Source organism: Phaethon aethereus, assembly GCF_964289735.1.
Source record: "Phaethon aethereus genome assembly, chromosome: 15".
In the NCBI taxonomy this organism is placed as follows: Eukaryota; Metazoa; Chordata; class Aves; order Phaethontiformes; family Phaethontidae; genus Phaethon; species Phaethon aethereus.
In genome coordinates, this window is record NC_138591.1 from 1043994 (window position 1) to 1316585 (window position 272592).

Consider the following 272592-nt stretch of genomic DNA (forward strand, 5'->3'; position numbering starts at 1 on the left):
GAGACCTTACGAAAAGGGCCCTCTTGTTCTTTGCAGTGGGAATGACTTGGATGGCAAAACGTCAGATAAAAGCAAAGTTGGACCAGTGAAGGGGACCGTGGTCTTTTTTCTCTCCAGGCCTCCCTGCTGCACTTGCTGTGGCCGGCTCAGCGGGAGCTGCTCCCCAGCAGCGCTGCGCTCCCCCGCTGCCTGCACCCCCGGACCCCTCCTCCCCCCTCCATCCCAAGGGGGCTCACTGGAAGCAGAGCCGTGGGTCGGCACCTCTTACCTGTTCCTCTCCGCTCCCGAGATCCCCGGTTACATTTTCCTGGGCACGATTTGACAATTCTTCCATTACCTACATCGAAACACAGCACAAACTTACTCAGCTGGAGCGCGGCGGGTCTCTCCTCGCCGCCAGCCGCGCCGGTGGCTCTGCAGCCTGCAAGCAGCCGGAGGGTCTCACGGGGGTGCAGAGCACCCGGCCCCACCAGCTGCCCCCAGCCTCGGGCACATGGACCCCCTTGCCTAGGAGCGCGGGGGAAGAGCAGCAGCAGCACCCCAAAGCCTTATCTCGGTAGCTCACCGGCCAGTGATGGCGCAGCTTTGACCTGGCCAAAACCCGGCAAGGTGAGAAAAAACTTTTTTGCGACCAACCCTGAGCATTTGCGGGCGCTCTGCGCTGCGGGAAGCCACGTCTGCCCCGAGCAGCTCGGGCTGAGGACGGGCTCAGAACGCGCCCGGCCGCGGCCAGCACAGGGCATCCAGCCAAGCCTCCGCGTCCCCTGCCTGCCCAGGCCCTACGAGAAAAGGCGATGGTGACGGAAGGGATTTCACCAAATCTCCCTATATTGGAAGGGTTTAGAAGCCAAACAGTTCCGCACTTACTCTCAAGAACGGCACTTGTGGGGGGAGGTTTCCTTTCCCTCGCTTGGCACTTTAAATCCCAATGTTACATGCTAAGACAGAAAAAGCGAAACGCTAAAGCTATGCTATACGTTTCCTATAACATTTCATGCTATGCTCGAGGGACGGGGACATGTGGGGACCGGGGGTGCTGGCCGCGGGGGTCCCCTCTCCTGCCCCCGCCAGCAAGGCTGCATGCAGATGTCCGTCTGTCCGGCCGGAGACCCCGCTTCCCTGCTCCACCGTCTTCCCACCCAGGACCCGCTGCCCCTGCCCTGCCTGCACCTCGCACGTCGTTGGTCGCTGCAGCTGTGAATTGGGCTCGTGGAGGATTTGCTGCAGCCCAGGAAAGAGCCACTGCCTATAATTAAAACGTACATCCAGTTAATTACTGAGAATAATGTATTTCCCTCTCCAGTACAGGCTTCTAGCAAAGCTTTTGCTGAGGACAGCAAAGCAAAGCAAAATGCTTTGTTTCCATTAGTTTTTTAAAACGAAAAAGCCTAATTTGTCTTAACACCAAAAGCCAGCAAAACATTCGTCGGCTCCAGCCTGCGCTCACTAACAATATCTTTGCAGTCACATACCGAGGAGATTCAATTATCTGGCAGAACATGTCCCAGAGGCATTTAGATAATTGCAAACATAAGTACAAAATCTGCCACTAATTATTAAAGAAATACGAAATAAGGAGACCAAACGATAGAGAAGTAGTGTTACTGGGTGCAAAAATCATTCACACGTGCTGGATGGGCCGGCGTTTTCACAGGGGCGCGTCTCTGCGGTGCTGGGAAAGCCCGAACCCCGCCGAGCTGGGGGAAGGTGCCGCAGCCCCTCGCCCGCCCCAGCCCCTCACCGGGCTGCGAGGGGCGACGCTTATTGCCGGAGTGAGCTGAGCAAACGGGGGGAAAACGGTCCGAGGGGCAACGTGAGGGCTGGGGGACGAGGTTCCCCAGCACCAGCCCCACAGCCTTCGGCTGAACCCTAAGCCCCCCGTCCCCCGGGCAGCTCCCGGCCGGGGCAGCCCCCGGGCACGGCTGCTCCCAGGCACAGCGGCCCTCCCGGCGCCGAGCAGCGCGGTGGGATTCACCACCTCTTACGCTTAGATTCACTTCGCATTTTCTTGAGAACCGCACGCTCTTTACATCAAGAATTTGGGAGGCAAGAGGTCCCTGAGGGGAGATGCGGGGGACGCTGGCGAAGCGGCCGGAGGCTGCGGCACCGTGGCTGCCTCCCTCCCCTCCCCGATCACCTTTTGCACAACGTGACGCGGAGACAAGACCCGCGTTCTGCGGTACCTGCACCGACAGTTCCGTTGCCTACCCGCAAACAGCCATGATGCCGAATGTAGGTCACAAATGATTTTTGTTGAATATTCAGCAGCTTGAATCAGAAAAGAGTCACACACAAATGGATGGTTTTTCCTACCTCCTCCGTGTAACAGCTACCGCTTTCCCTCCGCCGCGCCAGGCAGCACTAGCAGGGGCGTACAGGACGCTCATTAGACGGCATCAAAACATACCTCAGAGCTTCAGCGAACCCCACGCTGACGAGCAGCCCTGACCAGGCGGGAGAGCACGGCTTCGCTGCAAACATGCACTTATCCCAGGCTCTAGTTTTCTTTGTAGCTTTTAAAAGAAAGGCTGTTTCAGTAACCTAACGCGGGGCTGCTGGGCTCAGTCCTCTGAGATTCCCAGTACCTTCCTACCTGCTCCTTCCCTTCAGCCTTCCCAAGCTGCCTGGGCCCTCGCGGTCCTCGGGGGACACCAAAAGCCCCCGAAGGATCCCAAAAGTAACCCTGGCCCCCCTGAAGTCAACATGAGTTTGGATGCTGAATGGAGCAGAGGCAGGATTTCACACTGCCTGTCCCAGACCGTCCAGCTGCCTTCCCTGCCTGTGGCACAGGGGACCCTCCGCTCGCTCAGCCTGGCGGCAGCACCGTGGGGTTGGGATGCCGGACCCGGGTCCCTGTGGAGCGTCGGCTGCCTGGCTCCGTCCTGAACCGCGAGATGGCAAAGCATCAGCGGTAGGTGGGAAGTCGCGGCTGTCGGGAGCTGCTGGCGGTTTAACTGCGATTATGAAGAGCCCCCGCCCCAAAAGGAACAAAACCCAGCCCCACACTATGATTTGAAATGAGAACATCTGCTTATAATTCAGTACCACTGCTGGTTATTGTCACTATCTATAATTACGGACTGCTTTCCGTCCCTTGAGGTTCAGCTCTCTGCCCACCGCTCCTCTGGGTTCAGCCGTTCTCCCCTCCCGTGTCTGCAGACGCCCTTCGCGTCCGTCCTGCCTTCGCCTCGCCAGCTCCTCAAGGCACGCTGGGGTCCGAGCGGCCGCAGGACGCTCGCAGCCGAGGCCGCCAGCCCTGCCGGGCTCCAAGACCACCGGCCGTACCTGGGAGCAGCACAGAGCTCCCGTTTCGCCCCTGCCCCGCACGGCGCACGGCCGGGACCCCCGGCCCTTCGCGGGGAGCTGCGCTCCCGGCCGGGAAGGAGCCGGAGCACAAGCGACGACGCTCCACGCGCCGCCGAGCCGAAGGGCTTGGAAGGAAGCCCGTGTTTGAGGGCTCCTAAAGGCAAAGCAGTTTCTCCGTGACAGCGTTTTGGCAAAAGCAGTGTTATTTAAATACAACAGTTTCTTCAGTCAAAGTAAATAATAATTAAGTAAATAATAATTAATTAAAATCAGGAGCGCTCCAAAACATGCTCAGAAGCGTCTGAGCGTTTGACTCGGCTCCTCGCAGGAGGAGCATAGGCTGCTCGGAGCCGGAGGAGCGGGTGGGCTGGGGACGTGGCCAGCACGTGGCGCCGGGGCTGGCCGCGTGGGCGCGCGGCGGGGGCCTGGGCCGCGGGCGGACAGGACGGGGGAGCCTCTGCCGCCTCCCAGCCTCGGGGCTGCTGCGGCTCAGCCCCCCGGGCTTCCGAGCGTGGTTTGCTCCTGGCCCTCGGCGTCGAGGACACAAACTCTCAACGCGGGCAGCCCGCACGTAGCCGGCAGACGAGTCGCGCTGGGCGCGCAGCCCACCCGGCACCCACCCACGGGGCAGCGCGGGAGCTGCCCTCGGCGTCCCCCCGGGGCCGGAGGGGTCCCCACCCCTGCCCCGGCCCTGGCTTCGGCACAGCCGGGAGATGCGCAGGAACCGGCCGAAACACCCGGGGAGGAACCGGGGCTGCGGAGCGGGGCAGGGGAGGCTGCGCGCGCGTCCGCGGCGCACGCAGCCCCGAGCGGGATGTATGTCAAGCGGAACACAATTCTGCCTCTGCAGCGCCCGTTCTGCCACCGCGTCCTCATTTCGTGCCGTCCTTAAAACAACGCAGAGCGTTTTCATCTGGACACCGAGCATTTCATTTTGTCGAAAAGGCACCCTCCTGTCATCAGCGTAACAACAACAACAGTAATACTCTCTTTTTGAGAGTATCCTTGAAAAGCCCAGGCATCCTGGGGAGATGCCAAGGCGCTTCCCGAGCCGCCCTCGGGCAGGGCGGCAGGCAGAGAGCCTCCCGCCTCGCCTGCTCTCTGCTTTGGTTCTCAGCTCGCACGAAAGGGATGAAGGCTGCTGGCTTGGCAACTGCAGACGTCAGACACGTCTGCAGACATCCTTCTTTATTTTCCCGTGAAATCATCATGGTGTGTCTGTGCTGATGGCAATGCTGAAAACAACAACAACAACAACAACAAAATCCCACCTGCAGCCGATCCCAACCCAACGAGCTGCGGGGGCGATGCCGGCGCCGGCCGCCTGCAGCCCTCGGCAGGGCTGACCCGCGCAGCCGGGGGCCACCGAGGACGCGGGCTGAGCCCCGAGCAGCAGCCGGAGGCCGGGAGGGCGCACGCTGCTCGCAGCCACGGCCGGCAGCGCCGCCGTGCAAAGGCAGATCGTGTTCAATCCTCGCCTGGCCTCACCGTTACCAATCAACAGTCAGCAAGCATGACAAATAATTGTTTGCAGCTGTCATTAGCTGAAAACAAGGCAAATCTGCATATGCTTAATCTTAATTAGGCAGACTTGGCGAGGAGCCCTTGCTCATTGCTACCAAACCACCGTTTCGCTCACAAAAGGGCGACAAAAAGCCCAGGCGTGCGCACACACACGCGCAACGTGGCTGGGAAAACCGCCTGCAAAAGCCGCACCCTGCCCCGGCCCGGCGGAGGGGCGACGGGCCGGGAGGGCGCCCGGCCAGAGCTGCCCCGTCCTGCCCCCCCCGCCGCCAGCCCGGCCCACGTGGATGCGCGATAGTGGAGCTGATACCGATTAAAGCCGAGGAATTTCGCTGCCGAATGCATCGTTGCTAATTATTCAAGTCTCGTTTACCTCTCGAAGGAGCGGGCGTCGATGTTCCTCGCGGAGGCATTTCCACTTGAGGAGGAGGAGAGGACGCCCGGGGGGACCCGCGGGGCGGGCTCTGCCGGCAGCCTGGCGCCGGATTAGGGCTTTGAATTTGTGAGCGGAGCCCTCGCTGCGTGGGGAGGGAAACCGGGTAGCGGGCTCGGCAGCGAGAGCGTTCAGCCCCTCGTGCCCGGAGGTGACGTCAGCCCCGCCAAGCCGGGGCAGCTCGGGTGCCAGGCGTCCCCCGCCGTCCAGCAAATGCGGCCGAAGCCCCGGAGTCCCGCTGGGAACCCCGTCCTCCACGCAGCCTCTTCCTCCTCATCACCATCACCCTCCTCCAAACCCCCCCCGCCGTCTCCCCTGCCCAGACGAGCCTGGCACGACCCGGCGGGGCACTACTTTGCTGTTGCATGATGACGAATACAGCCAGGATGGGTCGGGAAAGCCGTCGATGTGGCACGGAGCTGGGGCCATCTACGAGGGCACCGCGGTTCACCTGGCACCTCTACTGCTGGCACGCCGGTGCCGCGTGCCCCGCGCACCCGCCCCAGGTCAGGCGCTGCCAGCTCAGCCGGTGCACGCACCGAGCCCGGGAAAAGCTGCGCGAGCCCACACGCAAAAACGCCGGCCCTGAGTCGGTGCCCTGAGCCCACGAGCCCTTCCCCGGGAGCTGGCGGGCAGCAGAGCGAGCCGAGGCACCGGCACCCCGCGTCCTCGCGCCGTGCCCGGCAGGGAGATGCTCGCCGTCAGAAGGAAGCGAGCCATCAAGGCGGATTGAAGGTGTCGGCTCACAGCACCTGGGTGAAGAGATGTAAAGTCAGACCAGGAACGGGAAAATACGTTTCCTGCAAAGAAACGCCGCGCTGATGGGAAACAAAGAAGGTGCCCCGGAGCAGCGCCGGGGAAGAATCTCCCTGAGATGAACGGGCCGACCCCGAGACCCGCAGGAGGGGGCTCTCACCTCCACCCCGCCACGTTCCGGTTTGCTTTCCCAGACCCGGCCGGTGGGAAGGGGGTGCCGGGGTCCGGCCGGGGCGGTGCCGTTGCTGCGTGTGCTCCTTCGCCTGCGTTTTGTTTTGTGCCAGAGAAGAGCCAACAGCCAACGGGACTGAGCAAGCGCTGCAATGCGGGGATGGGCTGCGGGTAAACGCTTCGAGAGCCACTAAATATTTAGCAAGAAAAGCCCAACGAGGCAGATTTTGGACAAAAGCAAGCTCGTTATTTTGTAAGCTGATGCCCCCCTGGCCAAGGCAGCGCGAAGAGCCTGCGCTGGCTTCGCAGTGCCTTGTTTATGCTTTATCAACTTACATATATTCTGCACAGCGGGGAATTAAAATAAGGCTGGGAATCATCAAAACGTTTCCCTTTTAATTGCATTTGACTCCAAGATTATGCATTAGGGAGGCTAAATGAAAGACATTACACCCCAGCAAGCTACTCTACCTGCTGCCTGTGAGAAAATACCAGCGTGTCAGCTCGCCGCACGGCCCCGACTCCGCGCGGGGATCCGTGCAGCTGCGGGCAGAACGCTCGACAGACGCCGACAAAACGCCGTCAACAGCTTCAGTTCAGCAAAAGGCACAGGGGTTTGAATGTTTAAAGCAGAAACCTCCCCGTGCTTTAAATAACTGTAATTAATGTATTCAATGTAAGCGGTGTCAAAAACACAGAAGTGACAGATAAGAAGGAGCCCACGGCTTCCCCTGTTTGGCATCCAGAGAGAGAGAACTCCATCGGCAGGCATTTAAAACATTAAATGTATTTAGGAAGAGACAATGACTGCAGTGTTATTTTATTCTGCCCTCACATGTAACGAGTTTTTCAGCTAGAGAGGAACAGATACAGACAGACGCGCGTTTCGGGGTAAGAGCACGTCGCGCAGACTGCAGCCGTCTGCAAGGAGCAGAGCTGCAGCAGGAATAAACGGAGATAAGGAAGAGGTGTGATCGTCATAAAAGGTCTCCCATCCGATTATATTTACAAATATTTTGAGTGCCCTGATGGGGATGGGGCGGGGAATGGTCTGGACAATAGAAATAGATACAGGGAATAGAAAATAAGATGTGAAATTTATTAACTGGAAGTAAAGACCGCATCCTTTCTGAAGTGACAGGCAAACACGCATTCGATACCGGCCCTTCTCGGGGCAGTGTGGGAACGGGGAAGTCTGAGCTGTTTCTCCTGTTTTCATGGATTTGATTCTCTGACCTTATCACAAAAGATTTAATCAATATTGTGGCTGAAAATTGTATTAAAAAAAAAAAATTAAAACCTAGCTCAGCAATATTTTGTCCAGATCTGTAAAAACAATTTAAACTACCGGCTTAGATTCCAATTGAGATGGAAATTGCAACAAAAATCCTAACTTAGTCATTTGCGAAGCAAGACTTACCAAAAAAATAAGGATCTCACACACTCCCTCCCTAGGCACAAGCACTGCGGGGGCTGACTCTGCCCGGGCAGATTAGAGCAGCGCTCAGTAAGCTGCGGAGATTCCTGCTGTCACCTCCCCAGAGGAATTCTGCAAACCCACGGATCGCTCACACAAGCAATTACACGGCTGGAAGTAGGGCGGACTAAATAACTTAGAAATTAAACAGCGAATGGAAAAAGCCCTAAAATTTCCCAAACACAGAACCCTGTGCAGTTTTTAAGGTCGGTTCAAAATCACTAACTTGTTCCAGTGACTTTTCCCAGCTCCAGAGACCGATCGCCTGTAATTGCCGCAGAACGTTGCACTCGTGAGCGCGGGCAGAGCTGCTGCCGGGGTGGCCGAAGGCTGCGCCTGTCCTCGGGCCGGGCGGGCGAGATCAGCCTCGGAGGTGCCAACACCAGCACCTCCCGTTTGCAGCACCCGCCGCGTCGCGCCTCACGGGCGGGTGTTCGTTCGGGCGGGAGCCGCCCGCGCCGGGAGCGGACGAGCTCGGGGCCACCCGCCCCCCCGCCGGCCACGGGTGGGGGGCTGCTTCCCCGGCCAGAAATGGGGACCGTGCCTGCGTGGGTCACCTCTCAGATCACGGGCCATAACGAGGAGCCGAGCAGCGTGACGAGGCGGCCCCGTGGCTTTGGCAGCCCCAGCCTCATCCCCGGCGCAGCGGGGCCCCAGAAAGAAGCCAGGGAGGGGGCGCCGGGGCTGCCGCATCCCCAGCCGTTCCTGCGGGGCTGGGACGAGAGCTTTGCCCCAGGACCGCCCTCCCCGGCCTCCAGACGCCGGCTCCATCCCCTGCTGCCGGCCCAGCCGGAGCGCCCGGGCGCGGCAGCCCACAGCCGCCCGGCCACGCTCCCAGCTGGAGCTGGTGGAGCTCATCCACCGGGGCAGGAGCCCAGCTCCGCTCCCCTGCCCCGCGGCGCTCCCAAGGCCGGCAGAGCCCCGCTAGCTTCCACCGGCCCCGCCGCTCTCCCTTTTTAATTAGGGAGCCTCCTTCCCCAGAAAGGTGCACTCCCCCACCAGCTCAGCCGGCATCCCCCAGCCCAGTGGGACTCCTGAAAGCTCCAGGCCTTGATTAGCTCTTCCTTTTAATTAGTCTCATTCAGAGGTGTTGCCTCCTTCAACCTTGGGCTGTCTTTGCTTTCTCTTCCTGACCTGTTAAACCGAACCTGCAGGGCAGCTGCCTCCCCCTGCGATGGGCTGGTGCCCACGAGTAGGTGACCTTCCCTGCCAGGTCTCCTCCTCACCGGCCACCGACGCTACCGCAGCGCCCGGGTGCGATCCCTGCCCAGATCTGGCTCCGCTCCCTGGCTGGCTGTGCCCGGGCCAACCTGCCCACCAGCCATCGTACCCCAGAGCCGCCCCACCACCAGCCCCACGTCCTGCTCCAGCCGGGTTTGCAGATCGAACAGCTTGACGGCCGCTATATTCATGCGGGGTCACGCCGAATGGACAGCTAAGCTCACAATATGATTATTTTATATTAAAGTTCTTCCTACGGAACCCAGCTCCAGGGCAACGATGCAAAAAGCAAATCTCAGGTGATCCCATATCAATAAAAAAACCAGCCTCTAAAGAACAAGCCCCTCCGCCTACTTGGCAAGAACACAAAAAACAATTTGGCAACCTTCTTTAAAAGCTGCGATTTCTGCCTGGCACTTAGGTTCAGCCAGGAACTTCAAAAAAAGTTCAGTAACCAACACCACAGTCTTGGAAGGTACCAGGCTGCAAACAGAAACTGATCTCCATTTTCCCTCCCTCCACAAACCCCAGTATTTGATGGCAGATGATGAGCGGGGCTAGCGTGTCTAACCCCGTTAGGGTTAGGCCACTCCACAGACAGAACAGGTACGTGCTGCTTTTGCTATTTACAAAACCTAAAAAGATACTAAAGAATACACCATAGTGCCTTTAGCTACGGCGACTGGCCCGCGTGGTGGCACGCCGCAGGGGACCGTGAGGTGCATCAAACCCTCACCCAGAGTAAACGTCAGCATTCCGTGGTCTCAGACCCTCCGTAGCCCGTTCTCAGTGTCAGGGTTTGCCTTGGCAGCTTTCCTGGCAGCAAATGCCAGCGTTCATCTGGTCTTTGGGTTATTCAAGCTGCCCTGCAAGCACGGTGGAGCGTCTCCGTTAGCTCTCCTTGCTAACTGCGGCAATTTGGGATTCTGCACGTTACCATTGCTTTTTCAGTGGTACTATCAGTCACAGCCTGAAATTACCCGTTTCGTTCTTCGCTCAGGGGCAGATCAGATGCCCGAGGCGTTTGTCGCTGGCACCCGTCAGGAAGGAACCCTTACGCTTCCTACAGCATCTCCCCTAACCCACTGCTTGCTGCTTTTGCCCTTTCCCATCAGACAATACAACCCACACGAACAACTGACAAAACTGCCACCACCCTCTTCACGATCACACCTACAAAAAACGTTTTGAATCAAAGAAAGCAGTTGGCAGAAGCTGTCGAGGACGGCACTCACACAACCCCTCTCCCGGCGCCGGGCTGAGTGCCCAGACCTGCCGGGGTACACCTGCCTTCGCGCGGCGCAGGAGGGGCCGCAGCTGCCGGCGGAATCCAGCCCAGCCCTTTACCACCCTTACGGCACGTCGGTATTGCCGTCTAGCCCGAGCTTCCCTTCCTGCACCTCGGGCTCCGCGCATCCACACCAAAGCCCAGGATTCATCCCTGCCCCAGGGAGCGTCCGGACCGCCAAGCGCCGGGGCAAGCGCAACCGCTACGAGGTGTTACACACACCATGGGCACCGTCACCGTGCTCCAACGTGACGCAGCTTCACCTGTGCTTCGCACGGAGCCCACGCATACGTAAGCGTGCCGGAGCGCTCACACCAGCGCGGCACGCGGCCCCCGCTTGCTCTCCTCTGCGGCAGAGCTCGGATCTCCACCCTGCGCTCTCACAGCCAGAGTTTGCGGGACAGCACCGGGTCCGACTCTTGCTCTTCAGTTCGATCATGACTGTTCTTCATCCCGTTACCCCCTGTGGGTTTATACACTATAAAATATTCAGCCAGAGTGCTCTTACAAAACACATTCCAATTCCTCCTTTCCCTCGAAGGCAGGTACGCGGTTTGCTCTTCAGTCACCCAACACGCAACGCCATCCCTCAGTTTAAGCACAGCCCCTTGGCTAGCACCCTTACTCTCGAAGCACTGTTTTATCTGAGCGTTAACATACCCTTTTCCCCAGCCTGTTATCCTTGTATTTTACTAAACTGCATTTCCCTAAAGCTGGTTACAATCAACATTTTCTGGCGAAGACTAAGCAAAAGCAGATTTGCCACTACTGTTTCACCTGCCGTTTCTTCTGTCTCATTAAACAACGGGTCTAAGTGTTCCCTCCCTGGCCTTCGCTTTCAAAATGCAAAGCAATTATTAGTGGTTTTCCAGTTGAAGTTCGTTTGTGTCCCAAGTTGCTTAATTTTGTCTCTACTCATGCATCACATTATCCTGCATCTTATGCCCATGTCTTTTTTTCCACACAGTTCTGTTATTTCACAGTTGTGGACGATAACCTACGAGCCTGTCGCCCATTTTGGGGTCATTTTCTGTTTGGCCATTTACACACAGCTTTTCAAACCTCTTTCCTTCCTGCCTCAGCTTCTCCAGCTTAAAGAGTTGCCGCCCACCAGCACGTTCAAACCGTGCAGACACGTGGCCTCAGCTGAAGACGGGACAGGAGGTGTGGTGGCCCAAGGGTTCTCTGAAGACAGACGCAGGGATCTGTGATCATTTCCGTGGCACGGACCACACTTACCTTCAGGAGATGACCAAGCAGCATTATTCCAGAATGAACACACTCAAGTCACCGAGTCAACACGTTTCTTATGTCTGAAGAACAGTCAAAACTTGCTTTGCTCTGTAAGCATGCTTTCCTTCACTGTGGTGAAACCATCCTAACTGTATTTCACCACCTGAAGTCAAACACCTTCCAGTATTTACGCCCCCCCAGAGAGCCCGGTTCCGATACGTCCCTTCACACTACTCTAGGCACTGCAGCAAACCTCCAGCAACTCTGGCAGAAGACTTCTGAACATGACTGGAGCAAAAATTACCTGCTCAGGTCTGAGCATAACTGCATTCCAGGTGTCTTCAGCTCAAAAGCTTGGGAAAAAAAAGTAATCATAAGAAACTTCATGTGCAGAGTAAAGTAAATGCATGGGAGGCTGAAAAATCGTCAGTAAGGCTGCTACAGCACTCTGAAAGCAAAGTTTAGCCGAGCAGCAAGACAGGCTTTGCCTACAGCTCTTTCAGCGCGAAGTTATATAAAAATACACAACTTTGCCCAGTTTTATGGAGCTATTGCATAAAGAAACATCCAAAATTTTACTTCCACGCAAGTTTGCTAATTATTCTGAACCTTGACAATAGAGCATACCAACACAACCCAACTCAAGTAAGAATCCCAGTTCACCAAGTCCTAAACTTTCCGTATTTCACCGTTCTCTGCAAAAGCAGCCTTCTGTTTTCAGTGGCCCCACCAGCAGGAGCACAGGCTGTGCAGAGGGCGAGTCTGAGGCTGCCCTCAGCTCCCGTACATGCGGTGTTCGCTTCGGCGATACGAGCGCCCTGCACCACCACACACAGGAGATGCTGGCTGAGCACATTTAACAAGTGTTGCGGACCTGTTCTTTTTCATTTTGGGAAGTAGAAATTTGAGTGGCTTCATCAGAGGGCCTGCTTTACCATGTGCAGAAAACACCAGCAGTCCACCACGAATGGCTTGACATGAAAAGGCACAAACGACTGGAAGTGAAATCCAGCACTAACTCTGGTTTGTTCCTGTTTCAACCCTCAGAAGTACAGGATGCTCCATCTAAATGTGAGAGTCACTCCATTGAAAAGCAAGATTAATTATTTACTATTTCTGTACTGCTAAATACCCCCATAACAGTACCTATAAACAATGACACTTTTTGAACAAAACAGTCTGCGCAAGCAGGAAGCCCTGATATGCTGCTTTAATTTATAGTACTTTCAAACAGAACTCTGCCGGGGCAAATCCCATAGCCAAACCGTCGAGGGCTTTTGCTAATGAATTCAATCGTTACCGGGATGCTACGTCCTTAATACACAACACGAAGGATTTCTTACCATGCTGGCTTTCTGACAGTTGAGCAACACCCACCACTGCCATCTTTTTTTTTTTAAATTGCATCTGTCTTAAAATTATCAAGCTAATTAGATTCACATAGTCTAGATTTCCTGCCAGTCTTCCAAGCAGAGGGCTTCCTTTCTAGTGGGCTTTCTTCTTCTGCCAAACTCCTTTGCTGAACCTCACATTTCACGGAAGTGTTAGTTCTGTATCATGTGGCACCACCATATGAAAATACTAATAATAAAACTTCTATTTAAAAAAAAAAACCACAAACATCTTGGTGATCAGCATCGTTGAAAGAAAATAGAGATTTCAGGGCATCTTAAAATATGTGCAAATGTTTGCTGGCAAATGACAGCAGCTTTCTAAACAAACTGGAGCAATGTTGAAATGTGACAGCTTACTATCTAAGACTATTTTAAAATAGCCAGCACCAGCTGCTAATAGCAGCTATATTTTTGGGACCATATACTACCTTTTACAATACAAAACCAAGTCCACTTGTCACATGAAAAAAGTGGCACTCTTGGCAGTACCTCCCCACGCTGCATGAGTTAACAGATCTGAAGTCCTACCAGGCTTTTCAAAATTAAACCCACCGATATGTTATTTTTCATACCTGTTAGCTACCAGCAAGCTTTTACTGGTAGCTTTCTTTTGTCACTAGTCTTTTCTTCACTAATGTTCAGGCAGCACTAGAAGTCTCATCACATTGGATAGTTTACTGAAAACTTTTTATTGTAATCAAAAAGTGACATAACAGGGCTGTAATGTATTCTGCAAATCATTCTGCTGATATTTTATAACTGATACCAGCTTCTTCTGCCAGGCAATTAAAAAAAAATTCAAATGTGAAAATTTTCACAGTACAGTAAACTCCACCCAAACTAATTAACGGTGGTTAAAAAATAAGATGCCCCAGCAAAACCTTTCATGTTACATGGTCACAACTCACAATTCTGTACAAAATGTTCACTTTTATAAAGCTCTGATGTAAAAATCAAATAATCAAGCAGCAATATTTTAAGTGCAGCACAGGGTCTTTCATGTCATTATTTACAACGCTTGAATTCGTTTACATTTTAACAAAATTTAATACAGATGACTTAGGAATTAAGTCATTTTTTAATTATCTGTCATTCTATGTAGTGACAGATTTCACTTTTTGGTCATCTTTCTCTTTATCTTTGCTCTTCTTTGATTTTTTCTTCTTGTGTTTGTGTTTTTGGCTCTTTTCCAATTCCGTTTCATTTCCAACGTGTTTCTTATGCTTCTTGTGTTTCTTATGCTTCTTGTGCTTCTTCTTTTCTTTTTTCTTTTTCTTTTTCTTGCTGTCTTGACTCTCCCCTGAGCTGGCACTACTGCTGTGGCTTCGAGTCTGACTCTCGGAAGGGCTTTGACTGCGGCTGCGGCTAACACTGGGACTGCTCTGACTTTGACTTCGGCTTGCTTCAGGCTGGTCAACTGCAGCGGGTGCTGCTGTTTCCTCTTTCACCTTATCAACAGCCTTTTCTTTCGTTTCTTTAGGATTTTTTCCTGCAGCTTCCTCCTCTTTTGCAGATACATTACTCTCGCTGTCACTTTCATTGTAGTCTGGTACAAAGGCAGCCTCATCAGTCTCTCGAGTTAGATCAGAAGAGAGCCGTGAAGAGCTGCTTACCTGAGGCTTAGGCTTGACAACACTTTTATCGTTTTGTCCCGTCACCGTCTCTTTCTCATTTTTTACATCTGGTGATTCTTGTCTCAAAGGTGGTTTGTTACCACTTGGCTCTTTCTCTTTATTGCTCTTTACTTCTGGTACATGCTTCTCTTTCTCTTTTCCTGAATTTTTATCTGGAGGTTTGTGCTCCTCCAATGTACGCTTGGAATCGTGAGCAGCTTTGTGATCAGACTGCTTCCGCTCACGCGGAGGACTGTAGCTGCTCCTTTTGGCATCCACAGCGCCCTTTTTGGACGGTTCTGCTCGTTCGTCTCTCGGCTTACTTTTCTGTACTGATGCAGATTCTCTGTTTCGAGAAGGGGAGTCTTTTCTCCTTGCTAATTCACTCTTTTCATCCCTGCGCTTGGAACTAGAATGCTCTCTGTTGCCATCGTGGTCAGATTTTTTGTCTCTGTTAGGAGCTAAGTCTTTAGCAGTGGATCCACGGCCAGCATCATGTTTCTCTGAAGATCTGCTGTCTTTGGAAGATTGAGAAATATTTTTTCCATTTCCTTGCTCAGCTGCACGTTCTGAGTGGTCTTTTTCCGGCTGAACACTGCTCTTTCTCTTCTCAGAAGTGTCCTTATCTGACAAAGAATGATCCCGGTCTTTGGTTTTTCCTTTTTCATTCGATATTGAACTTTTTGAACTTTTTGCATCATGCTGGGAGCTTTCATAACTCGCCTCTTTTGTAGTTTTCTGTGTTTTCTCCAAAGGCTCCATCTCTTTTTCATTGTGTTTTATGGGGTTTGGTGGCTTAGCACTCACATTTTTTATAACACTAGCAGGTTTTCCTATGTTTGTGGGCACCTGGGTAGCTTTAATGTCTTCCTCTTCAGACTCAAAGTCATCTTTATCCCACTTTGACTGAGGGACCTGGATCATAATAATGACGTCTTCAGCAGGGGCTGTTATATCGTTATTATACTCCTCCATGGTCTTAATGACAGTTCGTTTTGTATCTGGCTTTTCTTCAGTCTTTCTAATGGGGCTTCCTCCAGTAGAACTAGTGCTAAGGGGAAAAAAGTGTATGTTAGTAACAGGCGAGGTACACACACCGCCATCTTTGGTAACATTTTATAAAACAGCTTTTGTTTCAATTCTAAATCTGCATCACTTTTTTTCAAAAGATCTTCAATTAAGGGAACAGACAAGAAAAAGGATGAGTCTACTAGCTAAGATTATGAGCAATCAATTAGTTTAGTATCTTGCTACTATACATTTAATTAACAAAGGCACAAGATTATCAGATTGGGGACTGTCTGATCTGGTAATTCCTTCATGTCCTATTTCTACTACCAACGGCAAATAAATTAGATATACATTCTTGTTTCAACATGTAAGCAAGCAATTATGGAGAGGTATATACAACCAATGCTTTATTCTCATTTTCCAGTGTTCTCCTTTACAAAAATGTCTGTTTTAAAAACTTTTTAGAATATCAAGACACTACCTGAAGTATCCAGCAACGTCTTAGATGTTTTGAGTTTGCTTTGTCCTGCTTGTTTAGATGCTGAAGTAATAACAGCTCCACACTAGAGTGGGTTTTTTTCCCCCACGTCACACAATGGAATACAGACGAGAGATCTCCAAGGTAAGTGCCATAAAAGTTGGCACTGAGCTGGGAGCAGTGTAGCTGTGTCAAGATGGCACGGTGCTCCAAGCTAAAATTGCTACAATATATTGGCAGCCAAGCTGCTATTTCTGCAAGGTATAATTTCATGTCATACTGACAAAAGTAGATCATTACAGTACCTTGCAATTTTTAAAATGCAAAACGTTGCACAGGATAGACATGTCTGTTGTCCTTGCCTTTAGCAGTAGGCTGGATTTGAAGGAAGACAGAGAGGGCACTCCTCAAAGAGTCAACACGTAACGAATAAGAAGAGGGGGAGAAAAGTCCCAGAAGGGTCTTTTTTCAAAGAGGTCGAATACATCCACAATGAATTAACCTTATTAGCTTTCTGTGCAGTACAGACTGCTTGTCTTCTTTAACAAAATTTGATTTTGACCCAATACCGTTTAACAGGAAAGATCACAGATTATTCATTCATTTAGCATGGATTTAGCTGCTCCTTTCATTAGTCACCATAAATAATTTTACTTTTTTGGGGGGGTTGGGGAGGGTTAAGAATGGGAAAAGAAATGATGAGGTACCTGGTGTAATCTACAAGAGTTGAACTAGATCCATCAGCTGCTGTTACTTTTCTTCTCACTTTTCCCTTTGCTTTTTCTTGTTTAACTTTGCTGCTGCTCGGCTCAGGTTTCTCAACAGGTTCTTTTGCAGGTGGCACATTTTCTCCACTTACAATCTTTTTGCCAGTTTCTCGGTTAAGTTTAATCTTTTTTGCGGGGTTGTTAAGAAAAGCAGATTTATCCTTCTCTGGAGTTCGCTCTCCTTTTTCACCATCAGGCTCAGTCTTCCCCTTCGGTGATGTTTTCGATTCAGCAGCTTCTGGTTTAGAGACCTTTATGGAAGTGGCTTCATGTTCCTTATCAACCTTTTCATCCGCTTTTCTTTTTCTTTTTTCGGGTTTTGCATCAGAAGGTTTGCTTTTTTCAGAAGGTTTTTTTGACTTGTCCTCTTTGTTGGAAGGCTTCTCCAATTTAGTTTCTTTTGGATGGTCTTTCTTTGCTTTTTCCTCCTTGGCTGGCCTGGTTTCTGGGTGATCTTTTGTCACTTTTGGGTGAACTTTTCGTGGGGTACCAAGAGCCTTCTCATCCTTTTGAGAGGATGATGTTTTAACACTGTCTGTCTTTGGCAACTCCTCCTTCACTTTTTTCACAGGAGGTTCTGTTCGAGGAGATTTTTCACGATCAGCATCCACCTTCTCTTGGGAAGCTTTAGCTGGTTTTATTATATTGTCTTTCTTAGGAGGAATGGCCACTTCTACTTTCCGCTTTGTCTTGTCAATTTTTGCTTTTGGCTTATCCTTCTCTTTTTTCTCCTTTTCAGACACCGGTTTGAAAGCAATAGAATCTGCTTCCATAGGCTCATCTCTCACAGGGGTGGCATCATCTCTGCTTGGGAGTATGAACAATGTGTCCGTTTTAACGTCTTCTCCTGTAACTGGCTCCCTTTGTTTTCTCGCACCTTCTAACAACTCAGCATTGGGAAATCCTTCATTCTCATCCCCTTTTCTTCTCTTCCGGTGTTTTTTATGTTTATTTCCTTTGCCATCTCCCAGCGGATTTTCCACCTCCTTCTCTTTTGATTTTGTAGGATCTTTGACACCATGACTCTCTCTTCCAGAAGGTTTTTCAGGGTAATTTCCAGCTATATTACGATTTCTGTGGCTCTGCCCACCAGGATAATCCTCCCTACGTCCCCGAGCATATGGCGAGTTCTCTCGTCTGGTCCCAGGTGGACCAAACCTATCTGGAGAAAAGTTCTCTCTATTTACTGGAGGACGAGGTTGAGTGCCAACGGCATAGCCCTTGTAAAACTTTTCATACCATTCTCTATAGTTCCTTTCCCATTCTCTGTATCGTTCCTTTTCAAACGGATCTCTAAAGTCAACAGATCTGCCATAGTAAGCTTTGATATCATACGGTGGAACTTCTCTGTATCTATTAAAATACTCCCTTTCTCCTTCCCCTTGAGGTATAGTCCGTTTAGTGGGAGACTGGCCTCTAAATACTGGAGACCTTGACCGTGAATGGTATCTTCTGTATGGGGGTGACCTTGACCTTGACCGGTGATAACCATGTGACCTTGACCTAGAACGATAGTTACGGCTCTTCCCTTTCCCTCTTCTTGGATACGGTGGTGATCGCGAGTAGGAACGAGAATGGGAACGACTAAATGATCGAGAGTAGGATCGAGAGCGGGAAGAACCTGATCTTGACTTGGAGTAGGTATACGAACTTCTAGAGTAAGATGATGCACTATAGGGAGACTTGGACCTTAAAAAAAACACAACACAAAAAACATAAATGAAGTTAATTCAAAACAGTCACTCTCCCCTGTTTTTTTCCTCCCAAATTTGGTTTGTTTGTTTGGTTTTTTTTCCTCTCCATATGCTTATGTCAAAGCTTCGTTCAGCTGCTGACATAATGCTACTGTAAATTGAAGAACTTGATAACATGTAAAAGTTTCTGCTTACAAGACAGAACAGCTGCTGCTTTGTTAGTGTAAAAACATACAGGAAGGGTAAGTCTACTTCCACTCACTTCTACCACATGAACTACCATAGCTATTGATTGATTTAAGGTGGTGTATACTGGCCTCTACTGGTACATGAACACGCACATTTTTCACTACTAGGCAACTACATGCAGTGCAAATCATTTTTGTTGCAGTAAGATGCAAAAAGAGCAACTCTTAATGGCTACAGTACAGTATCAAACATCAAGAAAACACAATTTAGCCTGAAGATAAGAAAGCTGAATTTTTCAATGCCATCTTAGTCTATTTAACTTCACTACTTATTTGGCAATTTGTACAGGATACAAAATACTTGTGCCGCAATTCTACATGCAGGACTATTTAATCAACATTTCTAGCCAAATGTCCTAGCAAAATTTTGCACACACCGCTAGCTCTAACCTCTCAAGGCTAGTGACTGCATTTCAAGAAAAAATCATATCTAAAAGCTTCTAAACTCAGCCTCTAGTAATATGCCTCAATGCCATTACTCTAGGAAAGATACTGACAGCATTACTAATAGAGAGCTACTCAGACTCCTGCCCAAGTTATTTTTTGGGATAGAAAACATCAGCTACCCCAAGTTTTTTCTTCAGAAGTTTTTCTTTTATTATTTTTTAAAGAACCATTTCACATTATTCTGTGTATGTTCATTAGCATCATTCCTCCTCTCAAAGTCCTTCACCAATTTAAGATTTCCTTAAAAACAAGTCTGATCTTTTAATTCCTAAGAAAAATTTAACAATGCCAACAAAATACTAGCAAAAGCCACCAGTGTGCAGTCCAGGTTAATATCTCTCCATGTAGCCATATGAGATAAAAAAAAGAGGAAATGAAGACAACTTCTCTCACATATCTCCTCCGAAGTGCTTTGAGGTAATGGTTACAATCAGAATAGGGAGACGCAGAAAATCCAGCAACTACATCTATACAGTTTCTGGCTTCCTCACGGCTGTCAGGAGGTGAAGGATGCCGTTACAGAGAAGCTTTAGTAAAAGAGACTCCAGTTCCTTAACAACTGCTGCCAAATTATAACTATGAGTCAACTGTAATCTCTGCCGTATTTGAGCTAGTAACCTACATATGAAACTCCTATCACTGCTAATCCCTTGAATCATCCAATCCATCTAACGATAAAGAGGTGGAGTGGAACTCCTCCTGATTCTTCTAGACAATCTGCTTCTCCATTACGGACATGTAAAGCAGTTACCTGGAAAACGAACGCCTACGCTCCTTTTGAATCTTTTTATATTCCATCAATTCCTTAGCAAAATCATTTGTAAACTCATCAAGTTTGGACTTTTTCTTTTCCCTGTTAAAATAAGTTTGACCTTTATTACAATTATAGTTTGACCTTTATTACAAAAAGACATCAAGAAACAAAACACGGCCAATATGAGAAAATGTATACTGCATGCAAATGCAAAAGGTGAACATCCTATTTAAGCAAAAAACAGTTTAGAATTCCTACATGTTTTAGGGAAAGTTTTAGAATTACATTTGTGTTGTTTTAGTTTTGCATGTTTACCATCTGCAACGAAAAAGTATATTGGAAGAGACACTATGTAATTTTTGCTTATGTCAGACGTACTTTAGTGTAACTGCAGTCCAATATGCTATTGAAATACAAAAATAAAAAAACGCAACTTCATTGAGCCAAATACTTACTCCTCTTTAAGTCTCCGTTGTTCTCGGTAAAACTCCTCCCTAGATAAAGGAGGTGCTTGTGTCGTGGGGATGGTATTTGAATGAGCCGTTGGTACTGCTGTTGGTACCCAAGCTGATGACATGTTTGCAGGAGCTGGGGGATATCCTGGAGGGGGGACAGTGTACCCAGCAGACGGAGGCTGACCAGGTGGAAACTGAGGAGGAAACTGTGGTGGTGGTACCCCCGGAGGAAGAGGAAGTGCGTGGGGTGGTGGAGGGTACAAGGGAGGTGGAGGCACAGGCACAAAGACTGGTGCGGATGCTGGTAGTGTTGGGGCCTGAGTCCTTTGGGTACGTTCACTGTGCAGGCGTCCTCGATTTGAACTTCTAAAGAAACCCAAAAACATGTGTCACACTTTGTCACACTCTGCCCTGATTTTAAAGAGGAAAGAGAATGAAGTGGAGGTACAGTGGCGAGCACTTCTTGTTCTCAATTTAAAAATTTTTCTCCCTGTTTTCTACTCATTTGAGACTACGCTCCTTTCTTGATCCTCATATTTGCCTTCCACACCCTCACCCCGAACAGTTCCCGCAGTCTTCTCTCCTTATGCTCAGCTTTGTGACTGGGGGTGGAGGCTGCCCATACTTAAAAGAGACTCCCATCTCTCCAAGTGCCCACCGCTCCTCTGCCACTCCTTCATACACTTAATACTTCACACTTCTTATCTTCAAAGTACTGTACAGATGTCAACTAATCTCTCAAACTTCTTCTAACTTCTTCCACATACGCTTCCTATGTTGTTGCCTCACTATGATGTATTTGGTCTGTCCTTGCCCCTGAATTGTTATTTTCTTGCTTGCCGAATCTGAGATTTTAGATAATCTGTGGGATGGACCCAGGTTTTTGTTTTGATTTATCTTTAAGATTTTATAAACACAATGCACCCTTACAATCTATCTATAACAAATATATACCAAAATGAAGGACTAACTTCAGCAGCTTATAGACAAAATGGACGACTCTCTCTCCAATTGAGAGAAAGCAGCTTGGTTATTTGAGATGACTAAACTGAAGAAATGCAACATTGTCATAAAGTAACAGTGCTGATTTTTCCAATAATTTGCTCAATCGGTATCAACTAAGTTGTTTAAAGAAGAATGTTGGAGGCTGATTTCTATTGGGAAATCAATTCTTCAGCCCTATTCAGCGAGTAATCAAAAGGGTGGATTTCCGTCTGACCTTTTAATTATATTTAATTTTTATGTGTAATTATGGTTTCCTCAAAAAATGTTCATTTTTCAGAGCCCTCCTTCCAATTATGTACTGGAGTTCTATTTTAAATAATCTTACTGAAAGCACAGATCCCCTTTGTTAAAGCTAATTCAAATTAAGCCGTTTAAAAATTAATTACCCCTTGTATTTTCCACAAATACTTATGTATACTTATTTCATTATAAATCAGCTGTTGTATAAGTTATGTGTTACAGCCTCATTTAACAGGTTACAAATAGCAGTATAATGAATTTCTGTAGAATACTTACAGTTCCCAACCCGGTCTGCCACCTGCTGAGCGAATTGTACTGGCTCTCATTGGATGACCTTTTGGAGTGGGGAGAGGAAAAAGAAAAAAACCCAAAACCCATTGAGTTTATCTGAAGAAAATGTTTTAGAAGAAATTCTAAAGTTATAGTTGCTTACCAGTTGTGGGTATCGATTGTCCTTGGGGGCCCAGAAGACTTGGTATTGCTGGTTGTCTTAGTACAGGAACCTGATAGCCCTTGTGAATAAATGCAAACAGTCAGAAAATAAGCTCTACTAAAATATAAGAATCACTGCATATGTTGAAATAAAATTTACCTTTTCTTCCAACAAACTGCTGATTGACAGAGGGGAAGATTTTGAAAGTTCAGCGGCAGTCACCAGAGCAGCAGGAGGTAACACAGTATCAGCATCACTAAAAAAAAAAAATTAAAAATGTATTATTCAAGCATTGTTTGAAGTACTACTTGAAATATAAAGTCCAAGGTGAGAAAAGGCTGACTACTGTAAATGGTAGAAAAATCTTCACCAGGTTTACAGATGTGAAGTTGGCTGACTCCAAATGAAGCCCTGACAAGACATCAATTTGGACTGCTGGTATTTAAAGAGGAAGCTCACTGGAAAAATATTTTATTAAGCTAGCTGCACATGAAAGGATTAGAACACATATAAGCCACACTCTGAATCTGTTTTGGAAGAGGAAAGAAGTGGAATTCTATTAGGAAATGTTTATGTGCTAGTTCAGAGGCTGCCTTAGAGGTTCTTTTGAATTGTGGACCTTTGTATTCAACGGTACAGCTGAGCCCGACAGTCTTCTGAACAGAGTGGCTATTTGCATCCAAGGCATAAAGTTGAAAGGCTATAAACCCTAAACAGCAGCACAGATTTTTAATGCGTTTTCTATGACTTCACTGGGTTGTAAACTTAGGACTGTCATGTTTGTAAATCTTCCAAATTTACAGTGTTTCACCAAATCTGTATGCATCACTGACTAGCCTGTGTATTACTGAAGATGACTCTGACTTATCATAATACTGATGATAGAAATACTGTAGAAAAAAGTAACGTGAAAATACCTGCTCAATTCTACCTATAATTGTGCTTTTACACTTTTCATGAAAATATTATTTCCTCAGTACTAAAGAGAAATTAATGCACTCAGGAAGGTTTGGCATAACTAAGTGGCTACTTTAGGAATCGCTAGCCACATAAAATCAAAGGGCTCCTGAGGAAAAAAGTTCCTCTTTCAGGGTAAACCTGTACTGAATGACTGCCAAGCGAACCAACCAAGAAATACTTCTGAGAAAAATTCTTGCATGAGGCACACTTCCAACTTATCAAAGTGTCCTCGTTCAAAGTAAAAACAACAGAACTTCCAGAGTTATCTGGAACTGTCAGTAACAATATATAAACTGCTAGCAGAGAAGCTCAAGGTGAAGAAACTAACTTAAACATTCCGGTGTCTTTTTATTTTCATGTTGATCTACAGATTTACTTACCGAAAAGGTCCATCTGGCTTTTCACCACGGAGAGACAGGGACACTGCTGGAGGGAGATCGGAGACAACAACAGAAGACGGATTTACTGGCAGCCCAGCTGCCTGACCAGGGGCCAGCGATGACAAAGCAGCAGCAGAACGAGAAGCCAGGGAAGCTAACGGTATCATTAGTGGATCCTGCTGCCTGGAAATTGCTGGCCGGAGCAGAGGCTGCAGGTTGCGTGTTATTGTTTGTCTCATTAGGGGTGGTGGAGGTGGTGGCGGTGGTGGTGGCTGCTGCTGGTGTTGCTGCTGAATCTGCTTACGAAGCCTTTTTGTGTAGCCAGTTTCATTTTTGAAGTTGTTCACAGCCTAGCGACAGAAAAACATTCACAAAAGGGCACTATAAAACTTCAGTACGTATATGAAGAAAAGCCTCCACAAAGTAAAATTACTTGTGTACTCCTGTAAATGCTATTAATCCTAAAATAAATCAACATACAGATACGTGAACACATCACACTAAACACTGGCATTAACGATTGGTAACTCAGAGTATCTGTGTTTAAAGTACTTTGGTGTTAACACCGAATTTGAAAGCGAGGCAATCATGACGTGAATTTGCCAGGTTGTCTCTAAACAGCTGTAAGCTTCTGTAACAATAGATAATGTATTTGAAAAGTCAATTTAGCCTTATTCAATTTATCCTTGCTTCAGGAGATGTAGATTAGTATTTTCTTCCCTTTCAGCTTTTTACAAATAGACTTTTCTCACAAACAGTTTACGTAAAAGTCATCATGTTACCTGGCGTAGGAACTTGTTGGCAATTAAAGCATCAGGAGAAACATCTGTTTGATGACACGTTGGACATGTATGTTCCTCAGATTCCAGTAATGCTGTTCTAATACCTGTGAATAATTTGAATAATCAAAATAGTTTTTAGCCAAACGAAGGAATTCTTTGGGGTTCAAATCAATTATAAAAATATGTATATGATTAATGGGTGAATATGGTCTTGAATTGAGAGCATGAAGCTATGAATGTTCAATAGTGTAAAAAATTTCTAGCATGCAGCAAATAACTATACATTTTTGATATTTTACTATTGTAACATTGGAAGATGTAGAGTAGGCTGTATCTTTCACTACCTAGTACAGTGAGAAGTCAACAACCTCAGAGTTAATGAATAAAACACATTTCAAAAAAACAGTAGCAGGTTTGAGTTCTGAAGGCTATAACCAACTCTCCCATGGAGAAGAACGTGGATTAAATGCCGAACTATCTGTTTCTGGCAGACCACAGCAAGTCACCAGGGCTCGATATGTAATTTTGTACGAGAGAAAGGGCTGTGGACAAACTAAATGCATTCGATATCTAATACTGTAATCACCTGCACAATTATGCACTTTTCTCATACTGGTCCCTCCACATGTGCAGAGGATTTAACTAGATACATAACGGAAAAAAGCTTTCTGCCCCTCCACCCCCCACCCCAGCGCCCCCCTTATACCAGAGTCCCTTCTTGTTCAGGGTATACTTAAGTATTAAATAGAACTGGTAACAAAGTGATTTCGTTATATCCTATTTTGGCTTTCAGAAGATCAGATTTGCCATTTTGAATTAGTATAGGACTAACACTTACATTCATCACAATAGCTGTTTCCACAGCAGGGAATAACAACTGCATCAGTCATTATATCTTTACAAATGAGACATAACAACTCATCTGGAATAGGATCGTCTTCTTCTGAGGAGGAGGATGGCTCCTCTGGTAAAAAGGGAGGCTTCTCCTTTTTTCCTATAGCATAAGCTTCCCTGGAGGGGGATGGGAAAGGAAAAAGCAGAAAGTTAAAGATGGGTAAAGGAAAACTTTCCCAAGCTTTGGATTTTATCGAAGGAAGATAATAGATGGAATTCGTCTCACTCCACATTAGCCTTCTAAAACACAGACATTTAGTTTAAACTACTTTTCTATAGCCACAACACCAGAAGAGGGAGGGAGGAACAATTTTCCCTCTGCAGAACTCTCCCATTCATTGGATCAACTAAGAAAGGGAAAGTTCAGACTAGAAAAATATTTTTTTGACAGCCAGAAATCAGGGGAAATGAATCCCATTTCTCCTTTGTCAGAAGGTAAATGCAAATTTCAGGATAAAGCTAGTCTCCAAGTAATTACATTTTATAAATGAAAGAAGTCTATGTTACAGCTTCTACAAAAGGAGATCCATGACAGAAAAACAGAAGTGCTACCAAGTGTATTTTAAAACAGCCACTGTTCTCAGCATACAGTAGTATTTTCTTAGTTTGCAGCAACAGGAAAAATTAAGTGTGTCACACATGAGATTCGATAAAAGTTGGAGGAGGAGATCTAAGTCACACAGCTATTTGTTACATTTTGCAAGAAGCCTTTGAAACATAAAACAGAAGCAAAAGGACCACCCTATTTTAATATTAGAAAGCATCACAGACTTTAAGGCTGAGATGCAATGACAATGCTTCTGCTCCTCTCCTCTAATTACAGAAGCTGGCCAACTTGGTTGCATTGCCACTCAGGCCTTTACGCAGGTTCTCTCTCATCTACTTTTTGGACAGTCCAATTAATTCCATACTTACGCATCAATAGTTGGTATTGCATATTTTCCAGTGTTTGTCAGCATAGCACCCTTTGTATTGGGATCCTTCACCTCCATCATGAAACTCCTTGGAATTCCTGTGCTCTTTTTAATTCTGGGAACAGACTCAAAATTTTTGTCCTGTTAAGAAAAAAAATGCAGACATCTCTCATCTTAAGACCCACATTTAAAATGAGATTTCAATTATTATTTTGAGCAGCAAAAGCCTCTAACCCTGTCCTTTTACCTAGCATAAGGGTTGTTTGACTGAAATACTTATTTCCCTAAATGAATACAGCCAGAATGTTCCAAAGGCTTGAGCAGTGTTTTGAACTCTGGCTTAACTTCAGGTTCCTTAAGGGTGAAATATCCCTTGGCTCAACCTCCACTCAGAGAAGAGACACAAACCCATTCCTCTGCCAAAGCGCAATTCAGAGCAAGAGCTTAATTCGGTGCTCTGAATCTGTCACTGGGGAAACTTAAGATTCACCACCTATATATGAAGCCTGAATTCATACCTCATGCATAGACATTCAGTGACTAATGTTAAATAACATTAATACTCAACCAGAGACTTGTGCAATTTAAACATGCAAATATTCAATAGATGGGGTAAATCAAAACATTTTTTCTATGAAATACTAAAAATTGTGAACTTTTTAATGAAAGTTAAAAACAGAGGAAAATTTCCAGTAATATTGAAATGTATCAAAATATACATTAAAAGTTCACACAGAAAGACCTATAGACATATTTAATGCCTATGACCTAGAAAAAAAGATTTTACATTTATGATTCCAGGTTTCCCTTCAATTTGAAGGGCTTTGCAACACTGCCATATAACCTCTGTATTTCACCCCAAGAGCAACAATTCTTAATATGAATATTCCTGTGTTTGTTAAGTAACTCATAAGGTAAAAAAAATTAAAAACTAAGTAACATCAGAAGTCCTCCTCAATCTTACCCCATTTGTTGGACAGTTCTTTATATAGTGGCCAGGTTTTCCACAACGGAAGCAAGTGTATGATGGTGGAGGTGGACCCAAGGGTTTCTTCATGTAACTAAGTTTTTGGGGAAAAAAAAGGAAGAGGTATGCATGTGTCTCTCTTGTTCAAACAAACATATCTACAATTTTTCCATAATCTTCAAAGAACAGATTTGATATTATCAACACTTACTTGACTGGATCATATTCATGGCCAGACTGCGTCATCATAGCTTTTATTTTATCTTCTTCGGAAGCATTGGCTTCAGCCAGATTGGCAGTCTGTTTAACAGGTAATTATTTGACACACACATTAGAAACACATTTAAGCCCACACAGCCAAAGACAACACCACTCATCCAATCCTGTAAAGAGCAGCACAACCCTAGCTGAGGTTGCATGAAAACAGCTGCTAATATAAAATACATTTGTCCTGAAGATGTTCTGGGGAGTCCTTACGCCATGACATGATGTTTATGTGCCTGTTCAGCTACTTGAAAAGAGCATTCTTGGGCACTCAAAACCTTAGGCTCTGTTTGTACCTTACATAAAGACTTGTGTAACCAATCCAATTTTCTTCAAAGTGGACTGAAGCTATGTGTAGAAAAAAAAAAAAAACCAAACAACACACTATGCAGTATTTTTAAATGGATTTTTAAGCTCCAGACTATTTGAAGGAGAAGATATCCACTACACATTTGAGAAATATGGATGCAAGTACCATTATTTACATTTTGCAGCATTAAAAGGACACACAACTTAAGAATTGGGCCAGTTGTTTTTGCTTGCTGAAATTCAGCTTCTGACACAGAAGCATTAAAAGGAGCCAAGCTTTTTATAATCCCTCAGCAAGACAAAAGATTCTTTTCAGCAGAAATTTGACCATCGTGTGCTGTAGGCAGTCCAAGCTGCATGTTCCCCCCCTACTAACTTCTTCATATTAAGTGATTTAACTACAGTAAGCAAAACCTGCAGGTTTTTTTTCCAGTTGACTGTGTCCTTTTAACATACAAATTGTAACATAAACTAAAGCTCCAAATCACTGAAGCCAGCTGATTTTTTAAAAGTAGTATTTGTTCAAATGTTTTTATTACACACTAGTCCAGATACAAGCAGGGTCTAAGGGAGTGACTGTAAATTATTTGGACCTTCAAGCACCTATCATTCAGATCAACCACTCATGGTTTTGTTTTTATATGCATTCATTCACAAAAGCAACCAACTAGTTTCAACATTTTATTAAATGGTCGTTTCATATACACAGTTTTTTCTCAACAGTAACATAATCCAGATCGACAGCTATGAAATCATTTCCATTAACATTTACAGAAAACTTTACAGATACTCGACTAATTTGTTTGAACCCAAACGGTTTACAAAACACATCCAAAAACCACAAAACATTAGTAGGAATAGACCAAAATTCAAATATGGCATTTAATACATAATAAGAATAAAACAGAAAACTGTTAATACATTGCCTCCATGCTAAGCCAGTCTGCACTAGAGAGGTTAGAGTAAGTAACAGTTTTGAGCTGCTTTATGTTATGTTCCTGTATTTTTACGAAATACTTAAATTTTCTCGAAAGCTTAAATGTGTACACCACTTGGACAGTCTTTCACATTTTAGAGTCAAACTTCACATGAGTTTACAGAACCGAGGACATGTTTAGGGACAGCACTAATGGAAACCAATTTCTTTTGGTGGCTACCTTCCAAACGATTTTTTTTTTTTTTTTTTTTTTTGGCCAAATGTACACAATTTAATTTCTGCAGTGAGAGAGGGAAGAAGTTACCAGTGGGAAGAGATTTCTCCTTCCTGGAAATGAACTCCAGCCTTTATTTGCAGAAGAAAGAACTAGCTACTCTGCATTAGTACAGGTCCTGCCTTCTCTAATCTTGGTAACTTTAAAGACTAGAAATTTAATTGACTAGCACTGTGCCTTTTCATAGAGTGCAATCACTAGTGCTTTCCCAGACAAAGTTACACATTATTGAGCAAAAAATGCAAGCAGTTCCATAGCAAAACATGGCATTACAACAGTTTCAGAAGGTCACATCTGCTAATATGCCACACATACACATTGGTATATTCCTATAAACAATTAGGTACATTTACACAATTTACAGTCTGCGTTCAAACAAATTAGATTGTGTTGTCCACTGTATATATAACACAATTTACGAAATTGTGCAGCATTCAAAGAATGGATCTGTAACTATTATGACTAGAAATTCAAAAATAGACATGCAATTGTCCATGTTACAGAAACGCTTCTATTTTGGCTGTTGCAAACCCCCTGAAATGTCCATAACTTACAGCCAATTAAATTCTTCTGTAAAAATTGTGTTAGTTTCCAACGCAAAATTAACGAAACGTATGAAAAACGGTAAACAGCTTCTGAAGTGCTTCTTCTTTGTGTCTTGAAGATGAGTAATACTGCAACATTATGTTGAGGCTGATAAGGTACTCCCCTTCTATCTTCCCAAACTGGGAACTACTCTTTACAGGATAGTATCATAATATACACACATTTTAAAGTTAAAATAAATACTTTAAATTATTAAATATTAAATTAAAGTTTTGTTCAAATTACAACAGTTATCCAGCTATAGATGACAGTATAAGATTTAAAAATACGAAGCAAACACTTTTATTTTTAAAGTATTTGACAAGAATATATATATATACCTTAGTAAGCTGGGCCAGAGAAATAGATGCAGAAGAGTCATCAATCTGTTCACAAAAAATTAAACACATATTCAAGTTCTACAATCAAAACATAGCAATAGTTAACCTCTACTGTAGTCTGGAAGTTTGCACTATTATCCTCTGAGTGTCACAGAAAGGCATTTCCAACCTAGTACCATTTTTATTTGTGCAAAACAAAGTCCAAACCTGTGACAGCTTAAGAGAGTGGCTATGTGGTTAATAAGAAGAAACCAAAATAACCAAACCCACTTGAGATCAACTTACTGCTCCAGAATATCTCAGAGGGACCCTTGTCAAATGCTCACAACTGCTTAAAAGTCAAAGGGGTAAGGAAGCCATCAATTTTCAGCTAAAAAAAATTTTTTTTTTTTTTTAAATTAAGTTTATTTGAGAAGGACACATCACTACAGGAAACTAACTTTCAATGTAGTTTGTAAATTAATCAGTTAATGTCTCATCAATTATAAATGCACATGGTTATGCTTTTATGAACACAGTAGCTGTCTCAAAATAAAGCACAGGCACATCAGCCCTGAAACATGAACTCTGCCCCTCCTATCAGTAAGTTCAAAAATGCCAAACTCTCCATACCCCACAAAACCCAAATAAAAACACCAATCCAAAACATCAGCCATAAAAGTAACCCACCACTTTGTCTAGAAAAAAAATAAACTGCTTAAATTATTGAAATAAAGGTGTTTACCATGGCACAGCAGCCTGTAAAAATTGAGAAATCTCAAGGAATTGATCACTTGTATTTTATTAGGTCACAGGTCATACTATCCTAATTAGTTCAGGAAATGTACGAATTTAATATACCCCTTGCTATCAGACCAAACCCAATTTTTAATGATGATGAAAACATGGATTCAGAGCACAATCCTGTAATCTTTTTCTCCATTGGAACCACACTCCTCCCTCTAGCTACCTACTGCAACAAGCTCACAGGAATGAAGCCCTCAGGCCACCAGTCAGTAATGGACTGCAGTGTTTACTGAGAACTAATACTGAAGTGCAGTTTTTCCACAAGCAAAATGGTAATTTTTATCTTGTTCCTTTTCAAGTATATTGAATTATATTATGCCACAAGCAGCAGTTAAGTTTACGCTAGCAAAACATTATCAGAAAGACATTCTAATCGGTGCTTATTATGTCTTAAGTTGTTCAAAAACATAGAATAAAATTTCACAACGTAAACTGAACAGCTCTCCTCAAGAGGTCACTAAATTGATCAGAAGACCGAACAAGCTCTTGGCCTTTACTACCTAATGTAGTGGAAGAATTCAAGGGAGCAGTTTTAGCACTCTGGGGAAAAAAATACCTACATGCATAAGAGGATTCCTCACTCCAGTTAATCATTCCGCCTCTGTATGTTCAGGAAAGTACATACAACATGACTGTATGACTAACTAAAAAGTTCTTGAAAATGTGCCTTTGGAGAGGAACACCCAGATCTGGAAAAAGAGCCCTTCTTTCCATCGTAAGGCTTACGAGAAGATTCAACTTTCCTGCTTCCCAGAACATTTTGTACCTAGTTATGTTAAAAAGGAAGCCTGATCAGGTATTTTGAAGCTTCTTGCTCCATATGCCACTCTTTTTTACATGTGGAAAAACCAGCCTATGTTCTCTCATGAAAGGCACAACCACTATCATTTTGTGGTTTTTCAGAAGCAAACAAGAAATAAGAGAATCTCTCTATTGGAGCCTAGCATTAAACAGTCTAGTATTAACCAGTAACTGAAACACAACAGTTAATGAACTATTAATTAGTTTTTGTATTTTTTTAGGAAGCCTAAAATATTATTTTATGCCTGCAGGCATAATTATATGGCCTGCAGGCAACAGTCCAATTCCTTAAAGGAGGTGATAGCACTCCTTTCCACTGAACAGTTATCAAAAGCAGCAAGTAGATAATTAATGTGCTATTTAGTATGTTTGCCCAACAGCCATCTTCCAATGATCCTACATTCTTGTTTTCTTTTCCTTTAGATTTCTACTGAAATATTTCTTGACAGTCCCTCATATCACTCAAGTAGAAACAACATCTCCATGAAACTTGTATATAACCCTAAGATAATACTGCAGAAGAATTGAAAAAAAAAAAACCACACCCAAAAAACCCAGAAGCAACAGTCCATGTATAACTCCCATTTCATACAGAAGACTAAGCAGAAACTAACATAAAGCAAGTGGGAAAGGGGACAGAAAGTAGGAGGAAAAGGCTAATCTCACTGCTGGAGTGCTACATTTAAATTATAGTGGTTTCCTAACACCCAATAGCTTGGCTAAACTAAAAATTCAGCCAGGAAGGATCACAGTTGTGTTTGACAGAGCTAAGACAATGGGCATGACTCTCTGCACTTCTGCAGCCTCTAAGGGAAAAGGCCAGTTAGAGATCCTTGTGGTTACTGAAATAGTAATATCAAACAAAAAAGGATCCACCTTCTTGATTTGGCTGTAGTAACAGTAGGACAGCAGCATAAATTTGGAAGTGTAGAATGACAGCTAACATATGAGCAAAACAATGAAGAAATATTCAAAGTATAAGCTTTTGTGCATCCTTTCAAAAAAATCTTAACCGATTTTAGTTTTGCTGCCTTACTGTTTAAAAATAATTGTCAAGCTTTCCAGTGATTTATTCCTACCCCACTAAGATACAGGTTCTGCTTTGAAATACATACAGAAATACATGTATTTCAAAAAAACCAAACAAGTAACACCCCCACCCCCATTTTAGACCAAGACCTGAGTTAGCTTTATTCTTAAAGCTAATTGTATCTCCAACACTAGAAGGGCCTGAGGCTGCAGCGCTTTTACAGTGAGAGAGAGAACTTGTAAAGAGAGATGCAAAGCTTTCACCCTCCCTATGGCTACCCACAACCCACATCAGGTACAGTCAGAGCAAACAAGAGCCGAATGTTTTCACTTTGTCTTTCATTTACTTTGATCCGTTCTAACTAACACTAAGCCTTCCCCCCCACTCCAGGGTTTTTCTTTTTTGAGACATCTCTGTTAGCTCATGGGAAGATTCTACTTAGAAATGTAATACAGACATGCCAGGGAACACACGAGGCTAAAAGAATGTTAACTTTATTTATGAACATGTGATTTGTGTTTATACACATGCTAGTAAACAAAAATTAAAATAACTGTTTTCAAGAAATAAAAACCCATCTGAATTAGATCAAATACTATAAAACGTGGTTTACACAAACGCATTACATTAGCTACTAGGGTCACTGGGACAGTTTAACTAACTCAAACTCACGATGAGAGGCATTCATGTCCAAAAAAGAATTCAAATGAATCAGTGATAGAATTATGGATGTCAGATTGAGACTTAGTGGTTTTTGACCTACATACAAAAAGTTTAATTTTTAAGTTGATTGAATACCATTCCACGAGAATCAGAGGTTGTATTCTTCACAGAACACAGACCCAGAGTTCATGAATTTCTAGATTAAGTTATCCTATCAGCTTATCAAGTGATCAGATCCAATGATCCAGGGTTAGTGTAATGCCTCACACCATTCTAGTGAAGAAAAAGCAGTTATACTTAAAATAAAGATGAAAAATAAAAAACACCAAATAGTAATTTGTATACTGTAAGGACTATTTTGAAATGCGGAGTTACACACAGTATTCAACCCAAGTGGGAAATCAAGGTCTGAAGAAAAATGCTGCCTCTTTTCCAAATGTAAATTCAAAGCGGTGGTATACTAAAGAAAGGCTTACTTAACCTTTTGGAAATTAAAGCAGCATCCAACCCTGAAGTCACCCAGATTCAAAAATGTAATGCAGCTCGAAGTTAAGAAAAATGACAGGGATTTTACCCACAAATGCACCAGGCTCTTCTAACCTTGTGCCAAAATTTGTACACTGGGTTTTAGGTATTTTAATTTGCAGTCAAACTATTAAACTAAACTGCTTCATCAGATAAAGTGGAAAGATCAAACGCAGAACTTTAGAATACCACTTTGTGTAGCAATGATATTTAAATTCACGGCAATCTAAAGACATTTATGTACTCAGAGGGGCCCAAACAATATCACTTCAATTATATAGTTTTAGGAACACATATCCAGGTATTTAAGGACATGAAAAGGAATCATTTAGCTGCACAGAACTGTCCTCAAAACATGTGAGTTATGTTGGTTTTGGTATTTGTTTGAACCCCCAATTCAAAAGTAAGAAACAGTACCAAGTTTAACAATAATGGTTTCTCAGTGGTTTTTGATAACATTTTCAAAAACCATTAGGCAAAAAAAGTATTTAAAAAACAAAAGCTAAGTGATACAATGTGAAAATGGCAAAAAATACACTCCAAACAATTTTTATTGCAAGAAACAAAAAGCACACAACAACCTATACAAACATACATATTACTAGCTATAGACAGACAGATGTAGAACATGGGACCATGTTCAATTGTGCAAACCTTGAACCTACATGATCTAAAAACGATCATACATTATCTGTACAACACAAAGTCATACAGGAAATATTCTAGTATATTCAATATGAAGTACAATGCATTACTAGGCACAAATACCAATATTCACATTAGAACTGTGCAAATGATGGCATTACTCAGTTTTTACTGTGCTGAATCAAATACATTGTCTTTACAACATATACTATGTTTTACTGGAAAATATATTAAGTTAATGTTTGGAAAATTAAAAAAGGCTACATGGTTTAGAATTAAATGCAGTGTGTAGAAAAAAGTGTGAGATTGTGTTTTTACATACTGCTTTTGATGTTCCACTCACTGGCTCAGTTCGACTTCTAGAAGAAGAAATAAAGGTGATCAGAATTTACAATAAAGCACTTGTACCCAACATAAAGCAGTGAAAACAGATCATAAAATCTGAACATCAAAACATTATGATCTGATACTCTAGTGCATGTGGAAAATTATTTGTATACATAAACTGTTCTCCCTTGGTACATTCAGTGCAACTAAAAAAGACCCCCAAAAATCATATTTCTGCTTGGTCACAAATTACTCTAAGACTTACAGATACAGAACACAACAATACAAGAGGAAATCCTCAGATATTTTGTCTCTATGTAAGTATCAGAAATATGAGGTCTGTACTACAGTTTTGTGTTCTTAAATAATCAACCATGTAAATATGAAGGCAGCTCTAGCCAATCTGTACATCCCTCGTATTACAAATAGGTACCAGACACAGTACTTTAATTTCTAAGAAAGAACAGTGATAGTCTAGATGAAGTGCAAGTTTACTTAGGTGAAAAAAAAAAATCAGTCATCTGACGAAGTAATAACATTAAAACGTCAGCAGCAGTCTTTAGAACAGTGTTTCTTTGTGGAAGCCCAAGCACTGTGTTCAGATATCTAGTATATTTAGCCATGAAAGTGCCAAAATACTAAATGTGTTACATATGCTATATTGACTAAAAATAGTAGTAGAAATGTCACCTGAAAGCAGTTTCTAGGATTTTGTGCGATTTAGGAGTCCTGTGACAAAAAAAAAGGTCTTAATTGCCAGAATTTGCTGTAAGATAATCTTGAAAATGCTACAGTATTTTAGGAAATATTTATTACATTGGAAAACTTGCTGAGATTCCACATACTCATTGGTCTATATCTGCACGCTACTCGTCATGAATCAGACATGCAACCACTGATACAGTTAACAAACAATTCATACATCATCCCAAGTGTCCCATGAGCAGAGGCAATTCAAAGGCTGCTGTGGAACTGATGTACAACTAGAAAGGCTCATGCTTCCTGCCACTGCTAGAACACCACCAGGCTCGCAACTACAGCCATGTACCTCCTGAAGATATGGAAGCACAGGGAAATACTTTAGATTACCACACAATGGTTTCTTCATCCATTTACCTCGAAGAACATGCTACAAGGTGAGTAATGCATTTTTGAAGGCCTCTCCGCCATTACAGCATAGATTCATCATTCCCAAACATGAACCGCTCTACCAATTGTTTCTGCAAGGTTTCCAGCTGAAGAAACAGAAAGCTGATCCGCCTGGTTAATTGTCAGCAGTGCCATTCCTTCCTTATGCCCACATACAGGTACCTAGTTGATCTTTGATGCTAGCAGTGTCTCTCCTCTCATTTTAGGGCAGCTTTACAACACCAGGAGAGGCTGCCATCCAACCAGAAATGGAGGAGGCATTGACAAGACAGCACTAAGCATACAGATTTAAATTAACCCCCCAAACAAGGCAATGTTTATAAGCACAATGCTGTGGCATCCAGAATTACTAGGCAGTGCCTGAAAGCACTGCAACAACTACTGCAGTAATATGCCCAAAGTTTACATGCAGAGCCACCTAAATTCAGGTATTTTGCTTGCAAATGCTTCATGGGTACCAGGATGCTGCTGTACTGTTTGTTTGAGGCACACTGTAACTCAGTCTACTTTACTGATTGAGAACCAATGTTAGAAAGACATGGCAAAACCACCAGCTAATAATATCTACTAATTGTGGGGGACAGGCCTATCTTTAAGAAGGCTGAAGACATGACCATTCAAATAATGCTAATGTACCTGATATAGAACTGGACTGTATGAATACATAAATGACAGCAACAATCCTGTAGTCAGGATGGCATTTGAATATTTGTAATTTTAGTCAATACACCCAATTCTCTGTCCTCCATAAATCTTAGGCATATGGAATTAACACCTGGAGCACAGATGCCAGCTTAGGGTAAAAACAGACTTTGAAAGGTAACTAGTAACGTTTGGTAACATGCTAAACTGCTTCCTGAGTTTCAAGTTTGGAAAGGATTAACTGTTCTTCATCATACTCACACAAAAGGCAGTACACTTTACGGTATTGTTCTTTTTCTCTTGCCTGAAACGGACACTGTCTTTAGGAAACTAACAGGAATCAGTCAGGAATGAAACTTCTTGTTTGCACAGTTTGCCAACTGGCAACCCTTGGTCTTTCCTCTATAGCTAGTATACACAAACCCCAGGTTTTGGGAATCAGAATCCCTGCCCTCCCTCCCCCAAATGCAAGTAGTAGTCCAACATTGAGAATCAGGTTCTTCTGAGATGGGAACAAATTAGAATTTTACACTACAATGCGTATCTATCTTTACCATAAAAGCAGACACATATAATAATAAGAAGAAACAGGATCTACAACTTGGGTCTCAGAAAAATCAACCCCAAGAACAAACCCAATAGAAACATCTTAATGGTTATGATTGTTGGGAGTGTAAACCCCATGTCCCAGCAGACCTAAAAAAAATCTAAGTCTACTTTGGGATAGATACATTAAAATGTACCCCATTACAACAAAATTAACAGCAGCTTTAACAAGATAGAATCTGAATGCCTCTGTAAACCAATCTCAATTTTAAAAGTTAACACACTGAAACCCCTCACAGAGAATACAATGCATTACTTACATAACATATGTTTTGCTGGTAGCTTTAACTCCTCCAATAGGGATTCTTCTAACAATTACTGATGAGTTCTTAGGAATCAGGGCATTATCATCTGTGTATTCTGAAAACAACAAAATACAGAAAAAAACCTTGTATGTAATTACATATTAATAGATAATAGTTACAAATTGACTAAGTTTTTTTAGCACTTCAGAGAAACCCTTTACAGATATAGAAGCAAAATTTTGTATGTAATGTCACGCTTTCATTGTCTTAACACACTAACAACACACTTCAAGAAATCTTCAGGTTTGATAATCAAACACAAGCAGCAAAACCTTTTTTTTTTTTAAATAGTTTGAATGCCAACAGCAAAATGGTCTCAAAGGTCACTAAAGGAGTATGCTAATGCATGAGGTTCTTTCCTGATCTAGCTTATGTTGCTTTTGCTTCTGTTAGGTTACAAACCCAATAGATCTTTTGAGAAAAACAAACCACAGCAGTCTCACCTGCATAAACCAGATCTGAAGTCAGACGAGCTTGCCCTGCAACGAGATGCTTAGCCAAAGCGTGAAAACTCTGCACCATTACTTTCATAGTTGTTCACTAAAACTGATTCACCCATGCCACTAGTGCTCAAGACCGACAGAACACACAAGCGAGCCTGCCACCTCTGCCTACTTCTTGGCACTTAATCCACCAACCACCACACTTCTCAGTTGCTCGGGGCTTTCAATTTAAATGGAAATGAAACTGGCAGTGCTAGAATTTGGATCACAGAAATTTGGGATTTTTTTTGAGCTTGCTTTCACAACTAGGGCAGAATTGCTCCGACTGAAGTGGCATCTCCCCTCTTAAGCTAATCATCTAGCCCAAAGTAACCAAAGGGACATGAATTCTTTTGATTTGCTTTTTGCAGAGCAGAGAGACTCAAACAAAATTACTCATGAAGACAGCCTTTAAAAGCCTTTAGAAAACAGTGTGCTTGAACCTAACTGTGCTTTGCCTTGGCTTACACCATGTTGGACTTCTGAAGAGCAGGAAAGCCTTCTGACCTTTTACACAAGGCCCAAACAAAAAAATCCACTACCTGAGACACTTTGACTGAGTAAGCTTAATATGCAAACATCTCTCCATGACAGTGGTTTTTATATTGTACTTACACAAGCTAGATATGACTAAATATTTTTAAAGCACTATCAGCAGCCATTCCCTGTAATCTGCCTGCAGTTTTAAACACTAAAAGCCCTTACCTTTGCAGACCGAATCAGAACAATGGTCTGAAAACCAAAGATGCTGTCCACCTAGTCAAGCTCTGTCAGGGTGGTTTTGCCCAGTGATCACACACAAAGTATGACTATTTCACAGTTTATGCTCCATTTTTCAGTATATTATTCCTACGGGCAGGAAATTCCCTTAGACCAAAACATACGTACCAGAAGACATCATTTCAGCAATGAAATGAAAAATTATTTCTATTTCAAAATGACAGAATGCTTCTTCAGAAAACTGAGAAATCATTTAGCTGAAACTAATTCCCGATCTTCCCCCCTAGGGAACCAAAGAGCAAGCTTCCTCTGGACTTCATAGTTTAAAACTGTAGGAGGAAGGACTACTAATGACAAAACCAGAAGCTTTTACAGAAGTTATATCCTGAAACCAACCCCTAGAGCTCTTCTCAAAAGGAAAATCTAACCAATACACAGCCACCTGTCAAGGCAGGCCTGCGCTGGGACTTGTTGATGGAGGAGCTCAAAGAGTACCGAGGCCCAGACAAACAACTGGGAGGTCATGCCAGCTGCAGTTCTGGAAGCCCAAAGCAGCTGCTTCTACCTGCAGAAGAGAGTCATAGAGTATCCTTTCTGGTTCAGACCACAAACCCCTGGACTGAGATTTCAGAGGTCTGGAATAAGCAACAGTGGCTCCACAAAAAGGCAGGAATTTGCTACACCTGTGCCAAACTGAGGATTGCGGTAGTTCTGCAGAAGATTACAAATGGCAGCACCTCTCTTAAAAAAAGACAGCAAGGACAGCAGCCCATACATTTATTCACAAAGTATAAAAGCTTGCAGAAGTCAATTTGAACATGCACAACAGGTGTATGATGCAAAAAGGTAAGTCCTCCTAGTATTTTGTGACAATTCATTGACCATTAGAAGAGAAGCATTAACATCTGCCTTCTGAATAGCCTATCTTTGCATGTGTACACATATAGATACATGCTTATTTTCAGTCCACTTAAGTTTTACAGTGAAGAAAGCTCCAGCTTTCTTCAGCTCCAGCTCTAGTAACAGACTGATGTAAAAATGAATTCATCTTACAAGTCAACCAGTACACATTTAAATGGATCAACTGAAGAGGGACAACAGCTTGGTGAAGTAAATGCTTTACTTGTATAGGACACTTATCACAGCACATATTTGTATTTGGTATTTGAAGTATCCCACTAGCTTGGTCCCTGTGTCAGAGTTTGTGGAAGAGTGTTTACACAGGGCAGAGTACATAGCTGAGTTAGTTCTGTGAAGGGACTTGATACCAGTTGGCTTTACTACATTTATTTTTCCTTTGCCTCAATTAATTGCATTCATTTTGGTGATGACATTTTGTTAAAGGTGAAGTCAAGCAACGTAGACTAAGAAGTAAACTTTTTGTTTTAAATAGGACTAAAGCTGGAGTGCTTTTCCATAAGTCCCTGGAAATTTCTGTCTGCTTGATTTGAATTTAACAGATACCAGCTTTAACAGCGCTCAGACTAAACCGCCAGGTCCCAGCAGGAACCTGTTCCCCGCAGGCAGCAACATCCCCGAGCAGAGACTTGGCAACTACCAGGACCTGCAAAGCAGTGTCACTCTGCCTCACCACATGACTCCACATCTGCAAAGTGAACAATCACATCACGTTCAACAAGGCTACTTTTCACACTTGTCCAAGCAGAGTTCCAATAGAAATGTTCAACAAAGCTGGAGGTAACCGCATTGTTGATTCCTATTCCCTTACAGCGCAAAACTTGTTTTTACTGCCAGTGGTGGTCAGCAAGTGGCTACTGGGCTTTTGTCAATCTGACCTGTGATTAAAAATAAGGATTCAATTAGCTCAGAAAGTTTGCACAAGCAAAGAAGATTTGGATGTTATACTAAAGTCAAAAGCAGAAGCAATGTAACAGTGTAAAACTTGCTATCTATGCTACAAGAGAGCAGCACGCTTGAAAGAATCAAGGGAAAGAAGCGTTGCAAGGAATGAACGGAGGCAGACAAGTTAAACAATAGCTACTTTGACTGCTGCCTCATACTGACTTAAATCTTAAATCAACAATTGCATTAGTGTCCACAACCTTCTTCCTGCAAGAAAGTATAAACAGCTCAGGTTATGCTCTGAAGGCTATACTGCTTTGCATTTAACGAACAACTTAAAAAATTCCATTTTAAAATTAATAATTCTGAAAATATGCTAATTTTAATAATCTGTGTCACATGTGTGCTACCAACAAGTTACTGAAAAAAGTTCCAACTTTATGGCCTGCTTTAATCCACTATTGTGAGTCTCGCAGCATTGCAAAAGCAGTATCTGAAGAAGTGTTTTCACCCTGACAAAATACAGAAGCACATCGAAACAGAAGTGATCAGAAGGCAAGCCTATATGTGAAACTACAAAGAAGAGCCTCGATTAGGCTTAGATGCCTTGCTAACCAGCTATTATGCTACTGGGGGAAGGATTTGCAAAGTAAGAGATTAAAATGACTGCTAACATGCCAGACTGCCCCTACCAAAAAACAGGGTAACTCCCAAGAACACATTTTCTCCCTAGCGCTTGAAAATACGCTTTCTCATTATGTGATTTTTAAACCGTGTTCTAATCAACACCACTTGCACACTTTGCGACAAACAAATCATTTATGTAGCTGGCACTGAAAGCACGGCCTCGACATGTCCTGATTAATATTCCGGACTACTATTTCTGCATTTTCACCTTCCACCAAAACAGGTGTCAAATGATCTCATCTACAATTGGTACATCATCATTTCTTGAATTAGCTAGTTCAGTAGGCCAAACAGTTCATGGAACTTTCATTTGCATCATTATCAATCAGTACTATGCTCCAAAAGAGCCACCTATATTGCTTTGAAAGGATGAGTCAATGAAATCTAACATCTTCCATCATTAATCTGATCATGCAGACCACCCAATGCCTTATTGGCACTGCTAGCTGTTTCAGTGTGACTGTGAAAACAAAAGCAATGCTAGAGACAGTGTGGTAATGAACCAAACTGAGCCTGCCCTAAGCACCTGGCCAGGGGACATGAACCTAGCTGACAGCACAGCCCCAGGAGGTCCGAAACACGCAGACAAAGCAGCTGACTCCCAGACAGCCAGTGCATGGGCTCCACTAGAACATCATGGTTTTTTGATTGTGTACCTGACTTACCCTCAACTCAACCAGGGAAACGGGGAACTCCATATCCTTCCTGAAAGCTCTGCAGAACAAAGCTGTGTGGCAGCCCAAGAATTAATTGCACTCTGAGGTGTAACCAAAGTAACCCCCCATACTAGCACTGCAACACAAAATGGCGGCGTGAAGGGCAAGGTTTAAAACTTGCTGAAATGTCTTCTCTCAAATACTAAGTTTGCGCAGTGTTGAAGACACTCCAGTACACAGACAGACATCAGCTGTGAGGCCAAATGATTTCATTCAGAGTGAGCATGAGTTTGTTTTGAAAGACATCACATCATGGCATTACTGTCAAGTGCATCCTGCAACACTGAATTCAAGCAAGTTCAGAGTTCAAGAGACAGTCTTAGAAGAGCAATATTCTTCCTTAAAACTATTCATCTATGACCAGGTCAGAGTCATACTCTTGGGTTTGTATTTTTTTTTATTTTGCCAGATAAACAGGATAGAACATTCTCCGAGTGTTTTGAGTTAGAATGTTACAGGGCAGGAAAGAGAAACCCGAGTTCTGGAGTTTGCAGTTCTTCCACAATATTCTGACACCATCTATTATAAAAGACAGGTCAAGAAATTTAGATCAAATTAAAAGGAGGCAAGTTTAAATGCATCATTCCTGAGGCTTTTTGAAGGGAATTCTGCCTTCTACAGAACATGCTTCTACAGTAAGCATGGAAAACACAGTGTCCCCCCACACTTTGAAACAGGCCCCAACCATCCATTTTGCCCTCCCAGCATCTTAAAGACTCCCTAATTTTTTTCCCCACTGATATTTAAAATCCTGTTTACTTTTAGCTTACATTAACATTGCTTCTACTACTAGATTGCCTATTACATTATGAAAAGTAACAGTTACTGCAAGTAGGCCATCTTCACTCAGTTCACTTTGTTCTTTCCAAGACCATTTTAACATTCCGTCAGGACTCCTGCATAGACAAAGTTATTGAAAAAACAATACCTTATGTCCACATGTAAGAATTCAAAAAATCCCATTTAGGCAGAATATCCTGATCTAGTTTTTTTCCCTTTATCTTCTGAAGGTGAGCTTAAGCATCTACATCTAACTAATAAAAACTGAAATTCACAGTTACACATATAAATAAGAAATTTGGCATACACATATATTACACTGAAATGTATTTTCTAGCTTTGCTCTGAAAACCACTGGGGCATTTTTGCGTTTTCACATGGAAAACACCCTTACAAAAGCTTCTATATTAGTGATACAGATGCTTATTGAATTTAAAATTTTATACTCATTTTACAAAGGTCAAAGTGCAACATAACCTACGTAGCAGGGGACATTGCCACTGTTAACCAAGAGAGATGCTCTTTACACTATGAAAGATACTCTTTTAATTTCATCTTTAGGCAACACCTCATTTAACATAACCTAGTGAAGCAGGTACTTTTTCTTCACTGGATTCTGATGATGTATGAAAACAAAGCAACACACTTGGTAAAACTGGTGTTATATATATTATATGGGCTAACACATTTATAAGCATAATTTTTTCTTCTAAAAACTTCGTTTTCTGTTCCTCACCTGCTACAACAGAATCCACACGTTTGGCCTATTACAAAACATTTTTTCTTCTGGTGATAATAACTGGGCTCCAACACAGCTTATTACCATCCAACATTCTAGTTTTAAGGCTCTGTTTTACAGACCCAACTATTAGAGTAGTGGTCGGCCAGCTGGCTGTTCAGCCTGCTAGCATTTGTGAAGCTGAGAGTACATTAGCAACTGAAGATAAAATTCAGAGACCTTTCTGTAGCAAAGCCCTTCAAGCAAATTCAAGATTTTCCAAAAACTTCTGATGACTCAATACGACAAGAAAAGTTCAAGACTTCTGAAATGTGTGCCTACCTATGTAGCATCCCCAAGACCCTAACACTGTGCTGTTAAGTCTCTTCACAGACGCCCTCCTGAAAATACTTTAAATACCTGTAGATAAACAGCAAGCTGTAGGTCCAACCACTTTGAAGGCTAGGGCTGAAGTTAGTTACCACAGCATACATATTATTCCGCTTAAGTTTTAATACATGAAACAGGAAGAGGAAAAAACACACTTCAAAGAAAAAACTGTTGTAAGAGTGTCACAGAATCACAGAAAAAAATATTTTATGTTTAAAGAATGAAATACTACACAATTATTTTTACTTCTAAAAAGTCACATCCCAAAGTCTTTAATCACATTCAAACTTATGAAGATGGCAGATTACCAAACTGAAACACCACACTAAGTAATCCGAAACTGTTACCACCTCTGAGAATCAAGCACCATTTATTAGATTTAAACAAATTTATTACTTTTCTAAGAACATTTCAAACGCACGTTCACCATAAAGGTTCTGCCGTAAAACTTCAGTACTGCCCTGATATTGTTAACACGTAGTAGAATTCCAGGAAACCAAAACTTTTGTAAGCCCTATACGTCGCACATCAACCACGTAGTCTTCCACGTCTAGCTCCGCGTCCAAAACACAGATCTGAAGGCAGTTGTCAGAGCAGCAACTCCAAAAGAGCAGCTCTGTGAGGGCCCCAACACAAGCCGCAGCTGCCGATCGTGGCCGAGTCGCATTATCGCTTCCCACCCCGCCCCGCTCAACCCCCGGCGCCGCTTGCCCTCCCGGTCCCCCCGCCGGCCGGCGGGAGGGGCCCCAGGCTGACTCACGCTACGCGGGGACGAGCCACAAAGAGCAGGCCGCGGCGGGGCGGCCTACGACGCCACCAGCCGGGCGGCCCCCCGCCCCCACGCACCTTCTTTGGTCTGGGCGTTGGTGATCTGCAGGTCGCAGTCGGCCGCCTTCAGCTTCTCCCGGCCCATGATCTGGCGCTTGAGGTCGCACAGGGAGATGTGGAGGCCGTCGAAGGTGACCGTGTCATAGTTCAGCTTGGAGGAGAATTTGTAGTGGACGCACGACATGGTCGGGGCCAGACGGTGCCTCCTCCACTACGGCGCCTACCGCAACTGACGGTGCCGCGGCCTCCGTGCCGGGTTAGGGCCCGCGGCGGCGCGGGGAAAGGCCCACCGAAGAGCCGGGGCAAAGCAAAGCGGGCTGAGCTCGAGCGGGCCGGCGGCGCTCAGAGGCCGCGGCGCTCCGCCATGGCCAGGCCCCGAGGCCTCAGGCAGACTGGGCTGGCGGAGGCCTCAGGGCTCCATCGCGGCGGCGCTGCGAGGCCCCGGCCCCCGCCCCCGCAACGGCTCTGGCCCGCGGCTCTCAGAGATCGACCTGGGCCGCGGCGGCGCCCGCCCGGCTCCTCCGGGCGGGCGGGCGGGCGGACGGTGGGGAGAGGCCCCCGCGGCCACGGCTCGGCCCCCGCTCTGGCTCGCGGCGCTTCCAGGCCTGGCCGCTCGCGATGGCGACTCGGGCGCCCCTGCCTCAGCGTTCCGCCGAGGGGTTTCCCGGCCGCCAACCGCACGGGCCGCCGCGAGCGCCTCACTGCGCAAGCGCAACGACACACCGCACCCACCCCCCCTGCCTCACGTGACCCAGCGCATTATGACAAAAGGCGCGCGTCACGTGGGCGCGGCGGCTCCGCCCTCTTTGCCCTAAAGCCGAGCGCCCCCTAGGGGAGAGCCGTTACCTGTTGGCGTCAGCGCCCGGGGCCGCCGGTGTCCCGGCTGACCCCCAGCCTGTCACCGCCCGGTGTCCTGTCACACCCCGGGCCTGTCAGCACCGGTGTCCTGTCACCCCTCCCAGGCCTCTCACTGCCCGGGGTCCCTCCTGTCATCCTCAGGCCTGTCACTGCCCAGTGCCGTGTCACACCCCCAGGCCTGTGGTGTCCCTCCTGTCACCCCCTGGCCTGTCACCGCCTGATGGCCTGTCATCCCCCAGGCTGCCATCACGCAGTGTCCCCTCCTGTCAGCCAGGGCAAGGCCGCCTGGGCAGATGCAGCGGGCTTTGCCGTGTGGCACTCGGCTGCCCGCGCCGCAGGGCCAGCCAAGGGAGGGGACATCCCTGCTGGCACCATCGGAGCGCCGCGGGGCTTCGCCCTGCCGCCTTGCCTGTGGGAAACCGCAGCGTTCCCCTGATTTCCCACGTCAGTGAGCAAATGACACAGCAGGTCACTAGGTTTCCGCTTCTGCTCAGAAGGGGCCACACCAAAGCAGCGGGTGGGTAAAGCCCCCCGCTGCCAGTCACCCGACCAGAGGAGTGACCCCCGCGCCGCACTCGCCACCGTCCCGCAGAGCTAACGGCCCGCGGGGCGAGAGAAGGACCCAGCGGCGCAGGACAGATCTCGGGAGCGTGTTGGCACTCGTGAACGGGGCACGGGCAACAAAAACGCCAAATGAAAATAATACTACTGTATCTTTGTGTCTGCATCTCAAAACGTCCCAGGAAAACATAAATGACTGCATTTACAAAGCAGTTATGCTACTGACACGCAGCCAAGCATCACCCCGGTACCACAGACATGTCCGACAGGGTGACTGAAAAAACAACCGAGAGCAGATTTCAAGAGGATTAGGTATGTTCTTTTTCAATGGGAGGATGGTTAGTCCGGGCTAGAAATGAGAGAGAAATTAAAGAGAACAGGGAACAGAATTTGAGGAGCAGGAATAGGGAAATTAAATGCTATGTGTAAACAGCAAAATATACTGCATGAGGACAGAAAAATCATTATCATCTTATAGTTTTCATTACGCAGGCAATGACTGCAACTTGAAATATTCATTAATGTTTTATTATGCAGATTATTGCTTTTTAGTAAAGGAGCTATTTGTTATTTACACAAATCTATGATGCACACTTTCTTTCCAGGCATCTAAGTTTTTTACAAGATCAAGTAATTTATACCATGCACATTTCTGTATGAATCCTCATTTTTCCTTTACCAGTTATTTGCCCAGTAATATACTGCAGAAGCTTAAATTATACAATTTTATATATATACACAAAATATATATTTTATATATATAAATACTAGTCACCCTCTTGTGGTTTTCATAATTTTATTAATGCCATGATTAAACCCCCAACTGTTTAAAGTTATGTACTGGTTGCACATCCGACCCATTTATTCAAACTTACGAAGTACAATCTTTCACTTTAAAAGTACTTCTTTTCTAATACGCTGGCCACAAGTCTTTACAGGGAAAACCTTTTGAACATCAGCTGGCGCAGCATCTCAAACAAATCAATCCAAAGACATTTTAAAAGTGAAAATAGTGAAGACTAACAGGTTTGGAAAAAAAACACTTCTCATCTAAAATTTTAGGCTAGGAAACTTTTGATATCTGAACCTTACGAGTAACATTTGGGGATTTCAGCCACTCCAGGGGAAAAAGCGTCTGCATGAACAAGGGAGCTACAGAGAGTCTCCAAACCACACAGGTTCTGTGTGAAACAGTTCGTCTCCTTTAGAGAGCGGGGAGCAGGCTGTCTTTGGTTTAGCTTTCAGTAACTGAAGAACATCAGCGTGTCCAGGTTACCGTTTTTTAAACCGGCTTCCGCGTAAGTCCGAGACCCACGTGCTGGGGCTCACCTGCCGTGCTGGTGTGTGCTGGGTGGCGTGTGGACGCAGCCGTACCCTGCTGATCAGATGGCACACGCCGTGCCGCGCTCCTGCTGCCCTTTGGCTTTCGCTGGCTGCTGGTCGGCAGATGATACCTGATCTGGACAAGGTCTGCTGGGACAAACTTACCTCTTCGATAAACTTCGGGACAAATTTGTATCAGCAGAGCTTGTGCCAGGTCAGCACATTGCCTCGTGTAGTCCCAGCCCTTTAAATCTGGTATTAGGTGTCCTAAAATGAATGCAGTGGCTGATGAAGCCCAGCCTTAGGGTTTGCTCACAGCCAGGAGATCATGTATCGGAGGTGGCCCGTGGCTTTGCACCTCCTAGCTCTCCACAGTGCTGCCCAGCCCTGCCCAAGGTTAATCCCCCTCCAGAGCCCAGCAGAACCTGCTTGGTTGCTTCCTCAAGCACTGCAGCCAAAATGGCCTGACCTGGTGATGATCTGCCGCTCGGACCGTTCGAGCTAACGCTGCTCATATGGACTCAAGCAGGGTAAGGGATGCTCCCACGAGCGGCCGAGCTGTGAGATCAGAGGAGGAACTTCTGACCGGAGGGTGGTGAGAGCGGTAAGGATGGCAATCTGGGCAACAGCACGACGGCTGCACCCGGAGGAGGATGTGTGACCAGATCCTGACTGCCTGGGAATGCTGCCCTTGTCCTCACTTAGCCAAACCCGTCTTACCCAAAAGGCTTGACATGCCTGTTCAACGATGGTTACCACACTCAACAGAAATGCTCACGTCATAACGAGCAATTAGCTTGCTCTTGCAGCACGTAAGAAAGCATTCTCAGTTACCCACTTTTATAACTTTAAAAATACAAATCGGGAACCTCCTAGGGAGGCAAGGAAATACCCCGTGGCTTTCAGAAGGAGCTGAGTTACGTTCTGAAAGTCATTCAAGAAGGAGCACAGCATTAAGGCTTGGCGTTCTCTGCACACCTGTTGGCATCAAAACTATTTTTGTAGCTTCAAGTTACTCGTGTAACTTTCAACTCTTCTGCTTTCAAATGCATTCAGAGGGAAATTGTTCTCAAAGTTCTGCAAAACAACCTAAGATGTAAGTTACCCAAGCTTTGTGGTCACTATTTTAGGTCATACTCACACATTAGTTAAAAAAGAGCAATAAAGAGAAACCCTTTGCTTTAAAATGTAGTTTCAGTGTTTTACCATTACGGATTGTTGGGAGCTGTGTAGGGAACTTCATCTCCTTTACCACTTTATTGATTTAGAAATAGCTCATCTATGTACAATTCTACTGTGCTGAACTGAGCACGTTTTGCTGAGCACAGTTATCCTTGCTGCTTTAATTCTGAAATTCTGAGGGCTGCCTGAGACATAACTGATACGGCAGGTGATCCACAGTATACGGGTCTGGTACTTATGTGGAAGCCGGTTTAAAAAATGGTAATCTGGGTACCTATTGTACCACTGAAAGATACAAAAAGAAACACACACCCTCCTCAAAACCAGAAAAGACAAAGTCTTTCTGATAGCTTCCAAGCCGCAGGGGCAAGTCTGTTGGAAAAGGACATGTAAATAAGCAGGTTGGCGTAGCGGGGAGGTATGTATCTGCATTTCCTTCTTCAGGTTGTTCGGGCAGGAGCAAAGACTCTACTTCTTTTTTTTAAAAATAAATATCTTTAGCTGTGAGTTCTGTGCAAGAGAAGAGGGCCTGGCATTGCCACGAGCGCTCAGGGCTCAAGCGATCCGAGGGCCCACATCCCCGCTGCGAGCGAGGGCCCACGCGGCCGGTTTTGCTGGAATAGCCACATTGCTCCCTAAGTGAGAGTTCACGGCTGGGTGTCATCAGTGCAGCTTCCCAGGCAGCGCAGCTCCTGCCAGCATTCACTGGTTAAAGCTAAGCTTTAACTAACAATGACGATGTCATTAATACACTTAAAAAAATAAACCAAACCAAACCCCAATACTGATTCTTATCTGCTCCTGCTCTCTTCTATCTCCTCTACGCCCCATGCGCACACTCACAGACACACCAAACTGGCTCACCACCACATCATACCAACTTATTACCATTGATAACTTATTACATTTTGAGCACAACGGTCAAAACTTGGAGCCTAGAGGGTGGTAAATGAAGGCATCTTATTAGACAAGAGGAATATCATGCAAATGTCTGCACTTTTGCATTGCTGAATAAAGGAGGAAAGCAGACCTTGGAACCAGCATGCCAACATCTGCACACAGTCAGTAAACACATTAGGGATGCCAACGCATCACATTCACCAAATTTCCATCTTAGTCTTTATATCCACAGACCATTTATGTTTATTGCCATAAACCAATGTACTTCCCTAGTGTGGCACATCCGCAGTTGCTTGAACTCTGGCCTCTGCATGCTGCCTTAAAACTCAGAGCAGTGGATGAATCACACATGATCTTGACCATATTCCTCCAGCTCTGAGTCTGGTCCCTGGGGCATGATGAGGATGCTTCAAAGTCTCCAAAAGTTTCTACTACTTTCTGAAACCAAAGCTAGCGCTCGGATATGGTGTGGTTTTCTGTGGGGAGGTCCTCACTTGAGCTGTGCCCACGCTTTGCTGGTTCCGGTTCCATATTGTACCTGTGGGATTTGATTTCTGTACAGTTCTGTTGATTTTCCCTCTCACCTGCAAGCTTAAGCCTCGGATCATCCTGGACCTAAGCCAGCCTCGCGCAGCCAGATCTGCCGTACGCAGTGGGAGGCCCCAGCTGTCTGTGCAGCACATCTTTTCCAGCTACAAAGCATGAAAGCAGAGAGGGTTTAGAAAACTATTTTTGAATGGAGAAAGGGAAGGGGATTTTGTCACATAAAAGATGAAGGACCATTAACATTGGGTCACACTCTGCTGATGAGAACAGGAGGAAGGATAACCTATTTGCAGAGGGAGCAGAGACCCCCTTTGTTCTGAGCACCGCAAGTCCCCAGTCACCTGCTTGCACTTCATTTGGGCAACTTTCTGGGTGAGAAAGGAGGCTGGGATTCCCAACAGGCATTTTTTAATCCCTGAGATATTTTCCAGGGGGAGTCACTGCAGCTTTGCAAATCCTGGCTTCATGATTCCCAAAGCTTCCCAAGAGGGCAATGCCTTTGCACAGGCAGAGGGAGGATCCCGAATGCCAGTGTAGCGTGAAGGAGGGGAGGTGCATGCCTTGGGAGAGCAGCCCTCGGCTACCCACCCCTCCAGATTTCTTTCCTAAGACTACAGTATCGGATGAGAAAGAAATCCAGACTTTTCCTTATCTTTGCCACTTGTAACTAGAAGGAACTTTGTCAGAGACAGACCCAAGCTAATCAGAACACAACCTCTTGTTTTTAATAAATATCCTGCGCCATTGTTCTGTTTCAAGACTAGAAAATGGAATTTGGGGCACTGCCTGGTGAATACGTGTGAAATGTGCTGCCCTGATAGCCCAGGTGGGGAGCTGTGAACCCTTTAATCAATCCTTCAATTCTCAGAAAAATACAGAATAATTTTGCCCAGTTTGTCCATCATCTGCTTGTCTGAATTCAAACTAGTTACCCAGAAGTTGGAGCTGGGTTTTTTAGAGCTCCTCAGAGCCTTCTCACCCACCAGTGTCTGCCTGCCCTCCCGTAAACTGTCCAGTTACTTTTTCATGAAAAAAACATCATAGATCCAGGACAATCCATTAAAGTTTAGGATCCATCTGACTCCTTCGTAGCGGTCAGGGCTGCACCACGGGCCAGCCATCCATAAGGGGAGCGATAGCCCTGCACGGAGCACTGCGTCGGAGTGCCAGTGCTCGGATGATGTGCCAGCATCGTACATCGTCGTGCCACCATTGCTCTGCTGATGTATGGCTTCTGGGGTGGCACCGGCTGGGACAGATGGGCCCAGGGGCCCACGTAAGGTGATATCTATTGTATTAAATGCTAATAAATATTACAGGTATCTGTGAGGAACTGTTCTGCAGTTTGTGAAGTGGAAGGGAGAAGAAATAATTAGCAGGCAAAGGAGAAGGATCTAGAGGGCCTAAGACACTGAATAGCAGTTTGATTTCAGAGGACCATCTTTGGTGTTTTTGGCAATGCCGCGTGCATTTCCCAAGATTAATGAGGGGTTTAACTCTCCCCACAGATTTGGTGCTGCTCTCGCAGATCACAAACGCTCGGATGTTTTGGGAACACTTGTCCCTACAGGTCCTTTGCAATGCAGCATGTCAGCAAAACCACAATGCCTCTGCTGAAATCAGGCATCCCAGGCATTGGGAAGAAAATGTCATGTGGATTTTGTCCTGTTACCGCACAGCGGCACACAGGAGCTGGCTGGCAGCCGCTGTGTTTGCACGGGCAGACCACGTCCCTGCTGCAGGCAGGCTGTCCCTGTCCCTGCTCAAGACCTCGCTGCAACAGAGGCTGGTACGCCAAGGCATGAGTGCCATCCGAAAACATCTAGCAAAGCATCATGAATGGGTTGAGCCGCTTCCTGACCAACCTGTTCATTGGGATTGTTACATGTTTGTGCTCTTCATCAGTAAATTGCTTCTCAAGCATTAATTAAGCTTTGAAGTGCGGTAGAAGACAGGCAAGTCTGTAGCTCCAGAAGTGCAGAGAAGCACAGGTGTAAATGGCAGTGCCAGGCAGCGTCAGAGGGCTCCCAGGCTCTGGATCGCGCTGCCTCAGCCTGTAGATTTGGGCTCCCGATTCCCCTGGTGGCACCGGTACTTGATACCTGTGCAAAACAGCCCCCGGACGCAGAGAAAATGGTCCCCTCGCTGCTCCTGCTTGGCTTCCCCAGGAAACGCCTCTGCAGCCTCTCCCTTCGCAGCCCCTGCTCCTTTCACCCAGGCCGCTTTACCGGCTGAAGTGAAACCCATGTTTTTGTCTCGGCCTCCTCAGCTGGAGGATTCGGCGAGCAAGTGGCCCCGTCTCCATCCCCAGCCGGGGCACGGCGTGGTGACAGTGTGCCCAGACCTCGGAGCCGACCGCTCCCAGAAACCTTCGGGGACACCCACGCCCTCTCGGGTGCCCTGCTCAGAAAACAATACTTTGGATTTTCTTAAGATAGTGTCTTTTACCTTGGTTAGTGTCCTGCCGTGGCTGAAGATGCTAGTGGGCTCTCCCTGCCTTTCTTGCAAGAGGTCCAGGGGGCACAGGGGCGGACGCGGACACCTCGGTGACACTGCGTCACCCTGTGGCAGTCTCTGTGAAGAGGCTGTCCTCCTCTTCTCACGGGTGTGGATAGCTCAGGGTGTCCCGTCACCATGTGGCACATTCCCACTTGTGGTCCAGGAGCCCTGTGGCCAGCTGAGACCTGGGCTCGCATGGACCCCCTCAAACAGTCCACAGGGGAGACCAGAGCTCGCTGCCCCGCAGGGTGCTCTCAGGGTAGCACTGTGCAAAGGACTGGATTTTCTTTTAGATTAAAAAAAAAGACATTTTTTCATGCTTGAAGTTAATAATTTAACATCAGAGCATGTCATTGTGGCAGAGACGGGCATGTGTTACATCTCTTTGCAAAAACGTCACCTAAATGCCGGAGGGTTATGAGGCAGAAGAGGCAAAGGAGCCTGTCAGCAGCGCAAATGTGAGACCGGGCTGAAGCGAGGACCTGCTGCGGTGCCGAGCGGCATACACCGACAGCCCCTCAACAGGGAGGGCATCGCCCAGCCCAGCCCCCCCGCAGCCCCCAGCCCTGTTACCCAGTTCTGTTTGTAAAACTTTGGCATCTTAATAAAGCCCATGTTTTATGTATCATTCCCACCTATTGGCAGGAATTGGCAGAAATCGCAGGTGTTTGAACCCCAAATAACAGAAGTTTGGGGAGAAAACCAAGGCCGCTGCACACTGCCAGCCCCGTTGCCCTCCCACAACCAGGCAGGGAAGAAGGGACACCCGTTTTCGTGAGGAAAAATCCCAGAAATCTGTTGAAACACAGAACCAACAGCTCACCAGCGGTGGAAACCTGACCGCAATAGCCATCCCTTTGGGCAGAGCATGTCTGAGTGTTAGTGTCCTGGAAAACTGGGAAATTCTTTCAGCACAAGTCTGCAAGTGTTGGCGCAGCCCATCTGCTTTGTTTTCCAAGCCATTTTCCAAAGTCCTCTCCCAATTTGCAATCCACTTCAAGTTTCTGATGTTTGCCAGCTCCCTTAGGCTTGAGGGACTTAGAGTTTAGGGAAACTGCAAAAGTTGTGCTGAAATGCAGAGAGCAAATCCAGAGACCTGCTTTTATGTCACGGGAAACAAACAAACAAGCAAGTAAACAGGAAAAAGCCCAGCCTGTAATTACCGAGAGAGCCTGTAAGTCCAGGGAGCTGCTCGGTTTACACCCTCCAACACGCCGCAAACCCTACACGCCGGTGTAGAAGACCAGGGGAGTTGTGTTGACCCGGTTTTCAGTGGGTCTCGGCAGCGGGCAGCCCCGCTGCAGCTGGGAGCAGCGGTGGTGCCGGTGCCTGGGCAGACGATGCCATCGCTCAGTCCTGGGTACCAGCGCAGCCCTGCTCGCCTGCAGACGGCCACTTCTGGGCCAAGCCCACCTGAGCCCACGCAAACCCTGGGGGACCATGCCGGTGTGCTCACAGGAACACAAAAGTGTAAGAGCCCTAGATAGGAGCCATGATGGACAGACATAAAACAGTGAAACTCTCCAGTGCAAGGGCCAGCAATGCTCAGTCTGGGCATCCTTTGTCGTGAATTTACATGGATGTTTGTATTTATTACCCTTTGCACTAAGGAGAAGAAAACTGACCCTATCAACCGGCCGGAAAAGATGAGGTCTCATTCTTCAGCATTCCTGGGGCTTGCCACCATCGCATAGTGAATCAGGAGAGGTATAGCAGGATAAACAATTCCTCCCTGTGTGAACGGTGTTCTGGAGTAAAAGTAACTTTTTCTGTAATAATCAGAGCTTGTTTATCCAAGAAGCTGTAAGAGCTGTGTAAAGAACTTCATCAGTAAGTTGCTGCCTAACGAGCCTGCCCTGGGACCACTGCAGCTCACGCCTAAAAGCACGCAAGGCTCACAGTCCTGGCACTGTGCACCCCACAACGGAGCCTGTCCTGTTGGGATGGCCCTCTCCCTGGGTCACCTTCCTAACTTAAGGCGAGATCTCCGCTGCAGGGGATTTTCCTTTGATCCTATCCCAGATTGACGCCATGAGATGAGCCCACCTCCGGGTCTGGCACTGCAGCACAGACCTCTGCGACCCGACCGCCAGACAAGCAGCAGAGCAGAGGACTCGGTCTGGAAGCAAACATGCCAGCATTTCTTCTGAGGCCAGCAGAGTTCAGCCCTCCCTCCAGCTCCTTGCGCCCCAAATCGCAGGCGCAGAGAGGGATCACGCTGCTGGCGAGGACATCTCCCCTTCCTCCGGGGAATCCGCTGGCTCTGGGGAGACACCGCTTGTTATCTCGCCGTCCCTGACACTGCTCGGCACCGCCTCTGAATCTCATCCCCGCTCTCCGTGTGGAGAATGCCAGGGGTGACCTTGATGCTTAATGAATCTTGAGTCACTAATTATTCTGCTCAGTGAAAGAAAAGACAAAACTAACTCGCCATTGCCACCTCGTGAAAGAAGGAGCCTGATGCCTGTCAGCAACGGCAGCAGCATGAAACGGCTCCGGGGTTTTGCAGCGCTGCTGTGCCTGGGGAACGGCAGCCCACGGCCAGGTGGAGAGGACCTTCGCTTTGGGTCTGCCTCCCAGGAGCCCCTGGCTCAGGACCTCCACCTGTTCACGTGCACGCAGAGCTTTGCCATGGCCCCGGTGGGGGGAAGCCCACCGGCTGGAAGGTGGTGCGCTGATGAAGGCCTCTCCTAGGCGTGGAGGAGCCTGAAGGTCCAGAGTACGGGTTCCTGGGCTTCTCCCATAGAGGACCATTACAATGCAACGTTCAGAAGATGGAGATGGCCACTTAGAGCGTCCTCAGCGTGAGCTGGACAGACCTGCTGCGTTTAGCCCGTAGCCATGGTGGCAACTCGGAGCCCTCCGTTTCGGTCCGAGGCTTGAGGCTGCCTTGGTGCTGGGAAGAGAGACAGGCAAAGGTGTTGGCACTCCAACAGCAGTTGTGAAGTAATGGAAAATACCTGTTACCCCTCAGTTCAGAGCCTGCACTCATGAGCAGGGCTCTTGCCTCCCTCCTGCACGGACAGGGTCACCTCTGCACCCTGCTGAGGACGGAGGCAGAGGCACCGGATGAAGGACGGAGCCGTACCTCCCACCATGCTGCTGGTCAACACCAGCTCTCGTGGCACTCCTGCCTGTGCTGGGACACGTGGCAGCTCTTCCCATCACCTCAGTTTCACTGGCATTGCAGCAGTGCTGGGCGGGAACTTTTGCAAGAGGCCAAAGCCAAGCTCAGGGAGTACCAGGCAGGTCCTGGAGGAGATGGTGCCGTTCCACCTCCTCCTCCTGCTGCTGTGTCTGCCTGACGGGAGGGAAGCAGGGCAGTGTTATCCAGAACAGGCTCATGCTACTCGAGCAGATAAATGTGCGCCAAAATGCGCCTCAGCAAAGCAACCAACAGCCAGCCTCATCGCTGACAGCGCCGTCAGTAGGCTCCAGAGTCACCGTGGCACTGGGGCAAACTAAGAGGAGCCATCGTTCATGGAGCCGGTGAGGCTGTAGGGTCCCAAACACGGGCAGCAGGAGAATTTCCACGGCAACTGGAAAGCAACGGAGAGGGGGTTCGCACTTTGCCTCCCCCCGTCCCCCCCAAAAAAGAAGACGAGCCTTCCTCGCCCGCCCCGCCGGCTCCGCCGGCCACTAGGGGTCATTTCAGCACCGGGACAGGGAGCGGCGGCCCCGGCGCCCGGCCCCGCCGCGGGGCTCCGCACCCGGCGAAGCGCCGTTCCAGCGGCAGAAGCCCCCGGGCTCCGGGCGGGGCTTTGCTCCTGCGTGACCCGAGGGGCCGCTGCCGGCTGGGGGCCCGCGGCGGGAAGCAGCCCCGGGGAGCACCCACAGCCCCTTCTGGCAGTGAAACTGGCGTCGGGGCAGCCCCACGCGCGTGGCCTCTCCCAGGGCCCGGGTTCAAGCGAGCGCAGAAACACGGGAGTCCCGTCGGAGCCCGCTGCGCCAACGCTGCCGGGCAGCAACCGACCGGGAACCCGGCAGCTTCTGCGCCGCTCCCCCGTGCCACTGCGCTCCTCCTGGGCTCTCCAGTGGGAGCACCAACGTGTCGGTCCCTGTCGGTGCTCATCAGCCCCTTCTGCTCCCACGTCCCTGCCTCAAAGCCTGCCTGCGTCCCCCAAACTCTGCCCTCCGCGCAGCCTCTGGGCCGCATCCACCCACGCACATCAGAGCAACCCCAGCTTTCCTCCTCATTCTTAGCCTCATAATACGTTTTCAATCAGAGTTAGAGGGAGCAAAGGCCTCTCCTCTGTATCCTCCCGAGCCCTCCTTCCCCAGCCCCGGCCAGGCCTGGCTGGCTGCGCACGGCAGCTATCGCAAGATACAGACGCCAAGTTTCAGGAGATGGAGAGCCAAAAGAGAGCGCTTTCTCTCTGCAAACTCCCTGCGCGGTTGCACTAATCACTCAGGAGACGGTGCTGAGTTTGTGGAACTGGCTGATGATGGGACTGTGGTGGTTGACTTTATCCCTTGGATGCTGCCTTTCTTTGAGTCATCTTAGTTCTGAGTCACCAGCAGCCGTTAATCCCTTGGAGATAACGGCCTCATCCAGTTCTTTCTACGCAGGTACTTTTGCCTCTGCGCTTACTCTTCAAAAAAGGGAATAAACTCTGGGCAAGTTGAGGTCTTGGTGGGAGCACTCCAGGACACGCTGTGGGGTGGCTCGTTGTGCCAGCGCTTGTGTCACCTTGTGGAGCCAGCACCAGGGCTCTCAGCCACCCCTGCTCAGCGGGCTCGGGGCTCCTGCCCCACCAGGAACCGCTGCTTGTGTGGGGTTTGGAATGGGAACAGCCTCGCGGGTAAACCCTGCCCATCCCTGCTCCCCGCTGGAGGCACGGGTCTCCTCTCTCCACCAGCACGGCTCTGCACCACCAGAAGCAGGACCGCACTGCGCAGACCCACGAGCCTCCCCTGCGATTGCTACACCACCCGCAGTAAGGGCAAGCTGAAAGCAAGCATTATTTGTATGCCTCATTTTAAACCCTTCTATGCATCTTCGGAAAAATTGTTCCCAGATTCATTTCACCCTTTGTTAAAATGTGTGCTTTATTTCCAGCTTAAATCTGTCTCAGTTAAACAGCTTGTTATGCCATCCATTATCAAACGCTTCCACACACAGGTACTTGGAGACCACCATCAGGTGATCTTTTAACCCCCTCTTTGAGAAGAGTCGTGGGTGCACCTCTTCAATCTCTCACCCGGTGGCAGCTTTTCAGACCTGGAGCCACTTTTGTAGCTCCTGCCAGGACTCTGCAGTTTCTTAACTCCTTGCTGGGAGCGCGGTCACCAGCACTGGCCACAGGACGCCACTGGCCACACCGACGCTGTACAGAGATAACATCCTCCCTGCGGATATTGCGTCGGTATTTCCCTGTTGGTACCCAGGAGCCACGTTAGCCGCAGCGTCACACCGGGATCGCGTGCAGCTGATACCTGCCCTGCGCCCTGGAGCCTTTCACAGCCTCGCCCCTCTCCAGGACGTGCTCCCCCTTGCCCAGCCCCTCTCTCCTGGACGCGCTCCCTCACCCCTCCGCTGCACCGACCGCAGACACGGCCGGGGAGGCAGCCCCTGCCTCGCAGCCAGCGTGGGTGCAGGTGGCACGGGCCCCTGGAAAGGCTTTTTGGTTCCCTCTTTTTTTTTGTTTTTGCTTTTTGGTACCTGCAGGTACACATGAAGCGTTCTGCTGTTTCCAGAAGAAGCATCTCTCCTTCCAGTCTCACCTGAGACCCAGCTGCAGGAGAAACGGCTGCATCCTCTGTGGCAATAAGGTGCATCTGAGCATCGAGTGCTGCCCGATCTGATCCCAGCCCATCTGCGCTCCCCTCAGCACCCACCCCCGGTGGGGCTCAGCACCCCAGCGATGCTGCTCTGCCAGTCCCCAGTCTTTCCGATCAGCCTGGAGGGTGGGAAATCCTCCCTCGCTGGGGCTGCCCTGCAGCAGGCTCCCGGCGGCTCAGCTGGGCTGCGTTGGCCTCACCCACCTCTCAGGGATGGCTTTCTCCTCCTGTGTCATCCTCCATAATCCAGGGAGGGGAAGCCACATTTGTATGCAGAGTTTAAGAGTTACTGGGCAATTAAATTGAATTCTAATTATTGTATATCGCATATTAGCAATTTCTACCATGCTAATATTAATTGCTAACAAGTTGATAAGACATATCAGGCAGTCATGATGGAGCATGCATTTGCTTGCTTGAGAGAGATGTGTGGAAGCGGAGTGTCTGGAGCGAGATGCCGCAATCGCTGCAGACATGACTATCCGGCAGCAGGAAGCCGTTGCCTGGCCAGGAAGTGCCAGGGGTTGGCATAAGCCTTCAGCCTTCCCGGGGCTGGAGTTCAAAGCAGGCTGAAATTTCCAGTTCTCAGGCTGGACTTCCTCCAGAAACAGGAACGTTTGCAAGGGCACGCGGTATGCAGCTGCGGACGGGTTACGCTGAAGAGGTGCATGGGCCCTCCTCCCCGACTCAGGGTGTTTGAGTGTATCTTGTTGCACTTACAGAAAGTTCAGCCAAAGAAGCCGAGGACCGGCTGGCTCTCGAGACACAGCTCCCTGTCCCCTGTCCAGAGCTGCTCGCCCACGCCTGCACAGAGATGTTCCTCCAGGCAGTGACGGGGGGTGGCAGGATGGGCACGGGGCAGGAGACCGAGCGCTTTGTCCCAATGCCATCATGCCTGTCACATTTGAGGCAGTCGCTGTAGCGATCTTCACTTCTGCCACACTGGTATCACAACTAAAACGCCACTGGTGGCTGTGGGGATGCGCTGGTGATGGTGGGGATGGACACTGGTGGCGGTGAGGATGGACACTGATGGCAGTGGGGACGGACACGGATGTCCAGCTTCAGCCGAGCAGCCAGATTGCTGTCCTGGTTTAGCAGGGCCCGCTCGGACCTTGCCACAGACACTCCGGCAGGCTCTGGGCTGCCAGAAAGTCCTTGCCCTGCCACAGCCAACACGTTGAACAACCTCACGTCACACAGGGAAAAGCACAGAGACCAAAGCCGAGGCACCTGGAGCAGCCTCTGTGGATAAGCACATCCCTTTGGAGAATTACTCAAGGACAGAATCAGCCCCCGCAGCTGCGAAATTAACCCAAACAGAGTCTTGAAAGGGCCCGTGGGAGCGGAGAGCTGTCGGCTGGGAGGAAACCCTTCCCAAGGAGACGGGCTCGGCTGCTGCTGCTGCTGCGAGCACCCGTCCCTCGGTGCCCCCGGGCAGCGGCCGGCCCCGCGGCGGGGCTCGGGGCGCCTTCGGGGAGGAAAGCCGGCCAGCCGGGAGCGCGGGGATGTCCCCGACGGCCGGAGCGGCAGCTGTGATAAAATCCTGAGCGCGATTCTGTGCCAGGAGGGAGGAGCCGCTCTGCGGGCAGATGGAGAGGGCCGCCGTGCAGGGGAGGCCGCCAGCTCCGTGCGGAGCTGGGGCGAGGCTCGGTGGCCAGAAGAAGGGCATGGGCTGCTCCGGGCATCCCCCCGGACTTGTATTTCCACGTCACTCAGCCTGGGCCGCTCCTGCCCTGGGCTGCGGGCAGCTGCCCAGAGCGGGCTCTGTTCACCCGCAACAAACAATGATTTAGTATCAGTTGCCTTTCAATGAGGTAATTTTGTCCCAGGGGTTATTTATCTGTCTATTGCAAAAAAAAAAAAAAGCAAGCCCTGTGTGAATCAGACAGCCTGCACTACAAACCCGTGATAAATTACATTTGGACATATGCTAAATGACATTTACCAATAAATTTATGCAGATTTCTCCTGTAATCCTTCTCCTCCATCAAAGTAGTAATACTTTCTCTAATGCAAATGCACTGCTGGAGTCTCGCCACATCAAACAGGAGCTGTGCTGAATTGTTAAGAATTCTAAATGATAATCTTCATTGTGCTCATGAATAATCATTTCCTATAGATGATTACTTCACAATGCCTTGGAAGAGCCTGACGGCTCACGCCTGAGCCTCCTTCGAGGTACGGCTGTTCCGGCTGCCCCGGTCCATCAGCTCTGATGAACCTTGCAATCAGATTTCATGCTCATTTCCCTTCTTGCTTCATGCATTCCTCGTGCAGCGTAAGATTTAATGGGCTCCACTAATGAGCCCAGAGAGGGAGCAGAGCAGCGTGCTCCACGCTGCTGCGGCAGATTCGCAGTCGCGCTGGGTCCTGGGCCGACCTCTTCTCTCCATCGAGCCGTGGCTGCAGCCCCGGCTACCAAAACCTTCCCTTGTAAGCCCAGTCCAGCTTGCGAGGCTCCATGCAGGCTCCAGCATGGGATCGCACAGTGATTAAGACTGGGAGGGTCCGACACCCTATGGCTCAAACCGTACCCATGGCACGCGTCCATGTTCTTCACCAAAACCTCTGATGTTTTCTGAAAACCCTGCAAAAACGCGGCGGCTGCTGCTTCTTCTAATTCAATCGTGTGCTTGTCAGTCAGGTTGCAAGGAAAGGCTCCCGCTCTCTCGGCCCTTCTCGGAGCTGCTTTTCTGGAGAGGGCAGGAGAAAGCAAGTGGAAAGGTCGGGGCACCGGACGAGGTCCAGAGGCTTGGTGGCATCTGAGCCTGAAAGCAATTACCCCGTAAAGCTACAGCGTGTCTGCAAGCTGGACAGACCAGAGACCACAGTGCGAACCAGAGGTGCTGGTGTGTGGCACGCTGGACGTGCAAAGCCCTTTGCCACTTTTTATCAGTGGGGTTTATATTTTTAATCATTTTTAAAGATGATTACATTTTGAGCAGCAGCGATCTAAGCTAATGAGCAGCCTGCCGCTTTGTGGTTCAGCAGGAAAAGTCATATTGCTGGAGTTGTGGGTTTCTTTCCTTCAATCCAAAACACAGACATTATGGAAATAAATTATTTTTTTTCACAGTTGTTTAATATAATTTTCCCTGTGCTGGCTTTTATGAGATGCTGCAGCTCATTAAAATAATGATCAGACCTAGGAATAGGACACGGGCGAGGAACAGCAGCTGCAGCGCGTCCTGTGTACGTCACGTCGATTTTACAGAAAGGCTCTGGCTCTCCCGGCGCTCGGCGCTGCTGTTACCAGAGCGCTGCTTCCCGGAAAGCGGGACCCTGGGCTGGGCGCTGAGGCGGCCCCGTGTCCGCCGGCGATGGCCGCACAGGGACCCAGGGCAGCAGCCCCCGGCCCAGCGCGGGCTCTGTGCGGGACCAGCCAGCTGGCGCGCACGGGGTGCGTGGCCGTAACTCCTCCGTCCCGCTGTCGGTCCACAGCTCGTCCCCCCGCCTCGAGGTCTGACACCAGTTAGCGGATGACTTGGCTCTCGGAGAGTCAAAGAACAGAATAAAGGGGTCTGTAATTCGGGGGGGGGGCGGGAACCAGGACTCTCGTGTTTCTTTGGTCTCCTTCTTGTCGTTTTTCCCTGGGAAACTGTTCTTTGTGGGAGAGTTCAGGGACGCGCGAGCAGCAACGTGCCGGGCAGGGGTGTGCCCGTACCCTGGGAAAGAGCACTAAGAGAGCGGCTAGAACAAACCGACGACAAGCGTGCAGGCTGCAGCGCAGCACCGAGAGGCACATAGGCAATAAACATGACTTGCTGGCCATAAAGATGCAGTTCATTATTACCCACAAAAGTTTTGTAGCCAATATCTGCTGCCAGAACGGCTTAAGGAGCACCACTGAGTGGGTGCTGCCAGCGGTGGGGCCGGGGGTGCCGAGCCTTCATCCACGGCCGAGCCAGGCTGGACTCACCCGCTCGGGAAGCTCCTCCTGGGCCTCTCTGTGCAACCCCACCGCTGCCCCGGGGCTGGGCCCGTGATGTGCAGCCTCTTGATCTCTGCCGGTTCTGTCTCAACGCGTGAAGGCAGATTGTTCTAGTTGCAGCGGCTGTAACCACAACCCATATGGGCTTCCAGTGCCGCAGCGCTCCGTTGCTTTGAACCCGAGCATCTCAGCCCAACGCCCGTGCCCTGCCAGCGCCTGGCCCCGCTCTCGTGACTCGCGGGTGCCGCTGCTGCTGCCGCCGGATCACGCTGTGACTCCAGCCAGAGGGGACCCCGGGGCGCGAGCGGGTGCAGGGCAGCGCTCAGCAGAACCCAGCGATCGTCCATCAGGGCGGGTGCTGCGGCAGGCTCTGCCACCTCGGGCAAGCGCGTTTTCTCGTCAGAGCCGGCACAGTAGTAAGTCTTCACAAATTTGCCTTTTCCACTGAATAAACAGCCTAAATACACCCAGTCTGGGAAATCAAGCTCATGCTTTAGAAGCGAGTAAGGTTAAGGACATGACAGGACCTGCAAAAAGCACCCCCCGCCCTGCCGCCATTGGAGGCAAAGATAGACTCCTGCCTGCTCCGCACGGCTCCCTGCCTGCTCGCTGCCCCGACATACGGCCGGTTCAGTATCGTTGTATCGCTGCTGGCACCGTCGTGGCACGTCATAACCGCCCTGGCATCCAGGGGGTCTCAGCTAACCCAGGGCAAGGGGCAGCTCCAGCATCTCAGAAAGTGCCCGGCTGCTCGAATCAGCGGGAAGGAACGGGGAGGAAAGCAGCCTTTCCCCCGGTGCAGCACGGCCGCAGCAGAGGATGCCGAAGGGACTGGCTGGGTCACGGGCTGCAGCGCTCCTTGCACTCCAAGGGACCCGCGCACGCGGTGGCTGCAGTCCTGCCTGAGGGCACTCGCTCCCTCTTGCCTTCCTAGGCTGAGAAAAACTGCCCCAGGGCGCCTGTCCGCGTCCAGCAGCACAGGCTGCAGGTCTGACCTGCTGCTCAAAGTCCGTTCCCATCTGCAGGAGAACCGGGCTGTCTCCCCTCCTTGCTGCCCGAAAGGATCACGCTTTGTAAAGCGCATTTCATCCCTCCTTTGAGGATGCTTAACCAGCCCAAAGGTGATCCTGTATCCCCAGGCAGCCTGTATTGAGGGTTTGCAGCTCGTTGTTGGGCTGTGAGACATTTGAAGGCCTCACAACAGCAAGACAAAGAGTTCCTGCAGGGTTTCCGTGATCTGAGAGGTTAAAAGGCACTTGAACCTTGAGGTGAAAGCCTCTGGGATGCACTCTGAGAGTGATTTATCGCTTCTCCACCTGCCCAGAGCCAGCTTGCTTCCTTTCTTCTGCTTCTATTTATTTTTCTTCTTATCACTGTGAAATAAATATGAAGGAGATTTAAAATTCAGACTCTTGCAGCTGACCTTCCTGCCCAGGGCAAGCCACAAAGCATGGGTGGGCTTGGGGGCCTGTGGTTTTACACCTTTCCGAATCAGGAGGTGTTTTCATACCGCCTGCTCTGCAAGGTAAGCTCCTCCTGCCGTAAGTGGATGAAAAACGAGCTCGGAAACGTGCACCAACACCCCGGGCCGGGGCGGGGAGGCAAAGGGAGAGCCCAGCACGTATTCGCATCTTCTCAAAGACTTGCAGTTTGGCGTCTCGGCTTCCATTCCCACTCCCACGGCGGGGGGCAATGCCACTCCACAGAGGACAGCAAAGCTCCAAGGGCTGGGGCCGAGCCGTGGGGCGGAGGGGAGCGGGCGGTGGTGTCCGTCCTGGCCCCGCGGGCAGGGGGATGCGCGGGCCGGGGGACGCCGACCCCCGCGGCTGCGTGGGGAGGCAGAGGGTGGCTGTCTGGGGGCTGGTTTCCATTCCCCTGCTAGCCACGCACGAGGGGTCCCAGTAAAGCTGAGCTCCCCCAGACCCGGGCTCCTCAGCTGCGGCTGCGGCGCTTGGGCTCTGGTACCAACTTTGCACCTTTCAGCCTCCTCCTGCTGCTCCGGGGGCGTGGGGCGAGCGGCCGGGGCCGCGCTGGCCGGGGCTGCGGTCACCCCCGCACCCCGAGCCCCCGCAGCACGCCAAGGAAAGCCAACAGCAAACCTCAACAGCAGCAAAAGCGGAATAAAAAAAAAGGCAACACCAAAGGAAAAACACCCGTGAAAGCAGCCGGCAGAATCGCCGGCGTGGGGGAGCGGTGCTGCAGGGAATTTGCAGCGGAGCAGAGCTGGGGCAGACCACAGCAGCGCTCGAAGCACCTTGAACTGGCCAAGTTCAGATCCCTGGAGCTCAGCCGAGCCCGGCTCCCCCGGGGCCAGGATGAGCGCTGTGCCTACCCAGACTACCCCCGAAGATCTCCCACTGCAGATTTACTGCTGCTCATGCAAGAAACCGTCCACAGAGCTCCCAGAGCACCCATGGGGCGGGTACCGCCGGCACTGGGTCTGAGGGACAGCAGAGCCGAGCCGGGGCACATTGCAGCATCACTCCGGCGATGGGTTATTTCTCCCTCGTGCAGTGTGCGCAGAAGCTCAAGCTGCCTCGGCCGGGAGCTGTCCCGGCTGCCCAGGCCGTGCCTGGCTCGATCCTGGGAGCAGCTGCATCGGCTGGCGCCGTCCCGCATCCTCCGGGCACGCGCAGCGGCTGGGCAAGGGCTTTGGTGCTACAAATCTCGTGGGTGTGCTCCGGGCGTGCCGGGACACCGTTCCCCACCGTCCCACTGCCGTCCCGGGTCCCCAGCACCACATGGGGAGCCACAGCTTGCAACTAGCCAGGGACAACTTAAGCCATGCTACTGCTGCCTTCAGAAAGGAAGTTTTTAGAGATGCAGGCTGTGAAATCTTGGCCTTTGTGTAAGCGTTTTAATTACAAGTTTCCGGGACTTCTTTCCTAAGATAAACACATTTTAATTGCAAATCGCTGCTGCTGTCTTTAACCACCCCCTAACACTGCGAGCAGCTGCTGTTGGTAACGTTTAATGAAGTTGTCTTTGGGATGGGCTGGGACGCGGCGGCAGCCCCGCTCTGCCGGCGCAGGGGTGGGCTGCTCTGCACGCGGCGGGGAGCCGGGCGACACCAGAGCGCCCTGAGGTCGCCCTGGGTGAACCAGGGTGACAGCCTGGGAAGCAGGAGAGGGGCAGCTCCTTCGTCCCGTAGAGCCACCCATAGCTGGGGAGCGACCCTGGCACAGGATACCCGCCTCAGTGCACGGTAGCTGTGGCGTGTACCCCTGCCAAAAGGGACGGGGTCACCCGCAGCAAGCCATATCCCACCCAGCGGGGCTCGGGGACCCCTCTGCTTGCAAAACCCGCCAGCAGCATTTCTGCCCCCGCCTCGCCGAGGGGCAGCTCGTACCCCCCGCGCCCCTCCGGCGCTGGGAAGGTCTTTCCAGCCTGGCATGCGCGTGGACACGGGGACAGAGTCCGGCCCAGCCCGCGGCGATGGCTGCCCCACGGCTGAGGGCAGTTCATGGGCGCAGCCGTGGCCACCCACGGCAGAGGGGTTGGGCTCCGCCGCGGCCCTGCTCGCTTCCCACCGAGCAGCACTGCAGCGGCGATGAAGCAGCCATGAGCGGAGACACCGTGTCCCCTGTGCCACCGCTGCCCGTCCCCGGAGCCGCCCGGCGACGAGGAAATGCAATTAGCTGTTAACGTGCGGCACTGCACGTGCCACCGCTTGTAGGTCAGGTCTCTGCGGCGCGAGGCTCAGCCTGCCAGATCCGGGCCTTGATCCTCACGTCTCGCAGCCATCAGGTTAGCACAGCGAAGTGCTCCGGCAGTGGCGAGGGCTGTGCTGGCTCGGGAGCCACGAGGGCTGGGGGCTATCAGGCACCGAATTTCGTTTTAAAGCACTAAACCTCTCAGGGCTGAGCAGCCTGCACGGGGGATGCCCCTCGCCGGGGCAGGGTGCTCCTCCCCGCCTGCGCCAGCACCGGTGCCGTGGGTGCCTGTCCCGCCCCATCCTCGCCTGCCCTCTCCCCGCCAGCACCGCGGCTGCTTGTCCCCACACTGAGCCACCCCCGGCCCGCTTCCCACCCGTACCCAGCCCCGCAGACCCCGAACCCCAGACGCCTGGAGGATGGGGGGCTGCAGACGCGTGGGGCTAACGCCACTGCCTTGCCCCCGCAGCTCACTCAGTCTGCCCTGGGCAACTTCCCCGCTGCCTTCAACAGCCCCTTGCACCAGCCACGGGCTTTGCACACGCTGGGGTGACACCAAACCTCGCCCCAAATCCCCGGGGCTGCAGGATGCCGGGCCAGGGACGGAGGACCGGAGCAGGACACGTTGGGGCTGTTCCCTTGAGGACAGAGGACGTCACTGTGGTCAGAGCTCCAGGCAGCAAAGGACGGGAGGAAGGTGCTGCCTTTGCAGTGCCACCCAGGCCGTGGAGACTCTGACAGCAGTACAAAGTAATTAACTGGCATTAATTGCATATTGCTGACAAGGGGCAGGAAACAGGGGCTAATTAAGACTGGGAAGCAAAAGGAAATCACCTACCTGCTTTGAGCTCCAGGCTGCACAAGAAAAACAGCTCCCCATTAAAAAAGAAAGAAAAGTGAAAAAAAAAAAAAGGGCCTGCAGTTTTAAATATTTGCTATTTACTTGGAGGTTAGGGAACACTTGTTAGCCTGTTCAATTATTTTTGCCTGTTTGCTGCTAGGTTAACTGGCTTGAAACTCTCTGTGAAGATACATGATGCATCTAAAGAGCCTCTGAGAAGCCGGTTTCCGCTCCCCGGGCGCTGGGGAGAGCGCGCTCCTCGCTCATCCCGGCCGGCGATAGCGCTGCTCGTTGTGCTCGCGCAACGTTCCCGCTGAGTCTGTAGGTTCAAAGAGCAGCCCTTCGCCTGCTGCCAGCCTCTTGCTTTTCTGTTTGCCCTAAGCCTGGGTGAGTTAAACCGGCACTTTCTGCGCAGCCGCGTCCCCGGTACCGACACGATTGCAGCGGGGCGGGGGTGACCTGGGACGAGGGGCTCCCCCAGCCCCTGGCGCTGGCTCCACAGGGGCTCCCGAGGGCTGGTCCCAAGCGGATGCAGCAAGCTCGATTCCGCCTCAGCCCGTGGGGCGGGAGCAGGTCCCGCGGCACGGGCTGTGTTTGCTTGGTGGGGCCCCCCCAGCCCCTTGGTGCAGCTGCCGTCAGTGCTGCCCCGATTATCCCTCTCGCCCTGATGCCGCTGTGCTACCGGCTCCTTGCGGTGTCAGGGGTGGTGGTGCCAGGCCAGGGGGGACACCCATCTGGTGACCTTAGGACAGGCTCCTGCCGTGCTTTGGCTGCTTGGACATGCCGTCCACGGGCTGTCCCAGGAGTCTGGCAAGCACGCCTGTCCCACGGACCGTGGCCGTGCTGGCAGCCGTCAGCGTGACACAGGGCAAACGCAGCCCTGCTGCCTGCACTGCAGGCAGCTGCCCACATCCTCATGCCCTCTGGGCGATGGGCCACCCCGCAGCCCTCCCGAGCAGCACCCTTGGGCCACCCCGACTCCTTATCCCGGCTGCTGCCTTGTCCTGGGAACAGGCTGCGAGGCTGGAAACTGCCCGTCAGCAACAGGCGTGCGTCTGCCCGGCTGCTCCCGGGAGCAGCCCCCCCCGGGGCCCGGAGCTGCTGGAACAAGCACTCGATGAGCCAGTGGTTGACATAACCCGTGTCCGCTGCCCTTCTCCCCGGCTGGAGTCAGGCGTTTCCCCCGCCCCGTCGCGTCGCGGGGCCGGCTGCCCGTCCCCGGGGCTCTCAGGAGCTGCGGGATTGCAGCTCAACTCCTGTTCAGCTGCAGGATTTGTATGGGAGTGTCGGGATCGCCTGCCAAGTTTCATTACCACATACGCTCTTTTTTAAGGCTGGTAATAAAACACAGCGGTCATAGTTTACATCAATATGCAGGGGACATCCCCATCACACAGAACGTGGGCTCTGGGGAAGGCTCTTCTCAGCTGTTTTATCTGTTCCTCCGTGCTGTTAACGAGTAACTGCAGCTGGAGCCGCGGAGCCGGTGGGATTGCTCCGTCCCCGGGGGCTGCCAGCGCGTGCAGAGGGACGTGCAGCGTTTACACACTCAGCAGCGCAGCGCCGGCTCCCCGGGCAGCCACCGAAGTGCTGAGCTCCCCTAGGGACCGGGCCACTCGCCATCCCCCCGGGCCTTGGCGAGGAGCAGTGGAGGCTTTAAAGTCGCATCAGAGTATTTAATATTGGTTTTAATTGGTGAAACTGGACGAGCCTAACTACAGAGCTCCGATGGCATTTATTGCAAGCCTACTAACGACACAGGAAGTGCTAGGATGAAAGGATAATAACCACTTTCATGAAGTGGTTGTTTTATCGTTTTTCTAAAGTTTTATAAACTTTCATGTTTATAAACTATGCCCTCGGTATGGAAAAGGGCCGTTTTTGGGTTGGAAGTTGGTGCTGTGAGCTCCGGCGCAGGAAGGGCTCTGCTCCTCCCAAGGGAGCATCCCGCAGCAGTCACCCCCAGGCCAGGGCGCAGGAGGGGCTTGGAGCGGGGAGCCCACCCGAGGCGGCTCCGCGAGGTGCTGGTGGCTGCTGCCGCGGCACCGGGCGCTCGGGCTGCTCTGGCCGGACGTCTGGGCGGCTCTGGAGTCAGGTATCCCGACCCCCTCGGCTTTGCCCTCCAACCCCCCAGCTGTTAGAGCCCTGCAAGCGCTGAACGAACGCGAGCTGCCAGCAGGTCCCGCGGGGACGCGGGGTCTATCGTCCGCGAGACGTCAGGGCGGCTTCTCCAGTGACACCCCGGCCGGAGCCGGCAGCTGGGCAGAGCGCAGGGCGTGCGCGTCTGCGAGGGGCCACCTCAGCGCTGTGCCGCGGGGGAGCGCCGGGCGGCCGCCCCGGCGCCAGCCCGGGCAGCCCACCTGCGGGATGGCGCTCCTGGCTCGCACGGCTGGCTCCCACCTACAGCGATCGGGCGAGGTGGAGCCGACCGCTCTCGGCTGCTTCTGCTGCGTCGTCCGCGGTGCACGAGCACGTGCTGCGCCTTCCCCTGACACGGGGCGCAGCCCGTTAGCGCGGCCGCCAGGGAGGTCTCATCCTGCCCGAGCCCCCGGCAGGACGCGGGGCACGGCTCTGCCCGTCAGAGCGGGGTTCGGCTCCGGCGTGGCGTGCTGTGCCCGGGAGGCATGGCCAGTGCCCCACCTTGCTCCGGCCACGCAGACCCTTTCTTCAGCTTCTTTGCCTTTAAACCCAACCTGCACAGCCCCGCAGGCGCCGGGATCTCGCGTCGGGAACCAACTGGGCGCTCGCAACTGCTCAGCTCAGAAGGCGGTGGCGGCGTGCTGCCTTCCTTTCCTTTGCTTTTTTTTTCCCCCTCCTTCTCTCTTCAAATCTTCCTTTGAAACCAAAACTTCCTGTAGTTTGAAATGGACAATCAGGCCGCTCTGGCAGCTGCAGCCCGAGAGCTTCAGCTCTTGGCAGGAGGATCAGAACCACAAAACTATTTCTTTGAGGCAAATTATGCATTCATCTAGCTCATTTGAAACAAAATATGATTTGCAATTTAACTTTCCGTAATGAGCTCCTGCTATTATACCGTTTCCATAATGGCTGGTTTCACTGGAACAGATTGTTGGTGCACATGGTTTACAAAACATTTTCAATGCAAGCCCCGTTTTTTCTTATTTTAAATAGCAACAGCTGCTAAGCATGATAATTATTGTATTTCATCAAAATAAACTTACCAAGTTGCTTCTTAATGCTACCCATTGCAGTTTTCCAATGGACCTCCAGGTCATTAAAGCCGCTGAAACCTTAGTTCTCCCAAGGCAGAGCGGCACCACAGACGGGAACTTGGCGCCCAAAGGGTCGGGGCAGGCAGGCTCCCGCTTCCCCGCCCCATCCCCGACGTGCCCCGGCGGTCTCCCTGTCCCTGCCGCGTCACCTGCGGTCTCCAGGCAGAAGATCGTGGTGGTGCAGGGGACGGCCGATGCCGTGACAGTGGTGCGAATGTTAATGAGGCTGGAAGGAACGAGAGTAACTAAGGAAACCAAAGAGCATGGAAAGTAAGTTGCTTAATAAGAGAGCTAAAACCCACTGTAAACGGATAAAAAGAGAGCTGAAAGGTGCAGGCTGTTGGCCTTCAGGAGGAGATTCATGCAAGCCAGGATGTGGAGTCTTCTACTCACTTCAGTTACTGGTAAATTTGATCTTCCGTTCATTTAGACACAAACTGTGCCAACAAGATATCTGTACTGTATATAATGCAAATTCTTGTCCTTCCTTGCACTCAATGGCTCAGTCCGTGGGTGCGTCAGGCCGATGCTCCCGGGCACCGCCGAGCCTGGTGCCAGGAGGCTGCTGAATTGACAGAGACCGTCCAAGAATTGTCATGACAAACCCCCAAAAAGACGGAAAGGGAGGATGGTTTGTGCAATCCCAGCACTACTTGTTATCAGCCTTGCATCTGCGCTGGGCAGAGTGTGCGCAAGCCTGGAGTAATTTATATCCTTGGCAGGTTCCTTTTGACCAGTGATAGAAACCGGATTATGAAGAAAGAGGGAAGACTCTGCTTCGTTTAAAATAACTCTCAGCTGGCATTTACGCAAGGTGGCACCTCAGAGAAGTGGCACGTGCAAACGCTCCCATAAATCTGCTCCCTCCGATGCTGCCTGGGGACTTGTCACCAGGGACACCAACGCCAGTAACTCCCGCTTTGCAGGAGCTGCTGCTTTGCAGCATCGCCTGCGCTGGGCTCCCGGCAGGGCGAGAGAGCTTTGGCAGGTCCCCGCTGGCGGACACCAGCCGACACACGGCTGGACCGCTTTTCGGCCCTGGGAGCGCGCACTCACGCTCACGGGACCCCGAGGGAGTTCCTGCAGCAGCGCCGCTGCCCGCAGGCCACCCCGCGGCGTGCAATGGCCACGGGGGCCAGCGCCGTTCTTTGGGGCCGTTTCCTGAAAGATTGGACCTCCTGGAAGCCGCCGGGACCACGAACAACCTGCACGAGGGACGTAGCACAGAGCGCAGCGAGAGCTGCGTCGCGAGCCCTCTGCCCCGTGCTGGGCTTTGCCGTAGCTGAGGGCTTGCGGGTCTACAACAAACATCAGCTGCGCTCCCAGGCACAGGGGCTGCCAGCTCCCCTGGGGGCTGCAGCCGCTGCCAGGAGCAGCCCCTGAGAACCAGCGATAATTAATTCCTAATTGCACTTACCTGCATTGCTGTTTCTCGTGGCGTTCCCTGGGTATACATCAGGAAGCACCGTGGGGGGTCCCCGGGCTCCGGGGCAGCTCCAGCCGCAGGCACACAGCACCCTGTCCCCCACCCTCCTAAAACACCCCTTCACAACGACCTTCTCTAACACAAACCCGGGGGGGTCAGGGAGGCTTTTCTCCTCTAGCGACTAAAGGGAGGTTAATGACAGAGGGACAAGAGTTTATTAGCAAAGAGACCTTACTGTGCAAGCAGGTGACAGTCTTATTTGTTGAAGATTTTCTGGGGAACTTTTAAGAGCTGGGTTTAGTGGCTGTGGTCAGCTGAAGATTTATGGGTGCGCAGGCACTCACGGCGGACGATAACGATGCCGGAGAAGCTATTCCCGTCCCCGAATGAAAGGCTGCCCTTTAAAGCATCTCAGCATTTGGATTTAGATGACATATAGTAATGGCACGACAGAAGCCATTACTGTTCATCAAGTAAATAATAAACATGCGATATAAATTGCTCGGACTTAGCTAGGCTCTCATGAGCTATTGCAAACAGTAAAAAAAAAACCAACAAATCAAAGCAAGAAAGGGCAAAGGACAACGGTGAGAAAGGAACAGGCAAAGAGGCGGCTGCTCTGCAGGAACACGGACCGAGGGAGCTTCCCTTGCAGCAAACCGCGGTGAAGTCTGTACGTTTTTCTTGATGTAGATTTGGACTTGGGGAAAAAGGGTGAAAAGAAAAGCTATCTGCTGCAGACACGACCCAGCTGACATCTCCCCTCTGCGGCTCTCTGCGCGGGTGCCAGCGCCTGCAGGCTGACAGCAGGCGGTTCGCCGCTGGGTTTCTGTCTATCGCAGCACCAATACAGTAATTAAAAACCTCCCTTGAGAGGTGAAGAGGAGCATAAGCCCACGATGACCAGCAAACGAAAGCCCCAGCGATGACTGGAAAACCGTCTCCAGTTCCCCTCGCTACAGCTGGGTCCCTTCGCACCCGCGGGGCTGCGCCCAGCACCCGCCGGGGCTGCGCCCAGCACCCAGCCGTGTGTGCGTCCTCCGCGGTGCGGGGTCCCATCTTACCCACGGTGAGCTGCAATAGCCCGTGGTGACAGGCGCTGTTATGGTTGGCACTGAAACGCTGGGCACTGACCTTAGCGGACACGTTTGCTGTAGTACCGTAACTGGCTAGATGGTCTTTGTTTTTCCCGTCCAGCAGGATCATTCCAAGGGCAATGACTAAATTACCTGAAGCCTTTTGCTCCGGCCAGACAAACCTACAAGCTTGTGCTAATTTTGCACTATTTACAGTGATCACACGATGATCTATAACCACATAAAGGCATTGCAGGATAGATACAGAGCCGTTCCCAGCACTGCAGCACCCTTAAATCAGGCTGCTCAGGAGCAAGTGTAGGACTGGGCTGGTTTGTGCGATGTGTCCCCGCTGGCACTGGGAGAAAGGGGAGCGGGTGCACCTGCACCGTGACACCCGGCTGCTTCATCACCACCCTGGGCTGTGCTGCCCGCGATGGGGGTGGCTATGGCACGGCTGGTGTCGGGAATGGCACTGGGCAAGGCGCTGGGAGCCGTGCGATGACGATGGGCTACCATACTGTTTATCAAGATCTGGCAGAAAGAAAACACGGTAATGGGGCATTTGCTGATTCAATTCGTTGAATTTGAACAAATCTTTTTAATCTTCCTCCCCGAAGGATTGGAAAGGTCAGGAAATAGGCAGAATGTGCACTTTCAGGTATTGAAATTAAACTTGTTAAGAAATCCATATTGATTTGCACTTCTCTGAAAAATATTGAAGCCTCCAGATTTAGCCTGGGTATTGATTTTCTCTTCCAGGGGAAAGACATTGGCATGAAGGGAAGATATTACACGTGGCAGTAAACACCTTCAATCACCGGCTGCCTGCTCTCCCTTCATAAACAAATGGCCCCGCTTCGCCCGGGGAGGCTGCAGACCGCTCCCAGCACCACGACACGAGGCCGCTCAGGTGGTTCTACCGCCGCAGCCGCCCGGGGGCCGTGGAGCTGCCAGCCCCTGGCTGACGGTGCCCCTGCCGCCGCGTCCTCCCCCCTCCCCAGGCCAGCGTTTGACACTGCCCGGCTCGGCCGTGTGCCATCATGGAACAGTTTGATGACGAGTGCCACGGTCCCAGCCGTGTATGGCCTGGTCACGCGGTTCCCTCCAGGCGTGGGACCACAGCTCTCTGCAGCTTCCCGAGGAGGGGACGTGGAGAGGGAGGTGCTGGTCTCTTCTTCCCGGGATCCAGAAACAGGACGCGTAGGGACGCTTCAAAGCTGCGCCCGGGGAGGTTCAGATTGGACACAAGGAAGCATTTCTGTACCAGGAGGGTGGCCAATGCCCGAAGCCTGTCGATATTTAAGAGGCATTTGGACAATGCCCTTAATACCACGTTTTAGCTTTTGGTCAGCCCTGAAGTGCTCAGGCAGTTGGACTAGATGTAGGTCCCTTCCAACTGAACTATTCTACTCTACTCTACTCTACTCTACTCTACTCTACTCTACTCTACTCTACTCTACTCTACTCTATACTCTAGTTAATGGTTGGACTTGATGATCTTAAAGGTCTTTTCCAACCTAAATGGTTTTATAATTCTAATTCTACTCTATTGTGTTCTATTCAGTTCTGTTCAGGAGCTCCTCACGCAGATGCTGCACAGGTAGCCCAACACCTATGGCACCCCTGATGCAGGAGCTCTAGAGATCTTCTCCCCACTCCTCTAACCACTGCGGAGGGGCTCTACGCCGCCAGCCCTGCAGCGAGCCAGCTGCAGGACTGAGACGAGTTGCGGGGATGGGAACAAATACGGCAGGGGCACCAGGAGCTGGAGTTACGCTGCCTCAGAAACAAACAGCTTCAGGTCATAAATTTAGCCTCAAGTTAGAGCAAACTGTTTGCTGTTTGACCCTCTGGCACTCGCCTGCCTTGCAGCACCCAGCACGGTGCAGGGAAAGGTGACAGCCAGCCCACGTCCTGGGGCACCTCCCGCTTCTTTTCAATTACTTAGGGGATAACTTGGTTAACTTCAGAAAATCAATCCTCTCTTTGAAACGAAGCAAAATCCTTTCCCAACAAATCTCCTGCCTCGATGGCCCTCAAAAAAACCACAAATTGCCCTGAATGTGGCTTTAACAACACCTGAAGGCACCAACTGTCCCGTGTGTGCGCAGGACGTGGCACAGCACCATCCTGACCCCTGAAAAAACGGTTGCTCTGATTTGCTGCCACAATGGCAATAAATATAAATGACGGCAGCACTGATAATGATAAAAACACTTTTAGTTGTATTATCAACACTTGCCATGCCACAGGAATTAATTTATCTGCAGCTGGTCAGGCATTTTCCCCGAGAACTAAGGCATGCCGATGCCAGGAGCCAGCCTGGGGATGGGGACAGTCGCTCCTCCGGCCAAGGAGGGCTCAAACCGTGCCGGGCGCCGCGCTGCTCCGGGGCAAAGCCCACGGCCCAGAAAGGGGCCTCCCGCACGGCCAGGGCTTTGCTGCTCCTGTTGTGGGGTTTGGTTTTAATTAAGAAACGTACTCTCTTCATGTGCTTTGCCTGATCAAGGCAAGCAGGGTTCCTTACCTGCAGCTGCCAGGCTCCGGGCAGCGGCTGCTCAGCACGGTGTCGGAGCCGCCGGAGCTGCTACACCATAACCCGTCCCGGGGCCGGCACCGCTGCGGGTAACACCGCCAGCGCGGGGGGACAGTTAAATGAAGGTCTCTGTGTGGCTTTCAACCCGTGTTTCCATGATCAGAGTCTCTCATGACCTGCCTAAAAGCGCTGCTCCGCGTGCCCTGATGCCCGCAGCCAGCCCCTCAGAGCTGCCCCTCGGGCATCCCTCCTTCCGCTCGCCCGCTGGGGGACCCTCAGTCCCAGGCCAGCATCTCCCCGCTGCACCCCGGCAAGCTGCAGGGACCGGGGGCTCCGGGAGCGCACAGACCTCCCTAGCAAGATTGCTGCATTCATCTTCAGTAAGGGTTTAATTTCAGATCTTCGGCAAGGACGGTCAGAGCTCTGGGCTGCGTTAATACCTCAATAAAGCAAAGCCTGCGTTTGCTCAGCCGCTGTTTTCGCAGGGCAACCCCCTGGTGAAAGGCTGCGGGAAGGAGCCCCGGCCAGACCGGCAGCCGCACGCCAGGGAAGTTAAAACGCAGCTTAAGCCGCATTTTACACTGCCAGTCTGTTCACGCCTTTAAGTATTTCCCTAAGATTAGAGTGCTACGCTTCCTCAACTGTTTTTAATATGTGCAATCAGCGACTACGGCAATTAAGAGGCCTAATTAGCATCTGACTCGGTCTTCTCACGCAATCCCCCTTCGCAATGGCAGCAAGTAAGCGGTAACGGAGATGAAGACCCTGCGCGCAGCCTGCGGCCCCGGATGGGGCTCCAGCGGGATTCGCTCCGGCTCGGCCCCGGTGCCGGGCTTCCCACAGCGACCCGCTCGCTGCTCCTGGAAGGATGAGGACGTGCCCGGTGACCGGCCATGCTCCGGCTTTGGGCAGGAGACCCCGGGCAAGGCTGCTCAAAGAAACGCACACCAGATGCGTCCCTTCTGCAGAGCGTGTCTAAGGGAGAGCTCCGCTGGCCCCTAATTACCTGTGGCTGCCTAATGAGCCCTCCGGGGGATCCTCCGCGGGAATCCGGCGCTTTCGTCAGAAGGTTAAAGAAGATTTCAATTAAGGGACGCGTGAAATTGTAAGACCCGCTGCTCTGAAACCGCCTCCATGCAGGCAAGCTGCGCTCCGGCCAGCGAAGGCGGCTCAGCCGGCACACTAGGCCTCGGCATTTGAGGCCTGAGCTCGTCCCCGCCCGCCCGCGCCGCCCGGGGCTGCGGCGCCGCACGGGCCGCCAGCACCGCGCAGGCCGCCGGTGCCGCGCAGGTCGCTGGCATGTGCCCACCCAGCAGCTCGAGGACCGGGCGTGCGCCGACGCCCAGCAGGCAAACGCCGCGGAGCAAGCGCGGCCGGGAGGGGTGTCCCCGGGGGGTCTCGCAGTTGGCTCTGAACTCGGCGTTTCCCTGGGAGAGGGGTCTCGCCGCGACCGCCCCGGGATGCCCGGCTGCCCCCGGGGAGGGGACGTCACCCCACCGCGGCACCTTTTGGGGTAATTGGCTTTCTGAGCCGCTCGCCTTGCGGCGGTCACCCCGTCGGCACCCAGGTTCGGCGGCCTCACGCCCACCCCGCAGTGCCCTGTGCACCCCACACCCCACCAGCCACCCCGCTACATGAACCGGGGCAGCACCGCAAAGGGCAGGAGAGCGGGGGGGGGGGCTGCGGGGGGGCTGCTCCCGCAGACCACCTGCAGCCGGGGAGCCCCTATCCCGGGCACCCCCCAGAGCGGCGGGAGACGCGGAGGCTTGCTGTGAAACACAGCGTGTGCTTTGCCAGCTGCCCGCAGCAGGGTCAGTGCAACCTGTTCAGTCAAGTAACTTGCTTGCCAAACTGGACGATTTTATTGTTATTTTCCTCATCGATCTCCCAGCCATTATAGAATCATACACCGTCCGCACGCAGCCCGTGGCCGGCAGCCCAGCCATCAGCCCAACTTCTCCTTCAACACCACCAGGTCAAGCGTTGCCTCCTTGGTTGTGCCCAGACAGTAACTTGTGACTGTGTGTGTATTAATTTTAGGGAATTAATTCATTTTCTTGCAACATCAGAGGTTAATTAAACGCTGGCTAATTGCTACCAGTCATTGCAGGAATTCTGCTCCTGAGTCCTTTCATGGCCTGAATGCACCAAAGGAAGAAAAAAGGAAAGAAAGAAGGAAAGAAAGAAGCCCTTTCAAGACCACAGAAAATTGCAAAAGGATGTTTCTTCCAACCTGACATGACAAAATTGAATTCCAAGCTATTTAATGCATGCACGAAACTCCACAGAGAACCCAGCCCAAGCACTCCGTCCATCACGACATGGAAAGGGGTTTCGTAACACGAGCACTCGCTACAGCACCGACCCAGTGCTTCAAACTCGGGACTTCCAGGCAATTTCGCTTAAATGTAACTACCGGATTAAGGATTCTCACAGACAGGGCTATCGCCACTTCCATGGGACATACAGCTAAGGTAACACTGCGGTTATGATCAACACTAACGATGGAGACCTCGGGAAGCCACTGTCCCGGGTGGTGATGGAGGCCCCGCTCAGTCTGCAGGGGCACCATGGCCAGGGTCACAGCACAGCCGCCGTCCCCTCCCCACCAGGGAGGGAGGGGCGCGGGGGTCCTGGTCCCACTGTGGGCGCAGTGGCCTGGCCTGGCCAGTGGCATCTCGGGAGTGAAAAACCAGCCCTGCGGGTAGGGGCACGGGAGCCACCTGGGTTTGTCCTTAAAAACGGGATTTCACGGGTTACACCGTCACGAGGATGATGTCATGCAGCCTGACAAAACACCCCTGCCCGCCTCAGACCGGCGTGGTTCGTCTGTTGGCCGGGTTGTTGTGCAAAGACTCCTTGAACTCTTTGGGGATGGAGTTATGGACCTGTAAAAAACCGTGGTCCCGCTCCGAGTTGAGCAGTGTCCCCATGGTGATCTTGGAGGGATCCCTGGAGAGGGTGAACATGGAGATGTCAGTGGAGGGGATGGTGCTGAACCCCTTGCTGATGGGCGACATGTCCCGGGACCGGGGCTCGGTGGAGCGGGAGCTGGACCGCCGGCGGAAGCGGTACCTGTAGGGGGGGAGGCGGGTGAAGGCTGATTTCTTCAGCAGCTCCGAGTGGGATTTGGCGCGGATCTGGCGGTGCTTCTCGATGTACATGTGCACGGCAATCACCCCCACCATCTCGGCGATGATGAAGGACAGGGCTCCGAAGTAGAAGGACCAGCCGTAGGAGTAGCTCTTCTTGGAGTCGCTCTGCCCTGGGTCCCCCGCGTTGGCCGAGATGTAGACTATAATCCCGATGATGTTGCTGAGACCTTCAGGGGAGGACGAGAGGGAGAGGCACTCGCTGGAGCAGCAGGAGAGGGATGGGGCACAGCAGCAGCACCCTGACCCCCTCCCAGCAGCAGAGGGACTCGGGCTGGAGGTGCCCAGCCCGGAGGTGCCCAGCCCTTCTCCTGCCCACCACGCCCCACAAGGTGCCCGGCAGGCAGGGAGGGTGCCGGGGGCCATGGCTGCAGCCCCAGGTCCCACAGGGCACCGACTCCCGTGCCAAAACCCCTCACAGACCTCTGCCGCTGTCCCCAGTATACGCCTACATTCACATGCACCCAATATATACAATATATACGTATAGTCACATGTATTAGAGGGGCAGGAAGAACAACCGCTGTTTTGTTTAGGAGAAGGACATTTCAAGAGCTGGTTTTGCTTTGCTGAGCAATGGACTGCAGGAGCCCAGCCAGTGCTGGGCACTGGGGCCGCGGCTGGCGCAGAACCAACCCGCAGGGCGTGGAGGGGACCCCGCCGGCACGCACCCCGGCTCGCCGCGGCCCTGGGGGCACAGGGAAGCGGGAATGGCTCCATCTCTTTTCATTTCTGGTGGGGCCCGGCAGCGTTCTTTGGGATCCAGGCAGTTTTTGCACCGGCGACAGCAGCACCGTGGGGCTGTGCCGCAGGGCTGGGGAGCGGCTGATGTATTCCTGGGTTTACTTAATTAATTGATTATGTTCTTTCTGTTGTTTTCTCATCTGCATCAGCAACTCCTGCCAGCCGAAGGAGGGAGAGTAATTTGTCTCTTTGTGGGGAGAAGAAAAACACAAAATAGAGCAGTTCCTTGAGACAAAGACATTGTCATACGATAATCAGCGGAAGTGTCGGGGAACAGTGCACAGAGAAATGGGTAATCCAGAAGGAATGGCCTCTCAAGAGAGAGCGATTTTCCTTGTAGGACTGCGGCAGCCCTTCCGCCTGCCGCCTGGTCCCGGCTGCTGCCAGCACAGCACCTGCCCTCGCCTGGCCCTGCCACCTGCAGCTCGGCAGTGATGGAGGGCAGAGCCCCCCAAAACCTGCCCTGGGGCCACGTGCTCCCCCGGCGAGATGGCTGCGCTCCGTGAGCCCCTCCTGGGGCAGTGCCCGCATGGAGACCGCTTGGGGCAGAGCAGGGTGGGTGCTAAGGTGCTGTCTAGCACGGTGACCACCTGCCAGAAACCTCTGCTGGTTTTTTTTGTCCTGCCATGAGGATTTTTCCACCAGGACAAGACAGCTCACGAACCCCAGAATCTGGCGGCCCCCAGGGGACCCACAACTCGCCTCTGCCTCCCCCGTGTCCTCCCACACTTCCGCACCAGGAGAGCCGCCCCGCTCCAGACCCCGCCGGGTAGCTCCTACCTGCAGAGACGAAGAAGATGCCGGCGCTGAGGATGACGTTGTGTTTGCTCTTGTAGAACTCGCTGGCCGCCACGCACAGGCCCCCAAAGAACAGCAGACCCACGCTGAGGATGGGGAAGATGCTGGATGCTCTCACCGCACCTGCAGGACAGGGAGCAGGGCAGGGTCAGCCCCCGGCATCGCTCCTGCAGCGGGGGCTGCCGGCACCTCCTGCGCCAGCGCCCGGGAAGAATTGCTGCAGCGTCACCGGGGATGGGGGAGACCCAGCACCGGTCCCCGCTTTGCATCCTCTGCTTGTCCCCGAGCTGCTCTGCTCCGCTTGCTCTGGAGCCCAGCATCAGCCCTGCAAACCCTCTGATTTAGGCCTCCTGTCACAAAAACAGCGTAAACCCTGAACTTCAAGGCTATTTCAAGGAATTATTTCCTCCAGCCTCGTCACACAGTCAGCATTAGCAATTTACCTGCCCGTTACCAAACACTACCCATGGGTTTTGGCTGTGGACATGCCCCTGGAGCCTGGGATTGCAGAAACCCCCCGGATCTCACCAGGCTGGCAAGGAGCAGTGCTGCCAGCCACGAGGGCCAGGAACCTGCCCCTTGGGTCCCCGAACCACCGCGGCTGCTTTGCAAGTCAGGAATTTACAAACTAACATGCCTCAAGTTCAACAAAAAGTCATTTTCTGATATAGGGGAGAAACATTATCAAACTGAACAAGAAGCCCAAGTCCCCGAGCCCACCACGTGTGACGCCGTGACCCCGGTGCCGGGCGCCATCCCCGGGGGATTAGCTCCGCAGGGCCTGTCTCTGCACGCTCAGGAGTCACTGACCGAGCGCTACACAAAGAAAGGTCTTTTCTACGTGGCCTATCAGTAGTTCAGCTTCCAAAATGACAGTAAAGAGTAATTAATGCAGCAAATCACTACCTGCTGCACCAAAAATACACTGTGCCTTGGTTTGGGCTCTCATCCCCCTATTAGGACCTTTATTAAAAGCACAGAAATACAGAGAAGCCCCATTAAAATGCCATTCCGGGGGCTTTAAAATAGATTTTTTACTTTAAAGGTGGGAGGGGGTGGGAGAAGAACTTAAACGCTCATCTACTAAAATTGCAAGCCAATTCCATTAAGCACCTTCAGCTCTTAGACGGGCGAGCAGAGCTGATGGCTCCCTGCTGAGCTGGAGAATGGGGAGTTCAGAGCAACATCTGGACAAGCAGCAGCTGCATCAGGCAGGGGCCGCTGCCCTGGGCACAGGGCGATGGGCGCCGGGGGTCACTTCGTCCCTGGGGGTTCCTCCCCGCTCAGCGAGCGCCCAGGGACGCCAGCGCCTCCGAGGCTGCCGTGTGCCCCTGCTGCCTTCTGCTCGTGCTTGTTTGGAAGTTTAGGTGTTCAAATGAGGCTTTTGCTGCGCGGGTGTCGCAGGCTGTCACACACGTGCGTGTTTGCCGACGTGCCGGGCGGTGCACGCCTGTGTTGCTTTGCGTGTCAGGGTGTGTATCACTTGCACCCAGCCTCTGGCACCCTGCGCCTCGCTGTCCCAGCGCTCGCTCGTGCACGTGTCTGCAAAGCGCTCGGGGGACGGTGCCTCTTCTCTGCAGGGTCAGCCCCACCCAGCGTCAGGCCCCCCCAAGCAGAAGCCCCGCGGGTCCTGCCCCGCAGCGCTGCCGTCTCGCGAGACGGGAGGACCCCACTTTTCCCAGGCGAGCCGCCGGCTCTGTTTTCACTCCATCTCCCTGCACTCGGCTGCCGCTGGCAGAGCATGCGGCAGACGCTCGTCGTGCTTTCCCGGCGAGCGCCAGCAAATCCAGCCTGGCTGCAGAGACTCGGGGAACAGGGAGAGCGGCACGAACACGGCACATCTGCGGTGCCACACCAGGGACCTGTGGGGTCCCGGTCCCCGGCAGCTCTCGCACCCCCGCAAGCTCGGGCTTGTGGGGACAGTGGGTGCCCCGCAAACGTGCCATTAACACTGCTACGGTGGCATGATGTGGCCGTGCTCGGGTAACCCACAGGGGCACTGCTGCTGCACGGGGAGCCTGGGGAGCTGTGACCCATCGGCCTCCTGCCAGCACTGGGGGGCAGCTGCTGGGTGAAGCTCCAGGTGCTGGGGGACGGGGAGGGGGTGCCAGCACAGCGTGGGACGAGGGGGCCTCCCGGGAGCGCGCGCAGCTCCATCGCGCCACGGGAAAGAAGACTCACGGAGGAGATACTCGGCCGTGTCTTGCTCATAATCCGCATCCTCAGGGAAGTGGTCGATTTTCTTGCACACTCCTCGGAAGGTTCCTGGGGAGACACAAGCCAGGAAACCTTCAAACCCCTCTGCACTGGCAGGAGCGCTGCCGGACGCGCTGCACAGGGCTGGCACGGGCCCGGCACGGCGGCAGCCCAGGAGCTGCTGGGGCACCGCTTGGCATGGGGCTGTCAGCAACCCCAAACACTGCCCCCAGTCCCCGGGGACGGTTTGGTCCCCGGATGCTCCTGCATGCTCCAAGCACTGCTGGTCCCCTCCGGTGGGGCTGCACGTTTAGATCTCCAACTAAGTCCTGCCATTAGCACCGCCGCTGAGCTGGGAGGAGGTGCCCGAGCTGCCCTGCTCCCCCCAGAGCCCCACGGCAGCCATGGGCAGAGGCTCTCCGCAATGCAGCTCCCGCTCCCCTCCCTGGCTGCGCGGCACTGCGCGGACCTGCCGGGAGCTCAGCGGTGCTCAGCACGGCACGGCCTCTGCCCGGCCGTGGCCGAGCTTCCCCCGCTCCCCGGTGCACCCGTGGGCATGGCAAGGCTCGCCTGGCTCCTGCTTTCTCCAGGGAAGGGGAGGCGAAGCGAAGCAGGGCTGGCACTCGCTGGCTCCCAGCACCCATCCATGCAGGCAAGCCCCTCATCGGTTTTGACAGAGAATCGATGCAGCTGTAAATAAACCCTCCCGGCCTTCAGGTCCGAGCAACACCTTATTAAGATGCACTGGGGAAAGTGCTCCACAGCTGCAGCCCAGGGCTCGGTCCGAGATGTCGGGGTCATCTGCTTCCACACCACATTCCTGTTGCGGGAGGCAACAACGGCACCGGGGTCAGAGCGGGCGCAGAGCTTCCACCCCAGGGCTCTGCAGCACCGAGACCAGCCCGGTCCTCCCGGTTCGGCTCCTCTGCCCCGGCCCCTCGGCTGTATGAAAGAGCAACTTTGATTTACTGCTGACCTACAAATGCGGGGCGCAGGCTGCCGCACAGACAGCGATGCTCAGCACATTTGCTCAAATAACATCTGGGCCGCAGCTGAGCTTCCGAGATGCGATTTTTTGGAGGCACTGATGAGTTCACTTAAATGACTACAAAAAGTTCCTAGCCTGCTTACCCTTTCCTGCCGCTTCTCAGCCCTGCTCAGTGGCTGGGACGCAGGCAGCTGGGGCAGCGGGCGGAGGAGGCAGCGAGTCGCCGAGGCGACCTGTCTGTACCCCACGCAGCCTGCTTTCACACGTCCCCCACGGCACGCACCCACGTGTGCACACCCACGCACAACTGTGGATAAGCACCCAGTGCCATGGGTGGACATCGCAGCTGAGCTTGGCATGGGCAGGAGTGCCACCCGCCCCACGGCACGGTCCCACCGGGAGCCCCCGGCTGCTCCGCACATGCCATGGGTCCCCACGGCATGACTCGGGAGTGGGGACGAGAGCAGCCCCACCGTGGTGGGCACTGGCAACACTGCCTGGAAGGCCTGGGGAAAGAGGCAGATGCTCCGGCATCTGCTGGCCTCCCACTTAGCATTTGGGAAAAAAAGGCTCTTTTTCTGTGGCTTTTTTTTCCCCTCCTGCCTCTGAAGCAAAACAAACGCATTTCGCCTTTAAACGCCTGCCTGTTTGCTTTGGCTTTCTCCTCGCTGCGCTTTGGGGCTCAGCTCTCTCCTGTGCCAAATCCGTGCAATGGGGCCACCAGAGGAAAAAGCCAAGGACGAGTCAGGCTCAGGCAGGTGATGTACTGGGGACTCAGCTACATGCTGCAAGATGTGGATGCGGGGCGAGTGCGGGGCAGCACAGCCGTGTTGACGGCGGGGACGCTTGTGGGGCAGCCTGGGGAAGGGACTGGCTGCGAACGGGTTCTCGCCTCTTCTGCTCATCCATCCGCCTGCCCCAGCAGCCTGCTCCCCGTGCTGCTGATGTACGGGCAGCATGAAATTAAAGGCATTAAGAAATAATAAAAAAGCCCTGGCTATTCCCAGTTGCACTTACGGGTTTGTTGTGACGGGTGCAGCCCATCACCCCGTGGAGGCTGTGAGCTGGCTCCTCAGGGCAGTGCACCAAGGCAGCGAGCGCCGCGCTCGGTATCTGCTGGGGATGGCTCAGAGCTCGGCTCGGGCCATGGTGCCGGACGGGAACACGGCTTCTTGGGGCCCGGCTTCTGTCTGCAGGGTTTGCAGAGCCGTCCTCTCCAAAGCAAGCGGCAAATGCTAATGCAAGAGTATGCACGGTGCTTCCCCTGCAGCGCCAACAATGCTTGATGTTATAAATGGGGAAACTGAGGCACAGAGTGTGACTTCTCTGCTGTGGCAAGGGGCAGGGTGAGGCGGGAGGAATTCCTGCAGCGTTTCCCTAGAGGAAGGGCAGTTCCCTCGCTACACCAATGCTGGAGCCCGTGGTCAGGTCACGCTGGCCCTGTCCCCTCTCCCATGGGACCAGAAAGGATGTGCCGCCAGGGGACAGGGCTCCCAGCCAGCGAAGCCAGCCCGCACGGTGTCCCGCACAGCGGCGCGCTGCCAGTCTCTTCTCTGGCTGCGGGCCTGGGGGAGCTGAGCATCGTGACAGGCATCAATTAAAGCCTGGAGATGAAGCTCTGGAGGTGGCAGGCTGTCATCCAAGCGGGAGACGCAGCATCCAAGGGAGAACCGCCTGCTCCCGTTGCTTTGGGAACTGCGGGTGAAGGGGAGGCTGAGAACGAGTGCCATGAGCGGGGCTGGCGAGGCACCGGGCACGGCGAGGACGGCAGCTCCCATCCTCCACCTCCTCTCAGCTTTTGGGTTTTCGCCCACCTTCTCTGACCTTCTCCCTGTACCTGCCAGCAGGGCTCTGCCCCACACACCCCAGAGCTCCCCCCACGTTCTTCCCTTTGATTTCCAGCCATCGGACACATGCTGCCAGAGTGGGACCACGCCAACCTGCAGCACCCCAAAACACCCCTACACCCCGAGGCACCCAGAAGGACGCGCAGGGCCAGTGTGCGCCTGGACGCCCCTGGTGCCCCCGGACACGTCTCCAGTCTCACCCAGTGCGGGGCTGTCGCTCCCGGGACAGCGCCAAGGTTTCCGTTTCCAGTTGGTCCCTGAATGCCCGGGTCCTCGCTCTGCCTCAGAGCCCCGACGCCCCGACCTGCTCCGGGGGGACAGGTCTGCCCTCTCCGACTTCTAATGGCTGCAAAGCTGCTGTCAGCCAGGGATGCCCGCGCAGCGTGCAGGACTTACTTTGCAAGAGCTTCCCTGACTCCGGGGCAGCGCAGGAACATCACCCTCCGCAGCAACCTCCCGGGCCAGCGGCCGTCATCGGATTAGCGAGAGGAAACTCTCCCTTGGTGCCACGTGGGAAAGGAGTTTAGAGACTGAATCAGCCCATCAGCGCAGCGTGCAAATGAGAATACTAATTTCCTTGGGCTTGATCTCTTTGAAGTTCTCTGAGGCTCCCTGTGCTGCTGAGCCCGCACCGAAACCCAGCGCAGGGCGGACGAGCCAGGACCCCCGGGGGCCTTGCTTGTGGCGTACACAACGTCGAAGGGAAATCCGTGATCGCGAGGGGCGGGGGGAAGCCTTGGAGCAGGCGGCACCCGCGAGCGCAGGGGCCGTCCCGTGCGGATGCGAACAGCCCCCCGCGCCGCGGGCTGGCAGGGCCGGGCGCGGGGCTCGCCCGGGGCGCGGCGCTCGTTCGTCCGTCCGTCCGTCCGTCCCTCCCGCAGCCAGGACCGCACGCAGCTGCGCTGCCCCACCGGGGTCTGTAACCTCCCTGCTTCCCTCAGCCCTGGCCGTCCCGCCCTAACGCCTCCTTTGCAACAGAGATGGGATGGAAAAAAAAATTAAAAAAAACCCATCAAGTGACTTCCCCGGGGCAGGGGCAGAGCCTTTGCTGCGGGACCCAACACCAGTTCCCTCCTGCTGCGGAGGGAGGCACGGGGCAGGCATGGCCGAGCGGCAGGAGGGGCAAAGCGTGGCAGCATCGCCAACCTTTGCCAAGCGCTGCGGCGGGCGCCGGGCATCGTGTCCCTGCGGGCAGCGAGGCAGGCGGGCAGCAGGGCTCCAGCTGCCCGGTGCCGGCGGGACGAGGACAACCCACACGTGCCGCGGCGGGGCCGGGGGCTGCACGTTTGGAGACGGCAGAGCCGGGGCTCGCCACGCTCCTCGCTCGCCGGCCCTTCGCCCTGCACCTTGCAGGTGAGTGAGTGGAATCTGTGCCCCCCAGGCACTGGGAGCCCCAGCCTGAGCAGGGCCGGGCAGGGCAGCACCACCGGCATCCCCAGGCGGGGAGGGGGCCGCCCCGCTGCCTGCCGCGCTGGCCGGCTCCACCGCACCTATCGCACGCGCTGACATTTATTTTGGCTCCTTTACTCCCTCCGTTCATTAACCGATGCTCGTCGCCATGGCGACCGCTGGGTCCCCTGACACACAACTTCCCAGCCTGCAAACAAATACCACAACAAGGCTTAAACCACAAAAAGCCCCCGTCACCCCCAAAACGCTCCCTGCGGATGGAGCGCTGCCCGGGGAGGTGCGGCTGGAAGGGGCTCCGGGGAGGAATGGGGCGGCCGCTCCTGGCCGGGGGCGCGTCCCCCCAGCAGCCGGGCCGCACGCACTCGCGCCCCGCACACCGCACGGCCTGTCCTGAGCCACCGGCTCCCCGTCCCCCGGCGATGGCAGGGGCAACCGCGGGCTCTCCTCCCCTGGCTCTGCCGCTGGGCCTCAGTAAAGGCAGCGTTACAACATCGCGGGCGTAAAAGCAGCGGGTTGTGCCCGAGTCCTCAAACTCTGGAGCCTCCCGGCCCTGGCCACGTTTCCGCAGCAAGGACTCGAGGCGATGCCGGCCGCCCGCTCCCCGGCGGCCTCCGACCCCCGGCCAGGACTGGGGCTGCGGCTGCGCGCGCAGGCAGGAGATGCCCCCGCTCCCCCGCCCCGTGCTGGGGGCAGCTGCGTGCGCAAACCAGCTGGGGAGGACTGGCCAGCACGGGACTCACCGGAACGCCGTCCCGGCGCGGGGACAGGCTCAGCCGCTTGCTCCAGGCACTCACAGCCTCAGCCCCCACTAACACCCGGCCTGGGCAGCACCCGGCCCCTCGCCGGCAGCCAGCTGCGAGCCCCTGGCCCCTCCCCTCCCCCGGGAGCGTGCTGGGCTCCGGGGGCCGCCGGTTTTGGCACATCCCAGCCTGCTCGCGAGTAATTTCCCCAGCTGATGCCCATGCCTGCGACGCGACCGCGCTGCGTGCGTGAGTCACACCACCTTGGGTTTAATTCATCTGCTGGGCGGGAGAGCGCCAGCAAAGGCAGCGTGCTGCTGCGGTTATCCACTCCCCGCTCAGCTGCCGCTGTGGTAGATCTGGGTAATTTTCTCTCCCTATTAGCGTGAATCCCGATTAGCCAACTTAGCTCGTCACTGCGCTTCCCTGCCCAGAGCGCGACGGGCAGCAGCAGCTCTGCTCACGGCGGCTCGTGCAGCCCCGCTCCGGAGCCTCCAGGCTGGGAAGCGGGGCTGTGTCGGGGAGCCCCGGCCAGCCGGCGCTGCCTCCCCTCGCCTGCCCGGCACAGGACGGCTTCTCCCTTTGCCTCTTTCTGTACCGAGGAACCAGACTTGCCCGTCCCCTCCTCCAGCAAGGTCCGGCTCGAGAGCGTGTGGGGCGCGTCCAGCATGCACGGCCGTCAGCGAGCGCGGCCTCACCGCGCGAGCGCACGCTCTGGGGTCCCCCAGAGGCACAAACAGGCGGGGACGGTGCCCGGCCAACAGGCACTGGTGAGGAGCCACAAAAACAACGGTTTGCAGCAGCTGGACGAGTGCCAGCCTCAGAGCCCGCAAGATAATCCTTTGTCACGTTACATGCCCTCCCGTTGCGCTTTCCTCCCCTCTTCCCTGGAGGAGCATCTGCGGCTGCACAATCCGCCGCTGCCTCGGTGCTCTCCCACGGTTGCCGCGGCTGCCAGCTCCAGGAGCTCCGGGGGCGGCGGCAGGGCAGTGCAGACCCCCGGCAGTGCCCAGGGAGGGGAGGTACGGCCCCGAGGGCTGGTACGTCAAAGTCTGGTAAGTCGGCCAACAGAGCAGTAACACCAACAGCAGCGCGTGCCTGGGTGAGCCTGGCCGAGCAGGCGGGAAGCCGAGTGCCGTCGCCGAGCCATGGCGGCGTGGGGCCAGCCAGGACAAGCCTGGCCTTGAAACCCTCGGCTGTGCAGCGCGGCACCGCGCTCCCTGCCCAGGCTGGGCTAAAACCTCCCGTGTAGCCGGGCACTGAGCAGCTCTCGGCGCTTCCAAACTGTGTGGAGGAGCAGCCAGCATGCCAGGAGAGCAGCCGGAGGAGCCTGGCCAGGAGCTGCGCTGGGGGACGAGCGGCCCCAGCCTCTGTGCTGGGTCATGACGGACCCGCTGGGGCGAGCAGCGCTGCCGCTCCCCACACCCCACGTCTCTCTCCCCCGCTGCAGCAAGCTGTGAGAACAGACCCCGCTACCAGACACCGAACCTCGGGCCGCGGCTCAGGGAACCATCTGAGCCCCGCAGGAAGCCTCTCCCTGGCCCTCCTGCCTTGGGGGGGGCCGGGGCACCCGCCGCGGCAGGGTCAGCGTGAGGGACCCCAGCTCTGCCGTCGCGTAGGTGTGAGCTCCCCCGAGGCGCCTGCTCCACCCTCGTCCTTCACAGCCCACGCAAAGCCCGTGGCCGGCAGCAGAGCAGCATCCCTCCACCCAGCTTCGGTTCAAGCTCTCCATTTAAGGGTCCCACTTTAATGCAGGGGCCACCCTCTGGCAAGCGGCCGGCCCCGGGGCACCCCGAGCGTCCCCAGGCACGGCAGGACAGCCCTCTCCAGTTGGCAAACCTTCCCGGGCACTTTCCACCCGTAAGCACTGTCCGTGGCAATGGGATGGTCAGCCACGCCGTGCCTCCGGGGTGTCCCTGCCCGATGGCTCCAGGCTCGCTGCAGCAAGCCCTGCCCCGGATTTAATTAGGAAGAGATGAACTCATGTAACACATTTTGTATGTGCTGGTTTTGCAAAGGCATCCCTTCCCCTCCCGCGGGGCTGTTTCTCATCCCGCGCGCCGCGTGATTCTTCGATCCCTCTCGTCCCCACCGGATCAGAGCATCCTCGAGCCGCACGTTAAATGACGTGACGAACGCCTGCCTCCTGCGCGTCACCCCTTCTCCCCCGGACACGGGCTGCCTTACGCAGGGTGATGTTTCGTTTCAGCGGGGTTTTGTCACCGCTGCTTTAGTTCATTTGTGTTTCGATGTACGTACCCTCCACACTGCGCTTACTGGCAAATGCAAAGGCAATTAATTGATTCGATCTCGGGTCTTTTTCCTCTCAAAGCCCTTTTCCCCAGGGAGGGCTGGGGGGGGGAAGGGGGCTGCGAGGGAGCTACGATTCTCATGATGGTGAAAGTACGGCTAAGAATATCAATCCTAACCCAGAGAGCCAGAAGACTAAAGAGCTCTAGTTATGCTTTTAAAATCTCATTACTTTTAATCCAGTGGAACAGTTTTCCAGGGACTATTCTGGTTGTTACTGCTCAGTGTGCAAACTAAGACTTAGGCTTGGGAAGATGAGCTAACACTGTTCTTAAACGAGAACAAAACTCCTCTCTCCCCTCATGTTGGTTGGCTCGGCCAGGAGGAGAACTCCTGGGGCAAGGTCACATTTCAGCCCTCAGCTCTCCGCACCTCCCAGTAAATTCAAGGGAGTTATCATCTCCTGCGTTGCGGTTTACAGTAGTGGCCTTCCTAAAGATACCTCGTCACACCAGCTCTGTTTGAAGCAAGCGGTGGGGTCGTTATGGTTTAAGTTCTCTGAAAATTAATATTCTTTGGAGAATCAGAAGTCCAAGCTTAGCTGGAAAGTGCCTGCGGCACATCCTTGGAAATGCTTGGGCTCTGCACCTATTTAGATACCTAAATATCTCCGAGGAATTATAACTTCAGGGCTCATCTTTTTTTACCTCCCACCCACCTCCCAGATGCTTGGAGAGATGGAAAGAAATTAATCTTTACTTCTTCCCTTCCTCAGCTTCACGCTCCGCGAGGGATCCTGAGGCTCTTTGCATAAGGTCCCCAGCGAGAGACTGCAAAGCTCCGGGGTTTCGGGTCTGCGCTAGACCCGGCCGTCACCCAGAGACCACGGGAGCGCTGGCACCGGCAGCAGCTCCGTCCCGTGTCCCCGGGAAGAGCTGCTGGGGTCCCAGCCGCACCCAGCACCTTGTTCGCCTCCCATGTGGCGAAGCCTCCGATACAACCCAGTTTCAAAGACACCACCAGCAGCTTGGAGAAGCGTCACGGACGGCTGGTGAGGCTGCCACGCGCGCCCCAGACCCACACCCAGAGGTGCTCCACCGGGGAGCCGCTAAGTTAAGGCAAAACCTGGGCGTTGGTTTAAGAAAGCCCCCTGCTCTGTGTTACTCTCTCCTTGTGGGGACGGATGCCGGGGTCCCCAGCGCCGGCCAGCGGGACCAGCCCTCGTCCCCAGCACCACGCTCTCCCCCGGCACATTGCCGTCGCCCCGGCAGCCCCACACCCGCTTCCCACCGGGGCACCGGCGTTCTCTGGCTCCATCTCTACTTCACACTCTCTCCCCCTCTCTCTGGTGGTGGTTGGTGTCTGAGCAGAGTCACCTACACAGATATGCCTTTTCTGAAGGCTTTTTTTCCTGTTGTAAAAAAAAAAAACACACACACAAAAAAAAAAAAACAGTGGAAAAAACCCAAGTCAAATGAAAGGAGCGCAACGGCGAGGAGGCGGCAGAGGTGGGCTCTGCGGTGCCGGCGCCGGCTGGGCGCTGAGGCCGGTGCAAACACACGGGCTGCGGGGCGAGAACCGAGCCCCCGCCGCATCCCCGACAGCTCAGCAGGGTTTGGGGAGCAGCACCCAGCTCCGCGCTGCCCGTGACGGGCATCCCCGCGGGGGACACATCGGGGCGGTCGCGGGCACTCGCACCCATGGGTGGGCTGGGAGCTCCTGCCCGTTTTAGCCTGCGAGGTGCCGGCGATCGGCGTGTGTCACGGAGACTTTACTCCCTCCGCTTTGCTAAAAGGATAAATAAATAAAAAAATAAATAAGATCTACATTTTGACAGTGACTCATCACCTCCCATCCTGGAATCTGTGGGGTTGTTGCAACCTACACAAGGCAGTTCAGAAAAGCAAAACAATTCTGAATAATAGAGGAGGAAAAAAAGTTTGAAAAATTATGGGTAATTTCTAGCACTGTGCTTCAAGGGTTTAGGTTTGTTTCTCTCATTATACAAATAATCAGGTAATGCACTGGAGCTGCCTTCCAGCGTCTCCCCCCGCGCTCCCCTGGGTTTCCTTCCTTCCTCCCTCCATGCTTCCGCATCGGTGGAGCTCGTGGCAGGGAATCGCGCCGCTGCCAGCCCAGCTCCCGGGAAGATGCCGGGCTTCCCTGGCCGTCCGGGGTGGGGGAGGAAGGCTCCGGGGGCTGCGGCGAGCATGGGGGCCCGGGGACCCGCAGGGAGGCCAACGCGCTGCCGTCCCTTCCGCGGCACGGCGGCAGGCAGCCGGCTGCCCTCGGGTCGGGCTGCGGAGGGCAGCGCTCATCCGCGTGTCTAAGGAAACCGTTTCATGTTTTATCTTTAACAATGACTAAACATTGATTTGTATTTAAAAACGTAATTGACATTCCTGTGGTAGCGAAATGAGCGCTGGAGCAGCCAGAATCAGCCCGAATAAGCCATGTGCTAGAAATTAATGAGCTTCACTGATCGAGTTTATCCGTTTAAATTAATACAATTCTGGCAATTAAAAAAATAATCATCTTCTGTTCGTTTGCCTGCTCGGAGATGCTGATAGTAAGAGACGGGGCAGGAGCGGGAGCCCCGGCCCTGGCTGAGCATCCCCGTGCCCGAGGCACCGGGACGTCCCTCTGCGCAGACGCAGTCAGGGCAGGATCCCGCTCTCATTCGTTTAATGAACCTTTTAGATGCACTTGGCTTAACCGACGAGCTTCTGGGAAGGGTTTGCCTCCAGCCTCATCTCCGGCTATCGCTAACAGGGGCAGCCAGCTCAGCCCCGGGCGGCTCCTGGATCACGGCGGTTGGACGTGGGGAAAGGGTCTGTCCCGCGGCGCGGGAGCTCTGTGCCCGTTGGGGGAAGGAGAGCTGGGGTCAATCCCTGCCACCCCCCTTCCCTTTCCCATCGCTGCCGAGAACTGGTGCGTCCAAAAGCTCTCCGCAGGGACCTCGCCATGCGTCCCCAGGCAAAGGTCTTCCTCCCCGTGTGCGTCCTTCTGTCCTCGTCCAAAGGGAACGCCGTCAGCCTCTCCGCCCTCCCGCCAGGCTGCCTCGCGGTCCGCGCCGCGGGCCTTTGCCGAGGAGCCCCGTCCTCTGCTCTCTGCTGCGCCGCTCCTTGGTGCTCGGCCGCGTTTTGGGCAGAGCGCTGGGGGTCCGCGCTGGCCCCCCCGCCAGCCCCCAGCCTCCGTGCCCCGGGAACCTCTGCGGTTTCACACGGCGGCCTCGCCCAGGGGCGAGCGGTGTGGGGCCGCTCCCCCCGGGCCCTTCCCAAACCTCCCTTCCCAGCTCCCCAGAGCCCGGCCCCGCAGCGAGGTTTGGCGACCGCCGCCGCGGGAAGAAATGCCCCCGGTTCGCCGCAGGGAGCCGGCGCTGCCTGAGCCACAGCCGCCTGCCAGACACCCAGCCTGCAGCGGCCGGGGACGCGTTTGAGAGTGAGGATTTTAATGTTGCTGCTTACGCCTTCAGCGCGTTGTCCTTCACGATCGTCTGCGCCCGCCTCACGGCGGCTCCTCATTTAACCTGTCGAAATTCACGCCCTTTGCTGTTCCTCTTCTTTGGACACAACTTCCATGCGTCAAGCGATGTCTTTTTCTCCCCTTCGCCCCGTCACTCTGATGGTTTTTTGCTCTCCGCTGCTGGCGTACCTCTAGCCGGCGCACCCCACCACCGAACCGCCGCAGGGCTACGCCGAGCGTCCCTCGCCCGACGGCCGACATCCTTCACAGCGCCGACAGCGTCCGCCCCTGCCCAGCTCCCAGGGCGCCCTTTCCGCAGGCGCGGAATCGCTGAAGCTCCCGTTAACGGGGTCCACCCTCAGCCTCCGCGGCCTCGCCAGCACGGCGCCGAGTTTTCTGCCAGCGAACACCCCACCGTACCGCTGCCGCCACGAGCCGCGGCTCCCGAACCCCCCCGGGAAGGCGGCTGGAGGACGCGGAAGCACTAAACCAGCAGAAAAAGAGGGGGGAGGAACCAGGGGACAACTGAGCCCCCCTCCAGCACGACGACAAGACGGCGAGGGCAAAACTCATCAAGAAAGCAAGGGGCAGCCCTTCGGCTGGGACAACGAACGGAAGGGTCCAGACTCGCTCGTTTGTCGGAGGGGGTTTGACCCACGTGCTGTTTCCGAGCCCTGCAGGGATCTGTGTGGCCAGAACACTGGAAATCCATGATAAAACCTGCCCGGAAGGAGCCAGGTGGGAAAACCAGGCGTCGAGAGTGTAAAAACCTGGGATCCTCTGTCTGAATTACCGGCAACTTGTTTAAGCAAAGATAATCCACAGAGACGGGGTGCTCTGGTGCCTGCTCCAAACCCCGAGCTGTGCCAGAGGCCAGATCATACCAGAGGCTGCTCAAGCACCTCTTTCTAACACGGAGGAGAGAAAGCTGCATTATGATGGGAAGCTGGAGCTTTCACTTCGCCGGTATTAAAATGTCCTCTGAATTTCTAAAAACCTATAAACGACGATTTCATAGCTCTGAAGCGTGGCATCTAGCGCAGGGGAGTGCTATTTTAGACTCCGTGTTGACAGCTGAAGGGGAATGGATCACAGAATTACAAACTAGTTGCTGCTCAAGTCCAAGCAATCATGACTCGATGACGCTTCTTATGGGCAGAGAGAGGCAAGTCCAAGGCACTGGCATATATTCTTGGTGCTTTGAAAGGTCAATTCACAGAGCAGCAAACAATTATAAGCCAAAGCCGTTAGGAGAATGGATTTAAGCATAAAAGCATGACTGTGAATAGAGAATGATTTAAGAGTGTTTTACCCCAAAACTAACGGCGACAGGAGTTTGCATCAGTTTAAAAGCTGCCTGGCTAATATGTAAACAGCTATAAAAATAAAAAGATGCCCAACAAAAAGAAGAAAGGAGATATTCGTAACTCTGAATATAAATCAGCAACTGGAAATTGTGGAGCGCTGATAAAGGGCGCAAACAAACAGTAGAAAAACCATCAAAACATCTTTCCCTGATGCATTCGGATGAACAACAACAGAAAGGAGCAATGCTATCGCGCGTTACCAAACACAAGCGGCAGAAGCCTTAGTCATGGGGCTGAGAAATGTTAAGTAACTGTTATTACAAGCGCGGCAGTTCATATTCAGCATATTCGTATCGCAGAGCTTAAAGGGACGCGCTGAAGAAGCCGACTGAGCGATGAACAGCGATGCCGAATGCCTCGCCGGGAAGTTCCCGAGAAGGGTGAGGACGGAGCGGCTGCGCGGCAGGGCAGCGGCGGGCTGGCTGCCCGCAGCAGCGGTGTGGCTGCTGCCTGTGGCTGCCCGCGGCTGCCCGCGGCTGCCCGCCCCGGCGCAGCGAGGAGCGGTGCCGCCGTGTTCCTTCCACCGCTCCAGCTGCTGGTACGGGACGGCACAAGCGGGGACTCGGAACGAGGGGACAGGCCACGGACACAGAGCGACGAGGTCACTGGTCACCAAACTGGCCTTGGTGCGACCGACAGCAGACCGCGGGAGGGCCGGCGATGGGGGCCGAGTGCCGGCGGGCGCGGACCCCGAGCTCGGGCAGCCCGGCGGGCAAGCAGGCGACGGCGAGCGTGACGGCCAGAAGAGCTAAGCCGGCGCTTCGGCGCGCGGCAGCCGGCCAGAGCACAGCGAAGCTTTATTCCCCGCTCCAAAGTGAAGCAGCCGCTCGCATCTGCGACTAATACCGCGGTCCATTTTCAAGGAGGATGTTAGTAAAACCAGGGCGGGTTCCAGGCGGCAGGCGGCTCGGTGGCGTGCCGTGAAGGGCCCGGCAGGCGCGCGAGCCCACCCCTGCGTGCCCTCCGCGCAGCCCGATCTCAGCCCGGCGCCGCAGATGCGGAACTGCAGTCCCAGGGCTGCGAAAAGCAAATCATTTTCCAAGGGAGCCCCACGGTGCAGAATACCAAGGCTAAAAATACGTAAATCGCCACGGAAAGCACTGTCAGAGCTTCAGCAAGACTAGCAAGTTGCCAAAAGGCAATTTCGAATTTCCGAGCTCGCTGCACGAGGCATTAAAAAGGTCACTATTTCTGAAATAAGGATCTTTACAAATAAACACATTTGCTGAGGACTCGGTGAGTCATGCTGGAGCAGAGCACAGAGCATTTCCAACCTAATGCTTTTGACAGGCTACGAGCAGGGCGATCTTTTCATGTTTACAGTTCATCAATAGTTTTTACAGCTGCACAGTCAATCTTTAAAGCACATTTAGCCTGGGAGGAGGCTCGGCCGGTTGTTTTCTTTGCAAAAGTGATATTAAATTTATTTTTCTCTTCCTCTTGTATAGCATTGATTTGAAGGTAAGTATTTGAACTTCAAATACGGGACTGCCACTCAAGCACCTGCCTTTTTAAAATATATATACTTCTGTCACACGTCCCTAACGATATAAATATTTGAAGTTTTCCGCTGATGCGCTAAAAGGGACGCGATCCATCAAAGCCTATTTATTTCAGGGAATCCGGCGGGCGCCGTGCTGCATGTTTGCTGGTGCGGGAGCTGCAGGCTCCCCGCTCTCCCTTACGCGGCCGGCACCGGGCTCGCTCGGCGCAGCGTAAGCCGGGGGTCAGGGTCCGGCCCAGCCCCGCTCGCTGCTGAGGTGCCAGCGCACGCCAGCGCCGGCGGATTTAGCTTGGTGCCTGCTGGAGGCAGAGCCGCCTCCTCACCATCTGCGGGCGGGGAAGAGAGCCCCGGGGAGCCGGTTCCAATGCCCCAGATGGGGAAAAGCGATATTCAGGAGTAGTGCCACGGTTCCACTCTTGGCTTTTTTGGGAGGAGGAGAAGGGACTATCCTATAGACTGAGCACGAGGAGGGGACTTGTGAACGAGTGAGCGACGCCAGCCTTGCCTTCCCCTCCAAGAAGTGACAGATGCCTACCTATGCCCTCGTAAGCTTTCCAGAAATTCGGAGCAATTTCCATCGCACAGCGCTTGCTCTGCCCACTGCCTTCGGGAGGGCTCTGCCACCGCAAACTCCTCGACGCTGCCGTACCGGTGGCGCGCTCCGCGCCCGGGGCGAGGACGGCTACAGGAGGATGGCGTGTCCTGTCCACCATCCATCGCTTACTTGGGAGTTTCACGGCACTGAGACCCCAGCACATTGCAACCAGCTTCCCCGGGCGCCTGAAACGCTCCCTCGCCCGCAGGCAGCCCGTGGGACGCCTCCGCTTAAGGCTCTCGCGTCCCCTGCCCACGCCGCAGCCCCGCGCGGCGGGCTCTGCCTTCGGGTAACCTCGGGGCCGGGAACGGGACCGCGCTGCCGGCGCGAACCTGCTCTGCTTTCAGGCGGGTCAGACCTGGGCAAACTGCCCCGCGGCCCCCGAGCCGCTCGCACCGTTCCCTTGGCCGTAAACCGGCCTCGCCTTCCCCCAGCTCCCCGAATCTGGCTCAAAGCACAAAACGTTCTGTGAGAACAACCCCGGGGCTTCGAAACAACCCCGGCTCCCGCACGGCTCTGCCCTCCCAGGAGGCGGCAGCAGCCGAAGAGAGATTTGAAGGCCGAGAGGAGAAAAACGTGCAAGACTGAGGTGGACGGGCAAGCAGCCAGCCTCACAGCCCGTGCCGACGCTTGCCCTTCCCCTCCTGCTTTGCCCCAAGTCACACTGAAGAGCCCAGCCCGCTGCTCTTGAAGCCAGGTGATGTTTCGCCGTCGGCTTCAAGGACGGCAGGGCTGTGCCCCGCGACGCAGCGTGGAGAGATGGAGGGGTTGTGCCTGCCGGAGGCACGAGACTCCCCCGGCCCGGGGGAAGCCTCCCGGGACATGCGCTGCCACACCTGCACGCACAGGCTGCCGGCACGGGCTGCCACACCTGCACGGCACGGGCTGCCGGCACGGGCTGCCACACCTGCATGGCACGGGCTGCCGCACCTGCACGGCACGGGCTGCCGGCACGGGCTGCCACACCTGTATGGCACCTGCACGGCACGGGCTGCCGGCACGGGCTGCCGCACCTGCACGGCACGGGCTGCCGGCACGGGCTGCCACACCTGCATGGCACGGGCTGCCGCACCTGCACGGCACGGGCTGCCGGCACGGGCTGCCACACCTGTATGGCACCTGCACGGCACGGGCTGCTGGCACGGGCTGCCGCACCTGCACGGCACGGGCTGCCGGCACGGGCTGCCGCACCTGCACGGCACGGGCTGCCGGCACGGGCTCGGCGCTGCCCTGGCTCTGCCGGCACCGGCCCCCCAGCCCTGCCTCCTGCCCGGCGCTTACCTGGGGCTGCCCCCACGGGTTCGTTCCCCCTTTTCAGCTCGTGCCCAGGCTCCATCGCGTTGCCCTCGGCACTGCTCGGCCCACACGGCGCATCCCCGTGGGGAGACCCGCGCCCTTTTAACGGGTCTGTCCCAGCCGCAGCCCAGCAGCTCCAGCCTGGTTAATGCTCCCGGCACCCACCGGCCTCGCTCTCGATGACGCGCCGACAGTTTTGGCTGAAGGGGATGATGAAAGCTGCGCAGAGGGCAGGGCTGCGGGGACGGGGCAGCCTGCGCAGCTTGGGGCCAGCCCCCGAGTACGTTGGGTTACCGGTATTCGCCACGTTATCGCTCCCGGAGCCGTGCTCGTTACCTGCCCTCAGCGCCCAGCACGCAGCCTCGTCTCATTCTCCTCGCGGGCTGCCGGGAGGGAGCTACTCCCCCTCCGCAGGCGCCCCGCGCGGCTCCGGCAGCGCCTCAGAGCCTCCCCCGGCTCCCGCGCTGCGCCGGGGCAGGTGATGTTATCCCCCATTTCCAGACGGTAGCGGAGGACTGGAGAGATGCAGCTCACAAGCGTCTGCTCGTTCTGGGTGCGCAGCTGGAGCTGCGCAGAGCCTGGGATTTCACGGCCCTCGGCACAGCCCTGGAAATAGGCTCTGTGCGGGCGGCGCGAGCGCTGCAGCCCAGCCGGCCGACAGCGCTGCCAGCGCCCGTGCCGCGAGCAGGGCTAATCGCGACGGAACCCAGACCCCAAGGAACAAAGCTCCTGGATGCTGATGGAACGTTCTCCTTCTATCTTCTGGAAGATTTTCCTCATCCTGCTGGGGGGAGATCTGTGCAAATTGACAATACGCATAATTTCTAAACGAGCGACCAAACGTATCCTGAAAAGCCCTAAACAAGACACAGCTGCTTCCAAGATCCTCGGGTGAGCGGCGCAGACACGATACCTGACGTACGCACCGAGACGCTGCAGTTTTACGTACACCGCACGTGTGCTGAACCGCAGGCGACGGAGAGCAGCTCACACGTACCAAACACCCGTGCCAGACGTGGCCCCTGCGTGTTTGAATGGGCAGAGAGGGCCATTCCGTCGCAGCGGTCCCGCGCCCCAGCGTGCCGCACCGTACCGCGCCGCGCGTTCCGCGGCACCGAGCGCTCGCTGCCCGCGGACGGGCTGCGCTGCGGGCGCGCGGCTCAGGGGCGGAGGCGCTGACACGTCTGTCTCTCACTTCAGCCGCGAGCGAGCTGGGACAGACGGGAAAGCCGTACGGCACGCGTCTGCGGGCAGAGCAGCTCAGCCGGAGGGTGCCTCTGCCCCGGGGGGACGAGCTGGCGGCCCCGGCCCGGGAGCGGGGGGATCTGCCCTTCTCCTGCCGGCTCAGGCAGAGGGGCAGCAGCAGCGGGAATCGGGGCAGGTTGGGGTAATATACAGAGTAGATATTTAGAACTGTTATTATTACTATTCACAATTACTAAAACACGCACGCCCGGGCCTCGCTGCCGTCCCCGCGCCCTCCCTGGAGCACGCCGCGACCGCTCGCTGATGGAAGCGGAAGACCCGGTTCCCGCTTCTCCCCCAGCTAAGAGGTCTCGCACCCCAGGCTGCAGCTTTCCTCCTTCCTGCGAAAGGCACGACCCCTCTCGTCCTCCTTCGGCTTTTCACGGTGGAGGGAAGGCCAAAGGCTAATGTACCGAAAACACTTTCATCCCTGGCTGAAGCCCGCTAAGGAATGACAAGAGATTCTCCCGGTGCGGAGAGAGGGAGCCTCGGGGCTGCGAGAGGCTTCCAGACCCGCCGCAGCCACGGGCTGGCGGGGGGAGCGGCTGGTCCCCGTCCAGAGGGGACCCCGCTCACCGCCTCTCGGGGTCCCCGTTTCCCCAGCCCGCTCTGCGGCAGCGTCGCCGGCTGCTCGGCGGCGAAGCCGCGCGGCACAGCTGCTGCGCCGCGATAAGGTTTGCTCAGCTGAGCGAGGCTGTTAAGGCAAATGGAGGACTTGGCAAGGATGCTGCGCAGCCTGGCAGAAGCGGCTGCCTCGGCTGGCTGGTACGGCAAAGCCGAGCTGCTGCAGGCTCGGGGCGGCCGGGAAAGCCAACGCGAGAGCGGAGTCTGTCTCACGAAGCGACAGGGACCTTTCCCAGCTGGGCAAGCAGCCCCGGGGTGGCGGTCGGGCAGGAGGCAGCGCGGAGGGAAAGCGGCCGCTGACTCTGCAGCCCCTTGCGATTGCTCATGCGGTGACGTCGTGTGATGCAATTGATGATGCTGATGCATCAACGCACTCTGACAGTGGCAAAAAATGATCGTCCAGCCGAGCCTCAGCCAGCCTGTCCCGAGGGGTTTCTGCTCCCGTGCCAGGGAGGAGCCCAGCCCCGCCGGGGGAGCAGAGGTGCCAGCCCTGGCACCAGGGGTGGCTCTGCAGGACACGAGTGGCTCGGCAAAGGCGCCAGCAGCTTAAGCCAACACTGGTTTTAAGAAGTTAAAATCAGGAACACTTTAGAAGGGTGGTCGCTTGTTGGTAGCCTCTTTTGGGAGTCGCTTTCCCCTCCCTTTGCGATTCCTGGGCACACACTGAGAGCAAAGGTACAATTAAGGACAATTACCAAACCATCAACGAAACTGGAAATGTGACCATTCAGGAGGGACGAACACAAATGTCACCCTCAAATGCCACTTTTTCTCACTGCTTTCCACCACCCGAGCACCAGGATGCCAACACCCCCCCGAGAGGCCGGGGGGTCGGACACCCCCTCTGCTCCCTGTGCCCACCCTGGGGCTCCTGTCCCGGCCCAATTCTCCTCTTCCAATACAAACCGCTTCGCAAAAAGCAAATGTACAAAGCCCCCCATGAGGGCAGTGTGATGGCAGGGAGGTGCTGCTCCTGCTCCCACATCCCATCCCATCCCATCCCATCCTATCCCTTCCCTTCCCTCGTTATCATTTCTTTAGGACTCCGTTCGTCTCTGTATGATAAAACAACACAGTTCCTAATAACCTGACGTGGGAACGGCTAAGCCATCCTCTGCAGCCCGACAGCGCCAGGTTTGTCTAAGATTGTGGTGTCAGGAGATAAGAAACAGGCAGTATCTGAGAAAATCATCACGCAATACCGCCCGTCCAGCAGCCACAATCATTTCTCCTGCCTCTCCCCACGACTATGAAAAACTCTGGTCTCTCCAAGCCTGTCAAAGCGATTTTCGCCAGGGTTAGGGAGACGAGCAAAGCCCAGATGTGCCGCCACACCTTTCAAAAGGGAGCGAACTCCTGTTGCGAGAAGTCCTTTCCGCCCCTTCTCCTTCGGGCACGGGAGCTGCGGGGTGGCAGCGGCCCCGGTGCAGGGAGGGCAGCAAGAGCACGGCCGAAGCAAGGGCGAAAGGTGGGACGGAGGAACGGACCACGGCAGTTTTAGCATTAACGTCCTTGTAAACCCTCGGCACTGCGGCAGCGGTTAAGCGATGGCGAATCGGCCCTGCTGCCGAGGCTGCCGGCCACGGAGCGCGGTGAGGACGGGAAACCTGCCTCCGGGAGCCCGATTACCAGCGATGTGCAAACACAAAACATGAAGATGCCGTAAGAGCAACTCAGGTACAGCCTGGCCCTTTGGCCGGTGCTGGCCCGGAGGCAGAGCTGCTCAGGGGGGCCGGCCGGCTCTTCTGGTCCTGCCAAAGGCAGCTGGCTCTCCGCCGGCTGCGGAGCGTGAGCCAACCCGAATGCAGAAATCCCACCTTGTCCTCACGTTTCTCCGGAGGCCAGAGAGCGAGCAGACCGCCGCTCGCGCCAGCTCTGTCGCGGGACCTCTGCTCTGCACGCCGCGCCGGGGCGCGCGGGACCGGGCTGGGCCAGCGAAGCCACCGCGCAGAGCTTTGCCGGGGAAGCCGGCGGCCAGCAGAGGCGTGCCGCTCCTGGCGCAGCGTGCCTCCGGTCCCGAGAGCGACCGCTGAAGTCGGCGCGTTTCCGCCTCCGGCAGGATCACTCCAAAGGACGCGGGACAGTGTAAAGCACGACGCGTACCCTGGCCGGAACTTTTCATTTTGAAGATACCGTGAAATACCTGCTGCAAGTAGATGCTTAAAAGATAACAAGAACATAAAATAAGAAAATTTCGGAAAGCATCGCCGAGTCCCCAGGGCTGACCCACCGGCCCATGACACAAGCGGCGGTTTACGCCGGGGGTTGTGTAACAGATCTGCCGCGCGGTGATGCAGCCCGCTGCTCCTCCTCGGCACAGGCTGCGGAACCTCTCCTCCGGAGCCGCCGCAGAGCTGTCAGCATGCGCGAGCCGAGGGAGAAGAAACCAGTTGTCACCCCGGCACTGTCATTCTTTATCACAGCACGCGTCTTCTTAATCAAAGATGTATGTCGAGATGCGCGCTGCCGCGGTGCCCCGCGCGAGCCACGGCCCATTGCAGCCCGAGCGGTGGGACCGCGCAGAGCCAGCGGCCGTGGATGCATTCCCGGGGTGCCTCACCCCAGAGGAAAGCTACAGAAAACCCCTGGTGCTGAGCCTGAAGTGTCAGCCAAAGCGAACCCACCCACGAACCCTTAGGAAGGGACGTGAAACCAGCCTCTCCGCACCAAGCGCTAACCCGAAACGCATTCAAACACCGGCTTCGAGGAATCTGCTTCCAAGGGTCACTTAACAAACTGAAGTGAGTTTTAGATGTTGTAGCACAGATGCAGCCCTTACCGACGCGGGAGCAGGGCAGCGGGCGAGCAGGAGCCCTCCCCGGTTCCTCCAAGGTCGCAGAAAACCCTCACCGAGCGCGCAGCCCTGCTCGCACCCCGCCACGCTTCCCCGCCGCGCTCCCCGTCTCCCCGCGGGCGCTTCGGAGTGCCTCAGTAAACGGGGGGGGCACCTTTCCCCTCGGATGGCTTTGACTAACTCACCCTCGGCACCTATCAGCGCCGATGTGCGTTAATGACAGCGGATACGTGGCATCTGCATCCCGCCAGCGCGCGGCCGTGACTCAGCCAGAGTCGCTCATCGGCAAGGTGAGCCGGGGATTAACCCCCGGCCAAGCGGGACCCCTCGGGCAGCGGCTGAGCAACCCCCCGTTCATGTGGGTTAGCGCATTTATATAATTTTAAGAGCAGTTTTCATTTTCCTGAAAAAGAAGGTTAACGTCTATTTACGAAGTGCGCATCTTCTTCGTTAAAAATCCATGTGAAATCCACGTGAAAAGTAACCACTGGGACGCAAGAAGCACCGGGCAAGTGTAATACCACGGCTGCCTCGCTCACCCCGAGCAGCACGGGCGACTGCAGAGCACCGCAGATCCCCACACCTGGGCCGTCACCCACTAAGCGGTGGCCCGTGGTGCCAAAGAGCACGGCGTGGTCCGGGCGAGCGCTGCTGGTGGCCGGGGAAGGGTCTGCACCCTATGGACCGGCAGTACCAGTGCTGCTCCTTTCCTGGAGCTGCGTAAGAGACGAACACTAACGAATCCGCCCAACTCCCATTATAAAAAGCAAAAAAGCCTCGTGCAGAGAGAGGGAAGTGGTTTACCCAAGGCCCCGGCACTCGGCGGCGGAGCCAAGACTCTCCCCCCGCTCAGCCAACACCATCCGCCGGCACGAGAGGATCCGGCACCCACCCGCGGGGCATCCTCCCCCAAACCGCAGCCCCGGGGCTTGCAGCCTTGTTAGCCACCCCTAATTATTTACAGCCGTGTTGGCGACAGTGACCTTGCACGGGGAAAAAACCCACTCGAGCCTCACTCCGATGCAGACTTCCACCTCTATTAAACAGTAACAGCTCTGGAGATGACAGGCGCTGCACCACGCCTATGCAGCAGCAAAATGCCCGTTCCCGAGCCGCTCACAGCATACATTTTACTCATCACGTGCCGCTCGCAGGCACCGTGGGAACCGGCTCTCCGCATCACCCCAGAAGTCGGGATTTTTGTCCAGATAAAGGCTGCAGCATCCCAGCAGGGCAAATTCCGCGCGCCCTGCTCGAAGGAAGAGTACCCCAGAGCGGAGCCGGTGGCGGCGAGCTGAAGCACGGCTTCTCGCCGGACACCGCCCGAACGGCAGCGAGACCCGAGGGCAGGGCTGCCGGCAGCGCAGCCCCGGCCGGCGGCGGCCCGGGCCCCTCTCTGCCCAGAAGGATTTTAACGTCTCTCGGCACCTGGCCGCGTGCCACGAGAACACGGGTCTGGAGCAGACCGGGGGTCCGGCTAGCCTAATTTCCATCTCTATCCGAGGACAGTAATTAGTGCTCATTGGCACACCCTCCGAGCGAGGGTTCAGGGATTTCCCAAGTCAGAGGTTATACGCCTGACACCTCGCAGAGCCCCGCGCTCAAGGCATTTGTTCGATCCTGTCGGGACCCCGGTGACGCGACTGACGCCGGTGCCAGGCGCGTGGCCTGCCCCTCCTCGGTGCTGCCCCGGGGGAAAGCCTTGTGGGGCTGGAGGGGAAGGGCTGTTAAACCCCCAATTACATCGGATATTCTCCAGTGGGTAACTGGTCCCTCTTCACCTTCACCCATCGCTATCACCTCAGGTGCCTCCATCGTCTCCCTCCCATCATACAAGCTAACGTGATGCCTCCCAGCTCTCACATAACGAGAAGCAAATAATCACTCCCCGCTCATCTCCCCTAACCTCCCACGCTGTTACAGACCTGTCCTGTCTCCCCCTCCATCACCTCCAGCCCGTGCCAAGGGTCCCCATCCCTGCAGTCCCTCTCCACACGGCCATCATCCCAGGGCTCTCCTCGCTGTGGTGCCGGAGCTGGCGGGCATCCCCGGGACAGAGCCGCACGCGGCGGCATCGGCGCCGGGGGCCGTGCCGGGGCTGCCGGGTGGGTGGGCGGGAGCAATTGCCTGCGGGAGGCCAGCGTGGCTGCATATGGAGAGCTTGGCAGCCGCAGCAGAGACACCATCACCAGCGCTGGCGCCGCTGGCAGCACCGTGGAGCTGGACCAAGAGCGCCGCGGAGAAGCGTTCAAGTTGCAGGACAGGCTGTTGATGAGAATCTATTACAGACACCAACCAGACAGAGGAACAGGATGAGCAGCTCCTTAAATACCTATCTATAATGAGTAGCGAGAAAAAGTGCTCCATCATGGATGATTGCAATCTCAGGGACATTTGCTTGGCGCTTTTAAAAATTAAAGATAATAACTTTCTAACAGAAACAATATTGCTGTCACCTTGGGGAAATTCTGCGCTTGGCCTCCCTCAGAAGGACCGAGAGGAGCTGAAAGCAGGGGCAGAGCTGGTGGCTGTCCAGGGCCAGCTGCTTCAGCCCAATTTAACCCCTTCGGTGCGAACCAGCTCAGCTCAGCAACGCCAAAAGCAACCATGGACAAAACCAAGTGGGCGAAAAACGTAAACGCAGAAGGACCATCGCTACTCAGGAGCGAGGGCAGAGCAATCCCCACGCTTCTGTTGGGCCTGCTGAAAGGGGAGTTGAAAATTACGATTAAAAAATTAAAACCCAGGCCTTTTGATATTGGAAGTAGCAGTTAGGACACGCACTTGGCTGATAAAAGAAGCTAATGAGATCAGTGAAAATCAACCGGCAACCGAAAGGTTTAAGCAAAACAAGGAGGCATTCTTCAGTCTTTAGTTAGGAGAAAGGAGCTTTACCAGCGATGTAAATCACTACCAGATCATGACGGTGCAACTGTCAGTCACGCAGCAGAAGTGACACACAATTATTTATTCATCAGATACTTCTGTTCTGTACTTGGAGACAAATAGGCTCCCGTATTCCGCCAGGAGTGAGGGAGGACGCCAAACAGCGACTATTAAGTGTAAACACGAAACTGGTAGGACTAGAGAACTTTCTCCCAAGAGCGTTCAGACAACAGGCTGAGAAGTTTTCTGAAGGCCTAAAACGGATTTTAAAAAACCTTGGCCTTCTGTTGAATTGCTAGAAGACAGGAAAAGCTGGTGTAACGTTTAGCCAACCTGTGCCACAAGCGATGGCGATGGGCAATGGCAGGAGCTGCGTCCCCGGCATCGCCTGTGGGTTAGCGGAGGTGGGCAGCGGCAGGGAGGCACCAGGGCATGAGATAAATGCCAAACAGCCTTGCGGAAAACAGATTTATCAAACTTCACACATTTTTCTCGATACGGTTACAAATTTGGTTGATAAAGGAAATCAGTAACATAATACATTTAGAGTTCCACAAGGCATTTGATCTAGCTCTCCTGAAAAAGGGAAAGACCAGTATTACGCCGAATCAACAGCGCTTTACGAAGCGGACTGGGAGGCAGACTGCAGAGATTGTGCGCTGTCATCTGATGGGGTATTTCTACACGGGATCGCCTGTTACTAGAACAGCGTTGAGCTATAACAAGTGTCTTTATCAAAAGTATTAAAGAGAAGGTGAAGTAGCTGTGGGTAAAAGAGGTAAACGACAGAGAAAAGACTGACTGCAGTATTAGTGAATGCTGGAGGTGGGTCAGGTGCTCGGGGGAGTTTGGGCAAGGCGGTTCCGTGGGCTGCTTTAGCGATGGCCATCTTCATCCAGCCAAGTCGAAGGTTTTACAGTGAGGAACTAGGAGAGGAAGTTATAGTTTGGGTGCAGGAGGCGATACCCCCGATGCCCAGCAGCGCAGGAGGGCCTTGGGGTCACGGTGGAGATGCTGCAGCCAAGAGGGGTAGAACGACCCGCAGGCGTACAACCAGATTAACAACCCGCAGAAATAAGAAAAAACAACTCGCGTGGCTATGTGAGACAAGTGTCAAAGATTATTTCTCATATTCAAAGGAAGTTTGAGGGGTTCATTTCTTTTCCCAGTGCAACCACTGGCCCAGGGACACGGCCGATCCGCCCTCAGCTGAAGTCTCCAGGACTGACCATCGATTTAAAACGCACCGGGAGCCAAGAAGGAGTTGCAGGTCGGGCGTAGAAATGTGGCAGGCGCGCGGCAGGCAGACGTGTCCTCTGCAAACCGCCCCACGTCCCGCCCCAGGGCGGTGGGACGCCGTGCACCCTCCGGGAGGGGGGCAGGCGGAGCGAGGCGCGTGGTCCTCCAGAAATGACAGAGCACTTTATTCTGAGGAGGGAAATGAAGGAGGAAAGGAAAAGCACCAGATCGCCTTAAAATATGGTATTTCAAGCAGCCTTGGCCAAATCCTCCTGCTACTTCTGCCTGTTTCAGCTCCGCAGGACACCGTGGAGCCAGTCCCAATCTACACCACGCAGCAGGGAGGACAAGGAGGCTCCCTGCGTTTAACGATGCTGAATTTCATTAAGTTTGAGGAAAACCAAAGTTCTCTTAGTTGCCTAAAACCAACACAAGCCTAAGCAGCTATTTCTCAACTTCATCTTTCTCCCTGAAGTACCGCGCATTTCCCCACCTTTTACATGAACAAGGAGGTGAGAGAGGAAAACAGCCGACGATGAACAGCCACGGGGGACGCACACGGACAAACGCGGGTCACCTCTGGGAAGTACGAGAAGACACCTACTAAGCATCTGCGTATTGTAAAAGTGATAATCAGAATTCAAACGCTGCGATTTAAAACAGAGGCTACCCTAGCACGGCAGTCTGGGAACGCCTGCCTGGGCTCCAGATAGCGAGTCAACCACTAATTTGTGTTTTCCAGCGTGGGTGTCTCTACATAGGTCTGCGGCGGCTTCATTCAAGATTTATCCGCTCTCGCCTATGGGCTTTTGAGGCTCACGTGGTGCGAGCGGCTCCCACGCAGGCGCTGCGCGTGTGTGACTGACATGGATTTAAAGAGCATCTGCGACGGAGCGTGCAGCCAGCACTCACGTCGGTCATTTTAATAATCTGCCACGCACACTCAGCCAGATGAGCGACTGAGGCTCGCCACTTAATTCCTCCGTCATTACAGACATTAAACCCCCGTTAGCAATGGAAAGTTCAAGGCCGAGGCGCTTCCCGAGGGGCAGAGAGCAGTGCCCATGCTAAAAGCATCTTCTGCACCACGGCAGAACCGGCGCTTTCGACTGACAGTGTTCATTCCTAACGCAGGATGATACAGCGCAGCCTTTGTCTGTTCTTCAAACCAGATGCACTGAGTGCAGAGAAATCGGAGCCACAGCGGGGCCCTGCCAGCAGGAATCAGACAGGACCGGCTGCATGCAAAAGTACTGGGTGCAGGGGCTCAGCACCCAGCGGTCCTCGGCACAGGGCGCGCTGGGGAGAGAGCGGCCGCAGCAGCGATCCTCGGCTCGGGGGCACCTCGGCCCCCGCTGCGGCACTGTCCTTCCCGCACGCGGAACGCGCGTGAGCTCGGCACAGCTGGGCTGGGGGACGTTTTCCCTTCCCGGCATCACGTCAGTTCACAGCCTGTGAGACACCAGCTCATTCCTCCAGGAGGGTGATGAGCAGCCCCGCCGCATCCCCCCAGCACCATCACAGCCCCACATGCCCACGCCGAGCACCGGCTGGGACCCTCCTTGCCCAGCTGCTGCCTCGGTGCTGCATGGCCCCCACAGCCCCCATTGCCCACCCGCACTCTCACGCACACGCAAAGGATGCCGGAGCCCCTGCCCGGCGCAAGGCCTTGCCTGTGCCACGGGCACAGCCCAGCAGCACCGGCATGGCGCCGTGCAGAAGAGCCACCCCACTCCCGCTCCCGCCCCAGCAGCTGTCGGAGCACGGGCCCCAGAGGAGAGCGGGCAGGCGCGAGTGAGGAGCCCCCGGCCAGCACGTGCCGCGCTGCTCCCAGCTCCGCGCCCGCGCTCAGGGCGATGGGCTGTGATTCAGCTCTCGGCTCCGGCATGGCACTGTTAAGCCCTTTCCTGAGTGTGCTGTGCCCAGGAAGACCGCAGCCTCACTGGCTCCTTCCAAAGCAGTGATTTATCGCAGTGAGGGAAACATAAAACATTTGCTGAAAAAAACATACAGCCAGGGAAAACAAGAATTTTGGAAATCACTCGTGCCTCCAGTGATCCCATCTTTCACAGCCCTGGCTGCTGCCTTCTCAGCTCCCTCAGCCCAAGAGGGGAGACAGATTATCTCAAATTATTTATTACAGAATTAGAGCATGATCCAAGCCCTCCTTGAATCAATAAGAAAGCTACGACTGACTTCACCGGGCTTAGGACCGAGCACCAGGAACAGACAGGGTATTTCTGCATCCCTGGCTGTGACTCACCGAGAACTTTCCAATGTGGAGGGAGCAGCACGGCGAGGTCGGAGGTGTTGCTCCCGGGCTGGGGGCAGCCTGACGCCCCCGGGGCCGCGCAGGACAGTGGGGCAGGTCCCCCCCCGCACGCAGGACACCAACTGCTGCCGCTAATTTTAAAAGTTACAGCCCAGTGTGATTCCATCAGCCATTTTTTGCTGCGCAGGTACCACCACCCGGCTCCGTTCAAGCTCATGTTTAAGCACAGCCTGTTGTTGCTCACGTACAAAGCCCAACCAGCAGCTTTGGGTCGGAGCTGCCCCACAGCGCGGCCCGCGCTGCAGGAGGGCAGCGGCCGCCCCGAGTGACGCGACGGGGCGAAGCGGCGAGGCCGGGCGGGCGGGAGCGCGGCCGTGGGGCAGCCGCGGCGGAGCAGCCCGGCCGTGGGGCCGCCCGGGCAGGCCGTGGAGCGCAGCCCCGAGGGACAAGCTGCGGTGGGGGGGTTCAGCGGGTAAGGGCTGGCACTGCCGGTGGGGGTGGGCTGTAAAAATGCCGGTTGCGATGGGTTCCCCCCGCGGCGGCGACACGGAGGGGCTCGGCCGCGGGGCTCGGCTGCGGGGCTCGGCCGCGGGGCTCGGCTGCGGGGCTCGGCCCGCTGAGCCGTTCCCACCGAAACAGCTGCGAGCCGGGAGAGGGACCTGTGGCCCCTCAGCCTGAGGCTCCGCGACAGCGGGGACGCGCACCGCGCCGCCGGGAGCAGCTGCCCATGGACGGGGGGGACCGCGCACCCTGCGTCCTGCCGGCAGGGGCCACGCGCGAAGTTCCACCCGCGCCCACGGCGGTGCCACGGCGAGCGCCGTCTCCGGGCGCGGGGCGGGGAGGGCGGCAGCCGGGGGGCGGCGGGGCCCGCGGGGGGGGTGCTCTGCTCGCCGGCCGCGGGTGCCGGGGCTCGCCGGGTGCCCGGCTCTGGGGTGGAGTGGGGGGTCCCGGGATGCCCCCGCCCTCCCCCGAACTTTTGGGCAAGGCCCCTCCCGCCCCCGCGGGGCCGAGGGGGTCGGTCGGTACCTTCCAGGCAGCACGTCCTCCAAAGCCCCGAGTGGGTCATCACCTCCTCGTTCTTGCGGCTCGTGTCGTTGTCGCTCGTGGACTTAGTCCTGCACACGCCGCGCGAGTAGAGCCAGTAGTCGGTGCCCACGGCGATGGTCATCAGGCTGAAGGCTGCGAAGGCTCCCACCGTGGTGATGAGCATCTGGACGCCTCTGTCACACATCCTCATGCTGCTTCATCCTACGGCGGCGGCTCGCAGGGGAAGGGCCGGCGCCGCCGCCCGCCGCCGCGCTCCGCGCCCGGCGCCTCATGCCCCCGCGGCCCCCGCGGCGAGCCGGGCCCGGCCCCGGCACGGCCCGAGCGGCTCCGCCGCGGCGGCAGCGCGGCGCCTCTCCCGGCGCCTCCTCCGCGCCGCCCGGGCAAGGCAGCCGCGGGGGGCCGCGGGGGGCGGGCCGCGGGGGCCGCACCGCCCGGCACCGCCCCCCGCCCGGCCGGGGGACGGGGAGCCCCCCCCCCGGGGCGCCGGCAGCGGGCGGGGGCGGGGACGGAGACCGGGACTGCCCCGGGGGACAGGGCGGGGGACCGGGGAGCTAGGACCGGGACCGGGCGGGGACCCCCCCCGGGGCGCTGGCACCGGGACTGGGCGGGGACCCCACCCCGGGGCGCCGGGCAGACTTCCGCCCGGCCTCCCCCCGGCCCCCCCGGCGCTGGGGCTGCTGCCCCGCTACCGGTACGGGCGCCGAGCACCGGCTGGCTGCCAGGGGCCCGGGGCCGCGCAGCGGCACAGCCCCGTGCAGAGCGGGGGGACACGGCAACGGGGGTGTCGCAGCGGCTGCCCACGCGTGACACGGGGCCTGCCCACGCACGGCCCGCGGGCACTGCCTGCCCCGAGGAGACCGGGCTTTATCAGCGGCCCAAGTGCCTGACGGAGCAAGGCCGACGCGGGTGCCAGCAAACGGAGGCTGCACCTCGGGCTGGTCCCCGCGTCGCGCTCCTCAACCGTTCACCGCTGGTTAAAACCCTCGCTCGCTCTCTCCGCGCCTCTCTGCTGTCTCCTCATCGCTCTCAAACGTTGCTGCAGCCAGTTGGATGAGCTTATGACTCACGCGACCTTTCAAATCAGCCCTATAATATACCCACCTCTTAAATTAATAGCCTTTTAAGGGCCATGGGTGAGACAGGAAAGCATATGATTTACCTGCTAGCATGTACCTCCGCAGTTCTCACCGGTACGCACTCACATGTAAATACCTGTTATTTATTCCCAAAATGCAAACAGAAAATTATGAAGGTTACCAAAAACTCAGGTACTGAGAAATGAAGAAGTGTGAAAATTAAGTACCCTCCACAACCTTAAATCACCTTCTTTGTGCATACTCGTTAGGCAGGGCATTCTGATTGCAAGGCCGCAGTAGTTCTTCCCCAGCGCCCCGTCGCACGCAGCGCGCCCGCCGTCCTGGCTGCCCAGCTGTGCATCACCCTGGATTCTTCCCCTGCTTCGTTACGGGCCCTTTGCCTCGTTTAGGGCGTCTGTTCAGAGCTTGGGCGGGGGGCAGAGGCGGGTCTGCCCCGGCTCTCCCCGGGGCACAGCACCCGTCCCTGCTTTGCCAGCATTCCCACCCGGAGAGCCGCCGTGCTCAGTGGGCCGGGCCCTGACAGCACTCTCTGATGAGGGTGAGGATGGAGACTCGGGGACTGCGATCAGCCTCACCCGCCCAAGCTGAACCACAGGGCTTTCTTCTCTGTATTTTTGGAGGAGGGATTATAGTTGCCCGGTTTCTGTGACTGGCGTTGGCAGCGGCACGCGATGGTCACAGGCTGCACCGCGGCGTCGCAGGCTGGAGCCCAAGACGAGCCCCGCGCATTGGCTGCACCGGGATGCTGCTCCCGAGTCATCCGGTGGCTACCATGAGGGGAGCTCGGGGCAAGGTGCAGGGAGAGACCATGCTGCTCCGGGCCTGCTGCCTCAGCCACGGCGTTCCGCACCCTCGTCCTGCCGCCCCCGCCGCTCCCGCCGCGCGTGGGGCCGAGCCCAACGCCCGCGCAGAGGCAGGCGTCCCGGGGAGGAGGCAGCAAAGATATCTCACACCTACGGCGAAGGGGCTGCAAATCGCGTTCCGAGTGGGGGATTTTGCAGCCTTAATTGTGTTATTTTAACATAGTGTGTGTAGGTGTGTGCAGAGTGCACATGTACCGTTTCCTAGGCTTTTAACAAAGCAAGCTCAAACGGAATCGGAGCCCGTGTCGGATCAGGTTGGCTCCTTGGCAGGGGCACCCCTTGCCAAGCCCTGAGCCCCTCTTACCACTCATCGCACGGGGTAGCCAGTCCCAGGAGGGAGCCTGGAGCTCTGCCCAGAGCAGCCGCCCCAGGGGACACGCCGGGGGTTCGCTAAGATTTGCGGTCAACAAGAATTGGGGGACCTTGCCATCCCGCTGCACAGCTCTGACTCCGCAGGGCGCTCCTCCGGCTCCGGCCCCGGTCACCCCTTGCTCTTCACCGCCTTATCCATCAGCATCTACCTGCTCGCAGACCTGGACCCTTCCGAGTTCAGGAAAGCGGAAAGAAGTAACAGAAACCAGCTCATGCTATGAAGATTGTACAACTTGTGCAAAAAAAAAAAAGCTGTCCTTGCAGGCAAAAATGTCCTAAACCGAGATCTGTTAGGCTTTGTCCTTCCAAATCCAGCGACAAAAGCTTTGCTGCATTTAAATTGGCAAAGTGACAGAAAGTAAGTAGTCAGAAATAATCCGTGGCGGGATTATTTTTTTTTCCTTGAAGGAAGAGAGGCTCTGATGCGAGTTTAGGTCATTAGCAATGCAGTGAGATGCTGAGCTCCAGCCTTGCCTGGGCTTCACATCGTTTCCCCGCTCCCGGGGGCTGCAAGGGGGTGAGGACTCCCGAGCCTTCGGCACACGTGCTCATCCTTCCCCCCTCCTACGGGGGGATTATTTATATCTGCACATGCTTTGGAAACGCTGGTTGCAATCTCCCGGCTCTGACAGGACTCCGGTGGTGAGGCTGGTGCGTCCTTACGTGACGTGCTACTGAGTTCGGGGAGGTTCTCCGAGAAGGGACACGAGTGAGCAATGTCGTACGTGCCAGCAGCCCAAGCGTGCGTGGCGCGAGCTGGCGCGCTCGGCGCGAGCTTGTGCGGTTGCCTACCAGCTCCGCGGCTCCCTGCTGGACTTCCGACAGTTCAGTAGCAATAAAAATAGCAGGGGAGAGAAACAGAAATCCATTCTAATTAGGCCTCTTTACTATGGGAAGATGCCGAGGGAGCGCAGGAGCAGCCACGCACGGGCTAGCAAGCAGCACGCAGCCGCTCGGGAGACCCAGGTGAATGCGCTTACAGCCGCTGCGTGCTGAAGTCCACCTTACTTCGCCCACGCTTGTGCTCTCGCTGCACCAGTGCACGCGCTGGCATGCTCCTCCATTGCATCTGCTTTTTTCCCCTCTGTAGCGATACCCCGGGCAGACAAAACAAGTCCAGGAGAGGGAAGGGGGTGACGGGGGACAGCAAACGTCACGCCAGTGCCACAGGGTTCCCCCAGCTGCTGCGCGCAGGCTGCGGGGGCACGGGGTGCCGGGGGCAGTTCAGCAGCTCCCCATGGCAGCAGCCCTGCCGGGGACATGCCGATCCCCATCCCGGGCTGCGGGAGGGAAGCTGCGGGAATCCAGCCTCTACACGTCTGCATGGGATGGGTGGGAAAGGAGAAGGTTATCAAAGGGATCCTGTGAGGCAGCGGTACCACAGAAGTAATAAAAGAACAAATAGCAGTAGATTAAAAGATATTTTGCAGTCCGAGTCAAGCCGGACCATGCTGAGCCACCGTAAAAGCGCTGCTGCTGCTCCGACCCACCGCAATTTAATTGATTTGATTTAAATTCTTTGAAGACGACGTGGATAACGAATAATGAGGCAAACAGGATTGTAATGCAAATGAAAGAGATGCAAGATGGCTTCAGGGAGACGGCTCTTGAAGGTCAGAGTCTAACGCAAAGCTGCTTCTGGTCACTCATTCAAACCTTAATGAGGCTGCGTTCCTCCTGATGCCGTTGACGGATGGAGGGATGGCTCGGGAGGCAAGCGCTGTGCTGGCGTCTGGCCTTTGTTCTCCTCGCTCCAAGCGGATCATCCCTGCGCAGCGGTGACGGAGGATTTTACCTGGCCTCGTGTAGGGACTTGGGTTCTTGCTGCCCGTCTTGCACTGGGGAAGCAGACTCCTTAATCGGGTTTTTCCAGATACTCTGATGGAGACTCTAACTTCAGAATTAATCAACTTCACTATCAAAAGCTGAGTCATTTGTCACAATGGTTTTGTCATTAGCTCCCATAATTAAGGAAAGTGTCACCAAACCAAATGTTTCACTTACACGAGCCAGGATCACTGAAGCTCAGAAGCATTTCCGACATGCTGGGAAACGAGCATGTCGGCGAAGCTGGGGAGGGGCTCGACCGGCCACCCCGGAACCCTGCGGCCCCCCGTGCCCAGGGGCGTCGGGGGAGCCGGGAGCAGGGGCTGCCGCTTGGGGAGCGGCGGGCGGACCAGGACTCTCCACCCTGGAGGAGAGGGGCCGGGGGGACGCTGGCGGGGCCGGGGCCCGCCAAGCCCTGCAGTTTTCCCACCCCCACGTCAATCAGGGCGGTCCCCGGTGACCACCAGCCACGCCGGGTGGGAGACACAGAACATCTTCTTGCTGAAGGCTCAGCTGGAGTCCCCAACGGGAGAAGGAAACGTCCTTCCTAACGTGCTCACCAGCTTTCGCAAGGGCACCGCCTAAAAAAGCAAATTTCCTCGACGGGGAAAAGCCGGTCCGCGCCGTGCAGCTCTCCGTGCAAGCGAGCAGAAAGCCGCCTAAGGGCGCGCTCGGCCAGGGAACCCGCTGCAGCCCCAGGAGCGCGGGCGGGCGCTGGGGGATTCGCAGAGCCCCGACCCTCCGCGCCCGCGGCTCCCTGCGCCCGCGGGGCTCTGCCTGGCACCCGGCCTCCCGCGGCCCCGCGCGAGTTATAGGGACTGGGAACCAGCATTCACGGGGTGGGGGGAAGAGCATCTGCAATCGTGTTAATTAACTCTTCTCAATTAGCAATTAACTGAAGATATAAACAACCTGCACCCTCCCTCCCCATTGGTCTATATGTACCTTTAAGAGCAGCCACAGCTGCAGGGCTCCAGCCCGGGAGCTGCATTCAGGCAGGCTCCGTTTGCTAACGCTCGCCAGCGGTCTGGATTATCCAGCTTCTCTACAGAGAAGCCGCAGCACCTCGGCGTTCGCCGCTGTACCAGGGCTCGGCACGGGCCCTCCGGGTGACCACGCAGGCGGCCAACAGCCAGAACCGGCTGCCGGGGGTCCCATGGCACGCCCGGCCCACCACCGGCGTCTCGCGGGCAAAGGAAAGTCAAGCTCTCACGGGTTCTTTAAAATTATATATTTTATTTTTTTCATACATGCAGCAAATAGAATAAAGAGTATATGCCTATCTAAAAGGAGGTTTTTATGAGAATCCTTTGACAACACACAGCAGGTAGTCTAGGATGTAGAAAAGTCATCAAATACTTGCAGGTAAAATCAAATTCACAAACACAAACTGTTCAACAATAAACATTTTCTTTTTTTTTTTTTTTTCCTTAATTGTCACTTTGAACATGATCAGAAAAAACAGCTTGGATGACACTTCCATGCATGGAGCAAGGTGCTTGTGGCTTCTTTGGCTGTTGCAGGCTCAGTGGCTCACCTGCTTCTGCAAAAGCAGAGAAGCTGCAGCACTCGTCAGTGTGAGTTAGTCCCACCCTCCAGATGTAAGCCCTTTTCAACAGCTGGATCTTGCGCTCTGTGCTAGAAACCACCGTAGCTCTTCATTTGTATTAGCACTCCTGGATTCACCCATTTCTGCCCAGGGCCCTCGCTCATCTTCCCACCTTTGAGACTACCTATATGGGTTGGCCACTGTGCAAACTTGCATTTATTTACTAAAGGGGTTAAACCGGTCACTAACTCCTTTGGCCATGGCCCTCTTGTCGAGACAAGGCTGCTCAGATGCCCAGCCGGGGGACACCAGCAGCGGGTCCCCCTCGCCGGGCGCGAAGGCCGCCGCACCGGGGCGGCCCCCGGCACACGCCGGCTGGGGAGCAGCACCTTTGGGCGCGTGGCCGCGCCGACAGCCCTGGCACGGACTCGCCCTGAGCTGCCTATCCCCAACAGCCACTGGCAGCGGCAGGACAGCAGCGTCGGGGCGGGTCGGCATTTCCGAGCCTGCAGCCTCGCAGCCCGCAGCAGCGCCCGCCGGGGACCGGGACCGGGCAATTCCTCAGCCCAAGCAGCCAGCCCGGGCTCTGCCCTGGCTCCTGGCAGGTCCCGGCTCAGGTTCCCCTCCACTCCCTTCGCTCTTCCGCTGTCCCCGTGTGCCAGGCGCGCTCCACCGCTGCGGGCACCCCGCAGCCTCCCCGCCGCTCGCCGGCTGGGCTGCGCTTTAAACCAGGACTGCCGGAGGCCCGGACAAACAGCCACGGTCCTCTCCCCTTTTCTTTGGCAAAACGTCCGAGAGACAGTCTAGGGCACGCCCAGGGAGCACCGGCATTTGCAGCCCCCACAGAGGAACGGAATCTGCTCCCACACCAAGGTATCCCGGCTTATTTCCAAACGCCAGCACTGGGACAGAAATCCTTAGCCAGTGGGTAAACGCAAGCAGGCATCTGCTCGCCTCCAGGAGCCGCAGCCCTCCTGCCTTCCGCACTCAGCACGCCGTCTCCTTCGCAAAGCCGCGCTGCCGCTCAGCCCCGGCTGGGTGCCCCGAGCAGCCGCCGCAGCCCCGGCTGCAGGCACTGACCAGCAGCAAAGGGGTCAGTGCAGCCCCGGGGGGGATGTCTAACCCATCCTGCCCCACCGGGAACCGCCTGAGGAGCCTGAACCCCACTTACCTGCAGCGTTCAGGTGCGAGCCAGCCCGGGAGAAAGAGTCAGGACTTGCCGTCCTTTGCAGGTGGGGTGGCTGCACGTCCAGCCTCCTTGGTCCCTCCTCTGCCCTCACCCAGGGAGGTGCAGCGCTTGGGTCCCTGCCACCACTGGACCCCACTGCCTGTCCCACCGCAGCCAGGCCGCTCAGGGTGGGACGCCGGCCTTGCAGCCCAACGCCCTCCAGCACGCGGGCGGTCAGGGCGCACGCCGCAAGCCTCGTCTGCAGCTGCAGGCTGAGCCGCCTCCTCCCTCCCCAAAGAGCATCCTTCTCCTGCCTGGCCTGCTGCTGGCTCCCACGGCCCCCTTGTCCCCCCCGCTACTGCGCTGCGGTAACTACACTTACACACTAACGCTGCACTACACCACCACGCAGCGGTGGCTGCGCTGCGCGCTGGCAGCGCGCTCAGGTATCCTTTTACTGGGCTTCATCCGTGCATCAGAGCACCCAGGGACTGACTAACGGGGCTCTCCCGGAGCCCCTCCGCTCTGAGCAGCCTCCTGAAGCACTGCTTCCTCCGTCCAACAGTGAAGATTAAATCATCAGGTTACAGCAAACAACCGCCGTCACGCTGCCCTGCCTTGGAAGAGTTTGTACAAATCTCAGCGTCTGTGCGGGGCAGGCGTACGCCGTTACACACTTCACAAAAGAGACAGGTCATCTGAGAGTAAACCTCAAAATAAGAGTTGGGCAAGTAGCAGAGCGGACAACGTCAGACACGCTCAAGGTACGAGTCCTGCAAACAGGACCCAGCCTTTGCTAGGCTCTCCCCGGAGCACGGACCTTCACCCTGCAGACCCCGAAGATGCCACCAAGCTGCCCGGCAGGGCCCCGTGCGAGGCCGCCGGCTCGCTCGGCAGCGCAGCAACGCCTGCTCCATGCCGAAGTGTCACCCCAGCGCGTCCACAGAAGTGCCAAACAGAAAAGACGTAACTCCCCCCACAGCAGCCCCCGCATCCAGCCGCGGCCCCGGGGTGCTCCCCGGCACGGGAGCCCTTCCAGCAGCACCCTGGGCTGGCTCCGGGAGCGGCCTCAGAGCTGACAACACGGAAATTAAAAACATTCACCGCTGAAGTAATGCTAATTCTGCAGCAACAGGTTTGGAAGTTACGGTAAGGTACATGCTCTGAACATCGACCGCGGTCTGCAGAGGATGGCGAGGCGTCTTCTGAGACGAGCGCTGGAGTTACGAGAACCCTCACCAGAAACCAGCCCCCGCGCGAGGCTGCCCCGGGCTTCGTCTGATGCAGAGTGTCTCATAAACCCCCTCGTCGCTCTGGCACAATTTGCAGTTTTTCTGGGTTTGGTTTTGTTTCCTCCAGCCCAGGGCAGCACCCGGGCCGTGGACGCGCAGCTCGCGTCGCCGGCGCGCACAGGGCACCGCCCGCCTGCCATTTACCAGCGGGGCAAGGACGCCCGGCCGGCCGCTCCCCGGCAGGCAGGACATCAGCTTTAGCTTCTAGCAGCCTTTTTTTCCCCCAATGAATCACTAAAATAAGACAATAATTTCAAAAGGTAGAGTTTGACGTTTATAAAAGACCTACAAACCAGAATTTCTGTTATAGGGTTCCTCGTGATTCATAAAAATCCACCCCCGCTTCCCCCCACAGGCACGGAGCGATGCGTGTGGACATCAGCACGGGCAGCGCTTCGGGGAATAGACGTACGGGGCTTTTTGCAAACCAGCCCAACTGGTGCGTAAGAAGAGGGGCATAACAGCCAGTGACTCAAAGGATGCTCACACTCGGGGCTCACCCTGCTGCGAACCCAACAGCCAGCGAGAGTCACCACCCGGCCGCCGGTGGGCAGCCCCTGCCTGCCCCTGCTCGCCCCTGCCTGCCCCTGCCTGCCCCTGCTCGCCCCTGCCTGCCCCTGCCTGCCCCTGCTCGCCCCTGCCTGCCCCTGCCCGCCCCTGCCCGCCCCTGCCCTCCCGCACCGCTGCTGCACGCACGGCGCGGCTCTGCCTTACAAGCAGCTGCTGGAATTGTCTCTTCTGATTCAGAGTTTTTTAAAGGATGCAGAAGGTCCTGGATTACTGAATGAAACCCCCAGGAATTTTTGGCTAAAATCGGGTAGATCAAGATGCCTGTAAAATTCATGGGTTTTGAGCCTTTAAGATAATAGCAGAGGGTGCAAAGTAGAAAAGTTACCTTTATAAATAGCCCTCAGCACAGCCCTTCCGTAGCGGGCATATTTTCAGTTGGTAAATTGTAAACCAAGAATATAAATGTGTTTTGTTTTGGTAGAATATTAATATCCTTTACAGAGCTGTTAAATTTCGACTGTCAGTGAAAAAACAGGAGGAAGATTTATGAGAGCGCTGACGGAGCGTATCAAAACTGCAAACTGTTCCAGATGTTAAAAAAAATTGCCACCTTTCGCTTAGAAAAAGATTTGCTCCGATTTACAAGAACTGGCGTGGAATTCGCGCGGAGTCGTGACGCCCGGCTGCAGGGAAGGCCGTCCGGCGCGGCGCAGGCTCGCGGGAGGCGAGGGAGGAAGACGGCTTCGGTGAGCCAGCCTGACGGTATATACAATGCGTTTAAAAAGACATGTCTATAAGCTGACTTTCCCACACTGATCAAACGTATCCATGTCTTGAACAAAAGGCTCCTCTAAGACAAGCTCACAGTCATCGCAAGCTTCGGCACAACGGTTTAAGATATCAACCATGCTTAGCATTCAACAGAAACGGCTTGTGAGCAGCTAGGGTCACCGGCATCCCAGCATCCCATTTCAAAAATTACAAAGACTGTAGCAATTTGGTGTATTTCTGTTTAAAAACTCTACTAGTCACTACCAACTATAGTTCCTAGAAGCATGACTGGCTGCTAACTCGCGCCCCAGACACCTCCCGCTAGGGAAACCAAGCTAGCACGGGACACAGACATAGAAAGGCCTCCTAAAACGAGCGCTCGGCGTGTTTCGCATGAGGGTGTGTATGTCTGCACTGCTAATCCCGGAAGACGAGTGTCGGTATGTACACGGCGGTCTGGAGTTTCGGGCTGCGAGGAGAGGGAGGGCGGCGGCTGCGCCGCGACTACACGTTAATGACAAACTCGGGGTTAGTGTAGGAGAATCCAGCAAACTCGTTCTGGTCCAAGTTCATGATGAAGAGTTTGTCCGTGGGCGTGAGCTCCACCGGCTGCCGGGTGAACTCTTTGTCGAAGTTGGAAGTGTCTCGTTTGTCTTTCTGTTAAACGGAAAGCACAGAGTTAAACGCGGTACGGGGGGGGTGCGCGAGCCAGCCAGCGAGCGGCGGCAGCACCCAAGGGTGCGTGGCCGGGAGAGCTCTGCTGTCCTCGGGGGAGCTGGGCTGGCCCCGGGCTCCGTGCCCGGTCCTCGAGATCTCCGCGCCGGTTTCTAAAGCCGCCGCCGAGGAGGAACACGGCCCCCAGAGAGGCGGCGGCAGCCCCTGTACAACGGAAGCAACCCCACAGCGCGGGCGAGGACGGAGCGACACCGGTTAACGCGCTGGAAACGCACAACCGGAAAGCAAAGGGACACGGCGCGAGCACGGGGTGTCGGGGAGGGCCGCGGGGCCGCCGGGCTGAGCATCCCTCCTCTCCTGGCCGCTGCGAGAGAGAGCAACAGAGCAGTTCCTCAGCATGCAAAACCGTCGCTGCAAACGCGGAGTCGCAGTACGCACGGGAGGAAGGAGCCTGGAGGAAGCAACATGCCTCGAAATGGGAGTAAACATTCAACGCGACTTCAAAATTTGCACAAAATAATGAGCTGTAAGAGCTCCTTTCGCTTTAAGTTTGATTTTTTAAAATTCTGCTATGATGTGGTATTGACCAATGCCGCGTGTTACTGATCTGAGGATGTGATTTGCTCCAAGGTCGTATATAGAAAATACACAGTAGTTCAAAACCTCAAAGAATGGAAATTCCACATATGCAACCTCTTATCATTTGAATTTCATAAGAGCAACTTTGCAGCTACATCCAAGCCAAAAAAAAGTATTAAAAAAAAAAAAAAAAGAAGAAAAGAATGTTATTGCCTCGATTAGCCCTGGTAACCTGCTCCTGGCACTGCGGAGCCCATCAGCTGGGAACACTTGGGCCTTTTTTGTAGATGGGTGCGCACCAGGGGTTGCCCGAGTAAGGTCTGTTCTGGCTGCGGGAGGTTACGGTGCCTCGGCTGAATGGGAAACCGGAGCAGTGAAGATACAGCACAAGCACTCAGGATCCTTCATCAGTAAAGAAAGCGCGTGGAGGGACGCCCCGCTCCGCGCAGCGCGGCAGCAGCGTGAGCTGCCGGGCAGCCGGCGGGCTGGGAACTCGCTCCGCTTCATCCCGTTAATAAAGCGAGCGGGGACAAAACTTCCCCCCCTCTTCTTCCGTGTGTGCCCACCCGGACGGGAGCGCAGGCATTCACAGTCTTCTCCCAGCGTTCCCAAGTGCCGGCACAGGCCGTGTGCGGGACGCGGGGCCGGGATGGGATATATATATTGTCCCATTGAGGGATGGGAGACCCGCAGCATCGCCCCGGGGCCGGACGAGCCTCGCCGCAGGGCGCTGCGCTTTCCATCGCTTTTTTTTGGCTTTACTGGCCGGCGCCCCGACTCCGTGCTGGAGGGGACCTTCCCCTGACGTGACGCTGGCAGGACCCTTGTCACGGATTCGGTGCCTTGCAGAAACCTGCAAAACGGTCTTTTTTTTGCCTCTGCCTTTGAACCGAGGCCCCCGCCGTGCCGGGAGCCTGCCGGTGCTCTGCTATCACGGGAGATTTCCAGCTCCGGCTGATTTTGTCAGCTTGTCCCAGCAGCCCCTCAGGGGTAACCGCAGGGGGGTCCCGCCGCGCTCACGCCTGCTGCGCCATCACCGGACACGTGGGTGCTGCCAACCGCGGGAGGGACCATGCGGCTGGTCTGCGCCCGCACCCCGCTCCCCCCCGCCACGGCCATCCCGCCGCCGCTCTGTACTGATGAAGCGCCCGGTGGGCGACATGTTGTGTCTTCACTGCGGCACCTCTCGTCCCGACAGCGCGGTGCAGCACCGACAGCTGCCACTGCCCCGGGATGCTGGGGCAGAGCCATCGGCAGAATACAGCCAAAAGCCCGGTCCTCCCTGCCCTCCGCCCGCCAGCCCGGCCCGGCCGGGAGCACCACATCACAACCGCAGCCGGATCCCTCTGGAGACGAGCCCCAACGCCAGCAGCAGGACATCCATGGCCACTCGGAGACTCCGTTTGCCACAGGAGGGATCTTGCTGGGATGGCTTCAGCCTTGGGGAGGAAGAGCAGAGGGGAAAGAGAGCCAAGGACAGCCGAGAGGAGACGAGGCGGGAAGAAAAACAGGGCTGGAGCTCAAGGAGCAAAGAGAGAAATGCCAGGAGAAGAGCCAGCGCGTGGCCGTGCCGTCCCGCGAGCGAGGCTTTGGACGCGCAGCAAGGCTCGGGGCACCGGAGTCCCAACCGGTGCCTGCAGGTCCCAGCCTGTCCCCGAGCTGGGTCTCTGCCTTCGCCTTCGGACAATGGCGCTCCGGAGGGGGCACAGTCCCTGCAAGGCTCCTCTCCCCAACACGGAGAAGGAGGAAGAGGTGGGTTTGGGGGCACAGAGCAGAAGCCGGGAAGGGCAGCCGAGGTGAAGGAGCCGACTTCAGGTGCACAGCTCTGCCAGGTAAAGGGTGAGGCGGCCAAAATGCAAGTGTAAGCCCCCCTCGCTGGAAGGCAGCGCTTCCCACGGGATGAGCGGCCGGCGCGGAGCTACGGACGAGCAGAGGCGCGGCCCCGCGCCACAAAGAGGCCGTTTCGAAGCGGTTGCAGAGGGGCTTCTCCTGCAGCCCCAGCACGTGCAGAAGGAGCTGACGGTGGCACCACGCTCCTGCCCCGCTCCCGGAGGGCTGCTGAGCCGGCCAAATGGTTCCTGAAGGCCACATCCAGCCGATCCAGCGTGCGCCAAGACACCACCATCCTACCGAGCCAGGAGCTCCTCCCGAGTAGGAATGCTGCGGGATGCCGCAAAGGGGAATGAACCGTCCGCAGCTGCCGCCGGTGCAAACTGCCACCGCGGTCCCCAGCCCCTCGGAGCGGCCTCTGCTGACGGCACCGGAGATGGTGAGCGCTCAGCCTGGCAGCCCCTGGGCGAGCAAAGCCTCCCGCTGCTTTTTGGCAGCAGAAAGCTCTGGCAAAGGCCGCGATGCGCCTGGGAGGGGGTGCAGGGCAGCCCCCCCACCCCTCCAGGGCTCGGCAGGAAAGCGCAGCACCAGGAGGGCCCCGTTGAGAGCGCAGCAAAGGGGGTTTGGCGATTTCTTACCTTGAATTTTGCCTGAAGTTGGTGGCAATTTGGCCTCTGTCAAAGATCATGGATAGCCTGGGAGCAGGGAGGGAACAGCTACGTGGAGCTGGTAAACAGAGAGGGGGGAAGGCAAGGGAAATTCGAGGCTGAAAATGCCTCCAGCAAAGGGCTAATTGACTCTGGGAGGTGACGAGGAGCACGGGTGGGACGGCTGGCAGGGCACGTCTGGCCCAGAGCAGCATTTGTGCCTGGACCACAGGGGACGGGAATCCTCTCTGACCACCGCCGCCGCCTCTGACCCTTCCCCACGGCAGAGCTCCGGGGCTGCCCGGGCGGAGGAAGCTGGGCAGCAGCTCCTGCCAGCGCCGCCGGTGCTGCCGTTTCGTGCCTTGCAGACCAATCCCGCAGAGTTCAGAACCGCGGCAATTCAGCAGAAGCAGATTTCCAAAGACAGAAGGGAAATTCTGCATGCGCTCAGGAGAAGGGAGGTTAACAGGATCCCGTAATCCCTCTTCAGCTGCAACTGCCAATTGCCTGTAACAACTGCTCCTCCGAGAGCACGCGGGCAGGGCCGTGAGTCACCGACACACGGCGCTGCCTCGCCGACAGCCTTGCCTCTGCAGTCCCCAGAAAGCCGGAGCGCGTAGCGCAGTTGTCTCTGTTCAAGGCATTTAAGGAGATCCCCAAGCGGCAGAGCTCTGCTCGCCCCGACAGCGCCCCGCGCGAGGGCCGTCCTGGCACCCCAAATCATCCTTCCTCCAAGGGACATCAGAGAGAAACTCCTTTTCCCATCCACGCTTGAGCGGCACGAGCGAGCAGGGTCGGCGGCTGCGTGGCACGAGCTGGTGCAGAGGACACGCAGGCATTTACACTCCGCTTGGAAGACGCTTCCAGTACGTTGCACCTCGGTTTGGGGACAAACGCTGCAGACGACGAAGGGGCCGCGGCTCTGCCGGCGGTGCAGGAGGCTGCGCTGTGATGCGGGCTGCTGCCTGCGCCGCTGCCTGCGCCGCTCTCCTGGGCAGCTCTGGGGACCCACCGTGCCCCCGAGTTGGCATCGCCGAGCGGCCGGGGTGGCTTCCAGCCCTCGGCGCGGTGCGGCCCCGACTCTCGGCGCTCCTGGCATCTCTGAGCGTAGAGCTGTAGAAACTCATTATTGCCAAACACATGCAGGTTTATTTGACATTATTTCTCACTTTTTATTTTATAATCAGTTTTGGGAAAAAAAAAATTGGCACATTACAACATAAAGCATATTGATACAGTGACAGCCCACGAACATCTGCAGGGTAGTATAAAAGGAAGCTGCATGATTGTTATTGTTTCAGGAGAAATTCATCCTTCCTAAGACTTTTTCTTTGATGCCAGAAACTAAACTTAGGCCATGTAAATACCTAGTGGCATTTTTTAAAAGTAGGACTATTAGTTGAAACAAGTTTCTTTACAAGCTTCGTATCAGAATTCACAATACTGTTCAAAGTTAAATAGCATCCGTTTGTGTTAATACCAGTTTTTGACACATTTAAAGCGCAGGTAACAAACTCAGTCAACTGCTTTGGCATTTGAAAAAAAGAAAAGGTTTTGCTATGAGAACCGATGTTGTGTGGTATTTACTAGGGTGACCATGGATTCAAAAGCATCCGCAACAGCTCTTTCCAATTTCCTGTTTTCAACCGGATATGTTTCTTTTGATTTAAAAAATGCTACTTAGAAAGGGCACAATCAGGAGAAATCTTTGCAAAGAGCAGACCTGGCTTCCCTAATAATTTATCACTGCTGCCGAAGACCCGGCGCAGAGAACGGCGCCTGCCCAAAACCGCCTACGCACGAGCCTACGGCGGCAAGGGGGGCTGCGGTGGGTTCCAACAAACAGCAGGACAGAACGACAAAAGGAGCCGGAACCGGCGTTTCAGCTCTCCGGAGCTCAGTTGCGGGGGGAGCCGAGAGGCTCAGGCGGCAGCACCCGCGCGGCGGGGTGCGCGTTCGCAGCGGGGAAAGGTTTCGTTAAAAACGCTTACTTGCCACTGAGGCGAAGAAGGCTAAATATTACATTTTCACGATTATATTGAAAGACTAGGAACAGGGAAAAGCAGGAATCAAAGCGCAGGCTTCAGAGATTTCTCCTGATTGTCACGGCCTACACGTCTCCGTTTTACCTCCCTTTGCCACTGAACCGTTTTCATTTTCTACAAATAAAAATGTCATAAAAGCACATTTGCAGCACTTACTGCACATCACCCACCCTGCAGGCACGCCCCGAATCGTGTGAAGACACTTCTGGCTTTGAAATATGGTCACTCTAGCAGTAGTACTAAAGAAAAACCATGAATGCAAGTTTTGCAATGGAAAATGTCACCACAACAGCAGCTGGGACTGGATGACAGAGATGCAGGAATGAGATCTACACAGCTACTTAGCTCTTGGCTTCAGGTTTAAAAAACTCAGAGTTAACAAAGGAAAATCCTTCGAATTCTGACTGGTCAATGTTCCTGATGACTTCCTGGTCAGGAGGTGTTAAGACGGGTGGATGGCGAGTGAAAAACCGGTCGAAGTTTTCAGCATTGCGTCCACACTATGAGAGGGGAAGAAAAGAACGTATGGTGGGTGGAGAAAGAAGCGCGTGGGATGCGGCTGCAGCCACCCACCCCGCCTCGCCACGCGCCGCCGCTCGTCTCGGTGCAGCAATGGCAGAAAAGAAAAAGGTGCAAAATACGTATGAGCTTTGTTAGTGGCAAGGCGATGTTACCTCATGGCGCGGCCGGAGACCGGCCAAGCCCTCCGGCTGCGCCACGGCAAGTCGTTGCAGGAGGAATGAGATGGGAGGGCGGTTACTTGCTGTCGCTCCCTGCCCACAGGCAGCACCGTACCTTCTCTGCGGCCACGCCACGCACACCCCGCGGCCTTCGCCACTCGGCCATCCCTCCTTCCCCGGCAGCTTTCCTCGCGCCTGCACGGCTTAGAGGCTCCTCCTTGCTGCTGCTCGAGGAGAGGGCTTCTCCCCCTCCGCAGAGGCCTTGTAACCTGCTGCTGGCCGAACGCTCGATGCGGGCGCTTGTGCCTGGGAATCTCCAGGGCTGCTCCGTCCCTTCCCGAGGTGCCCGTCAGACCCCGGCGCTCCATGCGGGCGCACGGGGTGCCGCTCGGCTGAGGCAAGCGGGAGCTGGGGCACCGGGGTGCTCCCGGCCAGCAGCTTTCTGCCGCACGGCAGCCGGGCTCTCGGCACGGCATCCCTCCAGCTCTCCACCGCAACTGGGCAGGGCTGGCTACCCCCAAACCCTGCTTGCAAGATGTTTTGCTCTCTTGCCCCTGAAGGCAGCTAATGACAAGCCCTGCTTCAGGCGGGGCAGGGGTCCGAGAGCACCGGCGAGCCCTCTGCAGCCAAAGCCGGACGAGAGAAGAAACCAAAAGCCCCGGAGTCGTGGCGACCGCTGCCCGGGCTGGCGCGGTGCCGCGGGGCGGGAGAACACGGGGCCTGGAAAGCACCCGAGAGCGCCAGACCCTCATGGGGGTCGGTCAGCATCCACCGCTCCCGGGCTGCCACCGAGGAGCCCTGGGCAGTCGCTGAGGAGCCGGCCGGCTGCGCGGCAGGCTGCGGCGGAAGGGGACGGTCAGCAGCAGGGAGACGTGCCAAATGCCTTATTTGATTTTCTCAGCAATCAAAACAAGGGTCCTGTAACTTCCCGTGTGACCAGTCATGATTCAATATAACAACAACAATAATAATAATAGCAGCAGCAGCAGTAGTAGCTAATAACAGGTGGATACCGGGTCACTTGAGCAGCTACAAACTGCGCTCAGTCACTACCCATCACATGCGTGTCACGTCCCTGTGAACCGCATGTAACGGCTTTGCTCTGATGGCTGGCGACTCTCCCCGCCATGGGAGCCGCCACACAGCCGATGCTCTCCTGGCTCTCTTTTGCCGAAGAGACGCAGAAGCCAGCACCTCTCGGGCCCTCCGTTCTCTCCCTCCATTTCCCCACGCAGAACATACGCTTCAAGCGCTGGGACAATTTTTCCTGGCATTTAACTGTCATTCACTAAGGAAACAGATTTACATTTTTAATAAACGTCAGACTAAATATAACAAAATATTGAAGCCAAAAAATGTAAACGTCAACATTTCCCAGTTCCTTCCTCTGCCACAGAGGTTTCCGGGAAGCCAACGTGAACATCCGTCAGCCTCCGAGGGCACGTTCCCTCGGCGTTCTTACAGCACCGAGACACTTGCTATCCCCAAAGAGTTCCGTGGGTCACGTTTGGTTCATTTATCTCGAGCTGCAGCCACACTGGACGCCAGCCCCTCCGGCCTCTGAGCCCATCCTTCCACACCGCTTACCTCTCCTGTTGTGTGAACCTACGGCACATTTCTGGTCCGGATTTGTCAAGCTTCTGCTCCCAAGCGCACCTCCTGTCCCTGTGCACGGCCACGACCTCAGCACAGCTTCTAACTCAGCACTCAAACCTACTCAGAGACCTTGGAGGCACTTTTCTCTTCTGGGCGGCCACGGTCACACGCGCTGCAGCATCAGCCCCGGCGACCGCAGCTCCTGCCACCGGCCCCGCGGCTGAGCCCAGGCGAGAGCAGATGCTGCTCTTGGTGTGGCAGGTTACAACGCGGTCTGTTCTTTTTCAAGTATTTTGATGCAAAAAATGAGTTGGTGCTGCCCAGGGTAGGAGTTAGGCAAAAAAACCCCCACCAAAAAACCAACCAACCAACCAACCAAAAACAGAAAAGAAAAAAAATCCAAAGCAAGCCAAACAAAGCCCCTCCAAACCAAGCGTGCAAACACAACGTGAAGCAGCTCAGCAGGAGGGTACTGAAGGAGAGGGCTTCCCGCCGCACGCCCGGGAAGAGCACCGCGTTGGGGGGGGTGCCTGCGCCAGCCGCCCCCGGCCCTGGTCCCAGCAGGGTGCCCTCCGCGTCATGGCCCTCCAGGAACAACTTCTTGGAAATCCTTGATTTCAAGCATAGAGACCCAAATGGAAAACGACCTCTGCGAAGAAAGGGTAAGGGTCCCCGCACCGGAAACATAGAGCCCCGGGCACTTAACGACAGAAGCCCGTTAAGGAGATGGGTAACAAAGCCACGAGCACGGCGAGCAGGCTGGGGCACGCACGGGCTCCTTAGCTGCTCTCTGTAAAGAGCCCAAGTTCTTGTACCTTGCGTGACCCTGACTCCGTGCGGACCCCATCCCGAGGCCACCCTCCACATCTCCTCTCCTCTCCGAGCGCCTTCTTCCTGAGAGCAGCAGGCGGACGCACACGAACGGGGATGTGCCTGTCTCCTGGGCGGCACGTGCAGTGGCCCCCCAGGGACCTTCCCCTCGCCGTGAGCCCAGCTGTACCCGCGCTCCCCGTCCACAGCTCACGTCTGGTCCCAGCCCGCGGCCCGTGGGAAAGGCGCAGCCCACCCCCCAGCCCCTCCTCTGGGAAGCCCATCCTGGGGGCTGCTCAGACCGGGCACCGTGTCACCGGAGGGCTCAAAGCTGACGGACCCCCGCTCCGGTGCGGCAGGACAGCGGCGACGTTCACGGGTGTCCAGAAACAAAGAGCGAGGTCATCTGCTGCTGAGCTGACGGTTCCCACCGCACGGCATTTCAACCAGAGCTGTCCCAGCTCCATTTTTTGGGGAAGAGCTGCTCGCTGCTCCAGACCATGCAACCAAGTACAGCTTTAGTGTCTTGCAAAAGTGTGTCTGAGATGTCTGACAAGTCAGCGTCAGCCAAATGCCTTCCTGAAAGCCATCACATGAACACCAAAATAGAAAATAAATTCACAAAATTGAAGTTGCCAGTTCCACAAAGCCTGGAAGCTAAGGTCATGAAGCGGAGAGGCAGGGGCTTTTTTGAGGGCACGTTGTCACTAGTCTTCCCCCTCAGCACCAGGATAAAACAAGCTATGAGTGAGGTTACTGGGAAAGTCTGCAGTGCTTAAGGTTATCAGTGCAGTAACACAGATCGTAGCAGGGTTTACCTGCTAATAAGCCGCTCACCCGCAGATCCTATCAACTCCCAATATACAGTGAAAGCCTTTGAAAATATAGCTGTCACTGCCTATTAGCTTCATGAGGTCTTGGTGGAGACATGCAAGGCAGTTCATTGTGAAATGTCTGACAGCACCAGCCTCCTTTCTGCCATAAAGAAACGTGCTGTCTTAAAAAAACCAAAACCAAGCAGACAAGCAACCCTATCATAAAGACTTAAAAACTAAACCTTATGAAATGCTTCCAGTTATTGAAATAGCACAAATGTATTTTTAGTATGTATACTGGCAAACAATAATCCTCACTATAACGTAGTAAGGCAAGAATATGTGGATGGAAAATTCAAAACTTGCATCTATCCGCGGTATTTCATGTCCAGCTTTGTGAAGTGTGCAGACTTTCTGTTCAGATGCGTAAGAACTTGGCCTGGTCAGCCAACCAAAGAGCATGTACTCCTCTTTGGGAGCTTTCACACGGATAAAATAAATGCTTCAAGGCTGGAAATTGTCTTTGGGTTTCCAAAGGCCGCATCCAAGCCCAAACCCAAGGTCTAAAGGCTGTGACCAAGCACCCGCGCTGTCCCGCACGCCACATCCCGAGCCACCCCCACGATGCCACGGGCGGCCGCCGGCTCTCGGCCACATGGCAGGTTTTATTCCAGCGGCCAAGGCCCAACTCTGCTGGTGTTTCAGACGCCAGGTCTGGCCCGCGTGCATGACGAGAGAGCAGGAAGGGTCCACGCCGCTCCAGACGGCAAACAATCGCTATCTGCAGGAGCACCATCTCCAAAGCTTCCGACATCAAGTTCCTTTTTAAGGGACGGGAGACATGCTGTATGAATTTGTTCATTTATCTAAAGCCACCATGTGAAAAATCTGCCTCTTTTTAGTACTCTGCTGATGTACAGGCATCATTCCGTCCTGAATGGAGAAAGGGGGAGGGTGGGGATTTATCTTACATAAATCCCCAGTGTGTCCTGTCTAATATTTATAGCCAGCACAGAAGGACTTTTTCTTCAAGCTGCAGAAATAAAACTGTCAGCTTAGAAGATAGCCTTTTTATTTTATCAGTTTCTAGCTTGATTTCAAATAGAGACAAAAGGTGTAATAAAATATCTTCCATTGATCCCCAGGATGCAGAGATCATAAAAAGCCGAGGACGGCTGTTCTCCTGCTGCGATGAAGCCCTCGCTCCCCGCGCCGAGGAGAAGCGGTGGGCTGATCACGCCCTCCATTTCCTGGCGTTTTGGCCCAAACCAGCGGTAGAGCCCCAACCCCGCCAGCCTTGCGGGCGTCCCTTGGGCAAGTTGGACCCTCCTGGTGCTGCTCGGGGTTAGAAACCTGGCTCCTCGCCACCCAAGGGAGCGTTGGGCTCTCGGACGCTTCTGGCAACAGACGCATCAAGTTCGGGGGAATTTGGGTCACAGCCTGAAGCTGGGGCCACGTCAAGGGCGCCTTGGCCGGGGGGAACGATGGTGCTTTTCATTCCTACGTGTCTGGCTAGCGATCCCCGACCCCAGCTTAGGATGCTCCAGCCTCCATCCTCGCTCCAGGCAAAGGCTGGGAGGATTCGCTGCGAGGGCTTTCTCAGGCAGGGCCCTGGCTTTCATCTCTGCCCTGCGAACAAAGGCAAGTTTCCGCCCAATATGCTGAAAATACCGGCTGAATAATCAGAGGGGAATCTCAGAGAAAGCCTTTACAGGACCCCGGGGCTACGAGAGCAAACCTTGTCTCCATTGCCAGAGGAGATGTTTAACCTTAACGCATCGGGCTGCCTCCCCACGGCATGCTCCTGCCCGCTGTTGGCCCCCTCAATCCTTAAATCTCATCCACTTAGGAAATTACTTACGCAAACATCTGAACTCACCTCGTAAAGACCGAAACTAAGGCTACAAAAATGCACATGCAGGGGAACCGGATTTTTTACAAATCTGGGTCTATAAATGGCATTTCAATATTAATTAATTCAATGCAGTTAAAGGAAAATTAATTTATGCAATTAAGATTATTAGATTAAAAGCAATTTTTCTAAACCACTGTCCCGTTGTGAGTAATCCTGTGCTCTGCCGTCTGATTTCAATGCTTTCGAAACGAGGAGACTTTTCAAATCACTAGGCTTTATGTAAACTAAAGGAGTAATTAGATACCCAAACCAGTAATTATCTCAATAAGAGACAGAGAAAGCAGGCAAGTGTAAATACACTTCCCAGGGTAAATGCAGACCCACGAAAGGAATTGTTATGCACAAGCCAAACCAGGGAGCAGCCAAGCACAGCCCCATGTCAAAACCGCCGAGTTTCTGCACGCCAAAGACAGCCCAGACCCTGATCTGTCTCGCTGACGTCTCTGTGATAAAGGTTAATCAAGCACAAAGCGAGAACAACACAGGAGCTCTTGGGAATTTGTTTCCAGCTCCGGTACAGAAGACAGAACTGGCAAAGATGCTTCTGTGGAGACCAGGTGCGGCGAGGGGACTGCCGCGGAGATGGGACCGCCGCGGAGATGGGACCGCTGCAGCGAGGGGACCGCTGCGGCGAGGGGACCGCTGCGGCGAGGGGACTGCCGCGGAGATGGGACCGCTGCGGCGAGGGGACTGCCGCGGAGATGGGACTGCTGCGGCGGGGAGCGGCGTGGCGGCAGCATGTGAGCTGCCCACCTGGCTGCTCTGGAGCGGGACCTTCCGTGGTGCCTCCCTTTCACCTCCCGCACCCGCCTGGCCACAGCGCTCACGTACGCCAGAGGAGTCTTGGTGCTACTTGAGCGATGAGCACGCAGGAGTTCACGGTACCTTTTGACAGGCAGGGTTTTCTGGCGTGATGCTAAAGGCCATCTGGACGGGGCTCTGCTCGCCGCAACTTCTGCTGACGGGGCTGACGCGCTCGGGCCCTGCACGCTGCTGGAGCGCGGCAAGGCTGCGGGCATTCGCGGGCCGACGCCGAGCCCACATTTGCGTATTATTCTGTATTTGGAAACTTTGGCTTGCAGACAATCTCAGTAACCTTTATCGTTAGAGAAGCTAATTTAATTAAAAAACCCCCAAACAAACGGGGGAAAAAACCCAAAAACCTTAAGCCAAGGAAAAGAGCCAGGCTAGCACAAATAACCGGTGCAGCAGGCGCTCGAGCCCCGTGCGAACGGCTGAAGGTCAGAAGCAGTAAAGCAACGCCGTTCCTTCTGACCCACCCAAGTACATTCTGAAGGTGCCCAAACCCAGATTCCCGTTTCTGTGCTGCTCTGATCTGCACTCGCAGCCGGCATGGAAGGAGCAGCGTTTTCCAGCCCAGACGCACCGCTGTTGAAATATCAGCTATCAGCAGGTACCTGAGTTGTCTTAATCCTGCCTAAATCCTAAATCAACTGCGCCTACCTTTCTGTTAATCTTCCTTCCTATCAAATGGTGAATTTTCCACGGCACCAGCCGTTGGGCGAGGAGCGACAGACGGCAGTTTACCGTCCCCTTCCAAGGTCCGGCGTCCAAAGGGTTTTTAAAGAAATCAGATGTTTAAAGCAGGACAAAATTTGCCCTTTTTAAAACATAAAAACAGTAAGAAAGCACTTTTGACAGGATTTAATTGTTTTTAACTGTAAAATACCAAACAATAATGCTACGCCACAACCCATGGCAAAGAGCTTCCCTGGGGCTCTGCTCAGGAAGAAAGGGCAGACGCAGAGGAGGGACACAGCGACAGCTTCGTTAGCAAACGAGCACGGGGGTGAGAAACAGCAGGAGTCAGGGATTTCCGGAGAAACGGGCTCCGGCAGCGCGAGGCCCCGGTGCCCGCTCCGCGCTCCCGAGGGGCTGTGGCTGCGGAGCAGCGCTCCCCCCGCGGCGGGAGCTCACAGACCACCCCCCTCGTCTCTCGGCCTCCTTTGCACAAAGGTGGGAGCCCCCCCGAGCCAACCAGCCGCGGGGTGTACAAACAGCCCCCAGCACTGTTGCACTATCATACTTCGGTATCACAGGTACCGCCGCTTCCCCGCAACGCCCTTCCTGCACCGCCTGAAGATCCCGATCCTCCCGAGGGAAAGGAAAGCAGGCCACCACTCCCCCTCGGCACTAACCATCACCAGCTGCTTCCCAGCGACCCGGCCTCCACGTTTCTGCGGCGGCTCAGGAGAACCGGACGATTTCCTCCCGGCCGACGCAGCGGGCGGCCTGAGCGCGCGCCGCGACCGCGCAAGGCCCCGAGGACAGTACCCCGTGTCGCTTCCCGCACGGGTGCTCGCTTCGTAAAAACCTTTGTCTGAAAGGAAAACACGCGGCGCCCAGCGCACGCCGGGCACCGCTGGCGGCCCGAGGGCGAGGAGCAGAGCTCCCCGGGCGGCAGCCGCTCCCCATCAATGCTGCACGCCGGCAGGGAGACGAGGCTGCGGCAGCTGCCGCCAGGCCCAGCTAACGGGCCGTTTGTTCCCGTTTGATCAGTCGAGCAATGAGCTGTAGAAGGGAAAGGGCCGCTAGAGCAGAGGCGCGTTTAGAGGGAGGAGAGCTAATGGAGCCGAGCGCCCTGCACCAAGTGGACTCCCACTCCATGTTTTCCCTGAAAGCAGAGTTTTTCCAAGCACTGAAGGGGTCCTTTCAAAAGACCAGGTTTGCTGTAAAGCGGAGGAAAAGCAGACGTGTCCAAGGTTGTTAAGGGCAGCGGGGCAGGGGCAGTTAAATACATGGAGCATCTATGGACTCCCGAGTTGTGACCCAGGGTGATGGATTAAGAGAGCATGAAATGTCCTCACCTCAGTCACTGGGCATAAATACCGGTCCGTATCAGCCACGTAAATCAGACAGTTTTCTGTAAAACACCAGTGCCCAGCCAGGGCACAGCAGCTAACAGGCATGCAGGAGGCGAAAACACGAGTAAGTCTGTGCTCGAGGACCTGGGCCACCGCGGAGAGACTCGGACAAAGCCGTGACCCCGCCAGTCCCAAGAGTGGCAAAGAGAAACAGAGAAATCCAGGGAGCGACGTTCCCGTCCCCAAGTCTACATGGCCTCTGCTGCCTCTCTCGGGAAGGGCAGAGACCCCACAGGCAGCGAGACGCGGCAAACCACCGCGCTGGGGGCACGGGGCGAAGCCCGTACGCAGCCCGCGATGAAACCCGCGCGTGGCTCGGGCCGCGCCCCGTGCTGGCACAGGCACTACACGGACCGGTGTCACTGCAAAGGCGGCTGGACCAAGGATTCGTTAAGTAGTCTCATCTTTTTTGACAAATAGCTTTCAGACTACTCATGCCCCCACCCCAGTTTCGCTGCTGGCAGCTTATCTCCCCCTACGGCCGCGTGCTCCGCGAGCCTCGCGCTCCCAGCACACGCAGCCCCTCTCGCCGGTAACAAAGCAAGGCAGGGACGGGAGAGAGCAGCCGGGTTCTCCTCACCGCAGAGCTCCTGTCCAGCTGCGCCAGCGCCCGCCCGCGAGCCAGGCTCCAGCCTTTCACCGCTTTACCTCGGAGAGAAACTGTTGAGTGAAACACAGCTTCGTGACCCATTCAGACAGACCACGGTGCCAAGCTAGATGTTGAAATAAAGTTTAGATTAAAAAAAGAAGAGACCTGTTCAGCTTAAGAAAAAAGGAGAGAAAAAACCAACAGGAAGGCTGGCCCTGGGATAACAGACAGACAGCACTGCAACGCAGTTAAATCCGCCAGCTAAACACGTGGTGCTCCTGCCCCTGCAAGCCAGAGCGAGACGAGGCGTCCGAGAGCGATCTGCTCACAGCAGCGGCTTGACACGTGCCAAACCTGGGGAGACGTGATCTTCCGAGCAGAGCGCGCAACGGGCAGGACGAGCGGCGTCTGCATGCACGCCGGCATGTGCGCGCCCACCAGCGCGAGCGGGAGAGACCGTGTGGGAGAGGACCGGCGTGCAGGAGAGCGGGAGGGGGAAACATGCGTAACGCAGCCACACTTACAGCCTTTGGCTTGAAGGGAGGCTGGATCTCCTTGCGCTCCAGCTTATCCCAGTCGATGTAGCGGAAGAACGCGTGCTCCTTGATGTCCCGCTCCCCTTCTGGGCCACATCCCAGTCGCTTGGCAGGGTGCTTGGTCATCAGCTTGGGGAGAGGAAGAGAAGAAAAAGAGTCACTCAGAGTATGGCCAGCTGCTTCCCGGTCCGCTCTGAGGAGCCCCCAGGGTGCTGCGATGCCCGGCTGGGCAGCCTGCGCCACGCAGCCGCTGCCCTGGACGCCCACACCTGTGCCCGGACCCAGGCTCCCATCCCCTCCGCCGGCTTTTGGTGCTCAGAGGACAGAGGGAGCAGGGCCAGGGCCAGGGCAGGCTGACAATGGCTTACGACAGCAGACCAAGCAGATCGCAGGTACATGAGCACTGGGTGGGATGAGCACATCCCCTTTTCCTCTGGGAATGAAATTGGTTCACCAGGAAATAACGTCAGGGTGCTGGCAAACACCCCCGCCCGCCGCCGCAGTCCCACCAGCCTGCTACAGCGGCGGGAGCAGGATGTGCGCGAAGCCGCTTAGCAGTCCCTTTGCTGGGTAGCGACCTTCTCGGCATCTGCGTAACTGGTTTTAAAGGCCACTGCCCATTGCAGATGAACAATGTGCCCTCGGAAACTCTGGTCAGCTCTATGAGCAGAACCCCCGCTTCTGCGGCAGCACAGACGAGAGGCGCGTTTCTAACGCAAGAGTCAATTTGGTGGAAAAAAAGTGCAAACAGTCCATTAATGTTGTTTATCATCTAAACTCCTTTTTTTCACTGGCTCAGTAAGTGAAATGGGCCACGGGAATTAAAGCGGCTGTACAAACATTAATATCCTGGGGGCACTGTCTGAGCAGTGTTCGGAGATCAGATGGAGATTCCAGAGATTTGTAAGACGTTGACAAGCACGGAGAGAATATGAGCTGTACACCTGCAACAAAAGGATTACTTTATTAAAAGCAGGGCAGTTAAAGCTGATCAGAGGTGTGCAGAGGTTGCAGCAAGCCTGACCCCTTTCTTGGGGCGGTGGGTCTGCAAGAGACCCCCGCTGCCGTCCCGCGAGCCCCCGGGAGGGACGGGGCACCTGCAGCTCTGCCGGGAGGCACTAACACTCCAGCCGGAGCGCCCAGACACCTCCCCGCTGACCCACCCCCGACAGAAAAGGCTTCTATAAGCAAGCGTCTCTTCTGACAAAAGCAAACGCATCAGCCCACGTGCCGGGGCGGCAGGCAGCCCGCCGTGCCACGGGCAGCTACCGAGCGCCCGCCAGGTCCCGCGTCCAGGCAGAGCTCCTCCGCCCCACGGCGCGGGTGGCTTGACACATGTCAGCCCTGTGTCCACGACTGAACACCACACTCGCTCAGGGAAGCTGGTCTGTAACAGCAACGCTACAAGAGGGAGCTGAAAGCAAGGGAAAGCCTGGAGAAAAACACAAACACAAAAGCACCGAATGTGAAGTACGAGCGGAGCCGCTAGCCGCCCTGCTGGCAAACGGCACTACGTCCACGGCCGGCCCGCTGCGAAGGCAACCTGCAGCTGAAGGAGCGATGGAGCGAGGCTTCCTCAGACCAGCATCGTGCCCCCGGAAAGCCCGTCTGCAAACGGCACGGGCCCACAAGGCTTCGCAAGCGGGGCGGGCGACCATCCGGCTGGCAAAGGCTGCCGCTGCTCAGGGCGAGGATGCGGCTGGCGTCAGCACCGGCCCTGCCGCCCCCGTGCGAGGAGGCCCGCCGAGCCGCGGCCGGTGCGCTGGAGAGGGAGGCCGTGGGGCTGCGAGGTGGCAGCAGAACCAAAAGCAAGACTTGTTTCTAACTCGTGCTTTACCTTTTTTTGGTAAATAATAGTTTCCCTCAGTATTGCAGCATGCAGCCCTTTATAAAAAAATAATAAAGCCCAGCGTAAGAACACCGGGCGGAAGACGCTACGCGTCTTGGTCTCCTGAACGCGCGCAGCAGCAGCACGGACAGGCAGGCGGGGCTGGACCCAGTGCTGCCGGCCCCTGCCAGGAGAGGGGTGCGGTGCCAGCGGGCGCCGCTGGAGCGTGGGCTGGTGGCCCTGGGAGGCAGGGAGCCCCGCCGCAAGCTTACGGTCCTCCCGCTGCCAAGGCCGCACAGCGAGACGGGCGACCCGCCGGCCCCTCGGCGCCACTGGGCAGCTTTCGCATCACTCCCCGCACACGGACAGGCGTCTGTCCGCCCCGGCTGCGGTCCGTCCGCCCTGGCAGCCGGCAGGGCGAAGCCGTCCCCCGCTGAACCTCGCCGTCCCAGGGCTTTCGCTACATCCACTTCCAGCTGGCCCGGGGTCAGCTAAACAAGAGGGTCTCTGCATCTCTGCGGGCGCCGGAGGTGCTGTGCTAAAGCAGCAGGATAAACAGCATCCTGTGACTCAGGGGAGGTTTTCCTAAAGCAAGTCCCCGACAGCAACGCGAGGCTCTGAAACGCGCAAATAACCCGACCTGGCGATGAGGCTGTCGTGCCAGGTAGCCGAGTTTGCTCTCGGCACCCAGGAGATCGGTTCGTGGGCCTGTTCGGTGAAGCGCCGCTCCGGAGCACGCCGACACACCTCCAGCTTTGCTGCCCGAGCGCGTTCGCGGCGAGGGCGGAAAGCAGGTCTGTGCCCGCAGGACCCGCGCCTCCGACAGACGAAAGCTCACGGAGGCCTGTGCGTAAAATTCAGCTGCGGGAGCATCTGACAGCGCGCGCCGGGCGGGTCGCGGCCGCTCGACCGCAAAGGAGGCGTCGGCGACAGGGAGGGTGCGGCCCGCGGCGGCTGCGAAGGCCAGCGGTGCCGGCGGGCGTGCGGCTTGCTGCCCCGTCCCCACGTGCCCCCGTCCACTCCCCGGCTCTCTCCCGGCGGCCAGCAAAGCCGCCGAGGCTGCGCCGTGCCGGGGGTTCCCGAGCGGACCCTCCCCGGCGGGGGGGCCCGATCGCCCCATATGCGCCCAGCGAAAGCGGCTGCATCTCTGCTCGCATCTGCGGAGCCTCAGCCACCGCGCTGCCCTGCGGCCGCTTCCTACCCCCCCAGCACAGTCTCTGCTCTTTTACTAATGAGCTTTTCCAGCCAGAGCCCAGGTTCCTACCTGCTGCTTTACGCACGCCCGCCCCCCAAATCAGTGCCGCCATTAAACCCCCGGCCTGCTCGGCCTAACACAAAGGCACGCCGACTTCAGCAGCGCAGCCCATTAACGAATCGTAAAAGATTTTCTGCTTCACGTGCCTGCCTGCAAAGCTGAACAGGGCTGTACCACAGTGCAGGTACTCAGTATTTTCACTATATGCATCCAGAAATTAATTTTTCTTGTTCTCTTATTGCGCTTTTACTCATGTGAACATGAAGGCACCATCTGTTATTGATATACAGGACCCCATAAACATGCAGATTGATTCTCCTGGCTTACGTAGGACAATCAGTTAGCTTTGTTTGTATTAAACAGAACAAGCTGATTCAATCCCCGTACTAAGGCAGCGAAAACCCGCCCGGCTTCTGCAGATATGGAAGGATGCTTTAGACCAAGTCACCTGCAATGGCAGGTCGGATGTTTGCAGCTCAGATACGGGTTTGGACTCAACCGCTTTGCTGAAGCGCAGCTTGGGGGTTTTTTGTCTCTGGAAGGGCAGCGGATGCCGCACGTTCACGGGCTTCATTTAACAGCGGCACATTTTGCACCAAGAGGCAAAGCTGATCCAGATGATCTTTGTCCACGTTTGATGAGACCGCGCGGCTTACGGGCGGCAGCTGCTGCCGAGAGCTTCCCGTCAGGCGCCGGCCCCTCCGCCGCCCCGGCACAGCCGTGCCTCCGCGGCAGCACGTCCCGGCCCCATCCCAACCGCAGCCTGGCGTCTCAGCCGCGGTCGGAGGCGGCAAACCCCTCGGCACGCGGGAGCGCTCGCCATGCGCGGCCCTGGAACGCTCCCACCTTCCAGCCGCCGCCTTCCTACCTACGGCCGGCGAGACACGGGCACACCCGCACCGCCGAGGGCCGCGGCGCAGCGCCGGGCAGCTGTTATCTGCTTTTCTCAGGCAGCACCAGCAGGGGAAACAGCACTCAAAATACCTTTAAAATAACTTTACTGTGGAAAACTTGCCATTTTGTGCCGTTGCTACCAGGCAGGGACCGAAGAGGGAGCTTACATCCACAGGCAATCTGTTCACCCGGAAAGGGCTGCTTTGCTCAGGCGCAGCCAAACCCCTCCACACGGGACGGAGGACGGCCGACGGTCCGCGCCAGCGCCCGTGTGCGCGCACGCACGCCGCTCCGCGCGCCTGAAACGGGAGCCTGGCTCCCGATAACCGAACGAGGAGAGCAAAGCTAAGCCATCTGTGCCACGGAAACAACCGCTCCGACACCAGCCTTTGGGAAAAAATGCGAGTCGACAGCAGAGGAGGGAAATGCTCCATTTGCTCTGCTAATTGATGCTGACTGTCGAGTCAAGGAGCAGGGTTCTGGCGAACTCTCCATTTTGCTTCCTAGCCAACTATCTCTGATTAACGCTTGTTTCTTGGCTCGGGCCGATACAAGGCTTTCAGGATCAAACGCTTTCATCTCCGAGCTGTGCAACAGCAAGTGATGACTGGCACCGGCATGCCAGAGTGAAACCGCGTGGGGACAACAAGATTGTGTTGGAGACCACGGCAGTGAAATACCAAACCTTCACATGTAGGAGCAGAGGCTTCTCCAATCGCCTGTTCCCTGGACGGATACAAGGCTGGGTTCGTGCCCTCCTGGAAGACTGACCACGTACCAACACAACCAGCATGGCGCCTGCGGTTAACCGAGACATCTTTTCCTGTATTCCAGGGGAAAACGTGAATACTTTGTTTCTCGCTTATTGATGGTTCTTAAATACCGCATCTACTTTAATTAAATTTTCTGGTGTAGCGGTTTGGTGGCAGCAAGGAATGTCAGAAGGTTTTGTGCGCTTCCCTGAAACAACAGTTGTAAAAACGGAACCACCACTTTGCTGCAAAAAACAGCCAGGAATTTATAAAGAACCAATCCCTCCATGCATGGCTAAATGTCCTCCCATGCAGCCTCACATTTCCAAAAGCGAGAAAAGCCATGACAGCTACACCCAGCAGACGTTTCACTCGCGGTCTTGTCTATTTACAGCACTCACATTTTGACTGATGCAACAGCAAACAAAGCTGACAGTGGGATTCGTCCCTGTTCCAGCCTCCGCTCCCTCACACGTGCCGTTCCCTCGTTATCCCTGGGGATAACGACCTGCAGCATCACAAAGTGTCTCACCTCCCCGGCTCGGCCAGGACCGCAGCGGACTTCGCCCTTATGACCCAAGCGACAACAGCAAGAGGGATCAGAGAGGGCGAGGGAGACTGTGGAAATTATCCCTTCCATCACCAGCGTGGTTTCTGAATTAAGGACCCCGTGTTACTTCGCTCTGCGGAAGGTGCGCGCCAGCGGCCCGGACAGCAGCGCCTGCAGCAACTCCTCCCCACACCACAAGCGAACGTTCCTCCTGAGCACCAGCTCCGAGTCCTGGCAACGCTGGGAAGAGGCTTTGAAATGCCGCAGCGGGAGCGTTAAGCGCAAGATGTGTCATTTGTAGATAGAAACACTATTTTGAGATATAGAACATTCAGATATTTTAAATATTAACTATTAAAAGCAAACTTTTTTAAATTCCTACACAAACACATATTTATAGCCCTGTTTGACTGGCTGGCTGAGATGAGGCTCAGTCCCAAGCAGTAACCATATGCATAACATCGGGACCTAGCCAGCCTTTATTCATCACAACCCTAATTAAATTCAGACTGCGTTTAACTCTTGCCTGGGCGCAGTCCATAGGGAGCTTGGGACACTGGGTATGGCAGAGCTCCGCTGCAGATGAAGAGAGGTGATAATGAAAATGCCGCCTGACCCAGCAGAGACACACACCAGCGCTGAACCTCATGAGCCCTAAAGGGCGACTCATCAGAGCTAAATGGAAACCTGTGCAGGATGAAGGCTTTGCATCTGATCTTCAGAAAACTAGTTAGAAATCACATTCTTTTTCTCTAGGCGTCATTTTTCTTTTCATGCAAAGATGCATACAGCTCCCCTGTTGTCACCTAACCGAAGCGTTCAAAAAACGTGCGGATGTGGCACTTTGGGACGTGGTTTAGGGGGCGTGGTGGTATTGGGTTGACGGTTGGACTTGATGATCTTTGAGATCTTTGCCAACCTTAGTGATTCTGCGATTCTGTAAGAGGGAGGAGGGGTCTCTGGGCAGATGCTCTCAACTCCCACATCCCACCCAACACTCCCAATTCCCTCCTGATCTTCACCTGAGCAAAGACAGCCCAGCCCTCAAGTCCTACTCGCACTTCTGCTCAGCATACTGTACCGGCACAGAAAGGATCTAGGTGTGGTGTTAGTTTTAATTGTTCTTAGGACATCTACACAAGGTAGCACCAGTCGGGGTCCCAGGAGCAGAGAGCAAGGGCTCCAGAACGCAGCCAAGTTTTGGCCGCTTGACCCCACGCTGGGAGCCGGCAGCCGGGACCGGAGCAATGACAGGCTCGGGCCCCCGCGCGAGCAGGGCTGCCGGAGGCGCGCAGACAGCGCTGCGCCCACCGGCTCCGCTTCCCCTCCTCCCAGAAATCGAAGGCCAGCCCTTACCCCTTTGCAGATTGCCACTGCCTCCTTGGACATGGACTTGGGGTAGGCTACGTTGTGCTCCATGATGGACTGGAAGAGCTCGTCTTCATCTTCCCCCTCAAAGGGAGCCTAGAGCAAAGCAAACAGCGGTTCAGCAGCTTTCCTTGATCTCTGAGCTTCCATTTGCTGCCGTGATCCTCAGCTACGAAACCAGTCCCGGCTGCGGCGCCCGGTGCCTCGTGTCTCCGCATCGCAGTCCCCAGGGCTGCGTCCACCGCTTCACCTCCAGCAGCGAGGAGATGACCCCCAGCATGTGCCAGCAACAAAACAGATGACACATCAGGATATGCTCGCAACGGAATTTAACACAATCCCATAAGAATCAATTAAAATTCAATTACCTGGCCAGCTAACATTTCATAGAGCAGGACTCCAAATGCCCACCAATCCACAGACTTCCCATAGGGCTGATAAGCAATTATCTGGAAACAACACAAACAGCAGGATTACATTCCCATTTTTAACCTGTTGACAATGAAAACTAATTCCAAGCTGTAGTCCAGGTCAAAAGGACATGGTTATTTACTGAGACGCCAGCCCCTGAACGGTGGAAAATCGCAATTAGAAACAGAACACACGACAGGCAACGGGTTCAGTAACTTTAAAAAATCATCAGCCCTCAAATGTGCACTAAATAGTAGAAAAAACCCAGAATATTCACTGTGAGTTGAGACAGTTCCATTCAGATTCAGACAAAACTGTAGCACAGCTGCTGTGCTCTTGCAGACGCGTCACAGCCGGGCGCGTCGGAGCAGGAGCCGCAGTCGTCCTTGCTTACCCTGATGCACCGTGGGATTTTTTTTCCCCGCTTCAGTGCAGCTGGTTTGAAATAACACCACAGAGTTTGCCCCTCCGTGCATGGTACACGGCCCTTTAAAACAGACTTGCAGTAGCCAAAACCCGCGGTGTTTCAGGCTGCCAGTTTGCTTTCTATTATGTATTGCAGAATATCCCTCACAAAATAACCTAATACCTGACGGCCCTGCCCTGACCTGAGCAATGTGGTTGTTATGGAGTTAAAATGAACGGTGATACAACTTTGGGGTTTGGGTGGTTTTTTTTTTTTAATTTAAAAGTATCAACATTTACTTTGGATAAGGCACCAAAACATGAGTTTTTGTATTTTCCCATGATTTATTCTGCGAAACCTTAAATACCCCGAATTCCGTAATCGTACGACCCTGCGGCAGAGCCACCCTGCTGACCCGCCTCTGCGGAGCAAGTGACCTCACCCGTGCGCGTGGGTGGTCTGGGGTATCTACAGCCGAACCCCGCCGGCAAGCCCCCCCAGCCAGCCAAGACAAGCGGCTGTTGGCGAAACGGACCCAGCCCCGGACCGTCCCGCGGCGCCTCTGCCGCCGAGCTCCCCGCGGCTCGAGCGCACAGCGAGACGCCGGGTCTGCGCCCTCGGCCGGGGGCTGCTGCCAGAGGCCAGCCCGCTCCCTCCCTTCAGCACGGGCCCCCCACCCTCCAGCACGCCGGGGCGCAGCGGGCGGCTGCGGCCACCCCTGAAGGGCAGCGGTGACAGGTCCGGCCCAGGGACCGCAGGAGGAGCCGGGTCCCGGCGGCTCCTTTCTGCTTTGACGGGTCTTTCAAGCGCCGGTTTATTTGCCGGGCTGCTGCCGCCGGGCGTCATCTCGGCATTTGGGGTTTGCCAGGCCTCGGGCTTTGCCATCTGTTACTTAATGCAAAACAATTACACAATTTATTCATCCTAATTACGGATTTCTATTCTGCAAAGATTCCTACACTCAAGCGGCAAATGCAAACCGCACGCTCATCACAGGAGAACGTCCGCGGCCATCCGGCCCCACAGGTCTGCTCCTGCCGTCGCCACCCCCGCTCCCGCCCCAGGCTCCCGTCCCGCGGCTCCATGGCTGCGCGTGACGCTGCAGCCCCGAGAGTCCTCACGTTCAGCCGCCCCTGCCCCTGCCAAAGCCCCCCGCAGCCTCCAGCGGGATCCGACCAGGAGGTATTTCAGGGTGCAGGTCAGGCGCTGCCACCCCACCTAAGAAGAGATGAGTTCCACCCCGCGAAAGCATCGGCGCTGAGGCACGATTAGAGAACAAGACCGACGCCAATCTTCTCTCCTGCCCTGCTCCCGGTCCGGCCGCACGTCCGAACGCGGTGACGTGACTCTGAGCGCCTCGACATCGTCTTGCGGTCGGGCCAGATGTGGCCTGACCCTTCCCGCTGAGACCAGGCGTTGAGCTTCAGCTCTGAAACCCCTCGACCGAGCGCGCTTCAAGTTCCCCCCGCTTCTTTTTTAGAGGAGTCACGAGCGCTCTGGGAGATTTTCCTGGGAACTGTGCAGGCCACACAGGCCTTTAACAGAAATCAGTACTTAGAAGAAAGCCTTGCGGAAAAGCGCGCTCCGCGAATTGCGGCCGCCGGCGCCACGTTAGGGAAGGTCAACACCCAACAGCTGGAGAACGTTTCGTTCAGAGGAAGCGACACGCGCGGGGCGATCCGCAGGCGGTACCTGCCGCCGTGGCACGCAGAGCTGTACCTCAGAATAGAAAATGGGTCAAGCGAGTCACAGGACGTTTTTACCCTGAAGACACGTTGGCTTGAGAACGCTGCAGCTTCCTAACGGGAGGGAGCACGGTCCAGCAGCAGGGCCCCGGAGGGGAGCTACACGCGGGGACCCCGGCTCTGCGCGGGCCCGGCCCGGCCACCCAGCAGGAGACCACGCCAGACCTGCGTCCCCGTTTCTACGTACAAAAAGGGGATGTGCATATTCACTCTTTTGAGACCCACTGGTAGGAGGCTTTAATACCATTCCGGGGTACCGTAGTGATTTGCACCCGGATTTCCCACCTTCTCTTTTTCTTTGGGAAAAAAAAAAGTAAAGCAAGCAGAAGAAAATTAGAGTTTAAGTGATAATGCTCAGGCAAATACCAAGAGAGCCGGTTATTTGTCCTGCTCTGAAAGAGTATTAATCACACAGAGCAACTGAGCGATGCACCGAGAGGACGCCAATATTAATCTTGGTAGGACGAGGGTATGTAATACACATTTGAACGAGTAACTAAAAACCTCTCTGGCTGCAGGAAAACACAATGTAGTTTAGCTTACGACTGCATCTAACTGTGTCCTAGCAAAGAGAATCTCTTTCTCTAAAATATTTAAATGAATAAATATTAATCTCATCACTGAAAATTCAGCAGAGTGAGAAGGTTTTAGAGGAGTATTTTAGCGTTAAGGGAACAGGCGTTTGGGAATAATTACCTACCTGAATTTCACAAGTCTGACATTAAATTGCACCCATACAGCACTTCATGTAGGTGTCATACGTGACTCCCATCAGATAGGTAATAACTAAATGCAAACCAACGTTTGAGTGATCTAGAGCTGTGCACAGGGAGCTCTCCTCATCACAGCCCTTCCTGCAAGTAGCAAGCTGGAGCGATCTAAAGATTCCCACTTCACATGGAAGTATTATCCACTAATAATTCAATTTTTTCCCCACCCCGGTCACGTAGCGCTGGAGGCAGCTGTCGCATGCGGTGAGGGGAAAAGCCAAGCTCCTGGGCTCATCTCTTCCAGCTGCGAGGAGCAGCCCTCGGTGGGTTTGAGCGTGCCAAGATCAGACAGGCACGGGAACGCCAGCGGCACGGGTGTGGGAAAAACACCCGGCGAGGGAAGACGTTGCAGGGAGACCATCAGGGAGGAGCTTCTGCGCCTTGAGGCAGAAGCCGGGCACGCAGCCGAAAGAGGCAGATCCAACATCGCCGCTTCCTTCAGGGCAGCTGTGGGGCGACGCCTGCGGGGGACGGACAGTGCCGAGGGGATGAGCTCTCCAGGCAACACTGAACTCTCCAACGTCCCCGCTGCAATCAGAAAGCTGCCCAACGCAAAGTCGTCCCACGCGAAGGCGCATCAGACAGGCTGCCGAAACGCGTACGAGGCAGCGCGTCGGCATCCCCTACCTCAGGCGCAATGTAGTCTGGAGTGCCGCAGAAGGTCTTGGTAGTCACCCCGTCCCAGATGTTCTCCTTGCACATGCCGAAGTCTGCGATCTTTATGTGCCCCTCGCTATCCAGCATCACGTTGTCCAGCTTTAGGTCTCTACAAAGAGAAAGCAGAACACTGACGCAAGAGACCACCCGTGAAGCCACCCAGCAAAGACACCAGTTTCCTGACTCCAGGTGCTCTCCTGCAGGAGAGCTCGGGCTTCGTCTCACCCCCAGACTCTTTGCAGGATAATGTTTGGGGAAATGAGTAAAAACAAGTCAGAGATCTGCCAGGATGAAATGTTTACTTCCCTTTTAACCCCAAAGGAACACCATGCTGGGCAAATGGCTCGTAAGCGTACGATGGAAAACACTCTCATATAGCAGGGAGACAGATTTAATAGCATTTTTTTTTTTGCATCTCTGAAAGTCAAAGTGTACTTAAAGCTCAGCAGCAATGGAGAAGCACCTGCTCAGCAGAAGTCCCTGCATCACCTATGCTATGCTCCCCTGTAAAAATACAAATCAACATGAAAATACAGATCAACCATGTTTCTTTCTGATCCTTGCCCACAGAATCCATTAGTTATGCCCAACCTTGCAGGAGCTTTGCTCTTTAGCCCAAATTGCAGAGGCGGTTTCAGCTGTAGAGCTCCCAATGCGACTCCCAGCCCGGACCAGCCTCTCCAGAGGCGGGTGCTCCAGCCCGAAGGACAGTTCTGTAGCAAACACTCAGTATTTCAGGCGCAATTTATACGTTACCAGCCACGGAATTACCACGCAGTTCTGTCATCTGCGCCATTCCTGGCTTATGTTCTGTACAGTAAAGCACCACTCAAAGGTCTCCACTTCCACATTGGCGCACGCCCGCAAGGTCTCCCTTGCCCGAGGGCGACATAAGCACAAGGCAGGTGACAGGGCGGCACGCTGGCGCAGGCGCGAGCCGCGCCCTGCCTGCGCACCGGCCCGGCCGGCCGCGGCTCTGCAGCTCTGCCCAGCCGCACGCCTCGCCCGCGGCAGCCGCCGCACGCCGCGCGGCCCGGAGCTGGCGTGGAGGGCTCGCCCTGTCTGCGCCAGCCCCCTTAGAGACCCCGGGCTGAAACACCCCATGGGGAACAGCCTGCTCAGCAGAGCCACGGGGCTGCACGGCGCACGAGGCTGAACTTCATTAAGGAAGAGCCCAGTAAAAGGAACAGCGTAATTTACAACTTCTTGCTGTTTTTTAAAACTATTTTTTCCAATTGTTGTGTCAGTGCTTAGAACCCTGACTGGCCAAAGGCAGACGGACACCAGCCTGGATTTGGATTCGGAGGGAGGAAGGAAGAAGGGGCACTTGGGACCGGCAGACCTAGAATCTCTCTGCAGCAGCTGATGGCAAAAAAATTCCCTCACGTCAGGTTTGCTCCACTTCTTTCATCTTCAGAGCGGTCTTCAGCATCTCGTAACTTCAGCAGCACAGCCGGCATCTCTGTCTGCAGAGCGGTTAATGGTATCTGACACTCATCAGGATGCTCTGCTCTACCTCGGGCTCTGGGAATACTCCCAAGCAGGGACGAGCCGCCGTACAGCAGCTTCAGCGCTCAACCAGAGCCCGGCCCGGCACTTGGCAGTAACCTGGCTAGCTCTGGAAGCTGTGAGCACATCGTGAAGGGAGAAGAAGTTTTAGTGTCTGAACCAGAAGGGACAGACTTGCGCTGCAGACTGCGGAACAAAGCCATTCATAAGCACTTACTCTAACGCTAGCGGTAAGAAAATAGTGCCCTGCGGCAAAGTATGTGGCTCAGAACCAGCCCACGCTGCCAGTGAGCGTTCCTGTCGTATGGAGAGAAATGCGTGAAACAGAGGCAAGAGAGGAATCAAAGCTGCCTTCCTGAGTTCTCTTTCCTATAAAACTGGGGCGAAGACAAGCACCGTCTCAAAACCCAGCGACGCCACGAGGCTCCCAGCTCTGTTGTGGGTGCGCACAGCCCACGGGAGCTGCCAGACCCCGCCGTGGCACGAGAAGGGAGGAGACCCCGCGCCGGCCGCCGCTCCGCAGAGAGGGGCTGCGGGAGCCCGGCAGAGCATTGCCGTCGCTGCATCGCTCTGGCTGTGGCTGCAGCTCTCTGGGGGAGAGAGGAGGAGGAGGAACTTGCTCACCTACCGATATATGATGCCTTTGCTCTGCAGGAAGAAGAGGCCGATGGCTATTTCTGCTGCGTAGAATCTGAAATGAAAGATTTAGAAGGAAGACTGGTAATTAAAGATGAATCAAAATGAAAACCTTTCAAATCCAATCGCACTAAACGAAACGCATCGGGCATACATGACCAAAGGTTAAAGACGGCCACAACATAAAAACACCAGACAAGTCTCACACGAGAATGACACAACCCAGCCTCCGCTCGCATGGGGAAGGGATGTGGTCAGGTTGCTGTGGGCTAGCAGGGGGCTGTCACTTCTTGTTACGCAAATTCTCATTAAGCGAGAGCTGGGAACCGCGGCCGTTCGCTACTGTGTGCTGGCAACATGGCTTGAAAAGTTATCTGTCATCGCGGGGAGGCCGAGGGGGTAACACGCACTGCCGCTGCTTTCTTTGAAGACTATTCTGGGTCTCAGAGGATTCTGCCAGAGCGCAAAACCGGGTTCAAACCTACCCGGGCCACGCTCACTGTTTGTGGTTTTTATTTAAGCACATGAAGGCTTTCACGAGCACATTCTGCTCTGTCCGCGTCACAGGGAGCAGGAGCCAAAAGGCACCAGTTAACACTCTGGCTGGCAACCCCAGTAGAGGAGCCGAAGACCCAAGGTCCCTCTCAGATCCTGGGGAAGGGCATGGGGCAGAGCTCCCGGCTGCTGCCGCTCTCTCGCGGGAAGCCTCCAAACCTCCCTGCCTGGAGCTGTTAGGAAGGTCAGCCGTTTACCTATCAAGTGCAATGCATCCCAAAGATGATCTGGAGGCACCAGCATCCTTGGCATCTGGCAAAGAACCATCTGGCATCTTCCAGATCCTGCTGACCTTCCTTTCCACTCCCTTTCTGCCCAGGGCTTGCGCCACAAAAGCCTGTGCCTTGGCCTATATTTCCAGCTACATGACAAGGGGACATCAAATACCTACCCCGAAGGTGCCAAACTAGGGCTACCGAACTTACACAGCATGTGGCTCTTTAAACCTCCCGACCTGCTGGATCTGGTACATCAAGTCCCCACCATTCACGTATTCCATCACAAAATACAAGCGATCCTAAAGAAAAAAGGCAAGTGATAAGCAGCAGAATTATTGGAGCAGGGAATCTGCAGGGGTCAGAAGGACAGTCCATGGCAACCGACAGCTCCAGATTTTATTTTTCATGGCAACGCAATCATCACCTTTGCCCTCCCCAAGGGGTGCAGGCGGAGCTCGTGTTCATACGGAGCCCCCAAGACAGATACACTAATTCCTTTCCGGTGCTCTGGACTTAAGGTCTGCACCTTTGCAGACAGATCTGATGGAGAAGGCAAGCGAAGGAATTCCTAAACCAGAGGCTTTTCTCTTCCCATTAATAGATTCGCTCTCATCCTTCACTGAGCCCCTTCTGCAGGGTGTTTGACCCGACGGCTCCGTGCTGGTATTTCCCCAGGCCCAGTTAACAGAAGCACCGGCGAGGCGAGCGGCTCCGACGGGGACCAGCCTCCGGGCGCAGGCGCCGACCGGCACGATTCGGCCAAGCACCAGGAGGGACGAGCGACATTCCCAGCTCGCCAGCGTCGCCCGCTCCCCGGGAGCGGCCCGCGGCACGGCCGGGGCGCACGTGCCTGCAGGGGACCCAGCAGCCCCCGCCAGGCCGGGGAGGCAGGAGGCGGCTGCAGAGCCCCCCAGCCCGGCAGCCTCAGGACAGCCCCTCTCCGTGCTCCTCCCAGCCTGGTCCGAGGCACACTTACCGTTCCCACACGGTTAATTAATTAAGTGTTAAGAGTAGAACAAACGGGTCAATCGGTGACTTTGAATCAATTAAAATACTTGCTAGCAGGTGCGAGCGCAGCCACCTGTAAGCACACACCGACTTTGCGTCTGATGTGTAATAGGCACTGGGCTTTCGTTAATTAGGACTCTCCAGATTAAAGCATCCCTCCTCTTCCACAGTGTGGCAGCCACGTAGGTACGGACTGACGAAATTCCCAGATAAGCTTCTGAAGCGATGCCCCTTCCTCCGCACCGCGCCGTCCCCGGAAAGCCAGGCCGCGCGCGGGGGCTCGCGCCGTGCGCTGCCCTGGAGCCGCGGCGACTGTGGGGAGCTGCAGGGGCTCGTGCACGCAGCACAGCTCCTGCGTTCGTTGCCGGCATCGGTCCTGCTGGACGTAAGCCCCATCCTCCAGACAGCGCTAGAAATCGGAGAAAACATGGGTCACGGGAGCTACGGGGTGATAAAGAAGGCCCGAGCTTTCCCACAAAGCTCAGAACTGTGGATTAAAACAACAAAAGCAGCTGGATCTCATCGAGCCGCGCTTCGAGCAGCGCTCTCGCGCCAGCCCTGCCCGTCCTCGGACACGCAAGAGTGGGGCAAGCGGGAGCTCCGCACCAGCGACGCCTCTACCCTGGGGAATCCGCGCCCTTGAAATGCCACTTTCCTCTGATGTTTCACGGCGCTTTTTGGTTTTTTAAATGGGAAATGGCTGTGAAGAAAACTCTGCAAGCCCACCAAACCCAGCAACCTGACCCTGCCAAGAGCGCAGGACGTTTCGGGGGGAGGGAAAAGGGACGGCTCCGGACTACCGGCGTGCAAGCCGCGGCGGGACACAGACTGCCATCCGAGCGGATCTCGCTGCCAGCAGGCACCTGCGCGCCCGTCAGTTATGGATGGGAACAGCAAAGCGCCGCGTAGCGTCAGGCTCCAGTCACCGCTCTTACAACGGGCAACTTTCGACAGCCGTCAAAACCCAGCCGTGGGGCCTGGACGCGCATGAGCCCAAAGGCATCGCCGGGCTGGCCCCAGCCCCGCACCACGGGGGACACAACGGCTGGAGCGCTGCCCGAGCTTCAAGTTGGCAGGGTTACGTCAGAATTCGTAATATTTCCCATTCCTCATTTCCTCCTTAAATACATCTTGCCCTGCTTTTAAGACAGCAAGGACAAGGAGCCCAGAAGATAGGCAAATGGGAGCATTACCCTAACGAGGACTACGGAGTAACTGGGGTAATCGGCTCCTCCACCGCGGCACGGTGCAGCCCGGCGCCGCGCAGCGCACCCTGACAGCGGGGCAGCCTCAGAGGCAATTAAATACGGTACCTAAGGGGTGATCAGGCTATGTAAAACATGTGGCACCGATGGGATAGAAAAGAGATTTTGGCTTGTCAGATGACTGGGCGTTTCGGAGATACCCCTCTGTAAACGACTGCCTCTGCCACAGCGTCGGCCCAGTTCGGCGGTAAGGCACGGGGAGGCAAAGTCACCTTCAGCAGCCACTGCCCCGCTAGTCACCCCGCGACGGGAACTGGAAAGCGGAGCCGTATCGCGCTCATTCGCAGCTGCCTCCTAAATATATCGATCAGCTTCAAGGAGGAAGAATATTAAAAAGAAGGTCTCTTGACACAGCCAGCTGAGCTCTAAAAGCAGGATTTGAGCTTTCCTCATTTGGGTGGAGAAGAGAATGCTGGTGCTTCAGAATAAAAAAACCATCATGCAGAAAGCAGCCAGATGGCTGGCCAGCCCACAGGCTGGAAGAGAGGGATGGATTCGGAAAGCTGTCCTGGCTCCTGTCTACAGCAGGAAAGCACGGGGTCTGTCCAAGCCGGGAGCACCCGAACTCGCTGAGCAGCAGCAAGTTACAGCCAGTTAAATACCCCTGCAGAGACTTGCATGGAGCTGGTAAAACACCCCCTTCCCGGGGCAGCCGGCGCTCCTCCCAGTGCCCTCCTCCTAATTAACCGCTCGTTTGGTCCATCTCCTGCCCGCCTCCACGCTGCGAACGAGAGTCGAAGCCAGGACAACAGCCGAGCTCCCCGTCCACCCGTTATTCATCATTTCTCAGTGTGGCTGCTGCCGTTGTGCCTTCGCCGCTGAGCCCCAGAGGGACGGGAGGTTGTCAGCGAAGGCATGGCTTACCCGGGGACACGCGGGGACACCGCGGGACAGCCGGCTCCCCCCCGCGCAGGCTCAGACCCAGGTCCTTTTCAGGGCAGAGCACCCCCAGAGCCCTCAGCCGGAGCAGCACGGGGCTTCTCCCATCCTTCAGACCCACGCAGGAGCTCTCTCACTGCTCATCTTCACTTCTCTTTAACAGGCAGATTTAGGGCTTTTCTCTCTCCCACCAGCCACTGAACGAACAGCCCCGGCTGAGAAGCGTGCTCAGGACCGTGCTCCCAGAAATCAAAGTGCTTTGTGCCAGCGTTTGATAATACGCCCTGCTATACATTTTGATTACATTACAAATACGATTACTATTAAGCTACTATAGGTCTGCCAGGAATAATCCTGCGCTGACTCACTTCAGATGCCACAGAGATGCTCTGCGGAATAGCTTCTCCTGCCACATTTTGATTACTGTGCTGCAAAGCCGGTCCGCAGGCTTTAAATACACTGAATGTATCTGGTAAATGAAATTCCTGGGACAATATTAAAATGTAATCCTCCTGGATAGCATTGTCACCGTTCTAAAGGACTCCGCTGATTCCCTCTCCCTGCTCCCGCCGACACGTACCTGGACGTGTTCCTTCACGGGCTGCTCGACGGCCGGGCAGAGGCTGCTTTAAAGGTCTCCTGTCCCCTTCCCCACTCCCCCTCTCCGCTTCCCATTTGTACAAACCCAACTGCATGCCCATTTCAAACGGAATTTCCCGCGGTTTGTATTAGGTTTCACTCTCTACCCAGGTTTTTGGTCACAAGAATGAATCCTGAGAAAAAGCGCAGCACTTTGCCATCGAGTCGTAGCAGACATCAGGGGCTGGGCAATCACAGCTAACGCCATCAACAGCTCCCTGATGAAAAAATCTCAGGGGTGCAGATACCGTCCATCACTGCCTCCAGATTTAACACACGTACATTTTGTTCATGAAGGCACTTTTGCAAGCAAACTGGGTAAGTTGTGAGGTTGCCAAGGCAGAAAATACATGGCTGCTTTTGCAAGTGCAGTGACGTATATCCAGAAAAGAAACATGAATAAAAGCAAAGGTATGTTTTAGACAATCTGAAATAGGTGACCGGGGCGTAAGTCCCTACAGCTCCACTCACACAGATCCCGGGCGCCCTGCAGCCACCCAGAAAGGCACTGGTCCCAGCTAACTGGTGACACTGGGTCTCTCGAAGAGGGTTTCTGCCCACAAACTCAGCAGTGAAGCCAAGCGACTAAAATCCATTTTGCAAAGTGTCAGACTCCCCCGGCTCAACGTTCAGGGCCCAGCAGGGTCCCCAGTCCACTCTGCCCAGGGACTGGCTGCGGCACCGGCACTTACCATCGTCTGAAAGCAGGAGTGGAGCTGGGTCAGGAACGGAGGCTTCCCGGAGAGAGCCAGGACGCGTTTTTCAACCATCGTGCACTCTACGTCGTCATCCTGGATAACGACGTCCTTCTTCAAGATCTTAACGGCGTAGAGCTCATCTGTGCCCTTCCTCTCTGCCAGCATCACCTGCACGAGGGAGAGGACACACGCAGGATAAAGGAAAACGTGGACCTGCAATGTCTCTAGCTTGCCACGGCCAAGAGTTCAAAATAACAGTTTGCAAATTATCCTGTGGCTCCCATTATAAGCCTGAAAAGAGATTCAGGTGCCAATAGATGCAGAAAGCTACCAGTGGTATTTCCAAAATTCTTTAGGAACCCCAGGTCTAACAAGTAATGTACCTACTTCCTCGCCACCTCACCCCCGCGAGGAAGCCAGACCGAGGGCTTTGCTGACGCCCGAGTCACAGACCACCCTTCACCAACTTCCCCCCCGCCCGTTCAGCACCCTCAGGGCGCAAGCAGCATCGCAGGAAGGCGGCAAGAGTTTGAACACAGAGTCCGTCAAGTTACGAAACGGTAAAAGCTTAAAGTGGAAAAGAGTTCGTATATAGCCCATATACAGAAAAAAACAGCGAGGTTTTCTCCGCCTCGCCCACAAGCCCCCAACATGCTCAGTGATCAAAACCCAATTATGTGCCCGTCCGTCACCCAGCCAAAGCCCCTCTCGTGCGGAAGAATCTATTCAACCTCCCATTTTAAACCAGTTTCACCCATTTGCAGGTTTATTTATTACAGTAAATGGGATGCACTGCTTCTGCTGGTGCAAACTTCCCTCGTTAATCACATCAGCCCCAGGGAGGATCCCCAAACCATTCCACCATGCTCTATCAGCGTAAGCTGCTCCTCGGGCTGCTGACAAACTAAACAGACTCCGAAACCACGCTTTGCTTCCCATTTTTCCTCCTCCCTCTCTCATCACGTTAGATCCAAGTGCTCAGTGGAAATGCATTGCTTTCCATCGGAAAGAGCCAGCTGAAATCCTCCAGTCACGTCAGGAGCAGGAGTTTGGGTATTTTGAAAGCACGTTTCGAGAAGTCAACATCACTAGGGTGGAAGGGAGATGCATTTCTGGCTGTAGCAGACCGGCAGAGGAAGCGCGAGCCGGTCTCACAGATGACTTCTGAAACGCTAAGGGCAGCAGAATTAACCCTCTCGTCGGCCCCTGCAGACGACACGGGGCCGGAGCCCCGCGCTCCCGGCCGCAACGCGCCCGGCTCGCCCGCGCAGCCGCGAGCCTCCCCGGGATGCTGGAGCCGGGGCGGGGCAGCCCTCGCCGGGGTGGGGGTGCAGGCGGCGGCGTGCCACCCCGGGGCGGCCAGGCAGGGGACACAGCCCGAGGACCGGGGACAAGGCAGGGGACACAGCCTCGGTCCTCAGTGCCCACACCCTCGTTAGCGACAGCGGCAGCAGAATGGGGAAGGGCGCTTACTGAAAGCACGTGGCTCTGGCTCCTTTCCGGCGCCTGGCCGCGGCCCCGGAGCGGCTGGCTGTCCTCGACACGCTGCTTGTCAGGATCAGCCGCGAAAGGCACCGGGGCTCCTCAGCGCCAAGCGCTTTGGAGAGCCACTGACATTTACATTTTCGTCGGTGGGGCCAGGACTGCAGCGGCCGCACGCCGCGCTCATCCGTCGGCAGGGCTGAAAAGCCTGACTGAAAAGACTGAGCGTGTCAGTGGCTTCGGTAACCGATTTATTTCCCTGCTGATGTTTGAAGGAAGTTGAGAACCCGCAGCCCGGAGCAGCTCGGCGTGCTGCCGTGACGCAGCCCAGCAAGGCACAGGCACTGGGACCGGATTTGTGCTTCATCCTTTCCCGCTACCAGCTCCCTGAGGCGTCTTGCAACAGCCCTTTGCAGCGAATCGACGAGCTGAGCTCGCCCGAGCGCCCACGGGCACGGGCAGACCGGTGCCCTGCCTGCAGCCCCAGGGCAGGGTGCCAGGGGAGCGGCCGCAGCGGCTTCACGTGGAGCCTGCGCCTCTGCCCTCCCTCGCGATTCCGCGCAAACCGAACCGTTTCGGTTCGTCGCCTCCGTTTACCTTCACCATTTTTACACAAGTCACCGTGCACAGGTGCTAAAAAACGGGGCTGATTTTTAAGTGATAAAAGCAGAGGGGCTTTGGCCATTCAAAGCTGATGGAAAAGGAGAAGCAACCGCTCCAAGAACACAGCTTGTGGGAAGATCAAACCTCTTACCTGCGAGTAAGTGCACTGTGTGCAGTATCAACCATATCCAGACCTACCTCGCTACCCACAACCCTTTCAGTGAAAAAGTATCGAAACCAGGGAATCTCCGAGCCCGGCATCTGCTACCGCCCCGAAGGGACTGCGCCGGGGAGGGGTTGGCAGCGGGAGGCCCCTTCGGAAGCAGAGAGATTGCAGTGCCAGGCAGGGCTGGGAAAGCGTCCTGGTGCTTTGCGACATTTTGCTTGGAGACTCTCAGCGGAGAGCGCGTTGTTCTTGGTAACGGAGCATGTTCGGGGATAATCACTCCAGGAGACCTCCCTGGGGTACACGCAGAGCAAACGCAAAGGTGAAACCAGCTGCTGGAGAACAGGAATCGGATGTAGTAGGTAACTCTGGGGGGGGAGCTGGACGCTGCCGGGGCAATGGGAGCCTGCCCCACACGGGAGGGAACCCCAGAGAGAGCGGTGGGTGCCTCCGAGACGTCTGTGCGTGATTCCCACCGGCGCGGGCACAGCCACCGCCGGCATGCTCGCTCTCCGCAGCCCGCGCGGGGCAGAGCTGGCCGGTGTACCACACCGAACACAAAAAACTGCCGCAGGGCGTATGCGGGCTGTCAATGTTTCGTGCGGTAGCGTCCCAGCAACACGGCAGTCCCCACAGCTGAGCCAACCAGCCCTGCTTTAACTCAAGGGTAAAAGGCAAAAGGACTTTGCAGCTGCCTAAAAGCCAGCTGCACCACGCCCGCCGCGAGAGGCCGAGCGTGAGAGTGCGCGTCTGGGCGAGCGCGGAGGGATGCTGGAAGCCAGATGTTGCTGTATTTCTCTCTCACATCTGGGCTGGCAGGGCGAGCCGCTCCAGAAGTGCGCAGCGAGACTAACGCCGCTCAGGATGTTGTAATCAGTGTGAGTTTGCATATGCAGAAGAGATCGCAGGCTCTGGTCTACAGCCAATCGACAAAATACCTCCTGCGCCCCGAGGGACAGGCACGAAGCCTGCACAAGCATTAGCAGACTTGGCCTGTTCTCCGAGCAGGAGTCAGGGCTGCGCGCAGCCTGCGGGGCTTACGCGACCGTCTCCGACGCCGTCTCCCTCTGACCCTGCCCGCGGCAGCTCGGCGCCAGCGCGACAGCTTGCGGCACGGAGCCGCAGCCCGTCCAGCTGCGCAGAGGAGCCTGCTCCGAGCTGGGTGCTCTCGGTGTGCCGGGGCTGGCTCGACGCCGGCTCCGATGGTGACTGCAGCACGGGTACAGCCGAGACCTCAGGAGGAGGACAGCCACCGGTGAGCGGGCTTCAGCAATGGCTGACAGTGACAAAGAAAAAGACTGGGACCCATCGCGCTGTAAATAGGAAAAGGTCCCAACAAGCGGATGCGCCCGGTGCCGTTTGGTAACGCCCTGAACAGAGCTGTGCACGAGGTGCACGCTGGTGATGGGGCATGCACCCAAACCTCACCACGTGCCCAGCGGCTGCAGCACAACTCTGCGAGTCTGGGACCACGTCTCTGCCCAAGTGCTCCACACCACCGGCCCTTCTGCCACGTTTCATACCGAGAGAGGAGGGGAAAGCATTTTACAGCTTCAAGATTATCACAGGACATGAAAATTGTCTCCCATTGCACTCTAATCCATAACGGTAGAGGCAAAAGAATCAGCCCCACTCAGAAAAACACCATAAACCCCCCAGAAAAGACTGACAGCTTGACAGCATGACAGATTGATTAGCTGCAAAAATATGAGCAAGTCACATAATTTAACTCTCCTCCGTTTATAGTACAGCAAAGCAAACCCAGGGTGGGCTGTGCCAAGCGCTGCCGCCTTCCGCCAGGAACACCTCCCTTCGCCTCGCAGCCCAGTTACAGCCCCCGGGGCTCCTACGGACGCCGCGGTCGGGGCGGGCAGCGGGGGGGCAGCCCAAGAAGACCACCAAGGAGCACCAAGGGTCGCCCTGTGTCCTGGGGCTGAACACACCGAGCCGGGACCGAGCCCCTGCTCCTGAGCTATTTTCCAAAGCAGAGCAATCTTCCATCCCCCAGACCTCGATGCCTGGCTCTGCGGGAACCTCCATCTGCCAAGCCCACTCTCTGGAAAGTAGACTGCTTTCTTTTTAAAAATTTTGGTGCAGAAAAAGCTGATACTCAACTCGATTTATTCCTGTAATATAGAGTATTTGTTTGGAAATGCTCCAGCATAATAACTGGAGATATTCTGATGCTGAATGTAGAGGCAGCAAATTTACTGAACCCCACCGAGGCCAACACGTAGGTGCTCCCGACCCTGGTCAGCCGTAGTGGTGGAGAGAGAAGAACACTAAGCAGTACCTCTGAGGTACTGATGCCGAAGCGTGAACAACCTTACGCATGAGACTCGCTAGAACGTCTGAATACGCTCAGGGGGCTCGCACAGCCCGCCTGAACCGCGGCGACCGGGAGGAGGGAGCCTGGCAGCGCCCAGCCAGGCAGGCGGCCCCAGCCCCGGAGAAAGACGCTGCTGCCACGGCCACGGCCACGGCCATGACAGGCTGCTCGGCACACCGAGGGCAGGGAACCTGCCTGGAGCCGCGACCGGAGAGCCAGGCTCCTCTTGCCACCAGCCCGGCGCCGGCACGGCACGATCTGCGCACCTCTGCCCGCTCCTTCCGGAGCGCCCGGCACGTCCGCGCACGTGCGGAGCGAGCAGGTAGCGAAGCAGCCAGGCCCCCTCCGCCGGGCCACCTCGGCGTCCCCGCGCCAGGGGATGAGCAGCGGCACGCCGGGCGGCGGGAGGGGGAGCGCTCGCTGGCGCGGCGCAGGCACACGTGAGGGTGAGGCTGCATCTAACCGTAGAAACCAACGCGCTGTTTTAATAAGCGCTAATTAGCATATTTATAACATTCTGTTCCAGGGAACAGTTTCTGTCACACATTCCCTTACATAAGCCAGGATGCCAGCTCAAGAGTTTGCTAATGTTTCTCAAATTAAAAGAAAGAAGGAAGGGGGGCAATACAACTACAGAGCTTCCAGATGCCAGGCACAGACTTTAAAAGGGATTAGGTGTTGGGAGGGAGGGAAAGGGGGGCAAAAGCGACACAGAACTGGGATATCTATACGTGACCGGGCGTGGCACGGGCACAACACCCAGCGCTTCCCGGCTGCCTCAGGCTACCGGCCCGCGGCAAAGGTGTAGAAGAGCGTACGGCAGCCTCCCCCCGGCAGCATCGCTGGCAGGGGAACCGCCGGCTGATGCTCTGCCTGCCGGGGGCCGTCAGGAACAACCCGTTCTCCTCCTGTCACCGATGTTTTGGTGGGTCTCCAAGCTCTCCACCTCCAGAAAGGGGGCAAACACCCACCTAGAGAGGCTGGGACCTCCCAGAGCTCAAACGCCAGCGGCGAACGGCTGGGGGAGGGAACAGGGAGCGGCGGTGAAAGGCGGGCGATGGGTGAGCACCCCTCGCCGGCAGTCCCGCCCTGCCTCCGCTGCCCACCAAGAGAAGTGCTCGAAAGCAGAGCAACGCTGCCTGCCGCGAAGGCAGAACAGAATGAAATTCCGTTACCATTCATAACCGGTCTGGAAAGTTAATGAAAACGTTCATGTGTATTTGTCATTATTAGAGAAAAAAATGGACAAAGAAGAAAGAGCTTTGAAGACACAGTACGCACCCTGCTTCCTAAAAATGCGTCTGATTTTTGTGACGGTCTGATCAGAGAGCTCAGGTCTTCATCCCTATGACACAGCAGTCACACATTCCGGAAGGCAGCCAACAAACTGGGCTCCCATTACCGTGACACCAGTGCTCCCAGGCAGAGCAAGGACAGATCACACTGGAGCAGCCACCGGGCCACAGCCCAGAAATGCCAGAAACGCGTGTGTTAAATACAGAAAGTGCAAAGGCCTATGTTGTACCACACCTTCCCAAAGCTTCCTTTTCCCAGCACCATCAGGAAATTGAAATCCGAAAGTTTCATCCGATCTCTGCTCCCGTTGTTGTCAAATTTGGAAATGGCATTTGTTGTCTTCTCATCCGCAGCCTTGGACCCTGTTCCAATCTTGGCTCTCTGCAAAGATGGAGATGGGACAGGGAGAAAAGAGAAAAAAATACTGAGAACAGTGTGGAGAAAGGTCATTATAAAAGTAGCGAGTGCTCCCGAAATCCCACGTCAAGCAGCTCTTCTCCAGGTCAGACCTACCCTGAGCTACGGGAAGCCTTGCTGCACGCGTGACGGGGACAGCGCCGAGAAGGGTGCCGGAGGAGTGGCCAGCCCCAACGCATTGCCCTGTTGGCTGGTTCCCACTTTGTCTCTGTGAGAGCAACTGGGAACCGCATCTGCCCGTTACCCCGATACCCCCCTCCCCGCAGCCAGCGGGACACGGCAGCCGGCGTGCCGGGGAGCTGCCCCGTAACATGCTCTAGGTCATCCAAAGTACAGAACAGATGGAACAGAGGCTTAAATAAGCTTTTTTTTTCCCCCTCAAAGCTGGCTCTCACTCACCTCACCAGAAAAGGAGAGGTGAATATAAATATATTAAAGTAAAATACAAGACTTTTTATCCAGCTCCACCTCCATTACTGTGATTTTTGAAGAGAATTGCACTCCCGCGCCACTTCAGGCTGAACATAGGCAGCTACGCATCCATTTTGAACAAACCAGAATAGAAAGCACTCCTCCCGCATCCCCAAGCGATCGCGCGAGCTGCCGCAATCACAATCGCTTATTAAGGAGCCTCGCAAAACCCCCACATTTTTAAACACAAAATCTCATCAGTGGCTTGGCACCTCCTCATTGGTCCAGGGGCTATCTAATTTGCTGAACCACAGTTTGTAAAAGCTATCTCACAATTTATTCGGTCTTAATTTTTAGAAATATGCGACAGCGTAAGGCTTGCACTGAGCTCAGTCTAGCATGAAATTCCATTAACCCGATTCCAGCAGTTCAATTTGGCTGCTGCTCGCAGCTCCTCCAGATAGGAGCCTCACAAGTCATCTCCAAGCCTTTGCTGCTGCTAATTGGTTCTTGCGAGGTTCTCCGTGCTGTAAAATTCTCCATTCAAGGTCACCTGCAGCACCTACAAGCATCTGAAAAAACCCTGCACTGAAAACTAAAGGAATGGCCTCCAGGATTTGCAAACATCGTAACTGCCGACGCAGCTCTGCCCCAGCGAGGAGGCTGAAATCATGCAATAGCCACCGGCACCTGCCGCTGCCGCGAGCGGACACGCGGCACGCCTGCTTTCCGATGGGAAAGAGGGCATACATTGAAAAGGAAATAGAATCGCTGCTCACGAAGTACAAGGGGTTTTCCTCACTGTAATCTTTAGGCTTTTGCAACGTCCCCAAAAGAAGGGGATGCCCAGACAGAGCATTTTACTTCCTGTCAGCTCAGGTGACAAACAGCAGAGTCCTTGCTGGTCCGATGCTTGCCCCACCCCGAGGGGCTCCGCCAGACGCGTCGTGGTATACCGAGGGTGAAGCGACGACCGCACCATGTGGTTCAGCGTGGCAGTCTCCAAAATCTTACCCAAGTGAAAAACAGCATCATCTCCAGTCGGAAGAGCGCGCAGCCTGGGGCACCCAACGCTTGACCCTTCGCCGTTCATGAAGCTGAAGCTTTTAGCTCTGGCACCGACTGAAAGCTGCTCACTGAACTTGGCCGAAGAGGGATCCAAACGTGCGCAACCGAACAAGAGCAGCCTCTGTGTCTCCACGACGCCGGCCCTGTGTTGCATAACTTTGCCTTCAGCAATCCTCACCCCGTTCCGTTTCAAAGCTACCTCCAAAAGAAACGTGTACTTATCCAGCAGGAAAAATAGTCGTATTCTGTGAAAGCTTCCTAAATACTGTATCACAGTCGAAAAACAATCTTGTCAGATGAGATTTGACACTAAATTAACCTCTGTGAAAACAAGCTGTAACGAAATCGAAGGGCAGTATCAAGTCTCCATTAAGGGACGCCCAAAAGCACACCTCTTTCAGACGAGCCCGTGTTCTTTCTCCCGCACGTCTGCAGCCCAGCAGCACTGGGGCCGGCCACGGGACTCACCGGAACACCGACCGCGGCAGGGGAGGCTTTCAGCCCTGAGCAGAGCGGAAAAGAGCCACACAAAGAGCGTTTTCGTTTGCTTCATCCCGGCAAACTGGCCAGCTTCGGGCGCAGCGTTAGCAGCAGCGCGGCAGAGCCCGGCTGAGCGCCCGGCACCCCGGCGTGAGGGCGACCTCAGGTCCCTCCTGCTGCCCACAGCTGCTCCCGCGTCTGCGTTTAAAGAGGGGCTGCTTCCGTCGCAGCCAGTCTCACGCTCGCCCTGCATTCGCGGTGTGCTCACGGCAGACAAGATGAGGATATAAACACGACGTGACTTCCCTGATGAAACAGGCTCAGCACGTAGCTTGGCCACGAGGGGGAAAGGTCTTTCCTTTCCTTTGGGCTCCTAAAGAGCCCAAAATAAGAGTCGGGGGGATGTAAAGATCGTCATGGCCAAGTGCAGCGTCTTTTGCTATTGAGCGTCTCTAATGTCTATCTCTAAGTGAGTACAAAACTCTTTTAACCTGTTTTTAATACAATCCTGATGCTCACGCATTCTCAAGACTTCTTTAAGGTTTACAACTGAAGCGTGCCAAATATTGCTCACAAAATTCTTTTAAAAAAGCACTTGACCTTCGTTATCCAACTCCATTTGTCACAGTTAATTTACTACATCTGAATTTATGCAACAGCAGTTGACGTTCACATCTATCAAGCTGTCCCAGCAAGCGGCTGATAAAGACCGAGCAGAATTGGCAGGGGATGTAGTGCAAGGCTTCACGCTGTGCTTTTGTCTCAGGACGCTTTCCTGCCAAGCCCAGGACGTGCCCGCTGCCGCCAGAAGGCTGCCGGAAGCGCGGCGCGGGAGCTCGGCCAAGAGCAGCACCGCAGGCTGCGGGAAGGGGTGCTGCCCCAGCCGGCGGCTCTGCCAGCACCCGCGCACCTTCTGCGCTGTCCAGGCTGCCACCCCGGCCCGCTCAGCTGGCTGCTTCTGCAGCGTTACCTCCACCCGAACCATGAACCTGTCCTACGCGCCTCAGCTTTGTGCCGTTGATGCGCGCTGCCCGGCAACAGGCAGGATCAAGCCGCACGATCGCCCGTCGACTGCAGGATTTAGTCCTTATGGTCCGACGTGCCACGACAACGCCCCGCTGCGGCGTCACAGCCGGGCCCCGGGGCACCCCTTGCCCCTCGGGCGCCCGCGCTCGGCGGGCCGGGGATTCCTCTCCTCGTAACACCGACTTGCTGACAAAGGAGGATGCAACAGGGGAAGAGGCAGCGAGGTAAGGGCCCAGATGTACGCTGGCAGAGCGGAATGACACCTTTGGACAACGTATCTTCTGATATGTGGACGACTCATCATCAGACTTCCAACACTCGTACGATTTTAACGCCACTGGAACTCAGGAAATGCCACAAAAGCAGGTAGTTGGCTCTTTATAGAGCTGACAACCTTTGGTTGCATGCCAACTGTTATAAGTATCTTATTTTCTTGGATATTCAGGAAAGTTATGTATAAATGACATGAATGTGAGATTAAAAAAACAAAAGGAAAAAAGGAACTAACCCTCCAAGTCCTGTCCTACAAAATGGAGTTCACGCCGACAACCATAAGGACAACTATTTTATTTTACGTATGGCTCATTTCATGTAAGTCTCCAGATGTACCACGTTCATTCTTAGGGCTCTGGGAAGACTTTGGCTATACTGAAAAATGGCAAAGACCTATTAATTCAGTAATGTCTGGATCAACCATTTGGCAAGATCTTCCATGGCTTATTCAGTGGTACGTAGACATTTCTCCTTCAAGCCTCTCTGGGGAGTCGGACACAAGCAGCACTGAAATCGTTCAGAGACGGGCACGGAAATCCCACCATCAGTTCACCTCCGTGCAGACCCTTGGTGCCGCCGGCGCAAAGCCCCGATGCTCTTGGACGCCGACAGCAGCTTGGCTGGCCCAGCTCCTCGGGGAAGCCCAGGCGTGACAAGGCTCTGCAGAGCCCTTCTGGCTCCCCGAAATCTCACACCCGCAGTCACGCAGGAAAGCCCAGCGCTTCTACGGCCTTTGCCTTTCACGGGCACCACCAGCGCCTTCCCCCAGTGCGTATCTGCGCAGGCCAGAGCCGGCAGCAGCACCAAGCCCCCATGCCCCGCTGCTCCCTCGGGGCGCCCTGGCTGTCCCCACAAAGCCACGGGCTCCCTGCAGACCAGGCGCTGCCACCCCGCTGGCCTTGGCCGTCACTTGGCCTCATCAACAGCTCACCTAGCACAGCCTGCACTCCCGGTTCGTCAGGCTCCTCCGCTCTCCGGGCAGAGAGAGCGGTGCAAGGCACCGCGGGGAGCGGGGATTACCTGCGTTACCGAAAAACGATCACTGCTCGTACGCACGTACCGCCGCAGCGTTCCCGGCTTACAGCTCGGCAGCCGTGCTCTCGGTAACACCTCGGTGCAACGTGCCCTCAGGGATCACTGGTCGTAGGATCAGAGACAGGTTTGGGTGGGAAGGGACCTTTCAGGCTCATCCAGTCCAGCCCCCCAGCCACGAGCAGGGACATCTTCAACCTGACCAGGCTGCTCAGAGCCCCGTCCAGCCGGACCCTGAATGTTTCCAGGGCATCTCCCACCATTCTGGGCAACCCGGGCCAGGGTTTCACCACCCTCAGTGTGACAAATTTCTTCCTTAGATCTAGTCTAAATATGCCCTCTTTTAGTTTAAAACCGTTACCCCTTGTCGTGTTGCTACAGGCCCTGCTAAAAAGCCTCTCCCCAGATACCTGATACCACGTGCCAGCTCACCCAGCCATCACCCTCTTAAAAAACCCAGTTCGGTCTCGAGGCACCGGGAAGGGTGCAGAGGCTGCCGTGACATTTAGTGGCTAAGAAAGGGTTTCGTTCTGAGATTAGCTCCAAATCCAATTATACTAATATCTTAATTTATCTTAGTTAATTATATTAATTCATAATCAGCAGCATGACAGAAAAAACAGACGAACAAATCCTATTATATGGCACCTGAGAATGAAGGTAGGGCTGCTGTACCACCAACACATGCACGTGCCGACATCAGGTCATCCTGGGACATGGAGGATCTTCGTCCCTCTAATTGGAATATAGTGTTGGAAATACAGTAACTGCAATATCTCCTCTTCTAGCTACACTACACTCATTTTGGCAAACACAGATTGTGAATTATGTGATCCTAACAGATTCGCCTGAAACAATGCAAATGCAGGGAGGACGTTTGCTACGCTGCTGTTTCGCAGTGAGAAACAACTTCTTAGAATTGACGGGATTTCAGAGTCCCTGCCCGCAGGTAGCAGAGACACGGGATCAAGCACGCTCTTAGCGGAGCACAAGGCACCAAGCAAGCGTTACACACAACTCCGCATTGTGCAATACCCTCTGTTGTATTTTCAACCTGACACGAGTGCCAAAGAACCATTTTCATCTCTCTCATCTCCTCGTCCACCAGAAACAATCGTTTCCTTTCCAAGCTAATCCACTGCCTGCCTCTACCACCCCCAAAGCCGGAGACACATGCACAGGGAGGTCACCGTACTTTCAAATTCGAAGAGAGCATTCCGGAAGGGCAAGGTGGACGGCTCCTTTGCCGCACCAGCGCGGTACGAACTGCTCGAAGACGCATCGCAAACTTCCCATTCCCACATGCGCCTTGTTAACGACGTAATGTAGCCAAACCGTTGCTGCAAAGTTTTTTTTTTGTTAAAAGGAACTGAACAACTTACCTTCTGGAAGCACTGCTCGAAGCCCGTGCCGCGGAGCCAGCTGTGCCGTGGAGAGCCTCGGGAAGGACCAGCCAAGGGCATGGCCCCCAGGACGGAGCGCAAAGGGGGGAGAGGGAGGAGCGATGGGCCGTACCCTGCTCCGGGCTGCCGGGGAAAGAACTGGCAGGGAAAGCCCCTTGCCAAGGGCACGGCAGGCAGGCAGTAAGGAAAGCCCCTGAGTTCCCCAGAAAAGTCAATTCACCTCAAATTTCTGCCTCAGTTCCTCGTTTCCTTCTTCTCCCTCGGGAGGCACCGGCACATTGAAATACTCCCCTTCCTCCTGGCTCAGCAGCTTAAACCTGGAGAGAGACAGCGAGAGCGTCAGGTCAGGATGGCAGGCAGGACCCGCTCCTGCCTGCGCTGTACCTGCCTCCAGGTGACCCTTCCCCAAGGTCTGAAGACCCCCCAAACTGTTCCACTCAGCTCCCAGACGTGCACCCGAGTGGAGGGTTGTTTCTGGGGTCCCTCGCTGTGTACTGGGGCCCCAGCCACAACCCAGAAAGCACGTCCACCACCCGCTGCGGCGGACACCACGAGGCACTGATACCTCTTCCAAAACACAAACCAGACCCAAAAACCCACAGACAAAGCATGTCTTTCTCATGACGACCACGGGCACGCGCATGGGCAAGCGCCTTCCCCATCAGCTGCCCCAGGTTCCAAGGCAGGCTGGGGTCCCGGGGAGAGCGCGCAGAGCCTGCCGGTGCCGGGCTGGCGCCGACAGCCCCGAGCACAAAGCCAAGATGCTCACCAAAACAGGGAAAAACATTTAAGTGGTAATTATCAGCAATCATGGAAATGTCATTCAGATCTGAGGTGTTTCGCGCAGCCTCGGGCAAAGCCATTGGCTCCATCGGCGAGTCCCTCGCGGCAGCCGGAGGACAGTTATCGGCTGGATGCGGAACGGAGCCTGCACGGCACGAACAAAGCGCTGTTCGCATAATAGAGGGACAGATTCTTCCCTTGAGCTTGTTTTCCCCATTAACTGCAGTTGTTTAGATATGAAATACACATCAGAGCTCCTTCTGGAGCTTATTCTAGCCCAACGCCGTGACAAGGAAAATTACTAAGATCTCCACTTACATGATTTTTAAAAGGCTGGGAAAACGATCAGACTTCGGGCTGCGTCAGGAGCCGGCAGCGCGCAGCCCCAGCCGACACACGCACACCCTTACAGGTGACTGGAAACGGGGGGGGAGTGGCGGTTTTCTGCTCTTTTCCAGAGGAGAAGCCATGCCTCCATCAGGCTCTGGTGTGCGGCGAGCACGGCCGGCAGGCCGAGCCACCCGCGCCGTCACCCGGCCAGGCTCAGCCGCGGCCCCGCGGCGGGCTGCGCTCCTGGGGCACAGTGCGTGCCGCCTGCCCTTCTGCGGGTGCCGCCGCGCGGGCCGAGGCGGCGGCAGCAAGGGACACCCCCGGCTCTGCCCGGCCGGCACCCCAGGGTGCCCCGCATGCGCCAGCCCTCCAGCCCACCTCCGCGTGCAAGAGACGCCCGGCACTAATTCCTCCTCCTCGCCGTTCTCTGCTGTAGGTGAGACACGTACGGCTTCCACGGTGGAAAAGACACAGTCCGAGGTGTTTGCTCGACTCATGGAATGCAAATTAATAGCATGCAGGTTTTGGTTTCCAAATGACATGTAATATCTATTTTCAATTATTACACTTGAAAGGTTACACAGCTCTGTGGCTGGGGAAAAAAAAAGGGAAATAAGGCAGCAAGTGTCCTGCTGCGGGAGATAAAATGGAAATGAAGAGACGCATTCAGCGATGGTGCTACAGACCCACTGCGTTCACCTTTCGTACGGTAACGGATGCCGGTGATTATACCCTCCGGCAGCACCTCTCCTTGTATCGAGCAGTGCCGCGCAGCACCGGTTCTGCCAGCCGGCGTGCTACAAAGCGGCTGCCCCCGCCACAAACCACGATTCAAAGCGCGTCCCCGCCAGCCCCTTGCCCGCTCACGGCTTTGCTCTCCTGCACGCCTGACGAAGCCACGTTGCCTCCCCAGCACAGAAACTAAGGGAAACCAACCAGAAAACGCTGGAAAATGCTTGCTCAGCAAACGCCCGGCAGGCAACGCCGTCTCCTCTCTCCCCCTGAAGCCTCTGTAGCGAGAGCCCGCGGGGAGCACCAGCCCTCCCGGCGGTGAACACCCGGCTGAGCAGCCCCGTGTCTGCGTGTGCCCGTGGCAGGGAAAAGCCCCCCCGAGCCCCCCGAGCCACGGGCGACCCCACAAGGGGCAGGAGGACACGCAAGACCAGCCCACACGGGGCACTCGGACGCCGTCCTGGCAGCTCTGGGTCTCCCGTGGGACAGCCCACAGCCCACCACAGCACCAGCGATCCTCACCAGCCTGAGCGGTGGAGCGGCACCGGAAGGACTGGTGGGCCCTGAACAGAAAGATGCCGGTAAAGTACGACGGGCTGCCGCATCTGCCGTCGCATACAAAAAGATCAGGACTGCTTTTTGCCTGTGATATTTTTAAAACAATTGCAACTCTTACCATCCATCAACTCCCGACTTCTGCAGCTCAGAAATCCCGAAGGACAAGGAGCCCATGAAATCATTCCTGCTGGTCAGATCCCAGTCCCAAATCTCCACAGACAACCGCCTGTCTTTGTCCGCCTCTTTCAGTTGGCTGGAAGGGAGGAAGGAAGAAGGGCTGGTTTTATTCTGGAAGCCATTGCTACACCACCATGCCCCTCCACGCTCCGTAAGGACACGGATGTACAACGAAGGCATGGTCTTCAATGACTGTTCAGCTCTCTAATATTTAATTTCCCGACCACATCTGTTTCAAACGGAGAGTACAGAGCTCCTGCCCTGAAACGCTCGGCTTTGATCAGAGGTCAGGGCGGAGGTTTGAGCGTTTCTGAGTCACACTTACAGGACTGAAAAGAATTATTCCTCAGCTGAATCAGCTTAATGTCTCTGAACAGTTAAATCAGAGCAAATACAATCACATAAATTCTTAGGGGTGAGGAAAATTAGTTTACAGGTTTAAACATTTCTCTTGTACTTACAATTTAAATGTCTCGTTCCATTCAGGATTCAGGGAGCACTTGATCGTTTTGGTCTTCTGTTTGCTTTCGTTTTTGGGGTCAGGGATTAGTTTAAGCTTCACGTAGGGATCTGACAAGCCATTAGGATCCATAGGAACTAGGTTTTTAGCATCTCTTACTGGGGAGAAGAAAAAGGATTACATTCAGTATTCAAACTATAAAAATATCCAACAATCGGCAACTTCCCTGTGTGCCAACGGTCAGTGTGGAAACAGCGATCAAAAAATACACGCAGACACGGACGTTACAGGAGGAACGACATACAGTTATCAATGCAAAGCGAATACAGCTCTAATGGACAAGGGAGGCTGAAGGATCAGCTCAAGGGATTATTTTCACTTTCTGATAGGAAGGTTTGTTGTCTGCTCTCAGTTTTAAACAGCTGAAAGCTGCTTTGTTTCCTCTTGCACCTTGGTAAGCAGAACTGCAGCGATTCGCACCTTCCTTTCGGGCGGGGCGGGAGCATGGGGACGGGGCTTTCCACGGCGAGTGGAAATAGCCACGAGGCAGCCGGGACGGGGGAGAGCAGGCACCCGAAAGCGCCAGCACAGCAGCCGGACCCAGCGCCGAGCTCTCCTTTCGGGCCCCCTCGGGCTCAGCTGCCGCAGCCCCGAGGGACCGGGGGGATGCCCGTGGGGCGCGGCGCGGCCGCCGGGCTCGGCAGCATCACGCCAGCCCCGGCGCGTCTCCGTGGGGAGCAGCGGCAGAACACAGAGCAGAAGAGGAGAGAGCAAACCTGCGGGCGACCTCGGCTGCTTGTAATTGCATTGCAGCTTTGACAATTAAATACAATCAGGCTGATCTAAGGCTCTTCACCCAGATTAAGTCAAAAAGGGTCTGTCTTCTGGGAGAAGGGTCTTATCTTCCCTCCTGCCCGAGCAAAGACATCAGAGATGGCAAGTCCGATGGGACGTGATGGAACACCGCTGTAAGCGGGGGAAAAGCTGCTTGCCAGAGAGCGCAGAGCAGGACCTGCCCTCCCCTGCGCCGCAGCCGGCCGGCACAGCTCCGGCGGTGCTTTCGCAGCTCCCCTGCCCAGCCCGCCCAGGCCGGAGCTGGCAGCACTGCCCGAGCGGCGCTGGGCGCTTCCCTGCCCCAAAGCGCTGTGGTTAGAGCCCCCAGCCCCCCTCGGCAGCTGGCACGGTGCCCGCCGGCAGCCCCTCGGCGCAGCACGCCGTAAGGTGTTTCCGATGCAAGGCTGGGAGCCAGATAGTTTTGAAAAGCACACTAATGATCCAAAATCTGCAATCTAGTGCTGTCCTCCTGAAGCATCGCCCAATTTCCGGCTCCACAGAATAAAACTTGCAGCCAAAATTCAAATCTGCATTTATAAACTAGCTCATTTATCACACGTGACACCCTTGACAGCGACTCGCCAGACGGAGAGCGGCAAAGCCTGCCGGGAACCGCCTGCTGCCCAACTACCGGTGCCCGGGCAGCCCCGCCGATTCGGCAGCACTCGATATTCTTCAGACTCTGGCAGAAGGGGAAGGAATGACTTCGCTGCCGACAGCCCCAGAAGAAGCGACAGACCGTGACCTCGCCGCGGATGCCGTCGTGCCCAAGGCAGGTCGGATCTCTTCGCTGGGAGGCAGAGGCCCGCCGGCGGTCGCTGCGGTCAGGGATGCAGACGCAGCAGCTCTCAGCATCGGCACGTACAAAGAGCTCTCTCTGCTGAGAGCTCGCGTGCGGGACGCGGCTTTGCTGCTTGGAAGAGGGGGAGGACACGCGGCCGGTGGTCCCTGGGGCACTGCCCTCCCGCAGGCTGCGTAGGCAGCAGCAGCCGCGGTTCCCCAGCAGGGATGAACACCCTGCTGCGCCCCGGCCCCTGCGCCCCGCAGCGCTCCCAGATCTGCCATCGTCCCCAGGGAGGGTGCTGAGGGGGGCTGGGGACACCGGAGCATCCCAACAAGCACTTGCGAGAAGACGCCCCGGGAGGAGGATTCACACGCCCTGCACTGGAGAGGACCGAGGCTCGAAATTTCTTTAAACAGGCAACAGGCTTCTCCGGAGGACAGTAAAATATCCGACCCGCGTGGCTTTCAAGCTTCTCTGGTTACTGCCGACCCGTTACGCGTTGCACGGGCCGCTCTCCCAGTCAGCGCTGGCCCGGCGCTTCCGTAGGGTCAGCGCTCCACGAGCCGGTACGGTACGAAGCAGCGCCGGGCTGGTGAAGCAGCAGCGCCCGGTGCGCGTTACCTGCTCTGCGACCGCCTCGTCCTCACAACAAACCCGCACAGCCCAACAGCCGCGCCGTCTTCCGTCTAGAACTGCTTGCTGTGACACGAGCAGCATGACTTCGTTTCTATAATGTCCTGACAATCATTTTCATATGCCATTTAAAAAACTAATCTTTTTTTCTTTTTTTAATTTGGACATAAACACCAGCTCTGCATTTCGGAGGATACACAGTAGTTATTCTGTGGCTTAATTTGGACTCTCAGTCAAAATCTTCCGTGGAAAGCTTTGTACCATCCAAGCAGAAAGGCCTGCAATCTGCTGCGTGAAATCTCTAAATAATGAGTTTAATTTCCAAAGGCCCCCCCAAGGCTCTGCACCGATACAGCTGGAATGCCTCCCTCTCCCTCACCCCTTATCGGAGGAGAAGAATACGTATTTTCCCATCACCATTATAAGCTTTTATCGGTGCCTTTTTGATAGGAAAAAAGGCAATCGTTACAACCACGTTCTTGACTCACAGAACACAAAAGCCTATTAGAGAGAAGTCCCACGGCAGGTCCCGCCACGGCGCGACCCGCCCGCCGGGGAAGCAGTCTTCGGGGGGTTTGTAACCAGCCAGCCCGAAGCGCTGCTGCTGGCTGCAGGCGTGGGAAGCGCCTTGTACGGGAGCGGCGCGCCCAGCGCCCTGCGGACTTCCCCCCACGCCGTACGCTTTGCACGGCTCCGTCCTTAACTCCTCCGTCGGTCTGGCCACGGGTCCGACCGCAGCCGCAGGCGACCGCCTCGCTCTTCCGCGGGCTCCTGCCTTCACCCGAGCGCGGGGGACCGCGGCTCCCTGCCCGCGCCCGCCCTGCGCTGCCCCGGCACGCTGAGCGATGCTCCAAGTGCCCTGCTGGACCAGGGCCTCCCAACACCCTCCCCCTGCAACTCTCTGAGCTTTACTACCTTTCATTGCCTTCCTGGCTTTAAAACCGTTATGAAAACCTGTTTTCAGTGACCCTGACCACCTGCAGCGCAGGGAGAGCGAGAGCCGTGGGGAGAGCTCCCCTGCACAGCGGACAGCCCGCTGCCACTCGCTACGGTGCGGGACCCCTTACGCCGGGGCAGGGTCCACGCTGGTGACCGTCGCTCTCCCTCTGCCCACGGGCCAGCGGAAACCCCCGGGGCCGCCTCATCCCCCGAGACAGAGGGCAACAGCCACTGCGCGGGCAGCACAACTAACCCAAGAGCTGGAAGAAGCCGCGCGCTGTTGGGACTCAAACTGGATGATGTCCCTCAGAGGGAGAGGGGATGCAAAGTTACGTCACACTGCGTCAACGCTCTGACTTGGCTTCATGTTTCACCGCCCGAACGGCCAGCGTAACGTCCGCGGAGGCAAATGAATAAGCCTTCGACGTTATCGGGCCATTGGTTCACTTCTTTAAGCAACAGGACAAATAATTCCTGACCCTCATAGTCAATCAGTTTATGCCCTGAAGCATGAGATTTGATTACCTCCTGTTATTATTGCAGCATGCAGACGTAAAATTTTATTAATGGGAATAATTTTATCTATTCATTTAAAAAACCAAAATGCTTCTGCTTGACCTTAAATAACTTTCTGACTTTCCAAGCAGAAATCAACACTTAAGTGAAAGAAAAACAAAAATCCCCAGAAATGCAGTAGTGATACCTCGTGTCAGGGGAAACGTGCTGCTCTCTGGCAGTTTATGGCATTTCTTTGACAGATAAATTTGATGTAAAATTATTTTACATCATTCATATTCTGACAGTTTTGTGCATCATTAAGAAGTAGTAACATCATTATTAGTAGTGATGAGTAAGAGTATTGTGATGCCGTTTAAAGCAGCTGGACTTAAATCACTTTGGGTACCAAACCCAGCCACGGCTGAGGAGAAGTCGCCCGGGTTTCAGGCTACGGTCAGGAAGGTGCATCGGTAAGTCTCGGACCACACTGGCTTTGGGGTGAAGCCCCCATGGCACCTGCCAACAGCCGGGATGCCCTCCCTGCTGCGCCTCGGGGCAAATAACTCTGGTTTTACGCCAGTTCCTTCCACCTCTCGCCCTCCGGCTCCGCCTGCAGAGCGCGCTGCCTGCGACCCAGCGCCCGGGGAAGCCCCGGCAGACCAAGAGCAGCAGCCACAGCGCCGGCCGCTCCCGCTCGGCCGAGGCTCTGCAGCGGCAGCGACGACGCTCAGAGGCTTTCTGCGAGGAAGAGCCTCTCCCCTGCCCGGGGGCACCGCGGGGAGCTGCGGTGCCGGCCGGGGGACACCGCTCCATTGCCGCGGGACGGAGGGGTCACCCGCTCGGCCCTGCAGGGCCAGGGCAGGTAGAGGGGGCTGAATGGCCTTTGAATAATTTGTTCTGCAAAATTTGCAACGGTTTCCAAATAACTTGTTCAGACAACATCTTTTAACCTCTCAGCCAGCCCTAACCGCAGACCAGGCTTGGGAAGAGATGCTTATTTCAGACACCCGAGATTAGTATGCCAGAGAAACAAAGACCAGAAAGTTCTTTGCTAAATATGCAGTGCCATATGGGGGTTCACTTTTATGTTAAAAAAAAAAAAAAAAAAAAAAAGCCTACAACAAAACCCACTCCCACCCCGCTCCTACGACAGCTTACAGCGGCTGCCAAATCCTCTACCTCCGTCTCCGAGTAAGCAGGGCCATTACAGCATCTTCAGCGCAGATAATTCTGCTTCACATTGCCCACCACAGCGAACAACCCTCCTGAAAGCCCCGCTCATTGCAAGGAGAGGTCAGGGCCCGACCACCTCCACCCAGCCCAGCCTCCCCGCCACGGCCTTGGCCAGCGTGACGCAGCGACGCGCCCGCGGCACCACCTGTTTCACGCCCCTTGGGCGGCATTTTGGCGAGGGGAAGGCTGGCGGGCTGCCCTGCAGCACTCACCGTCCTCCCTCAAGCAGCACACACCGTCCCCGGCCGGGAGCAGCCACATCCCAGCGAGCACCCGGCCGGATTCACACCCTCGTGCGCTAAAACGTTTAATTAATGCTCTGCAGAAGAATATATTTGCACGTGCTTATACAATAGAAAAGGCACAGGACTCATTATGGCTGCATCTTCCTGGGCCCGTGATTATTCATTAACTCACTTCCAGCTCATTTATCTAATCACAGCGTAATTGGTTTCAGTTTTGGTCAATGTTTTACTTCATCAGCTCGGTAAGTAGCAAGGCTCCGGTCCCGGCAGCCTCTGCCGCTGCTGCAGCTGCAACAGGGGTATCGGCTGTAGCCCCGAGCTGGCGCTGCCTTCCCACGGGGGTCGCGGCTTCGCAGGAGCCACCAGGGACGTCAGCACGTTGCCGGGACTCCCAAGGGAGAAGAGGGAACCCGACATCGGCTCCACGCTCCAGCAGCCCTTGCACAAGGACAGGGCACGCTGCTTTCACACGCATGCGGGTCGAAGTCACGTCAACACGCTGAATATTCTCCGTCTCCCACCTACGCCGGAAGCTGCGGCATAGCCCTATCGCTTCCGGCCCTGCAGACCACCGCTTCCCTCAGCTCAGTGACGAACCGCCTGACTCCAGCCTGGCGCCGGGAGCTCGCCGACACGCACCAGGACCCGCCGGGCTGCAACTCCTGCCTCAAGAGAGCGGCAGGACCAGCCAGCTCCCGGACGTTGGAGCAATGCACGAGCAGAGTCCTCCGTGCAACTTACCTCCCACCATCTCAGAGGACCAACAGATTTAATGGAGTCCAAGCCCAGCCTTCATATCCTCTCACGCCTCCGCTTCCCAAACTCAAATATTCACGTCCCTTAATACGACAGGCTCAGAATAATCTGCATTGGGAAGCTTTTCTATTATGGAAGCAAAAATGTGCAACGCCTTGATGACATTTTAATTTGCTACAATTTTCCACTTTATTCAGCAGTCTTTTCCCACTAATAAGATACTTGATCAAAGCCCAGACCAGAACACAGACTGTGAATATACATTTGCTCTTGTCCAACATCAGCCAAGCGATGCCCTCCCACTCCCCACCGCGTCTGCCTCCCAGACGAGGCGGTTCAGAGACGCATCCCCCACGTCGGTCCCACTCCGTGGCATCCCGGTGCCACATCTTAGCCAGATCTCGCGTGCCGGCGGGTGCGGATGCACCGTCCTGTGTGCTGGGACTGCGGTTACGTTCACAAGTCTTTTTCCTTCAGAAGAAACTGTGTGCTGCTGTTGACGCCGGGGTCAGGGGACAGCAGCCCCATCCTCGCTGTGCTGCTGTCCTTGGAGCCAGCAGGGTCCAACTTGTGGACACAGACAATCCAACACCGACCGGCTCCAGGGAATCCTCTCTTTATATTTAATGCAAAGCCAAGAGTTATAACAACATCGGAGCACGGAGTAATAGCAACAAGTATCTGCAGGCTCCCTGGGTGTAAAGGACCAGATTCCCTGAGCGACTGGCGTAAAAACTGCCCAAGTCAATTAAGTGTCTTTAAGTAGCAAGCAAAGGGAATTAACTTGCTTTGGCAATCTGACATGTCTCACAGCGCCTCCGGGTACCCAAATTTTGTTTACCAAGCCCAAAAGATGACTTCTCTTTTGTCAGGCGGCTCAAGCCAAATAACGCAGCCCACGCTACCTACTTAGTAATGCAAAGCCAAGAGCGGGAGTTTGCCGTGGTTTATGCGGCGCATGAGGGAAGCAGGGATCTCCTTTCGCCACTCAAGGAGAAGCGACAGAGCCGTCCCCGGGCTGGGTGACCCTCGCTCCCCAGCCCGCTGCCGCGTCCCGCACCGGCCGACTCTCCAGCGGCTGCGCAGCGATGCTCAGCTCCGACTGCCTCCCAGGCTGGAAAGCACCACGCATCTTGCATCTGCCTTTCCAAAAGTCAAAGAGACTCCAAATATTGCATTATGAAAATCACAGTATCGATGTAAGGAAGCCCAAGAGCTGGAGAGACTTTTCCCCGTGCGGCGTCCCAGGAGGCTGAGCCCACGGCCGCTCAGGTCGCTCGCTTCCAAGGACACTCGTGGGAGCCGCTCCCGGCAGTGCCGTGCACAGCACTGACTGCAGGGGTGCTTTATCGTGATTTAAAACAAGGCATTCAGCAAGCAGAGCCGCTAACACGATCGGCCATTCCTAGAGAGCTGCTTGAGGCTTTCCAGCCTCATGCACTCCTGCCCCGGGTCCGGGCTGTTCGGCGCTTTTAGCTGCAGCCAGCCCGATCGCACAGAAGCGCCGGACACCCGAACGCGTTCCTCCTGCTGTTCAAACCCGCCTCGGCGAACGAGGCTCTGAGCCAAAGCCTGCCAGGAGGCCCCGCAGGACGCCCAGCACAGCCAGAGCCGCTCTGTGCCGGGGACCAAACCAGCCCCGCAGGAGGAGCGCGCCCGAGCCAGGGACGTCACCGGCAGCTGGTTCCCCCTCGCACAAAGCCAAACCCCGGGAGTCCCGGGGGGGAGGCAGCGAGGGGGTCGGGGCCATCCCAGCTGGCTCCATCTCAGGGCGCTCGCTCATGCCCCCCGGCTTTCGACCCGAGCCGGGGGTGCTGATCACACAGTCCCCACGCCGCTCGCGTTGATGCTTCAGAAGTCACGTGCTTGCCAAGAGCGCGTACCTAAGCGCTTTGCTGGATGAGATGCAGATTGTTTTGTGCCCTAATTAACGAGGCCCTCGGAAACCTCCTGTATTTTGGAAACCGCCCTTGGCTGGTGGAGCTGAGCCCTGTCCCAGCACGGAGCTGGGGGACACGCTCCACAGCCTTACCGAGCCGAGCTGACGGCACAAAGCCACCAGCATTAGGAAGGTGCCATTTATTTGTCCAGGTGCCCTATTATCAGACCAAGCCACGCATTTTTAATCACTGGGAACACCAATAAATCCCAGGGCTTCAGCAAGCCCCGAGCAGCGCAGACAATGGCAACGCAGGGCTCCGACTGCAGCGCGCAAGGCTGCACTCCCGGGTGCACCCATTATACAATTACATTCAACGTATAGCGTGAAAGGAGCTGTAACAGAGCCGCTCTCCGAACGGAAAGGAGTGATTAACAGAACAGACCCAAGAGCTGGGAAGCTAATTAGGACGGGCAGCCCCGCAGGTTCCCGTTGCTGCTGCTGCTCTGGGCACAGCCCTGCAGACCGGCAAACCTGCGGCTGTGCCGGACCCCGGCCCCAGTCGCCCCCAGTCCATCCCCCCGGCCCCGGCCAGCAGCTGGGTGGCCGTGCTCGGCCCCGCAGAGCTGCGCTGGGGCTGGTCCCCGCCGCCGGGCTGCTCCCACGCTTGCCCTCCGAGCGGGCGTCAGCCAGGGACAATGCTGCTGGCTTATTACGTCACCCGCAGATGATAAAGTCAACACCATCGAGAGCCAGCCAGGGCTGTCCTGGGCACATTTTGTGAATTTTGAGAAGTCTGGGGATTTGGCTACTGAATTTCAATCCCCTGCCTCTATAGGAGCCACTGCCCGAAGCTCCACTGACCCCCAAGGAACCGATGCAGATCCTCTCACCAGCCTCCTACCCTACAGCTCTGAGGTTCATCCTGGTTCTTCAGAACTAAGAATGGGTTAAGAACATTGAAACATGGTTCTTTCTCATGTTATTATTATAATTTTTACATTCTTAGTATCTGGCAGACTGTACCGTAGGCAGGCCCGTGCTGTGCCAAGTGCTGTAAAAAAGCAAAGGGTGAGCACAGCCCCGGCTGAAGGAAAGCACGGCCTGCAGCCGACCGACCCGGGGCTGCCCCGTCCCCCTGCTCCTTCCCCACGCCGCGGTACGCCTTGGGCTCACAACGGCATCTCGCGGCAGGGACGTTCACAGTGCGAGGTTGCGTTACGTTTAACCACGCTTCCTCCTCTACCGATTTTCATTTTGCGAGCGGAAGACGGTGAGCATTCGTTGCACTGGCGGCAGCAGCGTCCTACCTGCCGCCGTCACGCAGAGGAGGGCTCAGATAACAGGGTGCAGGCGGCAGGAACGCTGCTGGGGCAAGTCACAGCCATCTTCAAAAAGCGGGGTGCAAACAGGTGCAATTTTTCAGGTTGCTAGCTAGCCAGACAAGTCATTCTAAGCCAAACACACTTCGTTTAACCAAAAAGCTGTGTTTTCCTTTGGGAGCAAAAGGTTATCTTTACAAAGAAAAAAAATATTTAAAAATCAGAGAAGAGAGAGAAAAGAAAAACACACTGCCGAAAAGCATATGGCAAATTCCCGTCAAATTTGTCGAGTCGATGAAAAAATAAAAGCACCGAGTTCATCGTCTCCCTTGGCCATGCCTGTGCTGCCACCTGCAGGCACTTGCCCCTGCCCAGCCAAGCGCTGCCTTGCTCGCTGCCTGCTTGCTGCCTGCCCGCTCCAACAGCCAAGCACTTGGGGACCTTGCACGTTCCGATAGCGGAGCTGTGATGCTCTTTGCCGCGGGAAAGCTTACGAGACTTCAGAGCAAGGGTCTCCACACCGGTGGGATGGAGAGGTGGTCTTGCCCCAACACCAGAACCTGCATTTTACCATGCAGCCGGGACCAAGGGTGCCCGGGCACCAGGGAAAGCCCCTCAAAACAGACCCCTGCCCTCCACTGCCCCAACAGCTTCAGCCCACCACAGCATCCTGCACCAGCTGCTTACACCAGCAGAGAGGTGTGTTTAGGCAAAGCATGGGTCCCGGCACCGAAATCCCGCTGTCTGGCGTGACTGAGCTCAGCCTGCTGCGACGGGCAGCGCTGCCCGCGCTCGGCTGCACCGTGCCCGGAGCCCAGCGTCTGCCTGCTCCATGCCGAGCTGGGCATGTGCAGTGTGTGAAAATGCTGACAAGTATTTGGGATTGACCGCGGCGGTGGTGGGAACAGCGGCTCATGCGTCCCTTAGTGCGGCTCAATCCCAGACCACCCCTCCGCCACCGCTTTCTGCCACCTCTGCAAGCCCCGGCCACAACTCAAGGGCCAGCTTTTCAGCATCTGGCCTCTCCCTGCCAAAAACCTGGCAATACGAACCCAGTCATTATTTGAGGGCTTTGCCTTTTTGAAGCAAACAGTCGCCGGGGGAATGGCAATCTGTTGACCCACTGGAGATGAGTCACAGCCAGCCACAGCAGCACACCACAGCAGCCAGCCTGCGGTCCGCACGGCACGTGGCTCCCACGTCTCCCGAGGGCCAGGTGCCCACGTTTGCTCTGGCTCCGAGCAGACCTTTCCACCTCCCCTCCAAGTTCTGCAGCGAAAATGCCGAGCCCCTCACCGGCCTGGAGGGGCAGGGGGGAAGGCAGGGCTCCCCACCTCGGCAGCGAGCGCACAGCCTCTCCTCCCTCAAAGTGCTCCCACTCCGTCGTTAGCTATGCGGCACAGCGCCTTTCCCTGCCTTTCTGAAAAGCCAACAGATGACATGTTTTCACCAACACCTCCATAAAGGGCCAGAAATAAAACAGTCTTTCAAACCCAGCTGAAGAAAAGAAAATCCAGCTGCACAGAAAGGGTCCGGGGGAGTTTCTCCCCTGCCTTCGGAGCTACGGGAACACGGCTCCGGTGCCAGGGAGCCCTTGGTGCCAGCGGGAGGGCGAGCCCTGCACCCGTCGGCCTCTGCCTGGCCTCCAACGGGAGGCTGGGTACCGGTGCTGCCTCATCCCCTGGAGGGAAGGCGCCTGGGAGGCAGGACTTCTGTGAAAGAAAGTTGTGTGGTTCTCTGAAGCTCTCCTTTAAGGGCAAATAAAATAAAAAATAAAATGGGGGAAAAAAATAAACACAACCTCTTTCAATTTTTCCTTAATAACTTGGTATTTCTCTTGAAAACATTTCTGACTGCTCTCTAGGCCAGAAAGGGTCCTGGCTCCTCTCCGCTCTCCCGCATCACAGCGCAGCATTTCCTTAAGCGAGGCTGGGGTCACCCATGCCGCTGCCCACCCACCCTCGGGCACTCCACGGGCCGTGGGAGCTGCCGTGCCCCGCACGGCCCAACGCTCCCCTCGGTCTCTCGTTGTCCCGGGGGAGCGGCTCAGGCAGAGAAGGGGCAGGCAGGGCTGGTTCGGGAGGGCTGGAGCTCCCCCGCCGGGATCACGCGTGCTGTACTGGCTCTGTGCTGGTCCGCTCCGCCGAGCCTGCCCTCCCAAGCAAGGAGCCAGCCCAGGGCAGTGGGACCTCGAGGCCCCCAGCCCGACGCCCTCCCTGGGGGACAAAGCGCCGGTTGGAGTCAAAGAGCAGAGCGGGACGCCGCAGGGCCGACCCCACCCCGCTGAAGCGAACCCCGTGGATGCTGCAGCATCTCCTGCTGCCAGCCCAGCCGCCCGGCAGCATGCTGGAAGCCAGACTGCTCCGGGAGGAGCCAGCCAAAGCTGGTGGGTGATGGAGAAGGATCTGGTCCTTGTTATCGGTGTCAGCAGCCTGGCACCCCCAGGGCCCACTCAGAGTGGCGGCTGACCTTTGCAGCGCGGGCAGGCAGGCGGCATTTTACCCCCCACGGTCTTAACTCATCCTGTGAACAACCGTGACCAGCTCGGCAGCCCCCTGCAGAGACCGTAACCGCCCAGAGCTGCCTGGTTACCCCGCGTGGGCAGAAACCTCCTTCCCGGGCTCAGCCTTCGCGAGACAAACCCCAGCTCTTCCGCAAGCCGCCTGCCTTGCCTGCCGGAGAGCTCTGCCAGCCTCCTACCCCCTGCCGGCACCCGCACCATGAGACGCCGGTCACCGGCACCCGACGGGGCGAGTCACATCTTCGGTCTGATCTCCCCAGGCAGGGGAGAAGAGGCTTTACAAGAACACCGCTTACGTTTCATGAGATGCTCACAGGTCGCGGGGAAAGCAGTTATCTTCCAGGAACTCAAAATCCGGGTGGCAAAAGCCTTTAAAGATGAGATAATCCTGTTTCCTGCCACAAACTGAGAACGGAGGAGTTCCAGGACAGAGAAAACCACGACGGGGGATAAGGGGTTTCCCTGTGGGTGGCCGTCAGGTCCCTGGCACACTCAGGACATGGGCCTGGGCTGAGCCTGGCGCTGCCCGGCTGCCCGCAGCCCCCTCCGGCACCGTCTCCCACCGCCTGGCGCATCCCCGAGACGGATGCCGTGAGATGGCACCGCCGCTCCGCACCATCCCGCGCGGGACGGCTCCTGCCTGCCACCCATCGCCAGGGTGGTCAGATCCCCGCGGCCCACGGACCCACGCCAGCCCCGCTCCGGGTGCCCTGCAGCAGCCTGCCCTGCCGGCGCTATGCCACGTGCCAGCTCTCCATCGCGGCGGGGAAAGAGCAAGGGAACGTGAGGAGTGACGGTCACCCTCACCGCGGCGGCGCGGAGGGGCGGATGGCAGGCCGCCCCGGCAGCCTCTGAGCTCCGAGCGGGAAGTCAGCACGTGCCTCGCATAGAGAGGGAGCCCGTGGAGCCTCCAAATCGGCGGAAGAAGGTTGCAAAGCTCTAGTCACTTAAAGGGACCATGTGAGACTTCCACCGAGACCGGTACAGGCCCAGGTGCCGTTAAGCGCATGGGAAGAACAGCAGGAAATGGGTGTTCGCCACGCGGACAGCACAATACAAACACACTTTTTCACACAGCGTAACTAAACGGATGAACTTTCTGCCACCCCTTCCCAGGACACGGCGGATGCTGCAATTCTACATGATTCAAAAGCAGTTTGAGAAGTCTCTAACCGGGAAAGCTTTTTAGTCCAGACAGCCCCTGGAGCCCCAGCCAGAGCTTGCCAGAAGGCAGCCGCGTGCCTGGGGAAGGCTCAAAGCCTTGTCCTGCCTTGCCAGGCACCCGCTCCTGACCAGTCAGACGCTGGCACCACGTGCCCCGGACCCGCCGCGGCCGGCGCCGCTCTCAGCGCGGCACACACCAGCAGTGAGGGGCAACCCGGCGTCCCCCCGTGCGGGGTTTGTACCTGGGTCGCACACCTACCTACGACGGTGAGCACGTCCTTCTCGATGTCAGCCCGGATGTATATCCGTCCCCGACGCTCGGTGTGGTCCGTCCCACACAGGCTGGGGACATTCATCACGCAGCGCTTGTGCACGTTCATCATACAGGCTGCGGGGCAGAGAGAAAGAAAGGGACACTCAGCACCCCAGTCACCTCCGCCAAAGCTCTTGGGATGTTCAGGGGGGTGAGGGGGGCAGAGAACTCATCCTCCGTTTAAATGGGGATGTTTGTGAGGGATTCTGGCATAAACATGCAGCAAACAGACCTCCGAAAGCAGCCGGAGACTCCGGCAGAGCCCTGCCCAGACGCAGGGACCCACCCCACCCGCAGTTCTGGGTCCTGCCCACGGAGGGTACAGAGCCCCTACTCCAAGTACTTGAGTTTTGCTGATTTATCAAACTTCTCTTCCATCCCACCCATGGTGCAATGCTGGGTATTCAGCTGGATTCACCAGGAGCTGATGAGGGGCATGAAAAATTACCTGAGTATGTGTATACATAGACACATGTATAAAAATCTATACATATAAAATATAGATGTAAAAAATTATATTTTGAAGAAATTCATTTCCACTTGGTAAAAGTTTCAAAGGTGATAACGAATACACCGTTCCCACAACAGTCAGCAAGCTTCCATGTTTATGAGAAAGCCAGCACATGGGGAGCAGCAGAGTATGCTGTTCCCCGCAGACAGCGTAAGCATGTGAGCAGACGCTGCATATTCACAGTCCTTTTAAATAGGAACGTGCAGGATTGACTTGGAAAATAACTGATCTCTCTCTCCATCCTCTCCCTCTCATCCCCCATTTTCTCCTCTCTGGACAACAACTGCCCAGGTACTCCCACGCCCGAGGGCCAGGCTTGCGCAGACCCAAGCGCTCTGGAGAGGCGGTGTCACCGCAGCCGGCACCGCCACGGCCACAGGGTGTCAGTCGGAGCCGGCGCTGCAGCGAACCGAGAACTGGAGATGATCGCTTCCAACCCAGACTATTCCGTGATTCTATGATGCTGCAGCGGGGATGCGGGTGACACTGCAGGGGGGATGCGGGTGACGCTGCAGGGGGGATGCTGGCGACGCTGCAGGGGGGATGGTGGCAGGATCCCCCCCAGCTGGGTACCTTTCCCTCCCCTCTCCCTGCAGGGCTCACGGGGGCTCCCCACCGCGAGAGGTGAGAAGGTGCCCGCTCATGCCCGGCCCCTGGGGTGCCAGCAGCGTGCTCTGCACCGGTGGCAGAGGGGACGGGCTCTTGGCCACAGCTCAGGCGGGCTGGGAGCCCCTGCCCAGGACCTCGGGGTGCCAGAGCCCCCCCGCTGCTGCAGCGGCAGCGGCCGCTTACGTCACTTACTGTCACACTTCATGCCCTGGTGAATGAGCCCGTACAGCAACGACCCACAGTGGTCACAGAAGGTGGGGCTGGAGTACGTGTGGATTTTAAACTTGTGTTTGCTCCGGGGATCCTAGGAGGAAAATAAAAGATAAAGATTATAAACTTGCATCAAATATTGGCAAGGCACCACCGCTCTCCGCGTTTCGCGTGCCAGCTGGCTTCGGAGGTGCCGTTAATGGACTTCAGTCAACTGCTACTGACTGATGTGGACCTTTTCCAACAGTCGCCAAGATCCAGCTTTATTACTCTTTATATGTGTTGCCATAACAATGAAAAAGCAATGCATTGGCTTGTCTGGGGATTTATCGTCTTTAAGTAACTTGGTCTTAGCACAGAAAACACCAGGTGAAATTGGTATGTGAGAACCAACATAAGGGCTGGACACTACTCAACTTCCACGTCAACCCAGGGGGGTAAAGCAGAAAAACCCACCCATGACTTCCACCTGTATTAAGACGGCCCAGGAAACACCTTTGTGCTCTGGTGCCAACTCCTCCCCAGCACGCTCCTAGGGGATCAAGCTGCTTAGCGTATACTTTAATATTTTGAGCCTTCTTAAACCAACGGCAGGCTTTTCTGCAACAGCAGAGCATGCAAAACCAGGAGAGCCCGGTTCATCTCAGACGCTGTTCACAGCCTTGCGCAGGCACCTTGCAGGCAGGGCTCCTGGACTCCAGCAAGGGTCTGCAGAACTTAAAGCCAAACAAATTCAAATGAGAAACAACTTCTCAACAGGGAGATGGGATCAACCACTGGGACAAATGACTGAGGCAGACCAAGGATGTGGTATTTCTTCGTATCTTCCATGCAAGACAAGACAATTCTGGAAACCCTGATCAAGCCTCAGTTATTCAGCGCAACGCAGAGCAACTTTTAGACAAGACAAAGTTACGCAGGAGACAGGACTAGCCGACAGGCTGTCTCCTGCCGGCCCCAAAGCGGCACGGACGGCATCGCCTGAAGCCGCTGCGGCTCCCAGAGAAGCTGGGGCAGCAATCGCCGAGCCCCAGCAGCAGCCCGCTGCTCCCTGCCCTGCCCCGGGGGCTGGAGAGAGCCCAGCGCAGGGGCAGGGGCGTCACCGCCGGGACCACGGGCGCCGCGGCGCAGAGCCGGGGCCGACGCTGAGGCGGGCAGCGCCATCGCCGCAGGGAGAGCCCGGAGCGGTGCGGCTTTGCCGAGGAGGGTGCTGCGGCAGCCTGCCCGGGCGCCCAGCATGCTCGGTAGCAGCACACGCACCCGCGCAAGGGGGGAGACTATGGCAAGCAGCAGCTGGCTTAATTTCATCTCGGGTTAACTGTTTAAGGGCTAGGGATGAGGCACAGCTCCGGGCTCCGTCATCTGAGCTGCCTGGCTTCTCAATGGCCTGGAAGGGCGCCCAGGCATTAGGAAAGACACCTTTTCAGGGCACTGTAAGCCAAGTAAATAAATAAAGAGTGGAGTCAGAAGCGAGCTATAACATAGCTGCCGATACGTTACCTTCACCTGAAATTAATTCTCCTACTGCTGTTGCATTGAAGCTTTCAGCGGCATTAATCGCTAGCATCGTGCATTCTTTCACAGCGTCACCGGTAACCTGAGTGACACCAGAAAGGCGGACAAGTAACGGGGCTTCATTTAATTGTCGGCTAAGTGCAAGGGATTAGGTACATGCTGCAGCAAATTTATTGTGCTTGAGACTGAAAATACCTCACGTTTAACCCTAAGCAAACCGCTTGTAGATACAGAGTGCAGCGTGCCTCCGCCTGGTGGCTCATGGGCCGGCTGTGTCGCAGGAAGCCCGCGAGGACGAGGGTTCACGATTAACCCGTCTTCCGCTACCAAAAAAGATCCTTCATTAAGTGACCCCCCGCACCTGAAGGCCTTCTGCATTCCCCTGAGCGGCAGGAGCGCAGAGAGCTTCAACCCAGGCGTCAGGCTAGAGGGGCGGCAGCGGGGGACCCTCCCCGTGGAGGCCTCGGGCAGGCGGCCGGGGCGCAGCCGAGGGCGAGCGCGGTGCTGCGGGCACGGCAACGCCGAGCGCCGCGGCCCGAAGCACAAGCGGACGCCGCGACAAACCTTCTGAAGAGGCTTACAGGGCTGGTCAGACCCTTCCACTGGACACGTCGTAAGCCCTTAAAAAACGTAGCCGGCTTGACTCCATCACCTGAGCTCGCACAGCAGCTCGGGACCATCTCCGTAAGCAGCTTTGCCTGTACGACACGGAGCTCTTTAACCGGCGCGAGCCAACTCCCCACGCCCCCGGGGACCGGCCCTGCAGCCGAACGCCTGCGGGCACAGGGCAGCGCCCGCAAGCCCACCAGTACACGTGGGGTACTGGAACGGCCTGGGCTGCCTCCCTGGAGACGAGGCGCTCCAGAAAATAAAAAGCTTTCTTTCGCCACTGAGGCAGGAGACGGGGGATCTCTGGCTGGCCAGCCAGACGCTGAACCGCGCGCCCCCGGAGCCCCCCGGGCACAGCACAGCAGCAGCAGACGGCAACCCGGGGCTGCTGGGGCCTCGGCCCACGCCGCTGGGCCTCCGCCGGCAGCGGGACGAGGTGGCGGCGGCGGTGGCGCACAGCGGCCGCTGGCGCAGAAGCCACCTGCCGGGCGAACCCCCAAGCGCTCCAGTTTCTGCGTTCCCTTCTAGAAACAGATGTTCCCGTTCAGGCAAATGAAAGCTTTAGTCATTCATAAAAAACACAAGCTTGATGCAAAATGAGGCAATTTCCACCTCATGCGAAGGATGTTAAATCCCCACTGGAACCGAGAGTTAAAAAAGCCGGAGCTAGAAAAGCAAAGCACGCGCTGCGCAGCGCTGCGGCAGCAGGAGCGTGCCGGCACAGCGACGGCCGCGGCTTTCCAAACCGCTGCCTCAGCCTCCCCGCACCACGAGCGGGCGCCCTCCGCTCGGGGCAGCCGGATCCCTCACCGGGGCCCCTTCAGGCTTCGCCTTCTGCTCCCACCTCCGAGGGGCTGTTCTGGAGAGACCCAGCACCCAAAGGGCGCGCGGGTGACAGCCAGGCGTGGGGAGGCAGAGCCGCTTCTCTGGCTGCCGGGGCACGGGGGGCCCGTTTCACCGCGACCAGTGCTTTAGAAGGTGCCAGAAGCTGGAAATTCTGGATATCGTTTTCAAACGAGGCTGAAGCAGTTTTACAAAGAGACTATTTTTGTACCACAGAGATGACGAGACCGCTGCGTATGCAGATGCTGCGAGACTTAAAAGAAGAATGGTTAAAAATGAAGTTTGCCAAGAAAAGAAGGCGCTCCTCCTCCATCCGACCAGTGCAGAGCCACCCCTGAAGAACAGGGAAAAAAACCCTTTCTTTGGAGAACTGAAAAATGCAATCGGGAGCGTTTTGCTGCACTGAGAGGCTCTGACCTTTCTGATCTGCGCTGCCGCAGAGCCGTCCTCCTCCGCGCGGAGGGATGCGCGCGCGTTCTGCGGTTGTGAGCCCAAATGAGGGAGTCAAAGCGCGAGCCGGGGAGGAGAGGAGCCGCTCTTGACTTTGACCTGGCACCCCGCAAGCACCACCGGAGGCGGCCGGCTTCTGCTTCTCGACTGGCCGGCAGGTTTCTGGTCTGAAACGAGCCAGTGCAATATTGCACCCCTGACCAATGGCACCCCTGACCCACTGCACCCCTGACTTGCAGAGCGAACCTCACAGCCCCCGGCTTCCCCCAGCACCGCACACGCCTCTAGTCGCTGCTACCCGCGCTGACCCGGCCGGCCCGCCGCGGGCGCAGGCGGCCGTGCGCAGCCCGCGGCTCTGCAGGCCAAGGCTGACAGCAGCTCGAACTCTCCTGCTCTCCCAGAAACGCGAGAAACTGGCCGCGTAAATGAGTAATCAACTCGCGGCCTTCAAGGCGCTGGAGCTCAGCAATCACCCGTGCCTTTCTTCAGGGTCACGCCCACCGCCGAGCCCACTCGATGGCCGCGGCGCCGTAATGGATGCTCTCCCGCTGAACCCCGACGGAGATGCTGACGCAGGAGCCACCACTTACCAGTTACGTGCAGGCAGGCGGCTGGGAGCACCGATCAGACGGACAATTTATTCACCGCTGACGGTGGTCAGGAGCCGTTTGCTCTTTTGCAGCCGTCTGTCAGGACGGCGCTGGGCAGAGGCTCGTCAGACAGCAGTAAGCCCCGGCGTGAGAGCAGAGCGGCGCGGCGGCGCGGCACGGCGCTGACTGGCAAGCAAGGGCGTTTCGCCTCGGCTGTTTCTCGTGCAAAGCCCGTGTCCTGGCACGGGCAGCAGTCCTCTGTCGTACCCGGAGTCGCAAACTCCGCGCTGGATGCCGCCGGGGCTTGGTTTTACTTCACTAAATCCAGCTCTGCCTTGCTCCGACGGGGCGCGGGCATCGCCCCTCCCCGGGGCAGGGAGGAGGTGGGAGGCAGAGGGAGGCCCAGTCCCTTCCTCGGGCCCTGCGGTCTGAGCCATAAAACATTTTTAAAACATGTCCAGCTCTCCTGGGTTCCTCTCTAAAGTAAGTCACATATGAAGGGCACTTAGGTTTCTTCTGCGGGCCCCGGCTCCCAGCGCTCTCCCCAAGCACTGCACCTCATCGCAGAGAAAGATTTAGATGATCTCTTCCGAAGGAGAATTAACACAGTTCACGAGAAGAAACTATTTTAAAGTGAATTTCATAGCGATTTAAGCAGCATAACAGCCGAGCAAATACAAGACAGCAACAGCTTACTGTCTGCACCTGATGAAACCCAGGCAGTGGACGTAAAATCAAAAGCCTCACGTTTTGCTCCCACGTTTCTCCTGGGGAAAATCCCCCCCAGTACGCAGGGAGCAACTCACTGCAGAGACAAGTGGCCTGACAGTGACTCTAAAGGAGATGCTGGGGAGAAAAGCCTGTTGTTCCCTCCAGGGAAATACAGGTTTGGAAGAAGCTGGGTCAGGCACGGGCAGGAGCCGGCTCCGGGCAGCATCCTCTTACAGGTTCTTCTGCCTGAAGCCAGGCGGTGACGAGGGAAGATGAAATGAAGACAACCGCGGCCACCAGAGACGAGGACCCCCGCTTTCGGCGAGGACAGGCTTTCGGCAGCGCTCACCTGCCCGGTCCTGTTGGGATCTGCTGCCCTGGGGATGCACCTCCTGCGTCTCCCCACCTGCTTGCACAGGGCTGGAGAGACGCCTTTGGTGAGCAAGAGCTCCAAGTCCCAGCAAACACCAAGCAAGGAAGCTAAGGAACAAGTGACAAAGAGTGACGGGTCTTTGTTCCAATGAAAAGAGCCCTGATAAACCACAGAGACTCCACTGAAAGAAGGCTACACCCAAGAGGAAAACACAGATCCTATTGAAGGCAAGATGGCAAAGGTCTGGGGCTGAGCACTGGAGCATCTTTTCTACCCATATCGTAACTCCTCGGAAGCATGCTTCAGCACGCCGCATTTTATAGATAGATTGATGCTGCCGCACCAGTAAGCGATACCAAAACTGTTTTCCTGTTGTTTACAGCATTATAGCCACAGAAACCCTCACACAGCACAGGGCCCGAGGGCGCAGCAGTGCAGGCAGCAAGAGGCAGGCAGCAACTCTGCCCGGCCCGTGGCTGTGGACGGGCAAGCGGTCCCCGAGCGCGGCCAGCAACACGCCAGCAGCTAACACGTCTGTGGGTACGAGCATCGCGGCTTGGGCTGCTTCCATGTCAAACAGGCGGCCGCAGATAAAACCTGCCCTTGATAGCTTTCCTTGACAGCTTCCAGCAAGTTAATACATTTTTGTTGACAAAAGATCTCATCTGCTAGTCAGGCAACTGCGGAGGGATTCGGATGACAGTTATTCTTCTCTTGCTGCTGCCAACACTGCATAAAATACTCTCTCTTACCCAGAAGCAAAAAAAGAGCCAAACTCAGCTTTTTTTCCCTGAGCAGCATTACCATCTTAGTATCATTTAGAAACGTTTGTTATCTTTCCTGTGCCTTGAGAGTCATTTTATTACAGTGTAAGCTCTCCACGAGCATGGGGCTCCCACAGCACCGTCCCTGCGCTCTGCAGCCTCCGGGTTGCCCAAAACAGCACCGAGACCCCCCGAAGCGGCCCCCGCCTGCGGGACGCTTCGCTCAGCCCCCCCAGCGGTGCCACCCGGGCGGGCACAGGCCGCACCACCCACCTCATGGCCCTCCCGACAGTTACGCTCCGCACGAACCCAGCTCGGACCCAGCCCCCGGGTCTCCGGAGCTGCGGGCAGGGCCCGGACCCAGCCGCCCCCTCCAGCCCCTCCTTCGAGCAGGGGGGCTGCGATGTGAGCAGGGGTAACGAGACACACGCACGCCCAGAAAACGAGAGGAGAGCTTTTCAGTTACAGGGCCGAAGCCGTGCGCGGGCTGGCGGGAGAAAGAGCTGGGCTCCGGCGGAGCCAGGGAAGCACCAGAAGGTGCTGGAGGGAGCGAGGCAGGTACATCTTCATCCCACGGGGACTGTCACCGGCTGCCCGCGCCGGCAGCGGCAGCGAGCGCGTGCCCCCGCGCGGGGCACATGGCACACCACGAGAGCTGGAGAAGTTAATTAGCAAGGCAAAAGCACGCAGCGAGTTGCAGCGAGGCTGCGAAGATCTGCTGATGCACCAGACCCGGGGCAGCCCAGAGGTACGGGAGATGTGAGGAGGGGTCTGGGTCCTGCCCTCTACGGCAGGACCCGGGCAAGAGGGTGCTTGGCACCTTCAGGAAGGGCCTGGCTCGATGGGCACATCCGGAGGGCGGGAAGGCAGCTGCGCATCCCACGTGCCCCCTCGACAGGCAGCGCTCGGCAATGACCCCGTGATGCTCTCGGGCATCCCGCGTCCCCTCCTGCCGGCGGTAATGCCAGAGAGGAGAGACTTGGAGCGGCTCGTTTTCAGGTAGTACAAACGGCACCTTCATTTCTTCTGCTGCCGACACCTCCCCGCTAACTGCTGCCAAACGCTCCAGAGAAGAAACCAAAGTGGGGAGAGAGGAGCAAGCCTCTGTGTGCCCCGCTCCAAGTGCCAGCCTGGGAGCAGGTGACACGGCGCGCGGTTAACCACCGCGTACCGACGCTGCCAAGACAGCTTCCGCCTCTGCTAACACCCCTCTGACCCACACCCTGGGAAGCTTCGTGTCCAAAGAGAAAGCGGCAGCAATACTTTCTTCAGTACAAACACCCGACTCTGGAACTTCTCGAGAAAGGAGGAGCCCGAGACAAAGATGAAATGGTTCTGCCTCCAGCAAGCTGAGCGCGGAAAGACCAAAGGCGCCGTGGTGACAGCGCCGCAGAAATCCCCTCCGAAAGCTGCCAACGGTGGAAAAATTAAATGCAAGATCAAAAGGAAGCTACGTTGGCCTGTTACCTTCCTAGAGCAACTCTGACATTTCTTTAATGCACCCTGATTTGATGACCTTTAGCAGGATAATGCAAAGAAGGTCATTTTAATGATTATTTTGTCTACAATTTAAATAATTATGCATCCTACTAATAGCTCCGATTATAATTAGGTTTGCCCACTGCATTACATTACACACACCTGACTTCAGCTCCCGAAGACCTTGCCAAGTTTCAGCATTGAGCGGTCACGCTAGCTCTGCCTCCTGCGAACAGGAGAGCGCAGGAGCGTCAGAGCTCGTAACGAAAACCAGCAGAGTTCAACACCGAACTGGCGGGTTTGGGCCGGCCATCCTCTCCGGAACAGCTCGCCGGCGTTCGCTTCGGGGACGCAGGCAAGGGACCACAACCCGACAGCACGTTCATCCGCAAGCTGGGGAGAAGCTCAGGCCCTTTGGAGGAATGCAGGCGCCGGCAGCCGCGGCAGCGCAGCCCGGCGCCGCGGCGCAGGCGGGGCGTACGAGGCTCAGCACAGCGCTTTCGGACCGAGTTAGAGAAGCAAATGGTAAAAATGCCATTGCCCTCAGCTGGCCAGTGCTGTGTAACAGCCACGCTGTCCTCGGCAACGCTGCTGCCCAAAACACAGACCCACTATCCCATCTCCAGCCTTCCACGGAAAAAAATAGTGCTGCCATGACTTGAGAGCAATCTAGCATGAAAGCAGCCCCGGTGTCTTCAGTGCCAGCATTTATAGCTACAGCTTCATTCTCTACTGCAAGAAGCAATTAATTTTTTTTTTTTTTTTTTTTTTTTTTACGAGCTTTGCATCAGTTGAAAATGAAGCCCCTGTCCTCGGCTCATTCCTGAAGTAGTTTTCCATCTCCCGATTCAAAGCTCCTTAAGGGTTATGTTGCTGTGTGAAGCTTGGCTGCCAGCGCAGAAGGAACGAAGCTCGCCCTGCACGCACCCCCAGTTACACCCCAGCTGAGCCCGGGGTGCGAACCAGAGGGGCTCCCAGACGGCTTTGCTGAATGGCCCCCCAAAAAAATCCAGTTACAAAAGGGCCATTTTTGCTCGCTGCTTTAAGTTCCAAGCATCCCTCTCTTCCTTTTCAGAAATAATGTATTAAAAATTGATTAACACCCACCGGGCACCTTTTCCCCTCGTCTGCTCGACGCGCCACGGTGGAACTCTCGCCCAGCAAGAGTACAGCAATAGCCAGTTCCATCAAGGGCCTTTACGCATGCCCTGGCATCAAGTGGCGCCTCTTAAAATGTGACCACTTAGATTTAATTTAGACCTTTCCCTTCCCGGGAAGAGGCTGCCCACAGCAACCTACAGCCGGACGGACAGGAGGAGAGGAGACGCGCGTGGCAGCGGCACCAGGCTGTCCGAGCGCTCCTCGCTGCCCCTCGCTTGCCCCAGCTCGCGCAGGGCTGGCGGGGAGGGAAGGGAAAGCATCGCGTCCACCTTCGGCCAAACCTCCGCGCAGGATCAGGGAACAGAAACAGGCGAAGCGGCTCCGCGCTACCCGCTGCCCTTCCCGCCGGCTGCGAGCCGCCGTCCAGACAACGAGCCAGGATGAGGAAGCGGCGCGCGGGAGCCCTTCCCTGCGAGCCTCACCCCCGTCCCCAAAAGCTCCTATTTGTCATGATGACGGGCAGGCAGCCCCGTTTAGGCAGGGCAGCTGGCAACGTGTATTCAGCCTCCACCTTCCGCTGCCTGTTACACTGCCTGCTCCCACTGGTTCTATTTTTAAGGGTGAGAGTTGTGGTGCACTGTCGTTTCCCCAATTCGATCTCTTTTCTCCTAGCAGTTCCCCAAATTAGCCAGTTGCCACGGTAAAACACAAAAACTGCCAGACAGACCCGAAAGGCGCTGGCAGAACCGCGCCGGGGAGCCTAAGCCAGCTCTGCTCCAGCTCTCCCACTCGCCCCCGAAAGCCTGGGGATTCACCAGGAAATTAAGTCCTTGTGAAAAGAAGGATGGGGACTTAAGTCAGCAGGCATTTGGGTGGTTTTCTGGTTTTTAAAGACCAGCAATATAGTTTTACAAAAGTCACACCTAAACTGGTATTTCCCAGTAATTTTGTCATCCTTGACGATGCTGCCCAGGCAGTTCTGTCTTTTCTGAGGGAGCCAGAGCAAATGCAGCCACGCTGACCGTGCAAATCACAAGCAAGCATGAAATGTGCCTGTGGGGTTTTTTCCTTTGAGATGATCGAACACGTACACTGGTTGAATTAAACCTGCAAGGTGATACGAACAGACAGGCATCTGGTAAACGACAGCCAATTCTTTCAGGTATTGCACTTGTGACAAAGGGAGTTGATCAAGACCTTGAGCCAAACCCTGCCAGAAGAGAGTTGTCTTCAGCTCGGGGCACACTGGCCGAAGTCTGAAAGCAGCTTTTAGCACTTAGTGCTTCACGCGTGTTAAGTAACCCCAAACCTAAAGCCTCGGTTCAGGCGGCCCACCCTAGAAACGCCATTTTGCTGACGGGGAAACTGAGGCTGCGACTCAAGGGACAAAAGGGAGTCGGGGCAAGGCTGCAGACTCAGTCCCAAACAGAAACGCCTCTGCTTTCCCGTACGTGCTCCCTGCTCTGCTGAGAGCACGTTGTTGGAGGATTTGAAAGCGCTTAAGCGTCTCAAAAATATAGGACAGCCCATACAACTACGAATAACAAAGAATTAGCGATGCCCGTGAAATAATGGCACAGAAGTGTCACCAGCCAAGAAAGCTGGAGTAACATCACCTCTCAATTGCTGTGAAATGCAGTGATCCGCAAAACACCGCGCCGTGCGGGGGTGTCGGACCAGCTCAGGGCGTTGGACCGGGTACTTACATCCGAGGCAGGGCCCTTATCAGCGCCGGGGCAGGAGAAGGTAACGAACTCATGGCACCGCTTGTGCACGACGAAGCAGCAAACTGCAAAGAGAAGACAGCGACAGCGTCAGGGGGACGTTACGGGGTTGGCACCACGTGGACCCAGAGCTTAGGAAATAAAAAGCCATTATGTCTGATTTATGAGAAGACTTTACTTTTCTTTAACTAAACCTGTGGTAGATTTTTAAACCTTATTGAATATTGTCAACCGGATCAGGCATTTCAGTAAAACTAAGCAGAAGCAAAATGTTGAACAAACATCACAGGAGAGCTGGGAACCCTTACGTTCGCTTTGAGCTCATTGCCACTTGCAGCACACGCTCTGAGGTCACCGCCGTGTATAAAAAGAGGGAGAATCTGGCATTTGCGGGTATCTGAGCTGGAAAGTGCATGTGTCCAAAAATGGAAGATTGTACCGATGGGAACAGGTGGGCAATTTTCCGCCCACAGCTCTGCTTTTCTTCAGCAACTCCACAGCCTCCGTTTGCCAGACCAGAAGACACGCACGCACGCCGATGACAAAGTCACCCTTCTGGGAACAGCGCAGGAAAACTCATCCCAACGTGCCGCCACCCAGACTTTCAAGCATGAATATCCAGACTTAAATCCACGTCCCTTAAACCACCAAGCCCTTACAGCACATGCCAATCCGAAGCTGCCAGCAGTGTTTTTGCAGTCTGTGCAGTCTAAGCGCTGTACGTAAAGGCTAATTTTTTCCCCTAAATGCCCAATAAGCACCTTACTTTCAGCGACAGACCTTAAAAAGGCCACTCAGCGCTGCAGATAACTTCAGCTGACGGCCCAGGTCCTTCTCTGAGGGTCTCAGCCCACCTCATCCTGCACCTGGAGGTGGCACTTACTGCCCTGGGAAGATGGGGTGCCCCAGGTCCGGGGAACGGAGGCACAACCTCGCACCCCACGTCGCCTGCCCGCCCCCCCCAGGTCCAACCGCGCTTCGCGCCGCATCCTTGCCGTGCTCCACCGCTGCATCCGCACCCTGCCCCGTCCCGAGGGATGGGACCTCGGCTCCGAGGCAACGCCGCCCGGGAAGGGAGCCCGTGCGGGAAGGGAGCAAAGGGAACATGTGCCGGTTTCGTGAAGAAAGCAAAGCTGTGCAAAGGCTGCCTCTGCCTGCGGGAAACGCGGGCACAAATGCAGCTCTGTCTCAGGGGTCTCTGCCTTGCCGCATCCTTTTCCCAAGAGCTGCAGTTACACTGAAGGAAAGAGCAACTGGAAGGCGAGGTGCAGTCTGCCAGGGTTCAGAGAATCGGAGCACAGGAAACAATTCGAGCAGTGCAAAAATGAAGCAGGTTTCAAGCGTCTCAATGTCGGACTTTCCCTAAGGAACAAGGTAAAGGCAAGTGGCGTTTACCATTAAACTCACAATCCCCTTAGTGTGCCCTGCCACATCCAGCTTCAAATTAGTTTTCCTTTTCACATTTTTCATTATGAAAAAAACAAACCCAGAAGGTTTGAGAGGCACAACAGCTGCCAAGAACTCTCTCCTCACAGGACCTCTCACTTGCTTTTCTGAGTCTAACAAATAAAAATTTTCTTGAAAACATTGTTGGCCGTGTCTGTCATTTGTATACAGAGACAGAAGCATCTGGGAAGCAGGAAGGAAGAAATTAGAACTCTATTAGCAAAGATTTGTCCCGAAGCGTGCGTATAAACTCAATAAGGCCCCAGGACACGCTGGAGCACAGGCGCTGTCGGGAGGCTGCACGCGATGCCAGCATCTAGGCTGCGGTGAGGGTTCCCAGTGGAGCCGGAATAATTTCAGTTCAACAGAGGAAACAAGATTGTTACTAGGCTGAACGTCTAATGCCATTCCTCCACGCCAGATAAAAAGGCCGTTCGGTGCAAACCTGACTCCGAAGAGTAGGATGAGCGAGAAAAGCAGGTCCTCTGGTGCTTCCCCAGCTCCTAAGCAGCTTTTCCGCACTCTGGGGACAGCGATAGCTGCTCCTCCTTGGGGAAAGTGACCTTCCTGCCTTTGGGGTGCCAGAAGCTGGAGAAGGGAAAAAGCAGGAGTTGTCCGTACCGCTCTTCCCACCGGTGGCAGCTCACCCACAGGTGACACCGGTTGCATGAGACCGCCCGGTTCTACTTTGCATGGCGTAAACCAGGTGCTGGCAGCAGCTGCCCTCCCAGCCCTCGCCGGTGCTGAGCACCGCGCCGGCTGGACGCATCCAGGGAGGCCCCGCACGCGGGCCAGGCTCCGCTCCACAGGGCTCTGCAGAACGACGCCATCGCCGATCTCTTCCGAAGGGCACGGCGGCCACGCAAGAGCAGACTGCGCTCCTCTGCCAGCGCCTGCCCGCATTACCACGGATTTCCCTGCCGCGCTCCTTCCACCTCCCAACCATCCTTCCTCCTCTTAACAGACCCAGGTGCCGCGGCGCGCCGTCTGCTTGCCGCGCTGATGCCCACGGCAGCCCCGTGGAAAGCCCTCCCGGACGCGGGGCAGCGCTGCCCGCACCCACGCGCCGCCGGCCCCAACGACAGATTTCCCGCAATTCAGGAGCGGGCAGAGGAAAGCAGCCTCCCCAGACGCCGCGACCGGCTCTGCAAGCGCGCGAGGCACGACGGGGATTAAAAAAGGTTCGTTTCTGTCCCTCGCAATAGCGGCTTCGCCACCTCCGCTATTTCTGCGCGTGCTCACCGCTTTACTTCCCGCATGCACCTCCCCTGAACAGGGCAAGGGCAGGCTGTCAGTTTGGCTTTGCTGTACGGAAAGTCGGAAGTCTGACCTTTCTATTTGTGCTCACAGAGAGCCGCAGTGCTCTGCTTTCAAAAGCAACGCTCCCGGGTCCCCCCTGCGCCAGGCAGGACCAGGGCCCCGCTCCGCCAGCGCGTCAGCAGGGATGCGTCGCTCCCCAGAGTCCGCGTGGCACGGGCAGGAGAGGCAGCACAGCAGCAGAGCGGCGGGTTTCAAACACCTTCCTTTTAAAAAAAACCAAAACACCACCACCAACAACAAAAAAATCAAAGTCTTCAGTTCTGCTTAAGCGCACGAGGAGAATCTGCAGCGGCTTTCTATGCTCTGCTCATTACATATTTAATTTGACAGGCAGAACTTCGGTGATGAGGAGAAACAAAGAGGGAATTTGAGGAAGGAAGGGAAAGGGGAGCATGGAGCCGAGCGACCGGTCCTCGCAGCCGTGCGAGAGCGTGGCTGGAGCAAGCGAAGCGCACGTGTGTGCGCACACCGACCCTGGGCGAGCTGCTCGCTCTCGCCTCTCCAAAGATACCACGAGAGCAGAACGCATCCATCTCACATCTTCACTTGCATAAGCAGAAGAGGCGAAATGCCCATTTCTAGCGGCAAGAGAGACCAGAATGCCTGAGAAGCTCAAAACCATCCCAGATTTTTATTGCAGCCTCTTCCCCATATTTGTTTAAGGTTTCATTGAAGAGTTGAATCATTAAAGATGGCATTAAATATACAGACACAGGTAGCACCTCCTGCCCTTTGAGCAGGGACCCACAGAATACACTAGAAATGCAGTATTTTCCCTTCAGCTGGCAAAATAATTGCCATGTGTTCAAAACATTCATATTACAGTTCGATTAAGCAAATGATACCCGAGTCACTGCAAGTCATTTTTGTGGCAACTGAATAGTTAGCAAGAAAAGCAGGTTCTCCAGCAATCAACGCTAATGTAGACTGTAAGGACACTCCGTTGGAAGACGGCGAAGCGTTCCACCTCCCTGTGCAGCCAGGGCAAACAAGGCTCTCTGCCGATGCCGCAGTGCGGGCTTCGCTTCCCACACCTCGAAGGAAGCCCCGCAAGCCTTGGAAAGGTCCATTCAAACGTTTCATGCACGCTTAGGTGATAGTCATTCCACGCAAAAAAGCGGCCCAACAGAATTAATCTGGTACAGGAGCTTATGGCGGTAATCCTGCCCTAACTCCTAAACGCGCATCCTACCTAAGATTTGACAGATCTTTCCTCCTGTGACTCGTCCGGTGCGTTACGCTGGGAAGAGATGGCTGGCTTCCACCCTGCCGAGCAGGAGCCGGGCTCGGGCGCTCCTCGAGCACGGTGCCGGGACAGGCACCGAGGCAGCTACGGCAGCTCTGCTGGGACCAGCGCTGCCATGCCACTCCCGGTTTCATCACACTTCGGCATTTCAAGCCCGTATCTTTGTCAGTTTAGAAACTACAGTACAAGCAGCAGCTTTCCCAGGTTGCTAATTAGACAGTTAATTTGTAAATCTCATTATATGGATAATACAATTATCAAATCCCAGTGGTGAGCTACAAACGTCCCGAGTCATTTATATACAACAAAAATGAAACATTAACCCCTACCATTTGTTATTGCGTAATGCAAGAACGTTTACTGGCCCTAAATTCTTCTTCAGCGCCATCTCCATTGCGGGCATCTGGGGAGGCACCTCTGTCTCGGGGGAAGCGAAGGGTACAAGACCCAGCCAACGCCGAGAGGCAGGGCCCTCGAGCTCGGCGACTCTCCACGGCCTTACGGGACTTGCTGGACGCCCATTTTTAACGGCGGCCCCAGCACAGTGTCTCAGACCCGGGCAGACTTACGCCAAAGCGTCAGCGCGAGGTCACGCACCTCCATCCCCTGTGGTCCTGATGCAGGTTCAGGAAGAAAGGTCTCCTAGAAGGTTGGTCTTCAGAGCTCAGAAACCACAACAGCAACAGGGCACCGGGGTATTTTCAAACCCTCGGAACCAGCCTTATTTTGAAGGATGAAAAGAGCGAAAATGCTTATGGTGTTGCTTTAATATATATGTACACACAAATACTTAAAGGCTTCTCGGCCTAAACCACAACTCAAAAATCCTCGAGAAAAACCATAAAGCAGTTTCCCAAACGCATCACAGAAGCTGCCAACCAGAAAAACCTCATCCGAAGGCACTCCAAGAGGCCGAGCGCTGCCGAGCGCGTGCCCGGCTGCAGCGCCGGCGTGGGAAGGGAGCTGCCGGGCAGCGAGGGCTGCTGGCGCGGCGCCGGAGGCAGAGCAGCCCCCAGCTCCGCGCTGCTGACGGCCAGCCGAACCGGGCTGCTGAACGCAGGCCGACAGGCCAGCGAACTACCGCTTTAGCCGACAGCGCGCGGGCGGGAGCGGCCGTGCGTTCGCGCATCTTGGAACAACGCTGCAAGTCAGCGCAGCAGACAGACGTCCCTGCTACGCCCTTGGCCGAGGGACGAATGCGGCGCTTGACTGCAGCGCATGGGAATGCTGCTGGGTCAAAGCCCCTAAGTGCTGAGGGCTCTGGTCCCCCCCGACCCGCGGCGCTCGAGCCAGGCGCGTGACCTGCTCTAGTTGAAGGAGTCCCTGCTCGTTGCAGGGCGCTTTAAAGGTCCCCTCCGAGCCGACCCGTGCCACGATGCTGCCAGCTGCAAGCCCAACGCCGATCTTGGGGATGACCCCCCCAGCCCCGCGGCCGCTGCGTGTGCCCCCGCCGCAGGGCCAGGCCTCGCCCCGCGCCTGGACCCCAGCGGTTGTCCCGCGAGGGCAACGGGGCAGAGCACATAAGAAAACCTTCACCGAAAGTAAAAAATCAGAGAGGACAGACCTTGCTCGTCATCACGGTGCAGCCAGTCCCGCGGGAACGGAGTGTCCCCTCGTCCCTCCGGCACTTCCAGTAAAAGCAGCAAAAACTTCTTTGTCAGAGGGGACAGGGAGTGACGCTGCAGCACGACAGGGCTGTCCACCCCGCGCTCCTGGGGGCTCCCGCTGGCAGGAGCGGCCCCAGCCCAGGAGGCTGAAGCCCACCCGCACGAGGGGCTCCCGCGGCCGACAGCCCGCGGCTCAGCCCCGCTCCCGGGCAGCGGCCCGGGGAGGAGCAGGAGCGGCGCCGGCCACGCCGACCGCCCCCGCGGATGAGCGACGCGGGGATCGCCGCCTTTGTCTCGCCAGGTTTGTCTGTCGTGAAGACGGAGCTCGTTGGCCCTGCGTCGCCAGCACGCGCACCTTCCCTCTCCTTCAGAGTATTTTCTTTTCTCGTTTACAAAACGTAAACAAACGCAAGCGCCTTTCCCCGCCGTACGCACCACAGCTCACCTCGCGCGCTCCGTCTCCATTCAGATGCTTTCCCAAAAGCAGACAGTTGGGCAGTTTGCCCAAAGATACCACAAAGCTGAAAGATTTGCTCTTAGAATACAAAATCCTGCCCAGTCCAGTGGCTTCTGCCCAGGAAAAGCCCTTTATCAAGGCTTTAAGCTCCTTACATCTGTATGAGGCTATCCAGGGAGCCAGCCCAACGTGAGCAGAGGCATTCCCAGGAATGTTAAAGCCCAGAAAGGTCTCAGGGTTAGCGTTTTATTTGCAAACTCCAAGTGGCCGAGACTGCCGAGCCCGTCCCGGACAGCAGCGCAGCAGCAGCAGCCCCACGCGCCGGAGCGGCGTCTCTGCCCGCGCTGTTACTGCCAGCACGGGCGTTTGTCCGACGCAGCGGCCGGTCCTGCTCAGAGCGGGTCTTCTGGGGTATTTTGAGGCCCCATTTCTCCAGCATGCTTTGACCTCGCTCTGGATCAGATTTTTAGGGTGCTAGAAGCACGCTCCAGAGGGGAGACTGCCTTGCCCTGCACCCTGGCCACGCTGCGTGGATCCACTCCGTGCGAGGAGCCGGCTGACCGCGAAGGGTCACAGATGCTGGAGGGCACGCAGTGGCGTTCCGCCTCCCAAAGCACCACATCTCCACACAGCCCAGAAAAGCCAGGAAAGCCCCAAAGCTGCCTCCAAGCCGCAGCAGCCCCGATAAGGTCCTGGCCATGGGCACGGGGCCCTGGCACCGGCCCACGGCTGAGGGCTTAAAAATGCCAGGAGCGCAGAAACCTGCAGCGTACCTGGCAAGCGGAGCAATGTTGGCTCAGGACGATAAATCATTTCCTGACCCCCGCGCGCTATCGGCTTGGAGCCTGCCACATGAGATCTGATTAGCCTCATCTCCCATGCGAAACATCGTTAGCTGGCAGGAAGGTACCCAGCCCTCCTCAAAACCCAGACGCTGTGACAAATGGCTTCCTGCAGGAATGAACCCTGCCTAGCAACTCCAAGCTGCATAAAGCAGCCTGGCCTTTTATTTGATCTCCGTTGGATGCACTAATTTCATTGCATGAACTCCTTGTCCTGATATTCTGAAGAAGGGGCTAATCAACTTTCCCCGAATCCTTCATGAAATGAATAATTCAGGGAAGTCGCCGCTAACGCTTCCCCGCGAGTCCATCTCTTCCCGGAACACACGTTCCCGCTGCAGGGAAGCCCTTCATCCACCTCCGCTGGGCGAGGGAGAGGTCTGGAGGCACCCAGCACAGTCTCGGATACGGTACATCAAATAAGGCAGACAGATGGAGAGCTACCAGGGCCAGAAGAAGGATCAAGCAAGATTCATCTAAGAATCAAACCCGGGGAGGAGTTAAACCCCCCCAGAGAGCTGAGGGAGCTGTGCTTTACCAGATGGTTCTAATACCGTGAAGCCTGAAGATCGTTGCGAGCGTATCTCAGTGCGTAGCTGCTCCCTTACAACCTGTGGAAATTCTCATTCGGGTAACGTTTCCCCTTCCTAAGTAAGAACAGATTCAGGAAACAGCTTGGAATTTGGATTATCGAAACTGGAGAAAACAAAATAACAAAACAACAACAAAAAAAGATTTTTCAAGGGAGCTTTGCGTTGATCCACCTACGCTGGGCAAACCCATGGGGTCAGATGCATTAGCCCGGCGTTGCCCCGACGATGTACTGAAATGCACCACCGCCAGCAAGCTGCCCACCATTTTCCATTCCCACGTCAAAAAATAAGACCTGCTACATCAAACAAAGTCAGTGAAGCATGGTAATCATAAAACAAGGGGAAAGAAGGTTTCCAGGAGCGGAAGCCCTGAATTTCTAACAGCACTTTACAGCTTCTAATCACTGAGAGCACATAGAGAGAAGCTGCGCTAAAATTTGTGCTATTTGGATGTAATGCCCACCTTTGGCTAAAAGCTTTCTGGAGCGCTGGCCACACAACAAGTCATCTTCAGCTCCCCAGCAGACTTCAGCGGTTCTCCCCGGTGTCAGCTCCAGGCAGACACAGTAAAAACGACGATGCTCGGGGATTTTTGGGCTGCAGTTCTCCACAGAAACCTATCGGGAAACGGCTCCGGGGATCGGGATGCGGGGAGTGCGGCGAGTCCAGGCGGAGGCACGGGATGCGCCAGTCTGCTCGTCGGACCCGAGGTCGGCCGCGCCTGCCTCCGCCACGGGGCCGCAACCCCAAGGAACAACGAGCGGCTTCCGCCCCTTGGAAGCTGCCGGGGTCGTGCCGACCCGCACCGTGGGCGCGCGGCCCCGGCCCGGCGACGCGCACAGCAGCAGCCCCGAGTCGGGACGAGCAGGAAGGGTAACGGAGGGGGCCGGGGTCCCTGGGGAAGGGGAGAGGGGGAGACGCTGCTGGAAGCAGAAGATGTCCGAAGCAAAGGACGAAGAGGGGTGCCGGAGGTAAGGGGTGCCAGAAGGCATCCGTGTGCCGTTTGGGTTTCTTACGGAGAAGGAAAGAAGAGCTGGTTTTCTTAACCAAAGACGAAGCGCGAGGCGGCAGGCTTCTCCGGCAGGCCGCAGCGGCCCTGCTTCTCTAGGAGACTGCGGCTGCCTGAAGAGCCACAGGGTTTTCAACCCAGGAAAGCCATTCTTATTCAGACCAGTTAATTCTACGCTACTGGTACGAAGAAGCCCTCCTTACAGATTTGAAGAGGCCCAGTCTTGCAAATTAGTGCTGAGAAAGCTGACATTCAGTGCCAGGAAGAGAAAACTGCATTTCCTGGTATTTCTGAAGTGAAAGCAGCAGGATACTTTTTTTTAAAGCTCTACAATCTTCCAGCCATTATAAAAACAACTGGACCATCTCTGGCAGGTCCCGTCAGCGGTTCCCAAAGCAGGGGCCACGTCAGACCCCGCAGCACTCTTCACTCATGCCAGGCTGGCTGCGGGGAAGGGATGGAGCACGTGGACGCAAACACGTGCGGGGTCAGGGCCCGCCCCGGGACCCACAAGCCGCCCCAAACCGAGCAGCCCCTTGGCCGATGCTGTTTCCCCTTTTCGCAGGAGAAGAGGCGGCTCCTGCTGCCTCCGGCCCCCCGAGGCCCTCCCCAGCGCCCTGGGAAGGGCTGAGCCCTCCGGGCAGGGAGCTCAGCAGCAGGGATTACGTGTCTTTTGTGCAAATCCCCGTTAGGGAAAGGGCAGACGGAACAGACTGAAACATCCTCATTTATTTAGGCTCCTTGTCTGCCCTTACGCCCGGGACCAGCTCCAGGCGTCTTGCTCGCATCTCCCATTTACTCTGCAGGGAGAGCTCCCGGCTCTCCAGAACACCGACCCCTCGCTCTTCTGCTTGCTTGCTCCTTGCGAGGGGAAGCGTGGCAACATCGGCTTTTGAACGAGGCTGCGTCGGAGGAGATGCCGGCCCGTCTCCCAAAGCCTGCAATGCCGACTGGCCAGCAGCACCGGCCGCTCCGCGCAGCCACGCCGGGGCTGGCAGCTATTTCCAGAGACACAAAAACATTAATTTTACATCAGAGAGCCTCATCCTGGCTCAGGAGAATTTAAATACTTCATCAGCATTTCTCCCGTACCGAGCTGTAACAGAGATTCACTTGCAGACTGAATAATTTAGCCCTGTGCACGCTCCCGGCTGGCGCGACGCACAAAGCGGCAGCCGCGGCTGTGCCAGCAGCAGCTCGGTCAGCCCCGCCGAGCCCCCCAGCCCAGACTGCGCTGCCGGAGCCGGAGGCAGCTCGGGGAGGAGGCGCTTCTTGGCGGCAGCATTGGCAAGAGCCCGGGCTGGGTTAACCTGCGTTAACCTCAACCGGGCTTTACCCCAGTGCCGCTGCGAGCTGTAAGTTTGAGGCTCCCCGGGAACGTTCCTGTGTTACTGATGCCCCGGGATGGGGAGCAAAATGGGTTTCCTGGGCAGGATCTGGGCTGTTCGTCATGCTGCCTCAGGCTGGGTATTCTGGAAGGCTCCTGCAGACGCCGTCACCTCCTCCTCCCCTCTCTCCTCCGTCAGTTCATGGATGACCGAGCCTTCCAGCTTGTGCTGTCTCCACGCTCTAGTGCTCACCCGCATTTCCACAGCATCTCCCACCCATGGCTCAGCAAGGCAGCACTTGCCTCATTTTCAAGACCGGCCGGTCCCGATGCAGCCCCCGTGCCCTTCCCCACCTCCAGCTAACGAGACTCGCTGCCCATGCCCCTTGCCACACCGCTGCCCATGCTGCCGCAACGTGGGCAGGATGCCCCAGAGCGCTCTCCACACGCCCAGGCAGCAGCGTAACTACCCCGTCCCTCCCACGTTCCCGCGCTCGCTGCGCGGCTATCCGTTACCTGTGCCCTTTCCTTCTAAGCCAGTTACAACTCGTTCGCTCTTTGAGCTCCTCCGCTTCCTCACAGTGCTTCTCACGCTCGAGGGCCAGATGAACTCAGCACGTCCCAACACAAGTTCTGCCCCAACCCTCAGGGGTGGCAGCCGCCCTTGGGAGGGAGAGGACGTGGTGGGCAAAGCAGGAGTTCAAAGCACGCTCAGCTGTCCACGGTCCCCCCTCCGCAGCTCTGACCCCCAGCAAGGTCCCCCGACGGTCGCCGCAGCACCCATCGCTCCCCCAGGGAACTGCACGTGAGCCCCTGGAGCCCCCGACTTCCCCGCTCGCTCCAGTTCCACCCCCTGAAAGGCGCTTGCCGTTCAGATCCCCCCCCCCCCAGCCCTGTAAAGCAGAAGCCTGTCGCTCCGTTCAGGGCAGGCAATGCTTCGGGGCACTCCCTTCCCCACATAATTTAAGGATTTAAGACAATACAAAGACAGGACAGCCCTGCGCAACAGTCAAAGGCAGCCCTGCTGCTCCCTTCACACCTGGAGGGCAGAGAGACCCTATAGGAGATGTAGGGTCAGAGGCCTCCCCTGCTGCAGCGGAGCTGCCCGGGGAGCGCGGGCGCGTGCGAGCCCAGCCCAGCGCCTGGGGAACGTCACCGCGCAGCGCCAAGCCGCAGCGGCAGCGTCCAGGGGCTGCAGCTGGGGCTACGACCGGCGTCTGTGGCTTCCCAAGGTAAAGCCTTCTCAACAGAAATCCAGTGGATCCAGTGCCCGCAGCGCCCAGCACGCAGAAGCGGCCCACGGCAGCTGCGCTGAAGAGCAGGGGGAGGAAGGCTGCTCTGCTGTTCGCTTCTGAGAGAGACGTCTTTAATATTCCTTTTGTTTTTTTTTTTAAAGGGGTTAAATATTTTGAGGCCAGCCATGCGCTTTTAGAAGAATTTGAGTACGTATGAATAAAACGTTCAAAAAAAGTCTGCAGCTTTTATACGAAATATCAGTAATGAATCGACAACACCCTCTGCATGACAACGAACGCATGGAAGCCAGGCGGGATGGGGGAACATCAATCATGGACGGCAATATAATAGGTGTGGGTGGGGAAGGGGACGATGACAGCATCAGAGCTCGGATGGGGGAAAGATGTTCATTCTCCCACCACACGTGCCAGAGAAACACCTAAAGCCCCATCCAGGCGGCAAGGGCAGGCGGCTGCGCCGGCAGAGGTGCTGCCCCGGGGAGCAGCGCGGTAACGCAGCTGGCCCGGCTTTGGCAGTTCTGCTGGCGCAGGGTTCACCGGATGGGGCAGAGGTGGGTCCCTCCACCCAGGACATGTCAAAACTCCAGCTCCTGCTTCCCCTGCGAATTGCTTCGGCCAAAAACAGCTGCTTGGGAGCGGTGAGCAGAGCACCCCAGCAGCCTCGTCCTCAGCACCCACCCCGCGGGAACTGCTTTCTCCCCCGCTCCACGCGCCCGTCCCCTGGCCGAGCAGGCAGGGACGCTCCTGCAGCTACCTGCCCAGTCCCACCACAAAACATGCTACTAAGACCAAGAAAAGCCCCCGGCAGAACGGCTCGCCCGCAGGAACCTTGACAGCGAGGCTCTGTGCAGCGAGCGGAGCCGCACGCCCCAGCGCTTGAACGGGGGCGGCCGCGCGGGCCACGCAGCGTGCAGGCGCTGCGCTGAACCGCTCGCCCGCTCTCCAAAGCCAGCCGCCTCCCGGGCCAGCAGAGAAGTTCAATGCAAGGAGAACGAAGCCGCCAATACGTCTCCCGGCACGAAGCGCACCGGCATCGCAGACACCTTTCTTCTCTGCTCCTCCTCCCGTGCCAGGCGCCGCTGCAGAGACCCACGCACAGAACCGGGGGAACCGCACCAGCCATGGAACTGCCCACGCAGCCGCCCTGACAGATGCCCTGAATGAACGGGAGGAAAACGTGCTAATCCCTAATCTTTAATTATAGCCAGGTGACACGCTGCAGCAACGCTAACAGATGATTTTTCAAGTTGGAATTTGGTTCCTTCCGCCTTAACAACCCCTCTAACCTGTTTCTTAAAAGCCCAGATGCAGAGCCTCATGATACTGCAGGCAGAGAAGTTCACCACGGCCTCAGGCGTCGAGGAGGACGGCGCTGGGCTGGAGCAGGACGACCCCAGCTCCCGGACTGCGGAGCCATCCTGGGACAGTCGAGGCAAGCGCGGACGCTGACGTTTCAGCGGCTCCCCTGGGAACCACAGGCGTCGGAGGGAACGCACCGGGGTGCTGGCCGAGGCTAGGCTGACGAGAGGCTTCTCGAGATGCAGGACTGATGGACAAACTCAGTTTCTACCTTAGACAAACAGGACAGGCAGCATTGAGGAAGCTGCTGCAGCCCCCTCTGAGCCTGGTCCCTTTGCAAGGGGACAGGGTCTGGGTCCCTGGGGACAGCCCGGCGCCTGCGGCCAGCTCTGCTCACACACCCCCACCCAACAGCTTCAGGATCTGTCCCAGCCCCCCCAACAACACCGTCAGCACCTCCACCAGCCAGAGATGAAAAATAAGTACTCTGTGATTAATCAAAGCCCCGAGGGACCAGATTAAACAGTCTTGGCAATTAGTTCTGTATTTCTTACGAAGGCGCTGGAAGACAATGGAAAGCTGCAGCAGTCCCCGGAGGATGAACGCCGAGTCCTCTTAAAACCCTGCCTCGCCTGCACCAGTTACACAACGCACCGCTCGCTCCTCGGGCTCGCTGCTGTGATGTGTTAAATTGCAGATGGTCTCAATTAAAAGTGCCTAGATGGAAAGGAGGCTTGGGGAGGGGGGGGAAGCAAAAACCACAACGCACATGACAAGAAAGAGAAGATCACAAGAAACTCGGCAGCCTACTTTAACTCTGGTGACCTGGTAATTTAATATTGTAATTGAAACTCTGGGTCAGCCTCTTGAGAGGAGAGAGAAATATGGAAAGGTATCCCTGCAGGATCAGTGCTGCCCAGAGAACAAGTAAACGTTAGGAGGAGGGCAGGCCCAGGGGCAGATAACCCACCACCATCCCAGTTATTATACTCACATCTCAGAGCCCTAGAAGATGGCTGTGAGCTTGCTTTGAAAGCATTATTTTTTCTAACAGCTTATTAATCCTATTCAAGGAAGATAAAAACCCAGTCCCCAAACTGCTAATAATGTAATGCAGTTAAAGCTGAATTTTGTCACTTATCTCCAAGACACGAGAGGGGAGCTTCGCTCCCATTTTCTTCCTTGCATCCCCTCCCCTCCTTAACATTTAACATTCTGAACATCATCTTATTTCCAGAAGCAGAGTCCAGGGTAATTATTAAGTACCAATGCTCAGACAACACCCCCTTCACCTCCAAACAAGCCAGGAGGCTTCAGGGACAGCAGGCTGGTGAAGGATCTTTCGGCATTTAAGCAGTTCCCGGCGCACGCGTGGGCTGGCACACCGCTGCCACGCGTCCACGTCCCGCCACCTCCCCAGCTCGTTCCACCTTGTCCCGACTGCAGCTCTGCCTCCAGCCTGGTGCCCGCCCGGCTCTCCCGGCGCAGCCGGCTGCGCGGCGGGCACCGGCCCCCGGCGCCGCTCCCTCTGCCCGCGGCAAGCACCGTCGCGACCTTCGCGGCATCAAGTGAAAAACCAAAAAACCAAACTCCAACCTCTGCACCCGCTACCGCCCGCCCCCCTTTTCCACCGCTGGTCTGCCCCAGGTCCTTCGGGTGGTTACTTTACGTATTTTCGGACCCCTGCATTTGACCACGGTGGGGTTTCTGTCTGTGCCCCACCAGCACTTGAACGCACTCGCCGCAGCAGCGGCTTTGCCTGACGTAGCCAGGGGAACCTCCAGCGACGCTCTCGCAGGCGGGATTTAAAGTTAACGACAGTTTCTCAAAAGGTGTCTTTCAAACGCTACAGACCCAGGATTAGCCCGGCGGCCGTAACGGGGCGTCAGACCGTGCAGAGCAGCAGGAGACTCCCACAGCTGCTGGAGGGAGACGTGGGCTGGCTGCCCCAAGTTCCCCGCGTGAACCCCAGCAGCGCCTGCAAGGGCAGCTGCTACCCAAAGCCCCGCGGGGGCCGCGGGGTCTGCGCAGATCCATTTACAGGAACGTCACGGTTTCGTCTGCCTGAAAGAGCTGCTGTCACCCAAGCCTCGCTGGTGCACCGACGCCACGGGCGAGCAGCCACGTAGGTGGCTCCGGCCTGGGAACGGGGACGCCTCGCTGAAGCGGGAGGATTAGGGAGCAAGCGTTAAACCAGTTTCCTGTATAAACCATGGACTTTGCATTCACTCAGAGCATCTCAGGGTGATGGGATCAGGTGCCAGCCCCAGGCCTTCGATGAAGAAGCTTTAGCGGGTGACCCATAACCATCCTCTCTCCCCGGCATCCCCACCACACCAACTGCCCCAAGGCACCAGAGTGTCTCGGGGTGCAGGTGTGCCCCAAACAGGCCGTGTCTTCCTCCTCAACCTGCAGCACACTGAAACCCATAGATGGAAGTCAAAGCCAAGTGAGAATTTCAACTGTGCTCCTAAGCCTCTGGCCAAGAGGCTTCATTATTCTGAGATCAAAATTAATTTCCATGGCACTGGAGATCCAGAGAGAGACTGAGCTGCTTTTTGTTCCTGAAGACTAGAGCAAGAGGAATTTATACTGAGCACACGCTGCAAGATAAAGCCCTCATTTCCTTTAGATAGTCTGTTTAGGGTACAGAGCTAAGCACATACATGGGTGAGAAATTTCTCAAGCGCCCGTGGCCAGAAGTGTCGTTTCTTCTTTCCTGGTTCCCCTCCAGGAGCACTCGTGAGCACTTGCACTACCTCCAGAAACTTGTAACCAGGTGGGTCAAGGGCTGGAGCTCAAAACTGGCGCTATGAATGTGGAGAATTTAGGGTCTTCAACCAAGACAGCATCAAGAGCAGACCACGAATGCAGAGCTCCTGCGGAGCACGGCGTGGGAGGTACTTACGTACTGCTAAAAAGACAGCACAGTCTGTAATCTTGTTCCCCTCTGACCTCATGTATTTCTAAAAATTTCTCACCTTGTTGAAGGAGCTAATTTTCGATGTATTAAGCACATACACCGCCTAACGTGCGGAACACCGCAGTTCCGTGGCTGCAGCAGGGCTCGCTCCACCAGCCAGCATCGCCTCCCGCCCAGCCGCGTCCCTGTCACACACCGACCTGCGGCCCCCCCGCTGCAGTTCGGCGGAGACCCGCACTCCATGGGATCCCTTCTGCATCCGCACGGGCTTAACACAGCGCAGGGAAAATGTACCGATAGCGCCACGCGGGCGAGCGGCTGTGCTGACTGCCTGACCCCGCAGTTTTGGTAACTCTGTGGTGAGGCACCGGGTGTCCCCTGTGACTCGTGCGGAAGCGCCGGAGCTGCTGCACGGTCCCTTTGCTTTTCAGGAAGTGCAGAAAAAAAAAATCATTAATACAACAGCAACTACTTTTTTTTGCTGATATGAAGAGTAATGACTTCCCTGCTGCTGCCTCTGGCTTATTTTGAGCACGCTGCATCTTGGGAGTTTTTGTTCTCTGCATACAAAGTGATGTTTGAAGGGTTTCTTAAATTGATCTGTTACCGTTTCTGGGTGTTCGAGTACAACCAGAAGCAGCAGTTAGCCAGGGTCCTCGTACGGAGAAGCCTCCTACATCGGATTTATTAAAAGTTGCAATTGTGTCCCATAGTTGTGCCGCAGTCCTGGGTTTCCTACAGCAAAACGTTGACCGTTCCTCTGCTCTGCTGCCTCGCTGCCAGCAGAGCTTTCCCCAAAGACGCGAGCGCTCGCCCACACCAGCCCATCGCAGCGGGCAGGAACCCAAGGCACCAACTCGCCCTGACAGCACCGTTACACACAGGCACAAACGGCTCCTGGCGTTAGCACACCTCCCACGCATGCAACCTATCAAAAAGCTAATGGGAGCGTTCACGACAATTTTAAGAGACTTTTATGTCTCTCCCTTCCGCAGACCACTGCATGGCACCTTCTGCCCCAGCTGCGCAAGCCACCGGCACCCGAGCCTCCAGCCGGAAGGTCGGACCCCAGCGCAGCGTGTCCTTCAGCTCCTCCACTTCTGCCTAAGCCACACACCGGTCTCCCCACCAGCTCATCCAGACGAACGCCAGCCAGCATGCTCTGGAGCTCGCACGCCCGTGAGACTGCCACGGGACCTGCCAGATGGCAGGAGATGAAGCTCCACCAGCTCCATCCCAGCTCCTGTGTGGTGGGAAGCCAGAAACCGCTCCTGCGAGCCCGCTCTGTCCCCCCAGCATGGCTGGCTGTGGCCAGGCAGGGTGCCGGAGCCGCCGGGGGTGTGGGACCCTGCTGCTCTCCCCTCCGCGCCCCGGCCGGAGCGGAGCAGCTGACTGGACTTTATCTTGTTGTTTCAACCGCTTCCTCCTGTGACACAGCGGCAGAAAGCAGGCTCATCCTCAGCAGCTCCCACGCTGGGTAGGGCTTTCCTCTAGCTCTTGACCCCCCCAGGCTCTCCCATCAGAGGGGCGCATGTCCCAAATCTCTGCAGCTGCAGAGGAGGGACCCCGGGGGGGCTGACATCCGAGCACAGCAGCACGCCCCAGTCTCCGTGCTGCCGAGCCTCTGGCGGCGTCATCGAGGCAGCAGCTCCATCTGCATGGGCAGCTGCTGCCTCATGTGTCCCCCGGTCCCCCACACTCCACACCTCCCCCCCCAAGCACCAGCACCCGGCCGGGGAGGGGGGTCCGAGGGGCTGAGCGGGGCTGGGCAGCCGTCCTCTGCGAGCAACAGACCTGTCAACACGCCCCATGGTCGTTAAGTTTGTTTTAAAAATTGGGGCGGGGGGGTGGGGGGGTGGAATCAAGCATCACTTGGTCCTCACTGTCCTTCTGCTTTAGACAGATCGCTGCGACCGTGGGCAGGAGCGTCAAACGCCCCGGGAAGCCCAGGCAGGGGCACGGCCTCCCGCAACAGCAGCGATGCTCTGCACCCGCAGCTCCCACAGAAAGGCCCCCCCAGACGGCACCACCAGCTCTTCCCCCCACGGCAGCGTCCTCCAACGGGCAAACGACTGCTCCCCACCCCGGCACGGGCAGCTCCAGGCGGCCTTTGGTCCCCGGGAAGAAACGGCAGCCCAGGGTTTGCGCCACGGCGAAGGGGGGAGCGCCGGGCAGCCCCCCGGGCGCTCGCAGGCAGCCGCCCCTCTGGGAAGGGGCTCCGCGTCGGTGTGACGCTCGCTGCGGCGACTCGCGGGGCTGCCCCCCCCAAGCGTCCCTCCGCTGATGCGCCAGACCGAAGCCAGGCCGCGGTCCCAAACGCGGAGGACGCGTGCCCCCGCCGCTTGCCAGCACAGGTTTTTGGCTAGCGAAGGAGAGCGCCCTGTGCAGCAGCTGGCAGCTCCTGTCACCGATCAATTAGCAGTCACCTTATTAAGGCTAATGAGCAGGCTCGGCTGTAGCTACTCCACCTGCAGCAAGCCAGCGAAAGCCATGCAGTGCACGGAGAGGACACAGCAAGGAAAGAGCAAAACCCGAGCTCTGCAGCCTCATTTCCCTTTCGCTCGCCGCCACGCCTCACCCCCTCGCCCCCATGGACGCTACTAGTTTGACGAGCGTAGTTCTCTGGGGCCGTTTTCAGCCCCTCGCTCCTGCTGCGGCGGGCACGGAGAAAGCACACCTCCCCGCAGAGGATGCCGGCCAAGATGGCGGAGCGGAAGCCCCCGCCCGGGCTCCTCCTCTCCGTGCTCGAGACGGGACCCGAATTCCCACTCCTCTGACGTTCTCCCCGCGGCTCGGAGCGGCACCCCAGCCCCCCTCCCACCCAGCACCAGCCCCTCCATGGGGCACCTCCCCAGGGTGGGCAGCAGAGCCCTGGGGCCCCTCCGTGGGTCAGGTCATACCTGGCCAAGGCAGCAGCAGAGCCGCGGCTGGGGGATCCAGCAGCAGTTGCGGCCATGCTACGCGCGCCCGCAGTCAGCCTGTCCTGTCAGTGTCTGTCAGTCTGGAGACAGGACTTGGCCGCACCTCAGGCCCCCCAAGCAAGGGACAGAGCGCGGCTGTCCCGGTGCTGCGCCAGCCTGGCCGCGCAGGTGCCCTACGACCCTGCGGAGAGCAGAGGCTCGCCCGCCGTCCAGAACCTGCTGGGGAATCACTCGTTCACGGGAAGTTTGTTAGGTACGAGTTGTTTCTTCTTTTCCAAATCCCGCTCAAGCCGAGGGCTGTGCTCTAACCTGCCCACCAGGCTTGTCCCGGGGATGCAGCGGGCAGGCTCCCACCTCGGTGCAGCACCCTTGGTACATCGCCGGGGTCCACGCGCCTGGCGAGCGCTCTGCCGGCGCGGGCTCGGCACCTGGCCCCAAACCCCAGACATCACCCTGTGAGCCAGGAGGGGAAAGCGTGAAAAAGGACGTGGCCAGCAGCCAGCGCCCCGGCAGACACAAAGGACTGCTGCTGAGCTTCAGGCTTCTCTGAAGCGGCAAGCATCTCCGACTTCACGCTACAGACACACCAAACAAGACATCCACAAGGAAGGACAACCTGGGATACGAGACACAGTGGACGAAGCTCCTATGAAATTGTTCTGCCCGTGCCAAACCCACTGGAGCCGCAGCCTGCCATGGGACGGGACAGGACATCATCCCCGGCACAGCCAGTCGCAGTCAGACCATTTGCCGGGGCAATCTGCTGTTTCAGAAACACGTTGCCTGCGCCCCGCGCTCCGTTAACCCCGTCGCACAGGGCTGATCCTTCAGCGCACGTGCTAAGCTGCCAGGGAGGAGGAGCGAGGGAAGGGACCCCAGCTACTACCAGCCTCCATCGAGAGCCCTTCCCAGCCACACTGACTGCCAGTCTCTGACCAACTCCCCACGCATCAGGGGAAATCCCACCAGAAGCGCTGTACTGGAAACTATTTCACGCTCACCTACACCACGTTTCCCTAATTTGCCCATAAAAATGGGAAACGAGACCTTCCCAACCCCTCGCTACAGTCACAGCCTCTCCCCACTGCTCTTCCCTCTTTCTTCTCCCCGCAGCGCTTCGAGCCCCTTTTTGTATTGTGAAATGAAGAAACCCCCACAGGATTTGCCCTGGGACAGTCGGTTTCCTTGGAAAACCTCAGAGCGCTGCTGACATTAAACCCTTTCGTCCCACCAGGAGGCAAGAGGAAAGCTGCTGAGGAGAGCAGGCAAAAAAAAAAAAAAGCCCCACCCACAAAAAAATAACCCAGTAACTTGGAAAACTTCCAATCAAGGGAAAAAAAAGATTTATCAAACACAGGCCTTTTCACACGAGAGCAAACAGCAGCAGTGGGGGTCAAGGGCAGCATGGGCAGAGCCAAAGGCCAAGAGACAGACGCCCACGCCCCCGCGACAGGGAGGCTGAGTTCGGTGGAACGGGAGCTCTCAAGGGGACCCACCAGTACCAGGCAGCCTCCCAGAGAAGTCTCGCCACAAAGAACATGGCGATTTGCCAAGTTCTGGCATAATTTTGGGCACAGAGCTGCAAAACCCCAATTTTGCTCCAGCAGCCCCCTCACCCTCCTTGCTGTCAAACCTCTCCAAAATGCAACCCCTGTGCGGGGACCGAGGGCTGCGGACAGCAAAGACCGAGGGATGCAGCACCCCAGTAGTGACGGCTGGAGCATTCATAACCCACTCTCCACCTTATTACGAGCCTGCTTGGTCCCAAACTCCACGGGGGAATTTTGGGAGGTCTCGCAGGCTTCCTGCTCTGTGTGCTGCCGATGGGGACATGCTGATAAGAAATCCAGCCACTTCCCCTGGAGAAAAAAAAAGAACAGTTTTAGTGAACACAGGGTGGGGGCACAGCAGCTCCAGCAGCACGCAGCGCCGGGGGCAGAAAGTCTTTCTCCACCCAGGAGGACGCTCAGCCCCAGCTCCTGGCTAGGCTTTGGCTCTCCTTGGTACCGCTCATGCTCATCCTGCCAGTGAGGCAGACCCCGGCCGAGCAGGGACCGGCACAGGGTTAACGCCGGCTGCGGGTCCAGCCAGGGCACGAGGGTTTGCCCGCAGCGAGTCGTGCGGCGCTGCGGGACCACTTGGCGCCTTGCTAACGCAGAGCGGCACGCGGGGCACGACGCCGGGGCTCACTGAGGGAGGACGCTCACCACGGTGTCGAGCGCTTGCCTCGGCTGCAGCCAGGAGATGAACATTCACTTCTCAGGAGAGGCTTTGCCAGCAGCGCTGCAAACAGCAAAGCCCCGCAGCGCTGACCCTCGCAAGACAAGCGCTACCACACTCCAGCCCCCACACGCCACAGCTACACTGCTGCAGGAAAGGATGTAGATTACGCCGGTTTTTGTTGGTTTTCTTCCGCTGAAAACAGGCCATTATCTCATGACAGTTTGGAGCACTGTATGTTATTATACGGCAACATTACTGCCTTTAAGACATTCAAAGGGCTGCAGCTGGCAAGCTCTCTAGTGTACTTGGCACTCCTTTTGATGCTATACGGATAAGATATTAAAATAACATTTCCAACATGTAGATTTACTGTGTCTGCTCGCTCCTCTCTCTCCAGCCAAAGCGGTTTAGAACAAGGTTGTTATTGACACTGCGAGACAGGCGCTGCGCAGCGCAGGCTGGCGGAGTCACCTTGCTACGGGAGGGAGCGGGGCGGCTCTGTCCCGGGGATCCGCCTGTCCCTGCCCCAGGTTTCCCGAGGGAAGGTCTGCGCCTCGGCGCCGGGTGGGATGCGTTCAGAAACTTGTTAGACGTGATGGCCGGGGAGAGCCGACGGCACAGAGCTGCGCCAGCGCCCGACCAAGGTCGGCGGAGAAAGCGCACATCAGACGCTACCTGCGGTATCACGTTAAGGGAAGCGTCTTAAAACACACTGCTGGGGGGAGGAAGAAATCAGACCTGCTTAAGTTTGTTGGGTTTTCTTTTTAAGCAATTACTGTTCAGGTGAATTTTGCTTTAGCTCTAAGGGGCCGGTGTGCTTGGCTTCTGCTTCACTAAAACTTCGAGCCATGAATTAAATTTGCTCTTCTTGGGCAACAGTCCGGTACAATCACATGCCACTGTGCTCAATTAAAACATTACCTAGGCCGCCAGCTTTCAGAGGAGAAGAGGAACAAAAAAAAAAAAAAAAAAGAGAAGAGTCGTTTTATTTACATGGAGCTCTGCAAAGAGCTTTCTTGGCTCACTTTCCACATCCATGTCCCTGCTGGCCAATATGACTTTATTAATGTTTACGATACGGCCTACTTTTTAATGCAACTCTGTCCCAGTGAAAGAATCCATTTGCATTTTTAATGAAATTCGGATACGCAATTTAGCCTGTCCCCCGCCACATGACCCTCGCACAAAGCCCGCGTCCCCTCAGCCCCTCTAAGCAGGCTGCTGTGGCTCGTCTTCTGGAAGTCCAGCTGTTTTCCAGACCAGCCTCTTTGCCAAGGGGTGTCATTTCACATGGCGCTGGTGCCGCTGCAGCTGGCACGGCATGCGCACCGTGCTCCGCACAATAGGTGCAGGCCGTCGCCGGCCAGCCCAAAGGCAGCTGTACGTTCAGTTTATTTTAATAAAGCGAGGAAGGGGAAAAAGCCATACATAAGATACTAAATGGAACAATAAAAGCCCTTAAGCTCGCCTGAAACTTCTCCCAGCTGGCATGCAGTACCTTACATAAATGAAAAAGGGCAAATTTCAGAAATACCGAGCAGAGTTTTGCTTGTGTGTCCTCAGCAATTCTCCCCAGTTCACAGTGGCCTCTTCTCCTGTTTTCCCTTTGCTAGGCTGGCTAAAAAGAGAGAAGCGTCTCTGCTGAGCCGTAAGACCTTGTCTGCGGAGCCGGGGGGAGAACGAACAGAAGCTTCTAGTGACTCGGAAGCTGCAGTACCACAGAGCAAGCCGCAGCCCCCAGCCCGCGTGCCCCCCTTCGCCAGCCTGACAGACGCACGCCGGCTCCTCGCAGAGATCTGCCCCGCAGTCCTCCGGGGCCATTTTTGGAGTGAAAACCCGACCTTCGGCAGCGGAAGAGATGCTCACCCGTCACCTGTGACATGCTGACACGCTCTGGGCCGGGCCACCTCACCAGGGCAGGAAAAACAAGCTGCAGCAGCTGGATCACACATCCCACCCCACCTCCAGGCAACCTCCCCGTCACCTGAAGGTGCCCCTTCTCCTCGCAGGGGAGTACGGTGCGGCGGCCCTGCAGCAGCCCGCACCGAGCCACCCCGGGCAGCCCGCACCGAGCCCAGGGAAAGTCACAGAAACATCCCCAAAATCGCTTTGCACGGCAGCCTCTTGCACAGCCTCGCAGGAGGAACACGGCTCCTGGGAGCCTAAAGGCCGCCCCGAACCCTCAGTGGTGACAGACACGCAAAGCCCCGGCGCTGCCCGGCGGGGAGCAGGCAGGGACCCGCCCCGGGGTGGTGAAGCGGAGGGAGCCGCTACGCGGCCCCGCAGCGAGGGACGCCCTCCCGGCGAGCTGCCTTCGAAGGTCCCCGCAAAGCCACGCGAACGCCACTTCAAACACAAACTTGCGTCCGCTCGAAGAGTTTGGGGGGAGGAAAGCCCTAAAAGAGGTGCCTTTCCAACCAGGTCTTGTTTTACGCCCTGCCTTCACGTTGCCTTCACGTCTCCCCCCCCGCACCGGCACCACGCTGCCACGCTCGACCGCCCAGAGGGTCCTCACCGGCCCAGCCTGCTCCCCAGCGCCACGCGGGGTGGGCCGGAGGGGCCCCGACAGCCCCAGCGGGGCCGGGCGCGGTGCCGGCCGCTCCCGGGGCAGCGCCGTGCCCGGCCGCCAGCACCCGCCGTGTCACCGGCATCCGCGATTCAGCCTCACTTGAGATTGGCAGCGGCCTGGGGGCGGCTTTCCACGCCTGAACGCGCGGCACGCGCTCCTCAGCGCGCGGTGTAGCAATGGGTATTTGGAAAGGTCTGTTATTTTTATATAAACAGTAACAACGTATTGCGGAGGCTCGGTTACAGAGTCTGCTCCTCGCCGCGAAGCTCTCCGGGGGTCCGCGGCACCGCTCCAACCCCCACCAGCCCCGGAGCGACCCGCTGCCCCGGGCCACCCTCCGCACGCGGAGAGGGAGCTGCAAGGGATGCCGGACACAGGACTCGCTCATCCCCAGCTGCAGGGGCTCCTGGTTCTTCACTCCGACCTCCAAGCTGTTACACGGCCTCTCTGAAGCCCCCCCAAAGTTCTGGCAGAGCACGGCATGAGAGCACAGAGCACACCCCCACCACCTCTCCCGGCTCCATCTTCCCAGCCCCGAACGCGGGAAAGCCCAGGCTCATCTCGCCTTCCTCCTGCGCCTCCCGGCTGCTCCCTTCTCCAAACGCCTGTCAAATTTGCAAAGGACCCCAGAGACCCCAGCGCGCAGCTCTTCAAGCTAGAATAAACGCGGCCCCTCTGTAAAACGCTGCGTGCCACACAGGCTATTCACCCTGGGATTTATGAGACGGGAGCTACGGAGAAGGAAGCGGGTTCAGCCCAGGACAGCAAAGGCAGCCGCCAGCCGCCCCCAGGGAAGTGCCGCTCTGCCCTTCAGACTCCGGGAACATCAAACGCACACCCACAAAAAGGTGTTTCCCCCCAAAATTCATCTGCTTTACACCCTGCCGGGATTCTAATTCACTGCGAATGTGGTTCTCAAATACAGCATATTTACACGGCTGAATCGCCACCTTCCATGACGCGTGTTTTTCTGTGTTACATCGTCCTTCCTCCTTCAGCAGCTCCAGGATCTTCCTCCCCTTCCATCATCGCTGGGGCACCACTGCTCAGCCATGGCCCAACGCGACGCTCGCCTGCCTGCGTCAGCCCTATTCCAGCTTTGGTGCCATTAGTAACAATTACATTATAATCCTATTTCATTATAATATTATTTTGGATGGCAAAGGCTGAACCCAGCATATTCACACTGCTAACGGCATTAGCTCTCCTCCTGCAGCCCCGAGCGCCCAGGAGCGGGACCTGCCTGCTCCTCTCGTGCAAGAGGCCCCGACTGCTCGACCTGCCGCATCCCCACCTTCCCGAGCCGCGGGGCACGCGGGACTGCAGCCTCCGGAGGCTTTGTCTTTGCCGAGCAAGCAGCTATTTCCACCCGCATCGGCTCCCTCCGGGCTCCTAACCTCACCCGCAGACAGGCCCCCTCGCGCCACGCTCCCTTCCTGCAAGTGCCCCTCCGCGCCGGCGCGGTCCCTACGGCGGCGCTGCAGGAGCGCGCGGCCCAGCTCACCGCAACACGCCTGAAGCTCGCCCGGCAGGCGTTTAACCAGCCACCGACCCCCGCAGCCAGGCTGCAGCGTCAGGGAGCTGCAGGCTCACGCCGCCAGCCAGTAGTACCCAGAAGTAAAAAGGAGGTGACTAAAACCAGGCTTCGAAGCTGTCTGAGCCCGTTCTCTGCCCGGGTCGGCGTTCGCATGCCCGCAGCCCCCGCTCCCCGCCAGACCCTTGGCCGCGGCGGCCCGGCGGGCTCTGCCCGCTGTCCCGGTTGGCATCCCGGGATCTGTCGCGAGGAAAACGTCGGCACGCAGCGACTGTCATTTCAGAGCAGCTCCCCGCTACGCAGCTATAACTCAACAAAAACGCTTTTTGCCGCTGCTCTTTACGGTGCTGCAAGTTCCCACGGCAGCCGCAGCGAGCGGCTGAAGCGCAGCAGGGCTCGGGGCAGGGCTCTGGTCCCGACGCGCGCGCCCGATGCCCATCGCCACCTAAACGGGCCGCTACCACTACGGGGGGTTAGAAGGCAAGCGAGGGTGAGCAAGCTCCCAGGAGCAGAACAAAACAATTTCTCGGCACTGCAGTTTAATTCCCCTTACGGTGTTATTCTTCTGAAGTCGTAGGGCCCGCTCATGGGTGCCAAGTTCAAGAAGAGGCCAGATTATTTTCAGTTGGGCTGATGTAACTGAGGAATGATTCCTCCGAAGTCGCTTGCTTCGTTATAAGACCAGGATTTGGCCTACACAAAATCCCGTTACTCCTCGAGCAGGCTGCGGGCGTCCCTCTAGCAAGAGAGGCACGTTCTGAACAATTTTTGCTAAAACCTCCAAAGGTAAAGGAATAGCTGGAGTTTTGATCATCACCTCCGTCCTGCAAATTACAGGGCTTGCTAAATAAAGCCCTCCCCTTCCGTACCTGCCACCGGTGCACCTTACAAAGGCGGCATTCCCAGCTCTTGCAGTTTTAAAGAAAAATATCCCAAGTATCAATTGATGCAATATTGGAAGCCAAACTACTCTCTATGGCAACCTGAAAGGTCTTAATTATCCATGCAGGTGGCATAGCGAGCAGCCCCGAGGCACACAGAGCTTGTAAACTTTGCTTTTGATAGTAGGCATTGAGGAAAAAATAAAATCTCATTCAATCCCTTGAGAGTTCAGGCAGCTCTTTCATTAGCGAAAGATATTTTTGAACTCCCTGCACAACCTGAAAAACTATTATATTCGCAACTTAACAATCCATCTGAGTGGCTTAACTAGCAGGGAGCAGAAGAACAAATTAAATCAGGTTTCCAGCCCAAAAACACCCGTTCCCGTAGCAACGGCGGCGTTTGCGACGGCTCCGGCGGAGCACGGGCGGATGGGTATGCCGCATGCAGATTTCTGCTAATACCCCGTCAGCCAGAGGACCCGAGAAGCCGCCCTGATGGGCACCGGCGGCGCACACCGCGCAGTCCCAGCACGGCCGGGGCTGCGCCCTGGGCTCGGGGAGGTCGGGCGTCAGCAGAGGTCTCCAAGGGAAAGCACAGCCTGATCCTGCAGGAATTTCAGCGTACAGACGTGCTCCGATGGCTCAGAACAAACAGATGGGCCGGTGGCATCTGCAGGGACGAGAAAGTGTTTAACCACCGCTGAACCGGTAATTTTCTCTAGGGTAAAAAGCATCCAGGTGGGCACACAAGAAGCAAGAGTTACCAGCACACGAACATCGCCTTCAGGGAACGATCAACTCTCCAGTGAATTCCTGACCAGCCAGTAAGACTGTGCTTCAGCACAATTATTTCTATTGACACAAAGACCAGAAAAATAAGAACCTTAATCTTCAGCAGGATCAGGCTGAACTCAACTTCCAGGTCAAATTTGCTAGATGACTACAGAGCAGAAAAAGCTCCTTTTTAATCCAAAAGTGATCGTGAGAAAGAAGCGCAACTCTTTTGTCTCACCACTCCCGCTAGACCTGGGCATTCATTTTTCAACCAGCTCAATACCCAAAGGGACACAACACCACAACACAACAATACTGAGAAAAACAACAAATATGCTCCCACCACACACACTCTTTCAAAGCCTGCCACGCAAATAAGCAAGTTTGGCTCACTTCTTGCTCAGTCATATGGCACAGATCTGGTAAAACAACCAAGAAGCTTCTAACGGAGCTAAGAACGAAGAGCTTGGTTGTCCCCATATAACACGGGCTGAGTCCTACAAGGGTTTACAGCAGCATCCCTATGGCACAGGGGAGCTACGCACATCAGAAGACCGGCTGCTGGGCGTGCCACAAGGGCAAGAGCTTGCCATAATTTTAGCACGTGCTTCTCAAGCGCCGTCGCAGAGTCTCACCTCCACACGGCTGCAGCGCAAGAACCGTACCGGTGACCAGGGACACCGGAGCGGTGGTGGCACCAGCATCATACCGGGCCTCGGCCACACCAAGCTGATGTGCCAATGTCCCGCCGGAGCTGCCGGCATAGGAAGCATCAAGTGCCACCAGCCACCTGATGACAAAGAACTCGGTAGCCTTCCTTGCCGCAGCACCCCTCTTCCTTGCAGATGCTTTCCACACGAGCGTGGACAGAGTGCGTTGAAAAAGATTCGAAGTTTGTGCCATAAACATCTGGGTTTTGGCACGTCTGATTGCAAGCAGACAGGAGCACAGCTCTGCTGTGCTGCCCGCAGCTCTGCCAAGACAAGACACCTCGGGGAGACAACACCTCATCACCCGCCTTCAGCTGCCAAAGAGGCCGCCGAAACCTTGCTTTGAGGATCCGCTTTAGCAGATTCAGGGCGCCGGGTTCACGCAACAGCAAGCGAGCGCCCATCAGCCCAGCAGACTGGACAGGGAAGATGCAGCAGAATTTAAGAGCTACAGGCAGGTTAGCCGACGCGGATTTTGAAAGGACTGACCCAGCTCCTGCACGCAACTACATCACGTTAATAACGGCACAGCCTTGCGCTCCCTCGATAGAAGCGTCCCTCCTGCAGAAGCGCCGTGCCCGCGGAAAGCCCTTGCTCCATCGTGCCCATCTGGGGTCTGACGAGCCTCAGCACTAGCAGAGCCCACCGGGGTTTGCGTGCTGCCACGCGGCTTCCTTACAGGGCGTCCCTGAACCATGGCCCCAGTGAAATCCGGGTTTCCAGCCTCAGGACTCCAGTGCAAGGGGCTTTATGCAACCCCCGACCACGTACAGCCACCCACGCAGATCAAGGGAGCTCCTCCCGCACACCCCCACACCTTCTACCAGAAAAACCTCCTGCAAACTTAATTACCAGTTGCTAGTAGCAAGTCTGGAGCAAGGATTTCTATAAGCAAAAAGGAAAAAAAAACCTCGAAAGGGCAAGCAGTAGTCAAAGCTGCCGTCTTCATGGGGGCCGAGGCAGAAACTTCCCCTGAAGGGCAGCACTTTGACCTTCCCTGTCTAAAAAGGGCTCACCACAAACTAGTGCTGCTCGGCTGACGTGCAGCAGCTCTGGAAAACAAACTCCTCTGGCCGAGCACGGACAGTTATCTCGTCCTCAGCACTGGAAGCTTCAGCTGCTACATCAGATTTTCATTTGAAAAGTGGAGACACGTGGGAGCAGAGACAACCACAGCGGCCGCGCCTGCGGCCCCAGCCCAGGCGCAGACCCCCAGCTGCCGGGGGGAGGCCGGGGCGGGCAGCGGGCCCCGACGCCTGGGGACCGCGTCCTGCTCCTACGCCACCCCGCTGCGCGCCAGCACCGAGGGGAACGGCCCCGAGCGCGTCCCGCCCCCGCTTGGGAGGTTTCTTTACAGCCCTTGCATCCTCCACCATATCAAAAGGCAGATGGATCATTCTCACGTCAAGGGAAAGACGGACCGAGTCAAAACAGAGAAGGATGCCTTTTAAATTGACCGATTGCGGGGAGGGTCCCAGTGCAGCTGCTGGGGATGACAGAACCAGGCAGCGTCCCCAGGGACGCAGCTCAAGACAGCTCTTCGCTCGCTCGAGTACAGAAGTGGGAGAGCAATTATGAGAAACAGCAACAAGCTTCTCCCCCTTCCAGCCTTCCCACTCGCGAACACCTTCCATCGTGCCGCAGTGCCGGAGAACGGCTCCCCGCCGCAGCGGGGCCCCCGCACCTCCCAGCAGCGCAGCCCCGACCCCCCATGCCAACGCCAGCCTGGGGGGACTTGCTCCTTTGAGCATCACAAGAGAGACAACAGTCAAAGACTTCACGAGGTTGCAGAAGGGCTGGAGACGGAGCTGCTGCCCGGTCTCAACAGTGGCCAAAGATGGGCTACTGGAAAGCTCTTGCTGCCAACAGAAAAGCAGCACAGTGACACCGGCAAAGCAGCTCTCCAGCCCTGGCTGCGAGCTGGGGGTCAGCACTGCGGTCGACATCTTGCTTTTAAACTGAGCAAGTGTAGAGCAAAGAGGAAAGGCTGTACAGCAGCGTGACGAGATGGCAGACGAGTGCAGGACGGGGAAGGCGCAGAGCTCCTGCCGGCGGCTCCCAGGGTACCGGCCATCACTGGGCCCTCAGGGAGACGTACAGTCTTGTCTTACAAATCCTGAACCACTCTCACAGGAAGCTTTATCACAACAGGGTAAGTCTAATTTGGCCTCAACACCCCAGTTCAGAAAGCAAAGGAGGGGAATGCCAGGGTACCGATGGGGAGGATCCAGGAGAATGATGCTCCAGCACAGAAGGAAGAGGACAGACGACTCAGAGCCAGAAACTGCACGTGGCAGCAAGGAGACGCTGAGCGCAGCGCAGAGGCCCTCGGCAAAGGGAAGGATCCCGACTGCTTGCCAGGGGAATAACTAGGAGCTTCAAACCTCAGCCAGCCACCAAAGAGTGAGCGCATGCCCGTCACTGCCCTTTTACCGCAGGATTTCCAGGAGCAAGACCAGAGAGTGGCCGGGCACGGGGTGTCCAGGGTTCACCACGCTCGCCGGCTGCACCCGTTTAAACCTCGCCTGCAACCGCAGGCACAGCTGCTACTCCTGCCCCCGAAAACTCCTCCTCGGAGTTCGGATGAACAGGATCCCGGCAAAGGATGCGCTGTCACGCCACGGCATTAGCGCTCGAGCTCTGCCGGACGCGAAGCAAGGCAAGTTCGAGCTGGTTAGCGAGAACCTCCAGGCCTCAGAAATAGCTTTGGGGAAGCGATACTACAGACAACGCTTCAGAGCGCACACGGGGACTTCTCGGGGCGCAGCGCCTGGCGCTGCTCTGCTGCGGCGGCTTCCTGCTCTCCCATGGGCACCGGCAGGACCGCGGCCCTGGCGCCGGCAGCGCTCGCGCTCGATGGGTACCTCGGCTCCCAAAGCGCTCACCGAGCCACAGCGCGGCATTTGCCCGGGGGGCTGGGGAAAGCCAAGAGCATGCTGAACACCACGCTTCTGGACTGGATGGAGAGGCCTTTTCTCCAGCGCTTCGCAAGTCTGGGGAGCGGACGCCTGCTGTCGCTGGATCTCCCTCACCTCCAGCCCGGTCCCGCTTGCCCTCTGCCCCCAGCTTCCCCACAACAGGGCGCACGGGAACAGCCTGCCCCAAGCCTGTGCACTGCCATCTTGCCTTGTTTTCATTTCTGTTCTTCTGCCTTAGCATGCAGTCATGTGTTGAAGTTATGAGAGAGCTGGAAGTGAGTCAGCACAGTAAACCACAGCCTGAGAGTGTAACTAATTAAAAGTATTCACTCAGGCCAGCCTCTTCCAACATACTCAAGACCCTAAACAAAGCCAGTTGCAGCAGTGGGGCACAGCACACAACCCCAGCATGTTGGCTCCCGTCTTCTGCAGCAGATTGTGCTAAGAACAAGTCATATAACAATGCAAGGGGCTTCGCTACCAGGGACCGCATTCCTCAACAGAGACCAGGAGATGAAGCTTGCGAGGGCTTTACTTCAGCCTCGGGAGACTGCAGAAGTCATGCTTCGGTTGGGGGAACACCTGAAGCCGTTACCGACCCCCCAAGGGGTGGAGGGCAGAGAGCAGTGTTTGCACAAGGCCGAGCAAACGCTGACTCGGATGGAGTGACTCAAACCAGCAACAGAAACGAAGTGTAACCCATCCCCCAGGCCGTGCAGGATGCGCAAGGGGGATTAGGTCCGCCAAATATTTTGCTAACTTTAATGTATTGACCCTCCCCTTCCCTCTTTAAGGGGTAGGAGAGCAATTTGCTCAGGGATCTGAGCCCACAGCGTTTCCCAGGTCCAGAAGTAATGCCTTACCCAGGTCCGCTGCGGCTCCCCGCGGCTGCGGAGCACCTAAATGCTTCACTGTCCCGGGACGGCGCTGCTGGCGTTACTGAAATGCTACGCAAATAGACGCTGTGACACCCATTGGCAGAGTGACACCCATTGGCAGAGTGACACCCACAGCGACCCGTCTCAAAGGCTGGGAAGGGAAGAGCGACTTGCTGTAGGCGTTCACGGGCGTCCCCCGTGCAGCCGGCAGGAACAGGGCTGCCTCGGGCCTCCCCCGCACAGACACATAACCCCGGGAGACCCCTCCACCACGGGCACGGCCGGGGGAGCGGAGAAGGCACCTTCTCTACGCCCGCCGACACCCACGCAGGCTGCCGGGCTGTCTAGCAGCTCCTCATGCACCAAACACACCCATGATGGAGCACGGGAGCAAGGCAGAGCAAAAGCATTTTAATCACCAGCTTACAGGAATAAAAAGCATTTACTTAAAGACCTCTCTGCTGCAGGGAACGTTTCCTTTATGCAATTGAGATGGAGTACGAAGAGCATGACACCAAATCCAGCGAGCGCAAGGGAGACCCAGCAGGCATCGGCCGCAGCGGGGCCGCGGCGCAGCCTCCCCAGGCAGCGATGCCAGCTGAACCCGTCCGCGCGCACACGGTAATGGAGAAGCGCGGGAGACCGATTTACGAGAACTCTGTAGCATTTCTTCGGCATTAAACCACAGAGGTGCTGAGCGCTTTATCGCGCCATTTGTCTCCCTCCCCAAGCAAGTACGATAAAACATCAAGATCCAAGATCCTACAATGGCTCTACTATTTAATAAATACAAGCCTGCAGTAAGACCTTGGTTACGCTAACAAGCTCTGACGGCAGATAACCAACCATCCAGCTATGAGCACTGCAAGAGTAACATCAGACAATTAAATGGCACTTCTAAAAATAGACTACCTGACCTGCTACCACTTCTGACTGAAAACCCAGCTTTCCCTGCAGAGCAACCCAGCAGAGGAGCTGCTGAAGTTGAGTCAAACCTCAAAATACTACCTCGAAATAGTTGTTCTCACATCTGAAACGGTGCTGTGTCTGTAAGCGATCCACCCCTTCCTCAATTTAGATCGCTCAGAAACCTTCGCAGAAAGAAAAATCACTACGTGTCAAGGCAGACGCAGAGAAAGACAGATATTGATTGCAGTAACAACAAAAGCTGTAGGAAAGGTTGCAAAAAAACGGGGCTGCAGCCAGCTGGGGCTTCACAGCACGATGCACCCGCATCTTGAGAAGCCGGCGACGGGGAAGGAGCAGGCAGCGCTCAGGTATCACCACAGTTGCTGGGGAGCTCCAGCCGTTCTTCCGGAGGTTTGTTAAGAAATGAGGAGTTCAAAGCCTTCAAAGTTCGTCTTTTGGCGCTTTCCATTACTTTTTGTCAGCCCGCAAACACCCAACGCACGCGAACACCGCGCAGCACAGCTCCGTCCGCGCAGCACGGACGCGCTGCCGGCGCAGGCAAGCTGGGCTTTGCCTCCAGACCATGCGGCTGCCGGCACCCGCCCCACAGCCTCCCCTTTGGCTTCGCCGATTCCAAGCTCGTTTCCCGGAACGCCGTGTTTCGCCCCGACAAGTTGCACCGCTCTTTGCGGGCTGTTGAGGAGCGAGGTCGGCTCTGTGCCGCCACGCGACGGGCACTCTCATCTCCGGCTTTGTAATTTCTGTGTTGCGTTGCACACCTACGCCTGCCTTCCAGCTCTTCCGGAACCGGAGGTGAAGGCCGTACCTGAAGAAGCACGTGTGCTCCTGGTTTCGGAAGCACCGACGGCAGCACCGCATGAAGAGCCTGCCGTGAAGGGCGGTCCTGCAGGAAGGCAGAGCAGTCCGTGGAAGACAGCTAAGCTACACAGGAAAAGTTTTTATGTGGGTATGATGACACCAGACAGGCTGGATGTCACCTCCCCAGGAGACACAGATGCTTCACCCCATGCCCCAACTGGCCACCCAACAGAGCAGGCTCCCGAATCACATACAGGCAAAAGGACTTTAAAAAAAAAAAATGACCATTTCACACACATTACATACAAAGACCTGAAACGTGTGGTTTGAGTCTTCATTTAAGTCTTTAGGTTTTTTTGAAAGACTGCTCTAAAACCTAAAGAGAGAAGAACGAAAGTGAAAACTCGGGTTCTTGATCTGAGCGGGAGCGTAACGCGGCAGGGAGCGGGGGCTGCACGGCCAAGTCTCCAGCCACTGCTGCCCCGGGACAAGGTTCAAGAGCTCCCAGGTCACGCGCTGCATGGGAACACGCTCTGTGCCAGAGGATGTCCTGGAGCACCCGGCCACGCTCAGGCACCGCAGCGCAGGACCCTGCTCAGCCTCCTGGCACACCAGGATCACCAGGGCAGAGGGAGCTCGGTCCCTGTCGCACCCAAAAGCTCAGAGTGCTGGTGAAAAGCGAACATTTTGCTGGGGCGTCCCGTGGCCAAAGCGCTCACGCCATCCTCCCAGCGGCACCCCGGGAGCCGTGCGCAGCGATGCATCAGGGGCTCCAGGCGCCCACCCGAACACACACACACCACTCAAAGGGGGGTCCAGCACGACCTCTCGTCCAAACTAGACCAGGATTGCCCCAGTTTCGCAGACAGACTTTTAAGCAGTTCCTCCAAGGCTACTCCAGCACTCCTGAAGAGAACTCGAGAGAGCTTTCAGGTTCCTTTAGCTGTTCTGCTAATAATTTTAATTCCTCTGCCAGGGAGAAAAAGCCATTTCCAGGAAGTTACTCTATGGTTTCCGTGTTACTTCAGCATAGCCCAACTTACGAAACCTCTGCCTGGGCCAGGGAGCTCCAAGAGGCACTCAAGGAAGGGACCAACGCCAATAAAATTGTCCCGGCAGGATCTGCCATCTCCTGCCCAGTTCACCAGTGTCCCCACAAGCCCTGTGTCGCAACTCCCAGTCCACTCCCAGTTGTGGACCGTACAGAGGAGCCCCCAGACTGGAGCCGTCACCGCCGTCAGTGGGCTGCCCTGTGGGCAGGACCTGCTAGCAGTAACAGCACGGACTAGAAAAATAAGGAGCAATGGGGACCGTTTCCCTCGCAGGGGGTCGTGCTTCCCCGGCACAGCCCCCCTTGCAAAGCATTGTCAAGCTTTGGGGAGAGGGTATGGGCACCCCGTGGCTGGGGGGACCAGGGCTGGCAGTTTTGGAAGGATGGGCAGCGTTCCAGCAGCGTGGGAGCTAGAGGCTTCGTAGGAGACACGCAGCATCCTGAGCTGCTCCCCCAGCTCTTCCACACGAAACAGGGTAATTATCACATCCTTCCTCCCCCCTCCAAAAACAGCTATAAGGCAGTGGTGGGATGTTATTTGACAGCGCAGCTGAGCACTGCTCCTCGGGAGGGGAGACATCATGGGAACAGCGTCACGGTGCGCAGCACCCAGCATCAGCCGAGGAGCCCCACTGCCGCCCTGCAGAGGCCGGAGGTTCCAGCGAGGCCTCGCCATCATTGAACACAACGCAAACGCATGGATTTTAGCTCAGCGGACTCCACCGTCGGATCCAACTGTCCTTCCAGCGCATCGGCCCCGCCGCAGGCTGTCCCGCTCGCTCCCACCCTCCAGCATCTCCTTCCCTCCGCTGCTGCAGAGGGAGGGCTGCTAGCTGCACACCCCAAACACTAACAGCTTCAATAACGAAGGAAAAGTGGGGTTTTTTCAGGACAAACCGCCACTTTTCTCAGCTATTTCATCACAGGTTTGCTGCAGCCTCGCTGGGCACAAGTGCTGCTGCCTGCTTTAGCGGCGGCGGCAGCAGACGCAGCAGCACCGGTGCTCCCAGCCGGCTCTGCTGGAGGACGCACACAGCTCCCGCTCCCACCGACACCATCGGCGATGCCGAGCCGCAAGCCTTCGCAGCTGCGCTGCTCGTACTGGTGTAACGGCTTGGCAGTTCACACGGAGCAGGGCCTGGACAGCAAATAAAACCTGAAGAGGACAGGACCTGAATGTGCAATCACCCGACCGAAGGGGAGCAGCTGTCCTGCCAGGCAGCCACCTCCAGAAGGCCACTGCAGAGCAATTCGGAGCCCAATGGTCTCCACAGCAGTGGAAAGACGAGATACGAGTTGTCTGTTAGACACGCATCGGCCCTCGCTCGTTAGAGGAAAAGCACGTCAAAAGCAACAGCCAAATAAACAGGAATTTAAATGCGAGCAGCAGGGACCCATTTACAGACACCTCTGTTACTAAAAAAACAGGCCATTACACAGCAACTGCCCCAGCGTTTCCAGCACAGGGGCACGTGCTCCTGAGTGCTTTTGCGGTTCAGCGTCCTGTACCTGCCCTAGAGATTTTATCAATAAGAGGGCCAAAAGAAAACTGTTTGACCCAGCTCTCCTGAAAGTTCAGTTTTGGCCTTGTAATAAGTGGATGAGTAGTCACAGCTCCTGGAAAATCATGAGATATTCTAATCAGATCACGGTCCTGAGAGCGACGGTCTGAAAGCACATGCCCTGTGGGGCCAAGACGCAGACTCCTCAGGTCTGGCTAGAGCCCACCAGCTCTTTTGTTTGCTAACTGTCATTCCTAAAGCCAAAAGCTTCAGCACCCCATCCAAGTCAGCAGTGAGCTGACAGCTATTATTTTAGGAGTCTCCATATGGACCCACTGCAGCATCTTGCAGCTCTAATTTAGGGCGCAGACTGACGGGGAGTGGATGGTTGTTTCCACCCCCCCGGTCCGCCGAACAAGGGAGCATTTCCCAGCCGGCTCCGGCAGCGCGGTGCTGCGAGAGCGCCGGGCCCTGCTCGCCACGTTTGTTAAACGCAAGCGGCTGCGGAAAGAAAAGATGAAAAGAAAAAACACCACGCCAGAACGTACGTCCCAAAAATATATTCGAGGAATGGGTTTCTTTAGAGAGGGGGGAAATACGCTTCCCCTCGTGCTGCCAAGGAGGGCTGAGGGGACTGCCCCGGGCAGCCTGGCTCCAGCACCCACCCGGCCCTGGGTGCCCCTTCAACGGGAGAAGGCGCTTCTTGCTCTTGCACGTAACGCAGTCTTGCACAGTCACACGCGACACCCGTCCCAAAGGCGAGAAGGGCAAGAGAAAGGGCCCCGGCTCCGCACCAGTGCTCGCTGTACGGCGGAGCGTCGCCCCGCCGCAGCCGCGGACGCGCCAAGAGCAGACCGAGAGCTTTGAGCCCGTCGCGTCCCCGCAGCCCAGAGCGGCTTTGCCACCCACGCCGAGAGGCGGCATCTTCCCCAGCATCCCAGCGCTTTGCCTCTCCCTTCGGAAGTGACCGGATCAGCCACGTTATTTTGAACCCTCTCTAAATGCTGACATACCACTGCTTGCTCACATGATTTTCCTCTTGCTTTTTAAAGAAGTGTTCTTGTTTCACTCTGACATGGTGGAAGAAAAATTACAGCCAAGCAGGCAGCGATAAGGGAGGAACTTGCAGCAGAGCTGCAGAGTCTGAAGCACCCAGCTGCCGCGGCACCCGATTCAGGAATAAGATAAGTGGCTGTGCCCCACAGCTAAGAAGGGCTCCCCACGGCTGCCAGACAGCCTGGTCCTGGGGCTGCGCCGGGGCCGGGGGGACGCAGCGCAGCCTCTCCAGCCCCATCAGAAGAGGGGTGCTGCCCTCAAATCCCCACGGCCCCGGAAAAGGTCTAGAAAAGGGCAAGATGGTCAAAATTACGAAGCTGCTTGCGTACGGGGAATGACAGAGTGGGCTGCAACCCTACAACCCAGAGGTGGGACAGACGATGGAGGACACTGTAAAGCCTACAAAGTCCTAGCTGGCATCGCAGAGGCGAGCGCCGGCTGTTCTGCCTCTTACCAGGACCGGAGCTAGACGCAGTCAAACGAAGCCAGCGATAGCAAGGGCAAAAGCGAACGAGAGGGTGGTTGTTCAGGCTGCGGGAGAGCCGAGCGCGCCTCGTTTGCGCGGGTTACCTGCGCAGCCCTGGGGTCGGGTGACAGAGTCACAGCACGAGCCGCACCGAGCCACCAAACACAAGCCGTGTGGTGCAAAGGTCGTTTTGGTGGCTCTGAAGTGGAGCATCTGAAAGGCAATTCACAGGTAACCACTGGATTCGGTATTCCTTTACAAGAATTGCAGCCTTATAATTTCTGCAATTAGGAAGGGAGTTCTTCTATTTTAGATCGCGGTAGAAGTTTTTGTCACAAATTACTAGCTTTCACTCCCCTCATACCTGAGCTTAAACCGAAACTTAAATGGAAATTTACAGGAGAATGAGAAAGTGAGTCAGTCTGCCCTTCCCAACAGCCGTTCATTTTCATCCTCTAGGACTCAGTTAATAGTAACGCCGGAGAAATTACGTTTCTTCCAAATGTACAAAACCTAGAAAAGGGGAGGCAGTTTTGGAAGGGAACTGGTCCATGCAGTGGACCATCGGCAGCACCGGGATTCGCCTCTGGCCAGGGATGCCATGGATTCCGTCCCCGCCCAGGGGGGTACAGGCAGCGCGTTACGTCACAGCGCTATTACCCCATTTGTCCTACCCAGGCACGCGAGCGACTCTCGTACCACCTTGGGGAAACGGCTAAAACCAGTCTGAAAGAGAAGCCTCTTGTCCAGTCGTTTGCTGCTTGGGCCAAACTGCCGCCGGGCGAAGGCAGAAGGAACTTCGTGTTCTGAGGCGCGGCGCGGCCGGGACGGCTGGGAACGCCCGACCGGCGTGTGGGAAAGGAAGAGCGGCCACCTGCAGCAAAGCCTGGGACCAAAGCAAAGAGGATCCTCTAGTGACGCAGACCAGAAAGACCACACAGAAACCTCCCCGGCGAGCTGAGGAGCTGCTCGCGAGGAAAACGCGCCCCAGGTTCCCCGCGGCCCAGCTGAGCAGGGTGTCCCAGGGACCCCCGGCCCGCTCCCGCTGCTCCCCCGAGCGCAGCGCCGGCGCGACGGCCGCTCCTGCCCGACGTAAACGGCCGGTGGCGGAGCCGTCGCCTTCGCGCGCCCAAGCTGGGAAAGGCCCCGTCCGCGTCGGTTGGGCAACACAGACGCAGAGTCCGGAGCAACCGCCAGCCCAAGGTTACGGAGGTTTGTTCTCTTTTTGGCACGGCAACGCTCAGCGTCGTCTTGTGCAAGCTGACAACGCAGGCAGAAACGAAAGTTCCCAGAACGTATTTCAAAGCGCCTTGTTTTCAAACAGCAGCAGAGCTGAGATTCAGAGAAGATGCTGCAAAGCTTCCTACCCCGGTACATGTCTCCCGAGTACTCTAACAGAGGGACTGCTGTTAGGGGAAAAAAAAAAATCCTTTTAGGTATATAATAAGGGAGAATTTAATTCTGCTCCAAGGTTGAGAGAAGCAAGCCATTTGTCACGCAGTATTTGATGACAGTACTTGTCCACAACCCAGACAAGCATTTGCTCCCCTTACAGCAGAGCGAGAGCCGCAAACAAAGGAATTCAAAATCCAAACGGTTTGGCACCAAGACAGATACTCATACAGTTTCAGAGAAGGAAGAAATTTGAACTATAGTTTGAAGTTATTTTAGAAAAATTCTCTACGAGGGTTCAGTACTCAAGCAAAACGCAAATCCCCACCACAGTTTCCTAAGCAAATGAGCTATTGTTGCATTTTTTCCAGTCCAGCAGCATCTTGCTCTGAAGATGTAATAGCAGCCCTACTGAGCAGCAGCTAATTAAAGCCTCTCCTCCTGCCAAAACCCCAGATTCGGAGTCTCTAAATGACCCAGTAAGTGAGACTTTTTCCACCTCAGAAGCCCTAGGAGACTCTAGGTCAGAAGCTCTGCCCTTCCCACCGCCGCGGCTGTACCTCTGCCGTGCCCTACCCACCGATGGTGCCTACGGCAGCGGTAGCTGACTGATACCCAGCACCTCTCCCTGCTGCTCCTCGCCACATGGTGCAAGAGCACGGGTTCAAAGACATCTCCCCAACCAGCAGCCCACCTTCTGCAGCTTATCCCACAAGCCCAGTAAGGGCTGCGGACAGGGCGGACACCTCTCCCCGGTGCAGAGCTCGCTGCCGGCACAGCTCAGCCCGCTGCGTACAGACCCTGCCACCGGCCCGAGAGGCAGGTTTGAAGGTGGCCAGTCCCCCGCCCTCCCACGTGGCCTGTGGGCCACCCCTGCCTCTACTGCAGAGCCATGTCTCCCTCCCCAGCCGCAGCCCCCAGCATCAGCCCTCCAGCCAGGCTCCCCAGGCTGACGGGCATCCTTCCGCCCACGCCACGCGTGGCAGCACGGAGCGGCTCCAGGCGCCTGGAGGACGAGGACAGCCCCGGGAGACTCGACGGCGAAGCAAGAGCTTCGCTGTTTCAGCACAAGTTCTCCTCCGGCAGGCAGCCGCCGCGGCGTGGGGTACAGGCTCTCCCCCGCCAGCTGGGAGGGGATGGCATCAAAGAGGTGGCACGATGGTAGAAGGCTTCTGGGACAGAGCCCTGCCGGCCTGCGAAGGGGACGGCTCGCAGGATGAGCTGCCAGGCCACGAGCGTGTAGATACGGATGCCAGAGGCAGGGAAAACCCCCTGAAGCAAACTCTGAAATCAGCTTCTCGGCTGCCACCAAGGTCACTTTGTTTTTCCCAGGAGAAATAACCCGCTGCCATTACAGACCTACAAGCCTCATTTCCAGAAGAGCCCGGCCCTGAGGCACCTCTCCATCAAAGACAAACGAATAAGACAAATTTGGAAGTTAATGGACTGAGCTATTGCAGACTGTTCTTAGACACATGATCACACAAATGTGAATTAGCTCAGTTTTACAGCCGCTCCTGGGGCGGCGAGCAGAACGCAGCAGAATCCCCGCGCGGGCAGGAGGAGGTGTCCCCTCTCGGCAGCTCCACCACTCTCAGGAACTCTCCACTGGCAATTACGGCTGTTGCAGGAAAGGACACTTTGCTCTGATCGGTCCCCCCCAAAAAGCGAGTTAATCCACCAAATTCTTCAGAAACCAGGCAAACATGGAGAACCTCAGTCTCTCCCTTAAAGCCCTTTTTCCCAAAGCAGCCCGTAAGGCAACAAAAAACGAAGTCTGTAACAAAGCTCATCTCCATCACGACGGCGTGGCAAAGGTTGCTCCACCGCAAAGACTGCGTCAAGCTCTGGAGAGTCTATAAATAACGGTTTGGGGGGATTATTTCAGGCTGTGCGTAGATCCTCCGCCGGCACGGGAAAGGTGACCATGCACGGAGCTAACCTGAGCGACAGCGGCGGCCGGGGACGGAGCGGCCCCAGCACCAGGCCGAGGCTGAAAGCAGCGAGCGCCGCAGGGAGCGCGCTGCCGCTCCCGCACGCCCGCTGGCACGCCTCAGCGGTACCTTCTGCCGCTTGGTGGGGAAGACGCGTCTGTCTCCGAGACCAAGGACACAGGTTGCACCGTTTTTATCGCCTCGGCAATCTTTCTCCTCTTGGCTACTCCAGGTTCACGGCAAGTTATGGAGTATTTCCAAACATTTTTCCTAAACCAAGCTAAGCGGACGTATTCAGCGTAATGAATGCAAAGAAAGAAAAAGCCTAAAAACAAACTACTCAGCCTCTTGGGGCAGGCACAGCATTAAGAACCCTGACAAGCACCATCATTTTGCTTACAAGGCAAGTGTTAGCAGCCCCCATCAAGTAACGCACGGAGAAGTAATGACCTCTGAATCAGCCTCTCTCCAAACCATTGCACCGATAAAGGCAACGGATCTGGAGACATGGTGAATAGTGACTTTGCACTGCATCAGGAGCTAATGCACTCAGTGATGCAAATTAAGTTCGTGGGCCACTTCCCCCTCGCTCCAGCTTCTGATATTATAAAACAATCTTTGTACTGACTCCTGACTTCATAGCTATGTCACCGAGCAAAGTTGCATTAAGCCATTCAGGAGAGCCAAGACAACTCTCCCTCTTCACAACCTCACTTTCTCATTCTTCTGCTATAACTGGAAATCATGAAAATGCATTTGTTCATGTGCTAAGAGTGTCAACTATTAAACGTGCTTGCTTCAGCCCGTCAGAACGAAGGTATTTAGCTGCTCTCTCCAAAGGTGAAGCTATTACTCTTGCATCATTTCACATAGCAACCGAAAACGGGGAGGAATCTAACGGCATGACCAGCTAAAATGCACCAGCGTCACAGCGTGAGGAAGAAGAGGAGCAGCTGAAAGCTGAGATTTAGGCATCAGAATCTTTTTTAGCTTCCCTGCTGCTGACTAAATATCAGATGTAGGAAGAGCAGATCATAACTAAGGAAGACTGAAGTTTTTCTACATGCCCCCCCGCTGACGGCAGAGGCAGAGCCGCGCCGAGCAGCCATCGCCACGGCCCTCGAGAGCAGGCGTACTCGCCTAGCTCACCCTACACGTCCCCGCCGAAGCTGCCTGCACCAGCGACTACGGGCCCTGCTCAAGCCCAGCTGCTCCCAAGACCTTCCTGCAGGGCCACTAATTATCCCCCCATTTCCTCAATCACTCCCAGAAAAAAAAAAAAATTAAAAATCACATGTGTTTTTCTGCTGCTTGGAGCTAGAAGGATTTTCTTGCCCCGAAGATTGCTCTGGGGAGTGAGCACTTCCACCCAAAGAGGAAAGTTCGCAGCAGACTGACCCTCTGGGGAAACACAGATTAACTAGATGCAAAATAGCCAGTTTAAGGGGAGTTGTGCCGTAACGAGTCTCAGGTTAGCAAGCCCAGTAACTTGCCTGTACTGGAGCCTGATAATATTGAGCCCTTTGGCAGGCACAGCCTGCCCAGCTAGGATTAGCAGTGAGTATATTCTGCTTGTCGTATTTAAACAAGATGTATAAATCCGGCACAAAAGCAAGACCAAATATGGAAGCAAATTATTTAAACCAACAAGATGTACCTCAAATGCCTTAGATATTCAGCAATCAGTGCACATCAGCCAGGGCAGGAAGACTTGTGCTCCTTAAGTTAAATTCTGAAAGCAAGAGGCTAATGAGGTTACCGGTGTTCACCCCAAACACTTGCTGTTTCAAGTATCACGCTAGAACTGTTGGCTTAGGTTTGTTTTTTTCTCACATGATGGGAAGAGCAGAACAGCTACAAACATCTGAGGAAGTCAACCCAAATCCCTCAAAAGCAAACAGCTTGAGCAGAGCCGCGATTATGCCTCAGGTCAACCATGAGCCACAAAGGGTTGGCCAGCCAACACGCCTGGGTCCTGACTGCACACGCCATCCCCATCATCCCCCCTCCGCCGACACACGCCAGCGGACGCACCGCGCGGGCAACGCAGGCGTGCCGGAGAAGCAGCCAGGGAAAGAATCACGTCTTCATCTAAACAGCATTTATCAGCACCTAACAGCAGAGAACGATAGCCACAGCCCAGCGCTGCCCAGCCCTGGACCGCTTCCAGAGGGAGAGGCGCTTTGTAAAGCGACAAGAAAGTAACCGGCTTCCAGTAACCTCTTCACAGGAGGATGACGGAGTCCTGTTCCAGTTTGCAACGAGCGTTAAAGTGCAGCTGACGCGGCTGCAGGGGAACCGTCCTGAAGCGATTCCCGCGCCGCAGACCAGCGTGCGGCCAGCAGACCGTGCCCATCGCGGCCAGCAGATGCCGAGCTGAACAACAGCGGCAGCACGCAGCTTCATCTGCACACTGATGCTGCAGGAGCAGAGCTGTCACGTTTCGTGAAATGCATTTCCTTTCACAGGGAGCCAGGACCAGCTGTCGGAAGCGATGGCGAGGGCTGACTTGCTGCATGAAGTGGGACCCTATAAGGACTCGGCATGCTTCCTCCCACAGCAATGAGCGCCTAAATAACCCTGAACAGGCAAAAAACAAAACAAAAAAAAGGACTGCTGCTTCCAAGTTATTGTTTTAATTATACAGAATTCAGGTGGCCTACTCATAAGGAGAACATTTTAATTGATTTTATTTTTCCAGTGGAGGCTGGTCTAAGAACAGGACAGATAAATCACTCGCAGGCTATATTTAGGTAACCAGAACAGAGAGCACGGTGGTGCTAGCACAGAACAGCCATGAACCGGGGAGATGCCCCTCTCCTCGAGGCACAGCCCGCGTCAGCCCCCGCAGCCGTGCAGGGCTGTGCACCCACCCCAGCACCGTGCAGCGCCGGGCATCCCCGATTCCTGCTGCTCCCCTGAGGGAGGGAAGGTTTTTGCTCACCCCGCTTCCCCTCACCAGCTACAAACCCGCAGAGGCGTTTTCCGCAGGGCAGCAGCTGTCGGAGCAGGCAATGGCTCCGGCCATCTCTGAGCACGGCCCTGGGGCCGGCCCGGGCCGAGCACGGGCAGCTCCCCCCGCTCAGCTCCCCGTCCCACTCGATGGCCACCGTCGAGGCCGTTTGCCGCGCCACAGCCCTCAGCTCCTTGGGATGAGACGCACCGGGGTGGGGGGGGGGCAGAGCGATCCCCTGGGAGAGACCCCACGGCTACTGCTCTGCCCGGTGCCCGCAGGAATCCTCATCACCCCGGCAGCACGAGCCAAGCGCTCGGCTGCTTCTGCCCTTGCTCAGCATCAGGTGCCACCCTCGCCAGCAGCAGCTCGTGGCTGGGAACGCTGCCTGCCCGGGAAGAGTTACAGCCAGCACCGCTGCTTCTGGGAATCGCTTCTGCTTAATAGGAAGCATTTGGCTGCTACCGAGCACAACACAACTGAAGCTTTCTTCTCATCTCCCCCACCTCTCCTGTGGCTTTTGTGGAAAAACTGACTTCTTGGCGATGGCTGCTCCAGCCTGGAAGGACAGGGCCAGCCAGGGTCCAGCCTCTCCCAGTGAGAGCCCCTTCTCTGCCGGATCAATAGCCCCCGCGTTTGGGAAACACCCCTAACACTCACCCTGATGGGCTGAAAAGCTCCGGAGAGATTTTTACCGTCACCCGTTGGGTCACTGTCTGGAGGGTGACAGCATTTACTGCATCCGTTTCACAGCCCTGCCGGCACTATCGCCGCTCTGCCTCGAGGGACTCCTGGCCAAGGCTCAGTGGTCACCGACACCCACCCAGCGCTGGCTGGCTGGCGGGACCGGCTCGGAGCAGGGGAGCAGCAGCCCACAGCTGCCCATTCCCCTGGGAGGGGAATGTGAAACCCAAGGGACAGCCCTCGTCTCCTCTTGCAGTCGGGTCCGGACACCCCAGCCCCACATCTCCGTTTAGGTACCAGCGTGACACCTCTCTCGGGGAGCCCTTGCAGGGGTCCCGCTCCGAGGAGCGCGGTGGCTCTGGCTCCATCAGAGTTTTCGCAGAAACTGGAGGTCTGGGGCAACGCCAACCCGTGCGATGAACAAGTCCTCTGCTGCGCTTTGTTTTCTACAGCATCGTTTGAAAAGCCTGGAGGGTCTGTGGAGCACTTCGCACCCTCTCCTCCCTCTTCCCCTTGCCCAGCTATCAGCGACAGCGTGCGCATCGGTCCTCAGCAGAGCGAAGGGTATTTGTGCCAGCGACACACCAGCCGATGTGAGAACGTGGCAATGGAAACCCAGGGCTGCATCCAGGATCACTGCACAAGGACTCTTGCTTTTCTGGTTTTGTTTCTATTGCCTTTTCCAAAGGGCTCAGCAGTCTGTCTGGGGTTGCAGCCTTGAAGAACGTGAGGAACACGCTGCCCAGAAGACCTACAGTTACTCCTCTCCTACAGGGAGCTTGTTACTCACCTTTTCTAAATGGCTCTAATTTACGGACTTTCAGAATAATGATTCATGAAGCCATGCTAGAGGAATTAATCGCACGGCACTACAAACACCCTCCACCACTGCTCCGTGCCGTCCTTCACGCGGGAGCCTTACCACATGCATAAAAAGGCGAGCAGCCCACGGTCGGACCCTGGCAGGTCCAGAGCTTTGTGTTGTGTGCGTTCGTGTTGACGTACAGCGCTAATCCTCTGCACAGCTGGCTCCTGCAGGAAGAGTCCACCCCAACATTTCTCTTGGGCAAAATCCCATCCCACCCACCATTATAAGCAACCACGCACACGCCCATCAGACCAGGGGTGACACTTCAAATCCCCCTTCTGACTGTACGCTTCATAACGATGTGTTCAAGCAGTTCTGCCCTGAACTAAATTACGGGCACAGCTAGAAGTTAACTTCTTCGTCACTGTGATCACACAACCTATTTGCTGATAAATCCGAAGGGGGACTGGATGGCTTTGATGAAATTTTTAGATTTCTGCTTTTTCCAACGCAGTCAGAAGAACCAGGAGCCGTGCCTGCTGGTTGGGAGGGCAGCAGCACACCAGAAGGGCTCGTGCAACTCCTCTAGTTTGAGTTTCTCCGTAAAACCCCATCAGACAACAGAATTCGCTTTAAGAGAAGATTCAACCCCACCTCTTGTTCTACACCACATATCAAACCCTCAAGGTCATGCTCTGTTTTGCAGCCCCAGCATTTTCTGCTGGTGCCGAGACAGGTGAGCATCCACCCACAGCTTACTGCTGGTGCAAGGATGCCCTACACACCCTTCCAGGAGCCCGTGTGCTGCAGGAATTTGTAGGATCACGTGCAAGCGAGCTAGCAGACGTGCAGAAATGCCCATCCTGTTTGCTGCGAAGTCTCCTTAGAGACAGCCCAGGCATTAAATTCTCCTGGAAGACTCAATACCCGGAGAACAATCATGGCAGAGGCTCGTATACCCGGGCGGTTTAAACTCTGCAGCGGAGTCACAGCCGACAGACACCAGCTAGATGTGACGCAAACCCTCCCGCCACCCCCACGGCACCCAGACACCCCGGGCCAGCTCAGAGACCCTCTGCCCAGCTTCCTGCTGCTGACACCGACCGGTGACAGACGCCCCGGGAAGGAAACGGACCACCTCATTATCAAAGTCTAAGATCGTTTTAGGACGGCAGCTATCACGGGAGATAAGAAAAATCTACCACGCTAATTGCAAAGGGGGAGGGAAAAGAGAAACCACTTCCACTGAGAAACTCAAGTGCACCCTTCTGCGCTGTAAGGGGACGCTGACGGGGCTTAATGCATCAAGCGATCGCTGCCGAACCCGACACCACAGGCCCCGCGCGGCAAGAGGCTTCCGCGGGTCCAGATTCCCTCCCGAAAGGGATCTCCTCCCCCAGCTGCTCTTCCGAGCTGCAGGTATCTAGCGCGGGAGAGGGCAGGATTAGGGAAACCAGCTCAGGCTTTAAAACTCGTCTTTGAAGGAGGCTTGATCCTTCGACCAGAAGGCGAAGGGGCACGTTTTCCCTGTCAACTCTGTTTATTCACGGTTCTGCAGAGCCACAGACCATCTGGTGCCGCGCGGGCGACCAGACCGACTTCCCTTTTCTATTTCTACCTGCTCCCAGGCGCTGCCCCAGCGGCCGACCGCCGGGCTCTGCTGCCCGAGGCTCCAGGATGGAGAATTGTATCACCGCTGCAAGGCGCGCACAAAAATCCTCCAAAATTATGTTTCCAATTTCTGCAGCATTATATAATTAGCATCGTTTGTGTCGCAAAAGTAATTGCGGTAACGTTTTTAATTAGTCTATTTGAACACCAACATTTCTCCAGCGTGCATAATATGTTGACACGAAATTACTGGGTTTGAGGCAACTCTGAATGATGGGAGTTTGTTTTGCTTTTGTTTCTCACTCGCTTAATACAGTCAATAAAAGCGCGCGCTGGATGCCTGCATGAAGTTAATGGCGACAAACAAAAACCCTCCGCAGCAGCGGGCGCTGCAGTTAAGACCAGAGCTGTTACGGGTTTCACTTCCGTCTGGAGGGCTGCGACGAGGTGGGGGAAGGAAGGGTGGGTTTGGAAGGCAGACAGCAAGAGAGAAATACTTGCTTGAAAGGTAAGGCCTGCCCGACGTTTCCCAGCCGCTTTGGTTTTGGTATCTAACATTGAACTGCGAAAACACAAAACAAGAGCCCTGGATTTGGAGGACGGGGAGAAGAAAACCTGGAAGAAGGAATTGTATTTGGTATGAAGTTTGGAAAGGGATGAAATCTGAAGAGTATCTTTGCTTACTTGAGTCACAACCAGGGACAAGAAATAAACATTCTCCCCAGAAAAGTTACTGCCTGAGATCTCAGCATCCGGCACCCATTGCTAAATGATGCCTTTTTTTTTTTCCCCTTCTCCTCTTAAGGAATCAAGGTTCTTCCTTCCAAGATCTCTTCTACTTTGCACACGTGAAAGCAGTAGCAGATGCAGGTTATTTTTTGCTCCTAAGCGCGAATCACGTTACACAGCTCTGCACCTGAAGGCGAGCCCCTCTTCCCCCGGCTCTTCCCAACTTCCCCAGCTGGAAGCAGAGCGACGGCGGCTGCCGGTGAGGTATCCCCCTCACAAAACCCCCAACCCAACCGGTGCCCTGGTCTGCAGAGGGATCGAGAGCCGCTCCGGAAACAGGAGGAAGATACCCCGAGGATGGCAAGCGGGGAACACGAGCAGAAAAGACGAAGAGAAAGCTGCCGGTTCCCAGAAGCGGCACATTCTGAGAACAAGACCAAGAATTTCACTCTCGACAGCTTTCAAACCAGTTCCCTTTCCTTTCCCATCCTCAGAACACTTCTTAAGCGAGGAGAACCGAGACAGCAAAGCCATCGGCTGTAACTTAGCCACTCGTCGCTCCCTCACCAAGGCAGCCCGCAGAGCGCGAGATGCTGCTCTCTCCCTCCTCATGTGTTCCCTGGTAATGGTGTCGGACAGACGGATCTCGAAACCTGGGAAGGGGAGAGCACGCACACCCTTTTCTCAGTAATTTATGAGTTCACACGACAGCTCGCGTACCTTCCAGCTACAACAGGCTGTTACAGAGTCAGAAACACCCTCTGCACCGCGGGCTGACAGGCAGCCAGTGCACGTCGAGCTTCCCCCAGGAAGAGTGCGTCTTTCCGGCAGCTCCAGGCACATCCACAGCACTTCAGTCTTCCAACACCCACAATATATCGGTATTTTTCGTTAACCTGCAAGAACCAGCCCTGCTCGTCAGGGCTGCCTGTGCACTGACCTCCTGCTGCCCAGCACAGAAATGGTTTCTGGCTCTGAAGAAAAACATTAGCCCAGGAAGTTTTAAGATGCATACAAGGATAAGAAGCAGATTAGCAAGCAATTAAGTGGCATCCATTAGTATTTCAAGCTACAGAGAGTCAGTTCCTGCTAACTTCCTGCCAAAAGTCACAAGTGATGAGCTAATTACCAATCTAATTATTGAAAATGCCCTAGAAAGAAATCAGGGCACAGGTGAAAACCTACTTAAAGCAAGCATGGCAGTAGGAAACAGCTCAGAAACAACAGGCATGCGCCTTAGCTACGTTTCCAGCCACCCCCACTGAACGACAGCATAAAATAGTTGGGGAAGTTTAGTTAAAGTTGAATTAAAGCTCATTCAGTGAAGGGAGAGCGAAGCACTACGATCGAAGCTTGCTGCAAGCCCTGCAGAGCTGAAGAAAAAGGACCCCTAAACAAAAGCTAGCTCTGTGGTTTTTTCCTTCCATGGTAAATAAGTTGTATTTACCAAGTTCAACAGCAGCTGCAGCACAGCCTGTGGGGCACAGACCCAAAGCCTCAAGCTCCTCATCAACAGGAGCGGGACCCAGCACGACCCGGCACCGTAACGGCCCCGGCCCAATAGCTTGACCCACCGTGGGGGCAGAAGCAGCGTGCGGTGCCAGCCCCAGCACCCCGAGTCCTTCCTCCTGCCACAGAAGGACCGCGCTCCCTCCCGGGGTGGCCGTGATTTCAAAGCAGACGGCAGGCAGCCGCGGCTTCTAGCTCGTGCTCGACTTTCCAACCTGGAAGCGTTCTGCATGGAGACACGGCGTGCCTTCCGTCGCGGGGCACCAACTGCCCGGCGCTTTCACTGTAACGAGCATCACGCCCACGGCCTGAGCTGCAGCTACCTCGACAACGGGCGCGCGCTTTCGCCCAGGGACCTCGCAGAAGGGGACGTATGCGAAAATCCACAGACGAGCATCGATTTTGAGAAGGTACTCGGCGTAAAGATTGGTCTAATACCGCAGTTTGCAAAATTTCCTGTTGCAATACAGTAGTGCAGTTTTCATGTCTAATACCAGAATAACCTGGAAAGTGGCTTCTTAAGGCAGAAAGGTGTGTTACAGACCCGTCACACACCTTTGGAGACGTCGCTGAGCACAGCATGCCTCTGGGAATCCTACTGATGTTACTGCAGCCTCAGAAGGGCTCCTGCTCCAAGAACCGCAGGACAGGATTGCGCTGTTTAACATCTACTAGTTGATGGAGGGTCTCCCCACTGGGAGGCGATTGCTGCACATCAGCAAGTCTGAGACCACCTTCACGGGTCCCCTTTACTGACCTCGCACTGAGGAGTGATTTAATACTGGTTAAAAACATTTAAGGATAAAGCTTGAAGCGAGTGCACAATTACAGGTTTGGACGATTGTTCCTAATGGCTGGAAGAGAGACTTGAAAAGGCTCAAATTATCCGATACCGAATGCTACAGGTAGAACCCAGCAAAGCACGAGAAACGATACAGGAAGAACGAAAACCCACTCGCCAGCCGGTGACCCCCACCAGCTTTTCCAGTACACTTCAAATTTCGGGGGCGTTGTGTTTGCACAAATACGCCTGGCGTGATGACGCTGCCTGCGCCATAAGGGAAGTCGGAGAATTAGCCCAGGCTGGGTAAACCTGGGAAGGCCCACAGTAAGAGCTACAAGCTGCACGAAAGTCCTCTGAGTAACGTGGCTTAACTGCCCATGTAGGAAACCTCAGGGACCAGGGGAAGCTGTGACCTTGAGTAACACCACTAGGACACGTTTTAGTCTCCACATCTGCTTTCCTCTGCTTGCCAACACCAGCCCAGGCCTTTAGGTGGGCGTTTGGGAGGCAGCAGGGAGATGCCTTTGGTATTTTAAGGTCATGCTCCTAAGGCAAGTGTTAAGGATGAGTAGCAGCACCATTTCGATCGGGCCAGACTTACACCGCTTGTACGAGCGCCTGCAGAGATGCTCCTGAGAGCACCCAAGACAAAGCCCCCCTGCCTGCAGCCGCCCCAGCTGGCAGGCGCAGCGCAGGCAGAGCTGCCTCCCGAGATTCGGGCCCACCTCGGCACCTCGAGTTTTGATTCTGTGCCGCACCATAACCCATCAGGGTCTAGTTTTCTGCTTCAGACACAAATGAAGGCTGCCATGACGAGCTGTTCTTAGGCTATGAGAGCTATACAGTGTTTTTATTCTCATGCAAAACCCTGAGCTTGGGATTCAGCCACCCGCCAAAATAAAACTCTGCCCCAAACATTCCTAAGAGCAAATTTCCACTGACAGCAGCTGCAAGCACCAGCCCCGTTTGGATCCCAAGCCCAGACTTCAACCTCAGGCAGGGGTGACCCACACCACCGCGGCTGGGATGAGCCAGGCTATCGGTGAGCATGTGCGACCTGCAGCTAGGCTGGCCGGCAGCACACCAAGCAGCCGGATACAGCCCGGTTAATTCATCCTAATTTCCCGAGGGGACATCATAAATCCCTGAAGAGCCTCTCCAGAAGCCCAGCATTACCAGAACAAAGAATTCTGGTTGTAGTAACGCAGAAGCTATCGCAACCTATTTTGTTATAAAGCCTTATCTTCCCCCAGCAACACAACTCAGCCATTCAAGTTCTTCCAGACCGCACAGTTACAGCGCCCGACTGCCACCAAGCCAGCGCGCAGCCTGTTTGCCATTAAACCCCATGTTTTCATGTTCGGTACGTTAAAAACAATAAACTTCCCTCTGCCTTTTTCGGGGGGATGCCTCCGAAGGCTCATCTCTGGCACCAAAACCCGACCGGCTCGAAAGCACCGACCGGTTGGTTGCTCGGTTGATTAAAAAATAAATGACTACGCCGCTTCCCCGGCCCGGGCGCGGCGGCTCCCGCGGGGACCCGCCCGCCGCCCCCCGCACCGGCGCTCCGCGGCCGGGGCCGGTCCCGGGGACACACACACACACGGCGCCCGCCCCCCCGCGCCCCCCGGCTGGGCGGCGGCGCCACAACTCACCTTGACACTGGAAGCCCTGCTTGCCGAAGCCCCTGCGGAGAGAGAGGCGGCGTGAGACACCGGCCCCGCAGCGCGGCCACCCCGCCCGCGGCGGGGCCCGGGGCGAGGGGGCGCCGGGGGGAGGGCGGTGGGGGGGTCCCGCCGGGCTGTGCGCCGCGGGGCCGCGTGAGGAGGGGTCCCGCCGGGCCCGGGGGCGGCGGTGCCGGCGGGCGGGGGCCCGGCGGGTCGCTCACCAGATGAAGTCGGTGCAGTGGCTGCAGAAGGTGGGCTGCTTGAAGAACCGCGCCGTGAACTTGTGGTTCTTCACCTCGTGCACGTTCTTCTGCCGCAGGGCGCCCTTGCGGGCGAAGCGCACCGGGCCCTCCTCGCCCTCGGGGCCCGGCGCCGCCGGCGGCTCGGCCATGCTCTGCGCGGGCTGCCGGCCGCCGGTTCGGCCCTGCTCGGCTCGGCTCGGCTCGTCCGCCGCGGCTGGGGCTGGGGCCGGGGCCGGCGCCGGGGCTCGGCTGCGCTCGGCACCTCTGGCTGCAGCTGGCGGGAGGCACCGGCACACACCCGCACCGCACCGCCCCCTCATCTACATAACGCTTCCGCCCCGCCCCTCATCTACATAACGCTTCCGCCCCTCCAGTCTCTTCTCTGCATTATAAGCCCCGCCCTCCGTTCGCGCCGTGGCTCCGCCCCTCTGCTTTGCATGCTGATTTGCATAGCGCCGGGCGATGGGGGTGCCCCCCCGCCGGGCCGCCGTGGGGCGCAGGGGGCGGTGCCGGGAGAGGCTCCGCCCACACATCTCATTTGCATATGCCACCTGCATCGCCGCGCCGATGCTGCCCCGGCCCCGCGGTGCGGGCAGCGGTGCGGGCAGCGGTGCGGGCAGCGGTGCGGGCAGCGGCCCCCGTGCCGGCACTGCGGGGAGCGCCGCTCGCCCCAGGCCCCAGCACGGCGGGGACATCGTCCTCTCCCGTGGTCACGGCTGCCCGAGCAGGCAGGCGGGGAATGAGCAGGAGTGGCGAGGGGTGAAGAACTAATAATAATGGTGATAATAATGATGGTAATAATAACAGTAAAAAAACCCAAACCAGGGAAATCCTGTCTTCGGGGGGCATCTGCTCTGAACAGAAAACGCCCACTGCAGCGCTGGCAGCGAGGGTGGCGGGTTTTCCCAAACGCCCTGGGGAGTCTGAGGCTTTCCAGTGTCAAGGGCAGAATTATTTTGCTCTACCCCGATTTTCTGCGCCACACAAGCCAGCAGCAGAACCGTAAGTTTCGAGGGGATCCAGGCTGGAGCTCTGGCAGGCGCCAAGGAGGGGCACGGCCCGCTGCCGGCCTGGGCACAGGGCGTGACCGCGGCTCCAGGGAGCAGGAGTGCGGCCACGAGCCGCCCGAGCAGGGCCACCCTCCCCGAGGCTGGACAGGGCTCACACACAGTCACAAGGGTGCAAAGCCGACCAGCTCAGAAGTCCTCTCAGAATGTTTTTTTAAACTTACAGCTCAAATAATGACCTTCTTTTACCCAACTCCCTGAAAATGCCTCAGCTGACTGTCACGGAGGAGTTTTCAAACCACATTTGCCATTCATCTTTCTTGCTACCTGCTGGCATTCACGGACTCTGAAAATCAGCTCTGTCGGCCTCCTCCTCCGGCACCCAAGTCCCCCTGTGCCAGCCCGGTGCTGCATCGCGCCCAGTTTGGGAGCCGAGGCGATGAAAATTCAAATCAAAACAGGAGGCAACTTTAAATGAAACGTAATAATGAAAATATTTCTGTGAACGACAAGTCTTTCTAAGTTCTCATCTGTGGGATATAATTCTGCCTTTGCAGCCACTTGATCATTTTCCTTCCGTGGCCCGAGACCACCCCTGCTCTGCTACAGTCCAGCCCTCCACCCCACAAGCTCTTTCTCTGAAGAACACCCCTCGAGCTCTGTGGAATTAAATGCCCAGGAGGCTTACCAGAAATGGGCCCAGAGCTCTTATTATGCAGCTGCTTTAAAAGGTTCATTGCAATAATAAAATGTGGCTGACCTGCCCTGCTGATGTTGTCTTTCCATAAACAGGCTTGTTACTAACACCTAGCACCAGGTGATTTTAATGCTAAGAAGGAGAAATATAAATTGCAGGCATCCCTCCTCGCGCTGTGCTTGGCATGAGGAAATGAAGGGGAACCTTCCCGCGGCGTGCCGGAGAAAGCGGGGGCCGAAGGTGGTGCTTTTTCTCCCGTCATCGTGCCAGCCTGTGCTGCAGGGTGTGTTCTGCCTTGGGTGCGAGGCCCTGTTCGCTGCTGGTTTGCACGTAGAAACCTTCCCAACAGAAATAACTCCTTCTGCATGCAAAGGAATGAGAATAATAATGAAAATAATAACAGGTCATTTTGATTCCTTTCCTGTGTACTTTTGCGGAGGAAAGTGGTATATTACCCTAGGTGCACGCTGCACTCAACGTGTAGCCATGCTAGGCTGAATTCTTCTCATTTTAATTGTGAACTCTGGGCTTTGCCTGTTTCTTCTTTGTTGTTCTTTCACTGTATGTACCCATTTTCCAAACGCAGCCCCCATAGCTGCTGCGTATGAAACCCAGCGGCAGCAAAAGCCACTGAGAATATGTCTTTAATTTCCCCCGGCAAGTACTGATGATCATGTCGGTATTCACGCACAAGCCTTTTTCACTCTGCTGGGCCAAGAAGTACAAAAGCCAGGTACAGCTCCTTCTCTCAGGAGGTTGTTTTCTTTTTTCCTTATTTTACTATCTGCAGTATTTAGCACGCTCCGAGTCGTATCATGCTAAAGGCAGGATTGTCAAGACCACGCTAATTTTCATGGGAGCTGGGTATCCAGATCCCCTCAGCACTTTGAAATGTCGGGCTGAACATCCCAGCAGCTCCTTCCTCTAAGGAAATCGTTATATTTACTAATGCGAGTAAAGTCCCCACAGGTGTGACGAGGGGACTAACACACAAACAACCCTGAACCGGCACTCCCGGGGGAGCGCAGTGCGCAGAGCGGAGGGGAAATTGATTCCTGGTTCCATAGAAGCGCAGGTTCTGCGGCACATCTTCCCCTCCACCGGCTCCTGCCACCAGATAGAGGAGGGCACCGGAACCCAACCGCCAATACGGGCAACCGGGGTCTCCTTTCCCTGCCCGCAGCGGCCGAGTACCTCGGTGGAGCTCAGCACTGCACAATCCAGGCTCGCCCTCACCCGGGGCTCTGCGGCCCCCCTCCGCCGCCGGGGGTGGGAGAGCCGCCGCGGAGACAACGGGTGCAGGAGCAGGCTCCCATAGAGACATGATTCACATCCTGAGGAAGGGCCCTCATCCTCCCACCAGGCAACCGAGGAGCTGCTGTGTGGAAGGGAAGGGCTGCCGCTCGCGCCGGGAAACGTGTGCGCAGAGGAGCCCGGCGTGAGGCTGCGGGGTCGGGCTTGCGGGAGGCAAGTAACACAAGCCCTTTCCGATGAACAGCCTGACCCACAACTAACAGGCTGCAGGTCAGGTCAGAAACCCACTGCGATCGCACGGCCCGGCGTGTTGCACCGAGGCACCGGCCGCGGTGCCGGCCGCTCCGGCCCCGCAGCCTCCCGGGGGCACTCGCTTGGCACCGGGGTGGGGAAGAGTCAGCCCCAAAGTCCAACAAAGAGGCAGCGTCCCAAAAGACAAGGTAAATTCTCCCGGTTTCCCCAGGAGCTCTGCTTCCACGCGTGCAGGAGCCCCTCATGCTGCCGGCGCGGCCGGGACGTGCGCAGGAGCCGCCGTCCCCGAGCAGTGGCTCGCGGGGGAGCACAGGCGAGCTCCTGGCGAGCACGCTGCAGCCGCCAGCCTTGCGCTGATGTAGGGATGCTGCTCCCTTGGTGCCCACGTTGGCTTTTTCTGAAGAATTCAAAGGAGCTGGAGAACAGATTTTCTCTTTTTTTTCAGCATTTGTTTCTTAGGGACCTAAATCCGCCACAGGAAACAGGTGGAGGAAGAATCAAACTCTAATTAAATATAAAGGTGTCTCAGCAGCGCTCAGCAGCCTCCGCCTCCGTTTGCGGACGCCGTCTCGCCCCCCCAGCATGCCGGGAGGGCCAGGGCAGGGCCAGGGCACCCGGCAGCAGCGACAGGGCTCTGGCTCTCACGCCGTGCCGCTCCCCGTGCCTCGCTGCGGCTCTGCGGCGCTCCGGTGAGCTGTCAGAGGACACGCCTGAGCACACTTAAAGCTGGCAGGAGCGGCAGGCTGGGTGCGGGCTGGGGGGTCCTGGGAGGGTCACCCAGGCCTTGGGGGTGCACGTTGGGGCAGCAGCACGGCTCCTTTGCGTCCAGGAGATAGAAGCAAAGTTTTAAAAAGCTTTCACCCAAAATGTTCTTGCCAGGGAAGGGCAGATCCACACACACTCCCCCCCCCCTTTTCTGCTTTCTTTGGAGGAAAGCCCTGCTCCCATCAAACGTTGGAAAAGCTTCCTGTCGCTCACAGCAGTCGCTCCTTCAGGCCGCGCGGCCGAGGCGGCTCGGGCGCTACGCGGAGGGCAGCGCAGCCGCAGTAACACCGCACGGGGCGAAGGGCCCGCGGGGCAGAGCCGCGGGCTGGGGCGTCTCTGGGGCTACTCCGGGCAGTGCTGTCCCCACTGGTCACCCCCGGGGAGGTGGCTCTGCCCCGGGCCCGTGGGCACTGGGGACAGAGGGGGTGACGGGCAGGCCCCCGCAGCGGGGTGACGTCAGCTGCGCCGGTTTTTCCCTTTCTGCTCTCACAGTTTTTGCAGGTTTCACGCCCTCCGTGCAGAGAGGACGGAGCGAGGAAGAGAGAAGCTCATGTGAGGAGAGACCTAGTTACCCACCCACCGGAGGCAAGAGCATCCTTCGCAGCCAGCCGCTCTGTGAAAACCAAGAGCCTGGACGTTAGCGCCCGAGCCTTGCATCAACCCTCGCGAGTGGCCGGCGACGGGCAGAGCGACGGGCAGAGCGACGGGCAGAGCCGCAGAGGCACGGCCGGGCAGGGATGCTCGGCTGGAACGGCCGCTGCTCCGACATGAAAAGCAATCGTTTTCATTTATTTCCACCCAACTTTTTTAGCAGCCTTGATTTGACCCGGCAGTGCACATGCCAAAGCACCATCTGCTCTGGGTCTGCGTGGATGTGCTGGAAGGGAACCAAAGAGGGCTGTCGCTGAGGGGTGTCGGGACCACCGCCTGCAGCAGTGAGGCTGCCGGGGGAACACAGCGGGCTCTGGCCAGCCACAGCCCGGCAGAGCACCTCTGCTCACCCGGGGGAGGTTTCAAACGCAGGGAGCAGAGGCACCCGGGTATCCTGGGCAGAGAGGAGGAAACCTGGGCAAAGAAAGCAGAGAAATGTTATCCCTAACGGTCCCCAGAGCGCAGGTTATTCAGCTGGCAGAGAGCTGGCACGCACCGACCCTCCGCATGGCTATCCCAGGGCAGGAGGGCACGAGCAAGTGGAGGGGCTGCGACAAAAAATGGTTGTGACGCCGGGCTGCATCCACCCCAAGTCCAGCTGCCCAGGGCGGAGCAGCAGGACAGCATCTCCCCATCACACCAGAGTCTCCGCGGAAGCAGAGCTCGTGCCTGTTCCCAGGCTCTCTAGCCTGTGCTCCTTTGCACCCAAGAGCAAGAGGGCATATGAGGACGGCCTGGGGGTGCGGTTCCCGGCGGGGAGCTGCCAGGCTGCGAGGGGCAGTGGGGCAGAGCCGGAGGAGCGAGCCGGTTCCCGGCTCAGCCTCCAGGTTTGCAGCGCCTGGTGTTCAGGGCCCGTCTAAACGCGTCGCTGTTTTTCAGGCCCACCTTCCATCCCTCCTCAAGCCAAAGCACGCTGCAGATCAATAAATGTGACCAGGAGCCTGCGTCTTTTGCTGCCCCGCGGCGATACACCCCCCACTCGCTCCGGCAAGGGGCACAGGCACCAAACCTGCCAAAAAAGCTGCAGGAACTGAGTGCTCCAAACCTGCGTGCAAGGAAGGTGCAGTCACACATTGGGTACTTGCGTGGTTCGGCACATCACAAACATGGTTAAGCTATTTAAATATTTCATATTCCTGTCTGCTGGCTTTCAGGGAGAACAAATTAATTCTGTTTCATGTACCCAGAAATGGCCCACATCAAACCGCCTTCCTGAACAGTTGGTTAAACACCGTTAGTGGTAAAATCCTTGGGGTTTTGCTGCTTGTTTCCAAAATCGTTTGATCAATAAGTGGCTTTCATGTCCTAGAAGTGGTCATTACTTCTTGCTATTGACCAGACCGGTGGGGATTTCCCGCTGCCTTCCGAGCTGGGTCAGCACACAGGTGAACTCAGCGCGGTGGCAGGAGCCAGAGTGGCACTGCCGCCTGCGCTCGTGCACGACGGGAGCCCCGGGCTCTGGGCAGCCAGGCAGCAGCACTCACAGTTAAGGAGAGCATTAAGTTTTTCTGCTGGATTATAAAAGCGGGACCCAAACTGAACAGCAACAGTACCAAGGTGTAAGCAATGGACCCGCGCTGATGCACGGCCGCTTTCCCGTCCAGCTGCACTAACGCAGTCCCTGCACCCTCGTGTGCACCGCGGGATACCTGGCACACTCCCAGCCAGGCAGCTCTTCAGGGACCCCTCTGCCTTTCTTAGGATCAGTCTTCTCCAGGGACGAAGCCCAGCTCCGGAGGCAGAGCAGAGGGGGAGCAGAAGAGCAGCGCACCCACCAGCGTCGCGGTGCCAGGAGTCCCTTCTCACCTCTGGGGCAGGGGCTGCAGCACCTGCCTCCTCCAGGATGCAAAATAATTCTGCTTGTGCCGTGGCAAACTCCAGCTGCCATCCCCCAGGAACTGGATTTCTCTGCAGCACTCCTCCTTGTAAGGGATGGCTGGTTTTATACACATGGTTCATCATATTGCTCAGAAAAATCATCTGACCATGCAGTTATTCACCCAGCCCTGCAAGGAGCTCTATTTAAATAACAACGAGGCTGGGTTACAGGCAGCGGGGCTGATCCCGGTGCACAATGGCTTCTTCATTTAACTTTGCCTCGGAGGGCTTTCCTCACAGCTGAGCCATCAACCTCTTCCCTTACGCCACCTTCTGCTGCCCAACACCCAGCAGGTCCTGCCCCGAGCCAGCAAACCCTCAGCCCGCGGAGCCCCGGGGGGCCGAGCTGCGGGTCAGGGCTGCGCCGGGGGATGCTCCAGAGCCCGTTTGTTCAAGAATGTTGTCACCTGGGTGCCTTAAATCCTGGGAGATGGAAAACCTCACATAGATGTTTCTATGCTAGCTTTGGCCTTTGTGCACCCCCAGTTTACCCTGGTGTCGCTGCTGGCGTGCCCTGAGCACGTGAATCCCTTCACACGGATGCTTCATGGAAGATCGGGCAGCTCCACCCTGCTTGTTGGCTCCAAGTGAGCACCTCTGGCTTGTACCGCTGAGGCCTTGTGCTCATACTCTGCTCCCTCCACCCCAGCGGCTCCGCTCCTGGGCTCCCGTCTCTCCAGCCGGTCCGGTCATTTCCCAGCAAAAACAAGCCTGGGATGAAGCACAGATCTCCTGTTAGCGCAGGGTGGGGTTTGCCTTTTCTCACCGCTTTTATCTCCTGTTATTTTCCACTGGAGGTTATTCCAGCTTGCAGACGAGCGCGGAGGCGAGAGCTGCGGGCCAGGCGTGCCGGGGTCCTGCCTCACTGTCCCCTGACCCCGCAGCTGGCGGGAGTGTGCCCAGGCACCGCAGTGGAGGAGAGGTGCAGGGGAGGCTCGCGGATGCTCTGCGGCTGGAGATGTGGGTTTCCCTCCTCGATGCCCTCTCCACGGCACTCTCCTTGCTGCCGTTTCTGCTTTCCTGGTGGCCTCACCCTCGAAAGCCCACGCACACACGGATACAAGCACACGCTACCGCTCAGCACTGCTACCGGCTGCTACCGGCTGTGGATGCCACCGCTCAGCTGCCACCAGCCCCTTCCCCGGGCGCTGCGCCTGCCGGGGTGGAGCAGCCTGGCCGAGCCCACGCCAGGTGACACGTCCCCCCACTGCTGGCAGCTGCCGGGCTTCGTTCCCTTACGCGCAGGTTTGTGTTACCGGTGCATCGCTGACGGGCTGTGATAGCCATGGCCCAGGCGTCTCACCTCGCCTCCGAGGAGCGGTGACGCTGGCAGCCTGTCCGCGGCTCTAGCACCGAGTTAGTGCTGCCGCCTTCCCCTGTGGCGTCGCGTCTCTGCAGTTCGGTTCCTCCCCTCCAGCCCGGTTCCCTCCAGCAGCGCTGGAGCCGGCGAGCGAGCTCCTGCTGGGGACGGCTTCAGGCCTCCAGCGCCAGAGCTGCAGACAAGCTGGTCTGCGCCGCGCAGCGTGGGGCAGCGAGGGGCCTCCCGCTACTGCTCACGCCACGAACGTTTAAAGTCAGACAAAGCTGGGGAGGAAAAGCAACGAAAAAAATTTGAAAACAGAGGACAACCTACCTGCTGATGAATTTCCAGAAATATTTGAAAATGTTCCATCAAAAAAAAATTGGAAAAAAAAATTCCCCAGAAAGATTTGCTGCTTTACTAATTTAGAAATCAAAAGACTCTTTGAGTAGAAAACATGTGCATGAGGTTTTCACTCCTCTCTAACCAAATGACTTGTTCTGGGTTTTGGACGGCAGTGCCTGAGCTGCTGTTGGGTTTCGGTTACCCCGAGGGCATCCCCCGGGCGGGCGGCAGGCTGGAGGGACGCGGGTGCTGGGCTGCCCCGGGGTGTCCCTGGGTCCTGCCCCAGCAGCTCACACCGCAGCCGCGGCGCAGGGAAGGAGGGGAGCCCAGCGCAGGCCGAGTGGGATTTTTCTGCTGTAAATGGCAGTGGGTTGTTTTACTCGACGAGCCGCGAGTTTATTTATCCCTCCCTCACGCTTGCTCATCTATGTTTGTCAGCCAGATCGTACCGGTTGCCATCTGGAGGAAGCTGTAAATTGTTTTCTGGCTTTTCCCTCCCGACCGCAGCTCCTCCGGCTCCTTCCTGCCCCGCTCGGAGCCGGGAGCTCCGCAGCGCCCGGGCAGGCGGCGGCTCGGCAGCGCCTGACCCAGCCCCTGCCCGTGGGCTGCTGGAAGGGCCACGGAGACCCGGGAGCGACGGGTCGCGGGGAGCACAGAGCACCACGGCAGCACCTGTTGTCAGGGGGGTTTGTAACTCGTTTCTGTGTGGGGACGCCAGGCTGCGGCCATCCACCCATGGCACCCGGCCCGGGTGCTCAGGTGGAAATAACCCTCCCACCTCGCGGCAGTCGCTGGCAGTGGCCCGGGAGGAGGGTCCCCGCTCCGCCAGCCGCCTCCGAGCCAGCCGCTTGCCCCCGCTCTCCCTCTGTGTTCCTCGTCCCAACCTCTCCGCGAAATCCAGTTGCTTCTGCACCCCCGGGCCCGAGGACACCCCACGAGATGTCCCCTGGGCACTCTGCGGCAGCCACCCCGCGCCAGGGCTGCCCGCTTCTGGCACGAGCGGAAGGGGGAGGCCTCAGCACTCCCGGCCCAGCTGGACCACGTCTGACGCGGGCCCGTGAGCTCCTTTACAAACGACTCTTGGCTTATGACGGGCCACCCCGCCATCGCGCGCCTCCTCCGGTGTGGAATCTCCCCCCCGACACGGCTCGCTGGGCCAGCAGCAGGTAGCTGAACGCAATTCAATCCCGCTGCTTTGCCAAACGCCCCCGCCGGCGGAGCCCAACCCGTGTCCGGGGCGCCCCGGGCTCCCTCCGCTGCGCCCACCCGTACCAGGCAGCTCCGCCCGCCCGGGATGTCACCGTTCCCATGGCAACAGGAGCGCTGCGGGGGGGGGGGGGAGGAAAAAAGGGGAAAGGAGCTGCGGAAGGAGGGGAAGGGCAGCAGGGGGTACCCAGACAGAAGCCACCCCTGCCCCGCAGGGACAGTCCGGCCCGGGACCCCTGCACCGGACCCCTGCCAGTCCCGGGACCCACCCAGACCAGCAGCATCACTGCTGCAGGGGCTGGCGACGGCCACCTCTCCGGCACCGGCACGGTGTTGGCCACACCAGGCACCCCGAAACCAAACTGGGGCGTCAGGCCACTCTGCCCCGTGCTCCACATGCCCACGGCTTGAGAGAGTTTCTCCATGTCTCCATTTTTTTCTTAAATCAAGACTGAGAGTCCCAAATCCCCACATGACCCCAGGACCCGCAGCTTGGGCGATAATGCCAGGGGATGGGCAGCCAGAGCTGGCAGAGCTGGGGGCACCAGTGGGCAGGACAGACAGACAGACACGGGCGGCAGAAACCCGTGTACGTGAAAGGCATGCTGCAGCTCAGCATCCTCTGCCCGACCGTCGCGTGTCCCCTTCCTGCAGGGGCTGAGCAGGCCTGGGCGGTGGGGCCAGGCAGGGACGGCTGCCCCACCTCGCCCGGGCGCCGGCGAGGCCGGGGATGCCCTTTGCCATCACTCGCACCGTGGCTGCAAGGAAGAGGAGGAAGTCACGCCAGCACCAAGGTGCCAATTACTCTTTCATTAGCAGCCAATGTATTTCTTTATCAGCCCTGTGCTTCTCTGTACAATGTTGATCATTTTGATGGAGCATTTGTTTTAATTTCCCAAATGAGGAAGCAATCTTGTAAATATTGTGTGGTAATTAAAATGGCTATTTATTGTGCAGCATTCTGGCTGCTGCCGGCACAGAACCTGATTAGCATTCCCCTTCCGCCGAGCCTTTGCTCCAGCCCGGCCTGCTGCTCCGGCGAGCTCCTTCGCCCTCACGCCTCTCCGACATCAGCATGGCCAAGCAACTCCACGCCTGCAAGTCCTGCTGCGCCGATTCCTTGCTGCTAAAAAACAAACGGAGCTTTGATATCCTCCAAATGCCGAGAAAACCAGCAAGGAGCGATAGAAACTCTTGTTTCTGATGCAAAACCAGCTCCTTGAGATCTTGCCGGCAGCATCGGGATCGGCCGCCGAGGGCAAATCTCCGTGCTGGGGACAATGGAGTAAGACGGGGTCTCGAGGAGAGCGGTCGTGCCCCGGGGCAGTCATCCCTTTGCCACCTCAGGTCAGGGGGATGCCGCCCGCTCTCTGCGCGGCCCCGGGGAGGAAGGCGCGGGCCCAGCGGCTCACGGTGGCCCTGCAGTGCCGGGGCGGCAGGTGCCCCCTGACCAGCCCCGTCACCACCTGCGAGGCAGAAGGGTGCCCACCCAGACAGCACTGCATCCCTTTCCGGGGCTGGGGCGTCCCACAGAAGGGGTGACAGGCCCACTGGGAACCGCCCTTCTGCTCGGGCTCGCAGCCCCGCGTGGGGCCGGGAGGCAGCTCTAGCCCCTTTCGGGAGCACACGCCCGTGTCTCAGCGAGGGGCCGCTCCCCGAGGCCGGCACACGGCGGCAGTGAGCTCCACGCGCCCGCTCCCACCAGAGCCCATGGGTCAGCACCAGCGACCTCCGTCGTGGCTGACCTTGGAGGAGGATGGGAACGGGGACAGGAATGGGGCACAAGGTGCGTGTGGGGTTGTGCTCTGCAGCCCCTGCACGGGGCTGGGCAGCGGGACGCTGCAGCCCAGCAAGAGAACGGGCTGCGCGTGGCTGGGGGGGGCAGAAATCACTCTAAGGTGGTTCAAAATCCTCCTCCCGGTCTCCATGGTGAGCAGGAGCCTGCGCCGGCTCCGGCACTGGGTGCAGGGGCGGAGGGCAGGCGGCGGCCATGCTGCTGGGCACCGGAGCAGCTCTTCCACCGGGGACCACAGGGTGCCGGGGACTCGCCGTGGGGTGGAGAGAGGCCCCGTGGCCCGGGGAGTGGGACCACAGGCTGCTCACGCACCTCCACTGCCGGTACTCGCACCAAGCCTTACGGTGAGGGTCAGGAGTGACGTGTCTGAGCCTGGACTGCCACTCTCATCCCATTTGCATGAGCACGAGGGTTGAGGCTTTGCCTTGTGCGCTTCTGTTTATTATTTCCCGTCCACAAACTCTCAAAGTGGCACAAGCTGGAAAAAAAAAAAAATACTTGGAACTAAACATCTATCCAAATCCATTTTAAAAACCCTTTAAAATGTAAATCCGTCCAGCTCGAGCAATGCCGGGTAAAGAAACTCTTCGGTGCGGGGGGAAGCGAGGCTGAACGTCACCGGCTGTGCGGAGAGGAGGTGCAGCCCCCGCTGCCATGAGCGGCTCGGCTCCCCGCCAGCCGGGGGGAAGCGGGGTTCCGGGGGTCCCGGGCCCCCATGCCACCCTGTCCCCCGGGCTCCCTCCCAGGAGGCACCTTTCTGTGCCGGCTGCTCTGCAGGGAGCCCGAGTGGGCTGCCAATGGCAACGAAAAGGAATTAAATAAAACGAGGAGCAGAAGCAGAGCAGGGGGCGGAAAGTGGAGGGATAAGACCCTCTCCCCCGTTTCCCGTCCGCCAGCCTTGCTCCGGGGTCTCTCCCGCAGTGCCGTGGGGGTCAGGTCTGTGACCGCTTGGTCGGGCCCCCAAAGCTGAGCCGGGGACACCCCGCCCGCCCCCCACGAAACAGCTCCCTGGCTGCTCTGGTCCGCAGAAGACCCCAGGGCTTTGTGTGTGGTGCTGGTGCTCGTTAGTGCTCTTTGCATATATGCTAATTGGCAAGCAGGCTGCTCTGGCATTTGTGCCTTGTTCTGGGGCTGCACAGTAAATACAGCAGCGGAGGCTGGCACAGTGCTCCGGGGCAGCACGGCGGTGAGGGACGTGGCACGGCGGCGGGAGATGTGGCAGGGCAGCGAGGGATGCTGCCCGGCCTCGGGGCGCGTCCCCAGCCCCACGGCACTGTCCAGGCACAGGAGGGCACGAGCCCACCCCCACGCCCACGCTGCCTGGACCCCGCTGATGGTACGGCTCTAAAAGCTTCCCCAGAATACATTTAGACTCCCACTCCCTTCACCATCGCCTCGCTCCCCGTCTCCTACATGCAGATGCCAGCTCACGCGCGGTACTGGCTCCGCACGTCATCGCCCACCTCCGCTGTCCCCCGCGCCCCGTGCTGGTGCCGCTGCTGCCCTGCCTGCGACCAGATTGTAGTGCAATGCATGTTTTTTGAAGTTTTTTTTACATAGGCTGGGGCCAGAGCCCCCCAGTTTGCTCCCGCAGGCAGGAGGGGGCCGGGAGGTGCCGGGGAGCCGACCAGCAGGTCAGTGCCATGACAGCGGGTCCAGCCTTGACCAGCGGGTGCTGGCGAGGGGCAGAGCATCCCGGTGCCCCCGGCCGTCCCTGCTCGCTGCTGCCTGCGTCTGCCCTTGGCAGCCACTGCAGTTCCACCCAACGGACGAAATGAGCTAACATATTTAAACCACCTTTTATTTTTAAGGCTGTGATTTTTCCAGCTGTAGACTGGCAAAGAAAACCTTTACAGCAGGGCAAAGTGAGAATTCCCAGATGCTCTCATGGGGCATGTTCCAAAAGCATTCTTGCATCATACTTCACCGCTGCCACACTCTTGGCATCTTGATGTGCTGCCTCTGCTCGGGCATGCTGCTATTTTAAGAGGAGGCTTTGGGGGAGCACGCTGCCAGGCACCCCTAATCCTTCCGAGGGGAGCACTTAGAAGGAAAAAACCTGTGGGCTCCTCCTTCCCTGGATGGCAGGTCAGGGGTGGCAGGCGAGCGGCTGGAGGGGAACAGCGAGACGTTGTTCTGCCCGCGAATGAAAAGCCGTTTGTGAGCCTGGCGCGGCGGCGCGGGCGGGGAAACACCGCCCGGCGAGGCTCCACTGTCGAGCAAACAACCACCGTGGGGCCAGCACCGCTCGGCGCCTTGCTGAGCTCACGGCCCCGGTGATTTCTCCTCATTATGAGCGCTGTCTGGTTATCGCTAACACGCAGTTACTGCTTCTTCAGCCCGTTTTGCCCTCCCGCCTGGACTGTCCCTCTCCCGGCGGCGAGCTCAGGGGGGCTGGGGCATCGGTGCAGCGATGGAGCCCGGTCTGCTGCGGTGAGGGACTCAGTCCTGCAGCGACAGTCTGGCACCCCAGAGAGCGGCCTGGGGCAGCAGAACTCCCTCCCGGCTGCTTCACCCCTCGCCCGCCCGGGGGTGCGAGCCCCTCGCCCGCAGCAGGAAGGAGAAGTGGCCCCGCTCCGGCAGACAGTGGGGATGAGCTGCCGGCCCCCAGCCGGGACCAGGCTCTGAGGCTGGGCCACGCTTGTGCCTCTGGCCGCGCACAGACATGACGGCGGGGTGCTCCCCGGCGGGGTGCGGGGCTGCATCCCACCCCGGCTCTGCGTAACAGCAGGGCGGCAGGGAACCCCCCCACTGGCTGCGGCCCCGTGGCACTGAGCTCCGGGCTGAGCTGTGCTGCCCTGTGCATGGGCAGCGCGTGGGCGATGTCTGGTGAGCGCCGCGCCGGGGGCAGCTTGTGCCGCACCTCGCTGCCAGCCCGGCTCCCCAGCACAGCCCAGCCGTGAACTCCCGGCTCCCGCGGGGCTGCAGCGCAGCGGAGCTGGGCAGGTCTGCGAGCCGGGGAAGGAGAGAGACTCAGCCGAATTAACCGACTCATTAGTTCGCACATTTGCACGCTGCATATCAGCTATTTCCAGCGCGATGCCACTGCCAGCAGCTGCGTCCCACGCAGCCACCAGCCAGGGCAGGCAGAGCCGCCAGGGACCCGGGGCTTGGCCGTGGGTCGGGGCGCAGCGCAAGGCACAAAACCCAGCAAGAGCTCCTGCGTGGCCGGAGCCCAGCTCGAATAGCAGCCACGAGCCGAGATCCGGGCTCCTCCACTGCTGGATGTGAGCCACAAGCGAGCAGCCTGGCTTGGTGTCCGTCCCTCGGCACTCGGGGCTTCGCGGGAGCCTCCCGTCTCGGACAAACACGTGGCTGTTCGCCACGGGTGGGCTGGCACGGCGGAGCCCGACCGCAGGCAGCAGCGTGGCTTTCTCCCCCGGTCAATGTTTAACCAGGGTATTTATCCAGAGTGAAAGAGCTGCAGTGTGAGGGCAGGAGGGGCTCGGGCAGACACGGGGACGGACAAACATCCTCCTGATGCTGTTCCCAGAGCACACCCTGATTTTTTTCCCTGAGTGCCCAAAGCGCCGGCATCAGCCACGGCCACTAGCGCCCGGGCGAGCACGTGCACGGCGTCTGCAGAGCCTTCCGCAGCTCTTGTGGGCCAGGCTGTGCCCGGGCTCCCCCCGGGCTTTTCGTCACGCAGGGGTGTGAGCATCCGTGTCCTCGCCAGCCCCAAACTTCAGCAATTACCGCCCCGTTCCGTACAGGTGCCCGCAGCATCAGTGCCCCACGCCTGCCCTGCTCCCGAGCGGCATCGCCATCCCGGCGGGTGTGAAGCGCCTGGAAAACACCAGGCAGGGTCCTGGCTCTGCCGCAGACCCGTGTGCCGATAAAAAGATTGTGCAGACCCGTGGCCAGGCCTGATGCAAATTTAATTGCATTGGAATGAGATGTATTTTATGTCCTTAAAGCACATTAAGTGTTTGGAAGTTAATTTGTATTTAATTAGCATAAATTAAGCTTTTTAATAATACAGAGGGAAAAACAACGCAGTATTACAGATGCTTTATTAAAAGTCACCCCGACAAATTAAAAATGAATGTGCAGAACACATCAACAGCAAGACAGGGAAGCACACGCGGCCGTGCATGGGTCATCCTGCCCTCCTCGCCTGCGCCTGGGGACCACGAGCAGCGGTCAGCCGCATCGCCGCGCCGGAGGGGCCGCGGCCTCTCGCCCCTCGCCCGCCGGGAGAGGGGCGCTGGGGCCGGGGTGCAGGAGGGAGCCGGGGTGCGGGAGGGCGCTGGCCCCGTGCGGAGGCAGCTGCAGCCATAAGCGTGTTTCCTGCGGCGCCGCGGGGCCACGCTTCCTCTCAAAAGGGGAAGGTGGGCGCCCGGCGTGCCCAGCGCGGCAGCTGCCTGCAGCCCGGCTCCAGCGCAGGTCTGCGCCCCGAGCAGGGGCCAGGGCAGGTTGGGCTCCCCGTCGCCCCCAGCTCCCACCAGCAGCCGCTCCCGTGCCCGCCAGGGTCCCTCTGGGGAGGCAGCAGCGACTTTGCTCCTCGTTTGGTTTGGCATTTTTTGCGGCGTTGCCATGGCAACCGTCCTAGTGACATCTTCGCGCTATTTGTCTCCTGTGAGTTGCATCATTTTCCTTCCTACATGAGCAGCTGCCCGTGCCCCGGCTCGCCCGGGGCCTGCGCTGCCCACCGAGGGGTACCACGTCCCCCTGCCCAGCCCCGGGAGAGCTGCCTGCGGGAAGCCATGCAGGCAAACACGCACGCCCTGGGTCGGGGATGCTTTAATTCTGGCATTTCCTCACTTCAGCATCTCTACAGCCTTGTTCCTTTCGAAAGAAGAATACATCCTTGTGCGTGTGTGCGTGCACGTGTGGGTCACCGCCCGGGCTGGGAAGATAGAAAGCAAGCTGCAAATAGAGAGGTGACCTTGCGCAGGGCTCTGCCAGCCCCACGGGGACATCAGAACACCGGGTACCTCCTCCCTGCCACAGCAAGAGATTTTCTGCTGTTTTTCAGCCCAGGAAGCACTTGCTTCGCCCAGAGGTTTCCTCAGGACCCGCTGGCAGCCGGAGCCCTGCACACCGGTCCTGGCGCTGGGGGGATGCTCCTGCTCCCACTTGCAGCATCCCGGCCCCCTCCCGCCTCCTGCTGCTCTCCAGCCCCGTTTCCGGGCTGGTGCCCCGGTGCTGGGCAGGGTGGGCAGCCCCGGGCAGGCGGCACAACTCTCCCAGCACAGCCCCTTCCCCAGGGCCAGCCCAGGACCCCTCAGCCGCGCAGGGAAGGGCTGGGAAAGCAACAGACCTTTCCCAAGTTGAAAGTCTGCAAAATCAGGGGTGACTCAACCCAGGTAACTTGAGGGGTTCCCTCCTGGGGCTGGGAGCACTTGCAATGACACTCATGTGCTGGTTTAGCACCCAGCAAGCCCTCCGAGTGGTGGGGACGGGGTCCCTATGAATCCCCGCTGCCGGGGGAGGCTGGGGGGTCCGCACGATGAGTCAGGGCAGAGCTGCCGTAGGGGACGGATGCCCGGCTGACGTAAAGCTGCTGCGCTGGCTCCTCTCCCCGTGCCCACACAGCTCCATCACTCTCCTTCTGCCGACTCCTCCTGCTTATGGCAGCAGCTCCCTCCGCCAAGGCAGCCCCCTCCCCTCGCCCCCCAGCGCAGCCCCTGGCAGGGCAGGGACAGACCCACCCGGAGCTCTCAGCTGGTGCTTCACCCCCCGGCCCTCCTGGTGCTGAGAGGGGCCTGAAATCAGACTGACACTGAAGCTCCCTCCTCCCGTCAGCCTCCCATGGGGCAGCCTCTGTGGGGCGGGCCACCGGCAACACCCGCTCGGCACCGTCCTAGACCTGCGCGAGGGACGGGAGCTGACCCACGGCACAAGCTGGGGAGCGGGCTCCCATGGAGGGGCATCCTGCCGTGCTGGAGCACGGGCGGCCCCGCGGCCAGACGCTGAGGAGGGAGCTGGGGGAGGGAGAGCAGAGATGCTCGAAGGGGAGACAAATGCAGCAGCCGGCGTGGGGCAGGGCGTGGAGCCTCGCAGCACCCACCGCCGCGTTCGGGGCCGGGGCGCTCCCGCAGGCGTGTGCCAGGGCGGAGGGAGCTAGCTGCATCGGGCCTCGGAATTAACGGTGTCAGGAAGAAGTTAGGAAGCGATTAGTGTCAGCGCTGGCGAGCGATGCCACACGGTCTCCAGGCACGGCTGCCTGGTTCAGCGGCTTGCCACCTTAGCAGGACTGCAGCAGGCTCCTCACCGCCGGCCCTGGGGAGCTGGAGAGGCTCCTGGAGAGCAGCCCAGCACCGGGCTGCCGGCCACAGTCACACAGACCGGACCCCTGAGCATGGGGCAGTGGTGCCCACCCTGGAGGGCACGGGCTCCCCGGCACCGCAGACGCCCAGGCACAGCGCTGGTGGGACAGCTGCCGTGCACGGCCGATGCCGGGGGAGGCTGGGACCTCGTGGGCACTGGTGAGGGTCAGAGGGTGCTCCTGGCCAGCCGGTCCCGCAGCCCCAGCAGGGGCTGGCAGAGGCCTGGGGACCGGGGTGGGAGCGGTGCTGCCCAGCCCTGCCGCCAGCACGGGGCTGCCTGGTGCGGCTGGGCTGCTTTCCATCGTCCCTGCAGCGTCAAGTGAACCATCTCCCGAGCTCGGGCTGGCTGGGAGACGCAGAGGGGAGGTGGGATGTTGAGGAACAGGGGCGGGGGGCTTGGGGCCAGCTGTGCTGAGTCGCACTGGCCGCCCGCGGCAGGTCAGTGACAGTGGCACGCATGCGGCCCCGCGCCCGGCATCACTTCAAGAGCAGGCGGGTGGTCCGGTCACCGATCAGGAGCCTTTGGGGAGGTAAAAGAGAGAGAAACTCGGGGTTAGCGTTTTTGACAGTGCAAGTGTGCAATAGAAACCCAGCGCCAGGAAGAGCCCAGCGCGAGCCCGAGCCTGGGTTCACCCCACAAGACGACAGGGACGGAGCAGTCAAACACGTGGGTTTGGACAGGCTGGATCTCCGCCGTCACGCTGTGCACATGGGGAAGAGAAGGGAAAGGAGTCTCCAACCCTCGGACATCCCTCCAGAAAAGCGGCTGCTTGCAGCCTTGGCCCGGGGAGCGGGGAAGCCGCCCGGGCAGCGCGCAGGGCAGAGCCCCGGGGGCGTGAGGAAGGGGGGGTCAGCCCGTGCGGCTGCGCTCTCCTGGCTGCTGCGGGCATCACGTACCTCACCAGCATGCCGACGAGGAGGGCAGCGACCATGGGCCCTACCCAGTAAACCCAGTGATAGTCCCAGTAGTTTGCTAGCAGAGCTGGCCCGAAGGCTCTGGCAGGATTCATGCAGGCTCCGGACACGCCACCTCTGAAAGAGGAACAGAGCGGCTGCATCAGCCCTGCGGGACACGAGACCAGCACCCGTCCCCTCGCTGCCGGCACAGGGCGATGCACGGGGCGGGGGGTGCCGGGCGGGGGGCAGCGGTGTACCCCTCCCGGGGCTCCTTGCATGGCGGTCTGGCCCTGCTCTGGGTGGTCGGCAGGTTCAGACCACCCCAGGCTGCATCCGGGCACGGCTGCTCGGTGCCCGGGCACGGTTTGCCCCGGCAGCGTGAGGAAGCCCAGACCTGAGCGGCTGCTCACCGGCGTTTGCAAGTTATCGGGGAAAACCCAGCGCGGGACGGAGGCACGAGTGCCGAGTCTATTTTGGGGCTTACCGGGAGCCGGGCTTTAAGCAGGGAAGGCTCCGCACCACGCGTAGGTAGCGGAGCGGGGCAGGAGAGACAATAGCGCTTACAGATTAAAGAAAACTGCAACAGATAAATATTTGCAGACGAGGTTTGTGCAGTGTTTAAATAAGAGCTCCGAATCCCGCTAGAGGGGGCACTGCCTTAACTAAACAACCCATTAACATTCATAATTGTGTACGCTCGTTATCTGATTGCAGTGGCACAAGACCTAGGCTGCTCGCCCGAAACGCCTGCCTGCGCCGCGGCTGAGCCTGGCAGCGCTTCCAGCGGCCGCGAGGACACGCGGCGAGGAGCGGCTCCAGACAAACCCCCTCCTGTTTGCTTGGGGCTTCCAACCACACGCAGGGGCCAGTGCGGCCCTTCGGTTTATCAGCCCGTAACAGGTACTTGTAAAGGCTGCTCTGGCTCAAGCGCCACGCGCTGGGCTTGAGCCACCAGCCTCTCCTGCAGCCGGCCGGGCTGCACCCAACAGCTCTCCCCAGAAATGTCAGAGGGGCTGGTGGGCTTGTTCACGGAATCACAGAATCATTAAGGTTGGAAAAGACCTTTAAGATCATCAAGTCCAACCGTCAGCCCAACAAGACCAAGCCCACTAAACCATGTCCTGAAGTGCCACGTCCACACGTTTTTTGAACACCTTCAATGACGGGGACTCCACCACCTCCCTGGGCAGCCTGTGCCAATGCTTGACCACTCTTCGTAAAGAAATTTGTCCTAATATCTAGTCTAAGATATTAGGAAATGTTAGTGTAAGATTCAGCAGCCTCTGCAGCGTGCTCGGCTCTCTGCAGTTTCCCCGGCCAGCAGGTCCCGCGCTGCGCTGCGCTGCGCTGCGCTGCGAGGGGGCACCTCCCGTCTCACCCCACCGCAGGCATGGGCACTCTCCCCTCCCCGGTGTGGGATGCAGCAGCCGCGGCGCTGGCCGGGGAGGTATTGGGGAGCCCTGGTACCGGGTGCTTAGAGCTGCCCCTGGGCTCTGCTCAGCCAGCGCTGCAGGGAGCTCTGGGCACCAGCTCCGTGCCCGTGGTCCCATCCTGACCCCCCGCTCAAAGCACCCTGCCCGGTGACGGCGGCTGCTGGAGCGGATGGCGCCGGCCGGCCGGTGAGAACGTGCATGGGGCGAGGACTCGCGAGCTCACCCCGCCAAGATGTCAACTGTGACCGTGAAGCCAATGCAGAGAGGCGCCAGTGGGGTCTTGGTCTTCTCATTGATGGCGCCCATGCAGACCGCGAGGAGCAGGAAGCTGGTCATGGCGATCTCGCCCACGACGACGGAGAAGATCTGCTCATTGGCTGTGATGCTGCTGAAGGCTCCTCCGCTGGCATTCACATACTGCTCGCTCGTCGCCACGGCCTGCATGGGGGGAGCCCTGTTTGCGCCATCCACGCTCCATATTGTGGGCTTTAACGGGCATATGTGCTCACTGTCAGGACAGCGTGGGCGGGCGTAGCATCAGGTTAAAGAGGAGCTAATCTCATCACTTTCCTCCTGAAAGCCAGCCCTAAGCGTCTGGCAAATATTAACTCATTACCAAAGGCTCTTAGCATCTCCTGAGATAATGAGCCCACTGCAGCTCTCCTGGCGGGATGAGCCTCACCCAGCCGCCGAGGGGTACGAGGGGTACGAGGGGTACGAGGGGTACGGCACCGTGCTGCTGGGTGCGCGCTGCCTGGGCGCTGGGAACGGGCAGCAGCGAACAGAAATTAGCCTTCCAGCACGGTGCCCTAAGTAGAAGCGCAGGCAAACACCCTGCATGGAAACGGCTGGAGCTGCAGAAGTGCCGAGCATCATTCGGTGCCCAATTAGGTGCCATAGCAAACCTCCGGAGAGCAGCTGCTGGCGAGAATTAATTAGCCGGGCCCCAGAGCGCCGTGCAGAGGCAGCACCCCCACGTCTGCGCAGCACCACCAGACCCTGTGGCGGGGGCGAGTTGTCCAAGTCCTGCAGTCAGACCGTGACAGACCTGGGGGAGGAACCGGGCACCCTGGCCCCGGCAGCCAGACAAGCCCCACGCCCACGCGGCACGTCTCTGAGCCATAGCACCTTGTGAGAAAGCCGCACTCTTAATTACACACAGAACTGATGCACCGAGTGCCCCTTGCCCTCCCTGCCACGCACGCCGCTGCCGGAGACCCCGGGGCTGGGCAGCGGGATGGGGCTGGCCAGGGGCAGGGGGACCCCCTGCGCCCCAGCGTTAAAGAGACTCCCGGGTGTCCGTACCTTTGCCAGGCTGGCTCCTATCATCCCCCCGCAGAGCTGGGAGACCCAGTAAGGAATGAGCATCCTGATGTTCAGCCCGCCGACCAGCCACACACACAGGGACACGGCGGGGTTGAAGTGGCCTCCGCTGCAAAGGAGAGAGGAGCGTCAGCGCGGGGCTCGCCCCCAGCACAGGGTTCACGCCCGGGGGCTCGAGCGCTGCGCTCGCCGTGGGCTGGAGCCACAAATGCTTTTTCCGTCCTTCCCGTGAGAAGGTGCTGTGCACAGCAGCAGAGCGGAATTCAGCCATTTCCTTTCTCGGCAGTTCCTGCTTCGAAGCAGCAGCATCTTCACGCTGGATACCCAACCCCTCCTACAGCGCTGGCGGGAGCTGCCCTGGTGCAGCTCCAAGGACGGGGCTTGGGGCTGGGTCTCCGGAGACCCCCGGGTGCTTCCAGCAGCTGCTGCGGCGCTGCTGGGTGCGGTGCGGGGAGCAGGGGTCTCTCCCGGCGTTGCAGGGTGCTGCAGGCTGTGCAGTGCACGGAAGCCCTGCCCAAGGCCCCAGTACGGGGGGGTTACACCGCTGCCCACTCCCCAGCAAGAGCTGTGCCTGCGGCAGCAGTGCAGCCCGGCCACCAGCGCTCTCCGGAGCAGCTCGTCCGGGGGCAAAGGCTCAGGGAGGAAAAGCCCTTCCCTGTTGCAGCCGTCCCTGCTGCTTGGGGGGAAGGAGGGAGGCACCGACGGAGCAGGTACCCAGCCGGGCAGGACACGTCCCGGGAAGGCAGGGAAGGGGATGAGCGCAGCCGGGCAGGGCTGAGCGTCTCCCGGCGCTGCTGGTCTCTGCCGGGACTTCCAGGGTTTATCTGCCTCTGCTCGCTGTAAATGCAAAGGCACGCGGGTCCCTGCGCATCCCTGCGCGCTGCCCGCCACGGCCCGGGAAGGGCTGGTGGGAGCCGGCGCTCGCCTCCTTGGAAGACCTAAATCGTTCATCTTGAAGACCACATGCAAGACAAACGCAGATACCTTCTAATTAAAACAGATTACCACGAGACACGCGTTAATGAACAAGTTTCATAACCAATCAACTCTAATAATAATTGCTGGTGAAGCCGATGAGTCAGAGTGTCTAGGAACTATAATTACATCTTATTCTTCAGCTGTAATTAAAGCCCCATCATACGAGAGCAAGAAGTTGTGTTGTTTAGGCTAGCAAATGTCTCGGCCGGACTGGGCTCTGGCTGCAAATACCCCTGGGGAGGGTGGAGGCCCGGGAGCTGGAGGAGGACCTGTCTGCAAATAAACCCTGGCTGGAGCACCCGGCAGCCTGGCCAGCGAGCACCCACCCCGAGCCAGGCTCGGCTCCAGCCTCTCTGGGCACAATTCTCGAAAACCTGACTTTAGGCTAAAACGCCTCCCTGCCCAGGACCTTGAGCGGGCTCCGCCTGGCTTCGGAGCTAACGGGGGATGCCCAGGATCCCCGAGATGCCTCTGCAGCCCCTCATCACAGAGCCCCCCCGTGCTGCTCCCCTCGCCCGCGGCTTCGCTGCGCCGAGAGCTCGGGGGGCAGCGGGCGTCTGGCTCGGCTCCGCTGGCACACGCACCCGGCCACCGAGTCCCGATCGCACAAGCCTCATGCCGCGGCGTTGCCCCTCCTAATCAGGCGCCGAGAAATTATCAGCCAGCTTGCTCTGGGCCCCGGCGCTCGCACGCGAGCCCGGCCGGGGAGGGTTTGGTGACCGCGTCGCTGCGGTCACCAGTGTTTGAACAGGAAAGATCCTAAAGGCAGCGTGGGGGGAGACAGGAGCATCCCCTCCTCTCAACGCGCGGAAACCCTGCCGGCGCCGGGCAGGGCCCGTGTGAGGGGTGCAGAGTGGGCGGCGGGGGGAGCGCGCGCAGCCCCAGGTGCTGGCCCCCCCTTACCTGATGTCTCCCAGGATGGCGATGGTGAGTGCCACGGCCAGCCCATGGGCCAGGGCGGGCTGCAGCCTCCCCGTGCCCTCCGCATCCTCCACCACGGAGAGGCAGCCGATGAAGATTATGAACGTGCAGCCCAGCAGCTCAGCCACGCAGGGCTGGATGTAGCGCTCGTACCAGTGAGGCTGCGAGGGCTTGGACTTGATGTCGACGTGCACCATCGCCTCCTTCTCAGCGGGGCAACTGCACTTGGCAGCGGCCATGAGCGGAGCTGGAACAAAGCTGGCAGAGCCCTGGTGGCAGCCGGGCCTGTGGGCGAGATCGAGGAGGTGCTGTGGACCAGAGGGCTTGAGAAACTGGAGCCACAAGCTGCCCACTCAGGTCTCTGAGGGGTCCTGGTGCGGGGACGAGGACCTTGGAGGAGCACCCCGCTTGTCCCGCTGGGAGGCTGGCAGGCTCCCCGTGACCTGTGTGAAGAGGGAGTGGATGGGAGGCTTTAAAAAATGGATTAGATTTGCATTGCTAAAAAAAAACAACCACGGGGGCAATAAAAGCTGATAGGCCAGCCCCCAAGAATATAAAAGCTCTTTATTACTGCCGTTCCTTGGTTCAAGGCTTTGGGCTTTTTCCCCTGTGGTTTTTTGTTGGTGGTGGTGGTTTAGGGTTTTTCTGCCAAGACTCAGAACACGATTCCTTTCATATGGATACCCGGGGTGCCGGCACCTGCGCGCAGCCCAGCCGGCCGGCTTCACCGGGCAGCCTTTACCTGCCTCTGCTGCCAAGAGGCAGCACGTGCCGGAAGGACCACACCATCGCCTGCGCAGGGGCACGCACGGGTCCAGCAGCGCCCTGGGAAACGGCTTCCGTAGCCCTGGGGAGGGAAAAATCACTCCTGGCCAAGGCTTTGCTCTCTGTAATTAAGCCCAGGCGTGACACAAGAGACCGGGGCCCTTCGCGGCACGGTGCACTCGAGAGCCCGAGACGCGTGCGGAAGGCGACGCACGAGGAGCACGGGGAAAGCCGCACCTCGGGAGAGCGCGTGCGGAGTCACCGCTCCGACACGGGGGAGGCAAACCGAAGCCCCTCGGAGCCAGCCCCGGCGCGCGGCGGTGTCCGGGGTTGGGTGCGGAGGGCAGACGCCTCCTGCTAAAGCTGCGGGATGTCGGCACCTCTGTGTGTGGCAAACAGGGGATTTACTCTGTGTCACTACAGTAACGCTTAAGGGGTTTTAAATCCTCAAAGGCAGCATCAGCACAGAGACACCCATCCTGAACCTCTTCCCACAGACCCCAGAGGGCAGGTAAGGTGACCCAAGTGCCTCGGGTTACCGAGGGAGCCTGCCTGAGGCACAGGCAAAGCCGATTCCCCTGAACCTCAGCCCGCGTCCTGCCCGGAGCTCCTCAGGCAGGGTCAGCCAGCGCCGGCGGTCTGTCACCCGCCCGCGCTGCTCTCGAATAAAAGGTTGCTGCTGAGGGTGCCCAGGGATGCGCCGGCAGCTTTGCAAGTCGATGTCGAGCCGATACTTAAAACCTCCCCAAACGCCCGCCGCACCCCGTGAGGGCTCGCCGCCCGCAAAGCCAGCTTCGAGCCAGAGCAGAGGCCGCGGAGCTGCAGCCGCAGGCGAGGGGGCCCGGCCGGGACGCCGCGCGTTGCCGCGCCGCGATGGGCACGGCGGAAACGGCCCTGGCGATGCGAACGCTCGGGTCTCTGCGGCGCAGCTTGCGCCGAGGGGCAGGAACGCGCCTGCCGTCCGAGCGGGGATGCAGCCCACCCGCCGCCGCGTTGCACCGCCTTGAGCAATCGCCTGCGGCGTGTCATGTTTGTGGTGGGTAACCGAGGATTGGGGTATATAGATTTTTTTTCCCTCTCGCAAGCAAGGGTAAAGAACACCACGGGTGTTTTATGGTGTTTTCACAAGACACTGGGGATGGGAAGGAAATTTCCACTTGCCTGTCCCAGGGAGGGCTGTTGCTGGCCACACACCAGAGGAGGGTCAGGCCAGAGCTGTGAGGGAATCCCAGTTCAGGCACCTCTAAATGAGCCTCTGTCAACTCACTTCCCCTCCCGAGAGCTCGTTTCCTACAGACAAGAAGTCTTGCCATCAGGTTATAGAAACCACCGGAATATGGAGAGCGAGTGCTGGGGTTGGCTGCTCTTTGGGGCTCCTCTTTGAACCCCCTGCGTGGACCTGTGGACAGGAAAGTACCTGATTCAAGCTCATCAGCTGGCAGAGCACAGGCACCGGGAGCCAGTTCCCAACAAGTACATCGAATCCATCCGTCACCACACCCCCAGCGCAACCCGACGAGGGTTTCGTTGAGGGATTTTAATTCCCATCAAAGGAATCCAGATTCCATTTATTTTTTGGGGTATTTATTACGAGAGAGAAATGTAACACATATCCAGATTTCCTCTGGTGCTACTCACCAGCAGCTCCCAAGGCGCTGTACAAGCGGTGCTGGCATCGCCTCGGTACACCAGGAGGCGGCTGAGCCGGATCCCCGGCAGTGCCGGGCAGCGCGGGCAAGCCCCGGGAGCCAGTGCCCAGCTCTGCCGCTCCTCAGCAAGGGCAGAGGCAGCAAAACAGCCCCTTCCAGACACCGCTGCCACACACGCGGTGCCGGAACGGTGCTGATGGCGACGCCATCATGCCTGCCTGGACCGCAGCCGTACAGGCTGCTGCGGATGTCTCCCGGCGGAGCGATGGCTTCAGCGCACTGGAAGGTCACAACGCACACGTGAAGATTAACTCCACGTCCTTGGCTTTTTAAACATTTACCATTATTGTTCGGCGGGCAGGGATGTTTGCCTGAGCCTTCTAGAGGAAATGCTCCGTGGTCAGGCAACAAAGGAATTAATTACTGCTAAGCACAGGACTGAAACAACAAAACAGAAGCGTGATCTTGAGGGAGCGTGTTTCCCCCGCTGGTAGGGACTCCAGCCAAGCGGCTCTGCACCAAGTGCCAGCCGGGCTGCCTGGGCACCCCGTGTTTGACACGCAGGACTGGTGGAAAAATCGCTGGAGGAAACCGTCTCGGGAAATTTTGGCACTGTGCAAAACACCGACTGATTTGTTTCGGAGGGTTAGGGAAAAGGAAACACCTCTTGCAGGGCCATGGCAGATGTGCTGCTAAATGAACAGTTCAGTCAGCAGTTTCATCTTTCCTCCCGGGGTCCAGGGAACGTTGCTGTTCTCTAACCGCTGCCTTGGTACAAGGACGGCTACAAGGGAAAATAACGCTCCTCATATGTAATTTCAGTTAACTTTGAAAACGGGAATAAAACCGAAACAATAAAATAACGATAATTTTTTTCAGCACCTGTCAGCTGTGGCTCCTAAAGCACTCCACATAAATCCTACGTGAACCTCCTGATGGACAAAGGAAGCCGAGCGACCGCTTGGCTCATCCCCAAACCATCACAGCACACACGGCGAAGGGGCAGACCCGGCCCTGGCAGCGCGGCGGGGCAGGTGGGCAAACTACGAACTAGCCACATAGGAATTACCTGACCTTTTCAGCCGCGCTACGCTGGGAAGCGCCGGAAGAGCGTGCAAGACGCGAGGACGCAGGCTGTTCCGCGTGGTCAGAAGTGACGCTACCGGCGGGATGACCGTGGGCAAAGCAGGGAACTCTGGTTCGGCATCACCTCAGCACGCTCCGGGCTGCCTGGGCTCTCCCACGCAGCCAAGGGTTTACGGCAGCGGTAGGAACGAGCTGTGTTTATCATCACGAATTGGCAGACGGTGGTGTTGGATTTCTCTTATGTTTACCCCGAGCTGTGACTTTCCTGCACTTACCACTTTTGAGCGTAATACGTTTTCCATAACACGTAAAAAGTGATTGCTACAGATGCAATTTAAGCTACGTCTCAATCCGACATTCCTCCCGTGTCGTTCTGAGAAGGCTGCTCCAGCATCTGCCTTTTCTTCAGAGATGCCACTAACGTGCAAAGAAAACAACCCTGCCCTTCGCACCCTTTGCCCCCCACAGATAAGATTAAATACTTGGCACTAAGGTTTGCTCAGTAAGCTTCATAAAAACTACGCTCGTGGGAAAAGGCATGGGGATGCGAACAGATAAATCTGTTGATATTAGCAGACACTTATTTTTGTCCTTGTTTGTGCTTGCACCGATTTGTTAAATAAGTGACAACGGCAACTGTGTCAATTAGGGCAGGAAATGACAGTACAAAACAAGCAACAGTTCCAAAAATCTTTTTTGGGAAAGATAGAGAACTTTTCCCACCTCCATACCTGGACAGAAAAGTCAGAATACCCCTATTTTATCTGCCCCCCCGCAATGTTTCATTCTGTTTCTCCCTGCTTCATCACACAGACCTGCAACCTTTCATTTGCTTTTCTATACAAGCCGAGCCGTAGCACCCAAACTCAGGGAAGCACTTAAGCAGACACTGAAGAGCATGCTCAAGTGCCATTAACATTTGACAACGCTTAACTGCAGGACTTGAGCATACGTGGAGTCTCCGTTGAGTCAGTGCAGGTGCGTTTTACAGGACAGACCTCCGACTGATGTCTATAAAAGAGTTACAGCAAAGTTTCCGGTGCTGCACAACGGTGTTGCTGCAAGGAAAGACCCCAGCATCGCCAGCATCCATGGTCAGCTCTTTTAAAAAGCAATAAAGAAGGCAAAGGCAACTCATTTGACACTGCCTTATCTTCACAGTATTTATCTTGGAGGCCGATAGTCTTAATGATTACACGACTGTTACTGAATGAGAATTGGCAGAATTATTTGCAGCTCGTAGCAGTAACACGGGTTAGCTGACCTCTGTCCATTTATAGATCCTATATTGCATAATAGTTTTACTTCAAATTGCTACCGGAATGCTCGAGTGGAGATGGAAATTTCCAAGGGTTCTCAATACAGACTTACCGGTGTCTGTTGGAAAACAGGGACAGATTCGGGTCAGTTCTGCATACGCAGAGTAGACTAGTTTTTGACAAGGGAAAATAACCCGTAGGATGAAGCCACACTTAGACCTTAATTCTGGTATTTAACACTAAAATCCACCAAACTCTCAAAGAAGGGACAGATGCTCCTAGTCCCACACAGCCTACGCACGTGCGCATCTTCCCTGCGGTTACCTAACACTTGGCTCCCCGCCTCTAAGGCCAACTACGACGGAGCGTTTCTGTCCTCAATAACCATGTCCCCCCGTGCCACAGCAGCAGAGACAACTGAAAAACCTTGTAAGCATAAAAATGAGGATCTGGTAACTCTCCAGAGAAGCTTGAAATGCTACGTGCTAAGATAACAACTGCTTTTCATTCAGTTCCTAGTGCTGGATAATCCCTGTAAGGAACTAAATAATTTCATTTTCTACGAGGGGACTTCTTTTATCCATATTTTACATGTGAGCAGGCAATGGTCAGCCATGGGTCACTTGGCTGGAAGACAGGCACAGTAAAGTGTAATCACCTAAACTGGGGCTGAAGCTTGGACAGAGCAAGGATCAACATCCAGGACTCTGCATGGAGCAGATGCAAGGATTTTCTTGTACCTGTTGGGAACAATGGCAGGCAAGGACCACGTGCTCCGTCTCCTTCGGTTTGCCATGGCAACTGGACTCAGCATCCTCCTTGTGCAAATGCCTCACAGCCATAGACACAGGGAGGAGCAAAGAGAATTAACGGCATCTTGCTTCAAGAACAGCAAAGTATGACCAGACACAATTCCTCTGGCTGCCCGTCCCTGCTCTTCCCATTCCCTGCTAGAGCAGGACCTTCATCCCGCCCGAACACCTTGGGGCTGCCAGGTCAGTCTCCTTTCAAAGCCGCACGTAGCCTGGCTGTCGTCCCCACTGGAGGTCCCATGTCACCCACCCTCACCAAATGCATGGCACACGGGAGGGACAGCCCGACTACCCACGCCGCAGTCGAAGCAGGACGGGGCGAGATGCAACTCTTCAGGTGCTCCACAACCCATGAGCAACATAGCGAGGAACGACATCACAAGCTCCTCATCATAGGAGCTTTGCATGAGACCTTTTCCTACCGATGACATCAAATCTCCTGCTCTTACTGCATTTACAGACATAGAAACCGTATTCAGTAGGAAAGAGGAAACCATTATCAAGTACTTTTAAGTGATCTTTAGTGAAGTGACACAGGTGGGGCTATGACATGGAGACCAGTGCTAAATTCAAGGCTGATACGAGATATCCCAGTGGCAAAGATGACAGCACAGTGCCCTTATCTAGGGGCTGGTACCAGCCAGGTCTGTCTCCCACCTTCTTCAGCCAGCACCAAGCATCGCAGGCAGCGACTCCACCGCGGACACCAGCCCGTGAGCTCCTGCGGGCAGGGCCAGGCAAACCCCTTCAAGCATCAGGAGAAGCCGCCAGCGGGGCAGGATGTTGCAAAGGGAACAATCGAGCTTCTGCGCCATAGTTGGCTGGTTGGGGCAACGCAGTTGACTTTCGTCTTGCAGTTCACTCAAGCTTAAATGACTGTTTTTTTTTTTTTCTTCCCTTTAAACAAACAATTTGCAGGGATGAATTTTGTTGTTCTGTCAGTACCAGTAACTCAGGAAGCAGAAAAAGACACAGACTCATCGTGTGGCTCAAGGGAGCCACTGCTGACAAGCAGAGTCACACAAACCACAGCAAGCAGCAGCAGAAGGCAAAGCCCATCTCTCCTGGCTAGAAAATGTCTCAGCCTTTTTCAGCTAGTGACTTTCCATCAAAGTAGCATTGTTTCAGTAGCACCAGGCACTCTCCAAACCCAAATATTCCCTGAAGAGAGGTGAAAGATTTATTTATTTCAGTTAGCATAATGATGAGAGCTAGACTGCCCACACCCATCCTCCCCCAACCAGTTCCCAAGGTATCACAAATTCCTTTGATCCTCTTGTAACCCTGAAGCACAAGGTGACCTACTTTCTTCACCACTGTTGGCAACCAAGAGACTCCTGAAGAGTTCTTGCAGGAATGATTTCCCTTCTCCTCGCTGGATGCTGAACCATTCAGCTGAACGGCTGCAAGATGGAAAGTCAGACTCATCCAGACGAAGATCGAACAGGGCACCAGCTCTGCTCCTCTGCCACATTCTTCAGTGCTTCCCTCAGATG

The 272592-nt window shown here is 56.0% G+C and overlaps 4 protein-coding genes across 5 annotated transcripts; all 4 read right to left on the reverse strand.

Annotated features, from left to right (window-relative positions):
* Positions 1-13545: 13545 nt before the first annotated feature.
* RBBP6 (RB binding protein 6, ubiquitin ligase) lies at positions 13546-44342 on the reverse strand (the record flags this gene model as incomplete). Its single annotated transcript, XM_082006732.1, has 17 exons — positions 13546-15467; positions 16613-18361; positions 19813-19914; positions 20271-20636; positions 21792-21849; positions 21949-22027; positions 22108-22204; positions 23289-23638; positions 24071-24174; positions 24909-25081; positions 25880-26019; positions 26843-26939; positions 27057-27145; positions 29556-29600; positions 34328-34364; positions 36990-37089; positions 44177-44342. The coding sequence occupies 17 exons, from the start codon at positions 44340-44342 to the stop codon at positions 13898-13900; spliced, it is 5322 nt and encodes a 1773-aa protein (XP_081862858.1). The 3' UTR covers positions 13546-13897.
* Positions 44343-77075: 32733 nt separating this feature from the next.
* Positions 77076-109159, reverse strand: CACNG3 (calcium voltage-gated channel auxiliary subunit gamma 3; the record flags this gene model as incomplete). Its single annotated transcript, XM_082006845.1, has 4 exons — positions 77076-77832; positions 79187-79327; positions 81386-81469; positions 108949-109159. 4 exons carry the CDS (start codon positions 109157-109159, stop codon positions 77321-77323), a joined length of 948 nt encoding a protein of 315 aa, XP_081862971.1. The 3' UTR covers positions 77076-77320.
* Positions 109160-118922: 9763 nt separating this feature from the next.
* On the reverse strand, positions 118923-243175 carry PRKCB (protein kinase C beta; the record flags this gene model as incomplete). 2 transcript variants are annotated; one of them, XM_082006714.1, is made up of 17 exons in its annotated part: positions 242531-243175; positions 242298-242329; positions 191682-191764; positions 181523-181634; positions 180157-180285; positions 167091-167247; positions 166571-166705; positions 164270-164366; positions 158174-158320; positions 152058-152231; positions 147782-147873; positions 146794-146856; positions 144627-144765; positions 141036-141116; positions 140656-140763; positions 134009-134149; positions 118923-119075 (listed from the first exon to the last, which is right to left on the reverse strand). In XM_082006714.1, the coding sequence occupies exons 1-17, from the start codon at positions 242869-242871 to the stop codon at positions 118923-118925; spliced, it is 2184 nt and encodes a 727-aa protein (XP_081862840.1). In that variant the 5' UTR covers positions 242872-243175. The 2 variants fall into 2 exon arrangements, with proteins under 2 accessions (XP_081862840.1, XP_081862839.1); XM_082006713.1 differs by lacking the exon at positions 118923-119075 and adding an exon at positions 124536-124694.
* Positions 243176-260450: 17275 nt separating this feature from the next.
* AQP8 (aquaporin 8) lies at positions 260451-265764 on the reverse strand (the record flags this gene model as incomplete). The annotated part of the gene is made up of 5 exons (XM_082006847.1): positions 260451-260493; positions 260871-261005; positions 262527-262741; positions 263609-263735; positions 265508-265764. 5 exons carry the CDS (start codon positions 265762-265764, stop codon positions 260451-260453), a joined length of 777 nt encoding a protein of 258 aa, XP_081862973.1.
* Between the last annotated feature and the right edge of the window lie 6828 nt (positions 265765-272592).